Genomic DNA, 287,427 nt, shown 5'->3' with positions numbered 1-287,427 from the left:
CCACATTGATGAGCAAGGCACAAAGCACACATTTGTGCAAAGGCATGAACAAAAGTGAAACGGGGGCGCCTGGGCGGCTCCGTCGGTTAAGCATCTGACTCTTACTTTCGGCTCAGGTCATGATCTCAAGTCAGTGAGTTCGAGCCCCACGTGGGGCTCTGAGCTGCTCTGAGCTGCTGACAGTGCGGATTCTCTCTCTCTCTCCCTGCCCCTCCCCCACTTGCTCTCTCTCTCTCTCTCTCTCGCTCTCTCTCTCTCTCGCTCTCTCTCTCAAAGTAAATTTAAGGGGCTTCTGGGTTGTCTCAGTCACTTAAGCGTCCAACTCCAGCTCAGGTCATGATCTCACGGTTCGTGAATTCGAGCCCCGTGTCGGGCACTGTGCTGATGGCTCAGAGCCTGGAGCCTGCTTTGGATTCTGTGTCTCCCTCTCTCTCTCTAAAATAAATACAACATTAAGAAAATTACAAAAGAAAAAAGAAAAAGAATGAGTATTTATCTCCTACTCGCTGTGGGCCAGGCTGACGCCAGGCTCTGGGCAGGCCCTGCCCTAGGGTGGTCGGCGAGGCAGTGAGAGAGGCTGACAAAAGTCAAGGACCAGGACTCAGGGCACAAAGTCCTGGGCATATTGGCTTCCTCCAGACTGGGCCCCCTGGACCCGTCAGCGCCATCGACCCGATGGGTTCTGAGACCCAGCAGAGCCCGGAAGGCCCCGGGGGGTTGCCTCTCACACTGGGCTGTTCAGGGAGTAGCCCCCAGCTCCCCACCTGTCATCCAAGTGCGACGGGCTTCCTCCAAGGCTGGGCTGGCCGTGTGGGGTGCCAGGTGGACGCCATGTCTGTGCATCTGCCGTCCCCACACCCCTCTGGTGCTGTGGATGCCCCTTCTCACAGCACGTGGCCCCTGCTCTGCTCCCGAGAGGGCAGGAGAGACTGTCGGCTGGGCAAAGCTTGGCCCCGACACGCAGCACCCCTCCTTGGAGTATCCCCCGGCTCTGGGATCCCAATACTTCTTTCCACCTCGGCCTTCAGGCCGTCCTGTCCCAGGCCCTTGGCCAAGATGCACAAACTCATCTTCAGCTCCCCTGGTGGGCGTCTAAGAAACACCCTTTCCTGCTCCCAGCCTCCAGGATGTTCCCAAACGTTTAGGGTGGGGGCTGGAAATCTTGTGTCTTTCTTTTAACTTAATTTTTTTTTTTTTTTTGAGAGAGAGAGAATCTCAAGCAGGCTTAAGCTTCTGTCGTCACTCTGGAGTCAAAATGTCGGGCTGGAGTCCACAGGGCACACTGTATGCACGGGGGCGTCTCTCCCCTTCCGGAGCCCGGTCTCCTCCCCCACAAAGGGACAGCCACTCGGAGTAAAAAGACGATGCGGCAACAATACAAATGCTTGGGAGAGACCTGGTGTGTGACAAGGTCTCAGTAGACATTAGCTGCTTTTGTTATCCGTTTGTTGCCAAATGAGTGTAGAATTTGGAGGATTTGGGCCTCACCCGGGCCGGCGGCCAGGCTGTAGAGAACACAGCCAGACGACTGGGGTCACCAGCTGGGACTGGAGGCCGGGCCCGGCTTCACCAGTCACTAGCTGTGTGACCCTCAGTAAATCGCTCCACCTTTCTAGGCTTCCCTGTCCCGGCTTCAAAACAAACATGAAAAGCCTGCCCTGGTTACTTCACACTTGGTTGCAAGAATAAAATGAAGTAATTTAAGAGGGTTTTGTGCAACATGGTGTTACCCAGCCACATTGTTCCTATCACCCCGCCTTTAGGGGAGCCTGGGAGCTCGGGGCCACCTGCCCCAGGCTCGTGCCTTAGGCTCTGCTTTCTGGAACAAATTAGCTAAGACGAGAACACATGCTCATTGTGGAAAAGGCGGAAAAGAAAGAAAACACTACTCCAGTCATTAGCGCCCAGGGGTCACCAATAACCTCAGCACCCAGTGTAGAGCACACCCAGGAGCCAACGTATCTCCCTCCAGGCTTTTCACGCTTTCTTTTCTTAAAAATTTATTTTAGAGGGTGGGGGAGCGGGGCAGAGGGACAGAGAGTTTTAAGCAGAGGGTTAAGCTTAAAACAGAGAGTTTTAAGCTGGGCGCGGAGCCTGATGCGGGGACTCGAACTCACAAACTGTGAGATCACGACCTGAGCCGAGATCAAGAGCCGGACGCTCAACCGACTGAACCACCAGGCGCCCTGGCCTCTCACCTTGAACACACACGACAACATACGTGCAGTACACATGGTTCGGCATCTTCCTTGTTTAAAAAGATAAACATTTAGTTGTGAGCATTCGCTAAAAATGGTTTCCGATGCTGTTTCTATTGGCAGTATACATCATCATCTATTTAACCATTACCACACTGTTGAAAAATCTGATTCTTTCAGCATGTGGTTGGTATAAACGACACTGCTAAGAATATCACCGTAAGTGACTTTATCCTCATTTCTGATGATTTCCCAAGAAGAGTTTATTCGAAGGGAAATGACCAGAGCAAAGGCAAAGGCATAGAATTACTATTGAAGCAGACAATGCATGCGCCCGACTTCCCACAGGACTGGGGATCTTCTTTGGGTTCCTCCCTTGCTCCCGCCTACAGCCCCTTCTACGATGGGTTTCGGCTGTGAAACCCTGGCCGCGGCCACAGGCATTGCCACGGGGCAGGCCCCACACGTCCACGGCTCGGGGGATGCCCTCAGGCATCCCCCCTCCCTGCCTTCCCCTCCAGATGTGTCAGAAATCACAGAGCACTTCCTGTGGTCCACGGTTGCCTCTCCCCTGTGGGAGATTCTGAAGCTCAAGGTCACCCGCCCAGGGCATTCTTTAGAGCAACACTCGTTGAACTGCTTCCTGAACCTTCTTTACATTTTCTCCGGTGGGGGCTCTCTTGACTCACACCATGCGAAGTGAATTCCCGGAGTGTAATGAAAATCTGACATTCTTAAACAGCCCTGGATCCCAAGGATAAGTATTCCCGGAGTGGGGGGTGGGGGGAGCTCGGCGGCCCGAAAGCTTGGTGAGTGATGTCACTCTGTGTCGGGGTGGAACAGAGCAAGAATGAGCTGAAGGAGGGTAGAGGCTGTGGTGCCCAGGTACCGCCTGGGTGACTGAGCCCTGGCCCCTTACGACTCTCATTTGGTCGCGTCTCTGGTCAGTTGGTCACCTAGAAGGAAAGCGCACGGTCCTGGGAGGCAGGAGGCCTGAAGGGTTGTTTCACGAAATGTCTGTAACGCAGAGGGTGAAATGCCTTGTGCACGAGGGGGTGGGGTGGGGTGGGTTTCACCATTATCTCAACCCCCCCGCCAAAGCTTGGGTGTTGGGGTCTTCCTTGTCCTACCACCTGACCCCTCTGGGTATCAAGGTCTTGACCATTTGTTTTGGAGCTTAAAGGTATTCTGGGCTATTAAGAAATTAATCCTGAGGGTGCTCAGGCGGTTGGGCGTCCGACTTCGGCTCAGGTCATGACCTTGTTCATGAGCTCGAGCCCCACATTGGGCTCTCTGCTGACATCTCGGAGCCTGGGGCCTGCTTCAGATTCTGTGTTTCCCTCTCTCTCTGCCCCTCCCCCGCTTGCACTCTGTCTCTCTGTCTCAAAAATAAATAAAAACATGTAAAAAATAATTTTAAAAAATGACTATAGGCAGGAGTTGTGGTGGATGTCCAGAATAGGTAAGCAGTGGGTTGTAGCCCTTTTGCAGGGTGATCCACAGGGCAGTACCGTGAGCAGTCAGTGGACAGTCCTGGCCAATAGCACTGAGGACAGGAGTGTCCCCTTTAGTGGGGGATGCATGGATTCAGCTGCCTGAACAAGACCATGATCTGTAGGCAAAGACCATTGCCTTTCAAACATGGCTGATCTTTGTAACCCCCTGGGGAAATTAAAAAACAAAACAAGTCTTGACAAATGCCTGGTTTCCATCCCAGAGATTCTTCATTGTCCTGGAGTACAGAATGGACCTTGAGGGTTTTAAGAGCTCCCCAGAAGGTTCTAACATGGAGCGAAGCTTAGTAACTATGGGGATGGATGGGGTGGCTTCTTCCCTTGTCTCCACCTTCCAAGCTGAACCTTTCAACGTACCGTTGAAACTCATTACTCGTGGATTCCATATTTGTGAATTCATCCACCTGCTAAAATTCATCGGTAACCTTGAAATCAACATTCACAGTGCTTTCAAACTCATTCGTGAACACGCACAGAGCTGCGAAAATTTGAATCACCCGAAACACACCTTCCCAGCTGCAGTCACACTAGCTGACGCTATGCCTTCCTGATTGAGCTCTTGCCCTAGAAATAAGTGTCCTTCCCATGGTCTAGTTAGTGTCACATTTGTCTCACTTTTGTGCTTTTGGTGGGTGATTTCACTGATTAACATGGCCCCCACGCAGAGTGCTGAAGCGCTGTCTAGTATGCCTAAATGCTAAAGGATGTGATGTATCTTACAGGGCAAACACGTGGGCTAGAGAAGCCTTGTCAGGCAGGAGTTATAGTGTTACTGGCCATGAGTTCAATCAATGAGTCAACAGTGTGCATTAAGCAAGAGGTCTTTAACCAGAGACACACAAAACGAGGTTATGTGTTGATCGGCCCATAAGACCGTGGTGACCAGAGGGGCTCAGGAACTCACCCCGTGTCCCCAAAAGTGGTGGTTCCTGGAGACTTTAAAGAACACAGCTATGTGGGGAGCAGTAACTGACTGTACAAATACCAGGTGAGAAATAGGGAAATACATGAAGAGAATACAAAAAGCATAAAGCAGGTTAGCTTACGAAGTCCGAGATGAACCAGCATTTACTGACTCCTGACTTAGAAATGTATCTCCTAGCCCTTATTTGTGGGTGGCATTTCACAGATGCGTTGCCTGGCTCCCTACTCATCCTTCCCGTCTTTCTACACTTGGGGGCGCTTTTTATTTTTATCTTTTAACGTTTATTTATTTTTGAGACAGAGAGAGTGCGAACAGGGGAGGGACAGAGAGAGAGGAGGACAGAGGATCCAAAGCAGGCTGCTGAAAGCACAGAGCCCGACGAGGGGCTCAAATCCACAAACCGTGAGATCATGACCTGAGCGGAAGCTGGACACTTAATCGACGGGGCCACCAAGGCGCCCCTTTGGGATGCATTTTAACACCTCTGTGGTCAAAGCCAAGAGAAACTGAGACTCTACCTGAAGATAATCTTTTGCACTCCCTGTAATCATTTCTTTTTTTTTCCTTATGTTACATATTTTATAACCTGAGAAATCAGCACTGCATCAAAGTGTGGAATAGTTCTCTGATCAGGGCACCTGGGTGGCTCAGTCAGCTGAGTGTTCTATTTTGGCTCAGGTCATGATCTAACAGTTCGTGAGTTCGAGCCCCACATCGAGCTCGCTGTCCTCAGCGAGGAGCCTGCTTCGATACCTCTGTCACCCTCTCTCTGCCCCTCCCCTGCTTGGGTGTGCCCTCTCTTTCTCAAAAATAAATAAACATTAAAAAAAAAAAAAGAATAGTTCTCTGATCATTTTAGATCTGAGCCACATACCTCATTATACTTGTGAATGACATTAGGAATGATGTCACCTTTTAAAAGAGATTTCGCCCCCTACACCAACATATATAGGATTCATATCACAGGAGAAAATAAAATATGCACATGTATTGGGGAAGGAGGGTTACTCCCTTACACCATGATGAAAAGGTAACATGGATATTATTTAATTAGCTGATTCTTTTAAAACTATCATGTAAGGATACAAATTTTGAAGAAGACCGTGTTCCCCTTAACACTGGGCAAATATTTATGGAGGACCACTTTAACAACATTTATTTAAATCAATCCCTTCTGAATATTTTTTGGCTCACAAAAACCATGATACTATTTGGGGGCATCAAATGTGTCCTGTATGTTTTCCACAAGATCTAGCAAGGTCTGCGAAATGGCTTTCATTCATGCCTGTGTTTTTTGGATTGATGGCTAGCTTTATTTTTGAGCAAAATCACCCTTCAAAGCAGTTTGTGACCATGCGTGTGAGAAAAATCTTCAAAGAGTTTTTGTTATAGGTAGTATATCGTAATTTTTTAAAAGATTTGTTTAGTTTTGAGAGAGAGAGCTCAAGCGGGGAAGGGGTAGAGGGAGAGGGGTTCAGACTATCGGAAGGGGGCTCTGTGCTAACAACAGTGAGTCTGGTGTGGGGCTCCTACTCATGAACCATAAGATCACGACCTGAGATGAAGTCGGTCGCTTAACCGACTGAGCCACGCAGGTGCCCCAGTAATTTTTTAAAAAAAGATATATGTTTTATGATCTTGCATTATAGTTTTTTTTTGCTGTGCAGGGACCTAGGGCATGCCCCATTTTATCACTGGAAGAGTTCATTCCAAAGGCAAATAGCCTATTTCCTGCCCCCAGGAAAGGACTTTCCTGCCTACCCAAAGCTTACTAGTCATGAAGTTGTCCTAGCTACGAGGAAACAAATTGCCCAGGCAGGGAAGTTGAGCTCATCTCCAGGTTGACTAACCAAGGTTGACAAGTACAGCCCTTGCCTGTGGGCCTGTCCCTGAGAGGGGTTGGGGTAGGGAAGCTGCCGTGATGATGGCCAGTCAACATAATGAAGGAGGAAAGAGAAATTGGATTTCAAATGAAATGTGAGTCCTAAAAGGAGGGGGTGTGGGTATGGGAGACAGGAAGAAGGAAAGGCAGTGGGGGTATTTGAGGCCTAGAGATGAGGGGTGATCACACAGTTATGGAACGTTGGCCTTCAAAATACCTGGCCGTGGGCCAGAAACCACAGCCAGTTGCCATGACTGTCAAATTGAGATGGTGCCCTGAAGCTAGGTGAGAAATCAGTTGGCGTGTCCCCAACTTTGTATTAGGGTCCTCGAAAATTTTGTCTGGATTGGGTTGGAATATGTATGTGTTTCCATTTTATGGCTTTTCTGGAGCTATGAGGGGAAAGACTGCCCATGGGAAGTCAGCTCTCCCTACACTTGGATTCTCATGACCAGAGGCATCATGTTCTGCCTCTTAGGCTTAAGATCGTCTGGGCCTTCTCTTCTTCCCGGCTGTAAGAGACAAAGGGAACACAATCATCCCAAAGAAGAACGGATTCTCACCAAACTGTCCTCCTTGCTCTTCTCCTTCTCCGGGGGACAGAGGCGTGAGAAGCAGATGTGAGAAGAAGGTACCTGAGGGGTCTGGAGGTCTGATGAGCACAGGTCGCTGAGAAGTCCAGGGGTCTAGGGATCAGCAGGAAGTGTGTCCTAATGGAGCCTGATGAGGATGGGGGGCTGGGCTGGGCTGGGAGAGGAGGGATCTTTCCTGATCCTGAAGAATTGTCACCACTGAACAGTTACAATCCGGTGTTGCCTTAATCAGTAGTAACATTAGCCACAGGATCTCCCAAACCAAGGTGGGAAAGTACTGGGGCTCCCATTGGACATCACAGCCAGCAACTCATGATCTCACAGAGGGTCCAAAATCCTTTTTTTTTTTTTTTTCAATGTTTATTTATTTTTGAGAGAGAGAGACCGAGTGCGGGCAGGGGAGGATCAGAGAGGGAGGGAGACACAGAATCCGAAGCAGGCTCCAGGCTCCGAGCTGTCAGCACAGAGCCCGACGAGGGCTCGAACTCACAAGCTGTGAGATCATGACCTGAGCTGAAGACAGATGCTCAACTGATGAGCCACCCAGGCACCCTGAGGGTCCATCAATCCTTGAGGGAAAACTCTGAGATGTCTAAACACTGGCTGGAGTGGGGAGAGGGGCCCTTCAGAGTGATTTTGCACTGTGGTGGGGATGGGGCCCCCCCAAAGTGATCTTGCACTGTGGTGGGGATGGGGCCCCCTCTGAGTGATCTCGCACTGTGGTGGGGATGGGGCCCCCTCAAAGCAATCTTTCCCTGTGGTTGGGATGGGGCCCCCTCCGAGTGATCTCGCATTGCCTCACCTTTCCTTTCTGTGCTGATTTGTCTGCAGATGTTGAGCTTCCTTTACTGCCTGGAGCCTGGTCTGAATCACTCTAAGTGTTTGCACTCTCATCCTCACATCCTCTTTAGCAGTTTGACCCTGCCCCCAAGATACAGGGGCATCAGCCAACACCCCTTCCATTGCTCCTGTTCTCTGCACATCGATAAGCCTCTGCAAGGGCAGGAAGACAGCATGGGGAGAGGTTGGGAAGAGAGTCTTAGCCTCTGCCTCTCACCTTCCATTTGTCTCATCCCACCTGCTTCCAAAAGCCTGTCTAAACAGCTGACTCCACTCTGACTCACACCTTCTCAAACAGAGACACCCCATTCTGTGGCTTTGTCCCCACAGACTCCTTAAGCCTCTTTAATGTGCATTGAGGAAATTCAGAACCCAGTCATCCTGAACTTGTCTTCTTCGGAGAGGAACTGAATGTGTATTTGTGGATGATGGGTGTGCATGTGGGTGTGGGGGGCACATATTTGTCATGGTACTTCCTGCAGAAATTTCCAAATGTTCTGGCAAATCAGGGTGACCTCTCAGCCTCTCCTGAGCCTCTGATAAATACCTAGTGCCTCAAAAAGCCTCATGAGTAGGTGTCTAAACAAGACAGACAGACATGATGCCCACTTACATTCAGAGATCATTCTAGAAACCTTCCAGCCCCCACCATCACCAAAGGCAAAGAAAGAAGGAAACTCATTACTTTGGTATCCACCATGGGCCATGACCCATTCGAGCACTTTTATGTGTCGTTCCACTAAACGCAACATTTCTGTCAGGTAGGTGTGGCAGAAACAACCTGAAGCGTTCTCCAAAATATTTAATTTTCCACATTTCCTGCCCTACCTGCCCCGGTTTCCAGATGGGGGCCATTGGATGTACACCACTTCCAGCTGGCCTACACCTCCTGAGCAATCCTCTGTGCCCCCTCTCCTCACCCGGCGGCAGACCAAGTCCCCCCGTGGGGGATCGGGACCATGAGGCTGCACAATGGGCAGAGCTACACGTGGGGGAAACGCGGGGTCCTGGGCTTGGAGATGCGCCACCCGAGGGAGCCATAGTCACACCCAGCTTTGTGTGAGAAGTGTTTTATTGCCCTTAGTCACTGAGATTTGGGTTTGTTTGTCGTAGCAGCTGAGCTTACTCTAATACAGGAGGTGGTTCACACATTTTACATCAGACTCAAATGGCAGAAAACGGCACTTGAACTCCAGTCTGCCCACCTTCAAAGGCCATCCCCTTTCAGGAACTCTGGGCTACTGCCTTCGATGTGCACTTCATTGAGATGTCATCTGCACCAAACAGGGAAATGCTGACACAGAGTGAGTGTTGTCCAGGCCTCACTCTTCCTGGGGTTCAGCCTCAGTAGCTGGGGCCACAAAGGTGGCAACGACAAGGCCTTTCTGCTGCCAAGGTAGGGCATTATCTCTTGAGAGCGTTCTCATTCCTTCACAAAAGAATTCCGGATGGGGAGGAGGCTTGAGGGTGGACACGTGTGTCTGAGGAACAGAGGTGTAGGGAAAGCAGAGAATACGTCGCAGGCGCAGTTACTTAAGTGTCTCAAAGACAAACAGTAAGGATCGCTGAGAAGCCATTTCAGGGCTGGCGCTCTCAAATGGGGCATGTTGTCTACACCAAGAAATCATCTGCCCTCTGTATGTGAGTACTCACCGGGTGCCAGACACTGGCTGGGGAACACAGTGGTGAATTAAACAGTCCCGGCCCTCCAAGTTTAGTTTGGGGGGGGGCCATTTGGGTTGCCTTGGTAGACCACCATTGACTGGGGGTGCTTATCAACAGCAGACATTTATTTCTGGACTGTTCTGGAAGCTGGAGGTCCACAATCGAGGCTCCAGAAGATTCGGTGTCCAGTGGGATCTCCCTTTCGGGTTCACAGACGGTGTCTTCTTGCTGTGTCCTCATGGGGATGAAGGGCCGAGGCGGCTCTCTGGGGTCTCTTTTATAAGGGCTCTATTCTCATCCGCAAGGGTTCCATCTCATGACCCAATCGCTTCCCGGGTTTAATCACTGAGGCTGCAGAAACAGGGTGCCACACTCAGATGTGTGGTTGAGACAGCTCACTTTGGCGGCTCTGTGGGAATGGAATGGAGCAGCCAAGATGACACATGGAGGTCACATAAAGGCTGCTGCTGTGGACACCAGCGACAGCCATCGGTGGGCTGAATTAAGGTGACAGAGGGGAGGGGACCGAATCGTGGCAGCCAACACCCCTGCTGGAAAGTGCCACCTGGGTCCAGCCTGGGCCCACTCAGCCTGCTCTCTCAGCTCTGAATCTCTTCCAGCCTCCGTAAGATGGAAGGGGACAGCCTGGACCCTGGTCTTCAGAAGGAAGTCAATGGAGAAGGGAGGCCGTGTCCCCTAAGCTCCCTTAGAACTAAAGGGAAGGCACCAGCTACCCCCTGGGCTCAATGTAGAGTCAGGAGTGGGGAGGAGTCCAGCCCAGGCCAGGCACTGGCACAACAGACCCATGATTCCCAGACCACCAAGATGGCGGAAAGGGTGGGTTGAGGGGCTGGGGCAGGGCGACCTCCCGATAGGCTGCCCCCCTGGAAACTGACCGGGGGCACTGCATTCTCAAACGATCCTGAGCCAACCCCAAGATTGCCCCAAGGCCAGCAATATCTTTCTCCAGAGTCATCCTGCCAGATTCATGGACGAGGGGCCGGGCCTGGAACAGGAAGCTACAGAATTAAGATGTCTTGGCTTCCCCGGGGAGCCTGAAATTCCTTCAAAACAGAGCCTCCAGACATCCCTTTGGCTCCTCTGTCCGAAGGTGGAGGGAGAATTCCCACGACACCATTTGTTCAGTGCCCCATCTTGACGCCCTCCAGCAGTCTGTTGTTTTTGGCGTCTGTACTTGGCGGGCCACCTCCAGGTCCTCGCTCCTCTGAGATGTGTCACGGGCCTCACTGTTGACGTCAGCGTTTCGCTGACTCAGAAAGAGCCGGAGCGTGGACTCTGCAGACGCGTGTCCAGACCAGGGCCGCAGCTTTGCCGAGGGAACTGCCAACGTCGGGCCTGTGAGGCAGCCCAGCCGGGGTGGCGGGGCCTCCGTGGCCGGCGGGGCCTGGACGCACCGCCCTCCCAGACTTCAGTTCCAACTCCGTCTGGTTTGTTGAACTGGCAACACACCGCCAGCCGCGTCCCACCTGTCCCCAGCTCACAGGGCCCCCGATTTTATGTGGGGAAGCGAAACAACGAGAGAAGCTTCGAGGCGGTGTTATGGCCACGGGTTTGCACAGCTTATCCAGCCAACTTCTGAAACGTTTTATGAGTCTTGTGCTTTGCGTGGGAGGATTTTACAGGGACTAGATTTGTACACATACGCAAGTCATCAGGTTGTGGGAACGAGCCTCTGTCCGCCTTCGTCATCGACAATGATCGAGTCCCAACCAGCCTCAGGCCACCCATACCCCTGACCCCTCCCCCTCCCCTCCCCCCCCCCCCCCCCACCCCGTGCCATTTCTGAGCAAATCCTGACATCACACTGTTCTGTTCTTAAACATCTCAGTATGGATCTCTGACCAGATCTTTTTATTAGAATGTCCAGGTAGGGAGGAAATGGGGCAGTTTACCATCTTTTACTTTGACTCTGTCTAGTCAGGTCTGAAAAGAAGAGACAAGGGGAGAAATAGACGACGACAATTCATGTGGAAGACTTGCATATGGGGGCACCTGGGTGGCTCCGTCGGTTAAGCGTCTGACTTCGGTTCAGGTCATGATCTCACGGCTCGTGAGTTCGAGCCCCGCGTCGGGCTCTGTGCTGACGGCTCAGAGCCTGGAGCCCGCTTCCAACTCTGTCTCTGTCTCCCTGCCCCTCCCCTGCTCATGCTCTGTCTCTCTCTCTCTCGAATATAAAATAAAAAACATAAAAAAATTAAAAAATAAAAGACTTGCATATAAACAAGGGGCCAGTGGTGGCAGGTCTCTGTTGAGGCTGGATTAGGAGAGGGGCCTCCAGCACCCCAGCCCGTCCTTCCTGACCGTGCATGGGTGGGGAGCAATGAGGTTCCCAGGGCAGACATGGAGACTAACGGTGGCCAGGACACTGGCCGTGGTCAAGAGCAAGCGGGGGAAACACGAGGCGACCATGATCTCTGGAAGGGAAAGGTCAAGGAGAGGCAGGGTGTGGGCTCTGCAGCTACACCCCAGGGTCTGAATCCTCACCCTGCCACTTTGAGCTTTTGGGAAACGTCCTTAAGTGTCCTGTGCCTCGGTTTCCCCACCTGGAAAGCAGAAGGCCCTCCCTGCAGAGTGTGGGGACTGAAGGAGCCATTCAGGTAAAATCACGTGCCTTGCCCGTGTGAAGCGTCATTTTTATTATGATGATCATGGCTGGGAGGATGTGACGAGGATGGGGGATGGGAGCACCGTCCCCAGCCTCGGCACCTGCTCGGCCTGCCTCTATGGTCATCCCAAGCCTCCTCCCACATGCTGCTCGTGCCAGCAGACCTCGACTTCCTGCTTCCCAAGCGCCCTTGTGCCCCTTTCTGTGTCCTTCCCTTTACCTGGGATTCTCCCCTCCGCCCCCGAAGCTCCAGTCCTCTCTCTAACCCTGTCAAGAGTCACCTTGTCTGTGAAGTTCATGCCTTCCCAAACTCCCACGGCCGTCCCTCATCGCCCATGAGCCTTTGAGGACCAGTGCGGACCATGCTCTAGGACCGTAAGCCCCGGAGTCGTGGACTCAACATTATTGAACACAACAAACACGAGCTGGGGGCCTGCTGTGTGCTAGCCTCGGGGCTGGGTGCTGGGGATTCGACATGAGAAAGACACAGCCAGATCCTAGAGTCCAGCGGAGAAAGCAAGAGTCAACAACTACAGGGCGACGTAATTGAACTATAACGAGATATGAGTCAAGCTCTCGGAGAACCCAGAGCACTGAACTCCTGCTTAATTTTTGCACCCTTCAGCAGGCACACCGTCTGTATTAGCGGATGATCAATAAACAGGTCGCATGAGGAATTATCCCAACGTAGCCTTTGTCTGACTCTCCACAGACTCCCATGCACCCTGACCCTTGGCCAACCCTTCATTCAAGATTTAGGCAACCGTGGGGGCTCCAGAAGGGTCTGCTGGCATTTTACCCCCCAGGTCTGGGCCAAGGCCAGCCATATGGTGGGGACGGGTGCGTAGAATGAATTCTAAGTGTAGGACGTGGCCTGTAGTCCCCCCAGTCTGCCCTTCGCCCTTCCAGGTCTACCTGGCCTGGTAGGAAAAGGGGTGGGTCTTTTTCCCGGAAGGGATCTTGCTCTCAGGTCACTGGAGGTATTCTGCAGTCTCACCCCGGGAGCACCGTGACAACGCCCTCTCGCCAGGAGTCGCTCAGTGAGACGTGGTGTGCAGGATGGAAGGCAGGCCAGCAGAATGAAAGCAGACAGCCCCAAACCTCACCGTTTATGAGAAAGCAATCCTGTCTGGCCAAGACTGGAATAAACCAAGCCCAAGAAGAGTGAGGGTCATGGTTGGGATGTTTAATCTCCGGGCTCTTGACCGGACTTTAGAACATGGTTCCTGCTCAACATTTTCCTCTGTGAACATCTTCTTCCAGAGTCCCTGTGTTGCCCTGATCCCCGCCCATCAGAGACTCTCTCTGAGCTTCCATCAGTTTATGGACTGTGCCGCGAACCTGCTGCGTCTCGTGGTGCCTTGGGGCGCGATTTTACAGATAACGGTGGTAACGCACCTTCATGGAGGACTTGCCTGTGCCAGGCCCTTTGGGTACCTCCTCATTTCACCTTCCACAGACCCCGAGGCAAGAACTGCTATCCCCATTTTACAGATGAGAAAACCAGAGCTTCAGGTGTTCGATAGCTAGCCCAGAGAGACAGAGCTGGCAGGAAGTGGCAGGGCTGGATCTCTCTGCCTCGCCAGTCGTGCCGGGTAACCTGGCTCCTCCCCTCTAGGAACTGTATCCTAAACCAGTTTGGGACACAGAGCCAATACTCGGTTTTAGTTTTCCTGCTGTTCTCGATGAACAGCTATCGATGGATCGCTTGACCTGCCAGACTGTTTTAAATAAAATAGATTATGCCTCTTTTAAGACATCTAAATCTCTCAAAAATCATTTCCAACTTTTTGCGAAGCATCTCTGGACAAGAACAATCTACTGCTCCCTGACCTTGCGGTCACGCCCCCACACTCAGTGCCCACGTGGACCTTTTCCCGTCTCGCACATGCGGCCTGGAGACAAAGCCAGGAGCACCGAGACAAAGAGGCAAAGACTGGAATCTATTTCAGGCAAGACCCTGAGTGGCTGAGCTAGAGGTTTGCACAGAACTCCAAACGTAATTTTAGGAGAAAGCACGACTCACCCCTTTAAGCCCTACCCGTTGGTTTTGGTTATGTGTCATTGTTTATAGTTCATAATTCCTCGCATTTTTCCCCCACGACTGCAGTTAATTTAGAAGCTGGCTTGAGGACAAGATATTTATGGATGTGTATGCCTGATTAGTCCTAGCTGCCTGTGAGTTTCTCCAGCCACTGGGAAAGGTGTGCTTTATAGAAGGGCTCAGAGAACCCTTGACATTATTTAGACATCCAATTCATTCGCAGTTTCCTCCCTGAGAGGACTCCCGGCTCGCTCTCTCCAGACGGGGTGTGTGTGTGTGTGTGTGTGTGTGTTTGTGGTAAGGGGGCAGTATGCGGGGGTCCGGAGGACAGAGACATGACTGCAAGATCAAGGTCAATGTGGTTTTTCTTATGCAGGAGATTACGTCATTCATACTTGAAATTCCCATGCAGGACAATTTGATTAAATACTTATACGGTCCAGGTCACCCAGTGGTGAGGGAAGAAGACAAAAAGCCCAAGGCACTTGATCAAAGATCCTAAGTTCACAGACAGCAACGGTAGGTGCCTAACTGTGGAGGGTCGATGTGCGAAAATATTTATTAACACGTTATTCTCGATGTATGAAGCACTACCCTGAGCCCTATCTCTGTGGAAGGGAACACCTGTAAAAACTTTAAAAAAAAAGTGCACCCACATAAAGCTGAGTTATGACTACAAGATGAGTCTCCCTCCCATATAAGGAATGCTTGGAAGAGAGTTATGGACGGGATCATCTGTTATTTCTCTGGGCCCGAAGACACCAAAGCACGCGATAATCTTGAGTGGGAACAACTATATTTTCCAACGTCTCTCCCGTCTCCAAGACAGGGGTTTCAGACAGGATGGCCTCATCACTTATAGAGGACAGTGGAAGCAGCTGGTTGATTCCATGGGATGGAAGATACCAGAGCTGTCCCCAGGCAGGGGGCTCCTTGTTGGAAACTCAGTTCGGGAAATAGTTTGGAGAACTTTCTTTGTGCCGGACAGTCTGCCCATCCAGGACAATGGGACATTCCCAGATGCGTGTGACAGCCCTCGGGGAAGCCTGTTGCTGTAAGGGCTGGAAAGAGAACGGTGGGTGGGGGGAGGCTCTGCACGGACAGGTGGCATTCGAGACGGGCGTGCAGGATGGTGGGTGCTGCTCCTTCCTGGGTCTTCATGCAGACTGCCCCCCTTGCCCTCATTTCCGGCCGGCAGCCCGCTTCCAAGGAGGCAGCCAGCGGGCACCGTGTCCTTCCCCACACTGGGAGGAGCTGTGGACACCAGTCACGGACAGCGCGTGCGTGGAGGGCAATGTTCCCAGAAGCGCGGGAGTGGGGCCCAGCTGGGCAGCTGCCCTCCCAGCTTCTGGGCTACAGCCATGTGGCCCCGGACGAAGAAGGGGCATGCAGGGGGCAAGGTGCTGTGGGTTCTGGAGCGACCTTGTCACCCCAGACACCATCGCTGGCCTTCTCCAGGGGGTGCACTGTCCCCTGCACACAGGGTCCCACCAGCGCAGCTGCATCCCTGACGTGGGGGAGACCTGCTCCAGCCAGTGTCTGGTCTCCTGCCCTTGGGTCTGCTGTACCGCAGGACCCGTGTCCCTTCTAGAAGAGCCTGCCCTTCTGCGGTGTCCACTTGGCTTGTGGGAAGGGTAAGAGAGGCAGAGACGGTGCCAGACTGATGCTAACCTGTTCCCCCGGTCCTGCCAGGAGACTCTTCGGGCACGAGGCCCCCAGGCTTCCTGTAAGGAGGGTCTCTGGGGGCCCCTCAGCCAGACAGCTCAGTGGGAGCCCTCTGCGACCCTCACTTAGCTTGCAGTCAGAACGTGGGGCCGGGGAAGGACCCTCCAGGGAAAGGAGGAGAGATGCCCTGTGTACCCAGATTCCCCCAAGAGAAAGAGCGTCTGACAAAGGCATGGAACACAGAGCAGGCCCCGGGAGGAAGCGCGGAGATCTCAGGCAGGGAGAGGGCCCTTCAGGCTAAGATTTCCTTCTGGAATGCTAGGTTGCATTTGTTCCGGAATAGTAACAAGACAGTCCCCACTTTGGAAAGAAGCTGCCTTTGATGTATTGTCTGGTGGCAGACCACAGCTTCCCCTGGTCCACAAACAGGACGTGCGCCATGAAACACCGTGCCCAGCTGAGCCCAAGGGAAGAAGGTCTGGCCGGTAGAGGAGCAAAAGTCCAGCCTGAAAGACACGCGTGTCCTCATAATGCCGGGACGTTTCTCTGATGTAAGGTGGGAACTTTTCACTCGATGAAGTGTCGGGCACAGCGTGGGGAGCAGGGAACCCCTGGGCTCGCTGGATGCTTCCACACGTGGGGAGCCCAGCTGAGGCCCTAAGGGGTGTGCCTAGCAGCGGAAGAGGGTCTGGGCTCCCTGGAAGGGAGGACTTCCTAATTACAGGGATCTTCTTCCAAATCTAGGTAGGGAGCTCCCCGTCACCAGAAGTGTTCAAGCAGTCTGTACAGCCGTGTGACGCCAGACTTGAAGCTTCTTGCCAGTCCTGCTAGACTGAAAGCAACTTGAAGAGACCTCAGACCACCCCCTGCCCCCCGGTGGTTTGAAAAGCTCAGACTGTGACCCAATGTCGATCATTTCTGGCTTACCAAGGGAGCTCGGCCATCATACTTCACCTGGTGGGTGGGGGGGTGTCTGAATATTTTATGGTTTTGTTCCCAGCCTTGTGAGGTCAGTGGGGGGCGAACCCTTTATTTCCGGAAGGTAGCAGGAGCTGAGAGGAGCGTGTGTTCAAATTCACATTCCCCTATGTTTTTGGAGTCCCAGGGAAAGGCTCTGACTGGCCAGAGGCCTCTCCCCTGCACCTCGTTATTGCCAGGCTCACCCAAGCTGCCACAGTCTGTCATTCAAGGAGCGCTTCATCTCGAGGCCTTGGCTTTGGAGGGGAAAAGGGGGGGGATGCTTTTCCCTTTTCTCCTTTGCAATGTATCTCTACGGTGTATCAGTTGCCTATAAAATTCACACGTTCCTTTTGAAATTTAAAAACGGCTGTTTTAACATTGCTCGGTTGGACCGGGGTGATGCCCATCACAGCTCGGCCCCCTTGGGCATAGAGCCGACTCCTCAACCCAGCGATGCCGTCTGAAGTCTGAAACAATGGCTAGTTCTTCAGATTGCCTGCAACCAAATGACCTGGAAAGAAGGAATGCACAGCTAGCGAACGGAGTGTTGTTTCATGTGCGGTGGGTGGCGGGATGGTGGGGAGGCGGACATTTTAGATCTGGGGTCCCCAAGGAGGCCCAGGATCATAACATTCCAGAACTGCAGGGCCCTGTAGGGGTCTGCTAGCCCAGGATTTTCTAACTGTGCTTCCCAGACGCCTGGGGGTCCGTGGGGGTCTTCTCCCATTCCCTCTTTGACTGGAGCACAACTGCTGTGCTTTACAAGGCGGCCTAGCAAGGGCTCGTGGCTGAAAAGCTATTGCAGCCCACGTTTCTGACGTTATAGACAAGAGCCTGGAGTTCAGCAGAGGAGAGGTGTTCACGCATCGCTTCCTACGTGCATGCGGGAGCCGGGCTGGGGCCTTGGGTGCAGCCAGGCCTGGCTGGCAGTTTGCAGGGGTGCTCTGTGCAGGAGGGGGGCACCGTTTCTGAGAATGGCCCGCAGCCCCAAGCTTAGAAGGGCCCCTGAGGGTTTGCGGGGGGCGCATGGCAGCGGGAGGCGGCACCACGCTGAGTGGTTCCATTCAAGGGGTCTTCGGGATGCCGGGGGAGGGACAAACCTTGTGCTGGAAGATTCTGCCTTCCGTGCAGGCCTGACTTCTCCGGCCCCGGCGTTCCAGACCTAGAGTCCTGTGGCCCGCTCTTGGCCGGCTTCCCTAAGTCCTAAACGTCCTGACCTTATACCAACACCTTGTGTGGGGGCCTCTCTCTGGGATGAAGGTCGTCGGGGAGGCAAGGCGAGTTTGTGATAATTACACTCTCGAAGGGGTGAAGCCTGTTGACGGTTGCCACGTGCAGACCTTGAGCCTGTGTGGTCAAGTTGTTTCTCCCAAGTAAGTCCGTTAGCTGCCCCGGTCCTTCTTTCTGGGTAGGAACAAACACTACATGCCAGCCTCCAAATTTGGAATCGTTCTTCGGCTGTGTGTGTGTGTGTGCGTGTGTGTGCACGTGTGTGTGCTGGTGAGCTGGCACTTACAAGCCTCTGTGACTCAGAGGCACCCGTGATCCCTCCCTCTTCTGTCTTTCTGTTTGGACGCAGACCCCCTCTGCTCCGCAGGCATGTGTTTGCTGAGGCTCCGAATCTCCACTTGTTCTCCCCCCTCTGCGGCTGCTTCTCAGGGCACGGCCACCCCGGCCAGCAGCAACAGAGGAAACACAGAAAAACCTGGAAAAATATTTGTTTCACTAGCAGAAGTGATCTGCGTGAGGCTCCGAGGGATCCGGGTCCGTTTTTAACTGGCTGGCCGAGAGCCGGGCCGGATGAGTTTTCCTGCAGGACTGTTTTTGGTTTTGAGCTAAGTGGTGCTCAGCTCTGACCCGATCGCTGGCCCAGCGGAGGCTGACCCGTGGCCTGTCCAGACCCCGCTTTCCCTGGATGGGCAGTGCCACGCATGGTCGGTGGAGTCTCAGGCGAAGGGCCGGGTGGCCTGGGTCACGTCAGCTCGGGGGCAGAGCCACACGGACCAGGTGCTTCGTGGAGGCTCCTTCTAGGGCAAGTCCCACCGCTCTGTGGGCGTGGAGTGCCAGCCGGAGAGGAAAGTGGTTTCGGAAGAAAACCGCCTCCAGGGCGGTGGGTGGGGGAGCGGAACCCCACAAATTATGGGGCCTGCGTCACTTATAGCTCTGGATGTGGCACAGAAGAGGGGCCGCAGGGGGGAGCCTCGGGGTCCTTAGGAAGAAATTCAGCAACACAGCACAGAGCAGGGCAAGTGGCTGGGCTCCCTGAATCATCTCAGATTTGGCTTTATATTTTATTTTTAAAATGTCTGTTTATTTTGAAAGAGAAGGAGAGAGAGAGAGAGACAGAGAGAGAGAGACAATCCCAAGCAGCCTCCACATGCTGTGAGCACAGAGCCCAACGTGGCGCTTGATCTCACAGACCGTGAGATCATGACCTGAGCTGAAATCAAGAGTCGGATGCTTAACCGACCAAGCCACCCAGTCGCCCCTCTCAGATTTGGCTTTAAATCAAAGTTCCCAGGTTTCCTCAGAGAATCTGCTGGAGAGAGAGGGGATAAGGGGATCGCGACCCTGAAGTTTGGGTCTCTGAGGATACGTGCGCCTCTACAGAATGGCCCAAATCATTGTCACACCCTAAAACCGTCCTTGTCACCCTAGAATTCCTTTCAGGACTCTGGGGCTGTGCCTGTGTCCACCGGGCCCTTCTGAGTAAGAGCTCTTAGGTTCACCTTGGAGGTAGATTCATTCACCGTTTTCCGAGGAGCGTCTTTTCCAGGGAGGTAGGTGTTCTCCAGGAGGACCAGGTGTCTCTGGGGTGTCCTGGTGCCTTCCTTCTCCCCCGCCCAGGTTCACCCTGCTCCCTCACCCAGCACTGTGCTGCATGGCTGTGTCGGTGGACCCCTTACTTCTGCCTCCAGGTTGGGGCAGAAAACAGAAAACGGGGACCCCCCGCGGGAGCTCCCAGGGAGGAGATATTTGTTCTCTCCCCCTCCCTGCTGAGCTCTTATCTGGAAGTTACACATCTCCTCAAACTTCGTTATTATTGTTTATAATCCAAGTATAGTGATCATGCAGTGTTCTGTTAGTTCCAGGTGTATAATGTAATAATTCAACAGTTCTCTGCACCCCTCAGTGCCCACGGTAATAAGCGTGCTCTGAATCCCCTTTATCTGTGTTCCCCCCCTGCCTCCACCCACCCGCCCTCTGGCGACCACCAGTTTGTTCTCTGTATTCAAGAGTCTGGTTTCTCGTTTGTCTCGTTTCTTCTTTGCTTGTTCGTTTGTCTTGTTTCTTAAATTCCACACATGAGTGAAATCATATGGTATTTGTCTTTCTCTGATTTCACTTAGCATAGTACTCTGTAGCTCTAACCCTGTCGTGGCAAATGGCAAGATTTCATTCCTTTTTGAATACTATTCCATTGTATACATACACTGTTGTCTTTATCCCTTCTCAGTCGACGGACACTTGGGCTGTTTCCCTATCTTGGTTATTATAAAAAATGTAGTCGGCACAACGGTACACAGATCTTTTCAAATTAGTGTTTTCATTTTCTTTGGGTAAATGCCCAGTAGGGTCACGACTGGGTCATAAGGTAGTTCTATGTTTAACTTTTTTGAGGGACCTCCATACTGTTTTCCAGAGCGGCTGCACCAGTTTGCATGCCCACCAACAGTGCGAGAGGCTCCCTCTTTCTCCGCATCCTCGCCAACACCTGTTGTTTCTTGTCTTTTTGATGCTAGCTCTTTTGACTGGTGTGAGCTGATGATCTCATTGTGGTTTTGATTTTCACCTCCCTAGTGAGGCTGAGCATCTTTTCATGCGTCCGTTTGCCACGAAAGACCTCAAATAGCCAAAGCCGTCAAGAGAGAAGAACACAATGCTGGAAGCATCACGGTTCCAGATTTTAAGATATGCTACAAATCAGAACAGTAGACACTGGCAGAAAAACAGACACGTGGATCAATGGAACAGAACAGAGAGCCTAGAAATAAATCCACGTTTATATCAATTTGGTCCGTGAATCTATGACAAAAGAACCAAGAATACACAATGGGAAAAAAGTCTCTAACAAATGGTGCCGGGAAAACTGGACGGCTCCATGCAAAAGAATGAAACTATCCACAATTGTTACACCATCCCCGAAAATAAACTCAAAATGGATTAATGACCTAAATGTGGGACCTGAAACCATAAAAGTCCTAGAAGAGAGCATAGGCAGTCGTTTCTTTGACAAGTGGCTTTAGCAACATTTTTCTAGGTAGGTCTCCAGCGGCAAGGGAAACAAAAGCAAAAAGGACCTATTGGGACTTCATCAAGATAAAATGCTTCTGCACAGTGAAGGAAACAATCAATAAGACAAAAAGCAACCTACAGAATAGAAGAAGATATTTGCAAACGACGTCTGGGATAAGGGGTTAATACCCAACATACATAAAGAACTTATATAAGCCAACACCAAAAAACAAATAATCCAATTAAAAACTGGGCAGAGGACCTCTCAGCCTTTTTTCTCTTCCTCCGCTTGACCACTCTCCCAGCAACTCGGGGTCTCTGAAGCTGTGAGTGCAGGACGCTACATGAGCCCGTGGCTTCTCCACTCTGCATATGCCCCCTTAGGAACCAGCCCCTTGAGCACGCCCTCCTCCGCTATCCTAACTGGAGTTTGTGCTGTTTCCTGCTGGGTCTCTGATCCACCAAGCAGGAAAACCATCTTTTCTGGACTCTTCTATAAAGCGAGTTTTGACAGTCTCATTGTCTGAAAACAAAGCTCCTCATAACCTATGCTGGACAGCCACAGTATTACACAGTATTGGCCCACACCCACTGGCTGGTGTCACCACACTGGTCTTACAGCTGTGGCTGAGTGTCAGGGCGAGGTGACCTCCAGCGGTTCACAGAGATGTGGGTAAGGATGGGAGTTCCCACTGTCTCCTAGGACCCTCATCAAATGCCGGCAACTAAATGCAAATCCTGTGCGACGGGGACCCAGCCCTGATTATTATATTTAACCCAGCTTCCTGGCCACAGGCAGGGGATGCCAGACCAAAGCGAGACCCTGCTGGTTTATCAACAAGATTTCTCCAGAGAAACAGAACTGATAGGATCTATAGATAAATAGGAAGACATTTATTTTGAGGGACTGGCTTGCAAAGTTATGGAAGCTGAGAAGTCTCAGAATCATACCTCTGCATGCTGGAAACCCCAAGAGCCAGGAACACCGATATCCGACAGCTCTCTCTCTGAGCAGAGAGCTCAAATTTCTCCTTCCTCCACATTCTGTCCTGTCCAGGCCCTCAGAGGCCTGGGTGAGGCCCGCCCACACCGGGGAAAGTGGCCTGCCGTAGTCAGTCTGTGCTCGTCTCTTCCAGAAACACCGACGCGCACAGAGAGAATGTTTCACCAGGAAATCCAGGCATCCCTCGGCCCCATCAGACTGACACAGAAAATTAACCATCACACAAGGCGAAGTCACAGGAGACGGGAAAGGTCAGACTCGGGTTCTAGAGTCATCTGACTGGGCGCCCAGATTTCCCACCCTTGGCAGGGTCTGCTGCAAATGCAGTGTGAAGGAACCGAAAAAGCATGTGTTTCTTTCAGCGCGAACGTGAGTTATGTTCTTAGGAAGATGCTACAGAAATACTCAGGATCCAAGAGGCAGCAGGTCGAGGTGACAGGCTTTTCCCCACTTCAGACACACCAGCACCGGCGGGAGCCCCCTCCTCCGAGGTTGGGGTCCCAGGCCCCCAGCCCCTCTCTACATCCCGGCCTCTTCCCTTGGCTCCCTCAGCCTCCGTTTTTTACCTTTTAGTCACCCAGTTAGCCATTTTGTATCTACACGAGTATTTGCATCCAACCTTCTCCATTCAAGTCATTAGCTTGGCCCAATCCGTCTGGATGGGAACCAGTGCCTTCCCTGTCGGTGGGAGTGGGATCGGTGGGAGCGAGGGGTTCCGCCCTGGCCTGGGGGAGGCTGTGAGGGGGTGGGAGCTCTGAAGGCAGCTCTGAGTCACTTGTGACAGTCCTGCCCGGGGCCAGGTGTGAGTCAGGTGAGTCAGGGGCCAGGTGGCTCTGGGAACAGCCTCATCCCTCAGGGAGACGTGGGGTCCTGCGGGGGCAGGTCGGGACTGCTACCGCCCCCGCCCTGCAGAGAGCCCCCCAGCCCCGTGCGGAGTTCATTCCCAAGCCCAGCACGGGGCCCAGCGTCCTGCCATTGCTTTGTGAGCAGGGCCCCTGTTCGCTGGTGTTTCCCCGGGGGCCCTGTGAGGACGAGCAGAGCAGGCTGTGGGGGTCCGGCCTGGAAGAGAAACTGAATTCCCCCACACCCAACTTAGAATCCCCAGTGCCTGTGTCTGTCTGTCCTTACCTGAGTCTTTCCTCGGGGATCCTCGGGTCCTTCTGCGGACAGATGCCTCCCTGGCCTGCCCCAGCCGGCTCTCCAGGCAAGCTGCAACCAGTTCCACCGGTCGTGACGGCCTCGGCCCCAGATGGGCCCTCCGGAGGTCCAGAAGCTTCGGGGAGAGGGAGATCCCGATGGGAGCGAGGCCAGCCTGGAGGCTCCCTGTCGTGGGCTGTCCCTCCCCAAATTCACACGTCGAAGCCTAAGCCCCAGCACCTGAGCCCGTGACTGTGTTTGCAGACAGGGTATATACAGAGGACACGAAGTTAACATGGAGCCCATGACCTAATCTGGCTGGTGCCCCCATAAGAGGGGATCAGGACGGAGACCCCGGGAGGGTGTGTGCACAGAGGGGCGGCGGTCCGCAGGTCAAGGAGAGAGGCCTCAGAGGAAACCAGCCCTCAGGTGCCTTCATCTCGGACCTCCAGCCTCCAGACTGGGAAGTTCACGTGTGCTGTGTCAGCCCCCCGGTGTGGTATTTTGTCGTGGCAGCCCGAGCTGGAGAAAACAGGCCCCCAGCGTCTTCTCCAGGGGATTTGAATCCTCTGTTCTTCCCGTTTCCCTCCTATTACTTTCCTAATGCGGTAGGAAATATGCTAAGCAATTACCGTAAACTTAGGGGCGGCTTAGGGCAACGGGAACGCATTCCTGCATGACGCTGGAGGTCCGAAGCCCAAGACCCGGGTTTGGGCGGGCTGTTCCTTCTGGAGGCTTCAGGGGGGAGTTCGTTCCCTTTTGCTGGAGGCCGCCCACAGCTCCCGGCCCCTTCCTCAGAGTCCCCTGCCTTTCATGAACCCCCACTGCTGACAGTGACCTCCCACCTGCCCCCTATACAGAGGGGCTGGTGGTGTTACTCAAACCCACGGGCCTGAGACCCAGGGGGCTGGCGTCCGGGGGCGAGGGGAGAAGGATGTTCTGTGTCCCAGGACCCTGTGATCACATGGACCCCCCACATAATTCAAAGCCATTCCCCAGGTCAAGACTTTGAACTTAACCCCATCTGGGGCACCTGGGTGGCTCAGCCGGTTGAGCGACCGACTTCAGCTCAGGTCATGATCTCATAGCTTGTGAGTTTGAGCCCCACGTTGGGCTCTGTGCTGACAGCTCAGGGCCTGGAGCCAGCTTCGGACTCTGTGTCTCCCTCTGTCTCTGCCCCTAACCCACTTGCATTCTGTCTCTGTCTCTGTCTCTCTGAAAAATAAACATTAAAAAAAAAATAAAAATAAACTCAACCCCATCTGAAGGTCCCCTTTGCCGTGTAAGGCAGGCTACTTGCAGGTTCTGGGGACTAGGGTGAGGACATCTGGGGATGTCCGGCCCCACCGGCCTCGCCACTCCGGCCCGCTAACTCACCACACCTGGCTTTCGCTCAGAGGTCAGCCAGGGGACGCGTTCACAGGGTCTCTGGCTTCCCACCCTGGCGGCGGCCACGGTCACCCCAGCCCGCATCTGTGAGACGCTGGCTGGAGAAGGCCCTGGAAGGGGGGTCTGCCCACCGAGGCTTCACCCAAGCTAAGCGGGATGCGGCTGTTGACAGCCAGTGGTCAGGCCAAGGGCGCCGGTCCCGGGCCTCGGGGGTCCTCGTAGCAGAGGCTCTCGGGGTGCCCCAGAGGCGCGGCGCTGGAGGGCCTGTCACGGACTTTCCATCACCCCGAGTGACTGGTGAACTGTTTACAGGGCCAGACATCACCCTGAACTGGAGACAACCCCCCCCCCCCCCCATGCAAGGTGCCTGCTGCTGTGTCCCTGTGGTGTGCTGGGGGCACACGCGTGTGTGTGTATATGTGTGAGGTCGAGTGCATGGGTGTGAGTGTGGCTGTGGGGGGGTGACTGGGGGGCACGCAGGTGTGAGTGTGGCTGTGGCGGGTGTGGAGTGCAGCATGGGGAGGTGCCGACTCACCCCTGCAGCAGGCGGGGCGCCCGGGCGCGGGGGGAGGAGAGGCAGCGGGGAGCTTGCGGGGAAGGTGAACTTGTCCTCCAGGCTGGGGGGCTCTCCAGGGGCTGAGACGGATTTGAGGCCGGCTTTCAAGCCGCCTGCCCGGAGGGTCCCGGCTTCGGGGCCCGGGCAGGCCGGGCCAAGGCTCTGGGGCACAGCCGCGGCCACAGAGGAAGGAGCACGGGGCGGGGGGCTCACCCGACCCCCGCGGCCTCTGCAAAGTCCCACAACCGTCCTGGGCGGTGGAGAGAACTAACCAGCTAGTTTTGCTGGGTTCCAAACAGCAACCATGAGAAGCAGCTCTGTGTCAGCAGCATCCGGCCAGCAACCCCTGGGTTGGGCTCGGTGGGGTTCCTTGTCCCCTCCCCGGTTCTGGAGAGCGTCCCCACCGCCCACCCCAAGGTCTCTGTTCCTTCTGGAACTCATGCAGCAGGCCAGCCCAGCCCGGCCCTCCCAAGGAACCTAGCAAACCCAGATAGGAAGGTTTGCTTGTGTTCTCACGCGCGAGGGCACAGAACGGTTCCCTGAGGAAGTCAGGCCCCACTCAACTCGCAGAAAGGCTCCTTGTTGAGCCTGAGCCCGGATAAAACAGAACACAGGCCAGAGGGGGCACGTGCACCTGCTTCTCTGGGAGCCTGTAGGGAAGACTGGCCCCACCTGGCCTCTCCTCCCCAGCGCCCCTGTCCCGGAAGCCTGTATTGGCCCCAATCTTATCTCTCGCAGCAGAGAGTTGTAGAAAGATCCAGCCAAAGGACGCTCCCGTGCTATTTCAGTCCAGCTGGATTTTAATCTTTAAAGTAATGATGCCTAATCCTTAAATTACATACTTTCCACAGAACCGGGGCATGTTTTATGTTGTTGGGAGTGACCCAACTAAGGGTTTCTGCCTAAGGTGAAACAGCTGGTTCCTGGCTAGGCTAGGGCCACAACCAGCTCACGCCGACCTCACCCTGGGCTTAGCTTCGTGTCCTATACCATTTGTCGTTAGTCACTGGAGTGGACAAGTGTGCTTGTTCCTAACCCTTCATCTATAGCAAAGAGAGACCTGTATTATGATTTCTGTGTTCCCATTAAATCATAAATCCCTCCTGGTATGTCACTGTGCAGTGGGTAGCTCCTCAGTTGTGCAGTGCACAACTTGTAACACCAAACATGGCATCCCTGCATCCAGAGTTAACCCAACAGTATTAATTTATCCCTCCAGCACAAGGAACAATGCCCTGGTGGGGTAAAATCATGCCGTTGTCCTAAGACTGATGGTCCTAATGTGCATAATCCAGTATAACTGAGCCCAGCTGTGTTGAAAGAAACAGGGGAGTAGACAAAAAGGAAAGGCCTCCCACTGCTGGACACCCTGGCTACATGAGGAGGCCTTGTGCTCTTAGCAGGCTGAGCTGGGCAGCTGTGGGTGCCTGGCCAGTCAGGAGGGCATTTGGGCGGGTGCTGTGATGGGGTGCAGCCCTCAGGCCAGGTTTTGTCCTGAGTCAGCTAGAGAAGGAAGAAGTGAGTTATTTCTACCTTCACCCACAGGTGACGAAAGTTTATGATCTTTCCTGCCTCTGGCTCCATTTCCTTATCTGTTAAAAAATGGGCAGTGCCGTGCCTGGCCCACACCTGCTCTGAAGGACAGATAGCAAGAACAGGCTGGGTTCCTGACATGTCGCTGCGGCACAGCCTAATGTCACAGCGCCTGGTGCCTCTGTGCGTGAAGCTGGTGCTCAGACGTGGGGGGTGGGGGAGCCTTTCCCAGCCTGTACCTGAGGAGCAGGACACCATGCCCAGCTCCGTCCTGGGCCCTGTGTAGACACCACACCAGTCTTCTGGGGGCACTAAGGAAGTATCCTGTCCCTCATAATTTTGGGGTTTTTTTTGGAGTAAGATAGCCCGGAGTTGGAATTTTTTTCGAGCAGCCTTGTTGAGGTATAATTGACAAATGAGACACGGAACATATTTAATTAAAGTGGGCATTTTGACATGTGACTACACCCACGAAACTATCACCCCAAACAAAATCATGAACACAAGCGTCAACCCCCAAAGTTTCCTTGTGCCTCTCCTGTCCCTGCCCCCGGGGGCAGCTGCTGCCAATGTTTATTTTTAAAATTTTGTTTTTAATGGGGCGCCTGGGTGGCTCAGTCGGTTAAGCGTCCCACTTCAGCTCAGGTCATGATCTCACGGTCTGTGAGTTCGAGCCCCGCGTCGGGCTCTGTGCTGACAGCTCAGAGCCTGGAACCTGCTTCGGATTCTGTGTCTCCCTCTCTCTCTGCCCCTCCCCTGCTCATGCTCTGTCTCTCTCTGTCTCAAAAATAAATAAAAACATTTTTAAAAATTATAAATAAATAAAATTTTGTTTTTAAGTTTTATTTGAGAGGGAGAGAGAGCGCACGAGTGGGGGAGGAGCAGAGAGAGAATCCCGCACTGACAGCACAGAGCCCAACGTGGGGCTCGAACTCATGAACCGTGAGATCATGACCTGAGCCAAGATCAAGAGTTGGACGCTTAACCGACTGAGCCACCCAGGTGCCAACCCCCACCCACCCCACTGCCATGTTAATTTAAAGACACTTTCGATCACAAGATGCATGGTGACCCCAGGGAGCTTTAAACCCAAGGGAGGAGTGAGCATGTGTGACCGAACAGTGGTCAGGAGAGGCTTCCTGGTGGAAGCAGCCTTTCAAGGAGTGGTGGCTGGGATAGGGGAAAATCCTTTAGGGGCGTCTGGCAGAGCACAAAGCTAAGCTGGCTACTGCCAGCCGGGGGGTGGGGGTGGGGGGACAGCGAGTCCCACGGAAGGGCCCCGGCACGGCCAGGTTGGAATCCTCTCGGCCACTCCGCTGTATGATCTCAGGCAAGTTCCCTAACCTCTGTCAGCCCCGATTTTCCTATTCGGGAGCTGGGGGTAATGATCAGTTTTGTTGCAAAAATTAAAGCAGTTAATTTACATCAGGTGCCTGGCACTTAGTCGGCACTCAAGAAATGGAGTCACCCCACCATCTACTATTTGAGTAGACGATGCTAAGTGGGGCCAAGGAGTGAATAAGCCACACACCTAGAGCCAGCTCTGAATTCAGTACTGAGTTCATGCTGCTCCTCCCACCTCGAATGTTCGTTCATCTTCCGTCTTCTGAACCCATCATTCAAAGACTCACTCGGGCCTCGCCACCTCCGGGAAGCCTCCCCCGATTCCTCTAACTAGGATTCTAAATGCTGCGGTGTTCTGTCCTCTCTAAACCCCTAATACTATTTGAGTTGTAACCACACAGTCTTACAATTCACGGTGTGGTGTTGGGCATCGTTCTCAGTGAGTCTCTATTTTGACTCCTGCGCTGAGTGCAAGTTTCTCGAGGGCGGGAACCTTGTCTCCTGCTTCTTCGTGCCTTCCGCCATATCTTCGGACCCTCAGCTAAGGCTAGGAGTTCATCCAAGAGGTGAGTATTAATTTAGCTAGACGCTGTAGAGAGAACCGTGGTCCACACCACAGGGAGAATGTTTTGAACGATGAGGGGCAAGCGTGAGGCTGTTGTCTGGTGAGCTGCTGGAACAAACACCACAGACGTTCATTCGTCACGGTTCCGGGGGCTGGGAGTCCAGGATCGAGATGTCGGCAGCTCTGGTGTCTGGCGAGAACCCTCTTCGTGGCCCACGGGACGACGTCGTCCCCCTGATGCGTCCTCACACGGTGGGAGGGGTCTCTTTTGCAGGAGCACTAATCCCTCGCAGAGCGTCCAGCTCGGGACCGCATCGCCTCCCAAAGGCCCCCGCCTCCTAGGACCATCACAGCGGGGCTTGGGTTTCAACGCGTGGGTTTGGGGAGGATGCAGGCTTGGGGGCCACAGCAGTCGGCGTGCGGTGACGATGTTGATGGTGGTCACGCCAACACTGCTCTTCTCCCTAAAGGCCGGTGGGTTCGGGCACGTCCCCCAGAGACGCCCAGACCTGCTGGGGGCTCAGCCCTCTGACACCACCGGCAGCCGGCCCTGTCCCTCCCCGGGGGCCCCCGGCCGGGCCTCGTGGGTCAGGAGCGGTGCCCGCCGACTGTGGCACCCTGGCTCCCAGACAGATGGAGACGGCTTTCTTCAGAGCCACGTGACTGCCTTCTGCTCAGCCAGCGGTCTGACCCGAGGCTCCTTCCCTGGGGGACTGTCCTCTGTCCCACACACAGACTCACGCCAGCAGCCGGCTTCCCGGAGCTGACACCGGCCGCTCTCCAGACCCACCCGCGTCTGCCCCGCTCTTTGATACACTGCTCTGGGGGTGACTCATCACAAGCGGTTCCTGTCACCAACAACAGACACCCGGAGGAGGCCCGAGAGCTTCCCTCGGCTCAAGAGTTGAGCTGGAGGCGAAACCCGTTTCACAAGGCACTTTGCAGGGGAAGAGGGGGAAGCGACACGAGGGGGAACAGACCGTCAGGGCCCGGGAGGGCGCTCGGGTGGGTCCCCCGCGGGCTCTGGTGGGGCCAGGACCTCAGCACGCTCGCCCTCTCCTCCCCTGCCGCTCACCACCCGGCCCACGGCGGGTCCTTCCTGGCCCGGGGAAAGACCCGTCGGTGGGTCCCGGGTCACGTCCCCGACGTTGTCACGAAACGAAAAGAGCGTCACGGATGTCGGCACGGGCCAGACCCGGCTTTGAGCCCTGCTCTGCTGCTTTCTGGCTTCAGCGCCCCAGGCAAGTTACTTAACCTCTCTGAATCTGTTTCTTCACCTGGGAAATAGGCGCAAGGCCTACCCTCAAGATTGCTGTGAGGACTACCAGTGACGTGTGTCACGTGCCCAGGACGTGGCAGATGCTTACACCTAACAGCACATGTTAGTTAAGCATCTGCATCTCTCAGATAAGCCCTCTGTGCCTAGCAAGAGAAATCGAGCTAGCGTTCAGGTCTCCTCTGGCGGGAACAGGTGTCTCTCCGGACGAGGGGTGTGTCCGTTTGACCCGCTCCGCCCTGTGGCCCCCACACGAGGGATGGGACACGTGTCTCGTTCTGATGGAATCTTGACAGCAGGCCCCAGGCCGGATTCCCGGTTCCAGGCCTCTGATAACTTTCTCAGCACCCTGAAGGCAGGTGCAATCTCCCATAAACCCTGGGACAGGTGCTCCGCGGGGCTTGCGGTAGAGACTTTGAACCCCGGTCACCGTCCAGGCACGGGCACCGTGGACCGGGCCAGAGACACGGGCTCCCGTCAGCCCCTTAGCGCGTGGACCGCCGGCCGACCGGGCGGACCCGTGGGGCGGCCTGTCCACTCGGCCTCCAGGAAGACACCGGCCTTGGGGTGGGGGGACATTCAGGAGAGAGAACCCCACAGGCCGTGGCCGCAGCACTGAGGGCCCCTTTCATCCCAGGGGAGGGAGGAGCTTCCTGGGATTCTCTTCCTTTCACCAAGGAAGAGATAACTTCCTCCGGGTGGCCCGTCCAGCAGCGAGAAGCAGGCCTGGGAGAGGAACCCAGACCTTCTGGCTCCTTCTACTAAGCCTTGTCCAGCGGGCTGCCGTGGGAGACCCTGCAGGTCCAAACAGAGATGGGATGGCTGTGGGTCTGAGCCCTAAAGAGCCTCTAGACCCCACATTTTCACGGTTAAGGCAGCAGAAGCTGGTATAATTTTGAGGAGTGTTATTTGTCACCATGCATCAGAGTCCTCAAAGAGGCCCGTATGTTCTGACCAATTATTTTCCTAACAGGAAGGATCTTAAATAATCACCACGGGGCATCAGGTTAAAGTTAGTCATAGCATTACCCACCATATGACCCAGAAAGTCCACTCGTAGGCGTGAGCCCAAGAAAATGAATGCGTCATCCACGCGCACGCAAATTACGCGAATGTTTTTAGCGGCACTATTTACAATAGCTGCGAAGCGAAGACGACCCAATGTCCATCAGGTGCTGAGGGGATAAACGAACTGTGACAGATCCGCACGATGGCACGTTATCCAGCAATAAGTAGAAATGAAGTCCTAGCACGCGCTGCCACACGGATGACCCTTGCAAACGTCGTGCTGAGAGCAGGCGGTCCTAAGAGACCACACGTTTCTGATTTCATTGATATGAAATGTCCAGAATTCTTGTCTGGAGGCAAATTGATAGGAACAGAAAGCAGATCGGTGAGTGGTTGTTTAGGGCTGGGGGTGCGCGCGGGGGTGTGTGAGTGGGGTGGAGACTGACTGCCAAACGTTCCAAAATCGGATCGTGGTGATTGTTTCACAGCTCTGTGTACACACGAACAAACATTAAACTGTACACTTTAATTAATTTTTTTTCTCTTTAGTCTCTGATCAGATGTGCTTTTCCTAAGCAACTGCTTATTTTTAACGACACACTTAAAAAAAAAGTTTATTTATTTATTTTGAAAGAGAGAGCCCATGCATGTGAGCAGGGAAGGCTAGAAAGAGAGAAATAGTAAGAGAAATAGAAGAGAAATAGAAAGAGAGAATAGCAAGCAGGCTCAATGCAATCAGTACAGGGCTCAAGGCAGGGTTTGAACTCACAAACTGAAATCATGACCCGAGCCGAAATCAAGAGTTGGAAGCTCAACCGACTGAGCCACCTAGGCACCCCTACAGGATACGCATTAAATGGGCGCATTATTATTATTATTTGTGTCTCAAATAAAACGGACACCAGGATGTTATTCTCAGCATTTAAAAAAAATAATAAACTACTTAAAATAATCCAAATCCCAGGGCACCTGGGTGGCTTAGCGTCCACTGGTTAAGCGTCCGACTTTGGCTCAGATCATGATCTCGTGGTTCATGAGTTCGAGCCCCGCGTCGGGCTCTGTGCTGACAGCTCAGAGCCTGGAGCCTGCTTCGGATTCTGTGTCTCCCTCTCTCTCTGCCCTTCCCCCGCTCACGCTCTGTCTCTCTCAAAATAAATAAATAAACTTAAAAAAATAAAAATAAAAAAATTTGTAGTAAGTACTTTATTAATATTTCTCCCTAGCTGGATTCTAGTAAAACACATATTTCGGAGATATTTACACAGTTCTCCATAAAATTAACATTAAATACTGACCATATGTTGAGGCTTAGAAATCCAGTTTAGGGGCACCTGGCTGGCTCAGCCAGTACAGCATGTGACTCTTGATCTAAGGGTCATGAGTTCGAGCCCCACGTTGGGCATAAAGCTTATTTTAAAATTAAAAAACAATGTTTAAAAAGGAAAAAGAAACCTGGTTTCACTGGATTTACTGTACTGAATAGTACTGAGATACTCTATTGTATTCTGGTCTTTAATCTCAAAGAAGTAATCCTATTTCATTTCTTATTTCGTTATTTTCATTTGGGGGGTGAGGATTTTCTCAATGCCTTCAGTCAAAGCTTCTCCACCTTTCCCACCCTCCGGCACATCTGTAAAATGACAGAATTTGTGCGTTTGTCTGTGGCTGCATTGCCTGTGACTGCAAGTAACCGGCCCAAGAATGGCTTCCCTTTTGGGGAGCAACTTCTCGGCACCCTGAGTGTAAAATTTGGTAGCCTGTTGACTACCCAGACTTTCAGCTCGTAATATACAAGTTTGCAGCACATGTGTAACTTTAAGAAATAATGGAGAGGGATTCGGTGCACGCTTCAGCAATTTTCCCCATGGTAATATTTTGCAAAACTGCAGTCCAGTATCACAACCAGGATACTGACGTTAGCACACAAGGTCCGGAATGTCTCCATCGTTGCCAGGATCCCTCCTGAAGCCCTTTGACAGCCACGCCCACTTTAGCCCCCATTTCTACCTTAACTCCTGGCAGCTACCGATCTGTCCTCCATTTCTATAGTTGTGTCATTTCGAGGACGCTGTCTAAACGGAATCATATGGCATGTGGCATTTCGGGATTAGATTATTTTCACTCAGCATAATTCTTTGGAGATTCATCTAGGTTACTGTGTGTATGAGCAGTTCCTTTTTTTTTTTCCGTGATGAGTAATTTTCCACGTGTGGATGAACCACCATTTGCGGTTCCCCCATTGAAGAATGTCTGGATTGTTTCCAGTCGGGGGCCATTACAAATAAAGCAACTATAAAGCATCTGATTACTTTTTTTTTTTTTAATGTGACTATAAGTTTTTCTTTCTCTGGGATAAATGCCTAGGAGTGTAATTACTGGATCACTGCACGTTTAGTTTGTGTGTGTGTGTGTTTAAGAAAATGTCAAACTCCTTTCCAGAGTGGTTGTACCATTTTCTATCCCCATCAGTAATGCATGAGTAATCCAGTTCCCCACCTCATCACCAGCATTTGGTTTCGCTATTGTTTTTTGTTTCAATAATTCTGGAGAGAGTGAGCTCTCATTGTGGTTTTACTTTGCATTTCCCTAATGAATGATGATGTTGAGAGCCTTTTCTTGAGTTGATTTTCTGTTCGTAGATCTTCTTCAGTGAAATGTCTCAGGTTCTTTGGCTTGTCATTTTCTCATTGGAACTTTCTTCTTCTTTTTTTTTTTACTGTTGCATTTTGAGAATTCCTCATATATTCTAGATAGTGAGTAGTCCGTTGTCGAATAGGTGGTTTGCAAATATTTTCTCCTAGTCTATAGGTTGTGCTTTCATTCTCTAAACACGGTGTTTTGTGAAGTATAAGGTTTTAAATCTGATGAAGTCTGGTGTATCACTCTTCCCTTTTTTTTTTTGATCATATTTTTGGTATCAAATCCAGAAACACTTTGCCTAGTCCTAGGTCCCAAAGATTTTTTTTTTTTTTTTTTTTTTATGTCTGTGATCCATTTTGAGCTAATTTTTGTATAAGGTGTGACTTAGGTTAGGTTGAAGTAATTTTTTTCTGACCCAATTGCACCGGCACCATTTCTTTAAAAAGGCTCTCTGCCTTCCAGTGAATCGGAATATGACTCAGGTATCTTCATGTGGGTTCATTTCTGGGTTCTCTATTCGGTTCCATTGATCTATGTGTTTGTCCCTCAGCCAATAATCCTCTGCTGTCTTGATTCCTGTAGCTCTACAGTAAGTATTGACATTGGGTGTTCTGTTGTCTTCCACTTTATGATTCTTAATTTTTTATTTAAAAACATTTAATTCCAGTATAGGAATCATACAGTGTTATATTAGCTTCAGGTGTACAATATAGTTAATCAGCAATTCTTTTCATTTCTCAGTGATCATCATGATAAGTACTCTTAATCCCCTTCACAAATTTCACCCATCCTCCTACCCACCTCCCCTCTGGTAACCATCAGTTTGTTCTCTGTAGTTAAGAGTCAGTTTTTTTGGTTTGCCTACTTTTTTCTTTGTTCGTTTGTTGTGTTTCTCCACTGTATGATTCTTGTTCAAAATTGTTTAGCTCTTGGAGTTTCTTTGCCTTTCGATACCAATTTTGGAATAATCTTGTCATATCTACAGAAGTCTTGCTGGGCTTCTGATAGGAACTGCTTTAAACCTGTCTGTCAGTTTGGGGAGAATTGACATCTTTAAGATGTTGAGTCTTCCAATCCATGAACATGGTATGTCTTTACATTTGTTTAGATCTTCTCTGATTTTTTTTTCAGCAGTTTTTATCATAAAAGTCCTACGTGTATTTTGTTAGTTTTACACCTAGGTATTGTTATTATTTTTCTTAGCAATTGTAAATGGTATTTTATTTTTAATTTCAGTGTCCAGGTGGTCACTGCTAGTATACATAGAAATAAAGTTGATTTTTATATGTTGATCTTATGTCCTATAGTCTTGGTATTTTGTTCTAGCCACTCAGGCAGACTAAGAGTCCCCAATGCCTTGTCTCCACCCTGTGGAAGCCCCACATTACCCACCCCTGCATCTACCATCACTGTTCTTTCAGGCTGTCTCCTGCTCTCCTAGGATGCTGGTTAGTGCCCGAGGTGTGGCTTTGCTCGTGCTGTTGTTCCTCCTATAAGACATCCTCCTCTGCAGACATCTCCCTCTGCAGACTCCAAGCCCACTCCCCCTGCGGGGCAACACCAGCCCCACCCCTCCTAAAATCTTCTTTGATTCTAGGCTCTCCCTCTCTCTCTCTGAGTTAGTGCGTTTATGGTCAGCAGCACACATTTTGTTACTTACATGTCCTCTGACTGTTTGCAGGTAATAGGTTTATTCCCACAGACACTAAAGAATAAGCTTGTTGAGGACAAGGACTGGTTTTGCTCTTCACAGCTCACAGAAGGCATTCCAGCAGAACTTGACTGAGTGATACACATACAGGTGTAGGTTTCTGTAGAAAGTCAGACAACAGAATAAAAAGAAAGTGCTGAGGAGGATTCCCAAACAACTGCCATGGGCTTCTCTTCTTGGCTTCCCCACTGCGTCTGAGATACAGGATGTACCGAGAGACCTTCCCCTCTATGGCATGCCTGAAAAAACAACAGCAAAGGGCCCTGGACAAGCTCCGACTGTTTCTGGCCTTGCTCCCTGTGCTGTAGCCAGAAGGGAAGGGCTGCTCAAAGGCTTTCATGCCTCAGGAAGGAAAACCAATCTGCAGTAAGGCTCTGTCTCCAGATCAAGTTCTTAAACAAGTAGTGAATAAATAGGAAAAAAAATATTTTAGGACAGAGTGGAGGTTGGGTTATATTTGGAAAGAAGTGGCAGGCAGCAGGGAAAGTTGGGGGAAAGAGCCAAGAGCGAAAGATCTGAACACACAGAGGCAGAAGTAATGGAGAGAAAGGTTAGAGTAAAAGCCAGGAGGGGAAAAGAGACAGCGGGGCAGAGATCTTGGAATAGAGAGATGACCAAGAAAGCAAGAGAGAGGAGAGAGAGGAAGAGAGAAGAGAAGGGGGGGGAGGGAAGGGGATGAGAAGGGGAGGGGGCTGGGGGTAGAGCGGGAAGGAGGGATTGGAGAGGAAGGGAGGCATGGGAGGGGAGAGGATGGGAGGGGAGGAGACAGGGGGAGAGGAGAAAAGGAGGATGGGAAGGGGGAGAGCGGAAGGCAGAGGGGAAGGGAGGAGGAGGGCAGAGGGGAGGAGACAGAACAATATAGGTCTACATATGTTGAGAATGGAAAGAAAGCCAGGAGTAGATTTACCAAGAGAACTGAAGGCAGCAAGCCTCGGAAGGAGTGGTCTGGCAGAGAGAAGTCCGCACGTCGGGAAAATGGGAGAGGACCGTGGAGAGGCAGAGAAGAGGTCAGACCTAACAGAAGAAGCAAGGGTCTAGTGTCACAACACCTTTTATTGGCATTTATCAAGAGCCTGATTTAAATGTGTGTCTGTGCCTCTCGACGCAGACCTGAGGCAACCTCCAGGCCATCATCACGACTTGTCTTTGCACTGGGCAGGATAAGTCGAGAGGAGTCAAGGATATTGAAGGCTCAGTCCTTCACCCGGCTACGTGTCTACCTTGATGAAAGCAAGCTCCAGCTTCTGCTTCAGGGGCCCTCTCTCCTGGGACCCCTTCCTAGCCTGGGAGGGGCCCTACAATTGTCCCCAGGGTCATATGTTGTACAATTTGCAAAGGTCAGCTATTTAAGTGCGGCCACGTCCACCGTCCCTTCCCTGTGTGACCAGCCACTGTGCACACAGATGTCCTGCTAGGACAGGAGTTTTCAGGAGTACTCCCACCACCACTGGCATGATCACATGGAGGTACACAGCCCACGATGCTACTATAACATGAATGCAGGGCCCCAGAGGGATGGGGCCCTCTGAAGAGAAGGGGGCCCTCTGAAGCAGAAGAGAAATGAGGTTTGGGATTGACAGAGCCAGAAGCTGGGCCGGGGAAATTCTTGCAATCACCAGATGTAAAATAGGAAGTGTAGGATTTACTTTCTGTCGAGGTCTAATCAAACCTGAGGCTCTCACCTACTGGGAATATGCAGTCACACAGCCTGTACCGTCCTGAGGACACCACGCGTCTCTTGCAATTCCCCTGGGGACGCTTCAGTGCTGGAGCCACTGAGTTCCCAGATGTCTGCAGCTCCCCGGCGTGTGTGTGGTTCACTCAGCATTAGTTACCTGAGGACGGGAGTGTCTCCGTGTCTAGCAAACAGCTTCGCGCCTGGCTCCTGGCAGACATTCAACACGTAATTAATTGTAAGACTCATACACAAATGAATGAATGAGTCAGTGAACGAACAAATGAACGAGTGAATGAAGGAATGAAGGAATGAATGAATGAACGAATGAACGAACAAACGAATGAACAAACGAATGAATGAACGAATGAATGAACAAATGGATGAATGAACAAATGAACGAATGAACGAACGAACGCACGAACAAGCTGCATTGAAATAAATACCTGGTTGTTCATTCTCCAGATGCCATCAGTATAGCTTTGTCTTCACGGTAGGGAAGGAGACCACACAAGGACATAGTCCCACGTGGGGGGTCTGTCCTCTTGTCGTCCCCTGCCCCGCACGGTGACGAAGGCTAGAAATGAGAATGTTGACAAGCCCAGGTTCCCACACCCAGTCTCACTCGCCTTGCTCAAGTCCCTGTGTTCTCAGTGGAACAAATCTGTTTTCAGCCATTCCTCGGAGTTTCCTGACGTCCCCGCGGCGGTTTCCACAGAGGGCTTGCTTCTTGCAAAACCTCTTTGGCTGTTCTGGTTCCCTTTGAGTGGGAACCTCTATTTGGCAACAGAAGTAAAGTTTCCTCACGGGTTTTGTGTTACAAGTGGAGTCTTGCCCCATTCTGGGAGCGACTCCTGTAAAAATACCGCTGTATTTTTTAGGCCGTGACTGCGGGGTCTGGGCTTCACGTAAGGCCACAAAGACCCGGGACTGAAGAACTGAGGGCTTCCTTTTAAAACGAGGTAGTGGACTTTGGACGGGATTTTTATTTGGATAGCCTGGTTCTTGGAAATGGGGCCCGTCTCTCTTGGGATATTCTAAAGAACCTTTCGTGCGTCACCTCAGACACTTGCTTACGTACACCCCCGGGGCCAAGCACTGGATGGGGCTTCGGGGAGGCCACGACCCCCGCCCCCACCACCATATACACAGAGATCAGTCCTCTCACACAGGCCGCGTTCACTCTTGTTTCGTCTCTGCAGACATCTCGAAACCTGTGCCTCAACTAATCAGAATCTTCCCGGTGGGCGTCTCAGACCGTTTCTTGTGGTTCAGTTCTCAACAAGAAAAGAGAACCAACACTTTCCCGGCTTTTGTCTAACCTCCCTGTCTGAACCGAAAGGCCTTAACCCACTCACTGTGGAGTATTTTCTTTTCCTCCATCGGTGGTGGTGGTGATGGCCATCGGAGACGGGGCCGGTGGGGGAGAATTTACCATCGCAGGCCAGGCCGATCACACTTTCTTAGTTATTAGGACCTCTTCCCCAAGGAGATCTGCTGTCTTGGCTGAGAAGGCCCCGGGAAAGTTCCAGAGCTCTAAGCCTGCTGTGGAGGGGCCCGAGCCGGCTGGCCTGGCGGAGCGTGCCTCGGGGTCGGAAGGTAAGGCATCATTTGATGTCTGGCTCTCTTCCGTCCACAGGGGATTGCTATCGTAGGAGTGGCCCTCTCCCCATTCCGATGCTAATCTGGCAATCCCAGCAGTGCTTTCTGGAGAAAGAAGCTGCCGGAAGAACAAGGCAAATGTGCCAGCAGGCTGCGTGGAAACAAACACCAGCCTCTGTGTGGGCATCTGCTTTGCTCTTCAGGGTCAGAGAATAGAAGGGGCTGAGGGGGAACAGAGACGGGCTGAGGACAGCAGGCCTTCAGCGGATCTAGGCCTCAACCGGTGGGACCCTGAGCCCCAGGGGCAAACACTCAGGCACCCTCACCACAGCCTGGGCCACAGAACACGGGGCGCACAGGGTTCTCTCCGAAGCCCTCGCCTCCTGAGTCCTCCGTACCGCTAGGGCCTGGTTCTCTCCTTCCCTCTGACCACTTTTCCGTGCCCTCTGTGGGCATCTGACAGTCCACGCACCTGCTGAACTGTCCCCCGCGTGGCAGGCCCCTGTGTCCCCAGCTAAGGATGTCACGATGCGCAGGACCAGCTACATGATTTACGGGGTCCAGCCGAAAAAGAAATGTGGGCCCCTCATTCTTTTTTTTTTTAATTTTTTCTTATCATTTATTCATTTTTGAGAGACAGAGAGAGACAGAGCACGAACAGGGGAGGGGCAGAGAGAGAGGGAGACACAGAATCGGAAACAGGCTCCAGGCTCTGAGCTGTCAGCACAGAGCTCGACGTGGGGCTCGAACCCACAAACTACGAGATCACGACCCGAGCCGAAGTCGGACGCTTTACTGACTGAGCCACCCAGGCGCCCCATGGGCCCCTCATTCTTAATAATTCAGAAGCCACTCAGGATTTCGGGGTAGTGACAGGAGAGCACTGACCCGAGCAGCATCCAGCCCAGACACCCCCCGCCCCCCGGAACGACAGAGGGAGCTTTTCATCACCTCATTCCGCCGCCCACCTTCCTACGATGGTGCTGACGCCTCTCGCTGGGCTGTACTCGGCCACCACGCATCCACGCGGCTCGCTTGCTGTGGACACCGACTCTGGCCGGGCTCTGTGCCAGGCATTCAGCCGGAGGGGTGGCCGCTCGGCGGGGACACGGGAGACCAACGGGTCAGGCTGATGTCACCAGATACACACAGAGGCCACAGATCTGCTGCGAGGGCTCTGGACGACAGAGAGAAGGTGCTGATCTAACCGGGAGGGTGGGGGATGGGAAAGTCAGCCTTCCCAGTGGATGAGACACCAGAGCCGAGTTTGTGAGGACGCCTAGAAGGTCGTTGCACGACGAGGAGGCAGAAGCACGTGGTGCCTTCTCCCACGCAGTTCCTTCAGCCGGGGAACAGCAAACCCAGGCCTGCCCACCTCCTCCCCACCCACCACATCTGCCTGGCCGCCTTCAGGACCGGCCGCGGCGGGGCTGGGTGGCTTCCTTCTTCCCCGCAGGGCCCTGCCCCTCCGCGCCCAGCACTACAGGCCCCCTCTCCTCTACGCTCTCAGACCCCTTCTCCATCCGTCCCTCGTGCAATCGTGTGCTGTCTGATCTGCACCTGTGTCCCCTGAAGCCTAGCACACGCGCGCACACGCGTTCGATGACATCGGCTGAAGGAGGGACACAGCGTTGGAACACGAGTGTGGTTTGACCCGGAGCTTTATTCTTAGAAGTGCCGTGTTCAGGATGGGGACGTGTGGCCCCATCGCCACGGGCGCCGGTCAAACGCCGCTGGGGTCCGGCGATGCGTCGCCACGAGGGCTTGAGAAAAGCTGACATGGGTCAAGAGGTGAGGGGGCCTGAACACGTGTCATCCAAAGAAGCTCTTGAAGGAGTTAGTGCTGCTTACCCTGGAGATGAGGGGAGGCTGCAGGCGGGGATGCGATCGTATCCACAGCACCCTGAGGTATGGACACCCGGAGATGTGGGAACGCGTGCTGTCCCCTGCTCTGGAATGTGTCTAGAACGAAGGCAGAAGGAGAGAGAGGGCCAGTGAGTGAAGTTCTACAGAGGCACATTTCAGACCCCACAAAGAAATGCTTTCGAAGGATCAAAGTTACCCGACCGCTGGACAATCGGCCTTGAGCTCTCCTAGGTGGACGCATTCCGAGGACGTACAAAGTTGCCACCTTTCCGGGATGCTGTCCCTTTGAGGCCTTTGGTCCCGGGTGGGAGATTAGGCCAGATAACCTGAGACGATGAGCGGATCTAAGGCTCTACGGGGGAGCGTGTCTATCCCCACCTCGGGCCTGTGTGTGTCCGCGCACAGGGACGGAGAGGCCGCACCCGGGCCTCCCTGGGCCTCGTCACGCTGACTACCCCCCGACGTGCTGAGCCGGGCTTCCGACACCAACAGCCGCTCCCGAGTCTGTGACGCAGCGGCAGAATGCATGGAAAGCCTTGCCCTGCACCGTGTGGAATGTTCCTCCCCCCTCCTTCCTGTCCGCACCTTCTCCAGAGCCAGGGGCGGCCGACTGGCTGAGCTGCCCACAGAGCCCAGGAGGAAGTCAGTTCCGGACGGGCCCCCAGCAGCCGTGCTGGGGCTCAGAGGAAGAAAGGGGTCTGCGAATACGTCCAGCCTCCCTCTGGGGACATATTTGCTGGCATTGCTGTCACAAGCCACCTTGGCCCCGGGGGCCGTAAACACCTCACATCTGGAGGCCGCAAGCCTGAGATCCGGGTGTGGGCGCCCCTGGCTCCTCCTGGGGCTGCTCTCCCGGGCGCACAGACACCGTCTTCTCCCCGTGTGCTCACATGGTCGTCCCTCTGTCTCCAGATGTCCCCTTCTTGTAAGGACATCAACAGTATTGGATTGGGGACCCACCCTAACGTCTTTGTTTTAACTCGATTGTCTCCATAAAGACCCTGTCTCCAACTAAGGTCTCATTCTGAGGTCTGAATTTGTGGGGGGGGGGGGGGGAGGACATCATTCAACCTGTAATAGAGGACATGTGTCTTTTCTGATTGCCCATCACCTGGACCCTGCGATGTGACTTTGGGTGGGAGGCAGGGCTCTCCCTGGGCCCAGACGTTGCCCAGCTGTTCTGTACAATGACAGAGGCCTGGGCCCAGCTGTGGCCAGAGAGACACCTGCACAGAGCTCTGTACTGACGCACATCTCCTGTCACAAAGATGCGGCCGGAGCATATTCTGTCCTGGTGACGTGGCTGCCTCTGCTTCCCAGGAGGAGCAGCGCCCACGCCCACGTTCACCGCCAGCAGCGGGGCGGGAGGGTGAAGAGGTGCCCTGGGTTGTGGGGCCTTTTTTTCTTTTCTTTCCTTAAACGTTTCTTTGAGAGACAGAGAGGGAGAGAGAGAATCACAAGCAGGCTCCGCACTGTCAGCACAGAGCCCGCTGCGGGGCTCGAACTCGCGAAACCGTGAGATCGTGATCTGAGCGGAAACCAGGAATCGGACGCTCAACCGACGAAGCCATCCCGGCGCCCCCAGGACCTTTTGACGGCACCCCCTCTGAGGCCACCTGAACTGTGACCCAGCGGCTCTCGTGGCTCCTGGCTCCTGGGTTCCTCAGCTCTGTTCCAGGTCTTTCTCTCCTCCAGGTGCTGGCTGCCCAAATGCTGCCCAGTGGCGGTGGTCTCTCCGAGGCCTTTCCTGCTCCATGCCTTCTGCCGCCCCGCTGCAGCTCCCATAGCTTCCGTAAGACCAGCTTACCCCCGGTCTCAGGCTGCTTGCTCAGAGAAGCTTCTTGGTGGCGGTGCTGAAGGGGGAGCTTGGAGCCAGTCAGACCCAGCTTCGAACTCGAATGTACTAGATGTGTGACTTTGGGGACGTTGTTTGAACGCTCGAGGTCTCAGTCTTCCCTTCTCTGAAATGGGCTCATAAGCGTAGCTGCCACACCGCCCGTTTTGAGGTGTAAATGAGTCAGGGCCGCTCATGCAGCATTTCACGGGGTCCTGGTCCCAGGGTGGGGGGAGGGGGGGTAAACATCTCCCTCAGAGTGAGCCGTGCCTCTATCACAGGGAAGCCGTCCAAACTGGAGCCTGGGGGGCATGTAGTGACCTGTAGACGAGACCAGCTCAGCGGGGACTGAGAGGGGCGAGCCCCGCCTGTGGCTGGCAGGCTTGCACGGGCTGGTTTTTGGGCGGGGGGGTGGGGGGGTGGGGGGGTGGTGCCACAGATGCTCGGTTACTCCAGCCCTGCAGGGCAGCAGGAGGTGGCCAGCCTGCACCCGCCCAACATTTAGCTCAGGTGTTTCCCCTGCTTCTGGGCCAAGTGCCTGGCTCCTGTCCCCTCCCTGCTAATTCGGAACACACTAGAAAGCAACGGAAGACCCGAGAGAAGGTTTTGGGGGACTGTGCAAGAACCTCGTTGCTGACCGTCCCCGTAGGTACTTTCTCCTGGGGGTGTGGACACCGTGTTACCCTCCCCAGGTCTATCCGAGCCTGACTCCCATGGCGCATCCCCGACTGTCCCTTCCTCCCGGCGCCCAGCACTTGGCAAGAGGGTCAGGGAGGGTCCTTTCCGGTTCCGGGTCCGACTCCCTTGCCCCCTCTGGGTGGGTCCAGGCTCCTGGCTGTTAGGGAAACAACCACCAGAAAAGCAGATGGTGGGAGGTCTGCAGGTGGGCGGGGCCCAGATCTTCCTCAGAAATCTTCTCTTTGTTTGTGCTTTGCCTTTTGGGGGAGAAACACACCCCGTCTCCCCCACTGCTTCCATTCACCACGGGGCAGTCCCTACCTCATACATGCGTTTTCATTTTAAATTCTCCAACGGGCACCAGAGAGTCGTTTTTTAGCTGGCTGGCTGGGGGAACCTTTGATCAGCCCCAGGAATCCGTGAGGATCAACAGAGGCCAGCAGGGCTGGGCTGTGTTTGACTTAAAATTGGAAACACAGGAGTGGTTTTATATAGTCTGGGAGGTCCAGGAGCCCCGAGCGCTGATTTATGAGAGGCTTGGTATGAGAAGCCTATGGTAATATTTATAAATTCCTTCCCCAGGGCTGGATGGAATGTTCCTCTGAAACTGCGGTCAGATAGCACCTTTTGGGGGGATGAAGGGAGGTTAGGTCCAATTCTTCAGTGATTGAAAAAAAACAGGGAATGTGGGGGAGGGATGGCTGTTCCTAAGAGACTCTGCAAAGGAAGCTGGTCTGCAGGGTCCTTACACCCTCCGGGACTCTCTCTAGTCCAGGACCTTGCAGGGGCTCCTCTCTGGTGCTCCAGAGCCCAGGTTGCCCCCTGCCTGACCTCCTGCAAGGCCGGGGACCTACATATTATGGGGACCACAGTTTACAGATATCCACCTTGGTGTCAGGGGACACGAGACAGGTCCTGGCCTGGCCGTGTGGGAAGGACGAACAGGAAGGATGACAGAGGGGACGTGTGGAGGGGGCTGAAGACACACACAGGTGTACTGAGGGGCCCGAGCCTGATGAGTGACACAGGACGCACTGAGTCAGAGCCATGTCCCTCATGGAGGTGGCTGCCGGGAGGGCCCCGTGTGCCTTCCAGGCACGGCCAGAGGCTCACACACGCACGGTGGGTTTTGGACCACCAGCCAAGGCAGGGGACCCCACAGAATCAGGGAGCCCCTGCCCAACCGCGTCCCCTCGGGCTGGTGTCCCTGTCCCTAATCCCTCAGGCTGGGGGAGGGGCTGAGCCATGTGGCCCAACTGGCTGATGACCTTGCTTGAATGAGAAGGGACGATGGCGAACGTGTTTCAAAAAGTGCATTCAGGAGAGTAAAACCAAGGGGAGGGGAGAGGAGGGAACGTTCTCAGCTCTGGCCCACCTTGACCTTGCCGCCTCTGTTTCCCACCTATGAACAGAAGAGAACCCCATTGATATCAGTGATCTGCGTCTGAGGGATCCTGGAGGGTGTGTGTCCTACCTGCTGCTTGGCGTCATGATGGAAACGGCAGGCGGTGGTCTGGGGTCTCTGGGGGTCTCTGGGGGTGGTGGGGAGCTTGTCACCTTCTTTCCAGCCTGCCCGGGCCCTCACCCACAGCCCGGCTCCGGGAACACCTGAAGGAGGGTCAGGGGCTCGTCAGGAGGTCTTTGCACAACCGCTCGCTCCTGCGCTGGCCCACGGACTCCCCACGGGAGCCCCCAAAGCCCGTTAAAATGCCCGCAGGACGGTTCCCACAAGACGCCTGCGATTCTAAGAACTGCTTCGGCTGAATCAGCGGGACGCTGGGTGGAAGGCGCACAGAGACGCCTCGTCCCCTTCTAGCTGTGTGTCAGCAGGCACACAGGTCCCCCATACTCGCAAGGGCTGAGCTGGGCCGACAGCGGGAAAGCAGGGGTTAAATGCCCACTCTCCAGCCGGGCCCACGCGCCACGGCGGGGACCTGGTTGACGCTGAGCGCGGTGGAGGAAGACCTCTGAAGCCAGCCGGTCCCTCACCTGCCCCTTCCCTTCCTGAAGCATTTAGGAGGTGGAATCCTTTTGTCCCTGGAGGGTGACGTCAGTGTTCCCCCTGGCAGGTGGGACCATCATGCGCGTCTGAACCGCTGCGGTGACGGCTGGCTGGGCGCCCCGAGGGAGTGGCGGCCCTGACATCTGGACGCTCCATCCCGCACGTGGACGTGTTGCCAGTGCACGACCCGTAGGCGTTCTGCCAATCCCGGCGGTCGGGGGCTGCGGGGAGGCTCAGCTCCATCAGGCTCAGCCCCCGGCCCAGCCAAAAGGGCCTGCAGTCAGGCCCGCCCTCCTCTCCCACGCCGGGAGGGCCTTCCCAGCTGCACTGCGTTGGGGCATTCCTGCCCCAGACCCTGCCTCAGTGTCCTCTCGGCCCCAGCCCCTTCCCGCCTCGTCTTTTCCCTTGGACTCAGGGGCGGAATTTCCTCGGTGGAGGCCAAGGCCAAGTCGCCAGGCCACACGGAGAGTTAGAGCTGCAGGGGTCGCCTAAAGGCGATGGCAACAGCAGCTGTCATTTATTAAGCGCCTACTGCATGCCGGGCATGTTAAGGAGATGATTTCTAACGCTCACAGGTGCTCGAGAGAGGCACTATCAGAGTCCTCAGTCACGGCAGAGGCGAAGGGGCAATGGAGAGGCCGCGCAGTGTGGCCGAGGGCACAGCCCTGCGTGCAATCCCGGCCCCGTCACCTCCCAGCTGTGGGGCATCCGGCAGATTTCTCAAGCTCTGCATGTCTCAGCTTCCTCGTCTGCGAGACGGGGAGGCTGCTGACGCAGCTCGTGCACAGGCTCGTGGCGGGCTCCTGTGCCCGCAGGGTGCTCACGACGGTGCCCAGCGCCCAGGAGGGGCTGCGGGAACACCTGCTAGCTTCACGGAGAAGCAGAGCGCTCCGGGACGTCAGCAGCCAGCTGCAGGCACAAGCCTGGAGAGTCCAGTCTGTCTGGCCCCGGTGCCCATGTTCTTCATTGTACACACGAGGAAACACGCGTGGTGGGGACGGGGTGTTGGGGGAAAGGACTTAAGGCAAGATGGGCCAGGGGCTTTGTGACCCTCCCAGGGCCGACAGCCATTGCGTGAGTTGATGAGAGCCTCGGGGCAGCATCCACGGCACCAAACACCACCTCAACCTGGGCAAGGTCTCTCTGACCCCCCGGGGTGATCCGGTGCGGCCTCTGAGGGATGCCAGCAAATGCGGGAATAACCATCTCAGGGGCTGGACAGGTGGCTCGCATCCACCCCCCGCCCTGGTCCTGTACCGTCAGAGCACGGCGCATCCCGGAGACCGCAGGTGACAGAAACCCACCGTCAGGCTGCCTTCCCACCTGTAACCCAGCCGGGTCTCCAGGGCTCTGTGATGCCTCTTAACTGCTCTTTGCTACTGACTTCTCCATTTTACTTGAAATAAACATTCAAGGTTTGCCTTCCTTAGGCTTCTCTCTTTTCATTACGCTCTCCACTGCTAGGTTTCATCGCCTCTCCAAAACGCACAAAAATGGAGACCCCGCCTCATTTAAACGCTGGACTAGCAACAAGGATCGTTTCCGCGGAGCCAGAACAGAAGGAGCCACGACGGGGACGCAAACGTTTTATTATCCCCTGTGGTTCCCTCTCCCTCTCGCTCACATTTCCCTCCGTGAAGCTGAACAGGAACATGTTACAACTGAGCCCAGCTTTACTACCGGCCTCAAAGGATGAATCGCAGACAAGCAAGCACCCGGTGGAAAGAGGGGGTGTCTCCCAGGAAGCCGGAGCTCAAGTGTCAATGTCTCTGTCAGCCTCTCCCCCGGGCCGGGCCCCTCCCGCCCGCAGAGGGAGCCTTCTGGCCACAGTGGCTCTGAAACCCCCCAGGCGCTGGGGTTCCCGCTGCCCTGGCCCCAGTGCTAAGCAGCCCGCAGGTCCCAGCCCAGAGGGCTCTGTGACGCCACGTTGCGCCCTCCCCAGGTCACCGTCAGGGCAGTGACGTCACTGCTACTCCTGAGTTTCAGAGGCACCTGGCGTTTGCTGGGCTCGAGGGTGGCCCGTGTCATTCCGGCTGAGAAGAGGCCGGGGGAGGGTCGGCAGGAGAGAAGGCGACAGAGTGAGGTGCAGGAAGCGGGGTGGAATCACCCGGGCGGGGGAGAAGCAGAGCCCAGGCGGGCGGGAGGGGTGCAGGGAGCCATGCCAGGCCGAGGTTCCCGCCCGAGCCGGAGGCAGAGCCCTCGGCCAAGCCGGGCAGCCCCTCACTTGGAGACCAGCATGTGCACGAACTCCTCGTAGTTGACCTGGCCGTCCCCGTCCACGTCGGCAGCCCGGATCATCTCGTCCACCTCGTCGTCGCTCAGCTTCTCCCCGAGCCTGGTCATCACGTGCCGCAGCTCGGCCGCGCTCACCAGGCCGTTGCCGTCCTTGTCGAACACGCGGAAGGCCTCCCGGATCTGCTCCTCGCTGTCCCTGCCCCTCAGCTGCCGGGCCATCATGCCCAGGAACTCAGGGAAGTCCACGGAGCCATTGCCGTCACGGTCGATCTCGCCCACCATGTCCCGGAGCTCGGCCTCCGTGGGGTTCTGGCCCAGGGACCGCATGACGGTGCCCAGCTCCTGGGTGGTGATGGCGCCGTCCCCGTCCTTGTCGAACAGGCAGAAGGCCTCCCTGAACTCGGCCACCTGTTCCTCCGTCAGCTGGTCGGCCATGGAGGGAGCGGTGGCAGCGGCCGGGCTCCGGGGGACAGGTGGCCGCACTAGGGGCGCCGGCTGGCTGGCCGTCTGGCCCGGGCTTGACTGGCGGGCGCTTAAGAAGGAGCAGGGCTCCGCTGGCACCCCGACTCCCCGCCCCGCGGTTGCCCGGGGCCGGGCACTGTTGGAACAGGAGTCGGCACCAGGAACGGGCCGGTGGAGGGTTGGGCTGCGGCCAGCGCCCGTGTGCGCGCACGCGTGCGTGTGTGTGTGTGTGTGTGTGTGTGTGAGCTGCTCCCGCCCGCCCCACTGGCAGCTGTTGGGAACCCCCCGCGGGGACTCCCTGTCCCCTCCTCCTGCCCCATCGCCAGACCCTGCACTCAGTGAAACGAGCAGTTTCCCTTCTGGGAAAGTTCGGGCAGGATGAAAGGCAGAGGTTGCCTTGGCCTGAAGGGAACTCGTTTCCTTGCCCGGATTCCCAAAGCCTGAAAGCCCTCGCTTTCCCAAGAGGGTTTTCAGAGAACGAACAAAGGCTTTCTCCTTCAGGTGGAAGCAGACTGTCTTCTCACCTTCAGAAGAAACATGAATGGAGAAGGTTTTCCTCCAACGTGTTCACTCCTCGATATGTATCGAGGGCCTACTGTGTGCAAGTACTGTTCTAGAAGCTGGGAATAGAGCCAGGGACAAGACAGGCAACTCCCAGGCCTCCAGAAGCTTGTATTCCCTCCCGGAGACAGCTAGCTGGCGAGTAAACCAAACGATGAGATTCGTGGATACTGTGACAGGTGCCATGAAGGAAGACACAGGGGTGCTGGCGGGGAGAGCACGGACAGGTCACCTCCACAGCGGTGGTCAGGGAAGGCTTCTCTCAGAGGTGGCACTGGAGGGTGACCTGAGGGGAAGGAGGTGTCTTCCCGCCAGGCAGGCTGAGCAGGCTCAAAGCCCACGCGGTGGGTGGGGAGAGGGCGTGGCATGGCCAAGGGACAGAAAGTCGGCCAGTGTGGCTGCAGCCTGATGGATGAGGGGAGAGAAGGACATGAGGAAGGGCACATCTCCTCAGATGCGGTGGGGGAGTCACGTTCTATTCTCTGATGAATGGGAAGACAGGCAAAGGCATGTCCGAAAGTCTGGACCTGGGTTTTGGGGGAGAAGAGCAGAAGCAAGGGGGTATTTGTAAGAGGAGATGGTCTCAAGAACGCAAAATGGGATGCTCACCGAGCACACATTCCTGCCCCCAGGGAGCCTGGGGAAATGACCACGCACCTAGTGACAAGAGGCCACGCTGCCTGTGGGAATCCACGGAAATCCAAACTGGGAGAGACGCTCAGAGAACCACCATGATATGGCAGGAGACGAGCAAAGGAGGACGACACCACCAGACTTCCTGTAAAGCCACAGTAATCAGGATGGAGTGGGACTGCAAAAGAGTGGACACATAGATTAATGGAACAGGACAGAGGGCCCAGAAATAGACTCGCAGAACACAAGCGACTAAGGAGCAAAGGAAATACAAGGTAGTCTTTTCAACAAGCGGTGATGGAACAGCTGGGCGTCCATGTGCAAAAAAAAAAGTGAATCTGGACACAGACCTTACGCCCTTGCCGAAAAGTAACCCAAAATGGATCACAGACCCACATGGGAAATGCAGAACTACAAACCTCCCAGATGATGACATAGAAAGTCTGAGTGACCTTGGGGTTGGCAATGACACCCAGCTCATCCAGTTTGGGTCTGGGCTGGGTTTACATAGGAAGCCAAAGGCGTGATCCATGGAAGAATTGATGAGCTGGATGTTATGGTCTGAGTATGTCTTCCCAGAATTCATAAGCTGAAATCGCACCCCCAAGGGGATGTAGTCATGAGATAACACGAGGGCAGTAGCAGGAGGCCGAGGGACCACTGGACACAAGCGTGTAAGCGACATGGTGTCCTGGAGAGCCAAGGGCTAGCATCGTGGGAGAGCTCGTGAGACAGTCCCCGTGATGGACGCATACGTTCTCGCTTCCTGCCTACTTCACCCGCAAGAGGGTAAGTGGCCGATGGGTGTCTGCAGGTTTCTGGATCATGGTGCCGTGGCTCCAACATCCAGCCCTCGCCCTAAGCGAGTTCTTCAAAAAGGCATGTTGAAAGAGAGCTCAGTAAGGATTTTAAACAAAGGTACTCATGACTCACAAAGGACAGTGCTGGGATGGGCTAAGCTGTGGCAGCCTCACTGGTTAGGAAACTCGCTCTTATTTCATGGCTTTCTGCCATCCTCTCCCTGCAGCCCTCCCCGAGAACACATTTTTGATCCTGGGACCCATCTACACATTTAAAATTATCGAGAACGCCAAAAGGCCTTTGTGTATGTGGGCTACACCAACCAGTATGTTCTGGAGTTGAAATTACAACCGGAAAAAAATTCAAGTATCTAGCTATATTTTTCTACATTCATTTGTAACTTAAAAAAATAGGAGTAAAAAACTCATTGCATGTTAACAGATATACTGTAGTTTTATGAGAGATCTATTTCTAAAATAAAAAGATAATAGTTTTAATTATTGATAAAACTAATAACTTATTTATTAATTATTATTATTTATTAATTGATTATTAATAAAACTAATAAAAACAACGTCGCAAATCGCTTCGTGTGTCTGGTTTTGTGGAAGCATGTCTGTTTCTGCTGCGCTGGTCTGTGGGAGGATGTTTTGATACGAAGTACAGACTAACCCAGCTTCACACGGATACGCAGCTGGAAACGGAGAACGTCTAAATGACTCAGGTATTGGCGGGTATTTTTCTTCGGTGCTATATCAACATTCGACGAGTGGTGGTTTCTCAAAGGTTAGCTGCAGTGTGGGATCTGAAGCCACATCAATGATCTTTCTCGTACTGTCACATTAAAATCCATTGGTCACTCTTGGGCTTCGTGATTGTGTCATGCTCTGCTTTGTTCCTTTGGACAATATTGGTTCACTGAGTTCTGTAGATCTTCTGAAGGTTGACCCGTTGCAGATAAAATTATAAAAATCTCATGGGGCACCTGGGTGGCTCAGTCGGTTGAGCGTCCGACTTCAGCTCAGGTCATGATCTCACGGCTGGCAGGTTTGAGCCCTGCATTGGGCTCTGTGTTGACAGCTCAGAGCCTGGAGCCTGCTTCTTATTCTGTGTCTCCCTCTCTCTCTGCCCTTCCCCCACTCATGCTCTGTCTCTCTCTCTCTCTCTCTCTCTCTCTCTCTCTGTCTCAAATATAAATAAACATTAAAGATTTTTTTAAAAATCACATTCTTTCATATCACCAACAATCCTATTAGGAAAGTATCAGAAAGTCTCAAGCTCACAGTGACAGGTATGGAATTTCCAAAATTCTAATTTTTATTTGAAAGCTCAAATTTTATCATTGACAACAAAGACTACCGATTGTTTTTCTTAAAGTGACAAGCTCACCTCATCCATTTTTTGAAACAAAATGTCTGCCAAATACCAGGTCTGGAGCAACCATGTGGTGTCATATCAGCTGTTCTTTCCAATAAAAATGGCGGTCCATGACAAAAGCTTCCCCATTACACATGGGCTCACGAGGGCACCTTTCTTATGGCAAATGCTGTATGTCAATGTTTAGCAGCATATTAAAGATGTGCCTACAAGGGTTGAAACTTCATCAAGTAATAATGTCACTACTTCTCCAAGAACATTCTTAAGTGAAACTGGCTTTTTGTTTTTTCAGTTCAGTGAAGTGTATGATGATTGCTAGTACAGGAGCCTTGATTCATGCTAGAGGGCTAGGGATTTTACCCTCCACTGCTTTGGCCCCAGTGCAGGACGTCAACACAATGAACACAGCAGATAATGTCTTGGTATTATTAGGAGGATAGTTTGGCCTCCCAGACCCTCAGAGAGGGTACTGGGGACACCCTCCCCTCCCACGGATCCTTGGAACACACTTGGAGGGCCACAACGGTGGAGTGTTGAGAACCATGTCTGAACTGAGTGTAGGACTCCCTGGGCTGGAGGTAAGAGATACTGAGGACATTGGAATCTTGGCAGGGACAGTGTGGACCCTACAGAATATGGTGTTAATGATGACCTCACGAGACACACATCCAGGGGACTGCCTGCTGCAGCAACTTCCTCTGAAGAGTAGATAACCCAAGGTATTTCTCTTCTCTCTGAATTGGCACTGTAATAGTTTTTGTTAAAAAGAATTCATGCGGCACCCTCGTGGATATGCCTCTCTTGCTGGGTGCTATGAAGATATAGATTAGGATTCCCCAGTCTCGTCAACCAGTCATGCCTCTGTGCCCTTCGAGAATGGGTGAGGCTGAGTGTGGCCATGAGAGTTTTCTCTCTCTCTCTCTCTCTCTCTCTTGATTAACAGCCCTAACCCTTGCTCATCTACCTCCAGCCCTCCAGTATGAATATAAACACGTTGTCGTAATGTGTTTGGGTCGCTATAACAGAATACGACAAACTGGATGGCTTCCAGATTCAGGGCATGAACCTGAAGTCACTCTTGGAGTGACTTTTGGTCAGTCTTTATGACCAGGGCTGTCCTGGGCTAGGCTGGGCTGGAGTTTGAGTTCAGGGAGGAGAAGGCGGTTCTGGATCAGAGCGTGAGTTGTTTGAGAAATCTGATAAGTAACCGGTGACATCATGTTTAGGAGGCTTGTGCGCGATGTAAGAACGCGTTTCCCAGAGCTCATGAGACACCGTGCATGGCCTTCCGCTGGGTCATAAAGTGCAGGAGTGCTCACTTTTATGATTTGAGGCCTCACCTGCAGAATGAAGTCCACTGCAGAGGAAACAAACAATCAGACTGTTTTTGAGAGTTTCCTGGATCCCCTTGGGTCAACGGGTCCTCATGTCCACTCCCACTGCTTTTACCAGGCAGCCCGCCTGAGGTCAGCCTCCACGGGTGCCCCACCCTGCACCAAGGCCACCTGTTTAGGTACCGTCGAGCTCCTTAGCAGCTCACCTGCTGAGGCCAGGGCCTCCAGTGTCGCTGAGCACCTCTCACTCGGTGCATTTACGAAGAGGCAGCAGGACGGACACAAAGTGCCCTGTATACTGACAGCCACTTTGATTAAATCAGTATTAAATGATCACCCCAAATGAAAGCAAATTAGTCCTAAATCCCACAATAAAAGCAACCAGGCAAGTTAAGATGTCTTCTCGAACTTCCTGTTTTCCTGCAAGAAGGATGATTTTTTTTAATGTTTATTTTTGAGAGAGAGAGAGAGAGAGACAGAACGCAAGTGAGGGAGGGGCAGAGAGAGAGGGAGACCCAGAATCTGAAGCAGGCTCCAGGCTCCAAGCTGTCAGCACAGAGCCCGACGCGTGGCTCGAACCCATGAGCTGTGAGGTCATGACCGGAGCCGAAGTCAGATGCTTAACCAACTAAGCCACCCAGGCGCCCCAAGGATGATTTTTTTTTAAAACACCTGCCAGGATTGGTGACTTTCTCCAGGTTAACTCACCAAGCTCACTGGTTGCTCCTACCACGAACTTCGGGGCAGGTGAAGCCTCCTGGACTGGCCTTGGGGAAGGCAGGGTAGAGGAGAGCAGAGCAGGGAGGAGAGTGTGTTGGTTCTGGAAGGGCCCCTTTGTATGACTCACCGGCCTTTCAAATCTGATATTTGATGTTTTTTCTTTTTGTTGTTGTTGTTTTTACTTTTTTGATATTTGATGTTTTGAAAAAAAAATGACCAACAGTAAACATTAAATGAGGTAATGTTGCTGAGGGGCTAGAACTACATTCAACAAATCTTCTGATACCCGGCTACGTTTGATAATTGGCTAAGCGGGTTTAAGCCCCCCCACCCCCCCACCCAAGCACAAGGGTGTGGTAATTACCTTCAAGAGAACCACGCACTTCCCCGAGGGGTCCGGAACTCACTAAGAGGCAGGAAGAGTGTTTCTTCCAAGTTCTAAGCCTTTGAAGTTTACGATTGTGATGAAAACCTTCCATTCAGTCCAGAAAGCGTGTGTGCGCGCTTGTGTGTGGGTGGGGCTCAAGTGTCCATGTGAGCACATGTGTGCCTGCCGGGGAGCATGTGACCAGCGGAGGAAGCAGGAGTGTTTGGGGCATGGGCTCTGTACCTGGGGAGGTGATTCGAAGGAGGCAAAGTGCTTTAGCAACGTGCACAACTCCCTTTGGAAGTCATTCCCCCAGTGTTGTTGCTTTTTTTTTTTTTTGATGTTTATTTATTTTTGAGAGAAAAAGAGAGCGAGAGAGCAGGGGAGGGGCAGAGAGAGAGGGAGACACAGAATCCGAAGCAGGCTCCAGGCTCAGAGCTGTCAGCACAGAGCCCAGCGTGGGGCTTGAACCCACAGACCGTGAGATCGTGACCGAGTCAGATGCTTCACTGACTGAGCGGCCCAGGTATCCCCTCACCCAATGTTTTTTTTTTTTTAATTTTCTTATTTTTTTAATTTTTTATTTATTTTTGAGACAGGGAGAGACAGAGCATGAACAGGGGAGGGTCATAGAGAGGGAGACACAGAATCTGAAACAGGCTCCAGGCTCTGAGCCGTCAGCACAGAGCCCGACGCGGCGCTCGAACTCACGGACTGTGAGATCATGACCTGAGCCGAAGTTGGCCGCTTAACCGACTGAGCCACCCAGGCGCCCCAACCCAATGGTTTTAAACTTGCTCATTGAAGCACAGCCGTAGCACAGGGCACTACAGATTCCTACACGAGGGGGTTCCGAAGGGTGGCTGGGACGGTAAAAGCTTAATAAAGGTTAACTGTTATTCACCATCCAAGTAAGATTTCATGTGAAAAGGGGCTTCCCCTGCTAATGAGATTGTGAAAGTTACCCTCCCATCTAAACCCCTTCGTTTCCGGACAAGGACGTTATAACCCATCAGACTGAAGGATCTGGTTAACTACTTAGTGAACCACAAGATACGGGCCTTGGTGGGGGTGGGGGCGTGGGGGGTGGTCTCCTGGCTCTTCATGCTTCGAGGACCGGGGCCCGAGGGGCACTGCCAGTTACTTAGGGACTCTCTGGTCAGCCTCAAGTGCCTCGAAGGCAGAGAGAGCATTTTGTTCACTGGAGACTCTGGGATTCCAGCACAGCCCCAGCACAGAACACGCACTGGAGAAACTTCTGAACGGAAGAGGAAGGCTTTGACCAAGGCGGCCCGCTCTTCTGGAGTAGAGCGCAGGTTTCCTGGGAAGGCCTGGTCCAGTGGGCAGGGAGGACAGGGCAGGGGGGCTCGCGACTCTGGGGTCACCGACCACGGGGGTCAAGCGTCTCAGAGCGAACCCAAGAGTCTCGAGGTCCAGTCCTGACTCAGCGCCACTGATGTCGACCCCGGTGGCGATTCTGTCTGTTGGAGGAAGAGAAGAGACCGCTCCTGACCTCGTCTTTAAAGGAGTACAGAGGTGACCAAAAAAAACCTCACCCAGGACCAAGCGTTGCCTTCCTGGAAGAGGCCAATTTGGGGACTCGGAGAAGGGGCGACTGAGGAAAGGAGGAGGAAGGAGTGGAGGGTGTGGATATGGTGTGACCCAAGGGACCTCAGTGGGAAGCCCCAGGGCAAAGTCCCCTGCAGTCAGCGGGGGAAGGAAGGTGTAGGGGAGCTCAGTTTGGAGATTTTCCTCCGTGGGTGGCTCAGCTGGAGTGGAACTCAATGGATAAAGGGAAAGGAGGCGGCAGGAGAGGCCTGACACAGGGGTGGGGGGTGAGCCCAGCATCAGGTCTGCCCCATGGGCCCAACCTCCCACCCCCCACCTCCCCCGAGGCCTACACTTCCTTCGGCTTCATGCCCGCTCTGAGGTCTCGGCAGATGAGGGGAAAGGGGAACGGCTATGTTTGCGAAGACACGGGCGGAGATCAGCATTTACACCGTCTCTGTGCGACCAGGTGGCACCAGGAAGCTGGTCCTCCTCTGCCTCCTGGAGCCTGGAACGGCAGCTTGGACTCCCTGCAGAGTCAGGGTGTGAGCAGCATCCGACCCCCAGACTTGACAGGGTGGAGGGCCCGCGAGGGGGGCGCTGGGCTGGTGCCGCTTCCATACAGGAAGGGAGATGGAACATTCAAGACGTGCAGGGCTAGGCGGGGCTCTGCGTGCTGAGCCCCTCCCACCGCAACACTTTTCCAAGGTGGGATGGGAAGTGAAAAATTATGGCATCTATCTATCTATCTATCTATCTTATCTATCTATCATCTACCCATCATCTATTATCTATTTGTCTGTCCATCTATCTATCATAACTGGAGGAAGAAATTTCAAATGCATCATCGGGAAAATGCAATGTAGCTTGAGGAAACAAACACACAAAAATGACCACGAACCCAAATATTTAGAACTGGTTTAGAACACCTCAATTGCACAAGGAGCTTATTTCACTGGAAATAACAGCCTGGAACACATGCGAGGAAGGGAAATGAGCCAGTATAAATGGCAGCATTTATGCGCCAGAAAAAAGAGAGTAACATGTAGAAACAAAACTTCTGCTCTCTCTGACGGCGCACAGGACTAGTCAGGCTGAAGAATGCAGCTCACGTGCTGGGAGGGGCAGGGGGAGCATGAGGAGGGCTCTAGTGAGAAAATAGAAAGTTACTAACACCTTAGTAAGAGGGGTGAGCAGGGGTGGAGAGAAAGCTGTGCCCTCTTTTCAAGATGCTAGAAACTAGTCAGATATGCTTTTTTTTTAATTATTAATGTTTATTTCTGAGAGAGAGAGAGACAGAGCGTGAGAGGGGCAGAGACAGAGAGGCAGACACAGAATCCAAAGCAGGTTCCAGGCTCTGAGCTGTCAGCACAGAGCCCGACGCGGGGCTCGAACCCACGAACTGTGAGATCATGACCTGAGCCAAAGTGGGACGCCCAACTGACTGAGCCACCCAAGTCAGATATGCTTTTAAAAATGTGAAGAAAGCTCTTAGGGAAGGAGTTAAAGTCTAGAGATCTTTAAAAAACAAATCATTGTTTCCCCATGTTTAATGAGGGGCAGGGACATTAAAAACCACAGACGAGAGGGCGCCTGGGTGGCTCAGTCAGGTGAGCGTCTGGCTCTTGATTTCGGCTCAGGTCATGATCTTGAGGTTCATGAGTTCAATCCCCAAGTGAGTGTGGAGCCTACTTGGGATTCTCTCCCTCCCCGTCTCTCTGTCCCTCTGCCCCTCCCCCACTTGTTCTCTTTCTCAAAAAAAAAAAAAAAAAGAAAAGAGAAAAGAAAAGAAAAGAAAAGAAAAGAAAAGAGGAAAAGAAAGGAAAAGAAAAGAAAAAGGAAAAGAACAATCACAGATGAAGACTGGATTAAAAGTAGGGGAGTTAAAGCCCCAGCGAAGGGATGGGTGTAGCCGGAGATGAGGTTACTGAGGGAGAGAGAAAGTCAAGTGAGAATCAGGGCAGCTTGTCCCAGAATGTTCCAGAAGATAGGAGGATAATGGCGGACCTGGGCAAATACAGGCTAGAGGAGGTGATGCCGCGGGCTTACCACGAATGATGGCTCCTCGAGAAACCGTTTCCAAGGATTTCATGGAAGCGCACGAGGACCGTCTTCGCCCCAAGCACATTTGCCAACTTATCCAATTTAAAAGGCGAAACTGACCCCACTCAGGTCCATGTGCTGTGAAGCCAGGCTGTGGTGAGGGGCGGGGCGCCCGCCGAAGCGCCACCTCCTTCTGGCGCATTCCGTGGCTTCACCTGCCTTGCCCTTCTCCCCCCAGGGGGCGGCCAGCTGTCCCCGGCTCCGCGACTTGCCTGAGCTGCGTGTGGCGGTCCTCGGTGGCGTGGGAAGGACAGCTGAAGTCCGCAGACACTGGGAGCCCAGTGGCTCCTCCGCGAACGAGTTCCGTGCCTTCTCTAAGCCTCCCTTGCTGCATCTGTAAGATGGGAATACACTGCTGAGTGAGGACAGGATGAGGTCACCCATCGCAGCCCTTAGCGCGGCGCAGGGCACACAGAAGGCCACGTCACCCCGCTCTGACCCGCTGTAAGCCACCGCCCTCCGTCTCTGCCACGTCAGTGCTCCCAGGACAGGCACAGAGGAGACGGAGTCCCCATCCTCAGTTTCCTTAGGGCCACGATCCTGCAGCCACTGACAGTGCCCTGGGTCCTGTCTGCTGGGACCACAGAGGTTTCTCTCGCCCCTGGTCCCCGGTCACATCCAAGAATCACCAGCCTCTTCCTCTCACCTTCTGTGTCAAAAACAGCCTCCTGGGTCAGGCCCCGGATCGGGAGGTCGCAAACACGAAGGCCTCCTCGTGATTCACCTGTGGGTGGTCGGCTGGCCCGGGCACGTCAGCTCCTGGGGAGGAAGGGCAGGGTAGAGGGGCTGACCGCTCACCTGTGTGTGCTGTCGTGCCCAGCAGACCCGTGGACCGGCCTGCGAGGCCTGAGGGTCAGGCCTCATTCACTCCTCTCACAGCAGACAACCCTGAAGCTCAGACAGTGGCAGCTGCTTCTCGGGCCCGGCGGGACGGCCACAGGGCCACCGAGACACGTCGCGTGAGGCCTTGCAGCCATCTTTCCCGGGACCTAGTGCCCGACCTCCCCGCCCAGCTCCTTTCTCTCTCCCCTGGCGGCCGGAGCCATCCAACTGTCGCAAACAGAAAAGGCCGGGTGGCGGGGGCGCTGGGGGCTGCAGGCCACAGGCCTCAGTCTTGCCGGTAGGGACGGGATCCCGTGGCCACTGCTTTGGGAGCACTGTGACCTAACTCACCCTTTCTGAGCAGCGCATCGGGACGCGTGGGTGTGCCCCAGTCACTCCTCTGGTCTGCTCCCTCCCCGACTTCTTGCCGGATGGGGAGAACAGCAGTGCCCCGAGCAGAGGTCAGAGGGGAGGGGGTGAGGCAGCTGTGCCCACGTGGAAACGACCACCTGCTCTGAGCTGCTGTTCAGGCAACGGTGGTCCTGACGCTTTAGGATCTCGCCCTGAGGTCAGAGATACAGTAGAAGCCCCGGGCGCCCCCTCAGAGCAATTGATTTATTACCGGTTTTAAATTAAAGTTGCTAGGGGCGTCTGGATGGCTCAGTCGGCTGAGTGTCGGACTTCGGCTCAGGCCATGATCTCATGGTGGGTGAATTGGAGCCCTGCGTCGGGCTCTGCGCTGACAGCATAGAGCCTGCTTGGGGTTCTCCCTCTCTCTCTCTCTCTCCCTCCCTCCCCCCTCCCCCGTTCTTTGTGTCTCTACATGAATGAGTGAATAAATAAACTAAAAAAAAAATTCAAAATTAATTAATTAATAAAGTTGCTGCTTTACAAGTTTGGTTAACTTTTTTTTTCCCCCTGGCAAACTTTGGCTCTGCCTTAAGTTATGTCAGTAATCGCTGTGAAACGAAGCCTGGGACCCACGGAAATATAACAGTTGACTACAGACAGGAGGTGGGACTGGCCAGCCAGAGGAATTACAGCAAGTCCAGACAAACTAGCGCCTGGCCCACGCACCTGCTCACGTCCCTGTGGGCAGTGGCACACGATGACAAGACCATCTCTAACTATGGGAAGCACGGTCCTCCTCCCTTGTTCCGAGCGATGGGAAATGCAACATATGACTCGCCTTGGAAAGGTTCCCACCACAGTTAAAATGCTCGGTGTTTGAAAGCCTCCATTTCAGGACTCCGGAAACATACCGTACTCAAAGCCCTTCTTGCAGAAAGTGCCGGGTAGCTAGAGTGCCATTGTCACTGGGGCTTGCATACGTGTGCGGACAGCGCATGCAGAGAGATCTGCGTCCTGCCAAGCTCCCGGGTGTGTCATTGACCAAGAGGAGGGGGAAGGACGGCCCTTGCCAGGTGCCCGGCAAGTCTAGGCAAACTGTGGGCACCGACTACCCACAGCCCCTGCCAGGTTGCTGTGTTGAACGCAGGGCAGACACAGACCCTGCTCTTTTTTTTTTTTTTTAATGTTTATTTATTTTTGAGAGAGAGAGACAGAGTGTGAGCAGGGGAGGGGCAGAGAGAGGGAGACACAGAATCCGAAGCAGGCTCCAGGCTCTGAGCTGTCAGCACAAAGCCTGACGTGGGGCTCAAACCCATGAACCGTGAGATCGTGACCTGAGCCGAAGTTGGATGCTCAACCGACTGAGCCACCCAGGCGCCCCAGACCCTGCTTTTTTAACACAGTCCCATGACAGCAGGGCCTCTGCCCTTTTCCATGACACGTTGGTGGCCCAAGAATCACAGCTTTGCTCGGACAAGGATCTAAACCGGAAAGATGATCTCCAACTTCTGCGCCTTCAACATGTGACCATTTTCCTGTCCAATGGAAGTTCACTCGACGCCCGGAGCACCTGCTCTGCGGCGCTAGGAGCGGAAGCAGGGAGCAAGAGGAGACGCGGTCCCCAGCATCAGTGGGGTCAGGTGTTTAACTCGGCCCGAGACCATCTGAGAACTTAGAATAGCCACCCGCTCCGCTTCAGGGATGTTTGTCCTTGGACCTGCGAGAAGGTGCCTGGAGGAAAACGAGCCCGAAGCTGCCCCAGGCGGAGGGCTGGCTCTGGGCCCACGGGGGAGGGGGTGACAGCAATGGCCTGCACTCTCAGCCCTGATAAGGCAGGTGTGTGTTATCTCCTCTGCGGTGAAGTCACCTGCCCCAGGCTGCACCACCTGTGACTGGACGACACCCACAGCTTCCTGGTTCCAAGGCCAGGGATGGAAACACCCGCTGCGCTGCTCTGTGGGGGAATGTGACTTGTGTTTAGGGTTGGGGACACAGCAGGGACTCGGCTGGGGGGGGGGGGGCACATTCGGTGAAGGCAGCACATGGCTCACAGTGGTGGCCCGATGGAGGGCGGGCTCCAGGAGCAACATGTGCAGATGTGCTCACGTGGGCACAGGGTGATCCCCACGCAGGAGTTGCAGGCAGGGTGTGGGGGTGCTAAGTGGGGGAGGGACACGTGGGTTCCAGCAAGTCAGAGGAGCCAGGTCCTAAACCGGTCTTACTCGTTTGTCACCAGACCCGGCCCACAGAGCCCACAGAGTGTGTTCTGTCCCTGGGGTAGCCAGGCTGGCTGCAGCCATCAGTCTGAAGGCCTGGAAGGAGGACAGCCAGACCACACCCCTGTGCCCAACACCCACACTCATACACACACACACACACACACACACACACTCACAGAGGGGTGTCCCCCAGAGGAGGATCCCCCTCCCCTGGGCCGCGGGGGCCTGTTGCCCATAGGGACGCCCTCGGGGACTCCAGAACCTCAGCCACTATCACTGGGAGAAGTCCCAACATCCCCGGCAGCAGGGCCAGGAGGTAAACTGACAGGGGCAGGAGAGGGAATGAGTCTGGGTGGGAGAGCTGACCTCCAACCGGCGACGGCCACGGGCCCGAGGTTTTGTCCAGGAACCCCTGGGTCTCTGTGCTGACGGACCACATCCTCTCCGCCTCTCTGTTGTGCTTGGTCCCAGGGGCTCCTTCTCAGCAGACGTAGGTCCTCCACTCAGGCAGGCAGCCTCTCTTGTCTCCCTCACACCCAGTGGGGGTGGGGGCGGCGGGGAATGGGAGGCCACGCGGGCTGACGTGGAGGTCTTCTCACTTGTCTTCCTGTGCACGCTTCGTATGTGCCCCGGGGCTCCGCGGTGGGGCCTGCAGCAGGTGCCAGCCTCCCAGCCTCAGGCTCATTCCCGGATGGACGCGCTCGTCCCATCACACTGGGAACCCGGCAAGAGGTGCGGCCCCGAAAGGAGACACCCATGGATGTGAGGCATCGCTAGTTCCTTCTTGCTCCTTCCAAAGAGCTGGGCCGGGATCTGGAGGAAGAAAGGGGCCGGACCAAGCCGGATGAGGCTTTGGCGACACGTGCCGCGTTCCCCCCCTTTTCCCAGCACTGAGTTCAGCTGTCGGACAGTCTGTGGAGTTGGTCACTGGGGAGCAGCGATCCCTGATGCCGGTCCCATGAGGCTGACCGACCGCTCACCTGCTTAGGCAGGAGGCCGAGGGGAAGGGGTAAAGGAGTGACTTCCATATGGATTCCTGCTCCGAGAAGAGAAGACACCGCGTTAGAGAGGAAGCAGGGTCCAAAATGGCAGGCCAGGGGTGGGGAGGGACTTACCGGAAGGGCGGCTCTCTCCTCAATTTCTGGGTGGCCTTGGGCATTGGACTCTATCACCTGAGACTCCATCTGTGCATGGGCGCAGTGAGCGACAACGAATAATTATCACCTTCCGGTCCCATGAGGTCACTCACTAGATGGTCTTTCTAAATACAAGCGTCTGTCTGCACGGTGTAGAGCTGTGTGGTGAAGGCTGATGTCCAAAAGCTGACTAATGTCAGAATCTGGGACTGCGTGACGTGACTCTACCCTCCCGGCAGGCGAGTTTATCAGTGCTATCAGAAGGGTGTAACGACAAAATTGAGAGAGAGGTCCTCCTTCTCTTGCGTGTCGGTTCACATCAAACACAAACCAGCTTTGCTACCGAAGATGGGGCTCATCATAGAATAATTACACTTCCTGATGATCAAAGATACTTTGATCTTTGATCCTAAGCGCCCCGATCATAGACGGTGGACGTATTATCCTATTTTGTAGATGTAGATACTGAGACCCAAGTTAAGTTCCCAAATCAGCAAGGGAGCCAGAACCAAGAGCTTCATCTCCTGATAGCTTCTGAAAAGCTCCTCCCTCGTTACGACGCATCATTGAATACCAAGGGGGAAATAAGAAAATGTTAACCATCTTGGATTTTTAATCACAAGCCCTGCTAATCAGGTAAGAAGAAAATAAAATGTAAACTGTAGATTTATATCTTCAAATATTCTTAAAAGCTTATCCTTGTTGTCAGGAGCCCCGCCCGTCCCTTGTCACTTCTGACATGTGGTAGCTTCCTGTGCCAGTGCCCCAAGGGGACCACATTCTCCACCCAATACTGGTTGTGGGTTTCACTGAGAAACTGATTGCTCAATATTTATCGAGGTCTCTGTACTATTCCAGCACGAAGATGAAACAGCAATTCTTCCTCAAGACGTCTTTATAATGTTTATTTATTTTTGAGAGAGAGAGACAGACCATGAGCGGGGAGGGGCAGAGAGAGAGGGAGACCCAGAATCCAAAGCAAGTTCCAGGCTCCGAGCTGTCAGCACAGAGCCCGACGTGCGGCTCGAACCCACAGACCGTGAGATCGTGACCTGAGCCGAAGCCGGACGCTCAACCGACGGAGCCGCCCAGGCACCCCCCTCAAGACGTCTTTATGCAAGGAGTTGGACAACTGGAACCTTCCCTTTATGTGTCTCTCCACATCTGGGTCCCTGGCTCGGGGTGCGCTGTGCCGTGCCCAGGGACGCGTCTGCCCGGCTGCCCTCTGGGGAGGAGAGACGCCGCGGTCTGATGGGCTGAACCGGAGACGGCTGGGGTGTATACAGTTTCTCAGGAGAGGGAAGGAGTTGGTGGGTCACACACGAAGGCACAGGCGGGTGAGGATCTGGGAGTCTGTAGGGACCAAGAGGACATTTGCTTGAGAAAGACACCGCGGAGACTCTGGTGCAAATGTCCCCTTGAGGGCCTTGGGCGTCACTTGCTAGGGACCCGGGGAGAGTCCCCAAGGGCTGAGCTCTTGGTCTAAAATCTGCTACTCAGAGCAGTGGGCAGAGATGACATCCTTCCAGAAGACAGAGGAGACTGTGGACCGGGGAAGTTTCCAGACTGGGTTTTGTGCTTAGGGCTGACCCTTAGTAAACCCTCGAGCTAGGCCACGTTCACAGTCTTGGCCACCCCTTTCCACACCCCTCTGTCCCTAGCGTCTGCAGGGGCCGGCCCGCTCTGGATCCCGTGCTGCACGGCGAGGCTCTCTGGCGGGACACCCGTGAACGGAGCAGACCCCCCATGCCTCCCCCGTGTCCTCATAGAGAAGCTTGAACCTAACAGTGGAATGGGATCAGAGGAATCACGGGGCCGGAGGAGAGGTATTCCGGGGGGAACAGGAAGACCTTTCCTCACCCCCGAAATCACACTTGGGACAACCACGTGATAGACAGTTGGCACGCATGCATCACGCTCTGCACGCACGCGGGCCTCTTGCTGTCTTGAAGCTGCGGGCACCTAGGCGCATCTTCCGTGGCCTGGGAACTTCATGATGCCCAGGGCTCCGCCCTGGTAGAATTCCACTGGCTTCTGCCACCCATCTGCCTCCACCAGGGCGTCCTGTTAGGCCAGAGCTGACAACAGTTCCAAGAAGAGAATAGAAATGCCAGACAGTCCCCCACTCCTCCGGGACCTGCTGTGTCCACCGAGGGAGGCTCCCCTTCCCTCCCCAGCCATGGTCTCTGTGAGAATCAGCTGGGTGAGAAGCTTCTAGAGTGGCAGGTCTGCCATCGGGGCTAGCAGAGGCTGGCTGGCCTCCAACGGCCCCCATGCTGGTTCCCTCCAGGCTTTCCTGGGCGGGCCCTGCGCTCCAAATTCCGGCCTTTCTGGTTTGCAGCTGGTGCGTCCCTCCCTGGGAGGAGGATTTCGCCCAAGGACATGGGGAGGGCGGAGAGCCTTCCTCCTCCCTTTGCTCCGAATGCAGAAAAGGAGGGGGGTTCCATCCCATGGCAAGACTGCCACGGGAGCTCTGCCCTCACACAGACACAGCCTCCCGTCCCAGCCGCCGGTCCCCGCCTCCGACGTGAGCCCTTTGAGCCAAGTGGCAGCCGGCTCGGAAGCTCTGTGACAGGTGTACGTGACATGGCCGAGCAGCTGTCTGAAGAACAGGTGGCCGAGTTCAAGAGGGCCTTCTCCATGTTTGACAAGGACGGGAATGGAAAGATCAACGTCCAGGAGCTGGGAGCCGTGATGCAGGCCCTGGGCGAGAACCCGTCGGAAGCCGAGCTGAAGCAGCTCATCGCCCGGGTGGACACCGATGGCGACGGCCACATCAGCTTCGACGAGTTCCTGGCAGAGATGGCCAAGATCGTGAAGTCCTCGGGCAGCGAGGCGGAGATGCGGGAAGTCTTCCGTGCCTTCGACCTGGACGGCGACGGCCACATCAGCGTCAACGAGCTCAAGCAGGCCATGGCCAAGCTGGGCGAGAATCCTTCCCAGGAGGAGCTGGACGCCATGATCCAGGGCGCCGACGTGGACCAGGACGGGCAGGTGAACTACGAGGAGTTCGTGCGCATCCTCTCTCAGAAGTGAGGCCCGGCCCGGGGCCCATCTCCTGCCTGATTCTGGTCCTCGTGGCTTCTCGGGGCCCCCGCTTCCGTGGCACAGATGTAAAGGGGAAGTCTGGGTGGGGGGTGGGAAATTACCTACTGGAGGGAGGGCCTGGGTTCTGCCCCGTCTGCCCGGTGAGACCTCGGAGCAGCTCCTGTAGAGAAACGGGGAGGCCCCCTGCCTCACTGGGCTGCGGTGAGGGACCCCAGAGCAATGTGATGGCTGACATAAAAGCAATTGGACTCCGAGAGCGGTGCTTGCGCATCTGGCTGGAAACTGGAAAATCGAAGGCCCCGAGCGGTGGCATCTGGGGTTCTTCTGCGCCTCTACGCCCTGCGCTCGGGCCTAGTGGGGGAGCAGACCTGGGTGGGCCAGATGGTCTCCCTTGGCCTCCCCTGCATGCCCCAGGAGGACATCAGGTGCGGGCGGCCGTGTAGGGCTGGGAGGGGACAGAAGAGGCACGTTTCTTTGGTTCAAGGGTCTGCCTGAGCTTCTGGGTCAGGACCGGAGGCCGGAGGCTGGAGCCCGGAGCCTGGGATGGAAACACTGTCTACACCACAAACCATAAAGTCATCACTCCTTGCATTTAGCCAACTGTTCTGTAGGCTCAAATAAAAAAAAAAAAAGAAGTGTGTGTGTATGTGTGTGTGTGTGTGTGTCCTACACGTGAGATGCAGGGTCTTACAGGTGAAAAAAACAAAGGTGGGGACACCGGGGGATCAGACCCACCTCATTCGAGGGGCCTCACGGGGCAGGACCAGAGGCTCTGGGCTGGACACTGTGTGTCGGGGGCAGCACCTGGGGTGGGGCCAGGGTCTGGCCGCGTCCTGGGGGGGACGGCTCAGGGAGGAAGAGGTTTCCTGGCTGACGGCATCTCGCTCTCCCGTGAGAAGCCGTCCTCCTCTGCCGTCCCCCAACCCCATTCGAACGGGGCTTCGTGGCCTTGCCGTGTGGTCCCCACACCCGGACCTGTTGGAGGCTGCCCGCCTCAGCTTGGAGTTCCCACGGCTCCCTCGTCCTGGTCCTCAGAGATGGCTCATTCAAGGGCACCCTGCACGTGAGGAAACAGGACCAGGGTGGCCTCAGAATGCAATCTGGGTGGGGCGCCTGGGTGGCTCAGTCGGATAAGCATCCAACTCTTGATCTCGGCTCAGGTCACGATCTCACGGTTCGTGAGTTCGAGCCTCACATCGGGCTCTGTGCTGACAGCCCGGATCCTGCTTGGAATTCTCTCTCCCCCTCTCTCTCTGCCCCTACCCTACTTGTGCTCTCTCTGTCTCAAAATAAATAAACTTAAAAAAATAAAATAAAATAAAAAAGAATGAAGTCGGGGGGCTGGCCAGCAGGGGTGTCAGGATCATGGGGGCTCAGGATTCGGGAAGCACATGATGTTTTCCGGCACTGTCTGCACACAGCCGCGCCGTTCTGGGCGTCATTCAACGGCGGGCTTCTCCTTTCTCCTCCGTGAAAAGAGGTTTTCTTTGGTTTTTGGTGACGACTGACTTTATCTTCTCTCAGCTGCAGCAGTTCCGTGGCTCTGGCTCAGGCAGGGGCGGGGGCGAGGGGGCTGGGAATTGGCCGAAGGGCTGGGGGCTCTGAGACAGGGAAAGAGTTTCAGGTCCCCCCCGCCCCCCAGGTTCTGAGGGAGGCGGGGGAGGGGCGGGTGGGGGGGGGGGACAAGATGACGGAAGCTGGGATCTCCTGGAGGTAAAGATGTGGAGATAAGGAGGTGGGGCCAAGACAGCTGCCAGACCTGGTGTGGTCAGGGGTGGGGAGCCAGAGGTTCTCCCCGAGGTCAGGCTGGGTGTGCTTCCTTCCAGAAAGTCCCCGTCCCCTTAGACACATAGGTCACAGAAATCTGAGTTTCTAAATTAGTGACTCCTAAATACCAAGCTGGTCCGAGATGAAGTTTTCCAGGCTCTGTATGGAAACAAGAGAAATGAAGACCTTTTTTGACCAGCTTAAGTGTATTCAGTTTTTAACATTCTGAGAATATGCTCTTTCTGTATTTTCGGTGTTAAATGTCCTTTCTCCCACAAAGCCACTGTGATGGCAGATGATAGTTTTGTGGGATGTTTTTTTCATGTTCTTCCTCTGACAAACGAAAAGTCCTATCAGTGCCCCAAATTAATTTTGGTATTTCACTGTCCCATGGCCCCAAATGTCTGAGAGCCCACTGCTGGTGCGGGTGGAGTGTAAAAATCTCTTTTCTTTTCTTTTTTTTAACATTTATTCATTTTTGAGAGACAGCATGAGCGGGAAAGGGGCAAAGAGAGAAGGAGACACAGAATCCGAAGAGGGGCTCCAGGCTCCAAGCTGTCAGCACAGAGCCCGACGCGGGGCTTGAACCCACGAACTGTGAGATCACGACCTGAGCCGAAATCGAGAGTCGGACGCTTAACGGCCGGGGCCCCCCAGGCGCCCGTGCTGTCGTGTTTCTCACGCTGGCTGTGGCTCCAGGGATGCTGGCTCTTCCCCTCCCCAGATCTCTGCACGTCTACGGTGCACGATACTGAACACAGAGCACACGGCCCTCGAAAGACCGGAGCTCGTAGAGGGGCAGCCCCGGGAGCTAGGAGAGGGGGCTGCTCCCTGGTGGGCTAGGTGCTCCTGAAAAGGGCTCGATGGGACCACGAGGCGGGAACAAAGCAGCGGGCACCCCTCTTTATGTGTTGCCCCAGGAGAGCAAGCGTGGAGAGTGAGGGTCTGGGAAAAGAAGGGACTCTTCAGGTCTCCGGTGAGGGACAGACCGCGGCCCCGACCTCAAGGGCCCCGGGGGCCGCCCCACCAGCAGTGTCTCATCTATCCCCCCACCCAGAGCTTCTTCCACCGGAGAAGAGACCCAGGCGGCCCCGAGGAGGACTGACCCCTGGGGGCTGGAGGGCTGGCGGAGAGGGTCAGCGGGGACCCACGGAGGGGAGCACCTTCTGGAAGCCGGCACTCTGGGTTTTAGGGACTTCCCGGTTGCACCTGACACAGAACCAACTTGAGCGTCGACTGCCAATCTCCCGAAAGATCTTTGAGGGTGGGGTCCGGTTACACCCCCGGGGTTCAGGCAGCAGCCCCGTCCCAGCCTAGAACTCCAGGGAGACCTGGAAGCAGGCAAGAAGCGTCCCGAGAGCCCACAGGGTTCTCAGTGACTTCAGGAAACTCAGTTCTCTGAAAGCCACTTCTGTGAAAATCCGTTTGCCAAGACTGGTTCCACAAATGGCCAACTTGCCGGTATTTCCCAATTTACTAAAAAAAAAAAAAAAAAATTATTGGTAAAAACACTGTGAGGATGGCAGAGATTCATATGGGCTGAGATGGCTGACGGCTTTTTGAATATTTCTCTGGCGTTTCTCTCATCCAGTTTAAAGTCTTAGCTTTGTTCAGTGTTCTGGCTCGGGAAATTATTTGTCAGCTCACCTGAACCTCACACCACAATCTGATAAAGATGACCGTTCTCTGTTTTTTATTCTTGTTTTTTTTATATATGTAAATTTTTTTAATAAAAATTTTTTGACGTTTATTTTTGAGAGAGAGAGAGAGAGAGACAGAGTGTGAGCAGGGGAGGGGCAGAGAGAGAGGGAGACACAGAATCGGAAGCAGGCTCCAGGCTCTGAGCCGTCAGCCCAGAGCCCGACGCGGGGCTCGAACTCACGAACCGCGAGATTGTGACCTGAGCTGAAGTCGGACGCTTAACCGACTGCGCCACCCAGGCGCCCCTAAATTAAGTCTCTTCTAATAGAATTTCAATACAGGCTGTTGCTTTAGGACTTCTGTTAACTCACGGATGTATTAACTGTCTCCATCAAGAGGATATTTTGTGTGTGTTTCAGGCAGTATTTGATACAGGCTCTCCGTGTCTGAAGCATGATTCATCCACAAAACTGACATTTAGCCGAGCAGAACTGAGCTAATAAGTCTACTGGAACCAGCTGGGGAGAGACAGCTTTGGTGAAAACAAAACTAATCTGAACTAAAGCAAAGTTTCCCTCAAATCCTTCAAGATCTTACTAATCAGTACATTGATTGCAGACAAATTATTCAACTTCTAGTCCAAACATATTTTAATTTCCATATACTAAATAATACATTTTTTTTTTTCACTGAATTGCCCCTGGATTTTTGAAAATCCTAGTTTATATCTGTTCCTGACAGGCCTTTCTTTTAAGGTCCCTATCAAATGCCTCCTCCTCCGGGAAGCTTTCCAGATAGGCAGATACACACCTTGGAGTGCATGAATCTCTCCCTCTTTATACCATTCCCATCAAGGTGCATCGTGTATTACGAGGCCTTGTGAACGAGGCCTGGTCTCCTTCCTCAGAACCCCAAATAATAATATAAGACTCATCAACATTCACACGAGATTGTCAACTCCTTGAGCGCAGGACTCCAGGGCTCTGGCTGATCTAGTGTAAACCCTCCCCCCATCCGCACTAGATGCTGGGTGACCGAGTGGGCTCCTTCCCCCACGAGGCATCACCTCTACCCCTGAGAGATGCCCGCAGGAGTACAGGGGATCTCTGCAATGTCTGCTCAACAAGGAAAGACTGGAGATGTGCCTGAGAGAGAGGACACCTCGCTCATGCCCTGTCCCCCGCGAACCACAAGAACAGTGCGCGTAGATTTAAAATTCCAACGATCCTGTATTAGGCTGCCCCGGACGAACAGAACCGATGGGACGCACAGAGATACGTAAGAGGACATTTATTATAGGAACCGGCCCGGAAGTCCCGCCATCTGCCGTGTCATTCAGCCTGACTCTTAGGGTCTGAGGATTGAGGGGCTCGGGTATAAATTCTGAGTCTGAAAGCGAGAACGAGAAATGCCCATGTCTCAGGTGGGGAGAAGAGGCGTGTCCCAGCTCAAGAACAGAGATCGAATTCGCTCTTCCTCTGGCTTTTTGTTCCATCTGGGTCCTAGATGGACTGGGTGGTGCCCCCACCCCCACTGGGGAGAGCCACCTGCTGGACTCAGTCCCCCCATCAACCCCGCTCACACACACCCAGAAAGAATGTTTCATCAGCTATCTGGGTGTCCCTCGGTCCAGCCGGGTGGACGCTAAAACCTAACGGCCGCAAGTTCGCCTGCTCTCGGTGTAAAAATGTGGAGTTTCCAGGGCCTGTGAGTCACAGGACAGACGGGGACATCGATGCCATTGTACCAGTTTATAGGGTTTCGGATCAGTGCTCTTCACAGGGCACATCCCCTCCGCCACCCCGGCACAGGGCCTCCGTGGCCAGATTCTCAGGAAAAATCTAGATAAGACATCGTGTCCCATTTCCTCCGTAAACCAGACCCGATTTGAGGGTCCACAGTATGGCTGCCATACCCCTCACTCACTGGGACTGCTCGGCGACCCTCTAGCCGGAGGGGAGCCGGCCTCTCCCAGCCTCGCACCCCGGAGTCAGGCCTGCCCCTGCCTCCCAGCCACCGCCCAGCCCGCACGCCAGCTCCCCTCCTCCTCCCGCCCTTCTCTCTGGCTTTACCGTATCTGGGAAAGGGCCCAGGCGCCCCATTCTGCAAGCTCCTTCTTGCCCATCTGCAGTTGTTTACCACCTCGGGGCACCCTCGCCTCTTCCCCGCTGCAGACCGTCCTCACGCCCAGGGCACTGGCACCCGATTTCTATCTCACCTCTACCGTTCCAGCCTGCGCCTGCCCTTCGCTGGGACCCAGTGATTCCTTTTATTTTATTTCATTTTTTTAATGTATTTGTTTGAGAGACAGAGAGAGAGACAGCGAGAGAGAGGGATGGGGGAGGGGCAGAGAGAGCGAGGGAGAGAGAGAGAAACCCAAGCAGGGTTCACGATGTCAGAGTGGAGCCCAACTTGAGGCTTGAACTCACAAACTGTGAGATCATGACCCGAGCGAAAATCGAGTCAGATGCCATCCAGGCGCCCGTGGAGCCCAGTGATTCCTGTCTCAGCCACACGACTGAAGCACCAGAGAGCTGCTGAGAAAGGCCATACGTGGGTCCCCTGATGTTCTGACCCCCAGCTCGGTCCGGGGGCCCAGGCTTGACCACCTGTTTTGCGCTCTCAGGTGCTTGCGTGGCCAAGAATGAGAAGCCAAGGGTAAGGAGCACTGCCCCAGGGCGTCCCTGGAAACCATGACCCACACCCCCAGGTGCCCACACCCCCAACCCCTCCTTTGCTCCACGGGGCAGACGGGCACAGCCTGTGCACAGGAATCCCAGGAAGCAGGCACTGGTCGTCACGGGTTCCTGCGGTGGGAGGTGCTGGGGCACAAATCAGGTCTGAGTCACTCTGTTTGGGAACAAATGGTGCTCTGCTTGGTGACCTGCCAGCCCCAGGACCCACTCTGCCACCCGGAGACTCTGGTGCCGGGCACTTCCCCAACTCGGCTTTCTGCTGCCTTTCTGCCTACTTGACCTCTGACCCAGAGGGAAGTCAAATCTTGGGGAGGGGGCTGTCCGTGCTCTGGGGGGAGGCGTGCTCTCCCGCGTCCAGAGCCTCGTGGTCGTGACAGCACGGTGGAGACGGCGGTGGCGGTGGGGACACCCATCCTGGAGCACCACCTCATCGCGGGTCTGTGAGGACACGGAGGGAAATGTCGCACCAGCCTCTGCCCTCTGAGGGGGACGAGAGGTGGGCAGAAACAACCATATGCAAAGACAGTGGGAGGCAGGTGTGTCGTCGATGGATTCCAGGGTCATGAGACACTGAGGGGTGGCTTCGTGCTGGGTACTGGAGGTGGGGAAACCTCCAACAGGTGAGAAAGCGTTCTTGGCAGAGGCTCAAAGCATGATGGCGGGACGCGCCCTGCCTTTTGGGGCATCCCCACTCCCTGGGAGGCAGGGGAGACGCTGGAGGGGCCCCGTGACAGCTGGCCTCGACTCTCATGAGTTTGGAATTCTTTTCAAATCCCAGTGGAGGCAGTCACCAGCCCTGTGACCCTGGACAAGTCGGTTACGCTCTCTGCTAAGGCAGTGGTGCCCGGAACAGCTTGTTTTCGATAAGGAGTATCATCTGTGTGTTCTGAGTGCACCGTTTTTTCCCCAGAAGATCAAAGGGAGGTTTTAAATCAGAGGAGGTGCACGGTCCCATGTGTGCTCTGGGAAGGTTCTTTCGAGATGCTGGAGGAAGCAGAGCAGGGAGCCAGGGACCTGGGGGAGGAGGCCGCTTTGATGAGCTGAGCCGAGCTGATGGGGGGGGGTGGTGGGTCAGGAGGGAGAAGTCATTGGCTCTCAGGGGGGGCCCCACCCGGTCCACTCCACCCAGGGGGTTACCCCTGTTCTTGTTGCGGTCGGAGGGCCGGCTACCGCTGGACACGAGTGGCCTCTTGCCACATCAGATGGGGAAAACACGTTCAGTTCTCAGAACCGCGGGGAGCCGGAGAGCCTGAGCCTCCGAGGGCAACAGGGCAGAGTGTGCGGCTCATAAGGCTCCCGGGGCCTGCCCGGTGCCCGATGGCCTGGTCCAGAAATGGAGGGAGGAGAGCTCCGAACGCCCTCCGGCCGGGACTGGGGGGGCCAAGAGGTAGAGGTGACCCCAGGGCTTCCTGTGCAACCCTCCCCCCCCCCCACACCAAAGGGTCTTACCTCCATTCCAGCTGCTCACGTGTGGGGAAGGGGACTTCCGGGCTACTTCAGCCACCTGCCCTAGGACACGAGGAGGGAGAGAGCACTCAAGGGGCCCGCTCTTGTGGGGACGGGTGTGGAAGAGGCTCGCTGAGTCCTTCCTCCTCCGCCTCTCCCTCTTCTGTCAACAAACACGTGCAGAGCAGGATTATTCCAGGCACCGGTGTTGGTGGTCAAGTAAGTGCCCACCCCACAGCACTGCCCATCAGGGACACTGGGGGCGCTGTCACCACATTGGCCTTGGGACTGATCCTGCCATGGGAACACAGGCCATCTCAGCAGGGCCACACAGCACCTGGCTGGCCTTGCCGACCACTGGGCAGCGGGCACTGTGGGCTCAGGGGAGAGCTCTGGGTTCACTGCACAGCACCCCCTTCCAGGCCCCTTCTCCGCCTGTCTCTTGGACCCCAGCTCTTTCTTCTTGGAAGCAGACCCAGGCCCTGGAGAAGGGCCCTCCACCACCCAGAATGCTTCCCTGCGGGGAGGGGGATGGGCTCCCCGAACTGCCACGCCATTCACTTTGCTGAAGGTCATTGAAATTCTGGAAGTTTTCTCTTTGAGAATGGACCTCCTTCCCAGTGCCACCATGGCGGGCGGGCCCCGCGCTGCTGAGCTGCCCCGGCAAGGAGCCAGGGTGGCACAGGAGGGCAGAGACGCGGGGCAGGGGGAGGCTTACCGAAAGGCGGCAGAGAAGGGGGTCTGCTGCTGCACTGGGGACTTCGCTTCAGCTGTTCTCGTCACTCAGATCTCAGCACGAATGTCAGCCCCTCACAGAGGCCACCTGACCTCTGGTCATGCCTCGTCGTCCGACCTGCTTCCGCTCTTCGGAGCATCACTGTCTGATGTTGTCCTCCACCGTTTCCCCTCATCCCCCGCCCCCTCTACCAGGACGGGAGCTTCATGATGGCTGGAGTCTGTCTGTCCCGCTCCTTGTCGACAGCCCGGCAGTTGGGTTCCATTCTGTAGGACCCATGAGCATGCAGACGGCCGTCCTTTTCAGTTCCGGGCACCTCCCTTCTCAACGACGGGTGGAGACAAGCTGGGACCGGATCAGAGAAGAAGGATCCAGAAGAGCCCGCGGCGTTTGCCCCGGCGGGCTGCAGGGGGGTGTCCCTTGCTAGAGCAGGGGAGGCCTGAACCGAGCTCGCTGAGTACCTGAGGGACATCCTCAGACTCAGACCTGCTCCGTGGGGCCTCAGGGCTACAATTCGGGGCCCAGAGCGGAGGCTCCGCGGGACAGGGCTCCTCGAGTAGGGCCACGCGGGCTCCGCACTTGCTCGAGGTGCTGGTGCAGGTTCTGAGGCTGGGAAGACATTGGGGAGGGCCTCCTCCATCCTGCGGGGCTTGCTGGATGGACACTGACGATGCTGTCAGTTTTCTGACGTTCAACGAACGGTTCTCTGGTTTCCATCGCGGGGTCTGAAGATCCTTGTCTCACTGGAAATAATGAGCGTGCCCTCCCCCCTACCCAGAACTCTAACAACCTCTGTAGTCTCCTCCGGCAGGACACCTTGTAATGGTGGGGGCGGGGGCGGGGGGCATGTGAAGTGGGGCAGAGGCCCGAGTGAGCTCCCGGCCCTCAGGCCACCATGTTTGGGCTGACCGGTCACAGCAGGAGTGGGGGTGGGGAAACAATGTCAGCTACTCACAGAGGAGTAGAGAGAGGGGCGCACGGGCTCCCACGGGATCTTCAGTGCAGCTCGGTCATGCGCGTTCCGAGGGGCGCCCCACATCCACCGGGAAAAGCAGTTTCAGTTTGGTTGGTAAAAACACACTTTGGGAAGCAAGGGTCCCTGGTAAAAAGGGGTTCGGCTGGAGGCTCTTAAAAGCCCTGGAGCTGTGAGGTGGCTCTGGGAGAAGGGAGGCCCTGGGCGGAGGGCGGGGACGCGGGCCCACCGCAGGGCCAGGCGGGGTCTGCAGCCCAGCTCCACCTGCCAGTTTCCCGCGAGACGGGGCGGGGCGAGGGGTGGGGCTTCCTGCTTTCGGAAAGTGCTGGCGCCGCAATCAGCGTCCTCAGGTCCTCGCCTTCCCCGGGCAGGGGTGGGCTGGGACGGGCCGGGTGGTGCCGGCCGCGAGCGCCCAGCTCCGGAACCGGGACTCAGCTGCACTGTGGGGCTGCGTGCCCCTCGCAGGTCGGCGTGTGCCACTGGTGGCCAGGACAGGAGGCCCGGGAGGGACTGGGAGCCTCCAGGCAGAGGAGACCTGCCTTTAACAGACCGGACTCTGCCACCTCCGTGTTTTCCCTCCTTTTCCCCGCTCCAGCTGCTCAGGCCGACGTCACGAGTGGCCTCGGAGAGCTCAGCTTCTGAGTTCTAGAAGGAACAGGCAATACATCTGGGGAGGCTTCGTGCCGACGGTGTGTGGGGTGGCAGTGGCGGGGAAGGGAGTAGGCCGACCTTGGTGCTGACCTTGAGTTAGATCTTGGGCAGTCTCTTGGCCCTGGTTTTTCTGTTTGCAAACGAGGGCGTAGTGATGCCTCTTTCTCTGCAGATTTTATCAAGTTGTTAGAGTCGAGGCCACGTTGGAGCCGCTCGCACACGGTGTGAGCCGTGGTGTGCACGTGCCTTCCCTCACGCTTCCGTGTCCCTGCCGGGGTTGGTCAGAGCCTGTGGGCCGTGGGCCCCAGACCTGCCTGGTGGACTTTTCTTTTGCTTGTACAGTTTTGGGAGGAGCCTGAACCGTCCACAGGGGGCTGCTCCACTTCCTTCTCTGGGTTTTCCATGAGGCACAAGGGGATTTCCTGTCAGGAACCACCGTGGTATCTCTCAGGGCCAGCGGGGAGAAATGGTGGAAACAGAGCCCGTTATCTCTCTCAAAACAATGCTGGTCCCTTGTTCTGCGGGCTGGCAAAAAAAAAAAGAAAGTCTTTTCAGGCATGTACTTTTAGACCAGAGGATTGTGTTATGTACATGTGATTATCACAGGGGGTTATAAAAAACCGCTGGGAAGGAATGAGGGGCAGGGGGTAGGAGGGGGAGAGACAGAGAAAAGGGACCCCAAAGATCTTTGAATTTACTGGTGGCCAACCTTTGGGACCTGACCACTGACGGTACCTGGGTTGACTTTAGGACATAAAATGGCGGAAGTGACAAAGGAGAGGGCAGCCCTCCCTTTAGAATTGAGGCAGGACTTGCTAACATAATTTTGTTTTCAGAACACTGATTGTTACTGTTTCCTCCTATTTGTAGCAAGGGAAGCTGGTTTTCTACTTAATAATCATGACATAAGGTGGTCATTTAAAAGAAATACAGAACATGTAGACAACAACATATTCAGTAGAGAATAGGGCAAAAAAAAAAAAAGGCAAAATAGAGATAGTGACTCTCAGATGAGTGACCTTTTGGAAACACAGGGGTAACCAAATGTCCCCTACATGGAGGAAAGGACCCAGGCCACAGAGGGATGGGCCTGACAAGAGTCCCTGAGGACACCAGGGTGATGGGCCTGGGTGTGGGCAGGCTGGAGAGTGGGGGACACAGAGGAGAGACAGCAAGGGACACAGGGAGAGAATGTCGCTTACAGAGACTCCCAGGGAGAAGCAGGGGCTGAGGACTCAAGCTGGAGGCCACAATCTGGCCGCAACCACAGAGGGGACCTTTTAAAGACCTTTTAAAGTCACAGCTTCCAGCTCTTCTGATTCATTTCATCAAAGGCTTGGGAAAATTCCATGAGGCCTCAAAACTTTTGTTTTTGCTCATCAAGAAAAGCAGCGGGGCCACTTTTTTTCTGTGACCTGTAGCTTTCGTCTTCCCAGCCCACAGTCAGGCAGAGCAGCGGGGACCGTTAGTGGGGTTGGCACGATGGGCCCGAAGTTCAGAAACAGGAGGACACTACTGACCGTCACGTCCAGGAATGTTGGAGAAAGAAGGTGCACTTCGATGACGTCAGGAAGTGTTCCCTTGTGGACAGGTGACAGCAGACCGGCCTGTGGCATGCATGCATGGGCTCTGAAGCCAGGGTCTCGGGCCAACCCCTTCTGGAAGCTTCTGATGTACACAGAAGTGCAGACAGGTGCCAAGGGGGTGTGCTCTGCCCAGGATTACCCTCCAGGGTGGTCCTGTCTGCATCTCGTCCTCCTGCCGGGCCTCCCAGCTCACGTGGGCTCCGTGGCCCTCAAACACTCCAGCGGTGAAGCAGTTCAGGGATAAGCTCCTGGGCAGAGGTCGGCAGAGCGAGGCATGTATCAGTCAGTCCACAATTGTTTCTTGGGTTCAGATTCATAAGCCGAGCTGCGGAGGAATGACCACCTGGCATTTTCCTGGATAATCTTCCAACGTCGTCTCTGCGGAAGTCCTGCCCACGGCCAACGGGCTCCACTAACGAGCCGCGCCTGCCACTCTGAGCTTGTCCAGGAGCGTGACTCCGATTGGCAGCTGATATTTGATGTCCCCGTTTGTTATCTCCGTCCGTGGCATCTTGACAAGTACAGCACGTGTGTCCCCATTGCAGTCCCTTGGGGGGCGCTCAGCTGCCGAGGGTCGCTGTCAGTCTCTCTGAGCGTCTGCTGTGCAGCTGCCATGCTCCCTACGGTAAATTTCAAGAACACTGGGCCCAAAAAATGAACAACTCGGGCAGCAACAGATGCTGGCGAGGACGCGGAGAAACGGGAACCCTCTTGCACGGTTGGTGGGAATGCAAACTGGTGCAGCCGCTCTGGAAAAAAGTATGGAGCCTCCTCAAAACAATGAAAAATACAACTACCCTATGACCCAGAAATTGCACTACTAGGTATTTATCCAAAGGATACAAAAATGCTGATTCAAAGGGGCACGTGCATGCCAATGTTTATCGCAGCGCTGTTGACAATAGTCGAATTATGGAAAAGAGCCCAAATGTCCATCGACTGATGAATGGATAAGAAGACGGGGCTTATAGTGTATATAGTGGGATACTACTCTGCGATCAAAAAGAATGAAATCTTGCCATTTGCAACAACATACATGGAGCTACAGGGTATTATGTTGAGTGAAATAAGTCAATCAGAGAAAGAGAAATATCATATGATTTCACTCACAGGGGAAGGGGAGGAAAAATCAGATAAAAACAGAGAGGGTGACAAACCGTAAGAGACTCTTAAATCCAGAGAACAAACTGAGGGCTGCTGGAGGGGAGGTGGGTGGGGGGAGGGGCTAAATGGGGGATGGGCAGTCAGGAGGGCGCTGGCTGGGATGAGCACTGGGGGTCGTAGGTAAGTGATGAATCACTAGGCTCTACTCCTGAAACGATTATTATTCTATATGTTAACTAACTTGGAGTTAAATACAATTAAAAAAAAAAAGAACAATAGGATTGAAAAAATAAAATAAAAGAACTTGCTTAAAATGTGAAGAAAAAAAAAAAGGAAAAAGAAAAAGAACATGGAGCCCATGGGGTTAGATCAGGCCACGCCAACGCCGACCCCGTCAGTCCGTGGAAATACCTCTCTGGCCATTTCCTTGGGATGTAGCAGCGGACAGGAGCTTGAGTCCATTAAGAAATAAGGTTGAGAAGCAGAAGCAGGCGCGACGGCATTGGGGCATTTGGGGCGCACGCAGGATACAAACTGGCGCCAGTGCAACAGCCGTGGGCTCCTGGGAGCCACCATCACGTCCCTGACATGGGGACCAAACATCTGCGGGTCTTCCAGAGCACGGGCCTCAAGGCGCCCGCTTCGCAGCCGCTGCACCACAGTGACCCGGCTCCGCGTCCCGTGGCGCGTGAAGAGGAGGGTGTCCTGGCTGGTGGAGGCTGCCATTCGGGGCCCCCTGCACAATCGAAGGCTCTGGTCGTGTGCCTCGGTCTCCCCAGCTTGGCGACGGCCCGCGGTGATTGTGTCTGGGCCTCCCGAGCCCAGGCCGGCAGCAGGCGGGATTCAGGACGGCCCCGGGTGATGCCCTTCTACGCTTTCGGGGAGCTCCCCTGTGACTCCAGGCCTGTGGGGAGACTGGTGATCTGGGACTGCACAGGGAGCCTGAGGAAGGCCTCAGACCCGGTGGGGCTGTTCCCCGTGCCCTGAGCGGGAATCTACAGGATGCGTGGCCAGGCTGGGTGGGGTTGCTGGGCTGGGCCCTGTCCTATCCCCCCTGGGCTCCCCTGCCTGACATCCTCTGGGATTCTGGCCTTGGGCTCTCGGTGCACCAGCGACTCCCTGTCAGTCACCGGCGCCTCTCCACCTGTCACCCGGGTTTGCTGACCGGGCCTCGACCACACAGTTAGCTCCCAGAATGCTCAGAGTCCGGTCTCTGAGCAAGTGGACCTGGGGCTTCCTGTGCGATCCGACTGAGCCACATGTGAGCCTCGGCTCTGCCGTCGGGCAAACCTTCAGACGCTGTCCGTCATGAGGAGCAAATACAAGAAGTCAGGCTTCAAGGGTCTGGGAAGGCACTGCCATCAGGCCTGGGAAATCAGGGCCGCTGCTCTGGGCTCGTCACTTTGGAGGCCACTAGGGCGTCTCCCCACCTCGCCAAGCCCAGAAGGTCAGGACTCTTCTGGGCCAAGGGGTCATGCCAGCCAGAGCCCCGCCCCACTTCTGGATCACGTTCCTGGTGCACGAAAATGTGGAGTCCCCTCCCAAGTGACCCTGCACCCACTTACAGGGCCTGTTTGCTTCTGACCCGGGGACTGGATCACTGCCATTTGCACACCTTGGCCCAAGGAGCGGGGAGAGAGGGTGTGGGTGTGGACACAACTCGGATGTGTGGGTTGGGCACATGTGAGGCCCCTCTCTGCGCAGGACAGAGCTGGGCAGGAAGAACAGGGGACAGACTGCAGGCTGGAGGCCGGCAGGAGCGGTGGGCCTGGCTATAAACGCATGGCGGGTGCCCAAGAAATGGTCATTCTCAGTGGTCCCGTTATTGGACTGCGATGTTTAGGGGTCTGACAAGCGACAAATCTGGTGGTGTTGTTTTGCATCTAGGAATGTTATCCATGTGGGAGAGAGAGGTGGGGGAGGGAGGAAGAGAGGGAGGAGAGAAGATGAATGAGAGAGAACCCGCTTCTCCATCTGCGAGGGCCGTGCCGCCAGAAGCGGACCAAGCCCGAGCCGGAGGTGCGGGGCCCAGCCCTCCGTGCTGCGGCTGCGATCTGGCTGTACAGCATCGACAGGTCAGTGCCCGGCTGTGAAACCAAGTATGATTGTGAAAGACCAGGGCAGTTAAGGTCAGTTCATCTGCTCTGTCCGCTGGGACGCAGGATTCAGGGAGAGAGGGCAGCCGGCCCCAGGGCTCAGACCACAGCCATGTCTGCTCAGTGTTTGCGTGACCTATGCCTCTGTTCTGGGCCCCGGGAGACAAGCCTTGGTTTCTCGTCCTGATATTTACTTCTTATTTGTTCCCTCTGGCTGGGTCCAAATCCCAGGGCACCGATGCGTTCCTGCAGGCCGGACTCCTCCATGATTCTCCCCGCATTAGCAACAACCCAGCTGAGCTTTTAGGACTTGTATGAGCTATCTATCGCTGCGTAACAAATGATACGAAAACCTCGTGGCTTAAAACTATAATAAACACGAATTATCTCAGTTTTTCTGGGAGCAACCTAGCTGGGGGTTCTGGCTCAGCACCTTTCATGAGGTTGCAGTGGGTGAGGCCTGATTCCGAGTTGGGGGGCTCTGCCCCCAAGTGACCCCCAAAAGCTGGGGAAGCTGTTGTGGGCCATAGGCAGGAGGCTCAGCTCTGCCTTCTGGGGCCTCTCTGCAAGCTTGTTTGGGTGTCCTGACGGCATGTGTCTGGCTTCCTCCAGAGTGAGTGACCAGAGACCTACAAGCAGAAGTGGCTGGGAAGTCACACGGTGCCTTGTCCATCTCCGTCTGTGCCACGCGGACCAGACATGAAGCATTGTGGGAAGGGACCTGAGAAGGTGTGCGTCCAGGAGGCAGGACTCATCAGAGGCCATCTGGAAGGCCCGCCCAGGTCTGGGAGCCTGTGCACCCTGACCAGCTAACTCCCTGTGCCTGGATTCTGGCTAACACAGAGCTGAAATAATTTGGCCTCTGTGGTTCATTCAGTAAACACATTCTCTGTGTTTGGTAGCTCAGAGATTGGTAGCTCAGGTGATACTCAAAGTGGAAAGCGTTGTGTGGCAGCAGCCACAGATCCCTGAGCGGGCGGGTGCGGGCCTGTCGGGGGGGTGGGGGGGCAGAGCAGGCTGTCTAGCAGCGGTAAGGCCCGGCTAGGTCTTTTGCAGGATGAGTAGGAGGTCGCCAGGCAGAGGGAGGGAGGGAGAGAGGGCAGAGGAACAGCGTTCCAGGTGGCGAAGCTGTGTGAGACGTGCAGACCTGAGCGGCCTCGGGTGGAGGGGGGTACACGGGATGCTGGACGCTGCCCGGTGAGGGTGCCACTTCTCACACGTGCTCGGATTTCAGAACCTCTCAGAAGCAACGGAAAGCTTCACATCCCTTGAACGTGGGCTGTTGGGCGGACAGACGCTAAGGCTGTGCTTGTCTGTTACCGCAACAAAGAAGCTCATTGGAAAGTTCTGGCAGATCAAGCCTGGAGGACCTGGCTGTGAGTTACAACAGCAGGGAAAGACAGAAATAGTTTCCATGGCTGGAAAAGATTGTTCCATGCGCCTTCCCTGTAGGCAAACGTGGTTTCGTGGTTGCTCGCAGATAGGGTGTGCAGGGGTGTGTATCTGCACGCCCCGTGCGCCATTTCCTTTGGGAAAAGCGTGTTACCCGCGGGGACGAGCACTCGTGACCACAGGTGTGCCCAGACCCCGAGAGTCTAAAGGCCGTGTCTGCAGAGTTTCCAGCTACATCCGCCACCCCGTAAGATGCACTACACCTTGGATGGAATGGAAGGGTGCTACGCTGGCTATTTTATACGTGTGGCTTGTGAGGTTTGCCCCGCGTCTCAGGTCACCGGTTCCTTTGGGGCACAGACTTTGTGCTCAGCCCCTCCCTCCTGTCCTGTCCCTAGAGAGGGTCTGTGCAGAAGCATCGAAGATGGGATAGGAAACAGGGGTTCCAGCTCCACGCTGAGCTTTGCTCCCCCAGATCTTCCCCCTCCTCCCTCTCCACGGGCCCTCAGGGAGCGCTCCCCTCTCCCCCTGCCCTGTGATCACAGGATCCACATTCCTCCGACGGTTGGGTGGGGAGTGGAGGGCTGAGCTCACACCTGGAAATCACCCAAGAAGAAGAGAACACAGGCAGGCAGGCAGGCAGGCGCGGGCAGGGTGTGCTGGGGGCCGGGGAGGAGACACACGAGGTCTACGCTTGAGGGTTGGCAGAGGGTGGTGATGTCAGACTACACTCCTTTCCAGCCCTGGAGCAGTTTCCAGGCGTGGAGGGGGCCTGACGCCAGCCTCCCAGGTCACGCCAACTGACAGCAGGAGCTTGAACTGCTGGAAGCAGGGCCTGGACCCATCACCCAGTGCAGCCTGGCTCCCCATGATCTCATCCTCGACTCTACTGGGGTGAGCGCCCAGCCCTGGGTGGGGTTGTGCAGATGGAACCCAGGCCCTGCGTCCCTTGCCCGGCAGAGGCGGAGGAGGGAAGAGAGGTGCCAAGGCGGTGAGCCTCTACCCCGCGTTGGTGGACCCCAGCTGAGGAGGCCAGCTCCCATCCCAGGCTCGCCTTGGGAAGGACAGATGAGGTTCGGAGGTCCCCTCCCCAGCCAGCTGGGGCGTGGCTGCTGACTCTGCTACCTTCGTCCTCTGCCCCCTGCGAGCGGAGGGGGCCCGGCCTCGCTCACCCTCACTCCCTAGGCCCTGGCTGCTCCGAGTGGCCGGGGCCGGTGTCAGAGGCGGAGACCCCGGCCTCGGGACGCGGTTTCCCTAAGCAGCCATGGTTCGAGAGCGCGGCTTGTGGCGCAGACGCATCCACGCGGGTCACTTTTCTCACTTGGCTGAGCATTTCCATCCCATGTCTGATACCCCTAGTGGTACTCCAATTTTGGTCTCTGTAGATAGGACTTAAAAGATGTGTCTTCCTAACTGCACATGTTTTCCTGGGTCTGGGTAATGGCTTTTCTCTTTCCAAGAATAGACTTTCTTCGGTGCAGCTTTAGGTGCACAAACAAAGCAGGTGGAAAGTGTAGATTTCCCACCGGCCTCTGCTCCCGTTCCCCCTCAGCCTCCCCTACCATCGACATCCCCCACCAGAGCGGGACGATGGCCTGTGAACCGTCACCCCAAGTCCATAGCTTACATTAGAGGTCACTCTTGGTGACGTCCATCCTGTGGGTTTGGACAAACGTACAGTGACACGTATCCACCGTTATAGTATCGCACACACTGTAACCCTGAAAACCCTGGGCTTCACCTGTACGTCCCGTCTCCCACGCCGACCCCCGGCAACCCCTGAGCTCTACCGTCTCCTTAGCTCTGCCCTTTCCAGAATGTCATAAAGTTGGAATCACACAGTATGGAGCCTTTTCAGATTGGCTTCTTTCACTTAAGTCATACGCATTTAAGATTCCTCTGTGTCTTTTCAGGGCTTGAGAGCTCATTTCTTTTTAGTGGTGAAGACCTTATTGTCTAAACACACCACCGTTCATGATTGGTTTATCACCAAGAGCGTCTTGGTTGTTTCTAAGTTTTGGCAATTGTGAATAAAGCTGCTGTAAGCATCCATGTGTAAGTTTTTGTGTGTGGACATCAATTTTCAACCCCTTTGGGTAAATACCAAAGAGCACGATTGCCGGACCACATGGCGGGTTTTGTAGCATGCAGTTTGGTAAGAGACCGCCAAACTGTCTTCCAAAGTGGCCGCGCCGTTCTGTGCTCCCACCAGCGAGGAGTGGAGTCCCTGCTCCCGTTCTGTGCTCCCACCAGCGAGGAGTGGAGTTCCATGTCATGGCCAGCGTGTTGAATGGCCCGCCATCTCACCGCTCTGACGGGTTGGGGTGGATTCTTGTTTGAACACACACTTCCCTAGTGACATACGATGTTGGCTGTCTTTGCCTGTGCTTGGCACCTGTGTATCTTCTTTAGTAAGGTGTCTGTTTAGGTCTTTTGTCCATTTCTTAACGAGTTTGTTCATTTTCTTACTGTAAAATTTTAAGGTTTTTTGCTTTTTGGTAAATTTTGGTTAATAGTCTTTTATCAGATGTGTCTGCTATTTTCCCCCAGTCTGTGGAGTCTTCTCATTCTCTTGAGGCAATTTTTTAAAAAATATTTTCCTTTATATTTTATTTCCTTTTATATATTTTCTAAATTGAGACTCCATTGCATGTTTCCCTAAAGAAGTCCTGGTCAGGACAGACTTGAGCAAATCTTAAGTTGGGGCCAAAAGATGGGTTCGAGAATATCCCCGAACCCCCCTAATTGGTGTGGGTGTGTAAACACATGTACATGTTTTCTTGGTGGGAGAGGGCCCATGGCTTCTATTAGAGTCTCAAAGTACTCATGACCTAAGATCACGTACCACTGGACCTGAGGAATCACTTGTATCTGAGACATCCTTAGACTTGTGGTTGGTTCTGGGGTTGTTCAAATATGCAGGCAAAAATCAAAACTCCTTTGGATCTAGAAGGTTCTAGAGTCCTCTGGATTGAGGGAGATTTTCTTTGATAGGATACTCGTCTCGTGGGAACTAGGTTCAGTGGACAAAGGGATAGTATTCTTTCGTAGGTGTTCATGAATGTTGGTTAAGAAAAGCCCAAGTAGGTTGAGGTATCATTTACTTTGAACCCCCTGGTCTTAGAAACACAACGAAGACCAGTTTCTTCTCTAGGGACAGGTGGGAATTTAAACTGATGAGTATGATGAAGACAAACTTAAGACGTGCCTACACTGTCTTCCTGCATCTCAGTTACCGAGATTGACAGATGGAACCCTTAATTAGGCATTTGCTGATGTTTGTATAATTAATTGAGTAATATGAGGGTTCTCCATATGTTTAACAACCAAGTACTGTGCTGGATCTGCACACAGAGAAAAGCACTGAACAGAAATCTCGCTGGCCCGAAAGTAACCCATCACCTGACTCGGTTGAGGAAACGTCAGTCTTACAGACTCGAGGGTGATTTAATGATGCTGGCTTCCCACGCACTGCTAGAGTCAATTCAGGGGCCTTAGTTTCCCTTACCACCTTGTGTGCATACATCCTGAGACTGAGCACCGAGTTTAAAAAGACTTTCCCAGGCAGAGACTAACTTTGCTCAAAGTACAGAAGCACACAAACTGAAGAAAATTAGGAAAGAAAAGAAATACCACTTACTTAACAGACCCTGAATATTTTAAGGCAAACCAAAAGTTTGATATATGCCAATACTGATTACATATCATTTACATAACATCTTTTGGCTAGATCAGTGATTACTAAGTGCTGACCCAAGGCATTCTCTGTATCAGAATTACTAGGAGGGAATGTTTACAAACATAAGTCATCAGCCCTCACTCTTACCACCCTTTCCCCCCAAGATATTGAGTCAGCGAAATGGGTATTTGTACAGGGAGGAGTTAGGGGATAGGTCCACTTACCTTTATATATTTTTTAAAACCACTCCTGGGTGATTCTGATGCCCAAACTGGTTTTAGAACTACTGGGCTAGATCATCAAATGGTCTCAAATACAGATGTAATTTCTGAAGTGTTCATTACAGCTTCTGAGTCTTATTTTCTCTCTTGAATGAACCAAAGGGAGATAACAGTTTTTGATAAAAAATCATTCCATTAACAGCATTTGAACTTGTCTCTATAACTTCAGAAGCTGATCAAGGTGATTCTGGAAAGAATGATATTCTATAGAACATCTCTAGAAATGATCCGAAATCTTGCTTTCTGACTTTTTAGATCATGACTGTTGGTGTAACCTATACTTTTGTCTTTGCATTTCCTGAGTTAGAAACCTGAGATGCTTAAATTAAAATCTGAATCAGCTGTGTCTCCCTCTCTGCCCCTCACCTGCTCACACCATCTCTCTCAAAAATAAACATTAAAAAAAAATTCTTTAAAAAAGACAAAATCTGAAATGCATCAGGATGCTTTGCTATTAGCTTTACTATTATATCCTGAAAGTGGCCAGATGTCCACCTATCTTCAATCCAACAGCTATTTCTGATTACACTGCATTCTAAATGGTTTAAGAAGATGCACAAAATTTGACCTTATAATTCAATCTTTCCCTTATTCCCGAGTGCATTTCAAAGGTTTGGTTATATACGATTTTTAGAAACTTTTGAGGCTTGCCATTATCTCTTTGCTGCACCAGCATTTCCTGGCAAATATCCCCCAACATCCACCAGCCAAGAAACCTTTGAAGGTTATTGTGTGTGTGCTTTTTTTTTTTAATTGTATAATTCATTTATACAGAGACATCATTTGGATTATCTATTTACAGTCTTTTTCAATTTTCATTTCCACTGGCCAGATATAGTTCACATAATAGTCAACATTTACTGGAATTGATCACCATTAGAAATCTGCCATGACACAGGGCTTAAAGACTATGGCCTCATCTCAACAAGAAACATTTTACAGTAAAAGATCCATCAGTCGTTTTCCCTCTTATGAATAAATCCGCCAGAACTGATCTAATATGGTCAAATGTTCACACATTTCATTGCTTCTTCTCAAACCCGTAAACCAAGGCAAATTAAATTCACTTCCCCCAAGCCTTCTACAACTTACTACACACCCTCGAGTTTAGCTTTTACTATCTCCTTTCATGTTCTGGAACAACCAGACATTTTTACTTTAAGACAACACTACTCTCTTAGACCCTTTTTTTTTTTTTTTAAACTTTTTACCGGTCAGTTGCCTTCCCTCTTGCTTTTCAGACAACACTAAAACTTTTAACAAAATCCTTATGGCAGTTTTCTTTCAGTATATACGGAGTCATTTCATGTGTGGTCTCCACTCTGAATGCTACACTTTAAAAAACTGCAATTTTCTTAATTGGCTCAAAAACAGTATGGCTTGGTTTCACTTGGTAAAGTCACTGATTTAAAAAAAAGATATATATATGTATATATATATATACACACACACACACACACATACACACACATTTTTAATCAAAGAGGAAGAATACTTTAAAGACATGCCAACTGAAAAGGCAAAAGCATTGAAGTAAAAAAAAAATCAAAGCAAATACTAAAAACTACTTTACAAATTAAAAAAAATTAAGTATTTGGCAGTTTAAATGGATGAAAAATGAGGAATGTGCAGTGAAAAACAAATATAAAGCATTCCAGTTGATACAATGGAAAACTTAAGTAAGTCTTATGGTTTGTTTTCCAAGGAATTTATGTTTCAGTGTAAGTTCTGAAATATTACAAACATATTCCACATAGATTTTAGTTGCATGTAAAGTTTATCAAAGAGACACTGGTAAAATCCCGTATTTGCAAAACTTTAGGTTTTAGCAAATATTGTAAATATCACAATTGGTTGGTATTAGAAAGTCACCATGAATGCAGAATAAAGAGACAATCCATTTCATAAATATTTCATTTGATTAAAAATACCAGGCTTGCATGTTCTAAATAATCTGAGGAAAACATCTTTAAAAAAAAGGGGGGAGGGGGCTACAGTTTAACAGTAATCTGCGTATATCTTTAGCTGCCATTAAAAAAAAAAAAAAAAAAAAGGAACAACCACCAAAACCAACCGAAAACACAGAAAACGTTAGGACCGGTCGTAAGTAGTAGCCCTGCGACGCTCCCACGCTCACATCACAAGAAAAAAAACTGTACACATTTATAAATAAACAGTCTCTCCGCCAGTGAATACACAGAACTCCCTTTATACCAAAGTCTCTCTCCGTTTGCCACCGAACGGGGCTGCGTCCCTGGCCTTCCGGAAGCCGGACCGTGTCTGCTGAGCTCTCGCTCCCTTCGTGTCCTCCGCCGCGCGCCCCGGGGAGCCGCGCTCCGGAGCGTCTCCGCCGACTTCCACCGGGGTCACACCGGAGGCCACGGACGCCCTTCTCCGGAGCGCGGCGGGGGTGTTGTCCTCACCCTCCGCGGGCGGCTGGGGTGCGCCGGCGGCCGGCCGGAAGGGCGCGATGGCGGCGCGGATGCAGTTGAACCACTGCTGCTTGTGGAACACGTCGTTGGCCTGCAGGGTGTGGGACTGGCCCGGACACGGGTCTTGGAAGCGAACTCGAAAGATATTTTTGGCTGGAAGGATAAGAAACTCAATAAGACTTTTAAAAAGCTGACTGCAAATAAACTCATACGTTTTCACACGGCTGCTAGCGGCTCCGTCACGTGCACGTGTGTCCGGCGGACACGTCACGGGAGGCCCGCGCGCGGCTTCTCAGACGTGCCGGCCGGCGCGGGAGCCGCACGGCGCCGCGCTCGGCGGGCGGACCAGGCGCGGCACGAGGGAAGCCGCGTCACTTCAGACGTTCGGCGCAGGCACAGAATTCTTAGAGACCACGACCCCATCCACGTAGGCTCCGAGCTTACGTGTATTTACGCGGCCTAGACCCTGCATCCGTACCTTTGTCCGAGTTGCCGAAAGCCCCTCGAAAGGACCCTCCCATTCGCACGTCTCCATCCTGCAGGTCTTCCAAGACCAGCTCTTGGACGGGGATCGGCTGCCGATAGACCTGGTAAGAGTGACGCTCGTTTCGCGTAACAGGCCGCGTCAAAACCAAGATGTCTTGAAACAGGAATATGTGCAGTTTCTGGAGAAACAAGAAACGAATACTTCCTCAGCGTGGAACTCGGCGACCCGAAGTGCCTGAGACCCACCACGAAAATGTCTTGCTTCGACATTACTAATTTCGTCAGATTCACGGACTACCATCGCCCTGCCAACGACCTCCTAAAGCAGCGCCCGCTAGGCCCCGCACGTCCCACGCGGAGCGCTGCTCGAACCTCACGCGGTAGAACCCATCTGTATCGGCGGGTCACATCGGATTAAGCCGCAGCCGAGGAAACGCCACGCACCGCGGAGGAGACCCGCCGGCAGGAACGTGACGGCGACACCAGTACCGCGCGCCACGGTTTCCTCACAAAGAGGATGGAAAACGCAAGCCGGTGAAAGTGCCGGCGGTTCTACCTCGTCCCGCACAACCGTAAGCCTTTATAGAACAGTCAGGCCTCACGACAGAAATCAGACAGGTCGGGCCTCGACTTTTTCTGAAAAGAACCTCAGCTCACGAACTGGGCTTCCCGGGGTGGGGCGGATGGGAATTCGGGAGGGCACCCGTGATGAGCCCCGGCTGATGCAGGAAGTTGTGGAATCACTGCACTGTGCACCTGAAGCCGGTATAATACACCGCGGGCTGACTACCCGGAATCAGAATATAAACTGAACACTTTTAAAAAGGGCTTCTTTCCGAAAAGCACGTAGCGGAACAAAAACACCACACCAGGCTTATCCTTGGTTCTAGCGGGCGCTTTTATAATCAATATTTAAAAAATAAGTTTGCTTTCATTCCCTCCGCCGTAGGAAGTTGTTCAGTAGTGCTAACAGCTCCTTCCATCATTGTGACGTCTTCAAAAATTTTTCTGAAGGACATGCGCTTTTATTAGGAAACTGGTAATTCATTCCCAAAGGAACCCCTAGGCAAACAAGTTGATTTATGCTTCAGAACTAAAGAATCAACTATTAACCATTCTCCACCAGGGCATTTATTTGAAGTCAGTCCGTCACAACAGAAACCAAAGTCTGCTTTACCACAGCTGGTAACGTAAAATGAACACCAGTAACCTTTCGTTGTGTGATGAATTGTACAAACCTGCTTCGTAATTTACACGGAAGAAATGAAATACGGCAGGAAGATAAAGGTAATCGCTCACTTCGTGTTAGTGTGCAAACACACTCACATGTCCACTTTTATTCTTCAGTTCCCCGTGGCACAGCAGCACTTTGCTTGCTTCGATTCTAGGGTCCTTCTGCTTTTCGTCCAGATACTCCAGTTTGTCAATGTAATACTGGCATTCCGATTCGCCTTTCTTCAAGTTGATATCAGACAGAACTCCTTGTATTATCAGTATCTAAAAATTATCAGGAAATCAAGGAAGCATTTTCAGCACATTAACTTAACTGTTTCCTTACAGGCCTAAAACATATTAAAACAACAGGATAAAGCTCGAATGGCCTCTAGAAATCCGATCATTCAGTTAGTCCCTGCATTTTACAGACGAAACAGCCTCAGCCAAACTGCGTGACCCGCCCAAGGTCACACAGCTAGCTAGTGGGAGGGCTCAGATATGAGAATCCAGTCTTTTACCTGAAACATAACTATAAAATGCATTACACGTCTCTCTATTGCTTAGCGTACTAACGTCCTGGGTGCCCAGAAGAGCAGAACGTTTCACCGTGTGGCAATACGCGTGACGTCTGACAGCACCACTGCATATACCTTTCCAAGGCAAGTTGACGTATAAACTTGAAAAGTGTTAAGAATCTTCTACTGGACTTACAGCTTCCTCCAGAAGCTGAGCATCAGGGTGGTCTTTTGGAGTGTGTCTAAGAATTTCTTTTAATAGCAGAGGGTATTTGACCAGGCGGCTTCGAGGAATATCTAGGAAGCTCCAAAGATCTAGTTTTCGACTGAAGGGAGACTCAAGACACCGCTGGAGGAAGTCTTGGACTCTCGGGTCCTGTTTCTTCTGGTCAAGAAGAACTTTGGCCGCCAGCTGGTTACTACAGTAACCTTTGTAGGCATTCAGGCCCGGCAACTGAAGGAGAGGAAGCGAAAACACAGTACGGTAAGTTCCTGTTGTGATTTAGGCCATCAGTAAGCCTGTGAAAACAAGCACAAGTCTTATAGCTAATTCTTGAAAGTTTTAATAAGCGGTGAGGCCCTCCCTGCAGATGTAACGGGTGGGATGGGATCCCGGGCCAACATCAGAGTATCCTTTCCTAATTTCCCTACAGTTTGGCTAAATCCAACCGGAGACCGACGATCTCTGCCTTCCCCCAGCCTCGGCTGGATGCTAGTCTTCCATTTTCCCAGGGCACCGCGGGTCCCTCTACCACCGTCACCACCAACCTTGGGACTGCTCGTGCTCCCGACTATCCTCTCACTAGAGTGTCAGTGTAGAGATGTCTCTCCTCACGGAACCCCCCATGGTCCCTCCTACAATAGCACCTGTCATCTGGCAGGCACTCAAACGTTAACTGAAACAGTAAAACACGTAATGTGGGAACTGTGCCCAAAGAGGATCATATTTTTAAAACAAATAAACCCGTATCAGTCACGAAGTCTCTTTTTAAGCCAAGACTGTCAACTTCCTACAGCTATCTAATTTTGTTCAGTTTTAATGCCTTGTTTATCTGTCTTCTGAATTCAGTCAGTGGACCCAATGGACCTGGTATTCGCCACAGATGAGGAGTATGGCATATATGTAAAAACTATCTGGTGTCAGCAGCTCACTTCATACCCAGTTCACAAGAACGTGGCCGATCTGCTCCACTGTTCCACCAGGTTTCGTTGCTTCTGCTATTCTTGCCAACAGATCTGAAGTGGAAAAAGGCAGAGATACCAATAATACGCTCATTTAAAAAAATAACTCCACGCTAAGTTAGAAGTTCAGATTCAAAACAACTTCTGCTAATGCTGTTCAGATACCAGTGAGAATTCAGTGGCCTATCTTACCTTCATGGAGAGGTATGTAAGCGTCCAAATCACCAAATATCTGGGTGAGTTCCTCCTCTGACATAATAGACAGCTTTAACATGGGGTCATGGTAGGCCTATCAGAGGGGGAAAAGTGGGTCATGCAAAGCGATCAAGCAAATAAAACATGATGAGAGACCTTCTTGAACACAAGCATGACTGACTACATAAAAGCTAGCGTGGATTTCATTTATTACACATCAAAGAAACTAAAGTATATGTTAATACTCAAACAGGCTCTACTGATATTCATATTTGAAGAGATGTGAAACTATAGAAGAAGGTTTTATCCTTTATAATTTGTTAAATAAAGTTTTTTAAAACTAGAGCACATGATAAAAAGTTATTTACTGACCTTTCTTGCAAGCTTGAGATCCTCAATTAAATCCTGTTCACCTCGGGACATTTCATATATTGCCTAAAAAAAAAAAAAAAAAAAAATCCAGCAAACACTGTAGGTCATTCCTTCGAGAAAGGAAAATTATATACAATTGATACTTATCATGAATTATTTAACTGATGTTATGAATAGCGCTCTTTAAAGGGACTCAATCTGAAAACCAGAATTCAGAATGGAATCTCCATTAAGTGGTTGCCACACGCTTTAGAACTTGACCCCATCAGAGTTAACTTTGATGACCACCACCTATTACAGTGTTCCTGCTCAGCATGTGTTACGAATTAGCACTCAAATATAAAAATGCAAGCTGAGTTTGCCTTAGGCATTAGTTTGCTATTCTTCCGAAAACCTACGTTTAAAAAAAAGACGATTTTTTAGTATGAGACGATTTCTTAGTTGAATGCTAGCTCACCTCCTGACGTTTGATTTCTTTGGTAGTTAAAGACTCCTTCATGCTGACGTCCAGCATCTCGGACCACAGCACACTGCTTCTCCTTTTGGAAGGTGTGGGGGCTGTTGATCTGCTCGAGGACTTCTGGGCAGAAGCCGGGGATCTGCTGTCACCACGAAGGGTAAATGACTTAAAAGTAAACAAACAAACAAAAAAGAGGTGAACAAAAGAGAAGATTTAAAGGAGACAGTAATTATTCTCTTCTTTTCTTAAAAAAAAAAAAATTAGAAAGACAAATTAAAAACAAAGTTCTGAGATTTCTCAATGCATAAAACAATTATCTGTCCAAGCTTCAATCTATCATTCTAAAATATTATCTGTCAGAATTACCTTTTGGGGATAAAAACTATTTAAGACTCTGCTGTGATATAAGCTGTAACTTAATATAATGAGGTTATGTAAATACTGTTCTGGTAAAAATATTCCTTATCAGCATGTTAAAAAAATGTATGTTTAAATATAATAGTGTAAAACTGTACAACTCAAAGGAAAACACAAATTTAGGCTTCTCTGAAAAGCCCCCTTCCTACGTTACTCACCTTCTAGCCCCACCCCTGCTTACCTGAATTGTTTGACCAAATCGTCGGACTGCTCCATTTCTTACAGGAGAGATCAAGTTTGCCAAGGATGTGACCCGGGCGAGAGGTCGAACTCTTTTATTGCTTGGCTCCTGTAAAAACAAAAACAGGTTACGCTAAATGTGTGTTCAGGTATAATGGTTTCCAACAAGTTTGGACAAAGTCGAACACTCTCAAAAAACCAGTATTTGTACATTATAAAACGCAGCAATATGGAACTCTGGAAATGAATGTAGTCTTTTCAAAGTTTATTATTTTATTTTAGAGAGCGCGAGAGAGCATGTGTGTGTGTGAGTGTGCATAAGAGAAGGGCAGAGGAAGACAGAATCTCAAGCAGACTCCATACTCCACGTGGAGTCTGCATGGGGCTCAATCCCATGACTCTGGGATCATGACCTGAGCCGAAATCAAGAGTTGGACGCTCAACTGGCTGAGCCACCCAGGCGTGTCCTGAATGTTGTCCTCTATTGTTAAAATGCTAAGAACACTAATGAGTAACAGTAAATTATGAAAAAAAATAAAGGGCATGAGAAAGGCCAGGTGAGTATCACTTTGAGAACAGAATATTATCATTAACAAAAGAAAAACTAAAATGAATTAGATTCCAGAATCCCATAGAACTTTTTAGTTTAATTAATTTACAGTCACTTTTAAAAAGTACCTGATTATTATGAAAAATTTCAAATATACACAAAAGTGAAAAGCAGCATAATGGTCCCACGTGCTTATCACTCAGCTTTGACAGTTTTCGATGTAAGAGTTTGCTTCACCTATTTTAAAGCAAATCCCAGACACTGTATCATTTCATTCTTAAATACTTCAGTTAGGGATCAGCTTCTAAATAAACATCTCTGCCCTGGGAAGGGTCAACTCTGAAGGCAGAGTGTCCCTGTATTCAAGCAGAGGCAGGACAGTGGTTAGGAGGGCACTCGGGCTCTGGAATCAGATGGACTGGGTCCAAAGCCTGCTCTGGCACTTGCTAGGGAATATCCTGGGCCTCAGTTCTCTTATCTGTAAAATGGGGCTCATGTTAGACCTTCTCTCCCAGAGTTGTTATGAAGAGTAAATAAGATATGTTTAAATGGCTTGAACGAGGCCTGGAACACATGAAATTTCTGCTATTACTAACATTCTGAGAAATATTTCCACTTAGTACACAAACACTGGGATTTTGGAATAATAAGGTTCTCTCTCAAACAATTTATTCACTTAAAGGAAAAATATATACAATTTTAGAAGAAATACTTATTGTTTTACATGTATTGTTTGTAATAGGTTAGCAAACATCACTTGATATTCAAGGATCTCAAGGCTTTTTTACAGCTTGTATTACTCTCACTTTACTTCTAGGAAAATGGAGGCATACCATCAGGTGACTCATACAGGTACTGAAATAAAGGACATCAGATCATACCACAGCTCTAGCTTTTTCATGTCCGAGGGGTGTAATTATTTGTTTGTATTTGGTGCTTTTGACAATTGTGGCACACTTGACAAAATAACTCTGCTGACAGTTCAGAAGGACATACGATTAAATATGAACTTGAAAATAAAATTAAAATTAAAGATAAAGACAACACTTAAAAATTAGCATTTAAAAAGGGCAGATGAAAATTCTTTCTAAAAATTCATTGATATGACTCAAGTAAGGGGTCAGAAAATGGAGTAAAAATAATTCCCTTAGTATAAATGAAGAACAAAATGGCAGAAAGAGTCAAAATCCTCCAGAAAGAAGCTTCAATGATTTGAATATTCAGTGAGGCAAGGAGACCTGAGCCAGCTCCCGCAGGTATACACCCGCAGGTACACACGCACAGGTACACACGTACCAGAAGGGAGCGTGACTTACGGAGTGAGGAGGCTGTGGAGAGAATCAGAGCAGGTCTTTGAAGGACGTAAGAGGTAGTGTTGTAAACCGACCCTCCCCCACCAAAAGAATGAATCCTAAAGTAAAACTTTGAATACAAAACCACTCACGTGCAAATGTTAAATGCACTAAAAAAGAAACCTTCAAGATATGTAGGAAAATGACAGACGCACTGTGAGGCCAAGGACATGTGCCAACGCCTTTCCAACGCACATCTGTGCAAGACTCAAGTGACACATGCACGACAGAAGGTCCTGCACGAGGCATTCCTTTCCATTTAGTGTAGACGGCACAAAGAGTCTTCTGTTTGAACAGAGATATAATTACCTCCTCACAAAGTAAGACAGGCCAATGGTAACTAGAAACAAAGCAGCTGTCAGAAAGTTCTGTTCCTTCTTGGAAAGAGAGGTTAATTCCTCTTCCCCGTTTAAAGCAGAACAAAGTTGACTTTCTGCTAAGTCACAAAATATTTAATTTCAATTTAAAGCGGCTTTGGAAGGTGCTCTTCCCGATGAATTTGAAAAGAAGAGTTAGTTCGGATGGGAGGAAAAGATTTTTGGTATCTATTTTATTACACAACATCAAGGTAATGATAAAAAATCCTTTTCTTTATAGGATCAGTTATGTTCAACTGTTAATTTCCTAGGAACTCAAAATTATGTGGAATTTAAGGTTTAAACTACAGAATTTAGATTCAGATAATTAAATGTAAATATATCTAAAGCATCTTTCTGAAATTGATATAGATTTTGTTTACGTGGTCTATTTAGGGTGGCAAGTTACTAATGCGCAGCAGTATGTGCTGGTTAAATATGTTCTGCAGCCCTTCAGAAGGCCATCGATGTGACATCTTCAGAGGATATGGCAGTCTCCTGAGTTTACCTCATCTAAAATGTCTTGGTAAGAGTGCAGGCTAGCTCAGTCACTCCAGTAGGAGACTCTTCAAACGTCCCTGTAAGTACGGCACTAAATCAGGAAATATGGGTTGGGGTGTGGGGGGCGGGGAGGGGAGGACACCTCTGTACTTTTCACACATGTTTCTGGGGATCCAAAAGTAAAGGCCTTACTGCCTTACTAAAAGGACATAGATGATAAATATTTAGGAGACACAACACAAACTTTTAACGTACATATTTCAAGAGTATGAAAAATTTTAGTAACTTATAAAGTGTAGCTGAAACGTAAAGTTGTAACACTGAATATGTCTCACTTCTGGTTCTAGGATACACATACAGTATTTGAGAAAAATATACAGAAAACTTTTGTGGAAAAGTGATATGGATTAGACCTTCCTCTGTTATGTTATAGGGTCACCCTGAAGGCTTGGACAAAAACCTCCCTTTTAGAAACATAGGATTTGGCCTATGTAAGCTATAACCAAAAGGAGTTTTTCCTTAGAGGTCCAGATGAACCATTTTAATGATCTTGGTTTGGTTATTAAGAACCTAAACATGTGCACTGTCACAAAACTATTTCAAAGACCAAGTTTTTCGAGAACTGGTATTATACCCACGTGCGCCGCTCTGCACACACAGAAAGCAGGCCCAGTGTTCGGAGGTGATGAAGGAAGAGAGGGTAGGGGTCTTACCTTTCTTACCATCACTCAAAATAAGGCTTACATAATGGTTTCGTTACTGCTGTTATTTTTGTTCTGGAGTGCTGTTAACAGTGTTACGGTGAATACAAAAAGCTTAAAGAATGAGTGCAGATGGGGAAACTATGCACCCTCCTCAAAAGACAATCTGAAAAATCTATGCGAATAAACAAGGAATACCAACAAGTTTTATACACTCAAGAGCTTTCTACTGGAGCCAACCTCTCACCAGGGCCAAAGTTCACTGAAATGGAAAAATACCCCAAAACCCTCGAACATAAATTTATGTTGTTTATTTAGGTTAGGTTTTAACCAGACTATCTAGTTTAGCCAGGCAATTGCATGCATTCTTTTATTTTAGGATATCTACTCTTACACTGAGTTTTTAATCAATTTATTTTAATAACCCAGTTGTAAACAGAAAATTGTTAAGATGGATTTGAAGTCTCTTACTGAGATGTATCTTGCATATAAAAGCAAAAAGATAGAAAAATTCTGTTGTGAACTCAGTCTTTTTTTTTTTTTTTTTGTAGAAAGGTTTGTTTTCTACTAATGATGTCACAAAAGAGGATAGGATAGAAAGGTCTCTTCCACCGTCAACCAAATCAAGGCACTTAAAAAAAAAAAATACAGTATGGGGCGCCTGGCTGGCTCAGTCGGTAGAGCGTGTGACTCTTGATCTTGGGGTTGTGAGTTCCAGCCCCACACTGGGCGCACTTACTTAAAAAAAAACAAAAAAACAAAACCATAGTTAAAAAGAAAAAAAAAGTATTAAATCTGGGTTTATTTGTTTGGTTTATTGGATGAATAACCTTTTCCTCTATTTGGCAAGAGCTTTAAAATAAGAAAACTGAAAAGAAAAAATTATTTATAAAAAGATAAAAGAGTTATGATCACATAGGATTTCTTCCCTTTCTACTTAGTAACAGAAATTTTTCTTAGTCAAATTTAATCATTTATTTAAGGCTGGTATTGCCAGTACTAAAAACCTGACAACACTCCTGTTGTTTTTCGTCTTTGGAATAAAGGTGTGCCAGTAACATGGCCAGTGTCTGATACCAACAAAAAAGGCTAGTTCTTGATGGTCCGAAATACAATCAGTTTCAGTATTTACACTGATGACCCTGTAGGACTTGCTCTACTCAAAGGAAATGCTTACACATTTTAAGAAAACCGAAACATAAAAGCGAAAACCAAAACCATAACAAACACCAAAGCTGAAAGTACACCAAACAAAGGCACAATTCCTGAAGTGGGCAGCTATTTTAACTACCACAAGGTGTATGCATGAGACACAGCTTTACTGAGGTATACAATAAACTGCACATATTTAAAATGTATAATTTGGTAAGTTCTGATATAAGTACACAGCCACAAACTATCACCACAATTGAGACAAGAAGTATATAGTCAACTGGGGCATTGCTTTGGAATGCCCCCTCTCTGTAAAGAGAGCTTTCATACTATTCTTACTTTGTGATCTTATCTTAGGCTAGAATAAACTTTTGCCTGCTGCTCATTAAAAAAAAAAAAAAAAAAAAGAAGTAGTATATAGTTAATTGAGTACAGGAACAGTATTTCTTTTCTTTCTTTCTTTTTTTTTTTTAAAGTAGGCTCCACACCCAGTGTGGAGTCCAAAGCTAGCCTTGAACTCCTCACCCTGAGAGCAAGCCCTGAGCTGAGATCAAGAGTACGACCGCCAACCGACTGAGCCACTCAGGCGCCCCCAGGAACACTATTTCTATCGCGTAAGTGAGAAGACAGTATATATACCATACAGTATATATATTGTAGTAACCAGTATAAATAGAATATCCATATAAGATTAAATCAGTTGTCACAATTAAATAAAATGGCACGAAAATCATGATTTATTTTGATAAATGTTCATAAAGACTTTTAAAAACCGCAGTGACTTTAGGCGATTAAAGCTAAGAGGGGAGAAGTACCTAAGTAATGATTCAATGGTCTAAATGTTCTAACGTATTTTTCTTTCTAAAAAAAAACAAAAAAAAAAAAAAACAAAAAAAAAAACTGCACACAACAAATTTATTAGATGTGGAAAGAAAAAAATAAGCACTAGGTCTGATAGCATTTTGGTTGCAATTTGTTCACGAGTGTGAACTTGCAAGGAAGGGATTCTTCTTTTCCTTTTACCCTATAAAGCAGTTCCTCAGACTAGGTAATCTAACTGCAAGTTAAAAAGAACAATGTGTTAAGCATCAGAAAAGCGACCAGTTTAACCAAATTTAGCAGCGTGCACACTCACAATCTTTTTCTTTCTGTAGAAATTTGTGCACACTCAAGCTGTGCTGCATCTAAACCTATCCGCACAGTAGTTTCTAAACTTAAGCCATAGAGCCAGACGCATTTCCCACTTGCATAAAAATCACGTATTTCAACACTCAGATCAAAAGTTAAGTTTAAAATCCTATCGTTAAAAATCTTAAAAGTTCCGTGGAATCAGAAAACATTCCTCTGGCTTAAGTTTTCTTTCGGTCTTACCTCTTGTTCTCTGAAGGACTGATTATTAACATCCAGGACTCGGATAGTCCTTTTAATGGGCAGGAGACCTCCAATCTCATCATGAGCCACCATGCTTTCCCAAGTATCCCTTAAAACCTCTGGAGTTAATCCACATGCGAGCGAGCCCTGCGGCGAAGCCCTACTCCGGCACACGGGCTGGTCCTCCGAGTGCTCGGCACCCCCAGGCGGCCATCTGCCCAGGCCCGTCCCGGCGGCGGAGACGACCGCTTCTGCCAGCGGCACCGAGCAGGCGCCCGGACCTCCAGGCTCCGGGGGCGGGGCCCACCGCGGACCGGCTCCGCTGGGCGGGTACCTACGGCCACGTGACCCCAGTTAACTGACTGCCGGGCGCACCTAGGCTTCTCCCTTTTCTCTGCGCGGGAGAGAGCTTTCTAAGAGGTTGGGAATTTCTCCAGTAAGACGGGAAGGTTCAAGGAAACTGGGTTAATGGAAGGCTTTTCCTGATTTAAAAAGCATTCCGGAAGGGCAACTAATTGCTGATCTACGTTACCTACTCTAGGACTTAGCCACAGACAGGGATACTTTTCCTGTAAACCCGATTTCCTAGAAAGGAATTCAGTATGGACAACTTGACGACTTCAAGTAAGAAAACTGTAATTCAGAGTTAAGTGCATATACCAAAGAAAAGCCTGACTATTCAGGGTCCTTTTAGTGCAAGCATATTCACAACTGTGAGATTAAGCTTTTCCACCAGTTGCCACCATTTTTTGTTAAGACTGGCAGTGAGCACACTTCAGTTCATTCCGTTCCTAACGTAACTCTTCCACAGGGCGATGGGTAAAGAACTGGGCCCCCTAAGATGTTAAAGTTCAGCATTTCTCAGACTTGGGGGCAGATATTTTTTTTTCTGTTATGTTTTAAAAACTTTGTATCTGTGTAACATGTTTTCTAACATAAATACAAAAAAAAGGTGATTTCGTTCTAATAGCAGGGTCCTTCTCTATTCTGAATTAGCTGATCTTGATATAGTCCTAAAAGAATCACAAGACTGGGGAACCTGGGTGGCTCAGGGGTTAAGCATCAGACTTCGGCTCAGGTCATGTTCTCCTGGTTCATGAGTTCGAGCCCCGCGTTGGGCTCTGTGCTGGCACCTCAGAGCCTGGATCCTGCTTCAGATTCTGTGTCTCCCTCTCTCTCTGCCCCTCCCCTGCTCACACTCTGTCTTTCTCTTTCTCAGAAATAAACATTTAAAGAAATTTAAAAAACTCACGAGAGCTACTTAAAATGTCTTGCACCTTACAGAGCAAGGAGGTTCACAGAGGTGAATTAACTTGCCCTAAGTCACGTGCCAGTGACAGTCTCCAACTTTGTAGTCGAAATCCTTTCCTCTGGGGAAAAGCACTGCTTATGATGGTTTAGTAGGTGTGCTAAGAAGATTTTCTTCCTCAACAGAAAGCACTATATTCTATCTTGAAAGGTAGGATTTTATCTTAACTAGATGCTACTATGAAGATGATGCCAGTGAGTTGCAAAAAAAAAAAAAAATTCTATTCTTAGGATTTATTAGGATGAGAGAAGTCTGAGAAATCTATGTGGAAGGCACTATTTTAGATTATGTGGGGGATACAAAAAGTAGGTTTCGCATCTGCTCTAAAGTACTAGCAGACCATTATGTAAAACTAGCCTACACAAAGAGATAAGTAATAAAAGCTTGCGAAAATTCCGAAGTGGTACAGTTAGCTGGTAAGTGCCACAGGAGTTCAGGAGAACCACTTCTGGCAGTTTTCCCGGGGGGGGGGGGGGGGGCGCTGGGAAAGATGCTACAGGAGAGGCTGTAAGATGTTATGTGAGTGGTACCTGGAAGGCCATGTTATGTTCTTCACAGGTCCAGGTAAGGGAAAAGTGCAAGGCTTTCCCAAAAGAGCATGAAGGAGTGAGCACCCAGACTGTGGTCACGGGCTGTGGGTAAACAGGGATGAGCAGAGGATTTTACTGAGTAGGTGACAGATACTGAAAGTTAAATTGTAAGCTGGCGTTTCAGAGGCTTTGAAAGATGACTGGACACATAATGCAAAAAGCACAATCCAGTATCAAGAACTTGGCGCTAAGGCAGGGACAGTGGGAAAGGAAAAGGGTATGTCGCACAAGTCAGAGGTGCCTACAGTTTTAAAGTTAGGAGGGGTAACAGTTAATGCATATAAAGAAATGAGGAAGAATGAGCTCTGAAAGAGAATTCAGAGTTTCATTTTAGATCTGAGTCTGAGGTGGGGCAAGAAATGAAAAAACTGAGCTAGGACTTGGAACTGCTGGACAACGACTTGGAAGAGGCCAGAGGGCAGACTTAGACTGGGGAGTCACATACACAGGGATCAGAGTGGAAGCTATGGGTGAATGAGATGCTTGGGAGAAAGCATCTGGACAAAAAGAACAAGGGCCCAAGGATCCAACTTTGGAGAAATGCCAAGGGAAGAAGACTTTTGCAAAAGGAAAAGTCAGCAGAAAAGAAACATAACAAGATGCCAGCAGACGAAAAGGTGTTCATTGAGCAAAAAGGTTAAAAGGGTAAGAAAAGACTCATGGATTTGGTACTGACATGTTTAATGAGGACCTCGAGTGTGCTGGTTCAGCGGGCTGAGGACAGGAGATCAATTACAGAGGCTGAAGAGGCAGAAGAAATAGTGGGCACAGACCATGTATGATGACAATCTGCAGAAAACAACCCACGAAGGGCTGCAGGAGGCATCAGTGCTGCTCTTCTCTCTGCAAACACCAATGTAATTTGTGTTCGATGATAATTCATCTTTTGGCTCTGAGCCTTTTTAAAAAAGTAATGGTGACTGCGAATATTTCGCCGCCTACCCTTCGTTACCTGACCCCCGATCACGCGTGTGGGTGACGTAGCTGGCCTCGGGAGCGGCTGTGCAGACAGCACCATGCAGCATGAAAGTGGAACACCGAGCGATCATGGGCAACACGCACCTGCTCGAGCTCTCAGAGCTAGAGAGGGGCCAGGCTAGAACCCAGCAGTCTGGTTGCGTTGGCTACGTTGGCCCAAAAATGATGCAAGCGAGGCCAAAAACTTGATGGTCACTGAGCCTCATAAAGGGATACGGGGCTTGCACACAGCTGACAGGAAAGAAGCTGCGAGGGTGATCTCATGGTCTCTTCCCTGACATCTTTCTCCACTGTTTTTCTGTCTAGTTCTGACAGAGGTAAGGCCAAGATGATGAGAAGAGATTCCTCTCATTTCTCTCCTGCAGCTGAGGACCCAAGATGTAAAGGGAGAAGTCTCATAAATGTAAAAATAGAAAGCCTACAGGAGCCAAATGAGGGTTAACGGTGACAGTCACAGCACAAAAATCCCAGCTCACCAACTCTAAAATCTTTGTTTCGTTTCGAATGTTCAGGGTTGTGATCTAAATATAACTTAGACAACTGTAGATAGCATCTAAAAAAGCAACAATGAACACGAGATGTTCGACACGTGCCGAGTGATGAGCCAGAGAGACTCAGGACTCTAACAATGCTCCCCGAAATCAGAGGGCTGAAAAGGTCCTTTGAGATCATTGACCCATCCTCCTCAGTTTTCTTAGGAGGAAACTGCAGAATGGCAGTGAAAAAAGAGAAGGGAAACTTGTGTCCTTACTCCGTGCCAGGAGTTTCCTGCACAATCTCACCTCGCCAGCTTTATGAAGTATGTGTTATGAGCACCATTTTACAGATGGAGGAAGCCGTGACTCTGACAGTCTCGAAACCTGCCCAAAGTTGCAGAGTTAATCAGTGGCTGGACAGGCTTCAAACTGGTCTCGCAGCTCCTGCCACCCACTTCCCAGGTGAGACTGGAAATGTCCTGCCACGAGCACACGTGTGGTACACGCTGCATGTGAGGCCGGAACCGGTCGTCCTCTGGGAGCTGGGCAACTAGTCCCAGGCGATGTTTGTGATATAAATGTCAACATTTTACAGAGAAGGAAATCATAAAACAATTGAGACATTATTTGCCTTAGAGCCTTTTTATAACAAGGCAGGCAAGTAAAAAGACAGCAAAATAGTTCCAGTTGCTTAAGTTTTAGAAGAGATCCTATTTCAACTGTTTCATAATGTTATTAGGATCTTATTAAAGTAGGATTAAAAAAAATTTTTTTTTAAATGTTTGTTTATTTTTGAGACAGAGAGAGACAGAGCATGCATGGGGGAGGGTCAGAGAGAGGGAGACACAGAATCTGAAGCAGGCTCCAGACTCCGAGCTGTCAGTACAGAGCCTGATGCGGGGCTCGAACTCATGGACTGTGAGATCATGACCTGAGCTGAAGTCGAATGCTTAACCGACTGAGCCACCCAGGCGCCCCAAAGTATGATTTATAAATACTACATATCACATAACTGAAGCACAGATTGGTTAAGTGTCTTTTCTTTGTGTGGAAAATCTAGAATTTATAAACTTAAAAACTGAGTTTTCTAGAAATAATAATGCAGCTTTGTAACAGATACCAGTTTTTAATGAGAATACAGGTTTCTACAGACCAGTTATAATTATAAGCTCTGTTCTCCTGCCTGTAGGCAGCCTTCAATGCTTTCTTTCCTAAAATATGAAGAAGGTAAAGAGAAAGATAACATTGCTTCCCTTGTATAGAAAAAGGCTACTTACCTTTTTTCCTCCTTTTCATGTGAAATCAGAATTCTGGAATTTAGATTAATTACAGCTGAAGAATAATCATTACTTTTTTTGGGTCTAGATATTATTTGTTTTCACTTACTTTTGTCTGGAATAATAACCAGCAATTGGAAATTAGGCCAGGAAAGCCATATTATGGGAAAGAGAAAACAATAGCCAAGCTCTCTGCTGCCCTCTGCATGGGATATCGTGAAATGCAATTGCCAACCCACTTTTTTTTTCAGCTTTTTAATTATGTTTGTAAAGACCTTCTATAGATGACTACATAAACAATTTTATCTGTAAATAAATACGGTAACAGTACAATTTGATTCTTCAGCCCTTGTGTGTAGCTCTCATGTTTTATGTTACTAAATTAAACGTGTTTAAAAGTCATTTAAGTGTATGAAAAGTTTCCATAGTTCACAAGAAATATTGTAAGGGCTTTTTCTAAATATAAGAAAATTATGTTTCACTTTAGGGGCACCGTGGTGGCTCAGTCAGTTAAGCATCCAACGTTGGCTCAGGTACTGATCTCGCGGTCTGTGTGTTCGAGCCCCGCATCGGGCTCTGTGCTGACAGCTCAGAGCCTGGAGCCGGCTTCAGATTCTGTGTCTCCCTCGCTCTCTGCCCTGCCCCACTCCTGCTCACTCATGCGCGCACTCGCTTTCTCTCAAAAATAAACATTAAAAAAATGAAACAAACAGAAAAAACTATGTTCCACTCTAAAACTCTAGAATTCAACATTACAAATAGCTACTTACTAGTATCTCACTAAAAATAGCTCAGTTAAAAATAGAAGCTTAAATCTTACTAAAAAAGGAAGGATTGATTCAAATATGAAATGGAACTTCTAAAAAACAAGAGTTCCAAAATATTTAGTAACCAGCCAAAAATAACAAAAAAGGCAGTTCCATTTGGACTAGATGAGCATGAAAGAAATTAGCAATATATTTATATGTAGATTTGAGTTTTAAAAAATCATTTGGATTAAAAGTTTAACTGTATCCAAGCTTTACTAAGAACTTGGTTCAGAAAAAGACCAATTCAGCTCTTTATCCTATTGGAAAGACTATAAACAGAATCTCAGGCTAAGGAGTTTGCTATTACCAAAACCATGGTTCTTTTTTGCAGTAACAATACAAACAGCAAATAAAATGAGGTATTGGTGCTGTTACTGGTGACTTTGATCTCAAGTACACAGGATAACAAACAACTTCCAGTATAATGTAAGATCACTTATGCTTGTGTAACAGGATGTCGAGTGGGATTTTTCTCATTGCCCCCTGAAACTCAGCAAAGCCAAAACCTAAAGACAAATGGTACCATGTCCTGTGCCCAGGCCCCTGTCCCCTCGGCCCACTTTTACTTCGTTATTACAGCAACCAGCTGCGCCAGGCAGCTCCTGCTTCCCACTGTGGGCTTCCTGGATGCTGGGGTGTGTGGCATTTACGTGTGAGAAATTAACACCCCACTTAATCCAGTGACTAATGGAGCACAGGAGCTGGTGAGTAAAAGCTCCCCCTTCAGTCCCTTGACAAGACAATTTCGCAGTGTATCGTACATGGCTCTTCAGAAGGTTCTAGCACAGTCAAGCCTCAGTTGCCCACAGTGGTGACCAGCTTAATTATAGACATTTGGCGTTAACTGCCTCCTTCTGTTCCTGGGACCACACCTCAAAATAGACGGTCAATGAGCTCACGTCTCAGGCCGATTTCTGGAGGTAACCCTGGCTAGGACACAATACTGAGACTGGCCCTAGAGATTAGACACACAGAATGAGATTCTGCAACGGGGTCCCTCATTAGTGAAATGGCGAGAAGGACTACAGCCATTGATTGGTAGAGATGGGGTGGTGAAGCGGTGGTGGAACACGAATTATTACATGGGGGCAACGGTAACTGCAAAGATTGTAGAATCTGCTGGCTTCCGTTACTTGCTTTCAGAGCTTTGACAAAGCAGCTGGTGACCTCCAAAATCTTCTCAGAACCATCATGGTGGGAAGGGCCAAGTGGGAGCCCCTGACAATTCTATCCCCTACCCCTGGGACAAGATAATAAATAGAAACAATGCTGCACACCAAGGGAAAATGCAGAGGTAGTCATCAAAATTACAGCAGGCAGGAGGGATAGTTTCCACTACATTTGCATTCAACGAATCTATGGGCCTTCTTCAGCGAGATGGATCGAGACAGCCAACAGTGGACTACCGTCAACTTAACTCGAGTGGTAGCTTTAATCTTAGCTGTCGGGCAAGATGTAGGTCCTTGACTGGAACAGATCAACACATCCTCTAGCATTTGGCATATGGCTACTGATCTGGTCTGAGGGTTCTTCTCTTCCCCTTCCCCCGCAATGTGTTCTTTTCAATTCCTATTAGTAAGGAGGATAAAATGTAACTGGCTTTTATGGTGGGAAGGACAGCAGCTTGTATTTCATGTCCCGAGGCTGTTAACTTTTCTGTTCTGTCCCAGAGTCCAAAAGGACTTGCTATCCACAGAACATCATGTTAGTGTAGTAAACTGATGACATCATACAAATAAGATTTGGTGAACAGAAAATGGCAAGTATTCTGGACACCCTGGGAAGTCAAATGTATGCCATGAAAATTCTGGGTCGGCCACATTCGAAAAGTTGGAATAGGTCTGATGGCCTGAGGCTCTCTGGGATGTCCCCTCTACGGTAAAGAACAAGTTGGTGTACCTTGCATTCCCTGGCGCTAAGAAGGGGGCAAAGCAACAGGTAGGACTCTATCTGTTGGAGGAAACATCTGCTGCAGCTGGAAATTCTGCTCTGACCTGTTAATGGAATAATCTCAATGCTCCGTTTTGAGTGGAATCCAGGGCAAAAGAAGCCTCGGTTGCGGGGTCCAGGCTGTGGTGCGAGCTGCCCTGCTGCACAGGCCATGTGACCCAGCACGTCTGATGGAACCGGGGGTCTCCATGGGAGACAAAGGCAGGAACAGAACTGCAACACAGAGCCCTAGGGCTCTGAAGCGAGGCTATGCCCTCCATGGCAGGGAACCACGTGTGCTCCTGGTGTGCTAGCAGCCCTAGTAAAGACAGAGGACCTGCCCACGGGACATCAGAAGACTGACGCAGTCAGACGTGTCCAAAATGAAAAGGGTCAAGTCTACCAAGTCACCAGGTTGGGCAGGTACGGGGGCAACCTATTATGTGATGGAACGGTCTGTTTGGAACCAGGCCTGAACAAGACCAAAGGGCGTAGGTAAATTACATAGATGTCCCTGACGGTCCTGGTACATCACACCAATATTACCCCTTCAATTCCTCATTTGGTGGTGGTGGGGGGAGGGTGGGTAGCTGAGGGTGGTGCTTGATTAAGGACAATCCTGAGGCAGAGCAGTAAAGGGAAACAATTCCAGCAGGCAGAGCTGTAGGCAGTTTACTTGGCCGTCTACTTAAACGGAGGGAGAAAGGGCATGAAGTACAGACAGATACAGGCTCCTGAGAAGTAGTCAATGGCCTGGCTAATTGCTTAGGGGCTCGGAAGGGCAAGATTAAAAACGCTGAGAGAAGAAATTTTGGAAAAGAGGCATATAAATGGGCCTAGGAAGTGTGCACAATGTGGGGGGATCTCTGTCTTATGTTAATGCTTAGGTTAGTGCCTCAGAGGCACTAGATAAACACAATGATTTATCCTGTGCCTATCAACAAGTGTCTCTCCTGGGCCGTCGTGGTGCTTCCGGAAGAGGCCCATGGAAAGAGGGGCGACAGCGCGGGTATGAAGGATATGTACGGGCCCACCAGCAGGGACTCCCTTTCACCGAGGCGAGGGAACCACTGGCACTGCTGAGTGTCCACCCTGCCAGCAGTTGAGAAGGGACGATGAAATCGGGACCGTTGCCTGAGCAGACGTGGCGGCTGGTCGACTACGTCGGACCCTGCTACTACGGTGGGCATGATTCGGCCCGGCTGGAACTGACGTCTCCATGGACGCTGGATTTCCTCCTCTATCCTCAGGACCTCTGCCAGCACCGTCCTTTCAGGGCTTGTACAGTGCCTGCTTTACTTACGAGACCCTACCCAACACTACCACCTCAGACTCAGGGGCCCGTTTCATAGCAAAGGAGTCACAACAACAGAAAGGTAATCAATCACCCGATCCGCCGGTTCTTCCATATGCCCCGCTGTCCAGAAGCAGACAGCTTAACAGGACGATGGAATTGTCTATTAAAGCGTTAGCTACTCTAGCAGCTCAGGGTTAAAATTCTGCAGTGTCGGAGCACTGTCCCTCAGAGTGTGATACACGTGAAACGGCCTATCTATGGTGCTATGTCCTCCACAGCCGTCACGCTTGGTCCTAGGAATCAGGGGGTGGAAGCAGAATTGGTCCCTCTCACCGCCACTCCCAGATGTGGTGTTTCCCAGTTACAGCCTGGCTCTGGAGCCACCAAGGCTCAAGAGAGATAAACAAACTAGGGGCTCAGACCCTCGAGGATGAAGTGGGGCAAGCAACTTGGACCCACCAACGTGCTGGCCAAGGCTGAGGGAGACCTGTTATGGCAGCAGGGGAGTAAGGTGTTCCTGAATCACGCCTTTATGCAGCAGCAGAGACTGTAACTTGTTCCCGTGTACAAAAACTTCTGCAGAGATGGTGGCACGTCACGACCCAGAAGTCTCTGTGACAGACTGGACTTAAAGGGGTGCGTGAGCACAGCTGAACAGTACAAGGAGCGCACAGTATCCTCCTCCTCACACCCCCTAACCCTACCCCTTAATCAGCTGCATATGTACCAATCTCGTGTTCTGTTCTAGGGCTTCTCGAGTGCATCACGAACGTGCAACCTGCAAATACGAGGGTGTATATACCCTATGGGGCAACGTGGACCCACGTGCCAAGTCAACAACTCACCCTGGTATTGGCGTTTCCTCCTTTTCCCAGTCCCTTATTGCCCCCCAAAATATCAGCACACAAGCTTTGCCTCAGGTTCTACTTTCTGGGAGAAACCAAGATTAAGACACCCATATTTTCAATCTGAGGAGGCATCAGCAAGCGACACCAGCCATCAGCTGAGGGTGAGGGAAATCTATCACGGGCAGTGGAGGAGTAAGACAATGTGTTTTCATCATGACTTCCTTGCAGGACTTACTTATTAGAGGCCGATCAGGGATGCACCATCCATACCCCCTACAGCCACCCCCGCTTTATCAGAAAAGAACTGAGAAATAAAGCTGTTGGTGTTGGGGGCCTGTCGTTCTTTGAAATGAGACTACTCTTTCCACTCTGCAAGCCTTCCTTCCCTTAGGAACTCTCAGAAGTAGAGTGGGCCAAGATGGCACCTACATGAATTTCTGGATCCTCTAGTACAAAGCCCAGAGGTGAGATTGAAGATATGGTCTTGCTGGGATGACTGCAATGTGGGTGGGCAAAAACCAGCATGTATTGGAAGGGTGCACGGTATGCTACTTGCTAGAGGTCGTCCAAAAGATGTGGCTACTCTTGCAAGAGACTATCAATATTTAGGGAGGGTTCACAGGAATGGTTATCAACATTTGATGGAGCCATTGCTCATGTAATCTCATCCAGTAAGGCAAAGAGACTTTATTTCTGCTCCCCTCTCCTTGCCTAACATCTTGGAGGAGGCTGGGTTTCAAAAAAGTGGAGACATATGCGATGAGCAGTCTCTCTGTCTCCTCTACACATTTCTAGGGTCACTGACAGATACAATCTATGCCTCCACTGGAATGTAAGCTTCATGAGGGCAAAGACTTTGTTTTGTTCTCTGTGTCTAACACTTAGTAGGAGCTCAATAATAAAGGAAGGAAGGAAGGAAGGAAGGAAGGAAGGAAGGAAGGAAGGAAGGAAGGAAGGAAAGGGACGGGAGGGGAGGGGAGGGGAGGGAAAAGGAGGAGGGGAGGGAGGCAGGCCGGCCAGCCAAATGTGCTGAAGAGTGGAGAAGAGCTATGAATCAAATTTGAGATTAAAGTTTTATCATTAAATACAGAAAACAGAGGTTTAGAATGGTTACATAATTTACACAAAATCACATAAGTAGTAACAACTGGTTAAGTTCACAAGTTTGCAACTTCTAAACAATCTTTATTGGCCTTAGCATAACTTCATTTGATTTATGGCTTATTTTATATTAGTTAACAGAGCAAACAGAAGGAGAGGTTAAAAGCAATATAAATAATACCTCTAGAAAGGTAACAGAGGGCAATACATCAAAGAAAATAAATACTACTATGGGAAAACAAAACAAAAAAATTAGAGATCTTGGAAATATTTTTAAAAATTGTCAAAATTTTATCTATTGCCAAAATAGAAATGTCAGTAGTTCGGCTAACTAGTAGAATAGACAGTAGTGAGGCATTAGCAAACTAGAAAATGAAGTTGAGGAATTCTCCCAGAGAAGAGCATACAAGATTAAAGAGATGGAAACAACAAAAAAGAGTTAATAAACATAATTCCAGATTTTCTAAAATCTTCCTGAGTTCTAGAAGCAAAGACTAGACAGTGAGAGGATGAAAATAATCTAAAAACAAAATTTCACAAGGCATTTCTGAAATAAATATAATTCTTTACAATTAGAGGGTCTGAAAAATGCCAAATAGGATGAAAATAAAATTTAACTAAAACTCTCAAACTGTAAAAATATTAAATAAATGATCCCACCAAGAGACAAAAACAAGAGACTAAAAAACAAAACTGCAATATACATAATAAACCAGAGGTAAATATCCATATGACATAAAGAACTCAAATTACTTTTTTTCCTTTTTTCTCACATTAAAAAAAAAAAGCCGTGATGAAATGTACATAAAATTTACCACTTTAACCACTTTTAAGGGCACAGTACAGTAGGGAGAGTTCAGAGGCATTAAGCACATTCACATTGTTGGGCAACCATCACCACCATCATCTCCTTCTGTCAACTTCCCAAATGGAAACTGTATACATTAAACTTTAACTACCATTTCCCCTTTCCCCAGCCCCAGGTAACAACTTATATTTTCTACCTCTATGAATTGGACTATTCTAGGTACTTCATATAAGCAAAATCATACATTTGTCCTTTTGTGTCTGGTTTATTTCGTTTAGCATGTTTTCAGGGTTCATCCATATTACAGCATGTATCAGAATTCCTCTTTAAAGCTCAATATTCCACTGTATGTATACACCACATCTCATTTATCCATAGGAAATTTCTTTTTATTCCTAGTTTGTTGGGTGTTTTATTTTTTTTAAATCATGAAAGGGTGTTGGATTTTGTCTAATGCTTTTTCTGCATCCATTGAAATGATCACCAGGCTTTCTCCTCCTTAATTCTGTTACAGTGGGATTATTACATTGATTGGTTTTCATTTGTTGAACCATCCTTGCGTGCCAGGAATAAATCTCACTTGGTCTTAGTGTATAATTCTATTAATATGCTGAGTCCACTTTGCTAGTATTTTCTTGAAGATTTCCACATCGACACTCATAAGGGATATTGGTCTATAGTTTTCTTTTCTTGTAGTATCTTTGGCTTTGGTATCAAGGTATTGCTGGCCTCAAAGAGTGAGTTAATAATTGTTCCCTCCTCTTCAATATTTTGGAAGAATTTGAGAAGGATTGGTGTGAATTCTACTTTAAACGTTTGGTAGAATTCACTAGTGAATCCATCTGGTCAGTGGCTTTTCTTTGTTGAGAGGTATTTTGGTTACTTATTCAGGCTCTTTAATATACAGATCTATTCAGATTATCTCTATGATTCAGTCTTGGTAGGTTATGTGTTTCTAGGAATTTGTCCTCTTCACCTAGGTTATGCAATCTGGTAGTGTAAAATTGTTCACAGTTCTCTCTTATAATCCTTTTTATTTCTGTATATTGGTAGTAATGTCTCCACTTTCATTTCTGATTTTAGGTATCTGAGTCTTCTCCCTTTTATTAAGTCACCTAAAGATTTGTCAATTTGTCCATCTTTTCAAATAACCGTATTTTAATTTCATAGATTTTTCTCTATTGTTCTATTCCCTAATTTATGTAATGCCCCTTCTAATCTTTATAATTTCCTTGCTTCTGCTAGCTTTGAACTTCGCTTGTTCGTATTTTGCTAGTTTCTTAAAGTGTGAAGCTAGATTGCTGATTTGAGATCTTTCCCTTTTTAACGTAAGAGTTTATAGCTATACATTTCCCTCTTAGCACTGCTTTTGCTGTATCCCACTAGTTTGTTATGTTGTGTTTTCATTTTCATTTGTCTCAAAGTATTTTCTAATTTTCTTTGTGATTTCTTCTTTGATCCATTGGTTGTTCAATAGTGTGTTGTTTAATTCCTACATACTTGTGAATTTCCCAGTTTACCTTCTGTTATTTCTAGTTTCATTCCATTGTAATGGCAAAAATATCTTGTATAATTTCAGTCTTTTCAAATTTATTAAGGCTTATTTTGTGGCCTAACATACAGTTTATCTAAAGAATGTTCTGTGTGTACTTGAGAAAAATGTATACTCTGCTCTTAATGGATAGAGAGTTCTTCTGTATAGGTCTTTTAGGTCCAACTGGTTTATGTTCAAGTGCTGTATTTCCTTATTAATTTTCTGTCTGGTTGTCTATCACAACAATTGGCAAAAATTTAAAAGATTAAGAAAGTCCAGGATTGAGAAGAGTGTAGAGATATGTTTATTATCATAGACTGATAGAGAAGTTTAAATTTGTCAAATTATTGGAAGGCAAGTGAACAATATTATCAAAACTGAAACTTGCAACCCAGCATTTCCACTTCTTGACATCTGTATTAGAGACATAGCAACAGTTCCTCCTTTGTGCACAAGGAGAAGATACACTGCAGCATTATTTTTAATATAGAAGAACTGGAAAATATACTAAAGTGCCACTGCTAAAGGACTGGTTAAGTAGATTATCATACTCTAGCCTATGGAGTACAATATGGCGACCAAAAAAGAATAAGGCAGCCTTATATAGTAATGACAAGAGACAAAGAGAAAAAGCAAGCTGTAGCACATTTACATGACAATCTATAGGTCACCATTATACACATTGTGTGAAAGTACGTAAATAAACAGAAAAGAACCTGGGACACATCAAATAGTAACTGGTTACTTCAGAGGATGAAGGTGATACAAGGAAACTTAAAAAAAAAATTTTTTTTCTACATTTTGAACAAGGACAGTGCATCCTTGTATTACTTTTGTAATTAAAAAAGGACACAAGCATTTAAATGCACGTATCAGTCCAGGAATGATTTACAGTGGTCTAGGAACAATTAAGCTTAAGGATAAACAGCTCTGGATACTTCAATGGCTTCTCAGAGCATTATCAGGAATATTTGTTTTATATTTTACTTTTATGTTTTTGGCTAAGAACCATTTTCCTATATCTATCTTCTGTTCCTCTTCACTTTCATCACGTATACTAGCAGCTGGCTTTATTTTTTGGACCTCTGTCGAAAGAGAAATCATGTTTTATTGTGTTATCTTACAGGGCGGCCAGTAGAGATCGTAAGTTACATCAAAATGCAAGATGGAGGGCAGTAAGCTATTCATAAATGATGCCACTAGGCTTTAGCCTGCCGGCTAACCTCAAACTACTCAAATCTGTGCCTCAGAATAACTGCCAATTACCAGTCATGGTTCTAAGAGGTGGGTTTCTCAAAAGTAAGATTATATTAAACCAGGAATTGACAAAAGACAATTATAATTCTAAACAATCGCAAATGCTTTTAAAATAATTTATTAGAAATAATATACATAACTCATTATTATGTTTAACCTAAAATTTACAGAGTATACCAATACTCAAAGTATAACCCTTCAATATACTATTTAACTTATAAGAAATGAGATCCCTAAATCTGGACATTCTGAAAAAGAACAAACCATTTATGTATTTTAGAACATTCTTTTGAAGTGTTCTGGTTTGTTTTTTGATCACTGACGATCAGAGTTAAAGAACTTTAGTCATAAAATATGACACAGTATTACTCATCCCAGTATTACTCTACATTAATAAAGTAAAAAGTCACTTTGGACTCTTCCTATCAAAAGAAAAGGGCAAGGTTATGGTTGCTAACAAACAGCTGAGAAACACCTTTGGAAAACAAATACTGTGTTCCTTTTTAAAAATAATTTTCTACATAATATAGTAGCAAGGCAAACTGATAAAAGATAGTTCTAAAATTTTACTTAGAGACAAATTCGATAAGCAACCACAATTTCAACAAACAGCCAATGATCTACCACATGACAATTTGTTAACATTGGTATTAAATTGCTGGTGTGAGAGATCCGAAATCAAAATATATAACACGATGCTCATGTTACACGCTTATCTAAGTCCAAAGTCTTATTTCACTTATTTGACCTATACTACTTTATCTGTTCGTTCACTAAATATTTACCAAGCATCTATTATGTGTCAGGCCATGTGGCTAAGGTGACTGGAGTATAGAGGTAAATAAAGTAATGGTTCCCAGCAACAGGCATCAAAAGAGTATACAAACTGATTATATATTTAGCTTATTACATAATAAAACTGCTGTATTTAGAGGAAAGGCCAGGCAGAAAACAGGGCTGGGGGAGCTGGCAGAGTATCTGTTTCATGGTGTGTTTCTGGGGAGAGAGACAACTTTAAGAATGTCACATTCTAGGGGCGGCTGGGTGGGTGGCTCCGTCGGTTAAGGGTCCGACTTTGGCTCAGGTCATGATCTCACGGTTCTTGGGTTCAAGCCCGCGACGAGCTCTGTGCTGACAACTCAGAGCCTGGAACCTGCTTCTGATTCTGTGTCTCCCTCTCTGCCTCTCCACCGCTTACGCTCTGTCTCTCTCTCTCTCAATAAATAAACATTAAAAAAAAAAAAAAGGTCACATTTTCAGTTTTTAGCCGTGGCCATACCGCAGAATCACCCAGACATCTTCAAAAACAAACACAAAACCTAGATGTTCTCAGGTCCCAACGTCACCCATCCTTACTCTCCTGCCCCCACACTCAGGGTGTCTGGGACAGGGCTTAGCAGCCCCCTCCTCCCCCAAAAGCTCCCCAGGTGACTCTGGCCTGCAGCCAGAACGGAGTCGTTATTTTCAAGGTGTAAATACAGCTTAATGCTTCTGTGATGATCAGAACTTCATTGCTGACCCTCTTTCCTTCTCAAGAAATCTCATTTACTCCTTCTCTATTCACTTCTCCCTACCTAGGGCGTTCATGGTTCAACCAGCCCAGGTTGGTGGGGGTGGGATACAGGGAGAGGGGTAACACTCTGGGAAGGGCTCCTGGAGATAATGACCTCGTGGGGATAGGCAGGCATTCTCCAGGCAAAGAAGAGGAATAAGGACGTACAAGGGAAAGGAAACAGGAAGTATGATAAGAGAAATTTTGGAGAGACGGAGTAGGGGAACCCATCATAGTGGGGATTACATGTTACACAAGACATTTGGGTTCTGTCTTTAAAGCAATGAGTGGCTACTGAAAGAATTTAAGCAAGGTACTGAAAAGACCAAAGAAAGATCAATAAGGCATCAGAAAGAGGCTACAGGCAGGGAGTCCAGTTAGAAGGCTATATTTCTGGAAGCAATTGGATAAAAGGATCCGAAAAACAGGACTGTGATCTGGCTTAAAGATTCAGATCAGGGAGTCATCCGTTACAGACGGTGAATCTGGCGAGTGAGTGAGCTCTCCAAAGAAAGATCATACCTAAGAAGAGACAAGGGATGAAGACAGAACCTGTCTGCTCTTCTCATCTCCACAGCCCCACTCTTGCCCCAGGCCTCCATGCCCGGTGCCAGGCCCTCATGGACTGGCACTTTCTACACAGATGGAGGGACCATGCTGTGGAAGATCAGTTCAAGACTCCACAATGTCATCCCCGTTGATTTTCAGATGAATGAACTGCAGCCGATCATCTTCAGCCTTCAAATTAAGGGACCAATGAACCCTCTATACTACTTCATGTCTTAGTTCTTCCTCATACATTTCTTAAAATTTTCTTTAATGTTTACTTTTTTGAGAGAGCGAGACAGAGCACGAGTGGGGGAGGGGCAGAGAGAGGGGGAGACCCAGAATCCCAAGCAGGCTCCAGGCTCCCAGCTGTCAGCACAGAGCCCCACAGGGGGCTTGAACTCACTAACCCTGAGGTCATGACCTGAGCCCAAGTCGGCCACTCAACTGACTGAGCCACCCAGGCACCCCATTCCTCATATTTTTTTTTGGCTCTTTCAAAATAATTTGTTTATCGTTCCTTACACATAACTGATTTTAATTCTTGACATTTATAGACGCTTCTTCTCTCTCTGCGGTTGGTTTTCCCCAGTTCGTGTTGGCGTTCATAAAAATCCAGCTCCAAATTAAAACCTCCCCAAATCTTCTATTTCTCTCTCCCATTCCTCCTCCTAACACCATCATACTTCTGTAATCTATGCAGATAGGGTTTTGTCAGAGGCTCTTGTTTCCCGCCTGTATGTAGTCTTATCTGTAAGTTTAAGTATAGGACCTGAACATTGTGGGCGCTCCATAAATGTTTGTGGAATTAAAAAAAAAAAAAAAAAAAGAATAAAAGAAAGAATTTAGACCAAACCCTAGTGAAGTTTTGAGGATACAAAGAGGTTGTTATTCAATAAATTATTTCAAATTCATTCTTTTCTTATCACAGTTACACGTGATTCCTTAGGTTTGGAACAAATAGAGACTACAAAGCATAGGATGCAGTTGGGATTGGTTAATGTAACCAAACTTTTATAAGGACTTCTTTCTTGAATATAATCCCTCAATTTGAAGAAGTTAACAGTAGTATATGCAAATGTGTAACTATTGTCCCAAACTTGATAAATTTTGAATGACAATAAAAGCTTATCTTTTGGCTAGTTGATGAGTATTAGTATCAGTTCATAATATAAGATCTATCCTAAAAATTATAGCAATTCAAGTAATTCCAGTAAATTCAATGTCAATAAAATCTGCTAAAATTGTATTAGGTTTAGAGGAAAGCCAAATTTGCCTTTCACCACATCGGGAGACATAACTCTGTGACTAAGGTGGTGTTAGTGACATAGTTTTACAATTTTTCCATATCCTTCCATAAAAACATACAGAACAAGGACAACAAAACCAAACCCCAAAGTCAAAACATACAGCACCATGTAATAAGGTACACACCCCCATGAATCCAAACATACAAGTTAATGTGGATAAACTAGTGACAACTAACTGTATGATAACCTATATAGTATCAGCAGAGAAAAACAGCATCTGTCATGTTTGAGTACCGAAGAATCCCCAAACTATCAATAGCTACTCACTGCAAAGTGAGGCAGGCCATTTTGAGCACAGTAACTGAAACTGGAAAGGGTTTCATCTACTCAAGGGTAGCAGTAATGGGTTCATGGCTGGGAACACGTGAGCTTAGAAACCCTCAAAGCTCCCTTCCAAGACAAAACCCTACACTATGGTGCAAGTTCTGGGAAGAGATTTCAAGTAGAGTGGAAGAGAGGTGACAGATATACGGGAAAGAGCAAGTTTAGATAAAAGTTGAGGAGGAAAACAGGTCCTGAAGAACTCAGAGTGTATCTGTATTTATCATTTCTTAAAGACAAGACAAGAGAAGAGGAAGCTTTAGAGTCTGAAAGCTAGAAAAGCTCTCTGGACTCATTCTTCCTTTCGAAAACTATTTTCACATAATAATGACCAATAGAAAAGGAACAGTCAAATCCCATATGAAGTTTTCGTAAGAAAAAAAGTATAAGGGAAAAAAATAATACCCCTACAAAAAATAAAAGTATGGTAGAAAAACATGCTCACAAAAAACTCTAATATTCCAAAATTAGCTATAAAAGAGCAGACCTCAGAATTAGAAAGGTGGCAAAATTGAGGAAAGAATTAAAAAGAAAAGAAAATATCCAAACCGTGAAATCAGACAAAAGGAATTCCTGAATGTCCTTTCAATGGATTATCTCGTTTTCTAGGGCCATGTACCCTTTGTCTGATTCACTATCTGTTACTGATAGGGTTCCTGCAACTCTGTCAGGGTAGATGTGAGCTGAATACCGACAGCAATGCAAATACATTTTGTAGGTAGAGACGGAGATGAGGACATTAACCTGTTCTGCATCTAATTTAATTTAGCAATCTCATTCCACCATTCTCTCTTTCAGTAACTGGAAGACTTCAGTGTTTCCTATAGTCCTTTGAGTGGCTTTACCATTCTGTTGGTTCGTTCATTAATATGTTAATTAAATCGTTGACCGGTCTTCTCTCTTTAAAGTAAACACAAAAAAAAGAAAAAAAAAGCAGCTGGAGCACCTAGCACAGCCAACAGAAAACACAGACTACAGTGAAAGGAAGAGGCAGTGTTTCCCCCACAAACCTTTTGTCTGTCAGAAAGTGACGAAGTGGACGGCTATGAGACCCCCATGGTATCAGCCTCTGTGCACAAAGGAGCGGAGGGAAGGCGACTGGGCTTCTCCGACGGCCCTGAGAACAGGGGAGCCACTCTCTGGCACCCAGTAGTCTAAACTGGGAACGGTCCCGTGATCAAACTCTCAGGCTGAGGGCAGGGACCCTCCCAAGCAATAAGGTTAGCAGTCTGGGCCACTTAAACTCTGGAACTCACAGCACTCTGAGAACTGCGAGGAGGAGGGTCCAAGCAGTGAATAGGGCAATAGAGGCAAAGACCAGAAAAAGCTCAGACAGAAAAAGGAGGGAGCAGAAAAGAAAGGTCTCGGAAAGCATGAGGCTCTCCTGTGACAAACCACTGGGTGGCTCAGTCGGTTAAGCGTCTTGTATTTCAGCTCAGGCCATGATCTCTCAGTTCCGGAGTTTGAGCTCCGCATCCCCATCAGGCTCTGTACTGGCAATACGGGGCCTGCTTGGGATTCTGTCTCTCTGCCCCTCCCCTGTTCGTGCTCTCTCTCAAAATTAAACTTTAGGGGCGCTTGGGTGGCTCAGGGGGTTAAGCGTCCGACTTCGGCTCAGGTCACAATCTCAAGGTTCGTGGGTTCGAGCCCCGCATCGGGCTCTGTGCTGACAGCTCAGAGCCTGAAGCCTCCTTCAGATTCTGTGTCTCTCTCTCTCTCTCTGCCCTTCCCTTGCACTGCCTCTCTCTCTCTCAAAAATAAATAAACCTTAAAATAATTTTTTTTAAATAAACTAAAAAAACCCCCCAAACCAAAACCACCTCCTGAAGACACCAGAAGAGGGAGCTCCGGAGCGATGAAGCCGAACAAGGGCTGCCAGGGCCCACTCCTCCTCCCCTGACCATAGGAGAACTGACTGCACGTAACAAAAGAGCAACAGAAAATCATAAATCCCCTTTAAAGCTATTAGAAGAAGGCAGAAAATGTGAAGTAGAATAATTTGTCTATAGCATAAAATAAAAAAGGAGATTATAGAAGCTATGAAAGAACATCAAACTCAAAAATTAGGTGGGTAGAGAATGGAAGATGTGAAATGAGGGGAGAGAACTAAAAAAAAAAAAAAAAAACAAAAACAAAACACAAGAAAAATTATTTCAGAACAAAAAAATCAGTCTACTGCATTAAGAGAAAAAGACAAAAAGGAAGACAAGTTTAAAAATAAAAAAGATATATAAAGAGATAAATATTTTGAGACGAAGTAGTAAATATAAAAGATTTCTAAAATCCATGCTAAGTACAAAGGGCAGGGAGGGAAGACAAAACAGTGGAATAGAAAAAAAATGACAAAAACGGTAAGAAAAGATGTTCCTAAAATAAAAGATGACTCAAAAGTATATATTTAGTGAAACTTTTCAACAGTGGCACTTTATGCAGAAAACAATGGAGTGAAATATTTGCTTATCCAAGGAAGAAAACGTGAGTCATGGATTTCAATCCATCCGAACTAGCCTTCAAGTACAACGACTGCAAACAAACCGACAGGGACATTCAGTAACTCATGTAATCCTGTTCCCATTAACGAGTCCTCTGCATTTACTCACCTCTAGAGCAGGGGTCAGCAAACTCTCTGTAGAAAGCCAAAGAGCAAATATTTCAGTCTTGGTAGGTCAGATGGTCTCTGTCACTGCCACTCAACCTCTGCCACTGCAGTGTTTTAAAAAGTAGCCATTAACAACGTATGTGAATCACTGAGCAGGTCGGATCCAGTTTGTGGACCAGAGTTTGCTGACCCCTCTGCTAGGGAATGAGCTTCAGACAATCCACAACCTAGGAAGGCACGGACACGAGGTGCTGAGCACTCGTGCAGATTTACCTGCAGAGCTAAAGTCTAAGTAATGGTTATCAGGGTACACGGCACAGTTTGTGATGCCTACGTGCTCTGTTCTTCTAGATACGGTAAACGTATTTTTAAGAAATGGAGAATGGTGAATGTACTTGGAAAGTAAAATAAGCACTCAATATTTTAAATGTACCAATGTAGAATAAAGAGATATTACTTAATTTTATTAACAGGAGAGAAGGAGATGAGGGAGAAGAGGTGTTAGTTGATTAAAATATGCTCATAGGAATAAACCAATTTACAAGAGCTAAAAAGGGGAAACTGAAGGCAAAAATAACCAAGAGAACGAAAACATGAACCTTGCTATATAAAGACATATCACAGCAAAAACACACAAGCGAAACAAACAAGGAAATAAAAAAGAACACATAATGAAAGACAGCATGCTGTTTAGCCAGAAAAGTGAAATATACGGAACATATATGCAATTGCTTATATTTTTAGAAAGTGAAAGAATAAACCATAATATTTGAAAAAGAAAAAAAAGGATTTTGTATGAAAGAAAGATGTAGGGTAGAAGATCCAGGAATAGAAACAAGAATCTTGTGGAGCTGACTTTGAAATTCCATACAATTTTATTACATGATTAAGAAGAAAAATTAAGTTAAAAAAATTTTTTTATGTTTTTATTTTATTTTTGACAGAGAGAGTGCGAACAGGGGAGGGGCAGAGAGAGAGAGAGAGAGAGAGAGAGAGAGAGAATATGAATCTGAAGCAGGCTCCGGGCTCCGAGCTGTCAGCGCAGAGCCCGATGTGGGGCTTGAACTCACGGACTGCGAGATCATGACCTGAGCCGAAGTCGGATGCCCAACTGACTGAGCTACCCAGGCACCCCAAAGAAAAATTAAATTTAAGAAATAGTAGTTCTTAAAAATTGAAAATAAAAAGGAACAAGTAGGTTTCTGGCATAATTACACATAGAAAAGTCTCAGTTCAACAATTTAAAAACACAGAAATTTGTGTATACTTACTATACCTTTTAAGTAAAAATCAAAAAATCTGAAAAATATAACATAAAATGTTTTCAGTAATTGTCTCATTTATGTAATGCAGTAGTGATTTGCAGTAATGTAGATAGACTACTTTGAACTGTGAGTAAATCAAGCGAGTAATTATGTCAGTGTCCCTAAGACTGAGATTTTTGGTGTGGCTGAGAGCTCTAGATAGTAATATTGATGCAAATTAGTAAAAATACTTTAGCCTTGAATTTGAAATATCAGTATAAACTCATAATTTATTTCTTTATCTGAAAAAATGACATGTTTCCTATCTCCGTCCATTAAAAAGGCACAGAAACAAGAATGAATAAAGCAGCAAGGAGTGTTCAGAATGCCCTGGTTTAAGCCTCTACCATTTCCTAAGGAAACCAGGGTTTTTAGAAATGACCACTGACATCGGGTATGGAGCAGAAACAACAACGACAACAACAACAAGGGGCACCTGGGTGGCTCAGCTGGTTAAGCAAGTATCCAACTTCAGCTCTGGTCATGATCTCATGGTTTATGAGTTCAGCCTCACATGGGGCTTGGTGCTGACAGCTAGGACCCAGGAGCCTGCTTCAGATTCTGTGTCTCCTTCTCTCTCTGCCCCTCCCCTGCTCACACTCTGCCTCTCTCTCTCTCAAAAATAAATAAACATTAAGAAACAACAACAGCAAAATGTACAAGTGGGCCTGGAATAACTTGTCATCCTGGGAGAAAAGGAGGCTAGGCTTAAGTGTCTAGATATGAGGTGAGGGTCATGTCAAAAGGATACAGGAAATGAATACACTGCATTCCTTAAATTTACATTATGCTGTATGTCAATTATATCTTAAAACTGGGGGAAAAGGGGACATAGAAGCCATCCTGAAGCAGCATCCAGTGGCCAAAGATGGGATAATTTAAGCACTGTAAGAGTAGTAACTGAAATAGATCAAAGCACAACAAATGTACAAATATCCATAAGTTCATAGTCATATAAAAAAATCATTAATTACATTTAGAGAATTTTAACGAATAAAACTCATTTCTTTTGAAAACCGGTAAAGGAATCAAGCACTTACCCTCCTTTAGTGTAGGTAAGTACCTCACAGTAACCAAATGGTTGCTGAGGGGAACTTTCTTTTTATGGAAGTGTTCCCGTTAATAAAGATGACTGATCAAGGCATGATATCCACTTAGCAACCTTCAATGAATAAATAAATCTAGGCAATGATAATTAACTCATTTTGATAATAGCACAAAATGATTATTATATACCTCTCGAGGGAAGTACACAGCCCAAATCGATCTCGAGATCTATCCGTTTAACAGAAATAAAGGAAAGAGAGGGACAAAATACCATGGAGCTATGAAAAGCTCTACACATCATTTCCTTTTCGACCACAAAAAACTGCAACAAAGCAAAAAGCTAGAGAGAGAACCTACGTATTAAACCCACAGAACCTATCAAGAGACATATAATCACAACATATAGACTTTATTATGAATTTCAACTCCAGACAAAATGAACAAATCCAAAACAGAAAAAGGTGCCAGACAAATCAAGGCAGTGTGAGCACCAAATCTGATGATACAGAGAAAATGATACAACCTAAAGGATCTGCTTCAAAATAATCCAGGGGCGAGTAGCCGAGTAGACAGATAAATGACTGTCATTCGATCGTATGATGGTAACTGCTGAAGTTGGGGTAAACAAAAGGAGGATCATGTTTAAGTAGATTTGACCATGGATTTTACCGCGGCAAACTATGAAATACTGTCCTATTTCTGTACGTGGTCTGATTTGAAGCCTACCGAAAAAGGGTTGCCATTTCATCCTTTTTTTTTCTCTTTGAATACAAGATTTTCAAATATAACTGAAACTGTTTTGCAAAAAGTCTAACACTTAAAACACACAATTCTTCCATAAAGACATTACGTATGTTTGCGCCTATGTGCGTGCGCACGCGCGCGCGCACACACACACACACACACACACACACACACAGGCCTTGCTGGATCTGGTAAAACGTTGATGGGCAGACCTATAAAATACCTTGTCTTTAAAAACAAGTAGCAGCTGCCATCATTAAACATGATGCCAAACATTTAAAAAATCTCACTTAAAAAATGTATAACCTTTACATAACAATCTTTAAAAAAGGTTCTTAAAACTGAGATGATTCTGTAAAATTTGGCAACCGACAAAAATGGACTAAGTAATTCCGGGGATACCAGGTTTGGGGACTTAACTACACTTTTACATAAAGGGATACACAATCATTTTCGAGTGTGCCCTGGAGGTTAGTCTGTGATGGGTCACACGTTGGAAATGCGCAGCCACGTCTGACCTGCAGACCAGCTGTTGGGCTTGCACAGTCTAACACTAAAGACCCGGAGATTTCACGAAACAGTCCGCATTCGACCGTCCTACAAGCAGCACCGGAGAGAGCGCGGCAGCAGGTGGCGCTTCCAGGAGGGCACGCTCCTCTTTTTCACCACAGTCCCTACCTTCCCTGTAGGGTAGGTAGGGCCGGGCCCCTGTACGCAGGCGAGTGGGGGATCACTGGCTGAAGCCCCACAATGTTCTGAGGGAAGCTTTCACCTCATTTTGAACAAAGAAGTGGACACAAAAAAGACAGTATCTGTAAAAGCCAGTATTATCCGGTTTTGCGCTTTTCTTTTTTGCACTTAAAAATTTTTAAAACGTTAGCATTTGTTATTCTTACAGCACAAGAAGAAACACTATCTGCATATTTTTAAATACTTTAAAATTTTTTTAAAGTGTTTTTAAATTTTTAAATTCTTTCAGGGCAGTAAGGCTTACCTTCAGATCAAGGCTGTTAAGGCTTATGACATCATCATCTTTCTCTCTCCGCTTTCTTTTCTGTATGAAAAAAAAGATTTCATTCTTATACAGAAGGAATGCATGTTACTTCATTAAACAGACTCCATAAAACCGGAAAAATCACGTTAAAAAAGTGAAGCTGTACTCATAAGGAAATTATTTCTATGAGGGATGCCAAATCACCTCTAGCATATATACTGTTTAAATAGCCCCCTTGACTGAATCATCTCATGCTGCGAATTTCCATTCTATTAAAAACCCTTATGTAAAGTTTTTTTCAGAACAGAACTCTTATGTAAGTCGAGGGCTGTCTGTACTTGTTAGAGAAAAAGTAAAATATGTTTTAAACACAAAGGCACCAATTTTTTAAAAAAAGGAACACATATTATTTACCCTATAGAGGGAGGAGGGTCTTCACTAGGAAAAAAAATACCCTTTTCTCATGGCCCAAAGTAATGAAGACTTGTTGCCTGAAGCAGGATTTATAAGCTAAGACCAACACGCTCCTAGTTATTAGTCGTTGTCGTCACTCGGCCTGCTGGTGCCTGTAGTGGCAAAACTGTGCACAATCTTTGATTTCTGTCTTCTCTCACTATTGAGCGATGCCTCAGTAACACATCACCCACCCACACCTCAAAATAACTTTCAGGTCACCAGTGACACAGCCTAGCTCTTGGAATTCTCAAAACTGACCGGCCAGGGCTCCCTTCCACGACCTGGCTCCACCCCAAGGAGAAACTGGGGGAAACGGAATCAAAATCGAGCAGGATAGGGACAACAGGCCAAAGGAAAGATAAAGTCCAGATGGAGGTGGGGAAAATTGATAGAGCCTGGAAATCTCAGAAGGCACCACAAAAACAAGAAGAAAGGGAGCTCTGTGAAGTCAGAAAAGTTATCTGAACCAAGCCTCTTTGTAAAGTCTTCAGAAAAACTAAATCCACATTAAAATGAAGAGAAAATTCTCTGAGTCAAATCCTACACAAAGTAACTCCAAGAAAAAAGAGAAAAGGGCAAGAATAACATCCCTACAGGGAATGAAAACACCTCAGAAGGAAATGCTCAAAAAAGCAGAGCAAAACTATGACATACTATTCCAAATTTAGCTAAAAGACATTAAGAAAATGGAAGAAGACATGAGAGAACAATATACATAAATCAGGATTGGGAAACACGAAAAAAATGAAGGGACAAGAAATCTTTATTGATCCTAAGGTCATATCCAGAAGATCCAGAAAAACTGTGAATATGATCCTAATTTTGAAAAGCAAACTAAGCAAAAATCCTGCATGTGTGTATCTTGTATGTGAGGCTGTGTGTGTTTGTAAATAATTGTATGAGCAAAGAAAAATTTTTAAAAAGGGGGCTCCTGGGTGGCTCAGCTGCTTGAGCGTCCAACTCTCCATTTCGGCTCAGGTCATGATCTCAAAGTTGGTGGGTTCGAGCCCCACATCGGGTTCTATGCTGACAGTGTGGAGCCTGCTTGAAATTCTTTCTCTCTCTCTGCCCCTCCCTCTATCTCTCAAAATAAATAAGTAAACTTTAAAAGAAAAATAATTGTATCGGCAACACAAAGGGACTGATAAGGTATTGCTGACTCGGCTTAGAGTGGAGGTGCGTGGGTGGAAGGACTGACAGGGGAGAGGAAGGACAGGAGCAGGAAGCTGCCAGGCAAAAAGAAGTGTACTGAGGGAAAACTCTCATACATGACTGTCCTTATGCATTTATATGAAACCATATGCATGTGTTAGCATATGTATAAAGAAATTGAACAGATTTTAAAACATTCTACTGTGTTTTCTTTTAAACATTTTGAAGTTGAGCTTTTCACATGCATATATTCCATCCACCTGGAATCTGTGGGTACCTGGTATGAAGTGGCACAGCTAGCTGCCTCACCCCCACTACCACGGGCCGTGAGCACGGCTCCTCGGTCAGCTCTCTTCCGCACGCCGCGTCCCGGGCTCTTTCTCACCGCAGGCCTACCGACTACACCCGCACCCACGTCCCGTGCCCGTAGTCGCCGTACCCGTGGAGGAAGTCTTAACAGCCCACACGAAGTGAGACATTCCCCGACTTTCACATGCTGTTCTGGGCCTTCGACTTTTCTTCCTGAATTGTAGAACGAGAGCTCTAACACTCGAGTGGGTTTTCTATCAGAACTGCACTGAATTTATAAATATGAGGTGTCCTGACATTTTAATCTTACTGAGCCTCTCCTTGCTGGACTATCTCTCCATTTAATTTGGTGTCTATGTTCTTTACTAATGCTTTCCAATTTTTCCCATAAAAATCTCACAGATCTTTTCATAGATTTATTCAATTTTAAAAACTGTTTTTGTTTCAATAAGAGCATCTTTATAAATTACATTTAATTGAATATTGCAAGTGTATATACCTTCTGTTGAATTCTTTTTATAAATTTTATAGCCAGTAATCTTGCTTGAACTCTTATTAGTTCTAACAGCTGCTATTAATATTCTCTTGGATATTCTGTGTAGACGGTCATAGTGTCCCTAAGTAAAGACATCCTACTGTCTCTCTTGGATATTCTACGTAAACAGTCATCTTGTCCCTAAGTAATGACATCCTTGTGTCTCCTCCTTTCTGATGTGAACAGCACTTGTTCTCCTGTCTTACTGTGATTTTTGCAAAATCAAGTTTGGAGATATTTCTCTACTAAAGTTTTTCTATTTGAGTTTAGACTTGTCATCTCGTAAGGGAAAGAAACCAAGATGAAAAAAGTTTCAGGGATGATATAGAATTGTATTAAAGTCAGGAAACTCTTGCTATGAATGCTTTACTGACCAACAATACATGTAATTTGTATAAGAGTACAGAAATCTTAAAAGAAGTCCCCAACAGAAATATAAATTAAATACAAAAGAACAGAATACAAATGAATATGTATTGCCGAACCCAACAGCACACGATCAAGTAAAGCTTTGCAAACTAGAAACAGAATGATTTTTGCTATTTCCCCCAAATAAGGAAACATAAAAATCACGCTCTATTTGTACATGTTATTTATAGAATTATAAGGTAATGAATTTTTAATTATAAAAAATCAATTTTCTGGTGTGAGTTTGCACAGTTAGATGCCTCTGTAAATCTCATTCTAAAAATAATGAAACAGTCCCTCTATACTAGGATGATTAACAGAAAATAATTCATTCATCACATATACTATCTGCAATCATTTTTATACTTTTCAACCAAGAAAAAAAGCTGTAAGACTATGTACATAAAAACAACTTCATGTTTCATAATATATTCTCTTAATTTTCACACTGGTAGGACTAAGAGGAAGGACTGCATAAGGCTAAAAATAAATAGATCTGGTACTTTTCAAGATATATTTTGTATTTAATTGAAATAAATTTTTACCTTGTTAGCAGAAAAGAATTACATCAGGCCACCAAAGATGTAACTTTGTAACAGTTACATTTACATACAAAGATGTAACAGTAACTCTAGACCTCAAGACACTCAGATAAGTACAGACAAGTGAACTGTACACCAGACTGAAAGACAACCTAAGAATTAATCCTATCAGTGTCTTAAAATAAAAAACCTAGTTTGCTACTCACCAAAGTGAAGTCCCAATGGGGGCCAGGTGTTAAAAATGTGAAGGAGCTACCTCTCCGAAGGGAATGTCTGTAAAAAGAAAATTCAGGCAATAAATAAATTGAGAGTAACTTCAGTAACATAAAGCAGTAGACACATAAAAAGCTACCTTTTTCATAGGTTCAAAATTGTTTAAAGCAGCTTTATTAATCAGTCAATTGTAAAAATAAAAATGAGAGAATGCAAAAAAAAAAATCGGGGTGTAAGTTCTGGTCACTTTTAGAATCTTTATAAAAGTGAAAGGGCCTTGATAAAATAGACAAATTAGAAATAATTCACCAAACCAAGCAGGGTTATTTTAGAAACATATACATGATTCAGTAGTAAGAAATCTACTTATACAGCATATTAAACTAATAGGATAAATAAAAAGCAATAAATGATGCAAAAATTGCCTAAGAAAATTCAACATGCACACCTAATATCGTAAGAACAAGAATAAAAGGATGCTCAACATAATAAATAAAACCCAAATGCAATTAATTTGCATTTGTTTACATCTCTTCCATGTACTGATTTTTTGAAAAATTATGGTTTAATTAACCAAAGGGGGGGGGGGGAAGAACTCTGAATAACTATATCCAAGACAAAGATCTCAAGCAAGATTAAAATTTGACTAGGATTTTGTCTGTTACTATTAAGTGACAGATTTTTCTTCTGTGTTATTTTTCCATTCAATGTAAGGAATTAAGAAAATCCTTATAATAAAAGCTGTCTTAACCATTATAAAATATAAACCTCTATGTTTGTGAAACGTGTAGAAAATCACAAAACATACCTCGCACAGGAAATACAGTTTATAAACTATACTTACCATTAACCACTTCAGATGTAAATAAATATAAAATAGGTTTTCCCTCATATCGAAATAAATGAAAATTAAAGGAGAAAAGCAAAGGGTCATTATTTAGAGCTTGCTAGAGGCGAGGGAGTCCCCCACCATCACTGACCCAAAGGCAGACCCAAAGGCAGACCCAAAGGCAGGCGAGAGTGGGCAATCTTCACGGTGGAGAAAAGGGAAGGCTTCAGGTGTGCCCAGATGGGACGCTATGGGCCCGCAAGCTGAGGTGAGTGCGCTTCCTCTGCGATTGCCTGGGAATGCACATTGGGCTTGTTCTGATTGGTTCAAAGTTGGAAGCAAGGAGAAAAATTAGGGAATCTGACAGTTATTGATGAAGCCTGGCCACTGCGGGTTGACTGTCACAAAGCTATTGCTCGGCTTTCTGGATTCTAAGGCCATCCTCCCTTTGTATATTCGTTCCACTTCTCACCCTTGATCCTCACGGTCTTTGTTCACTGTAAGTTACAGAAATACCACAGATGGCTACTACGCCCACAAGAATTTGCAAGCTTAAATCAAATACGAGGGCTTTGGTAGTTTTCTAAGCTAAATATAAGGCAGAAGTTTGTTTGTATTTTGACAAGGAACACAAGGGAAAATGGCTACAGGGAGAAAGAGGATATCAAAAAGGCTTCGCAGAAGAATCCAACACTTGAGTAATACTGAAGCTGAATCTGAGAAACAGCAATTAGCAAAGCACACAAGAGCTTTTTGGGGCCTTTTTGGGCAAAGGGAACAGCACACGTTAAGGGGGAGTGAAACGAATCATATTCGAGAAACTGTAGGTACAATAGTTCCTTATCTTTGCGTATCAAAAGAAATAAGGAAGGGCCTTCCAGAGCAACCCTTAGAGAATGGACTTGATCTTGAATACGTAAGGTGGCAGCTGTCAGCTATGGAATTCTAAGTAACAAGAAGGATGAACTGGAAGAACACAAGACTGGTCAGAAAGACCAGTTAGGAGGAAGCTCACTATTGCTTCCAATAGATGGTAAGGGGCTAACGCAATAGCAGCGAAGTCAGAAGCAGACTAGAAAGAGGGTTCAATGACAAAACCGGTAGACTGTTCCTTTTCCTCCCTGTGCCGGTTCAGTTCAGTGTCTACCAAGGTTGCTGACATTGGGAAAATACAATTCCACTAATAATAATTAGAAATAGATGCTGAAAGATCTTAACGCATTTAAAGCAAATATTTCCTAAAAAATTATTTGTGAAAGATTAAAACACAGTAAGCCTTTTATTACTCTTAAAGCTGTTTTTTTTTTTTTTTTCTGACAGCCTCTTTAGAGGAGCTAGATAACTTAAGAACTAGTTTTCCTTGTCACTGCAGAAAAAGTAACAATGAAGACAATGGTATGATTCTTGATAAACCACTAGAAGAGGTACCGTATTTAGGTTAAACCAACTGACATCTGAAATAATTATAATCCATATGACTAAACAAGTTGTACAGGTTTATAAGATTTTATAGGGTTTCATAGGGAAAATCGAGACCTTCATATCATATGTATCCATTGATCACACTTTCTAGAAACACTGCTCTCAGTTCTGTCAGATACTACGTGGTTCTTAAGATCATCAGTGGGAACTGTGCAGAGAAGCAGCAATTAGGATTTCTCAGAAGATTATTTTTAATCGAATGCAAATATTCATTACAAAGTAGTAATCATGGTGGCACTTAAAATATTCAGTAAGTACTTCCTTAAGACAAGTGTTGAGGAAAGCACAAAACCAAAGTTACTCATTTCTCTAGAATCAACCAAACTGACCCCAGAATGAATTTGATGTTTGAAAGCTGGAAAGAAAAATAGCTCTTAGGAATTTTAAACAGGTCAACTGGAAAAATACTTCTTCCAATCAGATGGCAAGATTCTTTCCAGTACAAGCTGTAATCAGTTTTACAGTAATGCTATTTTTTCCCAAGTCAATAACAAGCACCTATTTGTTTTGAATACTCATGGAAAAAAAGAACCCAATAAACAAATTGTGCCCAGAAATCATGTAAGCCAGTGCCAACTTTTAAAAATCTTGGAAAGACATGCAGTCATCTTTCACAGGGGTCAGACTCCAAATGTAATAGCTATTTTAGATCCTTGTGGGAAAAAATGTTTGATTTCATGAAGCAAAAAGGTTATAAGTGGCCTTTTCAGAAAATACTAAGTACAGTCCATTTGAAAAGGTACTAACAGCTGAAATAAGAACTCCATCTTCTTAGTAATTTGTGTCCGATCCCTTTTCTACACATCCAAACAATGCTTAAAACATAAAATAAACATGAAGGAACAAGCTTGGTGTATTAAACCATGTTTTCTATTAATCCCATTGGGATTATTACTTGGCCTCTAACATCCGTACTTCCTTTCCTACCTTTTGGTGTGGTTGTGAACAATGTGAATTATTTTTACACTGAACTAGTTTTGGTCTAAACAAAACATAACTACAATTATAAAGTTGATCTTCAAAAAGAGAAAAAGTTCGTTAATTCACTCTTAAACCAAATTATGTTTTCAAAGATTATGATTTGTGTCATTGCCCTCCTCTATCATGGCATGTAATTAAGAGCTAAGTTGAATTATAAGTAGTGGAAAGGTAGCTCAATGAACATTTTCATAAAATGTACCGGACAACGTAAGTGAGATAATTCTTCCAATTAAAGGGGAAAACCACAAAAATGTAAAGATACTGGTTTATAATAAGGTAGATATTTAGGGGTTTACAATGAAAAACAACCAAAATGAGTTAGCAAAGTAATGTTTTTAAAAAGCTAGCAAAATAGAAGGACTAAAGATAGGAATATAGCCGACTAGGTCACTGACATTAGCAATAAGAAGAGTTGAGGCCTGGGGCACCTAAAATATGAAAAAGTATGACTGAAAACTGTTTGTGATGCCCCCGAAGCTGCTACGGAAAATTAGCCCCCATGTGGTAAAACAAGAAAAGAATGCAGCAGTTCTGAAGGACATTGGTCCCACACACAGCAGTGCAACGTCGGTAAATGACTCAGCCTAGTTACAGACTACTTACAAACTCCTGAAATTTAAAATTTGAATCTATTAATGAATGCCAAGGGTACCATGGATGTAGAAAGAATGATGAAAACTATTCTCTGTAGTTAACATTTGTTGATGTTTGGGACGCTGAACTACTCAGGTTCTCAATTTCTTGGCAAATTGGGCAAGACATAATGACAGATATTATTAAAACAATTCATTTATTTGGGTCAATGATCTGATGTAATGGACTGTCTGGACTGCTTAGCATCTTCGCTATTAGGAAATGATCTCTTTCGCTTCATAAAGGTGCTGCGGGAGCTGAAACTTAAGTAGACTATATCCCTTACCCTACTGGGGTTTTCTCAACTTTGTTATCTGTTGAGCCCCAAATAATAGATACACCTTGGATCCTCTCTAGTCTAGAACAACACTGAGCATCTAGAAGCCAGCACACACACATTTCAGGTATCAAAACGTCCTACACCAATACTCAAACTATCACAAGATTCAATTCCAATATCCTTATCAGGTTGCCTTGCCCCAGCAGGGAATTCAGGGGAGAGGGCACAGGGGATAACAGCGGCAAGTAACGGTGAGGGAAGAGAACAATCTCTAAAAGCATACATATTTAGAAATCTAGGACTTTGGAAAACAGTTTGGCAATTTCTTAAAAAGTTAAACACAGGGGCAGTTGGGTGGCCCAGTTGGTTGAGCTTCCCACTTCGGCTCAGGTCATGATCTCACAGTTCGTGGGTTCCAGCCCCACGTCGGGCTCTGTGCTGACAGCGCGGAGCCTGGAGCCTGCTTCAGATTCTGTGTCTCCCTCTCTCTCTGCCCCTCCCCTGCTCACACTCTGTCTCTCTCTGCCTCTTAAAAATAAACGTAAAAAATTTTTTAAGAAAAAAAGTGGTCATTTGATGTGGGAGCAAATAGCCTTAGGAGCTATTGTGGGTATCCTTTTATTTTTAGCAACTACATAAACAGTAATAATGACAATCCTAGATTATAAAGAACTGGCTCAACTACTTGTTTATATGTCCTAATTTAGTTTAAAACATGTTTGGAAAAACAGTCTATCCAAAAAGTTACATCTCCTTAAAGGGAGCAGGAATCCTTAGATCTGAGTTTGTACAATGGCTGGCCTGGCTTAAGACTGTACCTTTAGCCCTGGATATCATTCTACAGATTCATCAATTTTACTGGACAAACACAATTTAAAGAGTAAGTCCCATCACTACTGGTAGATCATAGGCATGGTGTTATCTTTCTACCAATGGAGAGCATGACTTCACATTTGTTAAAAGGAAAATGTTATAAAACCCTTAAAAGGATCATATGGATTTACATTCCTACCATACAAGTGATGTACAGTGTTCAGTAGATTCTCCCAAGGCCCCGAAGAGCAGCAATAGAATTATTTAAATGTTATTTATATCCAATAATTGTAGTATTTGCAAAGAAGAGCTCCTTAAACGTGGTTACATGAGTGATAGTAATTATTTTGTTGGTTGATGTTACTAATACGTCTCTTTAGAGATATTCTGTAGAGGAAGCGTGGCAAACAACATTAAATTAGGAGTTAGCAAATACAGGACAAACTTTTTCCAGTATCTAGCTGTGAAATTTCACAGAGCTTCACATGTCTCACGTATAAAAGAAGTTGTGCTAAATGCTAAGGCTCTCTCTTTCAGTACTAAAATGGGAGTCAGTTTTGTTTGTTCGCTTGTTTGTTTTGATAACAGCAGCAAGAAATTTACTGAATGCTTATTATGTACATATAAACATAGAAGTTTATATGAGTTCTGTGCATTGACTCAATCCTTAGAGCCACTCTATAAGGCAGGTCCTATTTCTACTTCCACTTTACAGATGAAGAGGCTGACGGCATGCATCGATGAAGCGGGCCAAGGCCTCAAAGTGGTCAGCGGCAGAACCAGGATTTACACCCAGCTAGTCCAGCTCGACCACGCCGTGAAAAACCATACTACACCGCCTCTACAAGAGCTGACAACAGAGCTAACTGCTAAATACTCTTTGATACACAGTAAATAAGTGATAGTTCTGGTGTTTCCTGCAAAAAATACAATGATACCTAATATTCTTGGAATATTTGCTAGGTCTAGGTACGTTCTAATGCTTGACATGAATTATGTCATATGATTTTCACAACCTTATGAGACAGATACTATGAAGTAAGATTTAAAGAGATTAAGTTCTCAAGAGCCGGAGTCTGAACCCAGGAAAAAGCCTTACTATAAAGCCTAAACTCTTTAAAAACTAAAATTTTATTTGGTTGTGGGCCTCAGTCTAAAAGAATGTACATTCCCAGAGGAAACGATGCATTGAATCAAAGGTGAAGCCAGAACAGACTCAGCGTCAGGGAAACTAGATCAAGAAAGCAGGCCGTCTTCCAAGCTCTGAATCCTATGGCAGGGCCCAGGGCTGTCTGTGGACAAGACCCCTTTCCTACTACCCAGAGCAAAGAGAGGATGTAAGGGGAGGAAGGATTTGAGAGGCCCGCTGTAAAACCTACACAGAAGCTTACACCCTACTGGATTCCAGCTGTTTCTACTCTTCCTCCTAATCACCTCTCCCCTGCCATGGCCTATAGCAGTCATCACACATATGATATGTTCCCCCAGAAGTACTATATAGCAGGGGCAAATCATCTTCATAATCCTTTATTTAACGTGGCACAGACTTAAAACCAGTAGCCATCCATTTCTCCTAGTTCTGTGCATCCTAGCCATTTCTATTGCCCAGGGCATCCTCTAATCTACCTGTTTCTTGGTTGGTGGGCTACCATTAATAATTAGCAATAGGTGTGGCTGGAAATGAGCTCCAGGCCTGTGGGCTGATTAAAGGTGGGTCCCATCAACAGCAGTGTTCACCCATGTGTACATGTGTGCTAACACACGCACACGCACACTCACCCCCACCCCCAACGCGTGGTGACGAATTTCACTTTAAATTCCTGACCACACATTTCATGTAGGTGTTTACTCTGCCCAGCAATTACATTTCCCTTGTCACTTCCTCTCCTCCTCTTGGAAAGAACTACTTCAAACCTTTCCCTCTTCACTCTTCCAATACTCCCTCCCCACCCCCATCTCACTTTCAGCTTACGACTCTGACTCTGCATCGTATAATATTATATCCTGCACACTTACACCGTCCAATTTACCAACATACCATAAACTTTTTCTTCTCTTTTGTTACAATGTATAAGCTGTATTAACTAATTCCAAACCTTCCATTTATACACTGGGTTATATCTGCTCTTCTCTACTCTGAAAAGCAGCCAGAGACAAAACACATCCACTTCAAAAAAACAACAGTTAATTATGAAATATAAATAGGTACAATGTAACAATCTGAAGATAAAAATTGCCAGAGGAAGATCCTTTCTGAATAAGAGAACATAGGCAGTGTAACGATGATGTCTTGAGGAAAAGCAGTAGTGTAATTAATGGATTTGTGAATTGAATTAGCTATTCATTTTCAGAGAGCAATATTTTTACTTGAGGGACCCACTAACAGATAAACTACCATCATTAGGACTTGGGTATTTTGCAGGCATTAACTCTATAATGAAGTATTGCTGCCAATGATAAAAAGTTGTGCTTTCAAATGAAAATTAGAATTTTTGAAAACTGTATCCATCGTTGTGAACATGACATCTCAACCCTTAAAAGCTTTTCAGGTGAGACCAGTGATTATATAAATGACTATGATTTTTTGATAGCATGTGACAATATGTCAGTATGTATCAACCTTTGGAAGATCTGCTTAACTCAGTACACCAGTATTTTCCAAACGACAAACACATAATGTCTCAAAATCATGGCTGAGTAAAACAGATCTAAAGACTGTGGATTTTAATATAACAGAATGAAAAGTTCATTGATACAATTTCAGATTCAAACTGCAGCCAAACATTAAGACACTGCCACTTGTCAAGTTTTGGTGTATTACCAAAGAATACCCATAATTGTCTGAAAAGGCTATTAAAGGACTTGTGCATTTTTGAACTAAAAACCTGTGTCAGGGCAGATTTTCTTTATATACTCATATACTTCATTCTCTATATACTTCATCTTTATATATTGCAAGCAGCAGATATAAGAATCCTGCTCTTTTGTTAAGCTTGATACTAGAAATTTATGAAACTTATGAAAAAAACTCGACACTTCTCACTAATATTGTTTTTGAAACTCTTTCCTTTAAAAAATATGTTGTTTATGCAAACATAATGGGTCTGTTTTAAAACATTTAACAAAGTAATAATTTTTTTTTTTTAATTTTTTTTTTTCAACATTTATTTATTTTTGGGACAGAGAGAGACAGAGCATGAACGGGGGAGGGGCAGAGAGAGAGGGAGACACAGAATCGGAAACAGGCTCCAGGCTCCGAGCCATCAGCCCAGAGCCTGACGCGGGGCTCGAACTCACGGACCGCGAGATCGTGACCTGGCTGAAGTCGGACGCCCAACCGACTGCGCCACCCAGGCGCCCCTACAAAGTAATAATTTTTAATAAATATAATCCACATCAACAAAAGCTCTCTGGTATCCTCAATAATTTTAAAGAAAGTACAGAAGTCCTAATGCCACAAGAATGAGAATGGCTGCCCTAGAAAAAACCTGCACACGTACAGAAAGGAAATGCAGACCCGAAAAAGAAACATGTATCTTATATGAGATAACACATAAAACTCTGTCTGAATTACGGAAAAAGACTTAAAACGATTATAGTTAATGATATTTCACTGTGTAAAAGTATCATAATGTATTTAATTTCCTATCACTGTTTTTTCTCAATTTTTTACCATAAAGATGCGTTGTGACGTACTTTTTTACACATATACCCACATATACGGTACAATAACTTTAAGATAAATTCCTATATGTATAATTCTCGGTTTAAATATGTGCACTATTAAAATTTTGTTTGGCACAAAAACAGACACATAGACCAATGGAATAGAATAGAAACCCCAGAACTAGACCCACAAACGTATGGCCAACTAATCTTTGACAAAGCAGGAAAGAACATCCAATGGAAAAAAGACAGTCTCTTTAACAAATGGTGCTGGGAGAACTGGATAGCAACATGCAGAAGAATGAAACTAGACCACTTTCTCACACCATTCACAAAAATAAACTCAAAATGGATAAAGGACCTGAATGTGAGACAGGAAACCATCAAAACCTTAGAGGAGAAAGCAGGAAAAGACCTCTCTGACCTCAGCCGTAGCAATCTCTTACTCGACACATCCCCAAAGGCAAGGGAATTAAAAGCAAAAATGAATTACTGGGACCTTATGAAGATAAAAAGCTTCTGCACAGCAAAGGAAACAACCAACAAAACTAAAAGGCAACCAACGGAATGGGAAAAGATATTTGCAAATGACATATCGGACAAAGGGCTAGTATCCAAAATCTATAAAAAGCTCACCAAATTCCACACCCGAAAAACAAATAACCCAGTGAAGAAATGGGCAGAAAACATGAATAGACACTTCTCTAAAGAAGACATCTGGATGGCCAACAGGCACATGAAAAGATGCTCAACGTCGCTCCTCATCAGGGAAATACAAATCAAAACCACACTCAGATATCACCTCACACTGGTCAGAGTGGCCAAAATGAACAAATCAGGAGACTACAGATGCTGGAGAGGATGTGGAGAAACGAGAACCCTCTTGCACTGTTGGTGGGAATGCAAACTGGTGCAGCCACTCTGGAAAACAGTGTGGAGGTTCCTCAGAAAATTAAAAATAGACCTACCCTATGACCCAGCAATAGCACTGCTAGGAATTTACCCAAGGGATACAGGAGTACTGATGCATAGGGGGACTTGTACCCCAATGTTTATAGCAGCACTCTCAACAATAGCCAAATTGTGGAAAGAGCCTAAACGTCCATCAACTGATGAATGGATAAAGAAATTGTGGTTTATATACACAATGGAGTACTATGTGGCAATGAGAAAGAACGAAATATGGCCCTTTGTAGCAACGTGGATGGAACTGGAGAGTGTGATGCTAAGTGAAATAAGCCATACAGAGAAAGACAGATACCATATGTTTTCACTCTTACGTGGATCCTGAGAAACTTAACAGAAATCCATGGGGGAGAGGAAGGAGAAAAAAAAAAAAAAAAAAAAAAGAGGTTAGAGTGGGAGAGAGCCAAAGCATAAGAGACTCTTCAAAACTGAGAACAAACTGAGGGTTGATGGGGGGTGGGAGGGAGGGGAGGGTGGGTGATGGGTATTGAGGAGGGCACCTTTTGGGATGAGCACTGGGTGTTGTATGGAAACCAATTTGACAATAAATTTCATATATTGAAAAAATAAATAAATAAAAAATAAAATTTTGTTGTATCTGCTAAATTTCTTGTCCAACATACATGTAATGGGAGTACCAGGAGGAGAGAAAGGAGCAGAAAAAATATTTGAAGAAATGACTGAAAACTTCTCAAATTTACTGAAAAACAATAACCTACACATCCAGAAAACGCAGTGAACTCCAGGGAAGATACATTCAAAGAGACCCACAGATAAAATCACAATAAAAATGGTCAAACATAGGAGAAAATCTTGAAAGGAGCAAGAGAAAAATGACTTGCTACTTACAAGGGAATCCCAGCAAGATTAATGGCTGACCTATCAGCAGAAACCATAAACCAGAAAGCAGTGAGACGTCATATTCAAAGTGCTCAAAGAGAAAGACTATCAACAAAGAATCCCAATTCCATCAAAACTAGCTTTCAAATATGAAGGTGAAATTAAGACATTATCTAGATAAACAAAAACTGAGAAAACTTGTTGTCTGTAGACCTGTCTTACATACTAAAAGGAAGTATTCAGGCTAAAAGCAAGTGAGTCTAGATGGTCATTTGAATCTACCCAAAAAGACAAAGAGCACAAATAAAATCAGTCTAAATGAAAAAAAAATCAGTAAATAAATTAAAATGCCATTAATTAGAAAACATTCACTTAATGCAAAAGAAAGCAATAAAGGCCAAATAGAGAAACCAAGGTCAGACATAAAACAAAATGCAAAATAGCAGGCATAAATCAAACTATATTAATAGAGAACATTAAATGTGAGTGGAGTAAATCTCCCAATAGTAAGACAGAGATTGTTAGCCTGGATTTAAAAGAAATAAATATAATCCAACTATATACCATTGACTCTTGAACAATGTGGGGGTTAGGAGCACATCATGAACCACCCCCCATGTGGTCAAAAATCCATGTATAACTTTTGACTCCTGCAAAACTTTACTAATAGCGTTTTGTTTACCAGAAGCCTTAAGTATAACATAAATAGTAGGTCAGCACATATTTTGTATGTTATATGGAGTATATACTGTATTCTTACTATAAAATAAGCTTGGGAAAAGAAAATATATTAAGAAAATCATAAGGAAAAGAAAACAGATTTACAATACTGTAAAAAATCCACTTATAAGTGGACCCATGCAGCTCAAAACCACATTGTTCAAGGATCAACTGTACCATCCATAGGAGACATACTTTAGAGTCTTTATACTCTACTTTATACTCATACTTTAAAGATACAAATAGCTTGAAAGTAAAAAGAAACTATGCGAACAGCAAACCACAAGCTAGGCTGGTTATATTAATATCAGACAAAATAGAATCTAAAACAAAACAAAAAAACAGTTACCAAAGGTAAGGGAGCCATTTTATAATGATGAAAGGATCAATCCATCAGGGAAGTATAACATTACAAATATATATGCACCTAATAACAAAATAAAATACAGATAGCAAAAACTGACCGAAAAGAAGGGAAAAACAGACAATTCAACAACAGCAGCTTCAATACCTCATCTTCAATAATGGCAGAATAACTAGAAGATCAACAAGGAAATTAAAACTTGAACAACTCTATAAACCAACTAGATCTAACTGCCATCTCTAGACACTACAGCCAAAAGAATATACATTTTCAAATCCACATGAAAAGCATTCTCCTTGAAAGACTATATTCTAGGGCATAAAATAAAAATATATTTAAAAGGACATAAATAATAAAAATATGTCCTCAACCACAAAATTGGCAATCAACAGCAGGAAAAAAATTGGGAAACTAACAAATATGTGGAAATTAAACAATGCACTCATAAATAATCAATGGGTCAAAGAAGAAAGCAATGGGAAATCGCAAAATAATTCCATATTAATAATAATGCAGACACAAAATATCAAAACTTATAGGATCCAATTAAAGTAGTGCTTAGGGGGGAATTTATAGTTATAAATATCGATATTAAGAAAAAGTGTCAAATAAATAATTTTCCATCTTAAGACACTGGATAAAGAGGGGCAGAATAAACCTAAAGCAAACAAAAGGACAGAAATAATAAAGGTTAAAGTAGAAATTAATGACACAGAGAAGAGAAAAACAGTAGAAAAAAAATCAATGAAGCCAAAAGCTGGTCCTTTGGAAAGATCAACAAAATGGACAAATCTCTAGGTAGACAGACCAAGACAATAAGAAGACTCAAATTACTAGAAATGGAAATAAAAGAGGAGGCATTACCACTTATCTTACAAAAATAAAAAGGACTATAAAAGAATATCATGAATAACTGTATGCCAACAAATTAAATAGTGTAAATGAAATGAGCAAATTCTTAAAAGACACAAATTACTGAAAGTGACTTAAGAAGAAGTACATCTAGAACAAGGGAAGAGACTGAATTAGCAATTAAAAAAAAAAAAAAAAATCTGCAAAGAAAAGTCCAGGTCCGGATGGCTTTATCCCTGGATCCTACCAAACATTTAAAGAATTAATACCAATTTTTCACTAACTTTTCCAAAAAACTGCAGGATTTTTTTCCAAAAAGAGCAGGGAACACCATCCAACTCATGAGACCAGTATTACCTGATACCAAAACCAGACAAAGACACCAGAAGAAAACTACAGACCAATATCTCTTGTGAATATAGACGTAAAAATCCTCAATAAAATATTAGCAAACCAATAAAACAGTACTGAATCCAACAGTATAAAATTATACACCATGACCAAATAGGATTTATACCAGGAAGGCAAAGTTGTTTTAACACCTAAAAATTAATGTAACACATCACATCAATACATTAAAAAATAGACCAAAGTGGGGGTTGGGGAGAGAGAGAGAACATTTGACAAAGATCTAAAACCCTTTCAAGATGAAATCACTTAAAAAACTAGGAGTAGAAGGGAACTTCCTCAGTCTGATAAAGGGCATCTACAAAACCCCACAGCTAACATTTTAGTTAAAGGTGAAAGACTGCATGCTTTGCCCCTGAGATCAGCAACTAGATAAGGATTTTTCCAGTCTCAGTGATCCTGCTCAACAGTGTACTGGAGGTTACAGTGAGAGCCATTAGGAAAGAGAAAGAATTAAGGTATCCAGGTTGGAAAAAAAGAAATGTAACTATTTATATTTGCTGATGACATAACCTTGTATGTAGAAAATCCTAAAGAATTCACCAAGAAACTTTTAGAACGCGTGCAGGAACAGTGCAGGATACAAAATCTACCTACAAAAATCAAGTGTACTTTTATACTCTTGAAATTAAGAAACAAATTCCATTTACAATAGCATCCAAAAGAAAATATATTTACAAATAAATTAAGCAAGTAGTACAAAAGTTATACTCTGAAAATTATAAAATACTGCAGAAAGAAGTTAAAGATCTAAATAGTTGGGAAAACATTCCTTGTTCATAGACTGGAACACTGAACATTGCTAAAATGGCAATACCCCCCAAAACTGATCTACAGATTCAATGTAATCCCTATCAGAATCTCAGCTGACTTCTTTGCAAAAATTGACAAGCTTGTCCTAAAACTCATATGGAGTTACAAGAGACCCAGAATAGCTGAAACAATCATGAAAAAGGAAGAACAAAGTAGGACTCGTATGTCTTGATTTCAAAACTTACCATAAAGTAGTGATAATCAATAAGCTGTGGTGCTGGCAGAAGGATATACACACACATCAAGGGAATAAAATTGAAAGTCGGAAAATAAACTAAGACACCTACGGTCAACTGGTTTTTCATAAGGTGCCAAGCCCATTTGATGGGGAAAGGACAGATTTTTCAACAAATGAGGCTGGGACAACCAGACAGCCACAGGAAAAAGAAATAGTACCCTTACTTTACACCATATATAAAAATTAACTCTCACAGATCAAAGACCTAAGTATCAGAGCTTAAACTAGAAAACATAGGGGTAAACCTTCACAACCTCCAATTCAGCAAAGGAATCTTAGATGTGATGCCAAAAGAAAAAGCAACAAATATAGATAAATTGGACTTGATCAAAATTAAAAACTTTCGTTCTTCAAAGGACATCAGGAAACTGAACAGACAACCCCCAGAATAAGAGAAAATATTTACAAATCATATATCTGATAAAGGACTTGAGCCTAAAGAACTCTTAAAACTCAATAATGAAAAAAAGGACAAATAACCCAATTAAAAAACGGGCAAAGGATGGGCCACCAAAAATGGCCACATGATTCTGTTCATATGAAATGTCCAAAACAGGGCAATACAGAGACAGAAAGTGGATCAGAGCTTGGGATAGAGTGGGGAGGAGTTTGGGGGAGGGGAATAATAACGGAAGGAGATGGGGTTTCTTTTCGATATTAAAATAAAATGTTCTAAAATGGACTATGGTGATGGTTACACATATCTGAATACATAGAAAAACACTGCACACTTTAAATGGGTAAAATTGTATGGTATGTGAACACTGTTTTTAAAAAACCCAGTAATACTTTCACTTTTCTTGTATGTCGTTTTTCAAATTACTGTAGAGTGACCTTACCTACAGAAAGTTTTACATTTACATAGGCTTATACATCAGTCTTCTTCCTTATGATTTCTGGATCTGATGTCAGCTTAAATAGTTGTTTCTTGCTCCACTATTGATATTACCCTGTCATATTTTATGTATTCTTGGAAATGTCTTACACCCTTTCTGGAAAACGGAATTTGGATTAGTTACTTCACTCCCTGGTTTTTCTCCAAGGCTCTGCTAACTTCATTCCTATCCTCATGCTGCCTGTGCCATCGTCCTTTACTCAGACCTCATTCCCACCCTCACACGGAAAAATGGAAGCCTGCGGGGAAGGATCTCAAATTCCTGCTCACAACCGACCCCATTCCCCAAACTTACCTAAAAGTATACCACCCGTAGCTTTTAGCCAGGCGAAATTCTTTACCCTTAACTTGAATTCCATCCTTTTCTGCCTCGTTGGCTAATCATCTCTCTTCTCCTGTCTCTTCCACTTCTCCCTCTACCTACTACCCAAGGATAACAAGTTTATCCCTTAAGAGTCTCCTGCACAAACGGTTGCCTCCCTATTTCTTCAAAGTGCAATCCACACTCAGGATTTCTTGTTTTGCAATCTCATTGCCAGCTATCAGATTCAAACACCCCTCACCTTTCATTTAGGCTACTGCAGACTGACTTCCCACCAGTCACCATCTGTACCTGAGATTTTTAATTTGGTATCCATAGTCGTGGTGAAAGGGACCACAAATTTGAAATTTTATGTGTATCAGCACTTTTCAGAAGTAGTTTTTATAAGACTTAAAAGAGTGTCATGACTCCCAAATGCTACTTATTTTTCTCAATGAAGATGCAATGACATTTTACAATGCAAGTATCATGTCCTTGGCTTGTCTTTCAGGATTTCCCCATCACCTTGGATAAAACCCAAACTCTCATGCATACAAGGCTCCTTCATGATGTGGTTCTTTAGGATAATCTCTCATCACTATCCCGAAATCCTCTCCGTTACACAATTAGCACCTAGTCAGAGCCAGCTAGGTGTGATATCTAGAGCTCCTGTCCATTTGCCTCAGGACCTTTCAGCACACTTCTCCTCTACATGAAATCACCCATTTACACCTCTCTAACCTGGTCCTTCAAGACTCAGGGATTTCAACAGGAAATCATTTCTTGTTCTTTTCATAAGTGTTCCTTTTATCTGCATCTGTGGCATCCGGTTAGACCTCTACAGTGACTTTTATCACAATTATTAATTTATCTTTCTTTTCTACAAAATTATAAACTTTTGAGTAAGCATAGTATTTTCCATACCCATATTTCTAGTGTCTGGCATTCACATGTTTCTTGAAAAATCACACCTCATTCTCTTCTCAACCCACTGCAAACGTTGTAAATTCAATATTTCAACTAGTCTATGGAAATGATCGAAGATAATATGCTCTTCTCATTACCAGATTTAATGGTCTTTTTGTTCCTTATCTAACTTAAACTTTCCAATCCTTCCTTATCACTAATATGTGACATAGCATCCTCCTCCTTGAGGAGTATCTCCTCCTTGAAATCCTTTCTTCACTGGGCCTCTGAGGGACTGTTCTTGGTTCTTTTCTTACTTCACCAGCTGCCCCCAGTATCCTCTTTACCCTGACCTTTAAATGTTGGGAGGCCCAAAAGAGTTAGTCTTGAAATTATTTATTTATATTCATAATCTAGATGACTTCCCAGTTCCATGATTTCAGGTCTATTTGTTGACAACTCTCAAATTTATATCTGGTTCCACAGGTGGGTTTGCTTTATGAAATGTCACTGAGCTAAATAAATGCTTAACATTTGTGCACTCTTTAATTCAAGAGTTATAGTTCAACAAAAGGTTAAGAAAAAGCAAAAAAGAGAGCAATGAGTAGAATATCAAATCACTGTGTTGTATACCTGAACCAAATATAACACTGTACATTAATCACACTTCAATTTAAGAAAGAGAAAAAAAATTGTGATGAACTCTTGCCTTCTCCTGTCAACGCCACAGTTAATCCATCTGCAAATCCTGTCAGCTCTATTTTCTAAATTTTTTTTTATTATGTTTCTTTATTTTTGAGAGGCAGAGACAGACAGAGCGCGAGTGGGACAGGGGCAGAGAGAGAGGGAGACACAGAATCCGAAGCAGACTCCAGGCTCTGAGCTGTCAGCACAGAGCCCGACGCGGGGCTCGAACTCACGGACCATGAGATCATGACCTGAGCCGAAGTCGGACGCTCAACTGACTGAGCCACCCAGGCGCCCCCGTCAGCTCTATTTTCAAACACATCCCAAATATGAGTATTTTTCATGTCTCCCACTTTGATACGATGTCTCAACTACAATACCCTCTGCTTCTAGGTCCCTGCTTCTCTCGCCACGTAAGTCAGAGTGGTCCTTTTAGAATATAGATGACATCATCTGTTCCTGCTTCCCAACTCACTAATTCAAATTTGAGGTCCCTTCAAGGGTAGGTATCCCAGGTACTGCATGATCTGGCCCCCGCCTCGTCTCTGACCTCTTCCTCTGCGCTTCTTCCCCTTGTTTCCTCCACCGGGTCTTGGCTTCTCTGCAGATCCTTAAAGACACCAAATGGGATTCTACTGCAAGGCCTTTGCACTTGCCGTCTCTCCCTCCAAATACTCACATGCCTTATTCCTTAATGTCGTCAGATCTCAAATGTCATCATCATGGGAGCTTTTCCTTTGCTCTTTTAAAAATAGCAACACTGGGGCACCTGGGTGGTGCAGTCAGTTAAGGGTACGGCTCTTGATTTCAGCTCAGGTCACGATCTCAGGATTTGTGAGTTCAAGACCCCATCAGTCTCTGTGCTGACAGCACGGAGCCTGCTTGGGAATGTCTCTCCCTCTCTCTGCCCCTCCCCTGCCCACTCACTCTCTCTCTCAAAAATAAATCAACAACAACAACAAAAGCAACAGTACCCTCTCCTGATCTCTATCCCCTTTACCATGCCTTAATTCTCTTCACAGTACGACCACCTGATACGGTTTATATTTGATGATAGTCTTTCTCACCCAATTTAAGCTTCATGAGAGGAGACACTTCATCTATTTTATTCACCAGAATTCCCAGTATCTACAACGCCTGGACGGTGCCCAACAGTATAAATGAATGAATGCAGAAGGAATCTAACGCTGCCTCTGTTGGATATTTCCGAAATTCTATGTTCCTTAACTAGCCTTTGCACCTCTCAGGCTGAAATGACTCCTCTTGCTCTTCTAACACTCCTTAAATAGAGGCTGTAATCACTACCGAGATTTCACGAAGGTGTGAGACCACAAGTACTGTAAACCACAAAACAATAAAAATGTTTCTAATGAAAAAAACCCCTAGGTCTCTGCAGAGTAACTTAGCGATGGGCTTATAGGGGTGTCTGGGTGGCTCAGTTGGAGGAGCCTCGCTGGTTTCGGCTCGGGTCACGACCTTGTGGTTTGCGGGTATGAGCCCCGCGCTGGGCTCTGCAATCACTGCGTCAGAGCCTGCTTGAGGTCCTCTATCCCGCGCACCCTGTCTCTCAAAATTAAGTCAATGTCAAAAAAAAAAAAATTAAAAACAAAACAAAACATCCCAATGGGTTTATAAATGCCTTGTCGATGAAAGGCGTCCTATGTCTCAAACAAGGAGCAGCACCTTCAGGCGCAAGCAGAATGTCAATTACGCAAGGGACTGTGGTCTATCCCAAGCAGTATCTGAGACGGACCACAGGGCCTTTGGAAACGACGCGCACAGGCGTAATTGTTACTTTAAAAACCAGCCAGCAGTTAACACAGATCGAGGGCGCTCGGGGTAGAGGCGCGGCGCACGCCCCTTAGCGCATTCTCTCTACATTTTACAACTGCTACGAAGTGGGTCCCAGCGGAATCCCCATTTCACAGCTGAGGACGCAGGCCTAGAGACGAAAGGTCCAACAGCCGGCAACCGGCACCTGCCACCTCCAACGGCGCGGCGGGAGGGCAAGGTGTTCAGTACTCGTGTCCGTCGCCCCTCTCCCAGACGCAGCCTTCGGAGGCCCTCAGGGGCCACCCTTTCCAGACACACGACACAGAATGGGGAGCGTGGGACGACAGGCAAAGCCAGCGACCATCCGCTGGGACCTGTTCCGCCGGGAGGCTGGAGCCGCCGCGGGCTGTGCTCGGTTCGCCGACAGGCGTCCGCAAGGCGTCTCCCTCGAACGCTCGCTTTCAGCCCCAGTTTCGCGCCCGTTGCAAGTCGCGCGGCTCCGGTGGCGACCCCTCCCCCTTCCCGAGGCCCGCAGGCTCCCGGGCGGTCGGCCTCCGGGGTGGCGTTGAGCACCCGCCCCCGCTGCAGCCCCCGGCCGGCGGAGAGCCCACCTCCTCCGCCGGCCCGCGCCGCCCCCGCCCCTGCCCCTGCCCTGGAGGGAGGGGCGGGGCAGCGGGAAGTGGGCAGCGCGCGCCGGGCCAGAGGAAGGGCAGGAGGGAGGAGGGAGCAGGAGGGGGCTGATGGGGGAGGAGGAGGACTGCAGCCCGCGCCCCGCCTGAGGACCAGGAGGAGGAAGAGGAGGTGAGTAAAGAGCCCGCGCCCCCGCCGGGGGGGGGGGGGGGGAGGAGGAGGAGGAGGGTCAGCAGCGCGCGCCCCGCCTGAGGACCAGGAGGACGCGGAGGAGGAGGAGGGGGTTGAGCAGCTGCCCCTCTCCGCATCCCTCCCCCCCCCCCCCGTGCTCGGACCGGACGCCCGGGTCCCCGGTCGCTGCGGCTTCCAGCGCTTACCGGCCGTCGGGCCCCGGCCTGGGGGTGTCGGCCGAAGGTCCCGCGGCGCCGTCCGCGTTGAGCCCGGAGGCCCGGCGGCTTCGCCTCCGCGGCCGGGGCTGCTTCTGGGCAGCCTGCTCGGGCTCCATGGCGCGGAGGGGGGTGGGGCGGTGGCCGGGTGCCCGGGGGACCCGCTGGGTCGGGCACCGCGCCCGACCACTGCTGCCCGGAGAGCAGTTCCTGTCAGGAGGGCGCCGCCACCGCCGCCGCCATCTTCCGGGGTTTGAAAATGGCGGCCGTGCGGCGCCCAGCCAATCGGGGGGCAGCGGGCGGTTGCTAGGAAACGTGAAGTCCCGCCCTTTTGGCGCTTAAATGGAACGGGGCCAGGCAGGATGGTGAAGGGGTCAGTCCTGCAGATTCCTGGATGGCCTTGGATTTAGTTCAGACCCAATTGCGAAATCCCCAAGGCCCGTTACCTATTTCAGTGTTCATTAGGACTTAAGCCACAGGCCACGGCAGATTGGAAGCACTTTAGATCTTTCTTAGTATTGGGGGAGAAGAGGGATCGAGAGTAAGGACCCAAACTGATGTGGCGTTATTGGCCGCATACGCGCTAAATTATTCATGTGAGATAAATCCCCAGTTACCAAAGGTGATGGAAATGTGTTCTCAGGGCTGTCTCTAGGAAACCACTAAGACCGAATTATGAGCCGTCCTGTCTCCCAATAGGCAGAGGCATTTTCTCTTTAGCAAAAGAGAGTGAAGGTGCCTTCATCCTCTAAGTGTATGAAGGCGGCAAAAAGCTCAGCATCCAATAAAGGATCTCCTTAAATAAAAAAGACGGCTGTTAAATAGCACATTCTTTGATTTTAAATATTGCTTTTTATGTGTCAAAGTCTTTAAAAATAACTTCTTCCAGGTTATTATAGATTAGTCTGTTAAATGTTGGACTTCGGCTCAGGTCATGATCTCAGGGTTAGTGAGTTCAAGCCCCCCTTGGGGCTCTGTGCTGACAGCTGGGAGCCTGGAGCCTGCTTCGGATTCTGTGTCTCCCACTCTCTCTGCTCCTCTCCTGCTCGTGCTCTGTCTCTGTCTCTGTCTCTCTCTCTCTCTCAAAAATAAATAAACATTAAAAATAACTTCTCCTTTGATACTATGATTCCATTTCTGGGAATCTGTCCTAAGGAATAAAATTATACATACATGAAAGGGTAGAATATGCCAGCTGGGAATATGACATTAGGATTATTTTGAGCTGTGGGCACTTGAAGAACACCAGATACAAGAAGGACATTCTGATCTCCACTTTTCTTCCTAAAAACTGGAGATAAAGCTTCCATGTGAGCAGCTGCTGTCCCTGTGCCAGGAAGAAAGGAATCTTCTCATCACCAGAGATTGGGAGGACAGGTGTACAGAGAATTCTGTACAAACAGCACTTGTTAGAATAACTGTTATCTTCCCTTGGCCTCCTCATGTATTTTAGCTACTTTTGCACGATTGCCTCTCTTCATCTGACCTACTATATGAGCACTAAGGTTTTGCCACTTCGTTTGATCGTCTTTTTCCTGTTGGGATTGGGGAGCTCCCATGTACATGTGAAAATTTATTTGCTTTTCCCCTGTTGATCTGTGTTCTGTCATTTTAACTCTCATGCCCAGCCCAACACACTGAGAGGGTAGAATTGAAATTTTATTTTCCCTGCAATGTGAAGATATTAATGGCATTGATGTTTATAATATCAGAAAAAGTAAAGGTAGTCTAAATAAATAATGATGGGGAAATGGTTAATTATAGTTGACCCACTGGAAAGAATATTTTGTTTTGTTTTTTTTTTTTAATGTTTATTCATTTATTTTGAGAGAGAGAGAGCGAGCAGGGGAGGGGCAGAGAGAGAAGGAGAGAGAGAATCCCAAGCAAGCACCCTGCTGTCAACACAGAGCCCAACATGGGGTTGATCCCATGAACTGTGAGATCATGACCTGAGCTAGTCAGACACTCAACTGACTGAGCCACCCAGGTGCCCCGTGGAAAAAATATTTTCAGTCAACAAAAATGAACTATGAAGTGTATAATAGGATAAGTATACCGTAATTTTTAAATAAAAACATGGACTATAGAGGTATAATCAGTACATCCTGAGTCATGAATTATAAGAGATTTAATGGAGGAAGAAGATGAAATCAATGCATTAAGATATCTCTAGGTAGTCAGAGTATGAGTATTAAGTTATTATTTTTACTTTCTTGTGTTTTATAATTTTTTAAATCACGAGATGCTGAACTTGAATTACATTTATACCACAAGGAAAAATTCTTGTGTTATAAGAATCATGTTGTGATATTTTACTTTATCCTACCCTACCCAAAATTAAAAAAGAAAATATTGCTTTGCGGCAGTTAGAGTAAAGCAGTACAGAAATGCTGTCTAAAGAGCTTTGTTTTTTTAAAGCTTATTTATTTAAGCGGGGCTTAACAACGGGCTCGAACTCACGACCCCGAGATCAAGAGCCTCATTCCTCCAACTGAGCGAGCCAGGCACGCTGAAGTAGCTGGTTTCCACCCAAACAGCGATTTACAAACATTCTCTTGTGGGATGTTCTCAAATCATTTCAATGACTAGTATACTAATACAAATTAGGACCCAAATCAAGAATTCTAAAACCTATTCTCTTATTTTCTCTAAAGAAATCAAACTCTCTTTTTGTAAACCTGGTTACCAAGTGATACATATCATGCTTGTTTCAGCAACCAGCAGGGTCACACAGTGTGTACTAGCTGGTGTATAAGTGGGGTTGTAGAGGAAGAATCCCGAGAATTCATCCTGTCACTTCTGACAGTCTGCCTGACCACTCTGTGCCGTGGATTTACTTCTGTTCTTCCAGCGAGTCCTCAGACTCGTGTCTTAAAGCTATTAAGGCTGTGCTTTCTTAAACTGCCAATGAGGAGGTTACTTTACGGTAAACTTGCTTTACGAAGAAAAGTTTCGCTAATCTCACCGGACCAGCAGAAGAGTGTTTATTGGCACAACGGGGCAGACTATTTGAAATCAGGTTTGTTGTGTCTTAAAATCTATCATGTGTGTTTGTGTGTACGTGAAGTGAAAGTTGTTCATTTTTTGCATCTATCTATCATTTGCTATATTGGTTTGCTTTTAGATATGTCAATGAGAAAAACCGTAAAATTGGAAACTGGAGTGCTAGCTGGAGGGTTTAAGAAGAATGAAACTTGGGAGGCACCTGAGTGGCTCAGTCAGTTAGGCATCTGACTCTCGATTTCAGGTCAGGTCATGATCTCACAGTTCGTGGGCTCAAGCCCCACGTTGGCTTCTGCGCTGACAGCGTGCAGCCTGCTTGGGATTCTCTCTCTTCCTCTCTCTCTCTCTGCCTCTCTCCTGCTCACATTCTCTTTTACTCTCTCTAAATGAATAAATAAACTTGAAAAAAAAAAAAAGAAGAAGAAGAAGAATGAAACTTGGAGGGAAAAATGTGTAGCCAGGAAAAGCATTACTAATTAAAAGTAGATTGGGGCTAATTTCTTTTATGCTTAGACTATCTTAAGAAGATGCCACTGAAGTTTTAAAATACTGAATTATGTTAGCAATGGGAGAGGAGGATGGAGGGGGAACAAGGTAGGCATGTGGGTACCACGGGGGAGGGAATGACAATGGGAAGTGACTTTGGCTGTGGCCACCAGGGCCGCCAATGGAGAATTAGCAAAGATAACTTCAGAAAGGTCAGCATATCAATGAGAATTATTTCTCAGAGCTGAAGAATTTTTGTTTAACAAGAATTTCTCACTTAGAAGGTTTCTTCTTCTCAGTTTCTTAGCCAGCAAATTGACTGGCCTATATTAAAAAATACTGAAGGGAGGAACTTTGTAAAGAAAGGAAATCCTAACCATAAACATACACTTTTATACTTGCAAGTTTTCTTTCACTCTCTCTCAGGACCTAAGGACAGCCACGCCTGTGTCAGTGAGGGTTCTACCAGAGAAACAGAGCTAGTAATAAATACGTTTATGTATATGTTTATAGAAAAACGGAGATTTATACAGAGAGAGGTTTAAGTATATGTTTATATGTATACACGGTAATGGAGTCACATGTTATGTATCTGTGGAGATGTATTTCATGGAATGGTTTATGTCATTGTGGACACTATAAAATCTGAAGTTAGTAGGGCAGACTGGCAGGCTGGCAACTCTTGGGTAGGAGCTGAAGCTGATAGTGCTGTTTTGCTTTTAAGGCCTTTCCACTGATTAAGTGAGACCCACCCACATTATCAAGGGTAATATTTACATAAAGTCAACTGATTGTCAGTGTTAGCGGTATCTACAAAATGACTTCATAGCAATACATGGATTGGTGATTGATTGAATAAGCACCACGGGCTATCCAAGTTGACACATGAAACTAACCATCACAGCAGAAGACTTCTCCAGACTTGAAATTCCGATTATTATTAGTTGAAGAAACTTTATTCTTTTAAGATTTAGTCTTCTAAGGAATAAAGGAATTACCAAAATAAAAGGAAAAAAAAGGATATGTTTCTTAAATTACATTACAAACGAGATTTTTCTAATTTTGTTCTAATTGCAAATCTTAAGTTAATCATAGCTCTAAGTGAGGTTGAGTATTAAAAACAAAAAATTAGGGGTGCCTGAGTGGCTCAGTCATTTAGGTGTCCAACTCTTGGTTTCAGTTCAGGTTATGATCTCACAGTTTGTGGGTTCGAGCCCCGCATCAGGCTTTGCACTGACAGTGTGGAGCCTGCTTGGGATTCTGTCTCCCTCTCTCTGCCCCTCCCCTACTCATTCATATTCTCTCTCTCTCCCCCTCTCTCTCTCTCTCCCCCCTCTCTCTCCTTCTCTCTCAAAATAAATAAACATTTAAAAAAATGAAAAAAAATGTAAAAAATTAAACATACCGAATGTGTCAATGGCCAGAAATGAGATACTCAGATCTTCTGATTTTCCCTTACCTTGTCTCAAACTAAAAATATCAGGGGCCAAGGGGAGAAATCTGACACAGTAACAAAATAAACAAGATTCTGATTTTATAAAATGGAACAGACTTACTCTTTGTCTTTATTACATGGAATGATCAGAACCCTAAAAATTTGGGGGATTATTGGCAGGTAGAGACAGACAGGATTGGTTTCATGAAGATCAAATTCTGTAACACGTAGAATTCATAAATTCAGGAGAAAACTGCTGGAGAGCACATGATTAAGGGAGCTCCCCAGGCAGAATCAACAGATACAAGGTGTGGAAGGAGTTTGAGTGATTTGTTGGGGTGATTAAATGGGGAGGTACATTTGGAGCAGGGGTGTCAGTTGGCCTCTTCCCCCTCCTCTGCATGTGGAGTACACTTGCCCACAGGCTAATGCAGTGGGGATCCAGGAGCTGGACATACGGAGGAGTGCCTCAGGAAGCTGAATATTCCAGGGAGGATGGGGAACACTAAACCAGAAGAGAGATACCAGCCACTCCGACTGGCGGTACATTCCAACCCTCCCCCTTTATAACTAGAAGCAGGCTGTAGAAAATAGCACAGGCTGGAAAACAGAAGTCTAAGACAAAACTGTGTAAAAGACAAAACAGTGATTGTTAAAAGGTTTCAGGAAAACCTTCACAATGAGACAGACCTCAAAATCCTGAAGGGGGAAGAATTAGGACACAAGGAAAGAGAGTAAATAAAGCAAACAGAAGAAGACTTCAAAGGGAAAGGTGAAATGCCAATTCAGCCATGAAAAAAAACACACACTAAAATTCTGGTCATTTAAAATATAAAGTAAACCAAAAGACATATCAATAGCAAGACCAACACAGATGAAAAGCAAATTAACTGGCCAAAAGTTGTAGCTGAGGAATTTTCCAAGAATATAATGCAGAGAGCCAAGAAAAGGAAAGCATGAAAGAAGTCAAAAGTCAAAAGGGCAGAATTAAAAATTTCAACTTACATCCAACAACAGTTCCAGGAGAGAGAACAGGCAATAAGGAGAGGAGAAAACAAATAAATAAATAAAAAGCTCAGACCCAAGAAAGAATATGACCTGATGATTAGAAGAGTCCTCCAGGTATGGAATGAGGTGATTTAAAGATTGCATATAGATACATCATGGAAATGTTCATGTTAGAAGAAATAAAGAGAAAAATCATAAAAGCTCTCAGAGAAAAATAGCTATCTCCAAGGAACAAAGATTCAGAGCAGTGCAATATTTTTCATTGGAAAGAAGGAATAATGGTCTGAGGAAATAAAATTTGGAGCCTAAAATCTCATATTCAAACAAATTGTTATTTAAGGGTGGGGAAAAATGAACACATTTTTGGATATGCAAGAAGCTATCAAATGTACCACTTGCAAAATTGAAAGAATTACTTGCATGTATAATCCAGCAACATGACTAACAAATCCAATAAGAAGGAATAAATGGGATACAGGAAGCAGTAGTGTGTGAAGAAGGCAATACAATTTCTAGTTATGCCTAAATAATTGTTGATGGCTAATGTAAAATATTTATTTTAATGACGCTAAAATTCCAAATATTATCAATTTTGGAAACAGTGGGGGTGAGGATGGGCATTAAAAAGGGAAGATTTGGGGTCCCTGGGTGGCTCAGTGGTTGAACATCTGACTTCAGCTTAGGTCATGATCTTGCGGTTTGTGAGTTCGAGCCCCACATTGGGCTCTGTGCTGACAGCTCGGAGCCTGAAGCCTGCTTCGGATTCTGTATCTCCTTCTTTTCTCTCTGCCCCTCCCCTGTTCACACTCTGTCTCTCTCTCCCTTTCTCTCTCAATAAACATTAAAAAATATTAAAAATAAAAGGAGGAAGATTGAAAATGTGTGTGTGTGTGTGTGCATGTTTTGGGGGCAATTTATTTCTAAAAGACTAAAATATATAAGATTAAAGTATATACATTAATGTATATAATTAAATTTGCATATTAAATTTTAAAGTAATAGAAGTACTGGAAAATGTGTTACAACTTACAAACCATGAGCGAGAAATTTGTGGCACAAAGAAAATTTAATCAGTCTTTCAAATTGGAGGAAAGTAATAAACAACATAGTCAGTGGAAAACATAAAGTAAGACAAGAGTATACCCATGCATATTGTAATCACAGAAATGTGAATATGCTACATTTTCCCAACGAAAGCCAGAGACTCTCACCATTTTTAAAAGAGGTGCATCCACAGCAAGTTTAAAAAGAAGCGATTGGAGTTCCGGCTCCAGTAACAGGATGTGACAAGTTATCGTGACCGCTTTGACCACTAAGTAAAAGAAAACTTGCCCAAATAAAGCACAAAGGAACATACTGAAAGCACCGATGAATAAGCTAGTAAAGAATTAGTAGGCCATTTCTTACGAAATGAGAGAGGTGAGTGGAAGCCAGAAATCCCCTTTGTGTTACAGGTGTTTGCCAAACGGGGACACTTCATTCTTCATGGACTCAATGGGCACACGAGGGAGAGCGACCAATGCCCAGGGCCCAATCCAAGACTGTTTCATAGGAGACCCTTCTCCATAAAGTTCAACTCCCCAAATACGTTTAGAATAAGGGTAAACGCACCCCAGCTTCTCAACACCCAAGAGAGACAAGGTGATTTTCCCTGGTGTTGGGCAGAGCAGGGTATTGGGAAGGATTTTATAGCCACAAGCTGGCCTTAGATTACAAAGTAACCCCAAGTTGCTTCCCTTGGATAGTCTGAAAACTAAAACTCGAGTGAATCAATTTAAACAGATGATACCCCCTACATGACTTGAAGAAGGAAATGTAAATCCTCTGGAGAAACGTGTCCATCCCAGACCTCAAAGACTTCAAATAAGTTTTCAAAGAAAACCAGAAGCTCACAGTCAAAAGCAAGCACACAAGGAAAAAAGGCCACTTGTGGTAAGAATCAGAAAAAATAACTGACATGGGCGCCTGGGTGGCTCAGTCAGTTAAGCATCCGACTTCGGCTCAGGTCATGATCTCACGGTTTGTGAGTTCAAGCCCTGCATTGGGCTCTGTGCTGATGGCTCAGAGCCTGGAGCCTGCTTCAGATTCTGTGTCTCCCTCTCTCTCTGGCCATTCCCCTCTCGAGCTCTGTCTCTCTCAGAAATAGATAAACATTAAAAAAAAGAAAAAAGAAAAAATAACTGACAAAGGAAAGAGACCTGCAAAGATGTTTGTTTTGTCGAATAATCATGCAGATTAGGAAACATCTACAGTGACTGTGTCTAAACAAATAGAAGACAAGATGGAAAATATCATCACAAAATAGTCAATTACCAAAAAAAAAGTTGGATGCAGCAGATTTGGAAAAAAAAATTCTAGAACAATAATTAAAATTGAAAACTCAGCGTGTGGCCTTAAAAAAAAGATTAGGGAAAGCCAGAGAAAAGACAGTGGATGAACAGGAGGATAGCTGGAGAAATTAAGCAGGATGTGGCAGAGAGATACAAAGTGACTGAAAATAGGAGATATTAAGAGATGTATAAGCCACCGTAAAAAACGTCTAACGAGGGGTGCCTGGGTGGCTTCGTCAGTTAAGCTTCCGACTTCGGCTCAGGTGATGATCTCACGGTCCGTGAGTTCAAGCCCCGCGTCAGGCTCTGTGCTGACCGCTCAGAGCCTGGAGCCTGTTTCAGATTCTGTGTCTCCCTCTCTCTCTGCCCTTCCCCTGTTCATGCCCTGTCTCTCTCTGTCTCAAAAATAAATAAACGTTAAAAAAATTAAAAAAAAAAAAAAAAGTCTAATGAAAAGAAGAGGAAGGAGAAAATGGAAAGAAAGCCATATTCAAAAAGATAACGAGAACTCTCTAAAACTTAAGAAAGACATGAATTGACAAATCATTAAGCCCAACAGATCGAAAGTAGGACAAATAAAGAAATCAACATAAAGACACATGATGGTAAAACTAAAGCAACCAAAGACAGAGATAAAAACTCAAACCCAGCCAGAGAGACCTTCAAAGGAATAACATTTGTACGGACAGCTTCTCATAGGCTGTACCAGAAGCCACAAGCCAGTGGATTCAGGGAGAAATACCGACATAGAATTCCGTACCCAGTGAAATACCTTTCAGGAAGGTGGGTGAAATAAAGGTATTTCAGACAAAAGCAAAAAAAAAAAAAAAAAAAAAAAAGAAAAGAAAAAGACTTCACTCAAGGAAATTCTAAAGGACTTACTTCAGGCAGAAGAAGTTTAAAAAAAAAAGTTCTGAAATGGGAGAAGGCATGAAAAGCAAAGAAAATGGTAATATGTGGGGAAGTCTAAAGCAAACGTTGATTTTATAAAACAACAGCAATAGTTCGCTGCATGCTTAAATACGTTTTGATGGTTCAAAAGAAGATCAGGAAGGATACAAAAGATAACCTAGAAAATGGGGACAAACAAGATAAAGGCCCAAAATAAGATATCTAAACCCAGCTATGTTAGTTATTGCATTAAATGTCGTGCACTACATTCTTCGATTAAAAGATACATAGAGGGATGCCTGGGTGGCTCAGTGGGTTAAGCATCCAATTCTTGATTTCTGCTCAGGTCATGAGCTCATGGTTTGTGGGTTTGAGCCCCACGCCGGGCTCTGTGCAGACAGTGTGGAGCCTGATCAGGATTCTCTCTCTCCATCTCTCTCTGCTCCTCCCTTGTTCACTCTCTCTCTTTCTCTCTCTCTCTCAAAATAAAAAAAAAAACAAAGATACAGGGGCCCCTGGGTGGCTCAGTCGGTTAAGTGTCCGACTTCAACTCAGGTCACAATCTCGCAGTCCGTGAATTTGAGTCCCGCGTCAGGCTCTGGGCTGATGGCTCAGAGCCTGGAGCCTGCTTCAGATTCTGTGTCTCCCTCTCTCTCTGCCCCTCCCCCGTTCATGCTCTGTCTCTCTCTGTCTCAAAAATAAATAAATGTTAAAAAAAAAATAAATAAAGATACATAGAAAAAAATCAGTTACATTATGCTTACAAAAGACACATAAAAATATGACAATACCGAAAGGTTTTTAAATTTTTAAGAATGTAAAAAGATGAGAAAGACATCATTCAGATACTAACCAAGAAATCTATATTAAAGTAGTAATGTTAACATTCAACAATAAAGGGGCATCTGGGTGGCTCAGTTATTTAAGTATCTGACTTCGGCTCAGGTCATGATCTCACGGCTCGTGGGTTCTAGCCCTGTGTCGGGTTCTGTGCTAACAGCTCGGAGCCTGGAGCCTGCTTCAGATTCTGTGTCTCCCTCTCTCTGCCCACCCCCGCACTCATGCTCTCTCACTCACTGTCTCTCAAAAATAAACATTAAAAATTTTTAAAAATATATTCAATAATAAAGACTTTAAGGTAAAATCATTAGTAGATATAGTCATTTTAAAATGATAAAACATTTCAATTCCACAGAAAATACAACAATTTAAAACTTACATGCTCTCAATAACATAGCCTCAAAATATATAAAGCAAAAATTGTCAAAAAATTGTCAGAAAAGAAAAACAGACAAGTCAACAATCGTAATGGAAAAATTTAACACATCTTTTTTTTTAATGTTTATTTATTTATTTTGAGAGAAAGTGCAAGTGGGGGAGGTGCAGAGAGAGAGGAGAGAGAGAATCCCCAGCAGGACCCATGCTGTCAGCGCAAAGCCTGATGTGGATCTTGAACCCATGAACTGCAAGATCATGACCTGAGCCGAAGTTGGATGCTTAACCAACAGAGCCACCCAGATGCCCCTGTTTGAATCTTACTTAAGGAGAAGACATTCACATAGTACTTATATACTAGAAAAAGCTATTTTTTTCTAGATATTTACTAATTGCTATTGAAGCAAATTTTACTCATAATCTTTCCCCATCCATGCTTGATACATTCGTAATAGGAGAGGAGGATCTTTTTAAGAAGACATTTGTTATTTTGAACAAAAGTAAGCTTGAGTTGGAAGCAAATTTGGGTAAGCTCCAATTAAGTCATCTGTAGTTGTGCACAGACTCTCCCAGGGTGTTCAGGTCCCACACAGACCCTTTGAGAAAAGAGAATGGAAAGACTGAGGGGAGGCTGGACTCCTTTAAGAGAAGCAGGTGTCTCAGCCCCCAGGTGGAGTCATTTCCTGCCCTGTGATAAAGTCCGCCTGGGTGTGCGCCTCTGTCATTACCGTGGGCCAGTGGGGCACCTCCAGAGCAGCATGGTAAGTGGCTATGGTCCCCTACCTTGTTGTCACTGTCGCTTCGGTGTGGTAGCAAATTTTACCCATCATATTTGGCCCACTTCACTACCAAACCATCCTTAATAAAAGTCTTAATACAAAGGAAGAGATTTTTAAGGAGGCCATTTGTTTCTTTCAATAACTGTTTGAGGCAGATTTGGATAAGCTCTCATCCCATGCATCTGTGGTTTTGCAGCTTTTAGGAGAAGCTTGGTTGATTTGCAGTTGTTCACTCCTTTTTTCCTTAATTTTTTTTTTTTTAATTTTATTTGTATTTTGAAAGAGAGAGAGAGAGGCAGAATCTGAAGCAGGCTCCAGGCTTGGAGCTGTCAGCACAGAGCCTGACATGGGGCTTGAACCCATGAACTGTGAGATCATGACCTGAGCTGAAGTTGGACTGAGCCACCCAGGTGCCCCTGTTCACTGCTCTTAATTGAAGTGCGGAAGCAGGGAGCCCTCCTTCCTTTCGTTCCATGTTTGTTTTAGACCTGGCATGCTGGGTTTTCTGTAGAAATCAAATTGCTTCACTTTTAGGTAGGCTTGTAGAGTTTCTGGGGACTTCAGACCCAGGTCACCATTGCTAAGCTCATAAATGCGTGGCCGGGTAAAGTACACGGACATCTATCTCCTTGTCCTCTCTTGATTTCAGTTCTCGGGGGACAACAATGAATATCGTTACTTATAATTCCTGCCTGGGGATCATCTTTTAAGATCCACTGGCCTTTTAGTATCTTATGTGCCAGTCTCAGTAATTTTTAGTATGTTAGAATTTTGAATTCTTAAATGGAAGCAGCCTTTCATACTGCTTATTCATCTTCGATGTTCTTAGCCTCTTGGACTCTCTCTTCAACACTTTAAGGATGTTTAAGTTGTTTTGTTCTTAGAAATGATGCCTTCCTACGTGGGGGCTCCCTGTGGTCCCAGAAACGTTCTGTGTCTTGACTGAATCAGTTTCAATATTCTGGGTGTGATATTGTACGATATATGTAGTCTTGCAAGGTATTTCTGCTGGGGGAAATGGGTAAGGGGTACACGAGATCTTTATGGTTTCTTACAACCATGTATGAATCTACAACTTGTCTTTATCTTAAAATAAAAAGTGAATTAGAAAATAGTGCCTTCCTAGTAATTCAAATAGCCACGGTAGCAGCATTTATGAATGTGCGGTGACTTACCAGTATTGGTATTTGGTGGGCAGTTTACAGTCTTATTTTATAGTGTGACTAATATTTAGCAGATGCTCCGAAAGGAGGGAAAGGCTCAGAGAAGCAGAAGGTATAGATAGCCTTCTGTACTTTGGGACACACTTATGTCTTGATTGGTCCTTCTTGGGCCAAGTATTCCTGGCGAGTCCCAAAAGGACATTATCATGCCTATGTCTGAATCACTTGGGTAACAGACCTTGTGAAGACACTGTTACCTAAATTTAGGGAGCTTTGATCTGATTACAGTAGCTGATGTGCAGAGATCGTTGGAAGCCCAGCAGGTACGGGAGGGATGAGGCTGTGCTTTAAGAGTCTTAGAAGCTGGTTTATGATGGAACATGTTGTTTGATTTTTATATGCCATACAGAGGTGGGAATATTGGTTGGTACTGAGTCAGGTGTTTATTTATTTATTTTTAATGTTTATTTACTTTTGAGACAGAGAGAGAGAGACAGAGACAGAGAGAGGGAGAGAGAGGGAGACACAGAATCTGGAGCAGGCTCCAGGCTCTGAGCTTTCAGCACAGAGCCTGACCTGGGACTTGAACCCACAAACCGTAAGATTGTGACCTGAGCCGAAGTCAGACACTTCACTGACTGAGCCACCCAGGCACCCCTAGTGAGGTGCTTTCTAAATTGAGCTCACAGCCTTTGTCACGAGAGACCCGTAGCTGCACAGAGAAGGAACAAGGGGCAGGTGGTATTCAAGCGGTGAACTTGAATCCCTCATAAAGCAGAGAGGGCTGTGTCAGACCTTGTGAATCAAGGAGGCAAAGTACACGGGCTTGATGCAGCGGGAACAGGAACAGAGTCCAAGTCTGACTGCAGGGCTGTGATCAGCCAGAGCTCCCTCCCTCCCTCCCTCCCTGGACTGAGTGGTCTTTTTGTCGTTGAGTCTCAGACCTGTCCCATGCCCACTAGCCACCGAAACCCAACAACGTGCAAATCCCCAACTGCTGTCCTTGCGGTTTTCAGGATGTAACTTTTTCTTTCCTTCTCTCAGAGGAGCAAATATTCGTGTCTGCGTAAATTATCAAGAAAGTTAGTTGGTGGCCTTTAAGAACAAGATGTGAATGGTGATTTAAAAGTAGGAGGGAGAGTAGAGGCCAATGGGGGTGGTAGAAAACAGTAGACTTTACACAAGAAAAATAATCACTGTCCAGACACAACTGCTGTTAATATTTAATGTTTTTTGCATTTTTCAAGATCCTTTTTGGGGCATCTGGGTGGCTCAGTCGGTTAAGCGTTCGACTCTTGATTTCGGCTTAGGTCATGATCTCACTGTTTGTCGGCTCGAGCCCCGTGTCTGGCTGTGTGCTGTCGGTGCAGATCCTGCTTGGGATTCTTCCTCTCTCTCTGCCCCTCCCCCACCTGCGCTCTCTCTGTCTCTCAAAATAAATAAATTAAAAACTTAAAACAATATCTTTCTGTGCTTACTTTCTAATGTATTTGATATCATACTTTGTATACAACTATACAATTTACATACTTTTTTACTTGATAACTTATCATAAGCATTTCCCATGTCAAAAATATTCAAGGGTTACTTAACCCTTTCTAAAATGCCCAACGATACATGAATGTAGACTGGTTCTTGATTTTCACTTTTGAAATAATGCTGTGAGTGCCAGTGTGCCTAAATCTTTGTATTTGAGACTCTTTTCTTAATAATCCACCTATGTATGTCATTTGCCTATTTACCTACTAGGTATCATAAGTGGGTTTTTTTTTTTTTTAAGATTTTATTTTGGGGATGGGTGCACCAGGGTGGCTCAGTTGGTTGAGCATCTGACTCGTGATTTTGACTCAGGTCATGATTCCAGGGTCATTAGATCGAGCCCTACATTGGGCTGTGTGCTGGTCGTGGAGCCTGCTTGGGATTTTCTCTCTCTCCTCCTCTGACCCTCTCCCCCACTTACGCGCATACTCTCTCTCAAATTAAAGAAAAAAAAATTAAATACATACAAATAAAAATAAACTATTTTATGCAAACAAATGGTTAGCTCTCCAACATGTATTAATAGGTAAAAAAGAAACCCGATGTATAGTAACATGTATGTTACGCTTCTGAGTGTTTTTAAGTACGTATGTGTATATGTGGGAAATTTCCAGAAGTATAAACAAAAAAATTACTTTTATGGAGTATACCTTATGCTAGGGTTTTGAGGTGTTTTTTAAAATTTTGTTGTGGTAAAATATATATAACATAAAACAAAATAAAATGAAATGAAATAAAATAAAATAAATAAAATAAAATAAAATAAAAAACTTTTGAAGTCTAGGGAAAAAAGATTTTATTTTAAAGTAACCTCTACCCTCCACGTGAGGCTCAAACTCACAACCGCAAGATTGAGAGTCACGTGCTCTACTGACTGAGCCAGCCAGGCACCCCACAAGTGTTTTTTTTTTTTAATTAATGTATATAAAATTGCCTTATCTATAGCCCTTAATGTGAAGGACTATATGTAAGTTATTTTTTACATACATCAACATTTTTGTTTGTTTATTACAGTATTGAGTCTAAACATTTCTGGGTTGTTAAATCCCTTACATGTAAGCTTCCTTGGTAAATTTTCCACTACTTTTATGCTTAGAACATCCTTCCTTATTCAGAGCACATCTGAATAGTAAATATAAAATCTCAAGATATGAAAAGGTAGCACTTTAAAATGCACTGGGTCTTAATACGTGTCAAGGTTATAAATTGATTTTTGAGGGGGCGGGGTTTATTCCTTTCCAGTAACTAGCAGCTATTTTTCTGGGTGAGGCAGCTTGATTTTATACATATATGGTATTTAACATGTATATAGCCTTACCTCATTCTTAGCCCCATTGCACAATAGGCGCTTAAATTACATTGTTGAAAGAAACCTTTTAGTGAAATTGGAGTCCAGGGTTTAATTGTTCCTACAGCTTACCTGCAGCCTGGTTTTTGCTTTCTGTGAGACTCTTTTCATTAGCTTTATAATACATTTCTGTTGCTGGCTTCAGCTAGTGGGTTTCTCTCAATTGTGAGCAGAATTACTGAGGGACAGAGCGTGTGTTACCTAAGAAGGCCCGCTTCGTTCTAACTTACTATGGCTTATTTCAGAGGGAGTGCCTTTCCATTCACGTTGGCCAAGCTGGCATCCAGATTGGGGATGCTTGCTGGGAACTCTACTGCCTGGAACATGGAATCCAGCCAGACGGCGTTGTTCTCGACAGTAAAAAGGATCAGGTGGAGAATGCTAAAATGGAGCATATGGGCGCGTCTTGCAGTGCCTTCTTTAGTGAGACCCGAGCCGGGAAGCACGTGCCCAGAGCCCTCTTCACGGACCTGGAGCCAACTGTTATAGGTAATGTGGGGCTGGCATTCTAGTGTGCTCAACCAGGTCCACAACCACAGCAAACAAACCCAGTACGAGTGCCTGGGATCGTCAGATTACACTGGATCTATCTCAACAGGATCATAGGGACCCTTTTTAAATTTAGAAGGTCACTCCTGACCACGTAAGGTGATCAGCATGAAACATACCCAGAGGGCGTGCTAGCTTAGCTCTCCTTTCCTACGTGATAAAACACATTCGAACCTCGTGAGTTTCTCCACACACATCTGTTGTAGCAGAAGATCAGATCTTTTCCTGGGTTGGAAAGCCAGTTGCTAGAAGCTTCTGACAAAGAATCTGAAATTTGGCGTGACCCGAACATGATTCCAAAGAGGCAAGGAGCCAAATAAATCTTCTAATTGTGGGGGAAGTGAATACAACGTTATGATTATTAATGGAAGACTTGAGTAAGCACTTGAAATGGGTCTGCAGAAATGCTGGGGGGAGGAAGGGGTCTTACGGACTTGGAAAGGCTGGAGAGGAGGGTGGATTTGGGTTTGGTATTATGCGTCAATTATTTACTGCTGTGTAATAAACTGCCTCCAAAATTAGTGGTTTGAAACAATAATGATCGCTATTTTGTCCATGACTCTACAGTTTGGACGGGACTCAGAGGGCAGTGCTCCTCTCTGCTCTACAGGGTGTCCTAAGGAGGCTCAAGTTGGAGCTGGAAGATCCACTTTGAAGAATTCTTTTTTTATTTTTTTTTAATGTTTATTTATTTTTGAGAGAGAGAGAGAGAGAGGGAGGGAGGGTCAGAGAGAGAAGGAGACACAGTATCCGAGGCAGGCTCCAGGCTCTGAGCTGTCAGCACAGAGCCCGACGCGGGGCTCGAACTCACGAACCGTGAGATCGTGACCTGAGCCGAAGTCGGACGCTCAACCGACCGAGCCACCCAGGCACCCCTGGAGGATCCACTTTGGAAGTGTTTCACCCTCATGGCTGGCAAGTTGGTGCTGGCTTGTTGGCTAAGAGCTGGGTCAGGGCTGTGGGGGCCACAGGCCTCCCCGCGGGCTGCCGAGACTTCCTCACAGCACGGCAGCGGGGTTCCAAGAGCAAGCATCCCAGGAGCACAAGGCTGAAGTCCATGGCATTTTAATACTCTAGGCTTGGAAGGGTGTTGACCTGCTGTTGTTCGCTGGGTCAAGGCCATTACAAACAGAGATCCACCGAGGAAGGGAATATAAGACCTCACCTCTTGATGCACCAAGAGCGAGGTCTGAGAGGCACACGTGAGATGAGAAATACTCTGGTGGCCATCCTTGGAAAATGCAGTCTGTACGTGCTGGATTAGAGTTCATTTCCTGATCAGAACGATGTCAGATCAGGTATCACACTGAAGGTTGATTGGTGCCCGTGGGAAGCAGAAGCTGGAAAGGGTTATTATGAGGGAAACATGAGAACCGCTGAAGCCAGCATGCCTGCAGACAGATTCAGTATTTGCTAGACGTGAAAGAATTAAAAATAGGAAATAGCGGTGGCTTCAAGAACAGGCGAAGCTAGTCTGAGGCTAAGAGAGGCAGTTATGTTGTATTTGGACTCTGAATTATCAGTGCCCGAAGAGAATATCTGAATTTTTGTTTCTGACAAGTGGGACTTTGCAGCCATGAGCTTCAGCTGCAGTCTGGTATCCCCGAAACCCGGACGGAGTAGAATATGTCCCCAGAGGACTGCGGTAAATGTAACTAAAGAAGCAACGCGAGAGGCCACATCTCAGAATTATGAATATTGTAGCAGGTATTTTAACTTGTGCCAATCTGAAGACGCTGGGCCAGTCGGAGGTTTAAGACCTGGGATCAGGAGCTGAGCAAGTCAGGGAAGAGCTAGGAGGCAGGAAGAAACCAGAAGAAATTCCCCAGTCCTCTGGAATATAGCATAAAGAGAGGGTCCGGAGCTGGCCCAAACAAAGAGGCGTATGCTCCGGCTTGGAGGAGAAGGTGCTGATTTTCCTTGTTCTCTTCAGCAACTAAGAGAGCCTCATACGTGTGAGGCACTGTCCTTGACATTGGAGGTGTATGTAGTCGTACTCTTCATGGAGCCCATATTCTAGTGGCGGGCAGTTCTATAAAAACCAAATAGTGTGCCTGATGGTGATCGGTGGATGGGGAAAAATAAGGCAGAGCCGTAAGGGTAGGGAATGTTGTCCAAGTGGTGGGAGGTGCTTTTTCTAAAAGAATGTCAAGGAAGGCCTTGAAGAGAGGGCGAGCTGAAGGAAGAGAGGGCGAGAGCCTCACCTCTCTGGAAGAGATCAGAAAAGACTTGATGGACAAAGGGATAGTCCATCTGAATCTTGAAGACGGGGTAAGAGGACTTTTAACAGTTCACAGATGAAAGAGAATGGAAAACACGAGCAAAGACACACTCAGACACCTGTGAATATTGTTTCTGCTTGAAAACGGAGAGGATGTTGATATAGTGGAGTCACAGAAGACTTAAACTGGCATGGAGGCAGACTATGGAATTTCCTTGAATAATACGTGTGGTATGAATCTGATGGGAAATAAAAAGACTTAGAGCAAGGGAATGGCAGATTTAGAACTATACTTCAGTAATATTAATCACAGAGATGCATTCATTCCTGTACTCAATATTTCTTTAGCACCTGCTCTGTGCCAAGTACTGATCTAGAAAGAGAGTAGATTAAGTTACAAGATTTTTGTGTTGGATGGACTGGAATGGAGAATACCAATTTGAGAGGGGTCTAAACAGTAGAGGATTGAGGCGCCTGGGTGACTCAATCAGTTAAGCATCTCACTCTCTCAATTTCAGCTCAGGTCATGATCTCATGGTTCGTGGGTTCAAGCCCCGTGTCGGACTCTGTGCTGACAGCACAGAGCCTGCTTGGGATTCTTTCTTTCTGCCTCTCCCCTGCTTGTGCGCTGTCTCTCTCTCTCTCCCTCTCTCTCTCCCTCTCTCTCTCTCTCTCTCTCTCTCAAAATAAGTAAGTAAACTTTAAAAAAAAATAAAAAAAGAAACAAGAATGGATCATTTGCCAATGGATGTTCTTGAGAGAATTCAGGGGTGTCTCCCAGATTTCGCTGTTTCAATAATGGGGTTGAGAAATGAGGTAGGAATTCCAGAAGGTGACCTAGTTTTGGGCATGAGGAATTTGAAGGGTCTGCAGGTTGGTCCCTTCCCCTTAGAAGATGGGGAACCAGAGGTGTTCAGTGAAAAGTTACCCGATAGATTTAGTACTAAAACGCTGTGAGAGTGGCTGATGTTCTCCAAAGCCAGCCTGAATGGTTTTGAGTAAAGGAAAGGTAAGTTTAGGTTGTGTTTGTGGAGTAGAATTCTACTAAAGATATTCATAGGCAGAACAAGGGAGAGAGGGGAGGGAGGGATGGTTCAGAGTGGGTGAGGGGCCCCATGACTGAGAGGGTGGGTCGTTCTTCTCCTCCTTCCCTCTCTTCTCTGGGGTAGTGACCAAGGATTTTGTGACGGGGAGGAAGGTGCTCATTGAGGAGTTCTGATTGGAATAATGGGGTGATGGTGTGTGAGACCTTGGAGATAGGAGTAGAGATTTAAGACACGTTTGGAGAGGAGGACAGAGGGTCAAGTGACGTGTGAGGAGTGTGCCAAGTGTGAGTCTGAAGGGGCCGAGAGCAAAGCTGGGGTGGATGGTGCCCGTGAGGTGGGGACCAGGCGAGGAGGGATTTGGGGCAGGCGTCGCAAAGCCTCTGGCTCTGATCACCCGTCGCAGGGCCAGGCTGTGTAAGCAGACCCGTGAAAGTAACACGAAGGGAGGAGGAGTGGGAAAAGAAACTACCGGGAGCACAAGGTCGTGGTGAGAAGGAATTTAGCAAAATTCAATGAACATTCATCCGTCTAGGTAATGGGAGTAGACAGATGAATGAATATTGATCCCTTCCCTGCTGCCGTCCTAGTGAGTTCAGGCTGTTGTGACAAGATATCGTAGACTAGGGGTTAAACGGTGGAAATTTATTTCTCGCTGTTGTGGAGGCTGGAAGTTCAAGACCAGGGTGGCAGCGTGGTCGGTGTCTGATGAGCGCTGTCTTCTGGCTTTGCAGATGGCCACCTTCTTGCCATGTCCTCATATAGCAGAGAGAGAGATCCGCTCTCTGTCCTCTGACGAGGGCACTAACCCCATTCACGAGGGCCCCACCCCCATGGCCCGGTGACCTCCCCACACACACCATCACACCGGGGGTTAGGGCTTCAACACCTATTCAAGACAGATCTTGGGGAGACACGAACATTCAGTCCATAGCAGTACCATGTATCAGTGAGGAACTGCACGGATATTTTCCTATAATCCCTTTAGTATTCTGTCAGGAAACCTTGTTATCCTCAGTTAACAGATGAAGCTGCCCAGTGTTGGGCAGGTTCTGGAACTTGCCTTAGATCGTTGAACTTTTGAGGGTAGAACTGGGTTTGACCCCAGATTTGCATACTAGTAAGAGCCATTCTCTTTTTTTTTTTAATTTTTTTAATTTTTTTATTTTTATTTTTTTCAATATATGAAGTTTATTGTCACATTGGTTTCCATACAACACCCAGTGCTCATCCCAGCAGGTGCCCTCCTCAATGCCCATCACCCACCTTCCCCTCCCTCCCACCCCCATCAACCCTCAGTTTGTTCTCCGTTTTTAAGAGTCTCTTATGCTTTGAAGAGCCATTCTCTTTTAACAACAACAACAACGAAACAGCATAAGCTAGCGGAGAAGACAATGTAAATGGTGGTAGCAACACGAACACCTGTGTTAAGCCGAACCATATAAAGTTGCCAGCGGTTGATTATTTTTTATCTAAAAAATGTCAGTGTTGTACGATGCCACCTAGTAACAATAGAAATGTCTGCAAGGTGCAGAGGTATCCCCGAGGAAGGGACGAGTAACTAGAGAGCCATCCAACGTCTTCTCCCGAGGGAGCAGCACTGGCAGATTCACAGAGGCCTGGAGGAACCTGCACGTGTCACAGGAGTTCCGTGTGGCAGGAACTTGGGGCCGAGTAGGGGGGCAATGGTACAGAAAGACCATCGGGCTGGGTCGTGGGCTAGGAGGTGTGGTTGGAGAAAGGCTTTGGCAACTTTAAGATTTTGGGGGAGACAGTTGTAAGGATTTCAGGTGGAGTGGGGCCGAACAGCTTTGGAAGTAAGGAAGCAAGGAATGTCAAATCATCCTTTTTAAAAACCACTTCACTTCCTGAGGGTGCTGGTTAGGTAAAGACGCTGGGCCAGATCACTCGTGTCTCTGAGCAAAGTGGAAAAGGTGCCAGGAAGGGAGCGGACAGTTTGGGTGTGCTCACGAATGGCAGTGCTATAATCACTGATCTCTGGAAAAGTCGATTTTACTGAAAGAATTTATGAACTACCTTCAGAATCTCAACTGGACACTACCATGAAGAACCGGGCTTCCAGAATGCCATAAATTCCCTTCTTAGGCTGAATTCAGCCTTAGACTTTTAGGTGAAAAGCAGAGTCCACCCAGAATTATATGCCCACTTCTATCTTGTTTATAAGTATCTTCTAAAAACCTTAACTTTGGGTTTTTTGTTTGTTTGTTTTTGGTGTGCGTATGTTAAAACTCATTTAAATAAATTTTGGTAGATTTAACTATTTGGGGGTGTACAAAATTGTGGTTTAGGAATTCATGGTGATGTGCAGGGGAACAAGGTGAGTTGAGAGAGCCATCTTGTTCTTAGACATTGGCTCATTTCCTCTTAGGCAGTGATCTTCTGAAATGAACTATAGGTATCTGGTGACGGGACCAATGTGGTATTTGCATAAATACATGTCCTGAGCTAATTGTATCATCATTTAAAAAAATTTTTTTAATGTTTTTATTTTTTTTTTTTATAATTTTTTTTCAATTTTTTTCAATTTTTTTTGTCAATTTTTGAGACAGAGAGAGACAGAGCATGAATGGGGGAGGGTCAGAGAGAGAGGGAGACACAGAATCCGAAACAGGCTCCAGGCCCTGAGCTGTCCGCACAGAGTCCGACGCGGGGCTCGAACTCACGGACTGCGAGATCATGACCTGAGCTGAAGTCGCACACTCAACCGACTGAGCCACCCAGGCGCCCCAATGTTTTTATTTTTGAGAGAGAGAGAGAGAAGACAGAGCACGAGTGGGGCAGGGGCAGAGAGAGAGGAAGACACAGAATCGGAAGCAGGCTCCAGGCTTCCAGCTGTCAGCGCAGAGCCCGATGCCAGGCTCGAACCCGTCAACCGCGAGATCATGACCTGAGCCGAGGTCGGGAGCTCAACCGACTGAGCCCAGGCGCCCCTGTATCATTATTATTTATAATGGTTTCCTGTGGGCCATGCGTTGTGCCCTGTGATCTCATTTAATCCTTGTAACAGTTCAATGGGGCAGGTCTTGTTATTATCCGTGTTTGTGAGATGCGACAGTGGAGGCTTAGGGATGGTAAGTGACTGCCCCGTAGCTGAATGGGGAAGGAGAACCTGAATGCAGGAATCGGATTCTTGGACACATGCCCTTGCTGCCGTGCAGTGTCCCGCCATAACCAGGGCAGCGTCCTCAGAGCCTGCTTAGCCCTCCAACATAATTCTTCAGGAAGCACGCTATGTAGATGGTTCTAAATTTGGGGAGCGGGACATGGACCTGGGACACATGTGTCTTGGTATTTCCTCATGCTGCCCAGGTTTCTAAAAGGCAACAAAAGTAGGCAGGAGTTGCGCTTGGTTGTACTGAAGATTGCCAGTATCGTAACCCGTTTCCCTGTTTTAGGCATTTATGTTAACTGCATTTGAGTTGTGTGAGTGTTTGAGTTGGCCACACCTTCCTTGTTAAAGCCTCTTTCCTTGCATACTACTAATGATTTAGATTGGTACGCTTTTCCTTGCTTTGCTGGCACGCAGTTGGCCATTTGTGGATAGAGGTACTTGGCCTTGAAATGCCAGCGTGATCCCAGGGTGTGTGATGGGTGTGAATAGTGTCTCTTAAATATCTGTGTCCACCTAGAACCTCAGAATGTGACTTCATTTGGAAATAAGGTCTTTGCAGCTGTACTGAGTTAAGATGGGGTCACACTGGATGGGGGTTGGCCCTACATCCCACGGTCTGCGTCCTTATGGGAAGAAGAGGGGACACGGCAGGGGGAATGGCACGTGTGACAGAGGCAGGCACTGGGGTCATGCAGGTACACTCAGAGGAACTCCCCAAACTGGCAGAGGTCACCAGAAGCCAGAAGAGTGGCATGGGACAGCCTCTCCCTGTCACCTCCGGAAGGGACCAGCACTGCTAACACCCTGATGTGCGACTTCCTGAGCTGTGAGAGAACAGATTTCTCTCGTCTGAAGCCACCCAATTTGTTGTCATTTGTCACGGCAGCCCTGAGGAACTGATGAAGGGTGTGTGATAGGGAAACATACTTTCTGCTTATCTGAGAATAATGATACCCGTCCCTAGACTAAGGAAGGGTGATTCCGTGGTTCCAGGCCATTTGTCCACCACACGGGAGGACGGAGCAGTCGGGGTCCTGGGCCGTGCAAGAATTCGGAGCAGGGCGTGCTGACCTCGTCTCCCCCTGCCCCTGGGAGCATGCTGACCTCGTGTCCCCCTGCAGATGGGAGCGTGCCCACCTCGTCTCCTCCTGCAGATGGGAGCGCGCTGAGCGCCTCTCCCCCTGCAGATGGGAGTGCGCTGACCTCGTCTCCCTCTGCAGATGGGATCCGAGCCGGCCAGCAGCGCTCGCTCTTCCCCCCGGAGCAGCTCGTCAGCGGGAAGGAAGACGCGGCAAACAACTACGCCCGAGGCCGCTACTCTGTCGGCATGGGCATCATCGACCTCGTGCTGGAGAGGATCCGAAAGCTGGCAAGTGGCTCCCCTCTCCCTAGACAGGTGCCCCGGTGCCTGGGCCCCACCTCCCAAGGGACTGGCATTTTCTAGCACAGGCATCACGGCACCCAGCCTCTCCCCTTGGAGCCTCCTGCGGATGCGCAAAGTCGAGAAGCCACCGTATGTTGGTTCTGATTACGCTTTGTTCTGTAGGAAGGGCCAAAGAGACCTTTACCCTTGTTATATACAGCCCCATCTACTCTTTTTTGGGTTTTGTTTTTTTTTTTTAGATTTATGGGGAAATGTTTTATTTTTCCCCCACTGCTTTATTGAGGTCTAACTGACACGCAACATTGTGTAAATTCAAGGTGTACATGTGATGATTTTATACACCTGTCCTGTACAGCGATTGCGGGAATATGGTTAACGTGTGTGTGTGTGGTAAGAGCGTTTAAGATCTCTCTTAGCAACTTCCTTTTTTTATTTTAGTTTTTTTAATGCTTCTTTATTTTTGAGAGAGAGAGAGAGAGTGCGAGGGAGGGAGGGGCAGAGAGAGAGGGAGACACAGAATCTGAAGCAGGCTCCAGAGCCCAACGTGGGGCTTGAACCCGTGACCGCGGGAGATCATGACCTGAGCTGAAGTCGGTCGCTCAACTGACGGAGCCACCCAGGTGCCCCATTTCTTAGCAGCTTTCAAGCATACAATACAGTATTGTGGACTAGAGTCACCATGCTGCCCGCTCGATGCCCAGAACTCATTCACTTTCTAACTGAAAGTTTCTGCCCTGCAACCGTTGACTCCGGGTTGCCCCCACCCACAGCCCCTGGCAGACACTGTTCTTTCCCTTTTTATGAGTTTGATCCATGCATACAAATGGGATGATACAGTATCTGGCTTTCTATGTCTGACTTCCCTCACTTAGCGTAATGCCCTTAACATCCATCCGTGCTGTACAAATGGCAGGAGGTCCTTCTTTTTAAGGATTAGCCCCCTTCCCCTCTTGCTTCTGCCCAACTCGTGGCTTACCTTGTTATCACAGACTTCCAAAGCATCTGGACACTCGTCCTTTTCCAGTAGCATCCCACTATTTGTGAAGTTAACAAGAGGCGTATCCTACCTGGAGATGAGTTACCCTACTTACGAACAGTCAGTTCTTCGGGGATCTGGAGAATCCTTTGTCTAGGACCTGTTTCGGTGTTTGACATAATCCTTAAGTAACGCGATGCCTTTTACACCCACAGAGTAGACTGGGTATAGAGGTGATAAGTACTTCATCTACTGGCGGAGGGGGAGGGATCTGTTGCTTCAGTATTTTGCCAGTCATTTTCTTGTCTTTGTTACTGATAAAGACCTTGCTTTAGATCACATGCAGATAAATCCGTGGAGGGCAGCTAACGACAGGTGGATGTTCAGGTTTTGCCTACAGTAAAATTCTAAAGCGCTTCCCCTACTCCGCACGCTCGCACGTGTTACCGTGGCGTTGATCACGGTTGACCAGTCCTTTGTGAAGGTTTTGTTTGTTCGGGGGAGCTTGTAGTGTCCCCTCTCACTGCTTCTGGCTTCGTTGGGCCCATTCTCACGTCTCCTTTACTTCCCCAGGCGGAGCAGTGCAGTGGGCTCCAGGGATTTTTGATTTTCCGGAGCTTTGGAGGCGGGACTGGATCGGGATTTACATCCCTCTTAATGGAGAGGCTCGCGGCAGAATATAGCAGGAAGACAAAGCTGGAGTTCTCGGTCTATCCGGCCCCCAGGATCTCCACTGCTGTCGTGGAACCTTACAACTGCATCCTCACCACCCACTCCACCCTAGAGCACTTGGACTGCACCTTCATGGTGGACAACGAGGCCGTCTATGACATCTGCCACCACAAACTCGGTGCCGAACGCCCCTCTTATGCCAACATTAATAGGCTGATAGGTCAGGCGGTCTCTTCCATTACTGCTTCCCTCCGGTTTGAAGGGCCCTTGAATGTGGACCTGACTGAATTCCAGACCAACCTCGTACCGTATCCGAGAATACATTTCCCCGTGACAGCCTTTGCCCCCATCGTCTCTGCCGACAGCGCCTACCACGAGGAGCTCTCCGTGTCCGACATCACCGCTGCTTGCTTTGACTTCTCCAATCAACTGATCAAGTGCGACCCTCGGCTGGGGAAGTACATGGCCTGCTGCCTCCTCTACAGAGGGGACGTGGTCCCTAAAGATGTGAATGCAGCCATTGCAGCCACGAAGCTGAGGAGCTCTGTGCAGTTCGTAGACTGGTGTCCAACCGGTTTCAAGGTGGGCATCAACAGCCGGCCACCCACGGTGACGCCAGGAGGGGACCTGGCCGAGGCCCGGCGGGCTGTGTGCATGTTGAGCAACACCACGGCGGTCGTGGAGGCCTGGGCCCGCCTGGACCGCAAGTTCGACCTCATGTACGCCAAGAGGGCGTTTTTACACTGGTACGTCGGAGAAGGCATGGACGAAGGCGAGTTCTTAGAGGCCAGGAAAGACTTGGCAGCCCTGGAGAAGGATTACGAAGAAGTGGGGCAAAGTCCCTGAGACAAATGTGGCCGGTGAGGATGAAGACTCCATCAAAGCCCGTGCTTTCTTTTCAGGACACTATTTACGCCTCGCGGGTAGATGTCCCCATTAGAAGAAACTGGAAACCGAATCAAGCAAGACCCTGAGTTCCACGCTAGGTGAGATGGCTCGGTTCCAACAATGGCTCAGATTTCCTTGTCTGTAGTGGAGTTCAGCACGGCTCCCTTGAACCTTTCAGGTTTGGGGTCCTTCTAGCTACTGGATCACATCTATGTTTCTTTCCTTCTTTTTTTTTTCTCATAATGGAAACCTAGCTCTATTCTTGGCTTTTGCAACGAAAGACCATGAACCCCTAAAGTCAGTGCTCTTGCTTTCCCTTTCCTGAGGTGTAAAACAGCACATGTTAATTATTAGTGTTATTTCCCCCGTGCCTATATTTTGTACGTTGATTAAATAATGAATATTTTCAGTATCATTCTTTTCTTTCTTCCAAATGTCTCAGTTTGCTGTTTATACAAACAAACCAGTAGCAAGAATATTCTTGGGTCTTTCAAACATTTTTTTTTAACGTTGATTTATTTTTGAAGGAGAGAGAGACAGAGCGTGAGGAGGGAAGGGCAGAGAGAGGGGGGAGACACAGAATTCGAAGCAGCCTCCAGGTCTGAGCTGTCAGCACAGAGCCCGACACAGGGCTTGAACCCGTAAACCACGAGATCATGACCTGAGCTGAAGTCGAAGGCTTAGCCCACTGAGCCACCCAGGCACCCCGGGTCTTTCAAACATTTGCATCTGTGATCCTGTGGGTCAGAAGGTGAAAGTGAGCTCCCTCGGCTCCCCATCCTTGAAGAGATGTTCTCGAAGTGTGGCTGGCAGAGCCCTGCATCAGACCCAGTTGAGAGGTTTGGGGGAAAACATGCATAATCTTGAGCTTCGCTGTGGACTTGCTGGGTGAGAAGCCCTGGGGACTGGAGAGGGCATGATGACCCAAGAGTTGGAAGTTAAAAACAAAAAACAAAAAACACATAATGGAATTCATTTTTGGTACTAAATTATCCCACTTTCAAACCAGCTATAACTCAAAATGGAAAAAATAGCTATAAATGCAGTAAAACCATCAGCCACTTTTTTTTTTTATAATTCACGATATTTAGTCTGCCTAATTGTTGGAAGGTGAACTAGATACTGCAAAGTCTTGCTCTTGAGCTGATGGTAGTTTCCAGGTGCCTCCATCAGCTGTGGTGTTTACCTTACAGCCCTGGTCCTCCTGTGTCCTCTCTTGGCCTCAGCGTGGTCAGGGCTTTTGGTTCGGGCAGATACTCTGAGGGTAATAGATGCCAAAGCCTTGGCTGAAGGCGTAAAGTCGGGTGTCCTATTGAGAGGTTTGCCAAACTGCTGCATTACCATCTCCTTGCCTATGCCAAGACCCAGAATGGCCCCTCCACCTTTACTGGTTTCCTGGTAGATGCTTTTAGGTACTGACCTCACCGCCCTGGGATGTGGCCTTCAGGAGCTCCATTCGCACGATGGACCGTTTTGCCTGCTTTCCGCTCACACGTTGCCACCACGGAGGCCAGTGAGCACAGTTTGGTGGAAATGATGTCTCCACACCTTAAGACATGCCTGTCTGTCAAGATACGGTTTTCCCCAGCCCAGCCATCGGTGAGTTTTTGCTCAGTCCTCAAGTCTCTGAGCATTTGGCTGGATCCGCTTCGGACTCTACTTCCGAGGCCCCCTGCCAAGGGCTGAGCCTCCACTGATACTAAAACGACTTCGTACCAGAGTTCCCTTTGGACCCCGAGGCCTGTTATTCCTAAGATGTGCCAAGACTTCAGCATAGTAACAGGGAAAGGAATACGATTCTCATTCCTATATCTCTGACTTGCTGTGATCAAATATTTGGAGGAAAGTAAAAAAGAAAAAAGAAAAGAAAACTTTTTTCTACAAAGAAAGGAGTGATTCGGTGCTCTCTGTGGTCACTTTCAGCAAATCCAACATAGACCACAGTGGGTTGTGTGGCTCTGTATTTAAGGGTGAAAGAAAACCTTCAATACTTGAAGGATCCCTCTGCCAATATCCAAATTTACGGGGCTCCATTTTTCAACCAACCTATGTGTCCAATATGCTCTCTTATTAAGTAGTAAATAAAGATATTTGATGACCTAAATATAATGGATAGTCCACATACCGGTGAGTTTTAGGATTAGGTCTCCTAAGACGTAGTCATCAAAATGCAAATACTAGTCTCTAGACTGTTTTTTTTTTTTTTTAATAAAGTTTATCACCAAATGGTACAGCGTATAAGTCGTGGCATTGTTACAACTATGTGATTTTGAAATGTATACCTCCCCACATCTTAAAATCCCCGCCTTGAATACAATTACTTCTCCAGGTCCTTGCCAGTCCCAAGATTTTGTGAGTCTAAGATTTGATTCACTTGTGATGCCACATGCCTCCATATGCCATACGTGATATTAGATTTACCAGGTATTTGTATTATTCATGTTTCCTCACCATTCATTAAACATTCATTTTTTTCTTTCTTTTCGTGACACAACATTCAAACTTGACTCATTAGCATCATGTTTCTGCCACTTCCTGGGCACTGAAAAAACCATAGAACATTTCCACTCAGTTACCATCCGCCTGTCTTTTGTGTATTGTTGCCTTATATTGTAGGGCCGTGTGTATTTTATTTTATTATTTATTTATTTATTTTTAATATGAAATTTATTGTCGCATTGGTTTCCATACAACACCCAGTGCTCATCCCAACAGGTGCCCTCCTCCGTGCCCATCACCCACCCTCCCCTCCCTCCCACCCCCCATCACTGCCGTATGTATTTTAAACCTTACAAGGCATGGACTATCGTTGCTGCTGTTTTAAACTGGGTGTCTGCTTAGATTTACCTTCCTAGTTACCATCTGGTACTGTTCATTTCTCCTTGTGTTACCAAACTTCCACCTAGGATCATTTTCCTTCTGGCAAAAGACCTGCCCTTGGAAATCCTTTCGATGTGGATCCCGGGTTGAGAGGGGATGATATTTGCCTTTTCTTCCTCAAAGAGGGAGATCACCTGAAATCCTGACGTGTGGTCTCGAGGCAAGGACTCTCTTATTCATCTGTGTATCTACAGTGCCAGGCACAGAGTAGGTACTCCCATACTTATTAAGTTGAGAAGTGCCAGGAGATGACCTTATTTCCTACTTTACTGAAATCACATCCATCTGATTCTTAACTTCTTCCATTCCTCTTCATACACTTGAACTTGTTTTGAATCTGCACATACCCAGAGGAGTAGCTCTCCATTGCAAGGACATCTGTCATTTTTGTACCTTCTCTTGACTCCTCCCTTCTAGAAGACCTCACTCCTTCAGTCCCCTTTGTATATTCGGTCTCTGTCTCCACTGATTTTGTTGTTGTTGTTGTTCTTTTCCTTACTTGTATGTCCAGGTCTCTTCCTTCAAAACATCAATCCCTTTTTCTAGATTCTACTTCCCCCATAACATACTCTCACATCTTTCCGCTCTGCCAGGCTTCTCCAAGGAATATATACATATGATGCCTGCATGCCGTCCTCTCAGTCCTCAGCAGTTGTAAGCTGTTTCCCCCACCTTTCTACTGACACCTTTATCTTGAAGATCACTGATTGTACCTCACTTATCAAACGTAGACCTTCTCAGCCTTCAGATTTCTTTACCCTAAGCGTTTTGGTTACTCCTTTTCCTTGAAACTTTTCCTTTGGCTCCTGGGGTTCTACTTGGTTCTCCTGCTACATCTGGCATCTCTGTATCTCCTCTTCCACCTGGTCTGGCCCTGTTGGAGATGCCCTTGGCCTTCTTCTCTGGCCCTTGGTTATCTCATCCACAACCACATTAGCTCCATGAAAACCCTAAACATTCCTTCTCTCAAGGTGTGTGCTGAAACTTCCCACTGCTTGCTGGACCTGTCTTCTCAGATGTCTTATCTACACTTAAATTTAACTTCTTCCAAGAAAACGTTACCATTTTCCTCAAAAAGAAATCTGCTCCTCCCTTAGTGTTCTCTGTCTTGTGCATTGACATCATCTTCCCAGGTTCTAAACAACACCGTCCTTTCTGACTGTTTTCTTGCTCCCTACATAGCCTGAGTCCTCTCAATTCTATCATGTTCCCAGGATCCATTGCCTTCCCACTCTTCCCAATAAAACCATCATGGCTCAGGCCATCACATCCTCTTCCCAGGGCCAGCACGCTAGACGTCCAAAAGCGTCTGCCTTTCCCTTTGTCTTCCTCACCTATCCCACACACCACTCTGACGACATCCTAAAGCACAGCTGGGGTTATTTTGCCCCTTGGCTCAGAGCGTTAGTGATCCCCGTTGTCTTAGGTATGAAGTCTAAATCCCTGCACATGGTGGGCAGGGCCTGTCCCCACAAGTCCCAACTTGTATTTCCAGTCCCAGCCAGACTAGAGCATTCCCTACTTCCCAGCACGTGTTTTTCTCTCTCCTCTGCCTTTGCTCCTTCTTGCCGCTCTTTCTTCCTTCTCTCTGTGACTGTGTGGTGTAACGCCTACTTCAAACCCAGTTCTTCTGTTCCTTGTAGCTTCTTGGGCATCCATTTACTCCCACCCCAGGATTAGGGATAGTTGGGATATGCTGTGAAATCTCTCACTGTGTTGGAAATATTGTAGTAAATACTTATTAGTGAAATAGAGGTATTTTTGTGTGCGCATATCCTACATAGAGCTTTGAACTTGTATTAGACTTTTACTATTTAATGTACATGCGTTGTTTCTCTCTCCAGACACCAGAGGGCACTAGTGGCATGCTTAACTAACCCCTCAGTTCCTGTAATTTTTGGGGTGTTTTGGACATTTGTGTGTGCATCTGTGCATATTCTCACACTCAGAAAAGACCATTCAGAGGTTTTCTTTTGCTTTTAAAAATTAGTGATCTACTCAAATGAAGATCTAAAACCTAATTGTTTCCTAAACTTTTAAGGTCAGCTTGAGAACCTTACAATTTCTAAGTTTAGCAAATGTAAATACTTACTTTTGAAGGGAATACACATGAATTTGTGGTTTCCTTTGCAATCTTAGATGGCTGCTCTTAAACATTTTAGATTGCATCAACAAATCTATTATATTCCGTTTTCTTTTAAGGACTCTCCCACAAACTTTTGCAAGTACTCTAAGTAATTCTAAAAATCTAATCGGTGAAACTATAAATGTGCTGATTAAGTGCATGCAAGTGTTTCACACTTTATGAACTGGTGCGATTTCGATTTAAGATCACAAATGTAAATTATTCACTCGGTTCACATATTTTAAAATTGGAATTGTAAGCCCAAAAATGTTTCCCTTAGGCCACGTACCCTTAACCATCACAAAAACTACTTTAAATGCTAGGTATGCACAGATTCCTTGTAGCAAGAACGTTACTACGTTATTTGATTGACTCATTCACTAGTTATTTACTGGTCATCTACCATGCGCTACTTACCATTCTGATCACCAGGGATACAACATTGAACAAAACAAGAATAATCCCTTCCCTCAAGGGGTTTATATGGTAGTGAAGGTGGGGGGTGAAAGACAATAAACACGACATTAAACTATTTTGGGTGTTAGAAGGTGACAGGTACAATTGGGAAAAATAAGCCACGGTAAGGGGCTCTCGAGAGGAGGGCGGTCACTTGAGGCCTCAGTGAGAAAGAGGCATTTGACAAAGACTTGGAGGAAGGGACGTGGAGAATGCAGATTATCTGGAGCAACAGCGTTCTCCAGGAAAAGGAACCAGCAAAGAAGATTAAGAGGAGTGGCCGGTGGGGAAGAAGGGAAATGGAGTATGGCGTCCTGAAAGTCAGGCTGGAAAATGGTGTCTGAAGGCGTTAGTGGTCCACTGGGTGAAATGATGCTTACAGGTCAAGAAGGATGAGGGCTGCCCCTTGACCATTGAATTTAGCAACATGGAGGTCTTGGCTGACCTGGATGGCCAGTTTCAGTGGAATGGGAGGGATGGAAACCTGATAAATGTGGGTTTTATGGAGAATGAGAGACACTTATTCTGCCCAAAGAAGATTTGCCATAAAAGGAGCAGAGTCATAGGCAACTACCTGGAAGGGGTGGCAGGTCAAGGTTTATTTGGGGTTTGTTTCTGATGCAGGCAAAGTAAAGTGGGTTTGTGTGCCAATGTGACTGGTGCGGTGGGGGAGGTAACGCGGATGATGTGGGGGAAAGAAGGGGAAGTTGTCGGATCAAGGAGGCAAAAGGGGATGGGAGCTTCATGCGTGACACAGGATTGTCCCTGACACAGGGGCACGGGTGGTGCATCCAACTTAGAGAAGAAGGCGGAGTGTGTGAATAGTGTCGCTCTGGGTAGGTGAATGTGGTGATGGGATTTGTGAAATTCTGCTTCAGAAGCATCTGATTTTCTTACTGACATGAAAAGCAAGGTCACCAGCTGAGGTTGGATACGGGGAGGAGATAGTTGAGGTTTGAGGAGAGGAGAAGACGAGTGGGAGCCTAAGGAAACGCGATGTCCTCATGACACAGCAGGAAGAGCTCGCCAGGATTGTAAAGTGACAGCACTGACCATGTGTGCGCATGTGCGTGTGTGTGTGTGTGTGTGTGTGTGTGTGTGTGTGTGTGTTTGAAGCTGCGTTCAGCTTCGGGGTGCAGCGGCAGAGTAGTGGAGTGTTCGAATTCACCAGGGTTTAATCAATAAGGCAAAGCAAAAGCAGAGCACGGGAATTGCAGGTGTCCACAAGGGAACCATGATTGGTCACAGCATTTACACTGGCAAAGGGTGAAGAGAAGTTTTGAGGATTGATGGATCATTGGTCTCGGTGTGGCTGGAAGATGGTTGGAGTTGGCATCCTGGAAAGAGCAAGCTGGGAAGATAGGAGGGGTGGTCGGACAGCTTGGGATTCAATGACTAAGTCGTTAAGGGGAACAGAAGCGACGCCCAGGAAGCTGGATGGGTCCTCGAGCGTGTGTTGAAATCGTGAAGGCGGGAGTGGTGTCAGAGAGACTGATGAGCTAAAATGATCAGGAAATGAGGTACACTGACCCAGGTGTTGGTGAATGGTAGCAACAGTGGAGGGCAGTGAGTGGGGTGATCATCTGATGACCGAAGGTCCAGGGGGGGAGCAATGGCTTAGGGAGGAAGCAGGGAGAATTATTTCCTGGGACGAAACGTGTATCTTTAAGAAAACACTGTGTCATCCCATAGACTCGAGGTTTCCTTCCAAGATACTTTTTTTTGTCTTTTGCCTTCTCGGCTTACTGAGGCTTCTTAGTGACATCCACCAGGCTGTGGCAGGTTCTAACCAACGTGCTCAACCCTGGGGATAGTGGATGATGGGAACTTCAGTAGTTAAAGAACAAGGTGGAATCATTATTTGTACCCTTGAAACTAATATAATGACATCATGGGGTATGTCGATTATACCTGAATACATTTTTTTTTTTAAAGAAGAAATTGTTCCATAGCCCATACGTAGATTAATGTCAGATTGAACTTCATCTATAATTCTTTCTTTTTTTTTAAGTTTATTTATTTATTTTGAGAGAGAGCTAGCAAGAGCAGCAGAGGGGCAGAGAGGGAGAGAAAAGGAATCCGAAGCAGGCTGTGTACCATCAGCACAGAGCCCGATGCAGGCCTTGAACTCATGAACCGTGAGACCATGACCTGAGCCAAAATCAAGAGTCAGTTACTCAACCGACTGAGCTACCCAGGTGGCCTCATCCATAATCCAATGGTAGCTATAGTAGCTATACCATTCGACCAGATTTCGTATTTCTTTGGCTCCTAATATGTGTAACTCTCTTTTTAGTTTAATACTACGTACTTGTGAACTTGTACATCTCCCATTTCTTGGAATTATATAAAACACTGGATTCTGGGTAGCACTCAGCTTTCCCTGATTATTTTTGGTCACAGCTTCCAAAGTCATTCCACTGTCACAAAGCAGGCCCCTTTGCTGGCTGTTAGTGTTTGTTTTCAGATTTCTTACGAGGTACAACATTTAGAAGCCACATCATCCATTCCCTGGTCTTGTCTCCTTTGAAGAGTTTCACTTGACTTGTGAGCCTTCTTTTATTTTATTATTTTTTTTATAATTTTTTTTAATGTTTATTTTAGAGAGAGAGAGAGAGCACAAGCAGGGGAGGGGCAGAGAGAGAGGGAGACACAGAATCCGAAGCAGGCTTCAGGCTCTGAGCTGTCAGCACAGAGCCCGGCATGGGGTTCGAACTCATGAACCGCGAGATCATGACCTGAGCTGAAGTCGGACGCTTAACTGACTGAGCCACCCCTGCGTCCCAAGGCTTGTTTTATTTTCAAAAGAGAGTTTTGGAGCGCCTGGGTGGCTCAGTCAGTTAAGTGTCCGACTTCGGCTCAGGTCATGATCTCGCGGTTCATGAGTTCGAACCCCACTCCGGGCTCTGTGCTGACAGCTCAGAGCCTGGAGCCTGCTTCGGATTCTGTGTCTCCCTCTCTCTCTGCCCCTCCCCCACTCGTACTCTGTCTATCAAAAATAAATAAAGAATTAAATAAATAAATAAATAAATAAATAAATAAATAAAGACTTTCAACTACTTTTTCAAGGGAGCTCAAACCAACACGAAGAATCTGGCAGAAACTGTGTTGAGAATTTTCACTGATGTGAACTCATCATTATCACCCCGTAAAACTACTTCCAAATTTTTCCCATGAACCTCGTACACCTTTGCATTCCCCACAACTTTTTCTAAATCTTTCCTGTGGTGTGATTTGCTTTCCTGATCATGAGGAATTGATACTAGTGATGCATGAGTCCTACTGATCCTTGACAAGGAAAGATCACTGATCCCTGTGGTATTATCCATCCCACGGTCTCTCTGTGGATACAGCCAAAGCATTCTTATAATTATGATCGTTATTTTCATTTAAACCCACTTCGGAGGAGGGGCCTCGGTGCTAACTCTTCTGATTGTTAGAAAGTCCGTTGACCTTTATAGGATAACTTACCGTCTTTATTTTCTGGTTTTTAAAAAATGTGTTTCTACAAAGTTCTGTCAAAGGTGGCAGGTGCAGCGGTGGCCATCTGTGGGTGTGGCCGTTGGCTTTCTAGCGCGTGACCGTGAACTCCACTCTGGCCGGGGCTGCACTCAGGTCAGAGGGAGCTCAGACAGAGAATGCTGGACACGCTCCTGCACAAACCCGCCCTTTCCCACTGTCTCTGGGGCGGGTTTTGGCAAATTTCTAGTCGGTTAACTGCACTTATGCTCACATTTAACTCCTGGGGAAGGCTCAGAACGCACCTGCTGGGGACGTAATAATCCCAAATCCGAGTGAATGCCTGTGCCGCTTCCCGGTGGCTTGCACGCCCGTGGGTCGCTGAGGTTCGCGCCAGCTCTGTGAGGCAGGGGCTCGGCTGGCGTCTTTATGCCCCTGGTGCGTGGGAAGGGTCAGCCCTGCATGCAGGGGCAAGTGGAGGCATCGTGGTCACTTCCCAGCCGGGGAAACTTGGGCAGGCGCCCTCGCTCCTCCCAGCCTCTGTCTTCCCGCCCCCACAAAGATAAATTTTAGCTTTACCAGGTGGTGGTATATTTACAAAAAGAGAAAAAGCACTCTGGTTTTTGCAGGGACCTGTGTCTTTACCACTCTCTTGATCGGAGCTTTTGTCATGCATCTACCATGATTTAAAAAAAAATGAATCGGGTCCAGACAAGAGCCAGCAGTGACACTGAGCCTGCCTGCATTGTGATGCCAGCTCCAGCTTTTTTTTTTTTTTTTTAATTTTTAAATATTTACTTAGTTTGGGAAGAGAGAGAGTGGGGGAAGGGCAGAGAGAGAGAGGGAGACACAGAATCCAAAGCAGGTTCCGGGCTCCCAGCTGTCAGCACAGAGCCTGATGTGGGGCTTGGCTTGAACTCACAACCCGGGCGATCACGACCGGATCCGAAGTCAGACGCCCAACCCACTGAGCCACCCGGGCGCCCCACCCGCTCCAACTTTTATGTTCCAGTTTTAGGTTGTTTGTGAAACTAAAAATGTGACCCCCTGCTTGATTTTTTCATCAGCCAAGTTCGTCCCATTTCCTGTCCTTTTGTGTGAACAGAATATGCGTTATCAGAGCAAAAATAAATAAAGTGCAAATTTAAAAATCCTCAAAATGGAGAAAATAATATCTACCTTAAAATATACTTGTGAGAAATCGATGAGATCACGTTCATGAAGCAGGGTTCCCGGGGCATCGGCACGGGGAGTGGAAGGATTTGCTCGGGGCCATGTAGTGAGGAGACCCTAGACTCCCATGTGGGTATTCTGAGTCTCGGGCTACAATTCTTTCTGCTCTGCCATGGGGCTTTTCCAGGATGGAAACAGGTTGCCTTTTCAGGTTTTTGAGCTTTGGTCCTGTTAAGAGATGAGGTATTTTTCATCTCAAGTTTAACTTAGCATTTAAAAAAAATGTCCAGTCTCACTTCTTCCAGTAATTTCTGCTGGAAGCAGGGTTGCTGAGTTAAAAGCAAAATGGGGGTTCCTGGGTGGCTCAGTCAGTTAAGCGTCCGACTCTTGATTTTGGCTCAGGTCATGATCTCACAGTCTGTGAGACTGAGTCCCACATCCAGCTCAACACTGACAGTATAGAGCTTGCTTGGGATTCTCTCTCTCCCTCTCTCTCTGTCCCTCCCCTGCTCTCTCTCTCTGTCTCTCTCTCTCTCAAAATAAATAAACTTAAAAAAATAAATACAGGTAAAATGAATTTGTAGGGACACCTGGCTGGAACACGCAACTCTTGAGCTCGGGGTTATGTGTTCGAGACCCATGTTGGGTGTAGAGATTACTTAAAAATAAAATCTTAAAAAAATGAACTTGTAACTTGGTTAAGTATTTCCGAAGTGCCTCTCTAGTGCTTATGTTCCTGCCAGCCAGCAGTAGTGGAGGGAGGCTAGTCACCTCACCCGTGGAGTCTAGGTTAGTCGTCACACTTACAGACTTTTGATGGACTTTTATGGACACACTGCGAGGTGAGACATTGTGTATGAGTGCAATTCTCGTAGGCATGACGTTTACCAGCTTCTCATACATGCAGAGATTATTTGTGTTTGTGTGGGGGGGTGCGCAGGGGAGAGATCTATTCACATCCTTGCTTATTTGGGGGGAAGTTCTTTTTTTCTCAGTTTTCTTGCTGATATCTCTTTATAGTGGACTTTTACTCCTATTAAACCTTCTAATCTCCGAATGCCTCATATATTTTTTTATGCCAGTTGCAATCACTTTGCAGTTCATCACTTACACAGCCCGGGTGGTATTTGCTTCCTCTCCTCTCTCTCTCTCTTTCTCTCTTTTTATTATTTCCTATTTTTTTTTAATGTTTTACTTACTTTTTGAGAGAGCACAAGTTGGGGAGAAGCAGAGAGAAAGGGGGAAAGAGGATCCAAAGCGGGCTCTGTGCTGACAGCGCTAAGTTCAGTGTGGGGCTCAAACTCCTGAACCGTTTGATCATGACCTGAGCTGAAGTCCGACGCTTAACCGACTGAGCCACCGAGGAAGGTGCACCAATATTTGCTTCTTTTCAAATCCAGATTTTGATGGTCACTTAGCGTGCTGACTCCTGGAGAGCAGACTCTTACTGCGGGTCTGATAAACACCTGCTAACGGCCTAGCGGCCCCATGCCCAGCCATGGAGGAGTTTGGGGTGTCATGAAAGCTCTCTCCCCAGCAACCCCGTGCCCATTCTAGAGCAGATGCCAGGTGGTGCCTCTTGGGTGGGAGCAGACCCCGGAGACGGCTCTAGCTTGAGCCACGGCTGGCAGGGTCCTGCCGGCTTGGCCTTTCCAAGCCCTTCTTTACCCCCTCCTAGGACCACCAAAAACCGCTCTGTCCCCGGAGAGATGGGGAATGGACTCATCAGCTACCTCCCTCATTCACCTCCCCTTTTGCACGCTCAGAGGTGTGAAGGCCGCTGGCTGAAGGAAGAGGAACTCAAGCCAGCCCAGGGTTGCAGAAGCCATTGGTTTTAATGGGGGAAAGAGGGAAGGGAAGGGGCCCTAAGTCAGGATGGTGAGCGATGCGACGCCTCTCCTGGCTGGGCTGGTGTGTGGGGCGTGGAGGAGGAGCGTGGAGAGCAGGACCTTTGTCTCCCGTCACGGGGAAGGAGGAAGGAGAGTTCAAATGTAGGGAGAGGGGTTACGGGCCTCCTGTCTGTGCAGGGTGGCAGTGCTGTTCTTCTGTGTCTGTGTGCAGGGGAGGAGGGAGCTGGCTGGGGGCAGAGGAGGAGCGGAGGGGGCGAGCAGTGAAGCAGCGTGGAGAGCTGGACCCATCCCTCAATATACGGAGCAGCTGGCCCGACCTCCGCCCCTGCCCTTGACCGTGCGCTTCCTCCCGCCGGCCTCTGCTTCTACTTCTTCCGGCCAATCTGTGCCATCAGGTGTGCGTTGGCAGCCGCCTTGGCCTGCAAGTTCTTGGCCTTGGCGATGTTGAAGAGGATGTTCATGATGTTGGTGGGGACGTCGAGGGACAGAGTGAACTTGGTGCGCCGATCGCTCTTGGCCTTGTCCTGGGACGGCCTTCCCTTGGGCTGCGCCGGGGACAGGTGTTTGTACCGGCCACTTCCGGCCCCGCCACCACCCCCGGAGCTGGGGAAGGTCCTCTTCTTCTTGTCCTCATCCTCCTGCACCCGCTCCTCGTCCTCTCCTGAGGATGGGTCTTGGCTGGGCAGGTAGAGGAAGCTTCTCTTGCTCAGCAGCGGTGCGTCCCCCAGCGGGCTCTGCTTGGCCTCCGGCAGGGCTGTGTTGATACAGCTGACCAAGGACTTGGCTTTGTAGAACTTCTGGGGGAGGCCCGGCCTGGGGGCCCCCGGGAGCAGCAGCAGCAGCAGCAGGAAGTGGGCTGGCTTCAGCATCTCTTCCTGGAGTAGAAAACAGGGACGTGGGGCAGGGGTGTGAGAAGGGCTTGAAGCTCTGAAGGACAGGGGTGAACATTCACTAGGGCTTGGTTACTACTCACCAGTGGTTCTCCGAGTGTGGTCTCCAGACCAGCATCATCACTGGGATATTCGTTAGAAATGCAAACGATTCTCAACTCTTGCCCCAGAACTGCTAGATCAAAAAGTCTGGCGCCAGCCCCCTGGGTTGGAATAAACCCTTCAGGTGATTTCTGATGGCTCAGAGTACGATCTCACGGGTCGTGAGTTCGAGCCCTGCGTCGGGCTCGGTGCTGACAGCATGGACCCCACTCAGGATTCTCTCTCTCCCTCTCTCTCTCTGCCCCTCACCCCCTCAAAAATAAATAAATAAACACTTAAATTTTTAAAAAGAAAGGAAAGGAAAAAAAACCCTATATTTAGGGTATGGAACAGGTGTGGCAATGGAAGTGTCCAGCTCAGGGGCCCTCCTGTAACCCGGACTGTTCTGGTCTGAAGCCATCATGGTGGTTGGGCCCCTGAGCAACAGTGCTGGGCAAGAACTTAAGCTGCTTTCTCCGGCAGCGGAGAAGGGCTCACGCGGGGTTGTTCCCGCCCTCTGCCCAGCCTCCTGTGCAACAATAGCTCACAGCGTGTCGGAAGGCGGTCAGAATTTGGGTTGTGTGTGGTCACCATGCCTTAGGAACATGGTGAAGTGGGCAGAATTTACCTCCTGTGTCCTAGCACCAAGCCCAGCCCACACCCCGGCCCCCGTGGCTTTGCCTGGCCGCACTCTCTCCAGCTCTGAAGTAAGGACAGGAGGTTCCTTTACTCTACCGTCACCTTCATGCATGAGAAAGAGACGTGAGGTCAAGGGGTGGGGTTTCATCTACTCACCCCCAGAGGAAGGGCTTCTGGCCATCCTACACACCCGATGTGCTGATACCCGTACGTACTCCCGTATGCGCTGCTGGACCATCCCAGGAAGCGCAAAGAGTAAAAGGCTGCCCTCTTCACTTTGGTTGCTTTACCTGAACTTGGAGTTTCTTTTCTTTCTTTTTTGTTAAATGTTTATTTATTATTTTTGGGAGACAGAGAGAGAGAGAGAGAGGCAGACAGAGAATCCCAAGGAGGCTCCGCACTGTCAGTGCAGAGCCCAATGTGGGGCTCAAACTCACCAACCATGAGATCATGACCTGAGCCACAATCAAGAGTCAGATGCTTAAGCGACTGAGCCATCCAGGTGCCCCTGGAGTTTATTTTCTGTCTAAGACATCCTTGGCTCCCATAAAAGGAAGCAAGAAAGATGTGGTTAACTATGGAACTTTGGGGGGACTGCTTGTCATTAAGGTAGTTTTTATTAAGTAAGAAAAGTTGGATAAATAAATCAACATGGGGGTCCTTCTGGGCATCGAGAAGTGCTAGGCTAGCATACGATCATTCTGTTTTCTGTGGTTACAGGCAGAGGTGAGAGGGGCTGGCAGTCCCATGCTGAGTTCTAGCCTCAACTCTGCAAATCATTGTCACCATGACCTTGAGCAGGTCATTTCCCAGAAAATGAGTGGGAATGAATGAACGCATTCCCACTTCCCGACTTCTTTACTCTGTGAATGGACGAGGCTAGAACAGACCCTTAAATACCTGAGCCTTGTTCTGTCTCTAAAGGAGAATCTTGTAAGCCCTCGCTCTCTCACTTACCCTGGACACACACACACCGACCTGGCAAGTTTTCTCTAGAAGCTTGCTGTTTTCTCACACACTCCACATTGCACCTACTGCCTTCTTCTTCTCCCCCCCCCCTTCTTAAGAGACCAGGTTGCTTTATTTGTTTGTTCATTTCTTTTTAAATCATAAACATTTTGAGTTTATCAAAACAGTTATGAAAAAAACAAACAAACCGTGATCCTTTATAAAATCCCAGTGCATGAACTAGCTACATCTGGGCATGCATGTGGCAGTGTGCAGTGAAGTCAACACAGACTTGGGAGTTAGAGAGACACAGGTTCCAATCCACCTCGTCCTGGTTTGCCTGAGGACTGTGGGCAGATTGTTGAAACCCGGTGCATTTCAATTTCCTCATCTGATACATGGCCATAGCAATGATTGCCTCATAAAGCTTATGTGGAAGATTAAATCGAGGCAGATTAGCTCTTGCTGTAGCCAGATACTTAGTAGAGGAGACTGTTTACACATAAATAATCTCCGGGTCCTAATAGGATAAGATTCAGTTCACGCACGACCATTTCAGAAGTGATATCCGTATCTATATATTTCTATCTCTATCTGTCTACACCTACATCCACACATGCCAGCTGATTTGAGCCAGTAATTTGATCCTGCAGACCGCTATCTTTATTGTGGTATATTTCTGGCTTTTAGTTTTTGGTTGTTATGCCACTCCCTCCGTCCTAGCCCCACGGCCTCCTCTTGCCTTGAACGCAATCTAGGCGCCATCGGTAGGTTTGGGATGAGGCATCTCTAACACCCTCGTAGAGGACACTGATGCTGCGGGTCCCTGGACCACGTGGTGAGAACCAGCTTTCTTGGTGTCCTGGTCCTCCCGGGCGCTCCTTAGAATTGCACGCCAAACGCCCAGAGAACTTTTTCCGGGGGGTGTAATGTGTTCGATAACCAGACTTTCGGCTTTGTCGTTTACTGAGGGTCCAGTTCGTTCTTCTGGGTAAACATCGTATGGAATCGTGGCGTTAGCCGCCCTGCGCCTTGCAGGCACCTTAAGGCTTTGGAGCAGTTTCTAAGGGCTTGTAAGGCCGACAGGATTTAAAGACCCAAAAGCCAGTTCACAGAGAAAGGGGTGACGCTGGAAGGGAAGCTATAGAGAGAGCTTTGTTTGGGGTCGGCAGGGGAGAAGCTCTCCACAGGGAAGAGCCCTCCTTCGCTCCCCAGTAACGTCTGATTCCCTAGCAAGTCTCCCCTCTTAACGCTCCCCAGAATCCTTTGCCACCGCCCCTGGTGACACAACACACAGGTTCAAGATCTCCCTGCTGCCTGCTGTGAAAACAGCACTGCCCCTGGAGTTAGATTCTAGGGGGCAAAGCTCTACCTCTGTGTTTTTCTGGGTCATTCTGTCGGGATCTAGCAGTACTTTTCTAGGTGCTTCTCAGAGCTGTCCCAGAGTCACGCCTGGCGACGTGAGGCAGTGAGGGACCTGTGAGAGCAGAGCACCCCCAGGGGGAGGGGACCCCAGGGCAACAAAGACCGGAGCTGACCAGAGGCAAACACACCGGTGGCCCCGTGCTGACCCCTTCTCCAGCCCCCTCCTCCAGCCCCTTTCTGCAGCCCCCTTCTCCAGATTCTTCTCCAGCCCTTTTCTCCAGCCCCTTCTCCAGCCCTTTTCTCCAGCCCCTTCTCCAGCCCTTTTCTCCAGCCCCCCTTCTCCAGCCCTTTTCTCCAGCCCCTTCTCCAGCCCCTTCTCCAGCCTCCTTCTCCAGCCTCCTTCTCCAGCCCTTTTCTCCAGCCCCTTCTCCAGCCCCTTCTCCAGCCTCCTTCTCCAGCCCTTTTCTCCAGCCCCTTCTCCAGCCCCTTCTCCAGCCTCCTTCTCCAGCCCTTTTCTCCAGCCCCTTCTCCAGCCCCTTCTCCAGCCCCTTCTCCAGCCCCTTCTCCAGCTGTGAGGAAGGCAGAATGACTCCCCGTCCCACCCCATCCATCTGCAAACCCTGACAAGGAGTTGAATTTAAGAAACATTTTCTAAAACACTGGCTGTGGCATCTAGGGGAACTTGATGTGTTCCAGCAGGTGTTATGGTAATGAGCGCTTCTCCTCTGGGAGAAGAGGTCTCCTAGGGGAGACCCTTACGAGTGTGGGTCACACCGATTCCCACAGACGTCCAAGCAATTCACCCTTAGAGGGGCTGTGAGGGCTTCTACTCGGGGCAGCCGGGAGAAGAGCAGTTGTAGATAACATGTCCCTGACAGTATTCTCATTCATCTTGTTTAATCCGTTCTCAGAACTGTGTGGGGGTGGGGGTGGGGGTGGGGGTGGGCGTGTGTATGCTCGATTGCCGTGTTTGAGGAGAAAGTCACAAACAGCATTTCTCAGAGAACTTGGACATTAACTGGGGACATCAAACACCCATCCTCATGTTTCCTCCCCCTCACAGGTGGCACCAAGTCATTACAGACATCTGTCCCCTTCCTCTAGTGTCCTGGCTTGGCAAGGGAGAAAGGACTCCAGGCTTTGAAGGCAAGGGACCCGGGTTCAAAATCACCCTCATGCTCTCACTTCCCCGGGGTGACTCACTTAGCCTCTCGGTCTCCACATCCCGAGGAGGAGACGTCGCCTGCCTGGCAGGTGTGCAGAGAGGAAGCAGGACGCACAGCAGCCCCTGCTTCTGCAGCCCGTGGGGAGTTACAGCCCCCAGTTGCTATTCCCAACCATCTCCCCATTTGTAAACACGATTTTCTTGTTCACGGCTGAACCCTGTTCAGAAAAATACACTTGCAAGAACCCGTTCTGCCTCCAATCTGTTACCTTTGCCAAGCAGGTCTCTCTGGGCCAAAAAGGGAGGGCGGATTTCTCCTCACCTAAAGCTCAGACTGTGCTGTTCAGCACCGGGCTGCCTGGGGCTGGTGCCCAGGGACACCTGCAGCCTTGGTCTCTCGCCCCTGTCCAGTCCCCGGCACCTCCTGCCTCGTGTAGGGCCAATAAGCTCACTCTTCCCTCATGGACACGTCCCCAGCCGAAATCTTACCTGTGAGTGGCCTTCCCTCCGCAGTGGAAATGCTCAGTGAGGGGGGCAGCCGCTTCAGGACCAGGAGATCTGCCCCAGAAACATCCCCCCTGAACTTCTGTCTCGGCTGGGGTCACTGCTCTTTCTTTCCTTGTATTGTTCCCAAGTGGGCCGTGATCGTCCCTCTCTATGGAAACCACTCCACTCCCTCGTGCATATATATAAAAGTGACAGATCACGGGGTGGGTTGTAATTCCAGACGTAGTGTCTACACTGGGACGCGATTTCGTTTAAAATACGACCGAACCAGCTGTCCGCGTCATGGAGATGACAGGCACTCTGTATCCTTGACCCCTCCCACACACCTTCCACCGGTCCTCCCCCTTCCCACTTCCCCTCCTGCCCTAGCAACGTGCTCATTGATAAAAAAAAAGGAAAAAAAATACTCTGTTAAATTGAGAACCGCTCCTTTGAAGAGTTTTATCAGGGATCTTAGTTCTTCCTGATTTCAGCCTTCCTTGCATCCTTGTCAGGCCGCCCCTCCTTTTGGAAATCTGGACGCAGGACTGGCTCTGAAAGCAGACAAAGTGACTTGAAGTTTATCTTTTCACTTGTAGTTCTGGTGGGTTCTGAGACGCACTGTTATCTCTGGTGACTCACAGAGCTTTCTAAGTTTGTGTCCATCAAAGGGCATATCGGGAGACGGGCACAGTGTACCTAGAGCTTCTGAGGGGAAATCATTTGAATTTTACCCATTTTTTTTTTCATCTGTTCATCCAACACTTTTGAGCATCTGCTATCCTAGCAGTTGTTGGCAGGAGGAGCCTGAGGAACTGGAAGAAGTCGAGAACCCTGTTCTTACAGGCATCACAGTAGAGACAGATATGTAAAAACAGCCTAATCTCAGCATGGCCAATACCATAGTGCTGAAGGGAGCATGCCTGTGCTGGAGACTCGACACAGGTAACTCACACAAGGAGAGGAGGGCAGAGGTTCAAACAGGAAGGAGGTTTGGGAGGGAGAGAGCCTGCGAAGAGAAGGATTGAGGACATGGGAGGCAGGCAGGCAGGTGTTGAGTCAGGAGGCTGGCTTCACCCTGGGAGGTAAGGAACACCCAGGGGAGAGGCTTTCGATTTCATTCCAAATGTACCAGCAAAGATATGGGGACCTGTAGGCAGGTAACCTCCTTGTTTCACAGGTAAGGACACCGAGGACAGAGTCACGGTGAGCATCTGAGTCTCATGTGGGCTGAACCATTTGGAAGGGCCATACAAGACCCAGGCTGTGTCCGGACCTCTGGATAAGACCACACCTTCCCCTCCTAGACGGGCATTCCCGCCTCCTGAAGTTCCTCTAGATGAAAGGTAAGTGGACTTCTGGAACTATCCAAACATTTTAATGCTCACAGGTATTTTGTGGCACAAAAGGAAAGCCCTTGTGGGGAAGAAAGCCAAACCCTCCACAGCCTCAGCCGTGGTTGTAGACACGTAGAATTGGACCTCACTCGGTTCCCTGTTTCTGGAGCTGCCTGGCTGGGCTTCTCCTGAGATCAGCAGCGACATGAAACTAGAGATCTGAATCCAACTCATTCGTTCACTTGTCCGTTCGTTCATATATTCGTCTTCGGGAGAGATCTTATTTCTCCCCATTTCAGATAATTAGGCAGTAATGGAATTTGTGTAGGCTGAGGGGTAGACAGTTAGAAGCCTGAGTTTAACCCCCCTTTCTGCCCTTCTGAGCTCTGGGATACCAGAGAAGCAGTCTTGTGAAGAAGATACCAAACACTGCTACCCCGAGAGCCGTGGGGATTCTCAGCCTTGGCACTATTGACATTTTGGGCCAGATGATGTCGTGGGGGCCGTCCTGAGCCTTGTAAGATGTTTGCAGTATCCCTCTACCTTTGAGACTTCAGAGCATACCCTCCCTTGCCCAGCTGTGACAACCAAAACTGTCCCAGCTATGTCCCCCGGGGGCAAAATGACCCCCATCTGAGAACCACGGCCAAGAATATGGGATTTAGAAGGAGATGCAGTGAACATTGGCTGCTGCTTCTTCATATTCTCCTCCTCCTCCTCCTCCTCCTCCTCCTCCTCCTCCTCCTCCTCCTCCTCCTCCTCTTCCTCCTCCTCCTCCTTTTTTCTGCCCATCTGCTCTCTCTTCTCAACTTCCTGCAAAATCTCTCCACCTGAGACCAAAGCCGCAGAAGCTCCATGGGAGCCTCTTGGTGTCAGCGGCTACTGGCCGTCCTTGAGCGCACCATCCCCCCTCCAAACAGACGTGGGCCCATAGGTTCCCCCTGGCCCATCTGGGTTGGCTTTGGGGTTGGCTCATTGCTCCTGTGAACTCTCAGCCTGGGACTAAGAGTGTCCCATGTGGGGTCCACGTAGCCCTGAGCGGTGGCTGAGCATGTTGTCCTAAAGATGCTTTTCTTAGAGCAGTCTATTTGCTTTACAACTGCAACACGGTGTCTGACTGCATCTGCTGGAGGCTTGGAGAGAGCCTTGGACAGAAAAAAAGCCAACTGGTGAGCAAAAGCCCCCAGGGTGTCCTTTCTAGCAAACAGTGGTTTCCCTTCGGTCCCTCTGCTAGAGCCCACGCGTGGCTCTGTGCTATGCTTGAGCTTTTCTCTGGCCTTGGTGAGCTATTAGTATCTCCCATGAATTCAGCAACAGAATGTCGTTTAGGGGTATAAATCCTCTAGCATGTGGAGGCCTGAGTGGAAAGAAAATGCTGATCGGTTTCATATTCGAATAGAAATGCCTTATACTGGGGCACCTGGGTGGCTCAGTCAGGTGTCCGACTTCGGCTCAGGTCACGATCTCAATGGTTCATGAGTTCGAGCCCCGCGTCGGGCTCTGTGCTGACAGCTCAGAGCCTGGAGCCTGCTTCGGATTCTGTGTCCTGCTCTCTCTCTGCCCCACCCCGGCTTGTGATCTGTCTCTCACTGTCATTCAGAAATGAATAAACCTTAAAAAAAAATTAAAAAAAAAACAAAACAAGAAGTGCCTTATATTTATAAAGCTCATTTCTCCAAAGTGCTCAGAGCGGTTACATAGAATAGCATAGTTTCTCAATGTCTGTGCTAGGCAGTAAAAGAAAAAGGACAGGAAGAGGAATTAGGGAATTTCCAGAACACTTGATTTACAGGGGAGAGGTTTTACCTTGGCATCAGGAAAGAGCGTTTTCCCTTCTGCCTTGGCTGCCTGCATGGCTGTTTCATAGGGACTGTCACATTCTCTGCTCTTTTGTTTCCCGTTTTATGAAAGGTGGTTAGCGTGCCTTCTCCATTTTCTTAATAAGGTTGACGACAAGATAGCGTTCCTAAGAACTTGATGACGTTTTACAGGAACACAGAATATTATTGTCAGCCTGACTTTCCAAATCTCCCCTTATTTTTCCTGATTCTTAGTTTTCCTCGACTCCTCAGTGTCTGGCAGGTGTGTGTTAATCTCCCATTGTGTTTGTGAGTTTGTCAATTTCTTCTTGTAAGTCTGTCCCTTTTGGAGTGTCGGGTACATACAAGCGGTCCCTTTCATCATTTTACTGTCAACCAGTTCATGCCAAAGAATGCCTCTTGTCTTGAAGTCTGTTCTGCTTGGGATCAACATAGCTACTCCAGTTTTCTGTTGGATAACATTTGCTTGGTGCATGTTTTCCGGACTTTTCTTTGTCAACATTTTTATTTTTATTTTTTTGTAAATGGTACATATTTAAATTTTAAAATCTAACCTCATAACCTCTGTAATAACAAGGTCTTTAATACACTTACACTAATAGTGATTACGGGTATATTTGGATTTTTTTCTGCTGTCTTACTTCGGGCTTTCTGTTTGCCCTGGGTTTCCCCCCTTTTATCCTGTTCATTTCTGTGTTTCCTTATCTGTGTTCTGCTCAATTAATTCTTCATTTTCATTTTTCCCTCTATTAGTTTATAACGTAAGCATTCAAAGCCACAATGTTTCCTCAAATCACTGCTTTCCCTACATCCCACAAAAAACGAACAGCCCACTTTTAATCTGGTAAAATCATTCTATCTGTCGAGGAGGGGAGACCCTTGCTTTGACCCATGTTTCTTGCAACACACAGGACTGATTTAATTGCGAATGGTTAGTATTTCTGCAATAATGGCCGACTGATCACACGGTGGTCATTTCCAGTCTTTTCTGATGGAGGTTCTGCAGCACCTCCTCCGAGCATCTATCACAAATCATTTTCCTTTTGTATCCGTCTTGAAACCAGAAGCAGTGGAAACAGGTGGGGAAAGTTCTGGCCCGTCTCCGTATCCAAGCACTGTGGTGATTTGTCAGACGTTTTATGGTCCTCTCTACCGGACTTTTGGTAGCTGGTTGATTCATAGAGCAAAGCTCCTGGGGGCCACAGGCAAGATGCAGGTGCCTCTGTCAAGGCCACGTGGAACAAAGAATCAAAAGCTTTCTGTTTCCCCAAGGAAGGATAGGACACGTGCCTTCTTGGATAGTCTTGCGTACCTGTTCCACTGCTGTCTTCCCAAACTCAGTGGTCTGTGGTCTGTTTACTTGGTAGATGACGTAATCAATACCACCAGATCCACTTAGAGGATATAAGTTTTCTGTCATGACAAGGGAAATGAGACCTCTTCCAAACTTGCACGCAAAGCAATCGAGTGGGCAGCGTGCTCCCAGAGAGAGGTCCAGGTCTGTGCGCCCCCATCTCCGTGGAAGCACAGTCCATAGTGAGGGTGGCCCAGCACCCACCCTTCCTCCAAGTGCGGTAGATGCACCTTTGCCATTTCTTTCCCTTCTAGGGAAAGGGACCCTTTCCCTAGATTTGGAACCTCTGTCTACGTGCCTGCAGGTTAAGCAGGTACAATGCCCCATCAATTAGCTAATCAATGAATGAGGAATAAAACCAGCATATTCCCATCTGCTGTAGATTCGAATCCATTTCCCTTGGCAAGCCCAGGCCTTGGAGCTGGCTGTGGTTAACGCCAAGCTCTTCGCTGATGCTAACTCCCGCTTGAATGGAGCTGCCTTAATGTGTTTCCTCTGTGAGGCACATCACCGCATTCTTCCTCTTAGGGACATGAGACAGCACTTCAGATCTACACTTGGGGGCCATTTTAGACAGCAGAATCACCAACAAAAAGCCCAGAAATGCTAAAACGCAGCAGTAAATGTAAAAAGGGCAGTCCTTGGCCGTATGGGAACTGAATGCAGAAGGCACAGTGTCGCCTTGCTCAACCTTAGATGGGAACGTGTGTGTTGGGTGACTAATTTTTCACCGCTCTGTACAAGCACGTACCTGAATGATCCCGCATTAATTTTAGAGTGTTTTATATTCTTAATTTTTTTAATGTTTATTTATTATTGAGAGACAGAGAGAGACAGAGCGTGAGCAGGGGAGGAACAGAGAGAGAGGGAGACACAGAATCCAAAGCAGGCTCCAGGCTCCGAGCTGTCAGTACAGAGCCCAATGTGGGGCTTGAACTCACAAACCACGAGATCATGACCTGAGCCAAAGTCGGACGCCCAACCGACCGAGCCACCCAGGCACCCCTGGAGTGTTTTATATTCTTTTATGAGCTGGTCAGTCAGATGCAACTGTATGAGCAGGCACAGGAAAGATTCAGGGAAACAAAGTTTATTATACCCGAAGGTCCTGCAGGCATGAGGCAAGGCCACCATGCGGGGCCACCTGGGGAAGCACCAGGGTGGTCAGGAGACAGAAGACAGGAGCAAGGAGAGCACTTAGCCACAGACTTTTCTGGGGTTTCTGCAGGAAAAGAAAGACAGAGCAGGGTAAACAGTTTAGGACAGGCTCATGTGAACAGTTCAGCAGGCTCCGGGCTGTAGGGCTGTCCCTGAATGCCCGGCTCCTGGCCCTGGGATGACAAAAGCAGAAGAACATCGCCTCCTGGGGCGCACGGGCCACATACAGGGGTCTGGCTCAGGACTGGGCAGTTTGCAGATCACAGATCTGCAAATATATATATATATATATATATATATATATATATATATATATGTATATACACACACACACACACACACACACATACACACATAATATACATACACACACACACACACATACACACATAATACACACACACACACACACACACATATATATACACACACACACGTATACACACATATATATTCTTTTTTATTTTTTTTATTTTTTATTTTTATTTTATTTTTATTTTTTTAGAGAGAGACTATGAGCAGGTGAGAGGGGCAGAGAGAGAGGGAGAGAGAGAATCCCAAGCAGACTCCACACTCAGTGCAGAGCCCAACACGGGGCTTGATCCCATGACCCTGGGACCATGACCTGAGCCAAAATCAAGAGTTGGTTGCTCAACCAACTGAGCTACCCAGGCACCCCTACTCTTTTATATATATTATATACGTTATAATATATATAATACAATAAGCAAACTGCACTATATCCGTGAATAACAAGGATCCACAGCGTGTGGTGAATGAACGCATGAAAACCAGAAGCCAAAAGCATGACTCAGAGTTTTTCTTTGGTAACAAGTTCCCTTTACTTTTTTGCCTCTCTTCTGGTGTAACAGAAAGAATATAAGAAATACAAGAACGTTTGGCTTGGGCAAAAGATGGCAGACTGCGAGAACCCAAAACTCACAACTATGACCAAAGAGAAATTCTGGATAAAAATACATCATTTAAGGTACACCTGGGTGGCTCGGTTGGTTAAGTGTCTGACTCTTGATTTCAGCTCAGATCATGATCCTAGAGTCGTGGGATCCAGCCCCGTGTCAGGCTCTGCACGGAGTGTGGAGTCTGCTTGAGATTCTGTCTCTCTCCCTTTGCCCCTTTCCCCACTTGCATCCCCTCTCTCTCTCTCTCTCTCTCTCTCTCTCTCTCAAAAATAAAATTTAAAAAATGCATTTCTGAACTCACAAGGAAGAAGGGGAGTAGGGGAGGGTCCTCCAGCACGAGAACACAAGGGAACTAAAAATCAAAGTTACAAACACAGAAACTGATGCCACGTTTGCCCCAGGGGAAGACTGCTGGCCATAGGAGTCAGGGACATTGATTTTCACATCTACATGGGATCAGGGGAGAGCGTCTCGGACCTTTGCAGGGTTACTTGTTAGAACTGAGACCCCTTCCCCCCATCCCCCGGCAAAAAGCTCTCTATGGGAGCCAAAGATAAATCAGGGTGGAAATGAAAAGAACTTTAAAATGTCTCAAGTATAAAATTGGCTCCTTGTGAGAACTGAATGGCTTGGTGAAATTAAGATATTTGGTTATAATGGTAGAATTCTCCCCCTGGGATTTGAAACATTGTGCTAAATAGTCAACACCTCTGACGGTGTATAATGAGAGTTTCTTAGCATAATCTTTCTGAGAAAACTTGTCCCAGCTCTCTAGCTCTGTACTGTCCCGTATGGGAGCCGCTAGCCATGTGTGGCTATGAAGCTCTTGAAATGTGATTAATCTCCATCGAGGTGGCTCTGAGTATAACACAGACTTAGTACAGAAAGGTATCAAGGTCTCCTTAATAATTTTTTATATACTTCTGTGTCGAAATGATAATAGTTTGATGTATTGGGTTAAGTAAAGTATATGATTCAAATTAATTTCACTTAGTTCTTAGTTCTTTTTCCCTTTAAAAATTTGGTTACTGATCATACCCACCACGTTGGGTACAGTGATAATTACATGAGATAATGCATGTTAACACCTAGGTCAGCACCTAGCCTAAGAAAGGTGCTTATAAGATGTAAATTTCCTCCATTTCTTCTCGGCAACTGAAATAAAAAGCCTATTAACTGAAGTCAATAATGTCACCATGCATGAGGGGACAAATCTCTTCATACTCTTGTCAGCTTTGAATATTAATGTTATAAAGATGGTTTTCCTGTTTGTTTTAATGTGCTTTTCTTCATATTAATGAGGCTGAACCTTTTCCCAACACTGTTGGTGGTAGTGTAAACATTTTCTGAAATGATTTTATCAAAAAACCTTTAAGAAGTTTATTTACACTTTTATCCAATAATTTCTTTTCTCCAAATAGTTTTCCAAAATAATAGAGATAAGGAGTGAGACGCATGTTTAAGAATCTGGGGTATGCCCAAGAATCTTCACTTTTAAAGATCCTGTTGAAATGGTTAAGTGTCAGTCAAAGTGGAATGTTGTGTCTCCCAGCCAGCGAATGAGAGGCGGGAGACATGGGAGTGGCCCGGGCACCAGCACCTGCCCCGGGGGGGGGGGGGGGCGGGGGGGGGAGGAGGGGCGGGGGGCAGGGGGGGCCTGGTGCCCCCGTGAGCTGAGGCTGGCTTTCTGGTGCTCCCCTTCTCCTCCATACCCACTCTGCCTCCCACCATCACCTACTCTTAACCTAGTGACAGTTTTGCAAGGGAGACCCTTACTGGGACTATTTGCTATTCTCTCAAACACTCATTTCATGCCAGGAATCCCCTCTGCCCTCTTTTAAGTTTGGGTCTTTGGAAATCAAAGCCAAGAAGACTTGTCACTAATCTGCTCGTCCCATCCCTCCCCTGAGTAACTGACAATGGGCCAGTCCAGCCAACTGAATAGGAGACAGAGAAAGAATAATATGCTGTCGTGAGGGGAAAAATATGTTTAATATGCCAAAGTATTATCCCACTTCACAAATTACCTAGATGTGTGGGAGCAAGACCTTTGCTCAGCAAACTCTCCCTCACTACCTTAGAAACCCCATTTGGCTGTATGTTATTCTATCTGTTTATTTTTTATCTTCTCATATGTGGCTTTCGATAATGTGTGGTACATTAATTAAATGATTCAGAAAAGTAATTAATACACAATTATACGTATATTAGTAGTTATGTTTAAATATTGTTTTACTGGTAGTAGTCCATGCTTCTCAAAATGAAGGTACCTTGGTCCCTTAAATCAGTCTTATCCTGTTGCTTCTCTGAGTCCAACAAGACAGCAGAAGCCAACTGTTCTGGGAGTTCAAATGTATGTTGGTAGGAATTATCTGTTGCGAAAGAAAGAAAGAAAGAAAGAAAGAAAGAAAGAAAGAAGAAAGAAGGAAAAGGAAGGGAAGGGAAGGAAGGAAGGAAGGAAGGAAAGAAGGAAGAGGAAAGGAAAGGAAAGGGAAAGGAAGGAAGGAAGGAAGGAAGAAACAAAGAGGGAAGGGAAGAAAGAAGGAAAGAGGAAAGGGAAGGGAAGGAAGAAAGAAAGGAAAAGAAAGAAAGAAAGAGGAAAGGGAAGGGAAGGAAGGAAGAAGGAAAGAAGGAAAGGAAAAGGAAGGGAAGGAAGGAAGAGGAAAGGGAAGGGAAGGAAGGAAGGAAGAAAAGAAAGAAAGAAAGAGAAAGAACGAAAGAAAGAAAAAGAAAGAAAGAAAAGGGAAGGGAATGAAAGAAAGAAAGAAAGAAAGAAAGAAAGAAAGAAAGAAAGAAAGAAAAATCTCAATTGGCTACAGAGTAATGAACCACCTTCCTGTAGCTGTGGTAAAGAATATGTACTGTACTCCACATGACAAATATTGATTGTTTGGACAGTAGAGTGGAAATAATATGGAGAAAATTCTGTCATAGAGGGAAGATCTTTTAGTAGAACGTCTTCACACCCATCCTCTAAGAAAAACATGGGGTGACCCTAGTGGAGCAGGACTCACAACTGTGTGCTTTACCACAAATTGAAAACCAAAATCAGGGACACCTTCCTGGGTGGCTCAGTTGGTTAAGCGTCCAACTTTGGCTCAGGTCATGATCTCACAGTCCGAGGGTTCAAACCCCACATCGGGCTCTGTGCTGACAGCTCAGAGCCTGGAGCCTGCTTCAGATTCTGTGTCTCCCTCTCTCTTTGCCCCTCCCCTGCTCATGCTCTGTCTCTCTCTCTCTTAAAAATGAATAAACATTAAAAAAAATTATTTTAAAGAAAACTGAAATCTAAGGATTACAAACCTATTTCTACAATGAGTGAAGAAACAAAATAGAGCGCCATTTCTATCTGAAAGATGGTCCCCGAATTGCACTACCAATATAAAAATTGTTGCTTGCAAAGGCACTCCCACACATCCCCAATGGGGAGGGTATTTTTCCTTGTCAAGTTGTACAATTACAAATGCTTCAAAATCTGGTGCCCGCATTAAGAGAAGAAAGCTTGAGGTCACAAGATAATGACAACTACAAAACTCATTTGATTTGAGAATACTGCTGACGACACGTATCTGTTGAGAACATCACTGGTTTTCTGTGTTTTCTATTTAAAATGATGATGATAAACTGGAATTTGAATGAGGAGACTGAGTAAGATGACGAAAGACCTGAAAATGTAACGCAAGAGCCAAATAAATGGGGGAAATTTCATCTGAAGAAGCAAAGAAAGAGGAGAGAAATGTTAACTCCTATGGGAAGAGCTTCGTATGGAAGAGGGAGTTTTTTTTTAATGTGATTCCAGCTGATAGAGCTAGGTTTCGTGAATAAGAATTATTAAGGGACAGAATTTTCTTAGTCTTGAAGCTATTAGACACCCCCCCCCCACACACACACACACAAAGGTTTCCTGCAAGTGGAAGGGAACACTGATGAAGGATGGAGTTCATCGGCCAGAGAGTGAGGGACAGACACAGAGGTGGAGTTTCAGATTGTTTCCCCTGCTTTAGCCAGAAGGTCCATTTTCGTCTTGTATACTGGGGTTCTGCACAGAATTTTGTTTAAAAGGAAGCTCATCTGATTATAACAAACAGAAGCAAATAAACCCATCCCAAGCCAAGCAACCTTTTCATGCCACAAGTCAGCAAGTGCCCCCGCTAGACAGGATGGGGTCAATGGAAGCAGAAACATGGCGGGTGCTGGTAAAGCTTGATGGTACCGTTAGTGGCGGTTCTGGTGGTGATGCTGGTGTGTATGTGTGCACTTCTGTGTGTGTTTGCATAACTCTTAGGGAAGATCACACTGGAAATCCGTGGCAGAGTGAGGAAACCATGCAAGCCATTTGATTCCCAGGTCTACTTCCTGGCGCGTGTTTTAATCTGTTTAACCTGTGAAATCTAGAACAAGGTTGAATTAGCAAAATTATATATATATATATATATATACATACACATAGCAAAAATTAAAATATACATATATGTAGCAAACATTTATGTGTATATAGTTTCTCTATATAAATTATATATTTAATATTAATAAGTTATCATTCATATTTATAATAAAATGAAATATTATAATATAGATTATATATATATATATGTATATATATATATATATAAATGAAGCTGAACATTTGAGTATTCACACACATCCACACCCACAATTGCAGTCAATCACATGTACCTGAACAGATATTCTGTTCTTTAGGTATTTTAAGTGCTTTTGTTCCTGTGAACTTTTCTCGAATCATAGTCTACTGGGCCTCAGGAACCTCACAGTCTAGTTCAGTCACTCAGATAGGGTCACACACGGGCCATCGTGAGGGCTCGGGCCTCCTGACACGAATATTTTCCAGGGTCATCTCTGTAGCAAAGCCGGATGATGCTGCATTTCCAGCCACGAGGACAGAACAGAACTTTGCCTTGAGAGTGAGTGATGGTTTTAGACGGGGAGCCTGTAATTGAAGATCATATTATGGAAATGAAATAAAAATGAGAGATTATTAGATATTTACTCAAGAAGACAAGTGTAGGGAGTCAGATCACACTGACGTCGCATTTTGTCTCTGGGATCAAGGATGCAGACTGAGTTTTGTTTCATGAGGTCTAAGGCTAGGTTAGAAGGCGGTAATGCCGTCAATAGTTTGCTTCCGATAACATGAAATCCAACAATTCATTTTATTCGGACATCCCCCCAGAACAGGTTTATTGGACGCCTACTAAGCATGCGGGGCACAGGTGCTAAGCACAATAGGACTTAGTACTAAGTGCTCCAGGAGCCTGCTGCTCAAAGCGCGGGCCATGGACCAGCAGCCTCAGCATCCCTGGGAGCTTGCTAGACCGATGCAGGAGCTCAGCTCCCACCCCAGACCTAGTAAACCACAACCTGCATTTTAACAAGAGTCTCGGGTAAGAGGAGCCGCTGTGGGGAAGCGCCCGCAAGTGGCCTCATTGTCGGAATATTTTCATAGATGAGTTGGAGGGACCAGGTGATCGAATGGGAGGTGAGCCTCCCAAGAAGATTTTAAATGACCAGCTTGTTCTTTGTAGAACACAGCTTGCCTTTGCCCCAGTGACAGCTGAGGGGATTAACAGCACTTTGGTCCCATTAGATCAGTAGCTGTGGGAAGGACATCTGTGCTATCGTGGGGTGGGGGGGGGGGGAGGGGCGGGGGGAGGGCTGGAAGTGGAAGAATAAAGAAGGAGAGCTTTTCAGTAGTTCATGTAAGACATCCCCGGAAATAGCTCCTTGGGTCTGGGGGGCAGTGTGACACTGAGGGGCCCTCGTCCTTCAGACAAGGGTGTGAGCGACCAGATTTGTAGTCTGAGAAAATGGGTTATGTGGATTTGTGGCCATAGCATAGATATTATTTTATATTCTGCCTTTTCCCCCCTACTGAGCACCTTTTCAAACACTTAGAAGTCTGCTTCCCTTGGTTCTCATCCAAGATTTACTTTCCCACTCTTTGTTTCGGGGATAACAACATTCCTCTTTTTTTTATGATTAAAAATTTTTTTTATGCTTATTTATTCTTGAGAGAGAGGCAGAGCGTGAGCTGGGGAGGGGCGGGGCGAGGGGGAGGGAGTCAAAGAATCCGAAGCAAGCTCTAGGCTCCGAGCTCTCAGCACAGAGCTGGACACAGGACTCAAACTCACGAACCACAAGATCATGACCTGAGCTGAAATCGGACGCATAACCGACTGAGTCACCCGGGCGCCCTGGTAATGACACTCCTATTCCCATTTCACACTCTGTGTGTCAGACGGATGGCTCCCTGAACTTCACAGCATCCCCCCGGCTCCTCCACGGGAGAGGGAGGTTTGAACAGTCATCTTGGCGAGCAGCAGGCGCTCGCTCAGGAGCCGTGTTTGCAGGGGAGATGGCTGATGCCATCGCGGAAATCTGGGCTGAGCCTGGGCACCTGCTAATGACAACATCACTTCTCTCCCAAGTCTTTCTGCCCCAGCTCAGAAGTGAAAATGAGATTTCCCAAACAGTAACTCATTGCGCATTCCCAACTGCTCATCTGTTTTCAAACGTCCAAACTCGTTACTGAAGAGATGGCCGGTGTGCCCGTGCTCTGCCACAAGGTGAACGCCACTACCCCCCGTGTAAAATAAGGGGTTGCCGGAATGACTCCCTATGCACTCTTTCTTTAACCTGAGCCTTTTATTTTGAAATTTTTCTAACCTCCAGGCAAGTAGAAATAAGAGCATCCTGAACACCTGTGTACAATTTGCCTAAATTAACCCACGCTTAACATCGGGATTGTGTGTGTATAGAATCCAAGCCACGCATCTTGTAAAATGCCCCACATTCGGGATTTGTCTGTTTCCTCATGTTTAGATTTCGGTTAAACACTGTTAACAAGAATGCCACCTCGATGACGCTGTGCATTTCCTACTGCATCACGTCAGGAAGCGTGTGATAGCGCTTGGTTAATGTGGTTTTGCCAGCGCTTTCCACTGTAAGGCACCTTTCCCCCTTCCTAGTCAATAAGTAATCCATGTTGATATTTTCAGAACATGTAAATATCTTGTTTCCCAGTAACATTTCACCCAGTGGTTTTAGCATTTACTGACAACATTTGATTGACTAAATCATAACATAGAGGAGTGCAAACAGTGACTTTCTGAATCTATAATTCCTTCCACATTTATTTGCTGGCATTTATTGGTAGAGAAGAACTCCCCACCCTCACCTTTCCTCTTCCTCTCCCTTCCTCCCTCCCTCTCTCTCTCTCTTTTCTGAATATCATCACAGACTTATAGATTCTTTTTAAATCCCAGGCATTATTATCCATTATTATAATTTTTTATTCTCAAGTTATTCAATGTGTGTCTAATAGTGGCCCTTCAGACTAGCTCCTGGGTCCTTTGACATGTCCCTACTAGTTTGTTTGATTCTTTCTTTCTTCATCCTTACTTTCTGGTAAGGTGTATTATAGATTTACCTTATAATTTCACTATTGAAGGGCTAGGATCAAACATTGCCCTAAGAAACTCTAATATTTTTTAGTGGGGAATGGTGTTTAGAAGTGATCTTTAGTGAAGAACTCCACATGTGCTCCTTGCTAGGGTATCATTGTTTTTAGGCCCTTTCTATAGCACGAACCAGGAAATAGACCTTAAGGAATAACAAGTCCTTCCCAAGTGGATCTATAGATTCAATGCAATCCCAATAAAAATCCCAGCAAGGATTTTCTTTGAAAAGGCAAAAGGTCTAGAGTAGTTGAAACTTGAAGAAAAGAACAGAGTTTAAGGACTTAGGTTACTAGGTTCAAGACATACTATAAGGCTATAATACCGGATGGTAGGAATCAATAAATAGATCAGTGGCATGTATAAAGAGTTTAGAAATAAACCCTCACATATACGGCAATTGATTTTTGGCAAACACACAAAGTTAGTTCAACGGGGAAGCAAATCACCTCAACAGATGGTCTGGGGCAGCTGGATAAATGGAGAAAGATGAACTTCAACTCTTACCTCCCATCAGACACAAAAACCAATTTTATTTGGATCATAAGCTTAAACACCAAAGCTTACAGTATGAAGCTTCTATAAATAAACATGGAACACCATCTTTATGAACTTACATTGGGCAAGGACTTCTCAAACCAAAAAGCATAAACCACAATAGAAAAATTGATAAATTGAAAAAAAAATCTTCTGCTTATCAAAGACATGGTTAGAAAATGAAAAGGTAAACCATAGACTGAAAAAAAATATTCACAAAATATATATTTGATGACGGAAATGTATCCAGAATATATAAACAATGCCTATAACTCTATAGGAAAGAAAAACCCAATAAAAATTGGTAAAAGACTTCAACAGACATTTCACAAAATAAGACATAAAAGTGGTAATGTGCACATGGCCAAGTTGTCATCAGTATCAATCATCAGAAAAATGCAAATTAAAGCCAAATTGACAGACTTCCACTTTCTGCTTAGGAAATAGAGATCTAATCTGGCAAAAAACAGGTAACTGTGTCATAGTCTATTTGGGCTGCTATAACAGCATACCACAGACTGGGCTGCTTATAAACAACAAACATCTATTTCTCACAGTTCCAGAGTCTGGAAAGTTCAAGATCAAGGTGCCAATATGGTCACACTCCTGTGAGAGCCCCTTTTCTGCTCCATAGCTGATATCTTCATCCTCACTTGGTAGAAAGAGTGAGGGAGCTCACTGGGGTCTCTTTTATCAGGACATTAATCCCATACATGAGGGCCCCATGACTTAAACACCTCCCAAAGGCCCCACTTACTAGTGCCTAACCATGGGAGTTAGCATTTCAACATGAATTGGGGGGGGGGGGGCGGGCATGAAAATTCAGGCCGTAGTCACCTCCAAGGAGAGATGATTATAGACTCTTCCTCAAACCTCCGTGGGTGGTCATGAGAAAGAGCAGGCAGAGTGAGATATGGAGAAAGCCTATCTAATGGTGTAGACTTGGAGAAGCCACTGTAGGAAAAACACAAATCCTTTGGTCTGTTGCGCCCACAGAACAAAAGCTCTATGCTGATAGGAAAGGGCAGGAATGTGTGCTGGGCCCAGATCCTTGGAAGCCCTCCTAAGAGAGGCAGGGTCATTGAACAAACCCCATCCCTGAGGCCCATGTAAGATCAAAGCTGAACCAGAACAACAGAAAACCCTTCCCTGTGCCCCTCACTACCAAGCTAGCAAGGAAGAAGCAACAGGTCTACTGCTGGGGAGGGTCACAGATGTGGAGAGGGGCCTTCTCCAAGGTACAAATGCAGAGGGAAGAAGTGCAGCTTAGGGTGGAGCAGATATTGGAAAACCCTCTGACAAACTAGCCTTGCTATGGAGGCAGTAATGCAAGTGCAGGGTCAGTGCCTGTGAGTAACTGCTGCCATAAATTTTGTACCTCACGTGGCTCACCCTGGTCCCAGTCCTGTATGGAACATACCTCCCAACTCACTCTATAAATCCTACAAGAAAAGACAACCACAGACTAATATCCCTCAGGAACGTGGATGCAAGAATCTTCAAATATTAGCAAATCAAATCTGAATATATATATATATATCTGAACATATATATATCTGAACATATATATCTGAACATATATATCTGAATATATATATATATATATATATATATATATATATATATATACCACATCATGACCAAGTAAAATTCACCCTAAGAATGCAAGATGTTCAACACTTGAGAATCGATCAATTTAATTTATCATATCAACAGACTAAAGAAGAAAAACCATCGAATCATCTCAATAGATGCAGAAAAAGCCTTTGATAAAATTAAGCATTTCTTCATAATAAAAAAAACTCTTAGCAAACTAGTTATAGAAGGGAACTTCTTCAACCTAATAAATGCCATCTACATTAACATTATATTTCATAGTGAAAAACTGAATGCTTTCCTTTGAGATGATGAACAAAGTAAGGATTTCTGCTGTCACTCTTCTTATTCAACATTGTATTAGAAGTCTTAAGCAGTGCCATAGTTCAAGAAAAGAAATAAAAACATATAGATTACAAAGGAAGAAATAAAACAATATTCACAAATGACATGATTTCTATACTAAAAATTCCAAATAATCTATATGAAAACCAGTAATTGAGTTTAGTAAAATTGCAAGATACAAGGCCAACATACAAAATCAATTATATTTCTATATATTAGCAATGAACAATTAGAAATCAAAATTAAAAGTACCATTTACAATAGCAACAAAATATTTAAAAAACTACTTAGACATAAAACTAATTATGTGTGAAATATGTTTGCTGATAACTATAAAACATTAATCAAAGAACTCAAAGAATGCCTAAATAAATGTAGATGTATACCATGTTCATGGATTGGAAGACTGCATATATAGTAAGGATATAAATTTTTCCCATACTGACCTATAGAATCAACAACATTCCTACTAAAATCCTAGCAGGAATTTTTTAAAAAAGAGGTTTGATGAGCCATTTTTAACATGTATGGAATGTTAAGAAGTTAGAATTGCCAAACCAAATTTGAAAATGAAGAACAAAATTGGAAGACTCACTGTACTTGATTTCAAAGGTTACTATAAAGCTACAGTCATCAAAGGAACATGGCTTTAGAAAAAAGAGACATATAGGCTAATGGGATTGAGCCCAGAAATTGATCCATACATGGGTTGATGGATTTTCAGCAAAGGAGTAAATGCAATTCAATGGAGAATTGACAGTCTTTTCAACAAAGGCCACTGGAAAAATTAGATATCCATATGCAACAAAATGATTCCTACATTACACCACATATAAAAATTAGCTCAGAATTAATCAGAGACCTAAATGTAAAACATAAAACAATAAAACTCCAGAAGAAAACATAGGAAAGAATTTCTTATGAGTTTGGGTTAGGCAAAAATTCCAAGATACAATGCCAAAATCATGATCCATTGGGAAAAAAAAAAAAAAGCTAAGTTGGACTTTAGTAAGATTGAGACCTTCTGATCTTCAAGATCACTAATAAAAGAATTAAGCAGACTAGGAAAAATATTTGTAAATCATATTTATGCAAAAGAATTTGGATTTGGTATTTATAAAAGAAATCTCAGATATTAAAAAGATTTGCAATACTAAAACAATGCCACTCTTTTTGCTAAATTTAGTTTTTGTTTTGGATTATCTAGTTATGTTTCATAAGATACTGTTATTTATGTCAACAGGTGATAGGTTTACTATTGGTATTTTCATTTTTTTAACTTTTTAATATTTATTTTTGAGGGAGAGAGAGAGAGAGAGAGAGACAGAGCATGAGCGGGGATGGGGCAGAGAGAGAGGCAGACACAGAATCCAAAGCAGGCTCCAGGCTCCAAGCTGTCAGCACAGAGCACAACGTGGGGCTCCAACTCATGAACTGTGAGATCATGACCTGAGATGAAGTCGGACACCTCACCGACTGAGCCACCCAGATGCCCCTACTATTGACATTTTTAAATGGATTAATACATATTTAAAAAATTTCCCGGTTCTAATGTTATGATACATACTGATAAATATATCTCACATAAACAAAAGCTCTTTGGCATCCATTTAGAGTGTGAATGTGTCCTGAGACCAAAAAGGTTGAGATTTGCTGTTATAGACAGTAGATATTATGGGAGTTCAGAGCCAGCATTTTCTAAAATTGTTGCAGCCAAGTGTTCTGTGGGGAAAGGCCCTTTGGTTCAAGATTCAAAGAGTTGGCTCTAGCTCTCTAATGGCCCTTAAACAATGACTCGTCACTATTGTTATTTATTAGATTCATAGGCAGTACCACTTATCCAGCAGCTGCTTTAGAAGCACTTTATTCTAGAATGATGCGAAGTAAAAGGAAGACGTATCCTCCCAGATGAGTCAGAAATGCGGGGATGCTCTGCTTCTGACCATAGTGCTGAGTGTCTTCCTATTTTGCTCACCTGTTCAGGTGCTACCTTGAGGCTTTTTCTGGCGCCGTATGTGTCCATGGATCTGCAGTCCAGGAAGGACAAGAAACCCTTTTTCTGTGTTCTTTCAACTATCAGTCACAGTGGATAGTTCTTTGCCACGTGTTAGAATAGGCATCCGGCTCCTTTATTGTCTCTTCCTCCATTCTAATTGTTGATTAAAGCTCTGCATTTACTTGATTCTTTCATTGTCAGCTTTCCCCACTGCCCTAACCTTTTCTTTTTTTTTAATGATTTTTGCTTTATTATTTTTGTAAGTATATTTTTTAATGTTTTATTTATTTTTGAGAGAGAGAGTGCAAGCAGGGGAGGGGCAGAGAGAGGGAGACGCAGAATCCGAAGCAGACTCCAGGCTCTGCACTGACAGCAGCGAGCCTGATGCAGGGCTCGAACTCACAAACTGTGAGTTCATGACCTGAGCCAAAGTCGGACGCTCAACTGACTGAGCCACCCAGGCCCCTGCCCTAACCTTTTCTAATACTCCTCCACTGAGTGTAGTCTGAAGAGAATTACATGTAAATGAGGATAAATCCATCCAGAAATGGATTTTCTTCAGAAATATTGGTAAGGGAGGAGAGTAGGTGGGAGAAGAAGTTAAATGTCAGTAATAAGTATGTTTCAGTTTTCAACAAAGGAAATGCTTCAGAGATGCCCTGCTTTGCCACTTCAAAATTACAGGACAGGTTAATTGTCCCATTTGGAAGAAGAACACGCTGGGCTTTTAAAACTAAATTTTACATAATGAAGAAAATATGAGTTTTGGGGGACAGTCATTTATTCACTTAAATATTCATTGAATGCCTGTGGGTGTGAAGGACAGTCTTGACGTCTGGAGATTAAAAATGGAGTAGGACAGTCATGATTCTTGCCCTCAGAGCTCATCTCTCCAAGCAGCATCTGTCAGAATAAACTATGAACTCGTCTCCTGTTGAGAATGGATCCTTCCTATCCATTCTCCAATTCTCACATTAAGTGTTGGGTTAGGTGTCTAAGAACTGTTAGATCAGAGGAGCTGTACCTTTATCACTTTAAAAGATATTATAATACCTGAAAAATATTGCCAGCTGTCATCTATAGTGATTGCACCAATGTGTATTCTTTTAAAAAATTTTTTTTAACGTTTTATTTATTTTTGAGACAGGGAGAGACAGAGCATGAACAGGGGAGGGGCAGAGAGAGGGAGACACAGAATCGGGAGCAGGCTCCAGGCTCTGAGCTGTCAGCACAGAGCCCGACACGGGGCTCGAACTCACGGACCGCGAGATCATGACCTGAGCCGAAGTCGGCCGCTTAACCGACTGAGCCACCCAGGCGCCCCATGTATTCTTAATAGCATTACAGGAGAATGGAAGTTAAGGTCCACTGAGTCTAGACCACCTGCCAGGTGAGCTGAGCTGCTCTAAAGACAGGTGAAGGGCTGGGGGCGGGACATTGAGATGACCCACTGCCACAGGAGGGGCAACCAGGGTGCTGTGAGGACATCCCCAATGGCCCCATGTCCAGTCTTGGGGGCCGTCTGAAGATTCCCAGACATCGAAGCTCACACTTAATAGGAAAGTTGAAGGATGAACAGGAATTACTCATTTCCAGCAGAAAATGAGGTCACAGTTTACTCTTAGAGATGGTGTGGTCTTGTTCTGTCTCTAATGTTCCTTTCTGCACGAGGGGCTTCTGTGTCTGAAGCTGCCCACGAGAAGAGAAGCAGGGAGAAGTCCTGGGAACATTCTTCATAAACTTTAAGGTGCATTACTTGTCGCATCATTAGCAAAGATAATATGCAATTTTAAAACTGTTTATTTGAATAAGTAACTGGGTCACATAATTCAAAATAGAAGAGGTGTGCACAAAGGCACACGGTGAAAACTATTCCTTCCACCCTATCCCCTCATCACTCAGCTTTCCCTCTGGAGAAAACCAAACTTACACATTTCATGTGCTTCCTTCCAGAGATATTTCATGCATAAAACAAGCAAATTATATACATACATATATATATATATATACACATATATATATATATACATATATATATACATATATATATATAATGCTATATGTAAATATATAGTATGATTTCTCTCTATATAATTTTATATTAGATACAATTTTTCCTCCTCTTTTTCCATAAATGTTAAAGAACTATAACTTTCCCTCATTCTTTCATATTCCAATTTAAGATGTATCATAATTAAATCAGTCCCCTATTGATGGTCATTTGAGTTGTTTTCAATCTTTTGCTATTAAAAACATGCCTCTGCATGTGTGTGTCTGTAAGATAAATTCCTAGGAGTGGAGTCGCTGGATCAAAGAATCTATGCATTTATCATTTTGAAAAAAAAACTGCCAAATTTCCCCCCATAGAGTTTACATCGATTTACACTCTCAGTAGGAATATACAAGAAGGCAGCCTGAGTAGAGCTTTGGGGATTGGAATTGGAAGAAATGATTACACAACAGTAGCAGCCCCTTGACTTTCTGATAAGTGTGATACTGTGGGGGGTCGACAGTTCCCACGTGGTCGGACCTGAGAGGCACCTGCTGGGTTGGGTTTAATATGGCTGCTATGGCCAGCCACCGAATTTTCACCTGAGCGCCAACACTGAGCACCATTATGTACAAGGACAAATGTTATCACGAGACCCAGGGAACAAAGAACAAATATAATGTGAGTTTTATAGTAAAGTTATGTTTTATGTTATTATACCAAAGGTCTCAGGCTCATTAACCGCGGGAGTTTAGAATCATTCCCATTAATAATATGTATTCTCGTTGACTATCAGCCCCAGGTGACTATAAAAAGTCAGTCCTTTCTAAGCCTCTCCCCTGAATATTTCTGGGCTTCCTCAGGGGTGTGTACATGAGCTAACAAAACATTCCTGACCATCGTTCACCACTTGGCTTGCCCAGAGAAGGCTCTGTGGCCCCGGTGCATGTAACTCACAGGGGGCTTTGCTGCTCCAAGGATGGAATGATGCTCCATTCGTGTCATGGTGGGTGCTGTCCCTTCTGCCCAGAAGTCTGTATATTAGAAATCTGTGACAGTGACACATTGCCCTCAAGTCTGTCCCCGTAAGTGAAACATTCCTCCTGGGTTTATACTCTGCTAGGGGTCAGGAAGCCAGGTAACATACCTTAAAGCATGACTATGAAGCCTCTTTCAAGGCAGTCTTTTTCTGGCGGGAGAGCGCCGAGGCCTCTCTCATGCCTGACTTGACACACTATCTGAAACCCCATACCCTCTTATTCTCTGATCCGGTCAGGCCTACACGCCGTGGCACAATCTCTTTACCCTCGTGGTTCCATCTCCTATAATCTGTTCTCCCCGAGACCCCCTCCGATCATTAGACACACCTGGATCTCAAAAGTGGACAGGTTCAAATACTGTTCCCAGAGGCTTCTTGGTCCCTCTGTAAAACAGGGGACGCAAACAGTTACACACACACAAATAGAATTTTGTCCAGCTTTCTTCACCAGGATTTACCAATCTCAAGGCTCAACCACGACATCTGATTGCATAAATAACCAAGATTAATACTGAATCAAGAGTGGATTTAGGAATGGAAGAAGAGATAACACGGATGAGCTGTTTCTATAAGAGGAATTAGCAACTAATATATTTCTGTGCCACTTCCATTGTACCTTCTAAAACATATTTAATGGAGGGGCGCCTGGGGGACTCAGTCGGTTAAGCGTCCGACTCTTAATTTCAGGTCAGGTCATGATCTCAAGACCGTGAGCTCATGCCCCACATCAAGCTCTGCACTGAGCATGGAGCCTGCTTAAGTTTCTCTCCCTCTCCTTCTGCCCTTTCCCCGCTCTTGCGTGTGCCCACGTGTACACTCTCTCTCCCTCTCCTTCAAAAAAGTAAACATAAAAAAATAAAACATATTTAATTGCTTTAAAGGAGCAAATAGAATGGCCCCGGTACTTGTGCACGATGGATCACCAGCCTGTCCAATGGTAGATACGCATGGTTAGCTCCAAATTATTATTATTGTCCCCAGGCAAGTTGTGGATTCAGGCCATCTTTTCCCTGACCCTGAGCACACTTCAGGTTTGTACAGCAACTCACAGGTCTGCCCAGGATAAATGAGGGGATTCTTCCCCAGGAGAAAGGATGATGTGAATTAGGGCCAAGAGCATCCCGAGACCTCATTGTTAGGGACTGAAGTTTACCAGCAGAAATAGAAATTATCATGTATTAGGCCAACCACACTCTTGTTTAGCTACTTTGATCTCTTCTTTCCGCTAACTTTTTGCCCTTTGACCAGTAAAACATCAAAGGCCAATTTTAAGGCTTAAGACTTAGGGGAGGGGGGACAGGTCAAGGTCAAGAAGGCCATTCTTTCTGGCTTGGCCTTAGGGCCTTGAATCAAAGACACCAAAGGAGCCATTGTGCCTTAGCAGGGTTAGAAATTCCATTTAGGAGTTTAGGGCTCATGCTTGGGTTAGTCATGATAAACCCTGCCTTTTCCCAAAGTGTCCCCTGTGCATGTATCTCCCTTGAGACGGTAGTGGGTCCCAGGCAAACCTTCTCATCTCAACTCAGTTCTTCCAGACTCTTCCTCAAAGGAAGATAACTTAGAGGGCAAATTTGTAAGTAGACGGTGTATCAAATAGTCATAGGGTCGTAAACGAGAAAGAGCTGGAGCTTTGGAGGCAGACAAATGGGTTCAAACCCTAACTCTGACAGTCACTAGCTGGAATGAAGAAGAGGTTCTAGAATCAGGAATAAGAATCAAGAATTTCCTTCTCCAATTCTCCATCCATTAGATGGGAATAATAGTTTCTGTCTCATGAGGTTGTTGTCAAGGTTAAAATGAGATAAGGTGTGTAAATTCCTGGCAGAGCACGCGGCACAAAGTAAGTACTCGGTATATGGTTGTATTATTCCTAAGAGCATAAGGAAAATATTTGGTATTATCTGTGTTGATGGCAATTTCTGTTCCCGAGACTCCTCATTTCTGCGAGTTAAACACATTCTGTCAACTGGATGTGGACAACAAAGGCGAAAGAAATGTAGATAAAATGAAATCTTCTTACAACCTGCAGCCAAATACTTGAGGCAAGCAGAATGTGACATTTCTCTGGGAACTCTCAACTGTCTTACTGTTAATGCTTTGCTAGAGAAAAAAACAAAAACAAAAAACAAACAAACAAAAAAGCAAACAACAACCTTAACTTGACAATCGCCAGGCCTCCAGAATCCTGTAAGTCTTCTTTAATGTATGAAAATCCTTTTGGAAACTTCCTTTGTCTCCCCCTCCTCCTCAACTTAAAAGTATATAATCAGCCACTTCTCAAAATCCCAGAGCAGCTCATTCTGTCCAGGGTCCTGTCCCTGCGCTTCAATAAAACCATCTTTTTTTGCACAGAAAAGATCTCAAGAATTCTTTCTTGACTGTTTGCTTCCAGACCTCACATCAAATGACATCAAACTCTACCTCCCTTGTCTCTGGTAGATCTTTCCTTCCGTGCCTTCTCTATGCCCTTGGCTTGGTTCAAGCCTGTCTATTTGTTACCTGGGTAAAGGCAATTGCTTCCAATTTGGTGTCCCTGACTTAAAGTCTCAGCTTCCTCTAATGCCAGAGTTTTTCTGACTTAAAAGTGCATTTGATGGGGCACCTGGGTGGCTTAGTCAGTTGAGCGTCTGACTCCGGCTCAGTTCATGATCTCACAGTCCATGAGTTCAAGCCCCGTGTCAGGCTTTGTGGTGACAGCTCAGAGCCTGGAGCCTACTTCGGATTCTGTGTCTCCCCCTCTCTCTGCCCCTCCTCCGCTAGCACTCTATCTCTCCCTCTCCCTCTCTCTCTCTCTCTCTCAAAAATAAATAAACATTACCAAAAAATATTTTTTTAAAAAAAAAGTGCATTTGAACCACCTGAGTGCTCATTAAATCACCCTGGGTGGGGAGTGGAGGGGCAGAGAATTTGCATTTCCAAGTTCCCAGGCAATGCTGATGCTGGTTGGCTGGTCTAGAGACCACACCTTGAAAGGCACTGGTTCTCAGTGTTGGGTGCCTATGGAAATCATCACCTGGAGAGATTTAAAAAATATTCTTGCCCAGATTCTACCAGCTCAGCAGCTGATTTAAGCAGTCTGGAGTGTGCCTTCAGGTGCTGGAGTTTCTTAAAAGCTTGCCAAGGCGTTGTAACATGTAGCCCAGCTTAAAAACCACTGCATCAGAGCAAACTCCCTAAAAATTCTTCCCCAAACCTTAAATACCTTGTGCTTCACATTAGTAATCCCTAAATGGTCCATGTCTTAATCCCACCTCTATTTTCCCTCAGCCCTTCACTTAAAGTCACTCCAGCTAATTTTTCCCTGAATTCACCTTCACCGGCAAACTCATAGATGCTCTTACTTTTTATATTTCAAACACCGGGCCATATTTCCATCCTAGCGTGGGTTATGATTGTTTGGTTTCTTAACCAGAGAAGGAACTGTGTCTTGCTCCTCTCTGTGTCATAGAGCATGGAGAGTAATAGAGGTTTAATAAATGTTTGCTAAATGCATAGCCCTTTATGCAGCTGTTATATTGCTCACGAAACACCTGAATGAGGCGAAAAGAGTGTGGTGCAGAGAGCCCTGGACCAGAAACCAAAGGGCTGGGTTGTCGCCGTAGATGGCTGCCTTGTGACGGGGCATTTCTGTGGGGTGTTTGCATGGACTTCTCCTGACAGCCCTCCAGGGTGGGTATCATTGCCCTATTTCCAAGACTGAACAATTGGAACATTAAATAATTTCCCCAGTCAACTTCCACCAAATCTCTTTTACACAGTCTCTCTGTCACTTGTCACTTCCTGCTTAACAAATGATCTCTTGGCTTTTGGGACTAATATGTACTGGTTCCTTTCTCAGTCTCCTTTCACAGAATTCTCTGACTCAGAGCCAGCTTGTCTTGTCATAGCTACTCTTCCTGAGAGAATTGTGTAAGCTGTGGCCTCTTCCTCCCCATGATGACCTTCAATCTGTATTTGCAGTCCAGACAGTTTTCCATCCAGGGCTCCAGACTGCACACCCAACTGTCCACTAGGTATCTCCACTTGAATGTTCTAGAAGCACATGAAAGTCAACATTTCCAAAGCTAAGCTCATTACCTTCCCTCTTCGGTGTTCTCTAGCTCTGTTACTGGCTCTACTGCTTGGCCAGAGGCTGGGACAGATCTTGATTCCACCCTTTTATTCCCAACTCTCAACTAAGCAGCTACGAGATAGGATGAGTTTATTCCTTACCACTCTTGTCCATACTAGTCGTATCCTGTTCTCTAATATGACCTCCCCCCTCAATCCTCTACATGAGGGGCAAAGCTTGTTGCTGAAATGCAAGTCATTTGTTGGCCCTAAAATTCTTTTCTAGTGGGTTGGGGAAAAAAACTCAGTAGTAGACATTGGAATTCCTCTTAGAGCCGAATCTGTCTTGGTTTAAGAAAAATACTTTCAAGTTTCAGACAGCATGTAAGAACCTGTGGGCATGAATTTTAGGAGACAGAAGAGGGGAAACAGACACGCATTCACTGTGATTGGGTTTCCCTCGAGCGAAGATTTTTGATGGATTGTTTAATATTCTCTTCTTGCATCAGCTTCGGATATGTTGATTAACAAAGCAGAAGAGCTTTGTGAACATGAAAGCAACAGGACTGCTTCTAAATATGCTCTGTCAAGCCTTAACTACAAATCTTAATATAGCCTTCATATCTTTAGGACACCCAAGAGCCCTTGCCCATAAGTGGCCTATGCGGGGGGAAGAAACCCGAGCCAATTGTCCTGAGGACAATGAAAGTAGTAACAAGATTGAAAAGAGAGAGAAATGGTCAAGGTTTAGCCGAGCCCTGTGTGCCAAGAATGATGTATTGTTTCTCCTTTCTTAGTAGCTGCACTAAGACATCGAGTGAGAACATGGTTTAACCATAGGCAGAAAGCATTTTCTGGAACACAGTTTTATACCAGGTTCTATTTTCGGGTCTGGGGATACCAAAACAGCTATGATGTGGCCACTCCACTGTCCTCCGTGAGCCACACACAAATAAGGAAAGTAGAAATAACAATTCACTCCATAAGAAAAATACCATCAAATTTTTTAAATGCTATTAAAATTGACCAATTATTATATCATCCCAGTGTATGCCAGAGTCTTTGTTTGGAAAGACCTATTCCATTACCAACAAACCTCTCAGAAGGAAAACAGATAAGTATATTTACAAAGGCTGTATATTTACAAGGTAGGTGAGTAATTCCTCTTCTCGAAGCATCTTCCTATCTGGACATTAAGAATTAGTGTCTCAGGGCACCTGGGTGGCTCAGTCGGTTGAGTGTCAGACTCTTGATTTCGGCTCAGGTCATGATCTCATGGTTCCCCTGGGGTCAAGCCCCATGTTGGGCTCTGTGCTGACAGCGCAGAGCCTGCTTGGGATTCTCTCTCTCCTGTCTCTGTCCTTTCCCTGCTCATGCATGCGCACGCTGTCTCTCTCCCAAAATAAAAACATTAAAAAAAGAATTGGTGTCTCAGTTTGAGACATTGGCATTTTCAATTCGACCAATGTTTTTTGAGAACATACCATGTAAAATTTTCTGCAAGGGATATAAACATTACTAGGGCTCAGCACTTGTCCTCAAGGGCTTATAGTTTGTGTGTGTGTGTGTGTGTGTGTGTGTGTGTGTGTGTGTGTGAGAGAGAGAGAGAGAGAGATGGGACAAAAAATTACCAGAAAAGCTACCATAGATTGTGTACTTCCTATATGTCAGGCACTACTCAAAGTTATTTTTAACCTCACGGAATCCTTTCAGCAACCATGTAAAGTAGGTATCAGTCTTGCTTCATGGTTAAGTGACTTTCCCAGGGTCACAAAGCTAGTAAGAAAAGGATCACAGGAGAATTTCAAACAAAGTGACACAGGGGCTCAAAGGAGGAAATAACATATTTGAATAAGAAGATATCAAATCTTAGATTCATCACAGAGGGTGGTTTTGGCAAGACCTTGACATCTGGGCAGAATTTTGAAAGGCAAAGATTGTAGGTGTGGGTAGTATTCTTGGGAGAGAAAAGAGGAGCAAGAGCCCAGGGTGTTCATGGAACAGCACAGTGCATTTTTGGCTGCCATGTTGGGATGTGTCCATAGAGAAGACTGGAAAGATGGAGCCTTTTCCAGAAGGCCACTTTTTTCAGTGACAGCTGAGAAGTTTCTGCAGTGTAGGGGGTATTAACAGCAGAGAAGCAGGATTTGTGGTGTGCTCAGAGCTGTGCTTTAGGAAGATGACTCTGTCAGGATTAATATTGGAGAACAGAAGCACAGGAAGCAGTGAGACCCATTAGGGCCACAAGAATTTCATGCAAGTAATGAGAGTCTTAACTAGGGCAGCAACACTGGGAGCGAACAGCATCACGTCTTTTAAGATGAGCTTCATGTGGGTTAGTTTGTTTCAGGATTCCTAAGGAAGAAATTGTGCCTATTTTTGCCAAGTAAACCTATACTATTAATACTTGGATTGAAAATATGGTCCCACTGGGGCGCCTGAGTGGCTCAGTCAGTTAAGCATTGACTTCGGCTCGGGTCATGATCTCATAGTTCGTGATCTCATGGTTCGTGAGTTTGAGCCCTGGGTTGGGCTCTGTGCTGACAGCTGGGAGCCTGGAGCCTGCTTCGGATTCTGTGTCTTCCTCTGTCTCTGCCCCTCCCCTGCTCATGCTCTGTCTCTGTCTCTCAAAAATAAATAAACATTGAAAAAAATTTTTTAGTTAAAAAGATAAAAATATTTAAAAGAAAAGAAAATATCGTCCTACTAATCATCTAAAAATTGTATATGTCAATAGTTTCTAGCAGCTCCTGTAGCTGTATGCTGACGCTTAAAGTGATACATGCTGATGCTTTTTGGGGGGCAGAAGTAGTGAGTGGGAGACAGGGGAGCCAGACAGACAAGTTCAGGTGCTAGCTCTGGTCCTGCTGGCTGTGCAGCTTCGGAAAGATGGATCAGTCTACGGTTCCTCTCTTGTAATGGGATTAATAATACCACCACCTCAGTATTTATTTCATATGGCATTGCCTGTTCAATTTCCACCTCTCCTGGAAGACCCGTTTCTTTAATCCCATAACTACCTTATAAGGTAGACACATAGAAGTGTCCAATAATTGTCTGGTTTTGTCATTATTCTGCATTACTATTATTTTAGTATTAAGGTGGATAGGGGTCAAAACTGTTTGTGTTAACTAGCCTTATACAAGGCTAAACATGGTTCCCATTATTTAAACTGTGATTTAAAAGTAGTGTTTGGGGAGGATATTTCCAACACGGAGATTGGCAGCTCAGTGCAAAATACAAGCTTCCCAGGAGCAAATGTCTCCCAATGAAAGAAGCCAAGATTATATGGGGTTAGAACCTTTGATCGCAGACTATCTAGAAAGTGCTTAGAGATATGGATTACCAGATGAAAAGAACAGAGGTGGTGGAGGGGAGGCTGTTGGAAGGGAATGGGGTGAAATGCTCGTTTCAAGAAGGATGAAGGATGAACACACTCCCGGTACATATCAAAGGGTTCAATACGTGTGCGGTGAATCAGTGTTGATTTACCTTCAGGGTAGTGGAGACGCGTGGTTTGGAGAATTTGGCAAGGCACCCGGCCCACAGTGGCACAAAATACATTTAAATCAAAGGAAAGAAAGAACTAGGATGTTTAGTTCCCTTACACAGAAGAGAAGCTTACTGATGTAGAATCGAGAAGGGAATTTTACGAAACTTACAGAATTTTGCAAAACAAACCTCTGGCTGGTTATCCACCGAGGTAAAGAATTTGTGGGATCTGAGGGCAAGGAAAGAGACCCCTTCCCTTCCCAGCCTAAAAGTAACCATACTTTACTCGGGCTCATGTGGGCTGAATGTTTTCCCACCTCGGGGCTGACCTAAAACCTTGAATTGCTTCTTGGGGCTTCAACATTTCCCGATGCCTTTATGAGATCGACGCCCTGCTTGGGGCTCCTGTGGGTCTCAGCAGAGATGAGGAAGTGAGGGTCAGAGAGCAGAGCTGACTCGTAATTGTTTATTCCCCTTCCAGAACTCTGCAGCCCTTGGCTTCATAGCTGTCCTTTCTCTCTGCGCTGAGCCCCTTATCCTCAGGGACCCTTGATGATCAGCTCTGTCAGAAGCTCATCGATGTGCTACACGGAATGGCTCAGGCAGAAAAAGATGGCCATTCTTTAAAGCCAAAGTGGATCAGAGAAAGGGTCAATGGAGGGTTAAGAAAAGCCTTTTTGCCACCGAGTGCCCAGTCTGAGGGCTTTGCCACATGGCCTGTGTTCACAGTCGAGGTCATGAACAACCATGAAAGAGCATTGCACACGCACATGATGTGATATATTGTCAAAGAACTGTTCTGATTGACCGTGGATAGTGAATACACGTGGCTGGCAGCCTGCAGGGAAACCGGAAAGGACTTTATCTGTAAGGGAAATGAGAATAACACAAGAGCTTCTTTCCGGCTAAGGGTATTTTAGCATTTGCTGGTGCAAAGATCGGCTGTTGTGGTTGAGGCCCTGTCATTTTTTGGACACTTTAACTCTTCCAGATGCCGCCTTTGAAGGACTCGATGGAAAGCGTTCTGTCAACCTGATTCCTCAAACAGGCATATTTTTCAAGCTGTCCAGAGGATAAGGGCTGATTCTGAGAACCCCGATTTGAGAGGACTCATCTAACCCCAACCACGACCTTGCTGCCGCAGCAAATGTTAATGCTTCTATCTCACAGAGTAACGAGAGTGAATTTCCTATTTCCTTGCATGCCGGCATACCCAACTCGTCTTAAACGTTTATCAACGTGTTCTCCATTTCCTACCCTCTTTGTTCTTGTGTCAGTGGTATTCAGCTTCTGTTCCACTGGGCCACTGATCGCTCCACCTCCCCAAGGATCCCCTTCTCTTTGTTCTTTCCCTCTGCACAAGCTCTTGCCCCTCAATCTATGGCTACAAGCAAGAAGCAAGACTTCCAAGTTTACTCAAACAATCGAAACCCCCCTGGACCCTGGGCCTTGCTTTAGTTGCTTTTCTATCGTTCTCTGACTTTACTGACTTGAACAGGCTATTCAAGAGAGAAATTTAGTGCATTTGTTCTTGATGCATTTAGTCATCCATTAGCCCTTGGTTGAGGGCCTCCCGTGTTCCAGGAATTGGGCAAAGTGCAGGGAACATGAAGATGAATGAGATAGTCCCAACCTTCTGGGAGCTCACAGTCTGGTGGAGGAGACCAGTAAATTCTCAACCACACACAGGGTGGTAAGTGCAACACCAGAGACACTCACGGGTTCTCTGGGGGGGTGCATATCACCCTTCAAGACACGGTAGAAAAGTTCCTTCCCCTGTGAACGTTTTCTACAAGACTGATGTTCCCATATCACCTTGCGTGTACTATCATGATGTCGCTTATCTCTCTACCCAGCTTACTCCTCTGCTAAGTTGTGAGTTTCCTAAGAGCAGGGATTGTGCCCTATCTACCCCAGGACCTTTAGCCCAAAGCTCAGCCTTTAGGAGGTAGAAGCTGTTAGTAAATCTGATTGAACGACACTGAGTGGATTTTAGGAGGAACACAGTATCTTTGGGGCCAACTTTCGAACTTTGACGGTGTGACAAGATACAAGTCAGAGGGGCCTTGTGGAGGAGGGCAGAGCTGCAGGAAGAAAGTGCCAGCACCCACGTGCACATTCAATCCGTTCTGTCTTTCCTGTCGCCTGCAGCCTCTCCTAGCTACTACTTTTTTGTTCAAACCTAGGAGGAGGGGTGAGTTTGGGGTTCATCATGGAGGCATTTCCCTTTCAAAACTGGAGGCGTTTGGCTGCTTGTGCACGAAAACTGCACTTTCTGCCACGATGTAGCCAAACAACTCCTCCAGCCATGGGCAAAGGAAGTTTTAGACCTCCCAGTCTAGAAAATGAAGAGGGAGGGGAGTACTTGAATCAGGACAGCAACCAAGTAAAATCTGTGGGGCTCCCACCTTTCGATCTTGGAGGAGATGTTGGGCAGAATTCATCTGGCCAAACCTTGTTCTTGGGAGAAGGTAAGGTTTTATTATCCTTATTTTACTGAAGAGGTAATTGAACCCAAGGTTAAGAGGTTACATGGTTTGCCTAGCAGCTAGTAAAATCTCACACCTTCTGACTTGTAAGGCAAGACTCTCTTCTCAAACTCTCTAAAGCTACTTGAACAGTAAAGTAAAAAGAACATCTTGAGATTTCTCCGGGGTGTGAGTCAACTCCCCATGTATTTCACAGCCACGTAAATGCCTTGCTTCTTCTGGGCTCCAGATTTGTCAGAAGTCAGACACAGACATAGCAGGTGGTTAGGGTTAAGGGAAGGGGGATAGGAAACCCACCCCTCCCCCCCACCGGGGTAAAGCAACTTCCTGCCTCCCCATCTCCTTCTCTAGGAAGGGGGCTCTGGGTCTCCATGACATCCTTTTCTGAAAGTTCAATAGCTTGTAACTTTGCTAAATACTCGCTAATTCTGTGTATTTCTTTCTGTTACGTGCTCCAGGGCAAACTCATTAGGAGCTTATTAGTCAGGACTGTTGGAGATGAGCTGGTGCTGGTTAAGGAAGATGAATTTGTGGAGCTTACATCGATGCTGGAAGTACCCTCACCAGGCCAGCAAGAACTTGATAAATGCTACAGCACAATTGGCAAATGTCAGCAATCAGAGGCAATAAACCCATTACTGGATTTCAATAATTGAGTCAAAAAAGGTCACACGTCAGTCAGGGACGGGATGGGCAGAGGGAGGGTGTAGGAGTCAAAGAGTAATCTCATCAGGAATCCAATAGATTTGCCAGGTTCTGGAGAGGAAACAAAGTGAAGTCAAAGTCAGGAGTGAAGGGCAACTGTGGATATGTTAAGGGAACCTGGGAAATGTTAAAGAAGTATGTATTAATTCCTGGTAACTTCTGTATGGCCGTGGGTTCCTTACTTGTAGGATAGAAATGATACGTTTGGATTCACTGAGAAAGACGTGAAGAATGCTTTCCACCCGCCAAGCTCTGAATTGTTCCTTACGTTGCCCATCTTACTTGATTTCCTGCAATAACTCTAGGAGATAGTTAAGGCAGTTCATTCTGGAGCGGCTTGGTGTGTCGCTTGGGGGCAGGAAAAAAATGGGCTTCTAGGGAACCGTGCAGTCCTTGAAGGCCACTTCCAGTCTTCAGTTTCCATGCTACAAATTTAGATCCAAGAACCAATGGGATGAGAGGACTTCGTCTCAGGCTCAACCAGACTCCACATAGTTTAATAAGGAGAAGCTCATAGTCAGAGGCCACCACCCTCTTTATCAACACCGGCACCTTCCATTTATCTGCAGAGATCATTCCTTCCTTTACCCTGATTGGTAGCTTTGGAAAACCTCAGAGGCAGAACTTGTGAGGCTAAAGCATGTTTTAAAAAATATTATTAAATTTACATCTAGTGTAAATGGTGTGTGTGCGTGTTTGTGTGTATGGTCTGTTTCAGGTTTGCTTGCCAAGTAGCAGAATTTCCGTATCATCCTACAGATCAATAGACTCTTTTTTTTTCTAACGTTTATTTTATTTTTTTGAGACAGAGACAAAGCATGAACGGGGGAGGGTGAGAGAGAGAGGGAGACACAGAACTTGAAACAGGCTCCAGGCTCTGAGCTGTCAGCACAGAGCCCGATGCGGGGCTCGAACTCACGAACTTCGAAATCATGACCCGAGCCGAAGTCGGACGCTTAACCCACTGAGCCACCCAGGCGCCCCTCAATAGACTCTTGAAGGCAGCCAATCACACAAAGTAACTACTGCAGAGAAGACTTACGCATGTGGTAAGTGGCCCTGAGCCACAGGATGTGCTGGATAATAACACACGATAGATGTCCTGTCTGTGTGTTTTCTCCTAAACAAGAGAAGGCACAGCGTGTGACAAGCGGTCCAGAGATGTATTTGCTCTTGAAAATGTATGTTCTTAAGAATCTTTCCTTCCAGGGACACCTGGCTGGCTCAGTCGGAAGAGCATGGACTCTTGATCTCGGGGTTGTGGGTTTGACCCCCACGTTGGGTGCAGAAATTACTTAAAATATTAAAAATATTTTTAAAAACCTATTGTTGAGGTTCCGGAAGATGGCGGCGTAGGAGGACGCGGGGCTCACAGCGCGTCCTGCCGATCACTTAGATTCCACCTACACCTGCCTAGGGAACCCAGAAAACCGCCAGAGGATTAGCAGAACGGAATCTCCGGAGCCAAGCGCAGACGAGAGGCCCACGGAAGAGGGTAGGAAGGGCGGCGAGGCGGTGCGCGCTCCACGGACTGGCGGGAGGGAGCCGGGGCGGAGGGGCGGCTCGCCGGCCAAGCAGAGCCCCCGAGTCTGGCTGGCAAAAGCGGAGGGGCCGGACAGACTGTGTTCCGACAGCAAGCGCGACTTAGCGTCTGGGAGGTCATAAGTTAACAGCTCTGCTCGGAAAGCGGGAAGGCTGGAGGACAAAGGGAGGGAGAGCTGCTGAGCCCCCGGACGGCAGAGCTCAGCTTGGCGGGGAACAAAGGCGCCAGCGCCATCTCCCCCGCCCATCCCCCAGCCAAAATCCCAAAGGGAACCAGTTCCTGCCAGGGAACTTGCTCGCTCCGCGCAAACACCCAACTCTGTGCTTCTGCGGAGCCAAACCTCCGGCAGCGGATCTGACTCCCTCCCGCTGCCACAGGGCTCCTCCTGAAGTGGATCACCTAAGGAGAAGCGAGCTAAGCCTGCCCCTCCAGCCCCCGTGCACCTTGCCTACCCACCCCAGCTAATACGCCAGATCCCCAGCAACACAAGCCTGGCAGTGTGCAAGTAGCCCAGACGGGACACGCCACCCCACAGTGAATCCCGCCCCTAGGAGAGGGGAAGAGAAGGCACACACCAGTCTGACTGTGGCCCCAGCAGTGGGCTGGGGGCAGACATTGGGTCGGACTGCGGCCCCGCCCACTAACTCCAGTTATACACCACAGCACAGGGGAAGTGCACTGCAGGTCCTCACCACGCCAGGGACTCTCCAAAATGACCAAACGGAAGAATTCCCCGCAGAAGAATCTCCAGGAAATAACAACAGCTAATGAACTGATCAAAAAGGATTTAAATAATATAACAGAAAGTGAATTTAGAATAATAGTCATAAAATTAATCGCTGGGCTTGAAAACAGTATACAGGACAGCAGAGAATCTCTTGCCACAAAGATCGAGGGACTAAGGAACAGTCACGAGGAGTTGAAAAACGCTTTAAACGAATTGCAAAACAAAATGGAATCCACGATGGCTCGGCTTGAAGAGGCAGAGGAGAGAATAGGTGAACTAGAAGATAAAGTTATGGAGAAAGAGGAAGCTGAAAGAAAGAGAGATAAAAAAATCCAGGAGTATGAGGGGAAAATTAGAGAACTAAGTGATACACTAAAAAAAAATAACATACGCATAATTGGTATCCCAGAGGAGGAAGAGAGAGGGAAGGGTGCTGAAGGGGTACTTGAACAAATTATAGCTGAGAACTTCCCTGAACTGGGGAAGGAAAAAGGCATTGAAATCCAAGAGGCACAGAGAACTCCCTTCAGACGTAACTTGAATCGATCTTCTGCACGACATATCATAGTGAAACTGGCAAAATACAAGGATAAAGAGAAAATTCTGAAAGCAGCAAGGGATAAACGTGCCCTCACATATAAAGGGAGACCTATAAGACTCGTGACTGATCTCTCCTTTGAAACTTGGCAGGCCAGAAAGGCTTGGCACGATATCTACAGTGTGCTAAACAGCAAAAATATGCAGCCGAGAATCCTTTATCCAGCAAGTCTGTCATTTAGAATAGAAGGAGAGATAAAGGTCTTCCCAAACAAACAAAAACTGAAGGAATTTGTCACCACGAAACCAGCCCTACAAGAGATCCTAAGGGGGATCCTGTGAGACAAAGTACCAGAGACATCACTACAAGCATAAAACATACAGACATCACAATGACTCTAAACCCATATCTTTCTATAATAACACTGAATGTAAATGGATTAAATGCGCCAACTAAAAGACATAGGGTATCAGAATGGATAAAAAAACAAGACCCATCTATTTGCTGTCTACAAGAGACTCATTTTAGATCTGAGGACACCTTTAGATTGAGAGTGAGGGGATGGAGAACTATTTATCATGCTCCTGGAAGCCAAAAGAAAGCTGGAGTAGCCATACTTATATCAGACAAACTAGACTTTAAATTAAAGGCTGTAACAAGAGATGAAGAAGGGCATTATATAATAATCACAGGGTCTATCCACCAGGAAGAGCTAACTATTATAAATGTCTATGCGCCAAATACCCGAGCCCCCAGATATATAAAACAATTACTCATAAACACAAGCAACCTTATTGATAAGAATGTGGTCATTGCAGGGGACTTTAACACCCCACTTACAGAAATGGATAGATCATCTAGACACACAGTCAATAAAGAAACAAGGGCCCTGAATGATACATTGGATCAGATGGACTTGACAGATATATTTAGAACTCTGCATCCCAAAGCAACAGAATATACTTTCTTCTCGAGTGCACATGGAACATTCTCCAAGATAGATCATATACTGGGTCACAAAACAGCCCTTCATAAGTTTACAAGAATTGAAATTATACCATGCATACTTTCAGACCACAATGCTATGAAGCTTGAAATCAACCACAGGAAAAAGTCTGGAAAACCTCCAAAAGCATGGAGGTTAAAGAACACCCTACTAACGAATGAGTGGGTCAACCAGGCAATTAGAGAAGAAATTAAAACATATATGGAAACAAACGAAAATGAAAATACAACAATCCAAACGCTTTGGGATGCAGCGAAGGCAGTCCTGAGAGGAAAATACATTGCAATCCAGGCCTATCTCAAGAAACAAGAAAAATCCCAAATACAAAATCTAACAGCACACCTAAAGGAAATAGAAGCAGAACAGCAAAGGCAGCCTAAACCCAGCAGAAGAAGAGAAATCATAAAGATCAGAGCAGAAATAAACAATATAGAATCTAAAAAAACTGTAGAGCAGATCAACGAAACCAAGAGTTGGTTTTTTGAAAAAATAAACAAAATTGACAAACCTCTAGCCAGGCTTCTCAAAAAGAAAAGGGAGATGACCCAAATAGATAAAATCATGAATGAAAATGGAATGATTACAACCAATCCCTCAGAGATACAAACAATTATCAGGGAATACTATGAAAAATTATATGCCAGCAAATTGGACAACCTGGAAGAAATGGACAAATTTCTAAATACCCACACTCTTCCAAAACTCAATCAGGAGGAAATAGAAAGCTTGAACAGACCCATAACCAGCGAAGAAATTGAATCGGTTATCAAAAATCTCCCAACAAATAAGAGTCCAGGACCAGATGGCTTCCCAGGGGAGTTCTACCAGACATTTAAAGCAGAGATAATACCTATCCTTCTCAAGCTATTCCAAGAAATAGAAAGGGAAGGAAAACTTCCAGACTCATTCTATGAAGCCAGTATTACTTTGATTCCTAAACCAGACAGAGACCCAGTAAAAAAAGAGAACTACAGGCCAATATCCCTGATGAATATGGATGCAAAAATTCTTAATAAGATACTAGCAAATCGAATTCAACAGCATATAAAAAGAATTATTCACCATGATCAAGTGGGATTCATTCCTGGGATGCAGGGCTGGTTCAACATTCGCAAATCGATCAACGTGATACATCACATTAACAAAAAAAAAGAGAAGAACCATATGATCCTGTCAATCGATGCAGAAAAGGCCTTTGACAAAATCCAGCACCCTTTCTTAATAAAAACCCTTGAGAAAGTCGGGATAGAAGGAACATACTTAAAGATCATAAAAGCCATTTATGAAAAGCCCACAGCTAACATCATCCTCAACGGGGAAAAACTGAGAGCTTTTTCCCTGAGATCAGGAACACGACAGGGATGCCCACTGTCACCGCTGCTGTTTAATATAGTGCTGGAAGTTCTAGCATCAGCAATCAGACAACAAAAGGAAATCAAAGGCATCAAAATTGGCAAAGATGAAGTCAAGCTTTCGCTTTTTGCAGATGACATGATATTATACATGGAAAATCCGATAGACTCCACCAAAAGTCTGCTAGAACTGATACATGAATTCAGCAAAGTTGCAGGATACAAAATCAATGTGCAGAAATCAGTTGCATTCTTATACACTAACAATGAAGCAACAGAAAGACAAATGAAGAAACTGATCCCATTCACAATTGCACCAAGAAGCATAAAATACCTAGGAATAAATCTAACCAAAGATGTAAAAGATCTGTATGCTGAAAACTATAGAAAGCTTATGCAGGTAATTGAAGAAGATATAAAGAAATGGAAAGACATTCCCTGCTCATGGATTGGAAGAATAAATATTGTCAAAATGTCAATACTACCCAAAGCTATCTACACATTCAATGCAATCCCAATCAAAATTGCACCAGCATTCTTCTCGAAACTAGAACAAGCAATCCTAAAATTCATATGGAACCACAAAAGGCCCCGAATAGCCAAAGTAATTTTGAAGAAGAAGACCAAAGCAGGAGGCATCACAATCCCAGACTTTAGCCTCTACTACAAAGCTGTCATCATCAAGACAGCATGGTATTGGCATAAAAACAGACACATAGACCAATGGAATAGAATAGAAACCCCAGAACTAGACCCACAAACGTATGGCCAACTCATCTTTGACAAAGCAGGAAAGAACATCCAATGGAAAAAAGACAGTCTCTTTAACAAATGGTGCTGGGAGAACTGGACAGCAACATGCAGAAGGTTGAAACTAGACCACTTTCTCACACCATTCACAAAAATAAACTCAAAATGGATAAAGGACCTGAATGTGAGACAGGAAACCATCAAAACCTTAGAGGAGAAAGCAGGAAAAGACCTCTCTGACCTCAGCCGTAGCAATCTCTTACTCGGCACATCCCCAAAGGCAAGGGAATTAAAAGCAAAAGTGAATTACTGGGACCTTATGAAGATAAAAAGCTTCTGCACAGCAAAGGAAACAACCAACAAAACTAAAAGGCAACCAACGGAATGGGAAAAGATATTTGCAAATGACACATCGGACAAAGGGCTAGTATCCAAAATCTATAAAGAGCTCATCAAACTCCACACCCGAAAAACAAATAACCCAGTGAAGAAATGGGCAGAAAACATGAATAGACACTTCTCTAAAGAAGACATCCGGATGGCCAACAGGCACATGAAAAGATGTTCAACGTCGCTCCTTATCAGGGAAATACAAATCAAAACCACACTCAGATACCACCTCACGCCAGTCAGAGTGGCCAAAATGAAGAAATCAGGAGACTATAGATGCTGGAGAGGATGTGGAGAAACAGGAACCCTCTTGCACTGTTGGTGGGAATGCAAATTGGTGCAGCCGCTCTGGAAAGCAGTGTGGAGGTTCCTCAGAAAATTAAAAATAGACCTACCCTATGACCCAGCAATAGCACTGCTAGGAATTTATCCAAGGGATACAGGAGTACTGATGCATAGGGGCACCTGTACCCCAATGTTTATAGCGGCACTCTCAACAATAGCCAAATTATGGAAAGAGCCTAAATGTCCATCAACTGATGAATGGATAAAGAAACTGTGGTTTATATACACAATGGAATACTACGTGGCAATGAGAAAAAATGAAATATGGCCTTTTGTAGCAACATGGATGGAACTGGAGAGTGTGATGCTAAGTGAAATAAGCCATACAGAGAAAGACAGATACCATATGGTTTCACTCTTATGTGGATCCTGAGAAACATAACAGAAACCCATGGGGGAGGGGAAGGAAAAAAAAAAAAAAAGAGGTTAGAGTGGGAGAGAGCCAAAGCATTAGAGACTGTTAAAAAACTGAGAACAAACTGAGGGTTGATGGGGGGTGGGAGGGAGGGCAGGGTGGGAGGGAGGACAGGGTGGGTGATGGGTATTGAGGAGGGCACCTTTTGGGATGAGCACTGGGTGTTGTATGGAAACCAATTTGACAGTAAATTTCATATATTAAAAAATAAAAAAAAAAATAAAAAAAAAAAAAAATAAAAACCTATTGTTACATGAAGAAGAAAGGGGGGGGGCTTTCTTTAACTGGATAAAGGGTATAAAAATCATCAGCCTCGGCTGAGAAATACTAGAAGCATTTCCTTTAAAATCAGGAGCAAAACAAGAGTGATTATTACTACCAGTTCTGTCAACACGATACTGGGGGTCCTAGACAGAGCCCTTAGACAAAAAAGAAAAAACAAAGAAGACCAGCATACTCTTCGGCCCTTCCTTTAACATGCAAATATCTTCCCACCTAAGCTGTTTGCTTCTCTTCAAGAGAAGAGAATTGCCTTCCTCCTGTAGGGTGTGATCAATAAATAGTTGTTAAATGAGTTAACAAATGAAGAATGCAAGCTCCATGCAGGCAAGGGTTTTGTCTGTTTTGTTCATTGCTGTTGCCTCGGCCCTTAGAAAAGTGTATATAGGAGCAGGCCCAGCTACCTAATTTCAAAATGAAAACATGGGGTCTCCTTGTTCAGAAAACTCTTGAGACTTTGAAGATAGTGACAGTTGAGCCTGGAACCCAGCGTGAGGACCTTCTGAGCGGAGTTGCCCTCAGCAGCTATGCAGACGGCATGCCCATGGAGCCAGCCCAGCGTAGAAATGACCGGGCACTCAAAACTAATTGCTGAATGAATGAAGGAATGAATGAATCATCTCAGTCTCTGGCACTGGGTACAAATGAAGCTGAGAGAGCGAGATGCCTTGTTCAGTTTCTCAGTCTGTGCCCCACGGTGGCCAAATCCACCCAGAAGTCAGGGCAGAGGATTCTGTGGGTGCAGCCCAGGAGGTCACCCTGTGGGGCACTGAGCAGGGCACCAGGGAACGGTGTGTGGGTATAGGGTGGGGCCAGGCAGGAACACCAGCATAATACTCGTCTCTTGACTTGTTTCTCTGTGAGACTGTAAGTACCCTGAGGGCAGTGCAATTGTGTGGTATCCCCAGAACCTAGCCCCAGGGCAGATGTGTATACACAGGAGGTCTTACATCGTCAGTGAATGAGGAAAGAGATTAATGTAGAGAAGGTGTAGTCAAAGTCACGCTAGCTGAAGGGATAGAAGCTTAGCGAGTTCGTTGAACAAATGGGGGACTTTTCACAGAAGTGCTGGAAACAAATCCCAGTCTGTTCCAAGAAGGTCAGTCAAGTATTCTGAGCCTGCTCTGTCATCCTGCTTCAATTAAAAAAAATTTTTTAATGTTTATTTTTGAGAGAGAGAGGGACAGACAGACCGAGTGCAAGCTGGGGAGGGGCAGAGAGAGAGGGAGACACAGAATCCGAAGCGGGATCCAGGCTCCGAGCTGTCAGCACAGAGGCCGATGACGTGGGGCTCGAACTCACAGACCGCGAGATCATGACCTGAGCCGAAGAGGGAAGCTCAACTGACTGGGCCACTCGGGCGCCCCTTTCCTGCCTCAATCTAATGTGGTGCTGCCATTGGCGTATTGGGGTGGCAAAGTGGAAGGTTCAGCTGTCTAACTTCTATTACCTCTATCCCAAATTTCCTTTCTTACAGTCTCTGTCTCTCTCTTCTCCTCCTCCCCTCCCTTTGTCCTCCTGCCATTGATGTAATTGGGGGAGGGGGGATGGAGTTGGGGGCGGTGAAGAGACTGGGATGGAACTGACCACCAGGGATTGAGAAAATGATTCCAGGTGGAATCTATTAAGGCAGGAAGTGGGGATACAGGACTCACAGGGTTATTCTCTGAATCTCTTCATCTCTCTCCTACTCCAAGCCTCAGGGGTCTCCCAGGTCTTACATAGATGGTCATGGTGGTGACAAAGCGTCTAATGCTATTGCTTGGTGGTGTTAGTAGGAAAAAAAAAAAAAAAAAAAGATCTTTTCTTACCTTGAACTGCTCTGCTCTTCTCTAAATCAGAGGATAACAGTTTTAACTCACTGATTTTTTTTTTCCTTTTGCCTTGACCTCCAGGATGCCCCAAGCTAAATGCAATGCCCAGATTAGAATCTCATAGAAACTATGATGTTTATCGTATATACTTTTGCCTCTTCACTCTAAAATTTTGTTTTTTCTATTTCAACTTTTGTAGCTTTATGCCAAGCACGTAAAGAAATTATGCCTTTTGTTATTGTATCTGGACTGTGGTAGAGATAGATCCTCAGCCGAATAGGCTTAACTCAAATGTGCATGTGTCGGTTTTCAGGTCTCAGCCACATGGAAAAAGATGAGTGTAACCATGTGCATTAGCCAACTCAGGCTGCCACTACAGAAGGGCACAGACAACAGACACTTATTGTCTCCTGCTTCTGGAGGCTGGGAGCCCAAGGTCAAGGTGTTGGCCCGGCATTTCTTCTGAGGCCACTCTCCTGGGCTTGCGGATTTGCACCTTTCGGTATATCTCACTTGGTCTTTCCTCTGGGAGCACATCGGTGGTGGCTCTTCCTCTCCTGAGATGGACACCAGTCCTAGAGAATCAGGGGCCCCTTCGGGACCTTACTGAACCTCTTAATTTCTCTCTTCAAACGGTCTGTGTCTAAAAATAGTCACGTTGAGGGTTTGGGCATCAGCATGTAAATTTTGGGGGTGGGGAGACACAATCCAGAATGTACTGCCAGGTCTAATTGTGTTCTTAGGAAATAATCAAAAGGGCCAAGAAATAGGAAGCTGTCCAGAGGTCATGAGTTTGCTTTCTGCATGGCTAGGAATTAAGAGTGGGCATCAAAGGCACCTGTCCACACTTGACTTTGGGGTTGCCAAGCTCCCCGAATACCTGCAGGAAGAGAGGGCTCTCTGGCCTCAGTGCATGTCCTCGTCTCCGGATCTTCTGGGCTTGTACTTCCTTCTAACAGACCACATGCTCCCTTCTGCTGTGCCTGGTTCTCTTGCCCCGCAAGCAGACACAGACCTTTGCCATCAGATGGAATTGCCTTAAGAACAGTGCTTAGCGTTGGTTTGGTGCTTCATGTCCCAGGTTCAGACCCTGGAAAGGGGAACGAGCCCAGCCTGAGAGATGCAGGTCTCGGTTTCCAGCTGCAGTCCAGCCACTGGTTGGCCAGGGAGCCCTGAAGTTGTCCCATAATCTCTCTGGCCTTGGTTTCCTCATCTGCAGAAAGGGTTTGATGAGCTTTCTTCCTTCTCGGATGGGCTCTGATCCTATTAACTGTATCTCTATCCCAACCCCAGCATCTGGACTCCATTGCTCATCTGAAAATGGAGTTCAATGCTAGTATTTGCTTCACAGGGCTCTGTTACCAGGAAGGGTGCCCATGTCAGCAAAGCGCTTAGAACAGTGGTGGGCACAGGTAAGCTGTCGCTTACTGCTGCCATTCTCATCATCACCTTTGTTAGGGCACCTGCGCCTGGTAGGCAGGAGGCATCTGTCCACTGACTGAGACTGGAACAGAGCTCCAGAGTGGCAGTGCTGGTCCCTCGTCAGGCTATGCTCATGGTCATCATCGGTTTTTCTTCTAACGACGGTTGGTCCTGCTGGAATGACCCAAGCTAACTGTTGGACTCCTGGCTCCAGTGCTTGTTAACTCTACAAGCCTGGGCTGATTATCCACCTTTCCCACCATAAGGAGCTTTCTATGTGCGTTGCGCACTCCTCGAGCTCTCAGCTCGGCGTCTTGGTTGTTTTGCTTTCCCCCTGCCTGTCTGCTGGCTCAGTCCTGTTGCACATGCACTGAGCATCCGAATATTCACAACACTTCTGCCTCATGCTTCATCTGCAGCACAGCACTCCATGACTAGAAGTGGGCACCCTGTCTCTTTACACACAGCACTTCCTATACGCAACGTATGGGGTCCCCTATCAGCCAGTCTCCCGTTCCCTGAGGGCACCAGCTCGGTGTCCTACACTTTAACTCAGTCCTGGCGCTGGCTGTGTACCTGGAGACAGGATCATATCCCACGGGTTAAGACCTCAGTCCCACAAGACCACTTCCTACCCCCATTTAGACGCCAGTCGTAAATCCACGTTGTCACCTGGGACTCTGACCCACCGGCTGCAAATCGGGGCTCCAACAACCCCCCTTGGGTTTGATAATTTGCCAGAACTTTTTGTAAAACTCAAGAAAACACTTTACTTACTAGATTAGCAGTTCATCATAAAAGGATATAACTCAGGAACTGCCAGATGGTAGAGATGCACAGGGCAGGGCATGGAGGAGGAAGCCTTGCACAAAAAGTACAATGCGTCAAACAGGAGACCGGCCATCAGCCTCTGTGACCATTTCAAGTGACCTCAAGGAGAAATACAAAACCAGAAGAGCCAGAAAACCAATTAAGCAGATGCACGCAAGCAGTATTTTTAAACGATCAAACATGACAGAAACATAACATACTAAGATGACCTAAGGATCTGTCTTACGTCTTACGTGATACGGAAATTACGTCTTATGCGGAATTTAGTCTTACGTCTATGCGGAAATTAGTACACCTTAATGTTTTCAACCTTAGCAAATTATACCCTGTGTCACGCAAGTATTTGGAGAGCTCCTTTCCCCTTTTGTATATAATCCCCTGTAGCTAACAAGCTTTGAAGCAGTTCTTGAAAGACTGTCTCCCAGGTTCCAGTCCTCAGTAAGACAATGAAGAAGTGTTTACCAACTGACTCCGAGCTTGGTTTTCTCTCAGTTGACAAGGCGTACCCTCTGTGGGCATACCACCCTCCCCACACCTCCACCTGCTCACCAACCTGGAAGCTCTCTGAAACCCTCCAGTTGGATTTTTTTATGAAAGCTTCATTACAGGGATGTGGTTGGACCACTGGCCTTTGGTAGTTAATCTCCAGCCCTGCTCCCCTTGCTGGACTTTGGGAAACGGGGCTGGATGTCCCAACCAACCCATTTCTGGTTCCCCTGGTGACCAGCCCCCATCCAAAGGGTCTTTCCAAATGCCACCACATTAACATAAACCCCAGTGTGGTTGAAAGGGGCCTTTTGTGAATAAAATGAGGTACATCTTTCACCTTTATTCATCTTCCCACTTAGGAAATTCCAAGGGTTTTAGGAGCCCTGTGTCAGGAATGGGGACAAAGACCAAATAAATATTTCTTCCTATAAATCATGATATCGTAATGACCGAAAAGAAAAGAAAAATGAAAAACAAAAACAACAACCCAGCTTTAAAGCTGAAAAGCTGAAAACTCTTCAGCTTTCAGACGACTGTCTCAGGAAGACCCTGTTCTGAGTATGTTGTGGCTTTTGGTTCCCTCTGCTGGTCCCACTGACAGACAGGAGTGTGTTTCAGTCCTCAGAGTTACTCCAAATCAACATGCAAGGCTGATCAGAGGGACAAGTGATAAAAATTATCATCTTAAACGTCAAAGATGAGTTAGAAATAACACACAGACATAAGGGTGCATTTAATTGGCAAACACTGCTACTCAAGCATATGCTGAGGCAGGAAGCCTTGAGTGTGAACAACCAGGATGTGGTAACTGTGTCTGGATTCTAAGCCAATGGAGAGGGTGAATTAGTTAGATGGGCTGTAAGTTACATGGATCGAAGGCTTGTTGAGAGAGAAGCATAGGGTTACAGTCTAGTTCATGGTGCCTGCTATGTAATATATATTTGCTAGGTAGATTTCTTGTTAGCCATCACATTTATGGGTCTGTATGGTAGACACAAAATTAAAGCCCATAATGGCAAGGAGAATCCTTATGGTCTAAATTGAGGAAAGGTTCTAAATTAAATCCTGTAAATGAACGAGAAGGTTAGGACCAGTGCCTCTGAACTCATCACCAAAATGGCAATTCAGGGGTACAGTTCTGGGATGTCCTGTGCTCTCAGCATATCCTAGGGGTGTTTAAGGGAGTAATTAGAGGTGACAGGTAATTAAAAGGAAAGGCACAGAGGTGGGAAGGTCAAATCACAATCTAGTCTGATTATGTACCACTCAAAAATATGAACACAGAGCTGTCCAGGCTAGTTTGGCCAAATTTTCCCATCTTTGTTATGTCACCTCTTCGGTAGAACTCATTTTAGTTTCAAAAAATGGCTATTGTCACCTTTAAATCATACAGTGTTTTAAAAGATTAAATACTCGTCTCAAACTCAGATACAGCTATTTCCATTACTTAAGTATCCTTTTATTATATTCCCATGTGAATGCTTTTACTATAATTATAAAGCATATATCATTCAGTTTGTTTCTACTTAACGTTGCATTACAAGCACATCGTTGTGTATCTATAGTCTTCGAGTATCTCATTAAAATGGCTGTGGAATGTTCCCTGAAGCTGCTATACTTCATCAATTGTCAGTTGGTGGACATTTTGTATTGAAAGTTTTTTTCTCTCGTTGTGACTGCCTTAGCACAAAGTATCTTTATATGTATAGCCCTTTTCTGCTTTTGAATTATTGACTTGGGAATAAATTCCCAAGATTGGAGTTAGTTACTCAAAGGCATAGCATTTTGCCAGCTTATGGTGGATCTTTCCCTCTCATTGGCTACTCTGTGCACTACAAACTCCCTCAGGAAATCTGACCCTCAGACTGGTTTCTCTCCCTACTGGTCACCAACATGCACTTTGGGCTTTAATGGGATGGTTTCCCCAACCGATCCCAGTCTTTCACGCCATGTTCAATGTCCGGAAACTTATTCCTGCTTCTACGTCTTTGATCTCACTCTTCCTACCCACCCTTCCCAAACCCCGTTCTCCTTCCTTCCCACTGCTGAGAAAACAGCCTTCCTCCTTGTCCTACCACTGTGCTCCTCCTGAAACTCATATTTTATATCCTGCTCTTATCATGCAAACTACCATAGCATTGTTTCCTAATAATTCCACATGACCTGGTTTTATTCTGCTTAGTTTAACATTTTCAGCGATTTGGCGAGCAAAGGCTGTGGGTTGTGTATTTCTATGCCCTCACTGTTTCCACCAGAAATATCAGGCCCACTTTTCAAACTCAATAAATACGTGTTGATCCTCAGTAAGTAGTTTTTACTTATCAGCTATTTCTTCAAATGGTCCTTTGAGCTATTCTTTCAAAACCTTGTAGTAAGCTTTTTTTTTTTTTTTTTTTTAGTGCTGGTGGTTGGTAGGAAGGAGTAAGACTTCGAGGGTGTAGCTTACTTGCTCTGAAGAGGATGAAATGCGCAGAAGTCCATAATAAAAACAGAAAAATGTCAAGGAACATATAAATAGAAGAAAATTTAATTCAAACGTTGCATACAATGTTGGTGAATATTAGCAGTTACTGATTGTACAAATCGCGTTATGTCTCACCCAAAAACCCAGTTGGTTTAAAATCCTCACCATATGTTTAGCTCAATTCTGGGGTCAGCGGTTTAGGCTGACGGTTTGCTGGCCCTGCGGGGGCTCAGTTACAAGCTTGGGGGTCGGCTGGCTGCTGGCCAGGGCGAGTCAGTCCTCGTGTGTCTCCAGTATGTTCTCACGTCCTAGAGAAAAAGCCAGAGTGAGAGAGCAAGCCAGTGCATCAGCACTGTCCACGTAAGGACCTCTCTGAGCTGTGGAGTTTGGCCAAATGTGGACGGAAGTACGTCAGAGGAGGTGGAGACAGCCCCTGAGGTGTGGGGAAGCCTGCTCATGTCTGACGGTGGTCCAGGCAGTTACTAGTTCAGAGTCTCACGGGCCAGCTACTCTTGGTGTGGAGGGAATTGAGAAGCAGGAACGACGGGTCAACAGTCAGACTGGAAAGGTATCAGCAGTGGGGAGAGGAGTGTCCCGGGCGGCTACCTCCTTGACCAGGGGAACGGGCAGATGTGCGAGAGCCAAGGAGTGCTGGTGGGTGTGTGGGGGGGGGGGGGTAGGGGGACAGTGGCAGCCAGGGAGCCAGGAGAGGGCCTCAGTGTCTTAGTCTCTGGGGAAGGCAGGCATCAGTCTGCTGTGGCTGTGGTCTCAAGTGAAGGCAGAAAGGCAGGTGGGTTCTGACAGACACATCTGGGTCCCCCTTCTGGGATCACAGTCAAAATTTTTTCTCCCACACGCCCTCTCCCCCTTCAACCACCCAGCTTCTCTCCTATCTGAACGTGGACTGGAGACAAGGAATGACTCAGTTGTTTTAAGCACAGCGTGATGACTGATCTTTGGAAATCAAATCAGAGTCAAATCTGATCATTGGGGAACAGAGAAGCTCATTTCAGTCATGAACTTTGTTGGGCATTCCCATCACTTTCCGTAGGGAGAGGAAGCATTACTGGTTCAGAGGCCGGCGAGGGGACAAGGCTTCTTAGGAAGGACTTATGACAGAGCTTAAAGTGAGGATGGGGTCCTGGGATGGCTTCACAAGCAATGCTATGTGTTTGGTTCCCATAACAACCTGGGCTTCTGTTCAGTGTCCCCACCATAGGAGGCTTGATGCTCACTTGAGACATTGCACTCTGTGGTGTAGCTTCCAGAGCATCACTCAGAACTGGAAGATTCCGTGGATGGTCATGGTGTCTGGAATCAAACCATAGAGACTTTCTGCTGAGGCTTGAAGCTTGTCAAGCAAGCTTCCGGAAACCCAGACTGAGGTGCAAATGCCCTGGAGAGTAAAACCCCTCAACTCATCACCTGCAGGGGGGCCTTGAATAGCCAAGCCAGGAGGTAATGGGACATAAACCTACCTGGGCGGAGGAAGAAGGGCTAAGTTCCATTCAAGATGAACCAGATCAGCTTAACAAACTTGTCCAGGGATGCCTCCAATTCCAAATACTGCCAGAATTATTTTCTGCTAGAGTCTTATTTTTTTTTTCTTCTAGAGTCTTAGAATAAGAACAGTAAGCCCGGTTGTTGCAATCTCTAGCATACTGAAGCTCACACGCTAGGCTTAGATGTGTTGTGCCAAGACATCCCCCTTCTTTTCTTTGCAAATTGTGGACTTTATTCATGATTTTCTTTCAACTTTGTTTAAAAATATAAGCTCCATGCAGTACGAATCGTGAAGAGTTTATTGACATTGTAACCCTGGCACGGAGTAGACACTCAATAAATAGGCGAGCAAGGTACATGAACTGTGGTGTTTTTCAATCCATAACACCTTCAAGGGAACAGGTTCCACCAATTGGCTACCTGCCGTGTAAAGCAACCCTTCCTTTGCTTTGTTCTTTAAAAAGAAATCGGTATTTCAGGTTCAAAAGAATAGGTGATCCGACTGTAAATGTTTTTCAACTTCTCCCTTTCCTGTTCTGTTTGTTCAAAGCAGTGAAACTATTTTATCAAATGCAAGTTTACTTGGCACTTTAATATATAAAACATACATAAACCAGGCTGCCGGAGCTCATAGTGGGGCCAGTCCTCCTCCCTGTTTAGTCCATAAGGCAGCTCAGAAGGTATCAGAATCTCAGTGCCCCCAGACCTCCCAACTGCAACACTATCTGTGTGATGTGTATTTCACACATACCTGTAAGTGTCTAGGATACAAAGTACACATTCTCCATCCTTCACCCATTTCAGAATTTTACCCTCATCTCTGTTAGGAAATGCTTCTTTTTTATCTAAGGCCTTTTTTTTTTTTTTTTTTAATGCTTCGTCTCTATTTAGGAGAGAGATTTATAGGACTCCAAAGTGACCTGAAATTCAGTTAACTTCGTTTCAAAATCTTTTCCATTAGAGTCAAATCCAACTTAAAAAAAAAAAAACAAACACATGAAAAGATATGATTCATAGTTGTATTATCTGACTGCTTATTTAACTGACATGACCAAGTTTCTGGAATGGGTAGAAATTGAGTATTTTTTTAAATCACCTTTCACTTCTGAACACTTAAAAAAATATACCAATTATTTATTTATTTATTTATTCATTCATTCATTTATTTATTTATTAAAAAATTTTTTAAGTTTATTTTTTTATTTTCAAGAGAGAGAGAGAGAGAGAGCACAAGCAGAGGAGCGGCAGAGAGAGAGAGAGAATATCCCAAGCAGGATCCACACTGTCACAGAGCCCGACGAAGTGTGAGATCATGACCTGAGCCGAAATAAAGAGTCAGACGCTTAACTGACTGAGCCACCCAGGAGCCTCCCCCCTGCCAAATACAGTTATTTTTTTAGAGCAGTTTTAGAGTCACAATAAAGTTGAACAGAAAGTACAGAGAGTCCCCATATATGCCCTGCCCTGACACATACATAATCTTCTCTACTATCAACATCCCCACCAGAGTGGGATATTTATTACAAGTGATGAGCCTGCACTGACTCATCACCATCACCCAGTGTCCACAGTTTACATTAGCGTCACTCTTGATGTTGGACATTCTGTGGGCTTGGACAGGTATGACACATATCCTCTGTGCCCCACCTCTTCATCGCTTTCTTTCTCTTCCCTGGCACCCTCTGATCTTTTTATGGTCTTTACAAAAGTTTCGCCTTTTCCAGGATGTCATGTAATTGGAATCACACAGTATGTAGGCTTTTCATATGGATTTCTTCCACTTAGTAATATGCATTTAAAGTTCCCCCATGTCGTTTTAGGCTTGATAGCTCGTTTCTTTTTAGTAATAAATAACATTCCGTTGTCTGGATGTACCGTAGTTTATTACTTATCCATCCACCCTCTAAAGGACTTCATGGATGCTTCCAAGTTTTGGCAATCATGAATAAATCTGCTCTAAATATCTGTGCAGGATTTTGTGTGGACATAGGTTTTCAGTTCATTTAGGAAAAGATCAAGGAGCATGGTTGATGGATGGATGGTACGATACGAATGTTTAGTTTTCTAAGAAACTGCCGAGCTCTCTTCCAAAGTGGCTGCACCATTTTGCATTCCCACCCGTGATGAATGAGAGGTCCTATTACTCTAAATCCTCACCAGCAATTGCTGTTGCCAGTGTTTTGGATTTTCCTTGCTCTAATATATGTAGAGTGGCATCTCATTGTTACCTTAATTTGCGGTTTCTGAATAACATAATGTTGAACATCTTTTCATATGCTTATTTGCCACCTGTATTTCTTCTTTTGTGAGGTGGCTGTTCAGGTCTTTTGACCACGTTTTAATTGATCTGTTTGTTTTCTTTTTGAGTTTTAAGGGTATATTTTGGGTAATAGTCCTTTTATCAGATATGTTTTTGCAAATCTTTTCTCACAGTCTGTGACTTGTCTTTTCATTCTCTTAACATTGTCTTTTGCAGAGCAGATATTTTTAAATTTTAATATTGCCTTTGCTCGTTGTCAAAAATTAGCTGGCTATATTTGTATGGGTCCATTTCTGGCTTATTTATCCGTCTATTCTGCTCCATTGATTTACGTGTCTATTTTTCCATCAGTACCACACTGCCTTGACTGCTGTAGCCCTACGGTGAGTCTTGCAGTCAGGTAGTGTCAGTCTTCCAACTTTGTTCTTTTTAAATAACATGTTGGCTCTCCTGGGTCTTTTGTCTCCCTATATAAGCTGAGTCAATTTGTAATATTCACAAAATAAATTGCTTGTACTTTGATTGGGGTTGCATTGAATCTATAGATCAAGTTGGGAATAACTGGTATCTTGACAATACTGTCTTCTTATCCATGAATATGGAATACATCTCCATATATTTAGTTATTCTTTGATTTCATTTGTCTTGGAAACTTTCTTCTCCTAAGACTGTCAACCAGGAAAATCCACATCTCTAAGTTGGGAAGGTGGTTCGCTCACTTTGACTTTACTTCTTGGGCTTTTCTCTCAGCACCTACAGGTTATTGTAGTATCTAAGAGGAGGAATCAGCAGGTAGTAAAGACTAACGAGTTTCTCATGTAAGGGAGGGAAGAAGCAATGGTGGACGCTACCAGGAAGTTGCTGTTTGTTGTTGATTCTGAACCTCTCTTCCTCACCCAGTTAGCAAGGACTTTGGAAGCAAACATATCTGAACTCAAATTCCACTTCTCTTATTTACTAGCTTGCCTGTGGCAAGTTATCCTCTCTAAGCTTCGGGTTTGTTCATCTGGAGAGCAGAGAAAATGTCTATTTTTCAGGATTTCTGGGAAGGTTAAATAAGGTTGTATATATAAATGACTCATACATAGTGGGTACCCAGTAAACAGCATGCATTCTCTGTGCTCCCTCCTCCCCCTCCTCTGAGTAACCAAGAGGCATGGGACTTTCCCGGCGTTCCTCTGGTGCTCCTTCTCTGAGCTTAGTGGGAGAAAGGGGTGTTATCATTCCAGAGTCAACCATCCGTAGGGTGTGGGGCAACCTTGCGGGGGCCTCCATGCATTGAGGTGCAGAGTAGAACCCAGTCAAAGCTTCGCCTTAGAACTTTAGTTTAAAATTCTTGTACTCTCCTCCCCCACCCCATCACCAGGAGCTAACAAATCCTCGCAATACTTTTATCTCTCTTTCTCTGTCATCTAGGTTCTGTGAAATAATCTCATGTTATTAGAATGTCCCTTATAGGATGTCTCTTCTGGTACAAAGGTCCTTATTTATACATTCTCAGAGAATCTATTCTTACCCATTCATATTTAACTAACTATATGCCGAAAGATTCCTTGCTCCCACCTTTTCATCTTCCCCCACCTTGAAGACTTTTTCTTCAGTTCATGTATCATTTGACTAGTTTTGTTTCTCACGTAGTTTTTTTTAGATGGGATCCAGAGGTGGTATTCTCTCAGTCTGAGTCTCTCACTAAGCAGCTTTCTTTTATCCTGATAGGAAACAGTAGCTTGGCTGCTCAGAGAGTACCTGGGTGACAGCCTCTTTCTCAAAAGTCTGTAGACGCTCTTACTGTCTACCTCAATGTGCCCACTCATCACTGGGGATCTTGTCAAGATGCAGATTCTAATGCAGTAGGACTGGAGTGGGCCTGAGCTTCTGCATTTCTAGGAAGCTCCCAGCTGATGTAACTGCTGCCAGTCAGCAGACTACAATTTCGGTAGCAATGTTCCAGCTTACCATGTAGCAGGCAAGTCCGAGGCAAGTCGGATTCCCCTCTTTATGGGTGACTTGTTTTCTTCCCAGGAAGTTTGCAAATTTCCCTCTTAATCATTATAATTCAAGAACTTTGTTTGGATATGCTCATAACTGCGTCTTTTCTCATCAATCTAGACAGGATTCAGTGAGCCCTTTATTTATTTATTTGTTAATTGTTTACTTATTTTTGAGAGACAGAGAGACAACATGAGTGGGAGAGGGGCAAAGAGAGAGGGGAGACACAGAATCCCAAGAAGGCTCCAGGCTCCGAGCTGTCAGCACAGAGCCCGACGCGGGGCTTGAACTCGTGAACCGCGAGATCATGACCTGAGCCGAAGTCGGACGCTTACCCAACTGACCCACCCAGGCGCCCCCAGTGAGACCTTTAAATTGCAGACTCAAATGTTTCTTCGACTCACAGACATTTTTCTCTCTACGATTGCAGTCAATACTCATTATTCACGGATTCTGTGTCTGTGAATTTTCCTAAATGCTACAATGTATAGCTCATCCCAAAATCAATACTTGCGGAGCTCTTGTGGTCGTTCACAGACAAGTTCATAGTGGCCAAAAACTGTCACCTGATGTGCATGTTTCCAACTGAGGTCGAACAAGACTACGCTCTGCCTTCTTGATTCGGCTCTCACACGGTAGACTTTTGGCTTTTTTGTTGTTGTTAGTGTTACTTTTTGTTGGTGATTTCTGTTTAAAATGATCGCCAGGCATAATGCTGAAGTGCTGTCTCGTGTTCCTGAGTGCAAGAGCACTCTGGGCGGTTTTATAGAGGAAATACCTGTGTCAAAGTTTCATTTAGGCGTGACCTGTGATGCTGTTGGTCGTGAGTCCAAGGCTAGGGATTCAACAATATATGTAAAATGAGGTTTCCTCAAACAGAATCACACACGAAACAGGGTTATATATTGATTAGTTGAGGAGAACGATGTGACCAGAAGCTGGCAGGAAGCTAACCGTGTATCTCCTTTAGGAACAACCGTTCAGTATTTGCTTAATCTGCAGCAACTTTATCACACATAAATATCGCACATAATGAGAATCCATGGTATTTTTTTTTTTAAAAATTTGTGCTTTCTCTATTTCTGGGATATAATACCATTTGATCATGATGTTTTATTGTTTGACATATTGCTGGATTTGATTAGCTAGAATTCTGTCGAGGATTTTTGTATCCAGGTTCATGAGGGATATTATCTTGAAAAGGTTTTTGTTGGTGTTATATCTTTGTCTGGCTTTGTTATCAGGATAATAACTGGCTCATAAAACAAACATTGTTACCTACAAATTTAATTTCATTGATAAATATAAGACCGGTTACATTATCTGTTTCTTGTTGAGTGAGGTCAGAGTGGCTGATACAAGTTTTCCCAAAATATAATTTTCTCTCGAAAAGCTCAATTTTTATCCTTGGCAACAAACATCGTTAGTTTTGAGAATTAGTTAGGCAGTGAGAAAATGCCTGCCACATGTCTATGTTTGAATAATCACAGTTTGTCATTTGCTCTTTGAAGTAAAAATAATGCTCAGTGGAAAGATGACTTTTTCAGTGTGCAGTTCAAACCCCTGTACAAGTGCTTTCCCTGGAAACGACCATTGCGCTGTGGGACACAACAGGGAGCGCTTCCCATTTTGTCACACAAAATACTAAAAAGATGCGAATGCTAGAGTTGACAGGGTTGAGACATAATCTATAATCTTATTGAGGACAGTCTCAGATGAGGCTGGCGGTCCTGAGCTGTTATCCAGTGTCTAAAATACGCGTTATGTGTTTGTCTGGTCTTCTGGTTGCTTAAGGGCGAATGTGGTGCCTGTTATTCTCTCATAATAGGTTGTTTTTCCTCTTCATCAAAAATTAAGTCTCCTGGGTTTATCCAGCCAGGATAAATCCCTCGGATTTTGTTTTCCTGTACTTTGACATATTTCTTACACTTGGCCTCAACGGTGGATGACCATCTCGTTCTTTAATCCACATACTAGATTTTAAGATTCATGGGGCGCCAGGGTGGCTCAGTCGGCTGAGCGTCTGACTTTAGATTTCAGCTCAGGTCGTGACGTCACGGTTGGTGAGTTCGAGCCCCGTGTTTGGCTCTGTGCCGACAGTGCAAAGTCTGCTTGGTATTCTCTTTCCCTCTGCCTCTTCCTTACTCATTCTCTCTCGCTCTCTCTAGCTCTCTCTCTCAAAAAAAAAAAAAAAATTAAAAGGAATAAAATAAAATTCCAAACATGTTTTTGGGTAGAGCCCCTGGCCATCTTCTTGTGCTCCCCTTCGATATCCGTAGGTACCCCATTACCTTTTACTGCAGGTGTCCATCTGTCTCCCCCATGTCTGCTTCATCGGGCACGTTCCACACATTTCCCCAGCTCCCCCTCTCCCTGGCTGCTGGGTTCCTCAGACGTGCTTGCCTTTTGTTCCGTCAGCTCATTGGGCTTCACATCCTGTTGCTAGAAGCCACGTAAAAGCAGGAATACTGGCATCATTCCCCACTAGATCAGGATCTTTTTTATCGAGGTGTAATTGGCAAGTAAAATTGGATATATTTAAATTGGGTGATTTGATACGAATTGTGAAATAATCACCGTGATCAAGCTAATTAATGTATCACCTCAATAGTTACTCTTTTTTTTTGGTGGGGGTGAGAACACAGGATCTACCCTCTTAGCAAATTTTAGGATGAATGTATTCATCTTGTGCAATGGAACTTTGTGTCCTGTGACCAACATCTCCCTATACCCCAGCCCCAGCCCCTGGCAGTCAGCAGTCTACTCTCTGCTTCTATGAGTTCAACGAGTTTAGATTCCACACATGAGTGAGATCATGCAGGGCTTGTTTTTGGCTTATTTCTCTTATCATACTGTCTTCTGGATTCATCCGTGTTGTCCCAAATGGCAGAATCACCTTCTTTTTTAAGGCTGAAGATCAGTGATAGATTTTTTTTCTGGAAAGTACCATACATGTCTTAACCCTTTGGGAAAATGAAGACTTCTGGGGGATTGGGGTCAGAAGTAATAATTCCCTTTTTGTGTGTACGGAGGGAACGCGGCTCTGAGGCTCTGAGTACTGAAGCCCCTGCCTAGCATTCCTCAAGAGACCAGAGGCAGAAATCCACATGGACATCTATATTGTCACGGTGATTATCAACCATCTGATGAACACTCACCCAGCGCTAGGCATGGGGGAATGTTTTACATGTATGAAAGTTTCTTGTGAGGCTAAGTTGTCTGGTGATTAACACATATTTGCCCTGTACCATGGGTATCATGATTCTCCCCACATCTACGTGAAGACACTGGGTCTTTCCCTGAGATGACACGGCAGGAAGTGGCGACATTGGCATTTGGATTCCGGGGCTTTGAAATCTTGACTGCATTTCTCTTGGACAAGAATGAGAGTGGTTTCCTTTCTCCGCTGCCCCTCAAAACTTTGCTCAGTGGGTGGCTTCCTCATTTAGAAAAATCCTTTATATTCTCTCAGTGTATCAGGTCAAGGGTACCACCTCCTCATGTCCCATACATTCTTCCCAGAACAATAGCCCAGCTATTATTATTATTTTTAATTACTTTCCTATTTAATGCTAAAGAGACTGGTGGGTTGGGTGATATTAACAGGTGATGGATTCTGTGCTCGCTTTTGCTCAACCTTCCCCACCCCTTGCCCTTTACGTTAGCTGATTCACAGGCTGTCTCTTTATTACCATGAAACCTGGGAGAAGAACAATCCTATTTCTGGTTTCCATTAGCATTTCTATTTTGAAGACCTTTTGAGTGATGGGTGTGGCATCTTAGGGATTCAGGGGTCCCTGCCAAAGGAGTTTCTGAGCATAGTGCTTAACCCTCAAACCACTTTTTAAAAAAGGTTGGAATGGAGCCTATGGGAGAAGGTCTGGAAAAGAAGCGATTTACATCAGGTACCCAGCTAGGCGCTCAGTGCAGGAAGAGGAGGTCTTTCTGGTTCGGAGGGATCAAGCCAGGATGCACTCCAGAGCCCAGATCAGTAGCTCTTAACCAGGAGTCATCCTTCTGACCATCTGGGGAACTCCTAGGCCCCACCTCTACAGAAAATTCTGAGGGGTCCTGGTATGTGTATTTTGAAAAAGCTCCCCTGGGGGTTCGGAGGGATACCCTTTGGGTAAGATGGTCCACCAGCCACAGGTGCCCAGAAAAAGCAGACCTTGGGGTCTATGGTCATTTACTGCTGATGTCAGAGGTCCAGAGTTTATTAAATAACTCCCGTAAAGTGCTCAGCATCGTGCCTGGTGCTGACTGAATAGCAAAGTTTTGGTCAAAGTGACCCTCTCTTCCATAAGAGTAACATGCATTCATTTGCTTAAACACGAAAATGAAAATTTGGAAATTTAGCTTCAGTAGATTTGACCAATTGTCTCTTCAGTGTGGTTGTACCCAGTTTTACTTTTGCCACCTGGGTATAAATGTACAAGTTCCACAGACTCAGTATCAAACATGAACTTTTTACCAGGCTGCTGTGTGTAAAGCAGTATTTCGTTTTGCCCCTAATTGGCATTTGCCCCTAATTGGCATTTTCCTGATCACATGCAAAGTTGATCGACTTTTCCTATTTGATTGGACGTTTTTGTTTCCAGTTCTGTGAATGGTTGGCTGATATCCTTTGCCCATTTTTTCCCATATTTTGTATAGTCCTTTTGTATTGATTAGGAATTCTTTATCTTTTATGGCTCTAAGTCCTTGCTAGATATTTGCATTATTTCTCCTGGTTTGTCCCTGTATTTTAAGTTTCTACTATAAAACGGGAGTTTTAAATTCTGATGTGGCCAAATGTGGCCAAATTCACCACCTCAGCTCTAGAACATTTGAAATCCTAGGGCTGGTTCACAGAGGGTCTCCAGAGCTCTCCTGACTCTCGTTGCGCACAGGGATTTTAGAATCTCCATCCGTCCTGAGTATCCTGTATCCCCGGCTTTTTCTTTCCCGTTTTCCGAGTTTAATCTCACACCTTTCCCCGAGTTTTCTGTCTTCACTTGCTTTATCGCCCACTTTTCTCCTTTTCCTTCACTTTTTCTGGGGAGGTGGGTAGAAGCCTCCAGTGGGAGTCAGGATAGCCGAGTTGGAGCGTGGGTTCAATCAGGAGCCAGCCATGGGACCTTGGGCAAGCCATCCCTCCCCTGTGAGTTTCAGTTTGTTCCCCACAAAAATGAGGGAGGGGAGGAGCCGGCCCCCGACTTCCCTTCTCATTCCTGCTGTTCTCTCACACCAAGGCTTGTTCACCACGTGGCTTAGCTCTCCACACCGATGCATTTGTCCAAAGAAAGCAATCCTTCCTCCTTCCACACCCCCATCTTCACAGGCACCGCCCCCTCCCCCCATTCAGGCACGTGATGGCCGGATGTGTCAAAATCTTCTCGGACTGGACATTTTGAGACTGCTCTCCTCTGCAGAGCAAAGAAAGGAAGCATCAGGGGGCCCCCCCAGGCGGCTCACGGTTTGTGAGTTCGAGCCCCACATTGGGCTCTGCGCTGACAGTGCAGAGCCTGCTTCAGAGTCTCCCTCTCTCTCTCTGCCCCTCCCCTGCTTGTAGGCTATCTCTCTCAAAATAAATAAACTTACAAACCAAAAAAAAAAAAAAAAAAAAAAAAAAAAAAAGGAAGGAAGGAAGCCTTTGGTGGCTATCATTGGGAGATTTAGCTATTTAAACAGGTGAATCTCCTGGCTCCCTTCACGGGGTCCTGCTTGAAGACACAGAGGTCCTGGGTGCCGTGCTCACTGGGTAGGATTAGCTGAAAACCACTGCCCAGCGCCTACCACCTGCTGGCAACGAGGGCCCCGTCTTCAACCTTGCAAATGGCTAGATTGCATTTGCCAACTTGCCCAGTTCTGTTTGCTTTGCTAACTGTTAATGGCCACAGAGACTTAATGAGGCAATAGATGTTCTTCTGGGTAATTACACTCTCGGGTAAAGCATTAGACCAGGTCCCCTGAGTTCTCATCTGCCTGGAGAGACAGGCTAGTGGGCAACCCTGCTCATTTGAATTTTCCAGGGACTTAGGGGAAAGCCTTCGAAGTGATGTGTGCCCTTCACCATGTTTATTTTATTTTTTTAAATTTTTAATGTTTATTTATTTTTGAGAGAGAGAGTGTGTGTGTGACCAGGGGAGGGGCAGAGAGAGAGGGAGACACAGAATCTGAAGCAGACTCCAGGCTCCCAGCTGTCAGCACAGAGCCTGACATGGGGCTCGAACTCACAGACTGAACTGTGAGATCATGACCTGAGCCACCCAGGCACCCCTAGCCCAGCAATTTTTAGCAAAATGTTTCTTTTTCAAGTAAAAGACTTGACTGACCTCCCTTTGCACATCTGTAGACTTTTCCCTCCTTTGAAGATCACAGTACTCTTGCACAAAGCCTGGGGACCCAGGAATCAGACCTTCTTGCACAAGCCCCCACTCACCCCCGGCCCCAGGGAACTTGAACTTCTCACACAACTGAGCTAATTCTACAGCACTGAGCTAATTCTACAATGGGCATCGAGTCTGCATGTCAGCAAGAAATGTCACAGACCACTGCACTCCCTTAACTGATTAAACCCCTTTCAAAATCTGAACCAGGCAGAAACCTGGGAGTTGTTGGCCTTTGGACAAGAGTCTGCCTTCTCCCCAGATTGCTGGCCTCTGGAGTGAAGCTCATATTCCTTTCCAATCAAAACTTGTCTCTTGAGTCTTGGCCTTTCAAGCAACAGGCAGCCGAACTTGGGTTTCAATGACACAACTGCTTTTTGGGTCAGCTTCTGCCTCAGCCCAGTCTTGCTTCCTCGTTCCCTTACAGGTATATCTCCCCGGAACATTCGCCCCAGAAATTCTGAGATAGTTCCGGTCTCAGTTTTTGCAGGGACATGGACACACATATTCTGTTGTCTCCCTGGGTGTACCATGACCTCTGAGGACAGAGCTCCCATGTCTGCACCTTCTCCATGAAGTGTCTAACACAGGGCACGCCTGCAGTACCCATGGAAGGAAGGAAGGAAGGAAGGAAGGAAGGAAGGAAGGAAGGAAGGAAAGAGGGAGGGGAGAAGGAAGGAGGGAAGGAAGGAAGGGAGAAGGAAGGAGGGATGGATGGAAGGAAAGAAGGATGGAAGGAAGGAAGGAAGGAAGGAAGGAAGGAAGGAAGGAAGGAAAGAGGGAGGGGAGAAGGAAGGAGGGAAGGAAGGAAGGAAGGAAAGAAGGATGGAAGGAAGGAAGAAAGGAAGGAGGGATGGAAGGAAAGAAGGATGGAAGGAAGGAAGGAAAGAGGGAGGGGAGAAGGAAGGAGGGAAGGAAGGAAAGAGGGAGGGGAGAAGGAAGGAGGGAAGGAAGGAGGGAAGGAATGAAGGAAGGAGGAAGGAGGGAAGGAAGGAAGGAAAGAAGGAAGGAAGGAAAGAGGGAGGGGAGAAGGAAGGAGGGAAGGAAGGAAGGAAGGAAGGAAGGAAGGAAGGAAGGAAGGGCCACCCAGGTGCCCCTTACACTTTCAACTTTAAAGAAACCCACAAAATTATACAACTTAAATTCTTACTGTATTTCTCGCTGCCACCTCATGTCAGGTTTTCATCCTATCCTATCTCCTCCATTCTTTACTTTCTAGGGCAAGAGTGAAGCCTGTGGGCTCTTATCATAGAAAGGGTTTTAAAGCCCGAAAATAAAGTAAATGTATAGGATTGCAAAATTATAGTGAAATCCAGTTGCCTTCATTTCTTATTATGCTGTAACAAATTACTACAAGGTTAGTGGCTTAAAAATAACCCGATGATGTGGGTGCTCGTCCGTCACCCTCCCGTCTTCTCTTCTGCGTGATCTCCTATGTGCCATCAGGAGATCCTGGCAAAATACCTGGCATTTCAGTTTCCTTATCTGTGAAATACGCTAGCTGCGGGGAATTTGAGAAGGGTCTCTAGGTTTATTCAAACTCTTTGCATCTATGGTCACAACCCTGGGCTCATGCGATGTCAAAGCCACACGCTAGAGGGAAGCATTGACTAAAATGTGCGGAGAAGCCCTTGGACTCTAGACCCTGTCTTCGAAGTTGAGTTTGCTTAGTCGCAGCAAATATTGGTGATGGAGATCATGGCAGAGTGAACACAGCTTATCAGGTCAGAGCAGTAGGGTTGTTTCACATCATCGTTGGTCTAGACGGGAGCACTCCTTAGCACTCCGTAGATGGGGGGAGGGGGGGCAGGTAATGGGTGGGAATCCACCGGCCCATCAACCCCACCCGGGAGGGCACCGAACTTCTCCACCATACTTCAGCCAGGACATAAACTCTTCCTATCCTGCCGTAACTGGGGATGAGTAACATAATGGGAAGACTGTAAAAAAAGAAAAAAAAAAAAAATTCAACTATTTAAAATAATTAATTGCTGGGGCACCTGGCTGGCTCAGTTGGGGGAACACGCGGCTCTTGATCTCAGGGTCATGAGTTCAAGCCCCCTGTTGGGTGTAGAGTTTACTTAACATACATACATACATACATGCCAATATTTCATCTTTGTTCACTTCAGGCTGAACTTTTTCAATTCGCTCAAACTCTCTTTTCCACATGAGCTTCTCGGTGAGTTCTGCCGGGGTTGTGGAAGTAGAACTTGCTTATAGCGGGTCTGACAATCTGAAATCTAGAGAAACATTTTGGGAAGAATTGACAGCTTAGCAATATTGAGCCTTCCAATCCATGGACACAGTATCTCTCTTCATTTATTTAGGTATTCTTAATCCCTCTCATCCACATTCCATGTATTTTGGCATACAAATCTTGCACATATTTCTAAATTTCCCCTAAATATTTTGCTTCGTAATACAAGAGTAAAGGATACTGCTTAAAAAAAAATCAATTTCTGTTTTTTTTATTTTTAGTCTATAAAAATACCATCAATCTCTTAAATACTGACTTTGTATTCTGTGTCCTTCTAAACTCACATATTAGTTCTATTAATATACAAAATGTTTTTGGAGTTTCCATCATTGAAAATCACGTTATCTGTGCATAGACAGCATTATCTGTTTCTTGTAGATAGCATATAGATTCTGCTTTTCATCCAGCCTAAATATCTATGCCTTTTAAGTGGAGGGTTTAAACCATGTATATCTAACGTAATTATCAATATACTTGGACTTAAATCCACCATCTTCCTCTTTGTTTTCTATTTGTTTCATCTGTTCTTTGTTCCTTTTTTCTCTTTTTCTGCTTTCTTTTGTATTAACACATTAGTTATATTTAGCTTCATTATTATCTTATTAGCTTACCTTTAACCTTTTTTTTGCAGTTCTTCTGGAATGTAAAATATTACTCTTCTAGGGTCTATACTGAATTCCATGGGTTTTCAACAAAGATTCTCTACTCTGCTGATCAAAACTCAGACATGTCCTAGCTCTGTGTCATCTTGGAATTGTTTAACTAAGTGCTCCCATCTATATTTGTGTGGCTTTGTGGCGTTTCACATCTCAGTATTTAGTCATACACTCAAGGGGACTCCTAGGCAGATTTTGGGGGCTCTTTTGCTCTATGGCTCCCTGTTTTCTGGTAACCACCGTGCAATATCTAGCTTCCCCAGCCTGCCTGGGCTTTGACTTCAGTCTGGTCCTTTCAACGAGACTGATATGCTCTGCTTGGGTTTCCCTGCCTGTGTTGTGGTCTGGACATTGTCTCCCCTTCAAGTATGACTTTCATTCCAAAGCACCACAAGACTTCAGGATATTTTACTCTGCTTCTCAGATGCTTCTGGCCCTGACCCCAAGCTTCAAACATGCCCTAGACCTCAGAAAATGTCTCTTGGGAAAAAACCCTGCAGTACTTTGGTGTTTTTGTTTTTGTTTTTATTTTTGAGTTTATAATCTGCCATGCCAGGCCTGCACTATGCCAGATACTCTCTCTGCTAGTTTGTAAATCCCTGAGTAGAATTCCTTTGTCTGGGTCAAGCCTGACTTTGGCTCATCAAAACTGGGAAATTCCTGCAGGAAAGAAAATAGCTCATGATCATCCATGCATTGAAGAAGGGGAATTTTAGTTTGTCTCATTTCTGTTGTTTCCACAACTTTCCAGTACACTTAAAATATACTTTTTATAATTTATCTGGGGTTTTCTCCTTGAAAATTTGCAGCAGAAATGCTGTCCTTCATAATAAACTCTGCCTGTCTTATTCTTTATTTCTATTAGCTCTTCATTGTTCTTTTTAAGGAATAGAATTTTATTTTTGTTCTATGGATTCATTCTCACCTTATCCCTCTGAAGAATAACTGTAGTCTTTGTTTTAAAAATTCCATTGTTGGGGGGCACCTGGGTGGCTCAGTCGGTTGAGTGTCTGACTTCGGCTCAGGTCATGATCTCACAGCTTGTGAGTTCAAGCCCTGTGTTGGGCTCTGTGCTGATGGCTCAGAGCCTGGAACCTGCCTCGGATTCTGTGTCTCCCTCTCTCTCTCTACCCCTAACCCACTCGCATTCTGTCTCTGTCTCTCTCAAAAACAAATAAACATTTGAAAAAAAATTAAAAACTCCATTGTTGGCTAGTCTCTATGCTTTTTTGTCCCTAAGTTGTTTGTCCTCTTTCTTCCTGTCTTTCATGCCATAGAATTTCCCCAAACGACTGGTAATGTGCTCTATAAGGGGTGGTGGGCGGAGCTTTATCCCAGTATAAATTGGGGAACCTCAAAAGTAGTAACAGTAAGAATTTTCTCCAGATCAGATCCCTTTTGCAGAGAAAGATCTTTTATCCTCCTGGGTGAGGTCACTTTTGGGTAATTTAAACAATGAAATCTCCCACAGTGGGAAGGAGGGTGCAGCCTGCGGGAAGGCGCTTGAGATCACTCATTTTATCTTATTATTATTTTCTAAATATTTATTTATTTTTGGGAGAGTGCAACTGGGGGAGGGGCAGAGAGAGGAGGACAGAGGATCTGCACTGGCAGGCTGATAGCAGCAAGCCCAAAGTGGGGCTCGAACTCATGAACCACGAGATCATGACCTGAGCTGAAGTCAGACGCTCAACCCACTGAGCCCCCCCGGGTGCCCCGAGACCATGCATTTTAAGCACTCTGCTCACTGCCTGTTCATTAGTTGGCACTCAACTCATTTTCCATGTCCTGAGTATACAGTGATACCAGGAAGACTATTTGGCCTACTGGCACAGAAATAGACTCTTACAAATAGGGTTTCTATGTGCTAATTGGGTTCTGCCAATTAGAAGCGCTCGCATGGGATTTGGAAGGCAGAAGCTATTGCCTTATGGTTTGGGGGTGTTTTCTGCTGGCAGTTAAGGTACTAGTGATGGCAGGCGGCAGCCTCTGGCTTCGGAGGTGGCCACAGGCCGTCGTGGTGCAGAGGCTACGTGCACGGGACCACCTGGCACCTGTTTCGTGCTGCGAAGACCAACTCGCTGATGGGCGGTGACCGCTCCGTTGTCCAGGGCACCATGGCAGCAGTGGGTTCGTGACCACTGGAGATCACCGCTTTGGGGGGGTGTTCTTGAGTTACCGAGGCCACCTCCTGATGGCCTGCTTTCTGACTGGGGACTCTGGACACCGGGACTCTGGACACCTCTGTGGACCATCAGTTATGGGGGCATTCCTGGAGATCATGTGGAGATCCCACTTTCTGGCCCTGCCAGTGATTTTCTGAGCACCCAGTTCTTTCCATCATCTCTGCTCAAAATGCACTGGGCAGTTTGTGTTTCTGACACGGAACTTCGCTAGTATGGCATTTGTGCTTGCAGGCGAGGCAGGTCCTGAGGCTGCAGAGACACGGACACTCTCGGGTGTGCATGTGCTCTGGTGTCTGTCCCCGGATTCTCTTCCCTCTGCCTCGGGAAACATTGAAATAAGTCAGGCATCCTTTCCAGCCTTTAAAATGAACAAAAGTCATATCCGGGGGCACCTGGGTGGCTCAGTCGGTTAAGCATCCGACTTCGGCTCAGGTCATGATCTAGTGATTCATGAGTTCGAACCCCGCGTCGGGCTCTGTGCTGACAGAGCTTGCTTTATACCACTCTCCACTGCTTACTTTCCAGAGGTACCCCCTTGATGAAGGTCAGTAGGCTTCTGTACCTTCACTGTGCGTTTACACAACATAGGACAGCCTGTGTGCACGTATGGACTCTACCCATACATACAAAGCCCATATTTTGGCATAGAGAGAGGCTGTGTAGACATATTACTCTGAATCTGCTGTTTTCACATCAGCTACCACATTCTTTCCAGGGCTCCCCAGTACGGTTGGAACCATGATTTATTTAAACTGAATTTTATTGACAAGTACGTATTTATTTTTTGGTTACTGTTTTTACGCGCAATGCAGCAAAGAATATCTTTGCCTATCTTTGGACACATGTAGATATTTCTGTGAGATATGTTTTTAGAGGTGGAATTGCTCGATCCGAGGAAAAGAGCATTTTAAACTTCAACTGATGTCAAATTGCCCTTGAAAGCATCGGTGACAACTTAGCCCTCCCAACAAAGGTCGGAGAGATCTTCGTAATGTACTCAGCCTCCACTTTTTATCCTAAATGTAGTTTATTTATATATACCTTCTGTTTTCCTTAATCACATTTCCTAACTAAGTATTCTGTCTTTCAAAAACTTCAGCTCTAAGTTACTCGGGCAAGTCTGCGTTATTTTTGTCTCCCGTTTCATTACTGTGCTTTAATCCCTGTTCCTTCTTCTTTGTTGTCCTGGCTCTAAGTTTGTATTGTTGTCTTTTTGGTCCCTCCTTTTACTGTTAGTTTTCTTCTTGTGTTTGATTGTCTGGGACTTAGGATTTTTGCCTTTGGTTTTGTTTCGTTAAGGAATTTGGCCCGCATGAGTTCTGTTTTACAAAGTGTCTCCTTTTACCCTCACGCATGGCTGATCCGATCAGGCAGTGCCAGGGTACCCAATTTCATGTGTGTGGACAGGCCCCAGACTTCTCCAGCCCGGCCACCTCTCTCCAGGATGCCTCGCCACAAAGTGGCCAGCGCCTCGGGGACTCCCCCCAGCCTCATGAGGAAAGCCTGAGTCTGGCAAAGCGCTGAGTCTCCAAAGCCAGTAGGGTCTGGGCATCGGGGGTGAATGGGATTTTTCATGCTGTGGGCCTTGTTCTTTCTTGTCTTTGGTGCTGGTAGTCGTGCTTCAGATTGGTCTTTTCCTTCACATGCAAGTATGGGAGTAGAACAGAGTGGAATTTAAGGCCAGGAGTGAGACCTCCCAGCTCAGATTCCTTGGAATAAACGTCTTCTCATATTTAGTCTTTATCAGAGCTCTGCTTTGGACAGCTGGGGACTCGCCCAGATGGATAGAGTTGTGTGTAATGACAAGAGAGCAAAAGGCAAGCTGAAGGCCAAACGCCAGCCCACAGCCTGCACCCACCCCTCACCCCCTTAAGGTGGGAGATATATATTAACATTCCTCAGGCACTAGTAACTGCCTGAGAATGAAAGCAGGGGAAAAACAAGTGAAAACAAGTAGAACAAAAACTTCACTGTAGTTTGTAACTCTCTTAATGATTTACAAGAAAAACACAGTAATAGACCTCCAAGAACCTATAGACTCAAATTTCCTGGAGCCCTAACATCACCTTCGCCTCCAAAGGGTAGAAAACCCTCGATAATCAGTCACTCCTCACCATCACCATGCTGCAACTCCTGCCCATGCGTCCTGTCCCCGTGCTATAATGAAAACACCTTTAAAAAAGAAATTAATGTCTATTTATTTTTGAGAGAGACAGAGACAGAATGCACGCAGGGGAGGGGCAGAGAGAGAGGGAGACGCAGAATCCGAAGCAGGCTCCAGGCTCTGAGCTGTCAACACAGAGCTCGACGCGGGGCTTGAACTCACAAACCGTGAGATCATGACCTGAGCCGAAGTCCGACGCTCAACCAACTGAGCCACCCAGGCGCCCCTCTCTCTCTCTTTTTATATATTTTTTTAATTTAGAGAGAGAGCGAGTGGGATAGAGGGGCAGAGAGAGAGAGAGAGAGAGAGAGAATCTCAAGCAGGCTCCACACTCAGTGCAGAGCCCGACAAGGGGCTCCATCTCACGACCCTGGGATCATGACCTGAGCTGAAATCAAGAGTTGGATGTTCAACCTACTGAGCCACCCAGGCGGCCCCTTCACTGAGACTCTATTTTTATATTTACCTCTTCACCCACTGCTCCCTTCTGCCTCCCTTTCTCGATCAGCCATCCTCCTACAGGATGGCTGACACCACTGAAGGTAGTCACACCCTGTGACCCATGACGATAGAACGCCCCGATGGACCCCTGATGGCCCTGTGATGGGACCCTCAGGACAAGCCCACCTGCTTTCCCTGCTCCAAAACTTTGCCAGAGCTTGCGGGATGTAAAGGCCGCTTCCTAAACCCTAACGCCTCCTCTGAGCCGTTGCAGGAAAGAGAAATTCTTGGCCCAGCGCCGTCCCCAGGACCAGTGCGGCCACTAAGAGAGGAGATGACCAGTCACCCAGTGAATGCTGGCCATATCTGACAATGACCAGGGAGAAATTCCCGTGCTTTCTGTGGAGCCCCCAAACCACACACGGATCATCACAGAGCTTCACTCCCGCGGGTATGGAGACAGACAGCCACTCCGCCATTCTTCCTTGGGAATGACCCAGCTCCCTGGGAGAGTGGCCACAAAGTCAGCAAGTAACAAGTTGATCAGGTGCACCTGTTAGCTGACCGGTTGTGTCTGTATTTGGTCTGGGCACACGGGCTGGTTGGTCTGTGACACTCAGGCTCAAATCCTCTGACCGGAGGATTGTTACAAGTGTATGGCTAATCCAGAGCCTAGGCGAGCGCAGAGGGACTGTCTCCTAAAACACAGGACACAAGCCACCAGGTGGTTGGCTCAGATAGCTCAGGATCCCTCGGCAGGTGGGTACTGCAGAGGGACACTTTTGACCTGAGGCGGACCCCCCTGCACTCTTAGAGACAGGGGCCCAGCTCGCCCAAGGCACCTGTCGCGACCACCTGGGTAAACCGTGGATCGTTTAACAACCGTCTATCGCTTCAGTTACGCTGGCCTCCCTCGTGCGTCCGGTAAACAAGCTGTGTGGCCAGACTCAGAAACGGTTGCGCAAATGGGTCAGATGTTTGCCAACCCCGAAACCTCACCGGTATTTGCAAGTCCAGATCTTGAGCCAACGGTGCTGGCGGGTCCCCTCGATTGCCCAGGCAGACTTTACTCTTCCAGAGGCTGACCCGCGCGAAGAGCCGTTTGGGAAGGCTAACCCAGGAGACCGTGTGGCCCGGCCCAGACTCACCACAGAGATACAGCGTCTCGCGCTCTTCCGTTCCCCTGGGACGCCACGTGCCTCTGAGCTCTGGCTTCACACAGAGCACTGTCTCCCCGCCCCCGACACCCACACCTCCCCAGACCCTGCCGCCAAGACTCAACTGCAGACGCGGCTGTTTGGTGGCCCTGCTGGGGCCGCTCGCTCGGGGACGTCAGCACCGCCATGAGTCCCGCCTCTCCCGCTGTGACTCTGACATAACTCATGTCAACCTTGTTCAAGTGCAGTGATTACAAAACTCTTAAAATCAAGGAGCCTGGGGCGCCTGGGTGGTTCAGTCCATTAACCGTCGGACTCTTGATCCCGGCTCAGGTCATGATCTCACGGCTGGTGAGTTCAAGCCCCGTGCGGGGCTCTGCGCTGACAGCATGGAGCCTGCTTGGGATTCTCTCTCTCTCCCTCTCTCTGCCCCTCCCCTGCTCATGTTCTCTCTCTCTCAAACTAAATAAACTTAAAAAGGGGGGAGCGGATAACAGAATGGGGGGTGGGGGAGTGTGGAGGGGTGAGGTGGGGTCATCGATTCTACGGTACAACCTGATAGCCCTGTCTCCTGACTGATCGGTAGGAGAGGGTGACGTTACCCCCGAGGATGAGCTTAACTGAGCCACCCAGGTGCTCCCGTGACCCCCCCTCTCACAGAGCAGCTGTCATTCACTGGCTTCCTCATTACTCTAGGATTTCCTGTTTTCATTAGGGACACCCGCCCCACCCCACCCCACACCTGCATCCTTCTGCCGGCTCCCCTTGCAAGCCTCATCCAGCCCAGGTACATGCCTTGGGAAGGGGCATTGCCTGTTCCAAAAAGGACGGACAACAGCCGGCAAAATGGCGACAGAGACCAAATGACAAATGTCTCAGGTTTTAACCTCTCAAACGACACAGACACAACAAACCCTTGGCCTCTTAAATGGTGATTTAAGATCCCCTAGCTGAGTGGCGTAGGGCCACTGTTTAGCTCTTGACCTCACACCGGCTGACCACGGACGTGTTGGCAAAATGGCGCGAACCTCCCATTCCACGTACGTTAGTAATGTGGGCCAACTCACCCAGCGAGTCAGGGCTGCATGCACTCTCCTGTGGCTATTACTAAAGCGAGTGTCACATAATTCCCCTCATGCCATATTACTCCAGGTTCCAAACATTTCCCAGTATGGCGTGGATTTATTTTCCTTTTCACCAAATGAGCCACCTGGCTATGCTCTGTGCATCAAAGGGTCGTAATTACTATCCTAGGAATATGCCCATGCTGTGGTTATCTTTTTTTCTTTTTTTAATTTTTTTTAATGTTTATTTATTTTTGAGAGAGAGAGAGACAAGAGAGAGACAGAGCATGAGCAGGGGAGGGGCAGAGAGAGGGAGACACGGAATCCAAAGCAGGCTCCAGACTCCCAGCTGTCAGCACAGAGCGCGACGCGAGGCTCGAACCCACGAACTGCGAGATCATGACCTGAGCTGAAGTCAGACGCTTAACTGACTGAGTCACCCAGGCGCTCTTTTTTTTCTTTTTTTAAGTTGGTTTATTTATTTTGAGGGAGAGTGTGAGCAGAGGAGGGGCAGAGAGAGAGAGGGGAGAGAGAGAATCCCAAGAAGGCTCCACACTGTCAGCACAGAGCCTGATGCGGGGCTCGAACCCACAAACCCTGAGATCATGACCTGAGCTGAAATCGAGATTCAGATGCTTAACCAACTGAGCCACCCGGGTGCCCCTGCTGTGATTTTCTTAAATGCTAAGAAACACTGTGGTGACACACACTGTCGACAATGTGTGGTGATAAGATGTTGCCCTATACCTTAAGGGTGTCTTCCATTCCATAGATCTCACCTACCTAAATCTCCCTGGTCATCTCTACCCGTTCCCCAAGTCTACCTAGTGCCAACAGTGATGTTAAAGCATGATGGGGCCAACTGCATTAAACATACTTTATTATTCTTTTAAAGTAATCTCTATATCCAACGTGGAGCTCGAACTCACAACCCCAAGATCAAGAGCTGTCTGCTCCACCGACTGAGCCAGCCAGGTGCCCCAAACATACTTTACATTTCTATAAACTGACGCATTAACACCCACAAAGTGGGAACTAGGTGCTCCTAGGTAAACCTTGCCCTTCACCCCCACCCCAAGAATATCTCGAGACTTTAAATAGCTCCAGGCCATATGATCCGATAGTCACAGTGAACACGGGACCACTGTCAACAGAACCAGCCAATCCCAAGCCTGCTCACCCAGGTTTGCCCGTTCCTTCCCAGAAGCCACAACAAAGTCCGTCCACGTCTCCGCTCCCGGGGAGTTCCGGCTTCCTCTCGACCAGCCGCAAAGCCTCTCCTGGGTGTCCCGAGTGGCACATTGTTCTCCTCCGGAACCGTGGGTAAGAAATGACTTTCAAACTCTCTCTGGGTCTCGGTCTGGGTCTTTGATTTCTGTGGAATCAGGATTTACGAGTTAAGGGGTATTATGAAACTAGGTTCAGTGGTTGCTGCCGGACTGCTTTCAAGTTCAGCTTCACAGACCTGAACTCAACGGATGAGATCCCTTTCTTCTCCACGCTCCCACCCGTGATAGATAGTAGGACACATGTACGTTTTTGCCCGTCAGGTGGCTGTGAGCTGAGATCTCTCCTACTCTGATTAGCTGTGCCCTGACTGCCAGAGAACATCATTTCTCTGTGTGCACATTTGGCTTAGTGTCCTGTGCACGGCGTCCTTGTCGCCTCACTCAGATTTTTTATTTGTCTTTCTCTGGTCAACTTCTAAGAGCTCCCTTAGGTTATAAATATCAGCTCCCTTCCATCCAGTTGATGAATATTTTCCGAATTTATCATTTACCTATTAAACTCTGACGCTAGGGAATTTCGCCATGCACAGTTTTAATGTTTGTATTTTCAAATACGTCTATTTTTTCTTTCATAGCGTTTGATTCTCTGGTCTATTTAACAAGGTCTTCTCTTGTGCAAGATAGTGACTTGGAGTTTCTTGTAAGTATTTTTCCTCTCCTTTTTTATTCTGTATATCATTTATGTGCCTAGAATTTGTTTTTATACATGGCGTGAGAGGGGAAATCCAATCCTATCTTTTTGAGTTCGATGGGCATTTCTTTTAGCATCATTAAATAATCTAAATAATTTAGCATTAAATAATTCATTATTCTCCTCTGAATTATATGACTCAGTTAATCATATCTTAAATTCTCTTAAATCATCTCTTAAAATAAAAACTAATTCTGGATTTTCTATTCTGTTCCAGAAGGATTTTTGTGTAACCTTATACCGATACAATTTTTAAAGATAATCCTGGCTTTATAATAAGTTCTGAAGTCCAGTCAAAAAAGGGTCCATCACTGATACTTTCCATGAATTTTCTCTCTGGCATTAAGTTTTTAATCTATACTTGAAAAATTTGTATCTAATTTTTAAAAATTGGACTTTTAGGGGAATTTGAATTTTAATTGTTTGGGCGTATATATATGATTTTATGAGAATTTACATTTTCATAAACTGTCCAAAAATTTTGCATACATTTTCACTTGCACGGATATTATTGTAGGCCTTCAGTGATGTTTGATAGTGTTTTCCCCTGTAGAAGTGCCATCACTCCTGTTAAATTTGTTCCTAAGTATTTTAAAGTTGTAATGATTGGAAACACAGGCAATAGTTTACTCATTTCCATTTTGTGGTACTTTGATGCAAATGTTATGTATCTGTCTTGTACCCAATGACAGGTCTTCAGTATATTCTAGTAACGTTTCTCCCCTAGAATCTCTGGTGTTTTCTAGTCGTGTGAACGTATCCAGTGTGTCACCAGATCTTTCCTTTTGTGTTATAACTGCATCCCTTATGACAGTTCATCAATTCAAAAGCATGCCTTTTTTCACAGTATAACACCTTTTTTTAAATTAAAAAAAATTTTTTTTAATGTTTATTTATTTTTAAGATAGAGACAGAGACAGAGCACGAGCGTGAGAAGGGCAGAGAGAGAGAGAGGGAGACACAGAATCCGAAGCAGGCTCCAGGCTCTGAGCTGTCAGTGCAGAGCCCAACACGGGGCTTAAACTCATGAACTGTGAGATCATGACCTGAGCCGAAGTCAGACACTTAACTGACTGAGCCACCCAGGTGCCCCAGTATAACACCTTTTTTTTATTATCAGATTTTAGTTAGATGGTTTTAGTATTTTGCAATACAGAAAATCGCTCCTGTGTTTCGGTAAATTCACACTTCTTCTTTTAAAATAATTTGATTTATATATACGTTTCTTGTTTGTTGATAGAATTGATATGTAACCTTGTGTAAGTTTAGGGCAAAGAGTGTGATCATTTGACGCACATGTATGTTGCAAAGTGATTGCGACCGTGAGGTTACTTAATACCTGTGCCACTTCGCACAGTTACTTTGGGGGAAGGGGTGAGAACTTTTAAAATTTACTGGCTTAGCAGTTTGCAAGCGTGCAAGACAGTGCAATTAACTAGAGTCAGCATGCTGCTTAGATCCCCAGAAGTTACTCATTCTCCAATGGTAAGTTTGTGCCCTTGGTCACCTTCACCCGTTTTCTCCTCCACGTAGCCGTGGCCTGGCAATCACCATCCTACTCTGTTTCTATACATTCGGCGTTTTTAAGATTCTGTAGACTATATCAGAAAGTTAAATGGGGAACATTTCAAATATTTATGTATCCTGTCATGAAGAAATAATAACCCTACTGCGTATTCACATGAAAAATACATTTTATGAAGAATAAAAGTATTTTGCAAAACAAAAATCAATTAGGGAGAAGAGTGATATTGTTTGATATTTTTGAAAAACGAATGAGTAGCCTAACAGAAGCCAGCTAGAGTATCAAATCTGCTTCTGCCTTCAGTGTGGTGCAATACGCCACACCATATAGACCTCTGGAAGCTCCACTGGATACATGTGAGATGATAGTGTTGGGGTGCCTGGTGGCTCAGTCGGTTAAGTGTCTGACTTCAGCTCAGGTCATGATCTTGCGGTTCGTGGGTTCGCTCTGTGCTGACAGCTCAGAGCCTGGAGCCTGCTTCGGATTCTGTGTCACACTCCCTCTCTCTCTGCCATCTCTTCCCATCCCCTCTCGTGCTCTGTCTCTCTCTCTCAAAAATAAATAAACATTAAAAAAAAAAAAAAAACTTGAGAAAAAAAAAAAACACACCTGACTTCACACTCGATGCGGGAAGACTGAAAACTTTCCTGCTGAGATGGGGAGCAAGACAGGATGCCCCTTCCCACCACGCTAGTCAACGTTGTACCGGACGTTCTAGCCAGAGCCATGAGGCAAGAAACAGAAACAAAGGGCATCCAAATTGGAAAGGCTGGGGTAAAACCATTCCCAGTCACAGAGGACGTGACCCCACATACAGCAAATCCCGAAGAGTTCTTAAGGAAACTCGTAAAGCTAATAACCGAATTCAGCAATGTTGCAAAGCACAAGACCAACACAAACGATCAGTTGTGTTTCTACACGTCACTAGCGAACAATCCAAAAGCTAATTTTTGACAGGTACATAGTCTTTGTTGGTGGTGACAAAAATGTTTCGCATGTAGTGAGCGGTGGAGGTTGAACAACACCGTGAATCGATTTAATGCCACTGGATTGTACACTTATCCGTGGTCGAAATGGTAAACATTACGTTATGCAGATTTCACCACAACTAAAAAATATTAATCTACAGGGAGATAGCTGGAGATATTATGATAATGTCTACTGATTTTATGGAGCAGAGGTCCACGAACTGTGGCTGGCAGGCACAGCTCACTGCCTGTGTATGTACGGCCCACAAGCTAAAAATGGCTTAGCCATTTTTTAGTGGCTGAAAAATCCAAAAGACAAATAATAATTCCAAATGCAGGACACTTGAAATTTATGCGAATTCCAACTTTCAGTATTCAGAAGTCAAGTGTTCTGGAACCAAAAATTAGCCCAAATTGCTGGATTTGGATGACTGATTTATTCCTAGTCAGGGCCCTGATGTGGTTACTTCTCCAAGAATGATTCAAGTCCAAGCCACGGATCACCAAATTGACCTCTCTTTTTATGATAAAACTTAACTTTCTACACACTTTAAAAAACACCCATGCCTTTGCCTTCTTCATAGGTTTTAGTATTTTTGCATGAATTGACATGCCCTTTTGAGGTTCCATTTATCGGTGTTGTGGGATCCACAGTATTTAATTGCCTCTCCTAAGGCTATTAAGCTCTTCTTGTACTTGAGGAATTTGACCGAGCACTGGAGCACTGACCCTTCACCTGCGTGGCCACTGGTGGATCCCTTGTTCCCGTGCTTGGCACACTGCCTGCCAATATACCTCCGCTCTCCTTCCTCCTGGTGCACTTTCAGAACTTCTGGGCTCTCTTTCCTGCTTGCAAAAACAGAGAAGTAACAGTTCAGGTCACTGTATAACCTGCCATGGATATAAAAGATGAAATAGTCATATACATTCACCGCCCCTCACTTATTAAAATCAATGACGAACTATACGTATTTTATTTCTCTTCATCCTATTTCACTATTATTATGAACTCACGGCTCTTTCGTAGAATCAACTTCTTCCAAATAACAACGTCAATATTTTTTCACCTTCCAACTGTCGGGAGCGGTCTGGCAGGATTCCCTCAGTGGACGCCTTTGTCTTTCCAGCATTGTTGCTGCCAGCCATGGTAAACCTTGATCTTTGACAACAACACTGTATTCAGTTCTGTCCTGAATTTTCCTGATCCAAGACACAAATAGCCATTCTCCAAGAAGGCAGATTTCTTCCAGGAGGAATCAGAGTCAGGGAGTCAACTCTGGTCATTGGTATTGCCCATGAAAATTGGTGGTAGAAGGAGGTGCTACTGAATCCTATTTGCCTCACTTAGGAGAGACAGAACCGGAAACAGGATTTTACACGTACGAGCTCACCTTAATTTTCCAACTCAATATGTTTGTTTCTTAGAGTGTGAGGTATCGTCAGCCACTAATATCTTCTACTATGTCGACGGTTACTTTATTAAAGAAGCTGGTTAGGGGCGCCCCGGCTGGCTCAGTAGAGGGAGCGTGTGACTCTTGATCTTGGGGCTGTGAGTTCGAGCCCCAGTGTTGGCTGCAGAGATTACTTTAAAAAAACAAATTAATTTTTTTTAAAAGCATGGTTAAAGGAAATGAACACAAAATGGAAAAATCAGCAGGCAAATCGAAACTTGGGTTTGAAGACTTGAGACTCAGCGCCAAGGGGAATCACAGGCACCAAGTCAAGGCTGTAGTCAGTGCTGAAGTCCAGAAAATACCAACAGATGTTTCACAGTTAAACAATGCCTGACACGGCCTATGCAGCAAAGGGGAGTATGCCAGTAGCTGAGCCGGCTGTGTGCAAGTTCAAAGGTCTTGGAAGAATTTCTATACCCAGCAAGGCAGGGATGGAGCAGTTCTAGACAGGGGGCCAAGCAAGATGAGAAGTCGAAGCGAAAGGTCAAGAGAAGTCTGAATAGAGGAGGACAGGACGGGGCAGGGTGAAAAGGCACGTCAGGGCTCTAAATCTGTGCAGGCTGGGCACCAGTGAGGAATTTCATTGTGATCACAATTATGCAATAAAATCTACAAATCTAGGGAATTTGTTTTATTAAAAAGTGTTTTTAATGTTCATTTATTTTTGAGAGACAGAGCATGAGTGGGGGAGGGGCAGAGAGACAGGGAGACCCAGAATCCGAAGCAGGCTCCAGGCTCCAAGCTGTGAGCACAGAGCCCGACGCGGGGCTCGAACTCACAGACCACGAGACCATGACCTGAGCCACAGTCAGATGCTTAACCGACTGAGCCCCCAAGGCACCTGAATCCAGGGAATTTTAAAATAAATTTTAATCTGTTTCTTCAAAGAGAATACATTTTCATTTAGGAATCTTAAAAATTGCCTACTACAGAATAGACCACAAAAATCACAGTAAAATCACAAAGATCACAGCAACAGTCATCATTTTGGAGCTTCATACGGCACTTACTCATTGTTTATGGAATTAAAACTTTATTCACCATCTTCGCGCTTGATATGTTTGCATAATATAACAGTTTAATCAGAGTGGTGAAAATGGCATTTCATTTTTGTGTTTTGTTTTGTTTTTTTTGTCGCAGAAGCATAATTTTTGTGGAGGTATAATTGACATATAACATAATGTGTTTCCAACATGCAGCTTGGTGATTTGGTATTCGTATAGACTGTGAAATGGTGACACGGTTACGTCTAGTTAGCAGACATTTCATGCATATCTTCCCTGTATTAACTGAGGCTGAATATACTTACGGGTAATTTAGTGCCTTTTTTGAGACAGGAGGGGAAGGAGATGTTTTAATGTGCCCGAATTAGGCGTGAGAGGAAAGGGAAAGATTAAAATGAGGCAGAATCCAGAAATTAATCTCACAGCCTTAGTCAGCATCTTTTAATGAAATGTACTCTAATTATTATGGATAAGACATGATAGACTATTGACAGCCTGATCATTTGCTTAGGAAGTTTTCAGTGAGGTATCACAATACTGTCACTGATGAGTGAGCTAGGAATTTTCATGCTCTGGTGATCAGAGGGTAAACATTGATGGGGCAAAGCCTTTTGAGAAAGTGACTTGGAAATGTCAGAGCAGAGCCTATTTTCCATATCATTATAAAACATGAATAAAAATCATTATACACATATTTGTAAAACTACTATTTAGGTGGTCTGGGTGCTTTCTATTGCTACACATACAAGGCAGATAATGCCTAGATTTCAATTGTTCTTTTAGTTTATCAATTCAAACTTAGAAACAAAAGTAGGCACAGGGTTAAAGTTTCATTAAATATTTTAAGAACAAAATTAATCACAGGAGGCTGTACGGCTCAGTCGGTTAAGTGTCTGACTTCAGCTCAGGTCATGATCTCATGGTATGTGAGTTCGAGCCCCGCATCGGGCTCTCTGCTGTCAGAGCAGAGGCCGCCTCATATCCTCTGTTTCCCTCTCTCTGCCCCTCCCCTGCTCATGCGTGTGTGTGCTCTCTCTCTCTCTCTTGCTCTCTCTCAAATAAGTAAATAAACATTTTAAAAAGAACAAAATTAACCAAAGATTAATCATTCTGAGACCGTGATAGAATAATACAAATGCATTGGGGTTGTCAAATTCAACTCAAAATGGATTAAAGACTTAAATGTAAGACCGTAACTTTAAAACTCTGGGGTAAAACATAGGAGAAAATCTTGGGGCGCCTGGGTGGCGCAGTCGGTTGGGCGTCCGACTTCAGCCAGGTCACGATCTCGCGGTCCGTGAGTTCGAGCCCCGCGTCAGGCTCTGGGCTGATGGCTCGGAGCCTGGAGCCTGTTTCCGATTCTGTGTCTCCCTCTCTCTCTGCCCCTCCCCCGTTCATGCTCTGTCTCTCTCTGTCCCCCCCCCAAAAAAAAACAAAAAAAAAACAAAAAAAAAAACAACGTTGAAAAAAAAAAACATAGGAGAAAATCTTAATGACATTGACCATGATATCTTGAATAAGACACCAAAAGTACAGGCAATAAGACCAAAAATAAACAAGTGGGGCCACATCAAACCAAAAAGCTTGTGCACAGCAAAGGAGACCATCCACAGAGTGAAAAGGATTCTTTGGATTGGAAGAAAATCTTTGCAAACCCTGTATTTGATAAGAAGTTCATCTCCAAAATATATAAGGAATTCCTACAACTCGTTAGCAAGGAAAACTAATGACCAGCTCAAAAGTGGGCAAGGACTCGAGTAGACATTCCTCCAGAGAAGATCTACAAATGACCAAGAGGTTTATGAACAGATGTTTATGAACATCACTCATCACTCAGGGAAATGCAGACCAAAACCACACTATCACCTCATACCTGTCAGGATGGCTATTGACAAAAAATAATGCGTGACAAGTGTTGGAGAAGATGCTGAGAAACTGGAGTTGTCACGAATTAGAGTGTAAATAGTACAGCCATTTTGGAAAACGCTTGGTGGTTTCTCAGAACATTAAACACAGGTTTGTTCTATGACTCAGTAATTCCACGCCTATGTACATACCCAAGAGAATTGTAAACGTATGTCCACACAAAAACTTGTGCAGGAATGTTTACAGAAGCATTATTCATGGTAGGCGAAAAGTGGGAAAAGCCAAATGTTTGTCAACTGAAGAAGGGATAACCCACACGTGATACACCCATACAAAGGGATGTTATTTAGCCACAACAAGAAAGGAAACACCAAAACACGATACAACATGGATTGGCATCGAAAACAATGGGCTAAGTGAAAGAAAGCAGTCACGAAAGGCCACGTGGTGTATGTACATAAGATTTCCAGGATAGGCAAATCTGTCCAGGCAGAAAGTGTTTGCCGGCAGTTGAAAGGAGCGAGGAATGGGGTGTTGTTTTTAGGAGGATGGTGTTTAGTGGAGGACGATGAAAATGCTCTGAAATTGTGTACTGGTAACAACTCCATGAGTAGACTAAAACCTGCTGAAGCGGATGAATTCGAGGGGGTGATTTTATGGTATGTGACTCTATCTCATTAAAGCTGTTAAAAAAATAACAATTACGCTATTTTCTTCCCTCTGCAGATTTCTTTTAATAAAAAGCCGGAAGAGTGGAAAGAGATGAGCTCAGTGAAACTCTGCTCTGTAAAGCTGAACGATGGGTTCTTCATGCCCATGCTGGGATTTGGCACCTCTGCTCCTAATAAGGTAGTCACTGTGGCCTCGGAGACAGAGGGGCGGCGGACGTGGGTCCTTATCAGAACCAGAATTGGGGAAATGCAGGCGGGCCTCATTTTATTTGTTCGTAAGATGCTTCTCTCCAAGTTAGGTTATTTAGTGCCTGAAGTCAGTGATTTTCAAATTTTCATCAGCATGAAAACACTGAGGTTCTTGTTAAAAATGCAGATTTGGAGGCCGTACCTACAAAGGCTCCAAATGAGTAGATCTGGGATAGAGCTTAAAAAGCCACATTTCTAATGAGCTACCGAGTGACTCTGACGCTGCTTGTTCGACAGTCACACCTGGCATACTGCTCTATCAAGGGGCAGGGGAGCGTGCCATCTGTCAGCCACGCAGGGGTGGGTGAGGCCGTTTCTGGTACTCTCACCGGCTGTCCAGCTGTAGCCGTTCACCATCTGTTGCAATAAATGAAACCCAGGTGTCGTGATCACCACATGTCGGAGGCTTGATGGCAAGCTTGCTTGTGATGAAGTTTCTCTGTAACGTCTGGTGTCCAAGCGGTCCCTGTCCACCAACACGCGTAGACTATCTAGAGAAATCTCGGCCGCTGAATGTTCTGGAGAGAGTCAAAATTAAAGTTAGGGAGAGTGCTGGTGGTCTGGAGGGGAAATAGTCTGGTAGAGGCCAAGTTGTTAATACTATTCCCTGGGGGCACTTGGAAATTCTCTGTTTGGAACCCTGAACTCCATGTGTGTTTCTCATTTGAACATTTCCAACTTACAAGAGCACATCTTCAGTGGTTCCTAGTGGAGGAGCTTATAATTGTTTAAGGAAAGTTGTAGGATCGACTCCCCAACACGAGAGCCACATGGTGGGTAATGCTGAGGACTTCAGCAAAGGCACTGTCACCAAGGGTTGCTTTTACTTGGACTCGGCTCTTAAATCCGGGGTACTAGTTAACTCGTCGGGAATTACAGATTAAAAAATATACCCAGGAGACATTTTAAGTGAGGTAGAAGAGGGTGATGGTGAGGGGAAATTATGGAGAAGGTCTAAAGTCCAGCCTGGTGGGCCAGCAGAACAGTAGGCAGCTAAAAATAAAATAACCAAGTTGTGAAAGGGCAACAGTCACGTGGGGACCAACTTAGCAACCACCACAGCCAAACCAATTATGAGACATTTTGCATAAAAAACATAGTTGATTTTCTTTTACATTTCTGCTCCTCCTCAAATATTGCTTGACGCGTTTCTCCAAGTTGACCTCGGTAAATCATTAATTTATGCTGTGTAAAGTCACACCTTCACTGCATTGACAGATAGCCCTGAGCATTAGACTTCTGGGTTGCAACCGGTTTAACAATCTCTCACAGAGTGAATTAACTTGGGACTGTCAACCGATAGATTGTTTAATCCACACATGATGTAAATCCAGGGGCGGGAGGGTTAAACCCAGTGACGAGCTAGGCCAGCTCGTGGACTCACAAGATCTGATGGTGAGCACCTTTTCCTAATATTCATGGCTTGAAGTCAGCCATGGTGGGAGTATTTACACCATAGATCGTTAAACATCTACCACTGGGTATAAGTCAACATTCAGCTCTGTCACCTCTAGCTCTTAGCCCTTAGAAAAACAATAGGTTCTGCTAAATAGCTCCGCTGGTGGGATTGGCCATCTGTTCCTGAATCAAGTAGGTCTTTGTCTTTCTGTGGTCTTCTAGGTTGCTAAGAGTGAGGTGCAAGAGGCTGTCATGAGAGCAATCGATGTAGGCTACCGCCATTTTGACTCCGCTTACTTGTATCTAAATGAAGAAGAGATTGGGAGGGCCATCCGGAAGAAGATCGCTGATGGCTCTGTGAAGAGAGAGGACATATTCTACACTTCAAAGGTTCTGTGTATAGTTCCCTATGTATCTGTGAAAAGCTCACTCTTAGCTGAAGAGTTTCTCAGTGAAGTTCTCCTCTTATTGGTTAAATTTTCATTCCTACAGACCTTGCACTGTAAGAAGGTATATGCTGAAGGTGGGGTACATGCTGGCAAGGGATGTGGGTTCCAACTTCTTCGAGCCCTAGGCCTCATATCTCAACCTATGGCATGGTCAATAGACATCCCATGTCTCTTTCCTATGAAGTGGGAAGATAATACCACAGAACTGCTATGAGGATGAAATTAATGTTTGTAAAAGTACTTAGATTTTTTTTTTTTAACTTTGGAGCCATTTTCTCCTACTATTTTTCATTTCTAGATAGTATAGCTGAAACAAATAAAAGAACTTACAGATTTAAGTCAGACTGGAAAGGAATCCAAGAAGAATTTTCTCCAATAGTATTCATGGAGCTGACTACGACTAACTAGAACCAGATATTTAAATATGAGGCAAAGTGACCCATGAAGAGAGAGTTGAGGTCCATACAAGTGAATTCTAGGCAGGAAGGGAATTTCTTCCTTCTTGCTCCACGGTATGAAGCTCTCTGAATGACTGTGTTAGATGTGGTATCACTATTGCTCTCTTGTCTGTTTATGTCCCTTCCGTAGGGAGGGAGCCTTAGCAATTTTGATGGATTTTCCTTAGATTTTTACTTCCTAAAATAAGCTGACTAAAGTACCCTCCCCCCAAAATTCCTATAGGTCCTACTTTTCTTTGGAACACTTAATACATTCAAAATGCAATTTCCTGAATCACAACTGCTTGAGGTTCTTGTTAAAAATGGAATTTCCCAGGGGCGCCTGGGTGGCTCAGTCAGTTGAGCATCCAGCTCTTGGTTTCGGCTCAGGTCATGAGCTCATGGTTCATGAGTTCGAGTCCCATGTCGGGCTCTGCACTGACAGTGTGGAGCCTGCTTGAGATTCTGTCTCTCCCCCTCTCTCTACCCCTCCCCTGCTTGTGTGCACTCTCTCTCTCTCAAAACAAATAAACTCGGGGAAAAAAAATGCAATTTCCCAGCCAAAATCTCCAGATATTGTGATGTAATATGTTGGAGGTAGAACCCAGGAATGTGTTTCATAATTCCTTTACATTCTAAAGTTTGAGACCCCCTGTGTTGGGCCATATTTTTCCTTTCCTACATCGTTGTCTTAATTCAGTATGAAACAGAAGCTATGAGGGAAAAGAATTTAGGAGCTAAGCAGGATGGTTCGTCACTTCCCAATGACCACAAGTGTCACTTCCCAACGACTGCAAGTGGGTTTGTAGTTGTTGCTCATTTTCCCTTTCATTAATTTCTTCTAGAGATTCTTTTTTTTTTTAAGCTGTATAAAATAGTTTTTATATGGTTCCCCCTTAGGCTAAAACCAGGCAGCAAGCCCCTGGTTACATAGACCATATTAAAATGAAACAATTATATTTTATTGAAGAGGAGTTAAAATCGAGCATTTTTGTTATTGAAGCGTAGTTGACATACAAGGTTCTGTTAGTTCCAGACGCACAACATGGTGGTGTGACGAGTCTGTACATTACACAGCGCTCGCCATGATAAGTGTGGTCACCATATAGCGTCATTGACAACATCCCTCATTTGTCATGACTTCCTTATTTTATGACTGGAAATTTGTACTTCTTGATCCCCTTCACTTAGTTCACCCCTCCCCTTACTCTCCTCCCTTCTGGGAACAACCAGTTTCTCCTCTATATTTATGAGTCTGTTTCTGTTTTTTGTTTGTTTGTTCTTTCGTTTGCTTGGTTTTTCAGATTTCACATATAAATGAAGTTGTCTGGCATTTTTCTTTCTCTGTCTGATTCATTTCACTTAGCGTAATACGCTCTAGTCACAAATGGCAAGATTCCATTCTTTTTTATGGCTGAGTAATATTCCACTCTTTATATGTACAAATGTATATATCACACCTTTTTTATCCATTCATCTACCCGTAGATATTTGTATTATTTCTGTATCTTGGTTATTATAAATAATGCCACAATAAATATAGGGATGCATATGTCTTTTTGAATTAGTGTTTTCATTTTCTTTGAGTAAATTCCCAAAAGTGAAATTACAGTTGTGGATCATATGGTATTTCTGCTTTTAATTTTTTGAGGAACCTACCTCCGTACTGGTTTCCACAGTGGCTGCACCAGTTTACATTCCCATCAACAATGCCCCAGGGTTCCCTTTCCTCCATATCCTTGTGACCACTTGTCATTCTAGTCTTTCTGATACTAGCCATTCTGACAGGTGTGAGGTGATACCTCATTGTGGTTTTGATTTGCATTTTCCTGATGATGAGTGATGCTGAGCATCTTTTCACGTGTCTGTTAGCCATCTGTACATCTTATTTGGTAAAATGTCCATTCAGGTTCTCTGCCATTTTTAATCAGATTATTTGTGTTTTCGGTGTTGAGTTGAATAAGTTCTTCATGTAGTTTTTGATAGAAACTCCTTGTCAGATTTATCACTTGCAAATACCTTCTCCCCTTTGTGTAGGTTGCTTTTTTGTTTTGTTGATGGTTTTCTTTGCTGTGAAAAAGCTTTTTGTTTTGATGCATCCCCAATAGTTTATCTTTGCTTTTGTTTCTCTTGCCTCAGGAGACCTATCCACAAATATATTGTGAAGGCCAATGTCCAAGAGGTCACTGCCTGTGTCTTCTTTTAGGAGTTTTATGGTTGCAGGTCTCACATTTAGGTCTTTAACCATCGTGAGTTTATTTTTTTTTGTGTGTATGATGAAAGACAGTGGTCCAGTTTCATTCTTCTAATGTTGCTGTCCAGTTTTCCCAACATCATTCGTCTTTTTCCCATTGCATATTCTTGCCTCCTTTGTTATAGATTAATTGACCATATACGCATGGATTTGTTTCTGAGCTCTCTATTCTGTTCTGTTGACCTGTGCATCTGTTTTTGTGCCGGTGCTGATCGCTTTGATTACCACAGCTTTGTAGTATACCTTGAAGTCTGGGATTATGATACCTCCAGTTTTGTTTTTCTTTCTCAAGGTCGCTTTGGCTATTCAGGGTCTTCTCTGGTTCCATACACATTTTAGGATTGTTTGTTCTAGGTATGCAAAAATATATGCTATTTGTATTTTGATAAGGGCCGCGTTCAATCTGCAGACTGCTTTGAGTAGTAGGGACATTTTAACAATATTTGTTCTTTCAGTCCACGAGCATGGGGTAGCTTTCCATTTGTTTGTGCCATCTCTAATTTCTTTCATCAATGTCTTCCAATGTTCAGAACACAAGTCTTTTACCTCCATGGTTACATTTATTCCTAGGGATTTTATTGTTTTTGGTGCAATCGTAAATGGGATTGTTTTCTTCATTTCTTTTCCTACTACTTCCTTATTAGTGTATAGAAATGCAACAGATTTCTGTATATTAATTTTGTATCCTGCCACCATACAGAATTCTGAATTTATTAGTTCTGATAGTTTTTTGGTGGAGTCTTTATATACTGTCTGTCATCTGTAAATAGTGACAGTTGTGCACTTTATTAGTTTCTCCTAAAGATTCTGAAAGAAAGAATCTCATACCTTCCCTTTCAACCGTTGCAGGTGTGGGGAACCTTTTTACGTCCAGAATTGGTTCGAACCAGCTTGGAAATATCGCTGAGGAAACTTCAGTTGAGCTATGTGGATCTTTATCTTATACATATCCCAATACCTTTGAAGGTTAGCGAAAGTTCTTTTACTTTAATCATCAACGTAAAAATTAATAGCTGAATACAAGAAAGGATATAGTTTGTAAAAATGAAGAAAAAACATACATAATACTTTAAGCTCCCCCCCACCCCTTTTCTTCTGCCGCAAAAGTCCCATCTCAGCCCCAGAGTGTAAGAGTTCACTGGCTTTCAGTATCTTTGCTTCGACCTTGCAAATGCATTGTCTGTATTTTCAAGACCCCACAGTCCTGGGGGCACCTGGGTGGCTCAGTCGGTTAAGCGTCCGACTTTGGCTCAGGTCATGATCTCACGGTTCGGGGTTCGAGCCCTGCGTCTGACTCTGTGCTGACAGCTCAGTGCCTGGAGCCTGTTTCAGATTCTGTGTGTCTCTCTCTCTCTGCCCCTCCCCCACTCGCGCTCTGTTTCCCTCTGTCTCAAAAATAAACATTAAAAAAAAAATTTTTTTTAATAAAAAAAAAAAAAAAAAAGACCCCATGGTCCTGAATGTCCACCTCATACCCACTCGTGTCTGGGGAGTGTCCCGATATGGAGACCAGCTGCTGAGGTATAGGAAACTTAATGATGAAACTCAACCCTCCAGATGCTCACGAGTCGCTCTACTGTGTGACCACCTCCAGGTGTAAAGCAGGGGTAAGAGCAGCTTATCTCACGAGAATCCAAGGCCAAGGTGCCTGTTGAGCCGTGGCATCACTGTAGCCTCTCTCTAGGATGGGGTCTTGGGTGTCCCAAGTTGTCTGTGACGCGGTGTTTAGCAGCTAAAACCTTTCTAGGAGGTATACTCCCTCAATGTACTTTCTCTGTCTTCAGCCTAACCTTACAATTCCCTTCAAGAATGAGAATAGGTCGTTGCATTAGCCTCAAGGCCTGTAGGCTCCCGACAGCTTGGCTGAGGCCAAACACAGCTTTGTACAACCTCTCTTTCTTCCCTGTGTCCCAGCCTGGGGAAGAGCTCTTCCCAAAGGACGAACACGGAGAACTCATTTTCCACACAGTGGATCTCTGTGCCACGTGGGAGGTGAGTACGGCTCCCAATAGCTACGTCTCTGACTTGGGGGAGAGAGGCCGGACAGGGGATTCAGGAAACGTGGACCTCGTCCAACTCCGCCCCCAGGTAGACTCGGGTGAGTCCCCGGATGTCCCTCTGCCTCCGTTTCACATCTCCCGCATTTGATAGTTCAGCAAGTGCGTACCGAGTGCCTGCGGTGTACTCGGTACTGAGTGTGTTTAAGTGCTCAGGCCGCACTGGTGAACAAGCCGAGGTTTCCAGCCCCACGGACTGGCAGGTGCTACGGCAGCGTGGGGGGATGTATGAGAAAACAAAACTGATGAGGGAGCTGAGAACGCCGGGGCAGGCCTGGGACACAGAGGGACCACAAAAGCAGAGTGGGCAGGGCAGGCCTCGCTGACAAGGTAGCCCTGGGCAAAGCTTTGCAAGAAGCGAGGGAACCGACTGTGTTATATCCGGAGGAAGAGCGATACGGGGCGTAAAGAAGGCCGAGGCCAAGTTTTTAAGGCGGGAGAGAACCTGTCACGTTCAAGAACAGCAACGAGGCACGTGTGACGGGAACAGAGGGAACTTGGTGACCCTCATGGGGAAGGGGGTCGAAGAGAAAACAGGGAGCCACAGTCGGGGGGACAGTCTGGCCCCTTCCTGCCTCCCATGCTGCACAGGCTCCACTTCCTGTGCGCCTGGCCCTCGCTGTGACTTTGCTCGAGCTTCTCTAGGTGTCCGGCCAAAAACCGCACCGGCTCCTTGAGCTGGGTCCTGCACCCCTTGCCTTCTTATCTCACTCCGTCTTCTTGCCCTTTTCCTCCTATTATTTTATTTTTCATTCTCCTCCCACCCGGTTAACCCCTGTCTCGTTTGTTGACATCCACAGCTTTCAAGGCTTCCTCTGTCCCGTGTCATATTCTCTCCCATCCCGAGCCCCCTCTCTCGGCACCATGCCGAGAGAGGCCCCGGGCACCGTGCTTCCCCAGCCAGCTGCGGGGATCACTCCTCACAGCCCCTTCCTCCACAGGCCATGGACAAGTGTAAGGATTCAGGGCTGGCCAAGTCCATCGGGGTGCCCAACTTCAACCGCAAGCAGCGGGAGAGGATCCTGGACAAGCCCGGCCTCAAGTACAAGCCCGTGTGCAACCAGGTGAGCCCCGTGGACCCGCCCCTCCCCCCCCAACTCTACCCCCTCCTCTTGTGTCATTTCAACGAGGTCACCAGCGGCACCGCCCTCTCCTGAAGAGAACAGAGTTGCACTGCAAGTTGTCGAAGACAGTCCCCAAGGCCAAGTCGCTTTGTAAAAAAACACCCGAGGCTCAGGTTGGAGTATAATCTCCTAGGTGTGTAATGGGGGTGGGTCCTAGAAATGTGCAGCTAACAAAGTCTGGATCTTTCTCATCTCTGGTCGGTAAAGTTGGAGCCCTCCTGTGGAAAAGAAAACAGGTAATTCTTTTGAGTTCTGTGTCATGAGATAACCACCGAGCCCTGACGGTACAAAATCAGCCCCCGACAACGTGAATACATTCACAACATTGAACTTAGAAATGCTCAAAAATAGTAAATTTATTTAAAAAATGATAAATTTAGGGGTGCCTGGGTAGCTCAGTTAAATCATCTGACTCTTGATTTTGGCTCAGGTCATGATCTCATGGTTCGTGAGTTCGAGCCCCGCATCGGGCTCTGCACTGACAGTGTGGAGCCTGCTTGGGATTTTCTTTCTCTTTTTCTCTCTCTCTCGAAATACATAAATACACTTAAAAAAAAAAAAAGATAAACCCACTTTAATAAGCCACGCATTGGGGCGCCTGGGTGGGTCAGTCGGCTAAGCGTCCGACTTCGGCTCAGGTCATGATCTCGCGGTTTGTGCGTTCGAGCCCCACGTCAGGCTCTGTGCTGACAGCTCAGAGCCTGGAGCCTGTTTCAGATTCTGTGTCTCCCTCCCTCTCTCTGACCCTCCCCCATTCATGCTCTGTCTCTCTCTGTCTCAAAAGTAAATAAACGTTTAAAAAAATAAAATAAAATAAAAAAAAGCCACGCATAAACTTCCTGATCTTGGAGAATTATGGAAGAAATTGTGAGCACAGAAGCGAGTGGCCACACTTCTGTCCTCGGGAGGGTCCACATTCACCCTGGCTTTATCTTATCTCCTTCTAAACTTCTTACATAAAGGCTGACAGAGAGTGACAGCCAATCCATGTATTAAATATTAGTGAGGCTTGTTTTTTTCTCTTATTTATAGATGAAGAATACAAATAAGAATTCTGAAAAGTTGTATTTTGTGTCCCTTGGGAGGTTTACCTCCACCTTGGGGATCGTCAGTCTAGAGAAAGTAAAGAAACTGGTTTTGCCTGGGGTCATGGTGAAGAATTAAGGAAGAAGCCGTACGTCGCCCTGGGTTCTACAGAGCGAACGGACCACGGCCAAGCTTAGACTGATTGGCTGGTGGGAAGTTTACGTGGGCCTGAGAAGCTTGAACAGAGGACGGTTCATCGTGATCCGAGGGGTGATCTGAGTGGATGGCAGTTCAGGTCAGGTGGCTTGGTCTTGTTCCCCGAATACAATAAATCACCCTTCCTCCCCTTCCGTGTTCATGCCCGAGACAACCGTGACGCAGACAGGTCATTTGCACGTGATGGCTGAACCAGCCCCAGGAAGCCAGCACCGGGCCCTTCCTGCACACGGTGCTGGGGAATACAGTTCAAGTGGGGCCGAAGTCGGGCTGCTTGCCTCTCTTCAATCCCTGCTCGTTCTTTTTTTTTTTTTTTTTTAATTTTTTTAATGTTTATTTATTTTTGAGACAGGGAGAGGCAGAGCATGAACAGGGGAGGGGCAGAGAGAGAGGGAGACACAGAATCCAAAACAGGCTCCAGGCTCTGAGCTGTCAGCACAGAGCCCGACGCGGGGCTTGAACTCACGGACCGCGAGATCATGACCTGAGCCGAAGTCGGACGCTCAACCGACTGAGCCACCCAGGCGCCCCAATCCCTGCTCATTCTTATTGAGTCACCAGAGTCAGAGCAGAGGCAGTGAGAAAGGCGTGTGGCAAAAAATGCGTGTGCACACTCGCAGTTTGGGGTCTGGCCCGAAAGGAGCTCGGGAGTTGTTGCTTGTGTCCTTATAATAGGAAGAGCTGAATAAACCAAGAACGAGCAACTCTTTTTAGGTCCATCAGAGAGTTGAGGTCACAGAGCCAGAAACAGAACAGAGGTTCTGGCCAGCTGCCGGCCAGAAAACTGGAGAGACAGGCTGATACAGAGAATCGCGGTTTGCCAGGACCGGAAAGGCCGCCAGGGTCACTGTGGGGCAGGAAGATGTGGAACGGCAGCTCCGGAGTTGCTGGAGCCTCAGCGTCAGGTCTGAGAGCTAACATCTCCAGGGGGCTCCTCTATGGGCCTGTCCCCAGGCTCTCCTGAGTTTTACCTCCAGAAGCCCTACCAGGTTTTCGCACTGAACACTGGAGAAAAATCCAGTAGCCATCTTGAAAAATAGTCAAGACATTCCGTTTTCTTCAGGCCCCCCCTGCAACGGACACCATTACGCTAGAGCCTGCCCGCCCAGGGTTTTACGTGAGCCTAACCCGTGTCATGGAAGGGGAAATAGCCAAGGCCAGCCCGAGAATCAACAAATTGAGCTGAGCTGGCCCCTAGCCCGCCCATCCCGTGGCCGGGGTGACCGTCTTGACCCGCATACGTCTGGGTGTCCAGGTCCCCTACACAGAAAGGACGATGACTGTACCCCTGATTACCTTTTACGGCACAGAAGCCCCTCTCACCGGTAGCGTGTGCGGGTCACAACGCCAGTAACAGCTTCTGACTAGTCACAACGAGCAACGTATTTCCGCTCGATGATCAAAGGGCCAGAAGCCCCCGAGCCCTGTACACATGGCACAAGACCGGGCTTGGGGAAGGGAACAGGTGCAGTGACGTAGCGCAGGGCCGGTGTTTGAAGGCTCCAAGGGTCAAGCGGAGACATCACAACACACTGTGGTGGGAAAGACGAAAGCGCTCTGGTTTCTGAAGCTGAAGACTGACCTCACGAAAGTCAGTCACCCGTGAAGGATGAGTGGCTGCTTTCCAGGCGTGGCAGCTGTGAAGGGAAGAGGTCAGGGTAAGGGACTGAGAACGAAGAACGAAGACAGGCAGGGGCTGCTTCTCGTTGGACAGAGTGACGCGCGAGGGGGAGCCAAGGCCAGCACCGTGGTCTCCTGTCCGAGAGACTGAGCGTGTCTGTCGACCTCCTGATCTGACTCGTCTGTCATGAGCACCAAGCCCGTTTCTCAGTACTGCTCTGCTGTCCGTGGGCGGTAATTGGAGGGCAAGTCTCTGTCAGTTCCCCTGGCCCAGCTGTGGGTGACGGTCGTGTGTTCCCCGTGTTGCTGGACCGCCCGGATATGTTTGCTGTCATGCAACGCAGCACTTTATGTTCCTGGAATCCAACCCTTCTGCTTGCTTTCTGCAGGTGGAGTGTCACCCTTACCTCAACCAGAGCAAACTGCTGGGGTTCTGCAAGTCCCAGGACATCGTCTTGACTGCGTACGCGGCCTTGGGGTCCAACTCAGGGAAGGAATGGTAATGACCTCTCTGCACTCATTCTAATCACGGACACTGTCCCTTCTGGAGTCATCGCTCAACCTTCTGGGGCAGATGAGCGGTAGACGGCAGGAATAGTCCGTCTTTGCAAACCCTTTAACGAGCCTACTTTGTAGGGACTCGATAAGACGGTGTTAAATAATAAAATCACTGATTAGAACGTTCACCCAGTTCAAAAGCTTTGGGTTTAGAGAGTGGCAAAGGGAGCCCGGGCCACGATTCGAACACTTGATAGTTGAGGGACGTGAGACAAGTAAGAGCTTCTGTGAGTTTGGGTTTCTTTATCTTTTGAAGAGGAGTATAAAAATGCTCCTCTTAGCACTTGACGAAGCAGATAATTACTTGAAAGCATTATTGAAATAGCCACTTCTTAGAAAACAGTTGGTTTATTTATTATAATGGAGATTATCGGGTCTTAGCTGGGACAAAAATTTTGTCCTCTTGGCTTATCCAGTCTTTTACCGAATTTCTCAGAAACGTGTAAAAAATGAGCAAATACCTGAGAGTCCCTTTCTGCCTGCCTCTCTCTGGTCCTTCTTCCTTGGATTGGCCAAAAGAAGCAAAAACAGATGTTGAGACAGCCAGAGGGTAATCGGGCGGATTTTCAGAGGATGGAACCCACCCAGCCGTCCCATGAAAGATGGATATACAGCCTCGGACACATTGCACCTCTGCCTCCCTTCCAGGTTGAGCAAGAACAACCCAGTTCTCCTGGAGGATCCAGTACTCAGTGCCATTGCTGCAAGGCACAGGCGAACCCAGCCCAGGTGGCCCTGCGCTACCAGCTGCAGCGGGGGGTGGGGGCCCTGGCCAAGAGCTTCAATGAGGAGAGAATTCGGGAGAACTTCCAGGTACACGGGAGGGCTGTGGGCGGCAGGGGACTGATGGAGGCACCTCGTCTCCCTCCGGTCTGGGTCATCGGCGAGGCACCCAAGGTATATTTGGGCCAAGCTCACCTCCTTGCATACGCTATGCACGCGAGTGCGGTGTTTAACTATCCCCCCCCCCCCATCTGCTGCAGGGAGGGAACGAGGAAGTGGGAAAGAAACCCAGAAGGTCAGCTTTGGGTCTCAGTCCTGTTTTTTCGCCCAACAGTATGGCCTTGATTTCTTCAGCTGCAGAATGAAGGAGCTAGATGAGATGGGATTTAGGCTCGAAAGGGTGTAGGATTCCTTTGCTGCGGCCACAGTCACCCACCCAGAGCCCCCGAGGGCGATCTGAGTTCAAACAGCCAAGGGGACACACTCCTGACTCTCGTTTGGAACGAACCCCCAGGTTCATGACAACCGTCTCGTAAAACCTACGTACATTCCTACGTAAATGTGTGTCTGGGTTGGGGGAGGGAGGAGAAGCGGACAGTAATTGCTGCAGGGAAACTGAGTCGGTCTTCTCACCTTTCTGACAGGTTTTGGATTTCCAGTTGACACCAGAGGACATGGAAAGTCTAGACAGTCTAAACAGGAACATTCGCTATTTTGTAGATCCGTTGTAAGTAGCTCCTTCTACCGTAGACCCTGGGGAGCAGGACGGAGAAGAAATCCAGTTATCCCAATCCACAAAGGGGTTGCCTCTTCTTGGAGGAAAGCGGCTGGGAAACACTGTCTCTTCCAGCCCTTCCGTCCCCCTTTCCCTTGGGACTCTAATGTCCTGTGCCCCGACCCTGCTTGCATTCCAGAGTCAAGCGATGTGACGGCGTCCTTTGCGGGCACCCTCAACTAATGCCCCTCTCCCTCTGCCTTACTCATCAGTCTACATGAAACCTGGTTCAATCCCACTGTCTGCCTCCATCGTCAGTTTTTCCCTCCCCACGAAGTTATTCCCAGAGGTACTCAAACCTGCTCTCGTCTTTAAAAAAACAAAAATCTTCCTTTGAGCCGACTTCACTCTACATCCCGTTTCTCCTTTCACACGGAAACTTCCTGAAGAAGGCTGTCCTCGCCTCCTCTAGCTTCTCTCTTCCCCCGCTCTTCTGAACCCACGCAAACCAGACATCTGCTGTCCACTTTGCCAAAACTCTTCTCGCCCAGGTCAGCCATGACCTCGTCTTGTTTTAGCGGGAGGAACACTCCTAGAAACACACTCCTGGCTTGCTTTCTGCACAGCCGATCTGGTTTCCCCTCGTCTCCCTGGCCATGTCCCTTGTCGTGTTCTTTGCAGGTTCCTCCCCAGCAGCTCGACCTCTTAACTTTGGCATGACCAAGGGCACCATCCTTCGACCCCTTCTCTTTTCTGCCTGCACCCACATCCTCGGTGGTTTTATCTAGTCTCGTGCTTTAAACGCCATCTAAATATACACTCCCCCAAATTATACCCGACCCAGACCTGAGCCCTGAACCAAGGTTTGCATATCCCTTTATTCAACGACACTTGGGTGTGTGATAGACATCTCAAAACCTGTCGTGTCTACACTGAGCTCCCAGTGGCAACTGCTCGCGGGTGCCCCCACCACACGCACCGCAAACACGCTCACACCGAGGTCTTCCGGCTCAGGTAGGCAACTGGCTGCCGTCTGTTCTTCCGGCCTCTGTACCCGACGTCCATGCCCAGCAGCCATAGTGCCGGGCACCCCTCTTCTTGACATCCGGTAGCCTATTGCACTCAGGGAGAAGGCCACCTTCCTTACAGCACCTCCAAGGGCCAGCAGGACGCTGCCTCCCTGGCCGTCTGCCTCCACGTCCTTCTACTGTGCCCCGCTGACCCCATGCAGCCCGGTGGCCTCCTGGCCGTCCCTCTCATACACCTGTGCCAGGGCCCGTTCCCTCTGCCTGCGACACTCTTCCTCCCGCTCCTTCACCACGTTCACGTCCGCACTCAGGGCTCACCTCCGTGACACCTTCTCTGTCACCCTTCCTAAAAACGCAACCCTTTCTCTCTACTCTGCGTTTTTGTGTTGACAGTCCTCATTAGCATACCATCCAGGTTCTTGATTTACGTGGCTTATTTTCTGTTTACCTCGATAGAAATGTTAGATTCCCAGGGTGGGATTTTTAAAATTCTGTCTCCCTGAGTGATAAACACTGGTTGAATGAATGATATCGTAAAACGATAGAGAGGGAAGGGTAAGGGAGGGTGGAGACCCAGGCAGTCATGCTTAGCGATATCAGCAATTTTAATCAATATCGATAGTGATTTAGCTCTTTATGGCTCAAAATTTTATATATATATATACATATATACATATATATATATATGTATATATATATATACACACACGTGAGGGAGTTTACCTACCTCTCAAAATTATATATATATATATATATATACACATATATATGTATATATATATAAACGTATATATATATATATATATACACACACACAGAGAGGGGGAGTTTACCTACCTCTCAAAATTATATATATATATATATATATATATATATATATATATATATATGTATATATATACACATATATATATATGTATATATATATAAACGTATATATATATATATACAGAGAGAGGGGGAGTTTACCTACCTCTCAAAATTATATATATAAGAGAAGAGGAGTTTACCTACCTTGCTACAATGGAAGTCCCCTGATGAACTGACTTATATCATAATCACTGTATCCATCCCTAGTTCTAATATATAATTTCCCACCAAGTAAAGGCACAGATGAAATATTTCCAAGTGCTTAAAAGAAATGAAACAAGTGATATTCTTATTACCTTCCTCATCATCACCATGAAATATTTGTTAATTTTATATATTAAACCAGACTGGCATTGTTTTCAAAGAAGCAGAATGCGGGGTCCCTGGGTGGCTTAGTCGGCTAAGCGTCCAACTCTTGATTTCAGCTCAGGTCGTGATCTCAAGATTCAGGAGTTTGAGCCCCACATCGGGCTCCGTGCTGACAGCATGGAGCCTGCTTGGGATTCTCCCTCTCTCTCTGCCCTTCTCCTGCTCGCACTCTCTCTGTCTGCCCCCAAAATAAATAAACTTTTTTTTTTTTTTTAAAGGGGCAGAATTCATCTCTGCCCTCTTGGGAGTTTACAGTATCAACACAAATAGCTTAGCTCCTTAAGTTGTAGAATAATACAGTACCTGAAAAAAAAGGCAACATACTGGTTTATTTTTATAGTGTGTTCATGAGCACGGAAGTGTCTTTTCTACAGTGTGTTCATTACAGTGTCATGCGATAGTATGCGGTTATTATCAAACTGGTTGGTTTTGTTCCCAAAAGAAAATTACGTTAATTCTCATCCTGAAGCCCATTTAAAAGAAACGTCTCTTTACCCAGCACAGAAACAGTTCCTTGACTAAGACTCTCCCTTTACCTTTTAGATTAAGCCATCATCCGGATTTCCCATTTTCTGATGAGTGTTAACGGCATTGTCTGTGCTCCCTCCAGAGTTCTTTGATTTGGTTCGATGATTGGCGAACACCAGGCACTTGGTTTATCCCATTGCTGCCTCATCAACCACAGTGTGACTCCGCAGGTTAGGAAATGAAAGTCTCTAAACCAGTCTTTTCCCTCCAAAGTAAATGAGAATACGTTTCAAACAACCTAACCTATCAATGCCCTGACTTTTTAGTCTGTTTTGCTGTTTCCTGTGTCACTGAGGTTAGAATGCTGATATGCACTGAAGTGATCACAAGGAAAATATAAATCCCTAAAAAAAAAAAAAAAACTAACCATTTAGTTATTTCCAAAGTCTAGCTTTTTACTTGTTCATAAGAATTTTTTTTCTCTTTGGCTCTGAGAATTTACCACACTTACACAATTTTATCAGACCTTTTAAAGGGATCTAAAACTCAATTCATAGGTAATATAAAAGCTGTCATATTTCCACAAAAAAATTAGTCATAATGCCACAAACAAGGAAAGTGTCAAGCTGAATGAAAAAGGACGACCAAGATCCGAAAATTATCTGATAAAGATTTTAGAGCCATCATTATAAACACTGTTCCAACGAGCAATGACAAACACACTTGGAACTGGTGGAAAGATAGAAAGTTTCAATAAAGAAACAGAAGACGTAAAGAATTACAAAATGGAAATTTTAGAGCTAAAAATTACAAGACTCCAAACAAGAAACTCAAAGGATAAACAGAGGGGGCGCCCGGGTGGTTCAGTCGGTTGAGTGTCCCAACAGTGGGAAGCCTGCTTGGAATTCTCTCTCCCTCCCTCAAAAATAAATAAACTTTAAGAAAAAGACATTAAGGGACAGAGGAAATAACGTACTGGAAGATAAAACAATATAAATAACCCAACAGGAACAAGAGAGGGAAAGTCAGCTGGAAAAAACAAAACAAAACAACAGCCTTGTGGACCTTGAAGAAGAACAAGAGTTCTAACACTGTGTCTTTGGAGTAGAAGGAATTTGGAGATGTTGGTAAAAGATACGACTTTTAAGTTATGAGGACCTGATGTTCGGCATGGTAATTACAGTTAGTGATATTGGACTGTATAATTGATATTTGCTTAAAGACTAGATTGTGAGTGCTTTCACCAAAAAAAAGGTGACCAGGGGCGCCTGGGTGGCTCAGTCGGTTGAATGTCCGACTTCAGCTCAGGTCACGATCTCGTGGTCTGAGTTCAAGCTCCGCGTCGGGCTCTGTGCTGACAGAGCCTGGAGCCTGCTTCCGATTCTGTGTCTCCCTCTCTCTCTCTCTCTGTCTCTCTCTCTGCCCCTCCCCTGCTCATGCTCTGTCTCTCTCTGTCTCTCTCTGTCAAAAATAAGCATTAAAAAAAAAAAGTTAAAAAAAAAAAAGTGACCATCGGAGGTGATGGGTGTATTAACTAACCTGATCATGGGAATCATTTCATAATGTCTATGCTTATCAAATCATCATGTTATGCACTTTAAATACAGCTTATTTGTCAATTATAGCTTTGTTAAATGGGGGGGGCGGGAGAAGTGGGGGCAGAAACAGAAGAGGGAGGGGAATAGCTATAAAAGGGAACATGAGGACCCTCGTGGTGATGGGCACGTCCTTTCTTGATTGTGGCAAAGGCTTCGCGAAACACACGCGTGAAAAAGATCACAGACGCGAATCAGTACACATCTGGGGAGGTCCGGATAAGACCAGCGGATTGTGTCGAGGTCCGAACCCTGGCTGTGATGCGGTGCTCTGGGTTTTCGGGATGGTAACATTGGGGGAAACTGAGTAAAGAGTACCTGGAATGTTCTGTATTATTTCTTACAACTTCATGTGAATCTACAATGATCTCAGACTCAGACGTTTGCTTTACAAAATAAGAAACCGGGAAATTGATTCCAGATCCGCACCCTCCCTCTCCTTCTGGATTCTTTTCCGATCCCTGGTCAAAAGAACAAAAGAACGTGGGTGAGACTCCAGCCTTAGGCCCTGCCACCAGCCTTTTTGATCCCAAGAATGTGCTGCTCAGAGCACAACCTGGAGGAAGCGGAATTAAAAACAAGAATAATTTATGGGCCACCTGGTGGCTTAGTGGGCTAAACATCCAACTCGATTTCTGCCAGGGTCATGATCTCACGGCTCATGGGTTCAAGTCCAGCATTGGGCTCTGTGCTGACAGTGCAGAACCTACCTGGGATTCTCTCTCTCTCTCTTCCTCTCTCTCTGCCCACCTCCTGCTCATGCCCTCTCTCTCTAAATAAATAAACATTAAAAACAAACAAAAACCAGGAGTGATTTAGCCCAGCCAGTGAAGCCAGTAACCTGATACACATCCCCTCCCCCTGCTCTGAAATTGAACCATGGGGATGTGAAGCCAGTCGTGGGACTTGACATTGCTAAGTTACCAAATGGTGGGATAAATGAGAATTTGGGGCGAGGAATTCAAAAGTCCAAATGAACCCCAGGGGAAGAACAATCCTTTCTGGAAACTGTTGTTAAATTCGATTTTTAATTTTCCCCCACATTCAAATGATCAACCATATTTTCCTTTTTTAAAATATATTTTATTTTTTAAAGCTTATTCATTTTTAAGGGGGGTTGGGACAGAGTGAAGGAGAACTCCAAGCAAGCCCCTGAACTTGTCAGCGCAGAGCCCGATGTGGGGCTTGAACTCACGAAGAACCGTGAGAGCATAACCTCACCCGAGATCAAGAGTTGGAACACTTAACTGAGCCATCCAGGCGACCCAGACCATAAATACTTTTCTTCAGCAACAGGAACTCTCCGACTTGAGAATACAGAGTTGGGGGGGGAGGGGGGCACTCTTTTTCCTAAACTTCAGTGTCCAAAAGCTCAAATGCTATCAGTTCATAGACACATTTGTAAGGACTTCAAAATAGAATACGAACTTTCCTCCAGGAGATCTTTATAAATTTCTCGTCCTACTCAAAGTTAGCGAAAGTGTAATTTTTCGAAAAACTTCGCACCTATTGGAGAGTCCAAATTTCAAAAATGGTGTCATTGGTAAAGGGGACTGAGAAAGAAGGGCCATGATCTGTTAAGAGCAGGGCACCACACGCTTTCTCCATTTGCACCCACGCGTCTTGGGGGGAGTCTTCAGCTCCAGCTGCCTGCCATGAAGACCACGTTTCAAAGGAAACTGCATTTGGAATCAGAACTTCAAATTTCTGTATCACAAAGTTATCGAATCAAGATTAACAAAAAAACAGTAAAGCATATTCACACCATTGCTTCGAAAAGAATTTGTTACCAAACACAATAAATTAGCGAGAACAGAGTTTGGACCATGATTAAATTTCTGTTCAATTTTTTTTTATTTCATCTCTGGCTCAGCTTAACATTTTTTCTATTTTGGGGGGTATTTTATAATGTACATAACACATGAGTAAAGAAGTGCATTTACAGAATTATGACATAAATAAGCACACAGGTACTTGGGTGCAAGTTCCAAAACTAACAGTGGAGGTTCCAGCAAGAACGTGGACTCCAGGGGCGCCGGGGGGGGGGGGGGGGGGGGGGGGGGGGGGGGGCTTCTGTTGACCAAGCTTCCCGGCTGGTCTCAGCTCATGATCTCACAGTTGGTGAGTTCGAGCCCCACATCCAGCTCTGTGCTGACGGCTCGGAGCCTGGAGCTGCTTCGGATTCTGTGTCTCCCTCCCTCTCTGCCCCTCCCCTGCTCAAACTCTGTCTCTTTCTCAAAACTAAACATTAAAAAAAAAAAAATTTTTTTTAAACGATGGACCTCAGTTGAGAGGTCCGTTGGCCCTGCGAGCGCGGCGGGGGAAGGCAGTGCTGTCCCCTGTCACGGAGGCCGTGGGGAGCACGGAGGACCCCCACGGCAGCCCTCCGGACCGGGTTTCGCTCCAGCAAGGAGCGGGCGGGCCGGGCCTTTCACCGAAGCGGCTTGGCGCTCGCGGACCAGGTGATGGGCGGGGCGCGCCTCAGGGAGAGCTGCCCCGCCCCCCGGCGCCCCCGGCGCCCCGCTTCGCCTTCTCGGCCCGAGGCCCCGGCGCCGGCGCACCTGCCGACCCGCAGGGCCGGCCCTGCGTCCCCGCGCCGTGCGCGCTCTCGGCAGCGCCGTGGGCCGAGG

General features: G+C 46.8%; 6 protein-coding genes and 1 long non-coding RNA gene across 13 annotated transcripts; 4 read left to right on the top strand and 3 right to left on the bottom strand.

Moving 5' to 3' along the window:
* Positions 1 to 46,568: 46,568 nt before the first annotated feature.
* On the bottom strand, positions 46,569 to 47,750 carry LOC122223822 (calmodulin-like protein 3). Its single transcript, XM_042944759.1, has one exon. The coding sequence runs from the start codon at positions 47,635 to 47,637 to the stop codon at positions 47,188 to 47,190; it is 450 nt and encodes a 149-aa protein (XP_042800693.1). The 5' UTR covers positions 47,638 to 47,750; the 3' UTR covers positions 46,569 to 47,187.
* A 16,215-nt stretch (positions 47,751 to 63,965) lies between these two features.
* LOC122225490 (calmodulin-like) lies at positions 63,966 to 65,259 on the top strand. The gene has a single exon (XM_042948360.1). The coding sequence runs from the start codon at positions 64,019 to 64,021 to the stop codon at positions 64,670 to 64,672; it is 654 nt and encodes a 217-aa protein (XP_042804294.1). The 5' UTR covers positions 63,966 to 64,018; the 3' UTR covers positions 64,673 to 65,259.
* Positions 65,260 to 85,914: 20,655 nt separating this feature from the next.
* Positions 85,915 to 146,130, bottom strand: NET1 (neuroepithelial cell transforming 1). Of its 3 annotated transcripts, XM_042944754.1 has the most exons (13): positions 144,156 to 144,512; positions 127,407 to 127,560; positions 126,408 to 126,474; positions 122,800 to 122,859; positions 92,188 to 92,295; positions 91,587 to 91,754; positions 91,130 to 91,192; positions 90,755 to 90,851; positions 90,540 to 90,616; positions 89,577 to 89,834; positions 88,977 to 89,147; positions 87,643 to 87,829; positions 85,915 to 87,317 (listed from the first exon to the last, which is right to left on the bottom strand). In XM_042944754.1, exons 1-13 carry the CDS (start codon positions 144,169 to 144,171, stop codon positions 86,941 to 86,943), a joined length of 1,803 nt encoding a protein of 600 aa, XP_042800688.1. In that variant the 5' UTR covers positions 144,172 to 144,512; the 3' UTR covers positions 85,915 to 86,940. The 3 variants fall into 3 exon arrangements, with proteins under 3 accessions (XP_042800688.1, XP_042800689.1, XP_042800690.1); XM_042944755.1 differs by lacking the exons at positions 127,407 to 127,560; positions 144,156 to 144,512 and adding an exon at positions 145,869 to 146,130; XM_042944756.1 differs by lacking the exons at positions 122,800 to 122,859; positions 126,408 to 126,474; positions 127,407 to 127,560; positions 144,156 to 144,512 and adding an exon at positions 98,170 to 98,641.
* LOC122223821 lies at positions 87,823 to 97,436 on the top strand. 4 transcript variants are annotated; one of them, XR_006204502.1, is made up of 7 exons: positions 87,823 to 88,937; positions 89,430 to 89,864; positions 90,450 to 90,766; positions 91,613 to 91,746; positions 93,554 to 93,588; positions 94,841 to 95,024; positions 97,278 to 97,436. It is a non-coding gene; the product is annotated as an uncharacterized LOC122223821 (long non-coding RNA). The 4 variants fall into 4 exon arrangements; XR_006204500.1 differs by having other exon boundaries at positions 97,275 to 97,436; XR_006204503.1 differs by having other exon boundaries at positions 90,034 to 90,766; positions 97,275 to 97,436.
* On the top strand, positions 145,412 to 172,322 carry TUBAL3 (tubulin alpha like 3). 2 transcript variants are annotated; one of them, XM_042944758.1, is made up of 4 exons: positions 145,631 to 145,662; positions 161,320 to 161,563; positions 169,241 to 169,389; positions 170,954 to 172,322. In XM_042944758.1, exons 2-4 carry the CDS (start codon positions 161,461 to 161,463, stop codon positions 171,896 to 171,898), a joined length of 1,197 nt encoding a protein of 398 aa, XP_042800692.1. In that variant the 5' UTR covers positions 145,631 to 145,662; positions 161,320 to 161,460; the 3' UTR covers positions 171,899 to 172,322. The 2 variants fall into 2 exon arrangements, with proteins under 2 accessions (XP_042800691.1, XP_042800692.1); XM_042944757.1 differs by lacking the exon at positions 161,320 to 161,563 and having other exon boundaries at positions 145,412 to 145,662.
* Positions 172,323 to 183,856: 11,534 nt separating this feature from the next.
* Positions 183,857 to 184,882, bottom strand: UCN3 (urocortin 3). Its single transcript, XM_042948359.1, has one exon. The coding sequence runs from the start codon at positions 184,750 to 184,752 to the stop codon at positions 184,249 to 184,251; it is 504 nt and encodes a 167-aa protein (XP_042804293.1). The 5' UTR covers positions 184,753 to 184,882; the 3' UTR covers positions 183,857 to 184,248.
* Positions 184,883 to 190,570: 5,688 nt separating this feature from the next.
* LOC122223817 (aldo-keto reductase family 1 member C3-like) lies at positions 190,571 to 283,535 on the top strand. Its single transcript, XM_042944753.1, is given in 13 exon segments — positions 190,571 to 190,803; positions 259,378 to 259,496; positions 260,038 to 260,102; positions 267,697 to 267,819; positions 269,511 to 269,678; positions 273,278 to 273,394; positions 274,343 to 274,420; positions 275,427 to 275,549; positions 278,861 to 278,970; positions 279,678 to 279,745; positions 279,748 to 279,842; positions 280,397 to 280,479; positions 283,278 to 283,535. Coding segments are annotated over 10 exon segments (972 nt in total). The 5' UTR covers positions 190,571 to 190,803; positions 259,378 to 259,496; positions 260,038 to 260,102; positions 267,697 to 267,732; the 3' UTR covers positions 283,321 to 283,535.
* The last annotated feature ends 3,892 nt before the right edge of the window (positions 283,536 to 287,427 follow it).

The sequence above is a fragment of the Panthera leo genome, chromosome B4, assembly GCF_018350215.1.
Source record: "Panthera leo isolate Ple1 chromosome B4, P.leo_Ple1_pat1.1, whole genome shotgun sequence".
Lineage (NCBI taxonomy): Eukaryota > Metazoa > Chordata > Mammalia > Carnivora > Felidae > Panthera > Panthera leo.
This window is presented reverse-complemented; position numbering and strand designations above follow the sequence as displayed.

Excerpts from the sequence above, each read along its gene's own strand:
- LOC122223822 (XM_042944759.1), bottom strand. The coding sequence starts at position 47,637 with ATGGCCGACCAGCTGACGGAGGAACAGGTGGCCGAGTTCAGGGAGGCC.
- LOC122225490 (XM_042948360.1), top strand. The coding sequence starts at position 64,019 with ATGGGGAGGGCGGAGAGCCTTCCTCCTCCCTTTGCTCCGAATGCAGAA.
- NET1 (XM_042944754.1), bottom strand. Across the intron at positions 122,860-126,407 it reads CCCATTGGGACTTCACTTTG|AAAAGAAAGCGGAGAGAGAA; the intron begins GTGAGTAGCAAA and ends TTTTTCATACAG. Across the intron at positions 90,852-91,129 it reads ATCTCAAGCTTGCAAGAAAG|GCCTACCATGACCCCATGTT; the intron begins GTCAGTAAATAA and ends CCCCTCTGATAG.
- TUBAL3 (XM_042944758.1), top strand. The coding sequence starts at position 161,461 with ATGGAGCATATGGGCGCGTCTTGCAGTGCCTTCTTTAGTGAGACCCGA. Across the intron at positions 161,564-169,240 it reads CCTGGAGCCAACTGTTATAG|ATGGGATCCGAGCCGGCCAG; the intron begins GTAATGTGGGGC and ends CTCCCTCTGCAG. Across the intron at positions 169,390-170,953 it reads TGGAGAGGATCCGAAAGCTG|GCGGAGCAGTGCAGTGGGCT; the intron begins GCAAGTGGCTCC and ends TTACTTCCCCAG.
- UCN3 (XM_042948359.1), bottom strand. The coding sequence starts at position 184,752 with ATGCTGAAGCCAGCCCACTTCCTGCTGCTGCTGCTGCTGCTCCCGGGG.